At 44.5% G+C, this 246,399-nt stretch overlaps 5 protein-coding genes and 2 long non-coding RNA genes across 10 annotated transcripts; 6 read left to right on the top strand and 1 right to left on the bottom strand.

Moving 5' to 3' along the window:
* Positions 1–11: 11 nt before the first annotated feature.
* Positions 12–5,922, bottom strand: LOC308579516. The gene is made up of 3 exons (XR_014004515.1): positions 5,702–5,922; positions 2,714–3,088; positions 12–873 (listed from the first exon to the last, which is right to left on the bottom strand). It is a non-coding gene; the product is annotated as an uncharacterized lncRNA (long non-coding RNA).
* Positions 5,923–19,247: 13,325 nt separating this feature from the next.
* On the top strand, positions 19,248–34,050 carry LOC308579513 (DGAT1/2-independent enzyme synthesizing storage lipids-like). Its single transcript, XM_081214064.1, has 7 exons — positions 19,248–19,432; positions 23,883–24,255; positions 25,388–25,552; positions 31,220–31,410; positions 32,349–32,409; positions 32,708–32,847; positions 33,853–34,050. Exons 2-7 carry the CDS (start codon positions 23,979–23,981, stop codon positions 33,955–33,957), a joined length of 939 nt encoding a protein of 312 aa, XP_081070190.1. The 5' UTR covers positions 19,248–19,432; positions 23,883–23,978; the 3' UTR covers positions 33,958–34,050.
* Positions 34,051–52,030: 17,980 nt separating this feature from the next.
* On the top strand, positions 52,031–144,118 carry LOC308579509 (DGAT1/2-independent enzyme synthesizing storage lipids-like). 4 transcript variants are annotated; one of them, XM_081214060.1, is made up of 7 exons: positions 52,031–52,196; positions 53,657–54,029; positions 55,162–55,326; positions 62,261–62,451; positions 66,149–66,209; positions 66,505–66,644; positions 67,630–67,790. In XM_081214060.1, exons 2-7 carry the CDS (start codon positions 53,753–53,755, stop codon positions 67,732–67,734), a joined length of 939 nt encoding a protein of 312 aa, XP_081070186.1. In that variant the 5' UTR covers positions 52,031–52,196; positions 53,657–53,752; the 3' UTR covers positions 67,735–67,790. The 4 variants fall into 4 exon arrangements, with proteins under 4 accessions (XP_081070186.1, XP_081070184.1, XP_081070185.1 ...); XM_081214058.1 differs by lacking the exons at positions 53,657–54,029; positions 55,162–55,326; positions 62,261–62,451; ... (1 more) ...; positions 66,505–66,644; positions 67,630–67,790 and adding exons at positions 91,676–92,050; positions 95,095–95,259; positions 96,298–96,488; ... (1 more) ...; positions 108,950–109,089; positions 114,952–115,149 and having other exon boundaries at positions 52,037–52,196; XM_081214059.1 differs by lacking the exons at positions 52,031–52,196; positions 53,657–54,029; positions 55,162–55,326; ... (2 more) ...; positions 66,505–66,644; positions 67,630–67,790 and adding exons at positions 90,173–90,325; positions 91,676–92,050; positions 95,095–95,259; ... (2 more) ...; positions 143,039–143,178; positions 143,921–144,118.
* Positions 144,119–149,783: 5,665 nt separating this feature from the next.
* Positions 149,784–164,390, top strand: LOC308579511 (DGAT1/2-independent enzyme synthesizing storage lipids-like). Its single transcript, XM_081214062.1, has 7 exons — positions 149,784–149,934; positions 151,401–151,775; positions 153,825–153,989; positions 155,508–155,698; positions 157,109–157,169; positions 159,786–159,925; positions 164,193–164,390. The coding sequence occupies exons 2-7, from the start codon at positions 151,496–151,498 to the stop codon at positions 164,295–164,297; spliced, it is 942 nt and encodes a 313-aa protein (XP_081070188.1). The 5' UTR covers positions 149,784–149,934; positions 151,401–151,495; the 3' UTR covers positions 164,298–164,390.
* A 5,802-nt stretch (positions 164,391–170,192) lies between these two features.
* Positions 170,193–195,831, top strand: LOC308579512 (DGAT1/2-independent enzyme synthesizing storage lipids-like). The gene is made up of 7 exons (XM_081214063.1): positions 170,193–170,515; positions 171,974–172,348; positions 174,398–174,562; positions 176,083–176,273; positions 177,685–177,745; positions 180,385–180,524; positions 195,634–195,831. The coding sequence occupies exons 2-7, from the start codon at positions 172,069–172,071 to the stop codon at positions 195,736–195,738; spliced, it is 942 nt and encodes a 313-aa protein (XP_081070189.1). The 5' UTR covers positions 170,193–170,515; positions 171,974–172,068; the 3' UTR covers positions 195,739–195,831.
* Positions 195,832–201,821: 5,990 nt separating this feature from the next.
* Positions 201,822–216,304, top strand: LOC308579510 (DGAT1/2-independent enzyme synthesizing storage lipids-like). The gene is made up of 7 exons (XM_081214061.1): positions 201,822–201,953; positions 203,424–203,798; positions 205,852–206,016; positions 208,812–209,002; positions 210,419–210,479; positions 213,126–213,265; positions 215,841–216,304. Exons 2-7 carry the CDS (start codon positions 203,519–203,521, stop codon positions 215,943–215,945), a joined length of 942 nt encoding a protein of 313 aa, XP_081070187.1. The 5' UTR covers positions 201,822–201,953; positions 203,424–203,518; the 3' UTR covers positions 215,946–216,304.
* A 2,906-nt stretch (positions 216,305–219,210) lies between these two features.
* Positions 219,211–244,756, top strand: LOC308579514. Its single transcript, XR_014004514.1, has 4 exons — positions 219,211–219,228; positions 238,230–238,680; positions 242,024–242,398; positions 244,454–244,756. It is a non-coding gene; the product is annotated as an uncharacterized lncRNA (long non-coding RNA).
* Positions 244,757–246,399: the final 1,643 nt, after the last annotated feature.

The following is a 246,399-nucleotide window of genomic DNA, read 5'->3' as shown; positions in this document are numbered from 1 at the left end:
GGTGTTTGAATACAGAGGATTTTGCGCAGGTGGTTTGCTAGTGCAGATGCTCCCAAGCAGACTCCCATAATTTGCGTTGTTCTTTCCAGTAACGAATATCCATCTTTACTAATGACTGAATTTTGCAAAACTCTTTGTACTTGAGGAAATCATAAACTCAGAGACGCATTTTCCTAAACCTTGTAGTATTCTAGTATTAAAGTCAGCAGCAATTATTATATGAGAGCCTGCAGTTACAGCATAGAAATCAGATGTCACATTATCCAGATTCCTTCAGTTCTTAGATCCCTGAGGAAGAATGTAGACAAGTTGTAGAAGAAAGCATGGAATTTCTGCATGGAAGCAAAGGAATTGTCTTGCAATCACTAGAGTGAAAGAAGAAGAAGCACTCTCATAGCTGTTTTGAGGTCAGGTCAGGTTTTCCTGCAATCTGTGATCATGGGCCATAGACCCAGGTTGACATGCTGTATTGGAAACATAGCCTGATTCAAATACGATGCCTGAAACATTATTGGGAGAAGAGGTTGATGTTGTAAATGGCTAAAAGCAAGCCTGCAGTTTCCAACTTATTTCATGTGTTGTTTTTCACCTGCTTGCCTGATACACTGTTTTATATTTTATAGCATTGTTTTATATCTTATAGCTTTATTTTATATCATATTTCACATATTTTATGTAAATAAGCATGAGTTTAATTTAATAACTTACCTGGAAACCGATATATGCTATGATCACATATTGAAAAGCACTCTCTCCCTGTCTCCTTGAAAAGTCTAGCGATAAGGAAGAAATAGTCAATAGTACAAACTGGGTGATAATAGATAATAAGCACTGGTCCTTTAGGGAGATGTTCCATGCCAAAAACTTCATAACCTGGAAATAATATAAAATGCAATAAATAAATGTTATTTTGTTGAAAAATAAATGGAATATTGCAATCTTTTACTGGAAGAAAACACTGTGGTTCAGAAAACTGAAACTTAAGATCTGTTAAAAAGCTCTCCTATATGCTGCAGCATTCTGGATACTAGGTTGTCATCCACATGGGCCAGAACTTTCTCTGTTGTGCTCACATAATAAATGATATTTCTCGTCTGTTGGAATCTTCGTTCCTTGCTTAATTTTGGGCGTAGGTGGAAAAAAAATTGCCTAGTCTTTGAGTGAGCTAAAACTGTGACTTGCTGTTTCAATCTCCTTTAAACTTTCATCAGGGCCATCTTAAGCATATGCGGTGACGGGGTGCAAAGATCCACCAGGCACCCCTAGGTTGCCCAGAGTTGTCGAGCGTTTTTTAACGGGGGACCCCAAGTAGTTGAGTTTTTTTTAGGATATAGTTGTTTACCTTTAGAATGGTTGCAGACGCAGTGACTCACAGAGCCAACTAACGGGGGTTCCAGCGCCCAACACACAGGGGCGTACGAAGGTGGGTGTGGGTTCCATGCTAGGGGGGAACAAAATGTTCGGTGACACAGTTTCCATAATGTCCTCCCACTGCCTCCACACACCCCGCTGCATGGCAGCTAACTGTTTCGGCTGGGATCCATGCGCTCTTATTTGTCGGGACTTGTTGCTGCCGTTGGTGCTGTTGGTGTGCGGCGGATCCCGTCCAGACATCTTCCTCTCCTGCTGCTAGCATTCCCCGTCGTTCTGCGCTGGAACATCACGTTGGGCGGTGCTGGGAGAGTGCGACGACAGCGGAAAAGCCAGCAAAGGAACCCACAGCTCGGCACATGCAACAGGATGCATCGTGCCACACCCACAACGTTACATGGTGCTCCGGGCATGGCACTGAAACAGTTAGCTGCCATGCAGCTGGGGCAAGAGCCGACAGGGTCTTCTGCTGCGGGCAGGTTGGTGTGAGTTTGGGAGCGAGCGTTGGAGTCCGGGGAAGAGCCGCCTGCAGAAGACGAACTCCGACGGGCTCTGCTCCGCTCCGCTGTCGGCGGCTCTTCCCTGGACTCCAACGCTCGGCCCTGGACTCTCAGCCTGGAACCCCTGTGGGCCCGGCGCCCGGGTGCCGTGCACCCCTAGCGCCAATGGTTAAGATGCCCCTGACTTTCATATGGGTTATAATACCATATTTTCCTGATCCTTTTTATTTGAAGAACAGTATTACCCTTCCGGGCAGAGTGTTGCACATTCTTTCCCCATACCTAAGAGCTCTAATTTCAGGCATCTTCAGGCCATTCTCTGAATCACTTTAGACAATGTGAGAAAACAGTTTCCCAGACAGATGCACCCTTGACCATGTCCTAAGTAGCCAGAGGGTTTCATCCTTATGACCCAAGCTTGGTTTTAGTAATGCGTTTCTGATTTATGCTCCAACATCTAAAGCAACATCATACTCTGGGATGCAATAAGAATATAAGATGGATCCTGTTGACGAAGCCAAATCTCTCTGTATTCCATCATCCTCTTTCACGCAGTGTTCATCCAAATTAGCAGCCATCATCACACCACCACATCCTGTGCTGACAAATTCCATGGTTTGTGTCCAGAGTTTATGCTTCAGTGATTTACCAAGCTCAAGAAAATTGCACCCTCAAAGTCTCACTACACGATGATATACTCATTAAATTCGCTGTGTACCCACCACACAGTTAAGGCCAGTAGTGCTAACTATTGTTCCAGGGCCTCAAGTCTGAAATTCTGATGCTCAGTCCTATGAAAGTATAGTAGCTGAATTATTGGTATGAAAGAAACATTTACTCACCATGCCATATCTTTCCAAATATATCTAAAACTTGAGTCATAACTTGCTTTGGCTTTTTCCAACATTTGGTATCAAAATCAGTTTCTTGCTGGTTATTCATCTTCTTGTAGACATATAGCAAAAATGAGATTGCACAGATAAACAAATATGTCATTATAATGATTGAACAAGGCAAAGTCAGAAGCATACGCAACCACCAAGAGTAAGCCCCCAAGCTCAGGTATTCTTCCATGGAAGGAAAACTAATCCAGTTTCCCAGTGTTTGAGTAAAGCAGCTCATGGTTTCCTGATATGAAGCCCCACGTGTATGCCAAGGAAGGAAACCAGTCCAGTTAAACCTTCTTTGGTTTTGATGGTATTTCCCCCACTGTTTACCTGGAAAACAGAAAATGCAGTATATCAGTTTGAACTGCCATTCCAGAAGCTTTCATGATTACATGAATTCTCCTGCTATTTAATATTTTCCCAGTTTTCCCCACTGTAACTTGCCAAGTAGATACAAGTAGATACAAAATGACAAGTGTATGACTCCATTTATTTCTTGTAAAGCAAGCTGGTTTCAGTCCACTGCTGAAGTATTAAGGAAAGTGAGAAAGGGTCACTTCTCTTTGAGTCAGCAGAAATGGTTCCCCGCCTCCTAAAAGTGCAGCTGCATGCATCTTGTGACTGTCTTCTTTGTGTTGCTGGGCAAACTAACACATATCCCAGGATAGATAAAGAACTCATGTTTCAGCATTCATTGTTGTGGGGCATTGGAGACATGGATACTGTTGGAATGATCTGGGGAAAATGTGTCAGATTTGTGAAGAGCTTATCTGAAGGAAGTTAGACACATTGCAAGACGTCTACACAGAGGGAACTCTGGCAGTTGCAGGACTTTTTTGAGCAAGTGGACTTTGCACTATCTGTATGCACTTTACCTCAGCAAAAACTTTATACGTCGAAATGGTCTCTGGGCTCAGAGAGTGAAGACTTCTTGTAGTAGAGACAGTGTATGTCTTTGTGCTCCCACAGTAAAAGTGATCTCTGCTACACAGTTGTTTTTTGTACTGAGGCTATCCACTTGACTCAAATTATATGGAGCGAACACAACACCAAACAAGAGGGAGGGTGGGGAAAATAGTTAGCTGATGGGTGGCAGCATTTTGGAATTCACTGCAAAGTGCCTCTTTCTGGGGATGTGAAGTGGAATAGCAGCGCTGCTGCCAGAGAAGAACAGATGCCGATGGCCAAACCCTGTTATCACTGCCTCTAGAACTTCTTTCCAGGGGGCCACTAGGGGGCGCATCAGAAGATGGCTGACAATAACATCTCTCCGACCCACATGAGGTAATTTGGAGGCTATGATGAGGGTAATTAGCCTCCTTAACCCCTCCAGGATTTGGGGGGGGGGACTGCCCTTGCCTGCTGTGCCCTATACCACCCCCAAATTTGTGGGGATGGGGGCACTAGGCACAAAGCCCTCCTGTGGGATTCCGGCACTCCTCGATGCTGTCTCTGATCCGTGCCACTAGTTGCAAGAATCTTTAAAAGAAACAATTTGGACGAGATAAATTGCACATACTTCAAGGAAAGAGGGGGAGTAAAGACTGCTGACAGAAGAGATCTCTGATAAAACAAGACAAGAATAAAATATGAGAAGATACGTCAAGATATGGTACGGCAAATGACTGAGGGGGGAGGGGGAAAAAACCCTCTTTTATTTTTCTATGTGATTAACAAGAATCCCCTCCCCTAATGAGTCAGAAATGTCGTTTTAAGGACTTAAGCTGTGGATTTAAGGCTGTGTGGAGATAAATTTTTGAACCAAAGCAATGTTTCAAGACGAAGCTGGAGAGTTAAGAGTTTTGGAATGACGCAGTTAAAAATGCCGTCGCCATTTTGGGAGGCACTGTCGGAGCTTTTGAGTCTGGGAGGAGAAAGAGAGAAACAGAGTTGTTTACATATCGTGGATTTATTCCTCAGTGGGACTTAAGAGTGACAACTGCCTAATTTATGATGGAAAGAGCGATGTTATCTACAAAGGAGATGATATATGGAAACCATCTGGACTTAGATTGGAAGAATGAGAAATTCACACAGGATTATTATATTTGCTTATCGGCTTAAGGAGACTAACAGAAGAGATCGTAAAGGAAAAAGAGAAATTATATGAACAAGATATGATGTGGAAACCAAGATAAGATTGGATAGAACTATGAACTCTGCTTGGACTGATTGGGACTGATTTGGACATTAATGCAGTAATAAGAAGATGATTTGAATCCCCCTTTGGATCTTGAAGTATGGGTTCCCCCAACAAAATTTAAAAATTTGGCTTTGTAATTTGGAATTTTATGTGATGTGATTTAATTTGATGTGACTGGCCAGTTAATAAAAATTATTTTAAAAAAATAGAACTTCTTTCCGGTTGGGTTATTGGGGACCATGCCACAATACACAGCCATTGCATTTTTGTCTACAAATTACTAAGTCATCTGAAAACAGACCTTCACATAGTTAAATTGCATATTTTTTATTTTACTCTATCTCCACTACATCTTTCAACAAAAAAGTATGGGAAAAGAGACAAAATTGATTAGGGTATGCAGGCTTTATACCACAACTGTTTTGATTCCAATAATAGCTGTGTTATAGGGAGGAATTTAATTTCTGTTTCTCAGTGTTATAATATCTGAAAAGCTGTAAGTGCTTAATTTCATCTCCACAAGTAGCGAAAATCCTAGTTGTGTTTTAAGTTGACAATGTGGAAACAGGCTAAGATTTTCATACAGCTGGTTTTTACACACACACACAGACAAGACAGCATTTCTCTCTCGCTCTCTCTGCTGACCCATGCACAGTAACTGACAAATAACACAACTACTAGCACATTTGCAAAACTAAGCAAGAATCATTTGTTGAGATTGCAGGGGGTTGACTAGACAACCCATTGGGCCCCTTCCAACTTTACATTTTATGTTTCTATGAACAAAACCTTTTACTTACATTCCTGGTAAGCCTAAATTGCCTTCACGTTGGTCACCTCTCTCTGAGAGCAGCAAACGTCTTGTCTGGTGCTCTACTTTTTCGTAGGCTAATTTCCACCACTATGGAGACATGTCCCTTTATGTGGAGGTTTAAAGAGACTGTGATGGGTGTGCCATCTGTATGAACAAACCAAGCATTGTGAAAAAGAGAGAAGATATGGGGAGGCTGCTTCTTGGAAGTCGTGGCCATTTATAATCATACATAAGTATGGAGTCACACCTACAAGAATATTTATAATGTTCAATAACATATTGGGTCACAGAAAACCAGTTCTTGACTAAGGAATAAAGGTAGGAATTGTACTCGCAACACTCTTTCTGTGATTCAGTCATAGACACATTAAGAACAAATATACATGGCTTGTAAAAGCCAAACATAACCAAAAAACATAAAAAGCACATGTATCTTATCTTCACTAGCCACTTCATGAATCACTTGAAGAAGAGTTAAAGCTGATTAAAACTCATTAAAACCACTTTGTTGTTTAGTCTTTGTGACCCCATGGACCACAGGAAGCCAGACACTCCTGTCTTCTAAAAGGCAGATAAAAACCACAGGCTTTCCAGAGTGAGATGTTGCCTTGCAAGCTGTTGAGTCCCTTCCAGGCACTGTCCTACTTCATTGCATGACACTCCTGAGAATATGAGGGAGCCCTGTTTGCTTTAGTGTTGTGGAAGGCACTTGAGAGTGTTGAGGATGACACGAGAGCCAACCTGTCAAGTGCCTACCTTAATTCCCAATTCTATAGCAAGACTTTGACAGAAGTGGTGAGCATGCCAACTTGAAAATTCCTGAGTATTCAGGAATCCACCAGATACCATAAGTCTCTGGGAACAGACCACCTTTATGGATCCCCCAGCCTTATAGAAGGGCACTGCATCATCACTTCAAATTTCACTATCTAATTATCCATCTCAGACAATGGGCACAGCACAAACTTCCCTACGAATGGATTTCTGCCTTCCCACTCCCTTGGAGAGACCTGAACTAGGGTATGTTCTGACTTATGTGTTGGGCCTTTAATTTACTGAGATGGTCTCATGGTTGCCATGGAGACCAGGACCTAGAGGTTTTATGGTCAAGAGCCATGTGTTGCAGCATTTCTGGTCTGTGAACAGATAATGGAGGAGGATAGAGACTGCTCTATAAATAGAGGCGATAAAGAAGAAAATACAGTTACCGTATTTTTCGCCCTATAAGACGCACTTTTTCCCCTCCAAAAATGAAGGGGAAATGTGGGTGCGTCTTATGGGGCGAATGCAGACTCCTTGGCTTCAGCGATAGCAACACGAAGCCTCCGAAGCCTGCGCTCCGGAGGCTTCGCGTTGCTTCCGCTGAAGCCAGGAGAGTCTGCTGTTTGAGGCTGGCGGTGGAGGAAAGCAGCGCTTCCCCCATCGCCAGCCCCAGAGGATGGGGGGCAGCAGGAAGGCGCGCAACGCCTTGCTGCTACTCTCCAACCCGGGTTTGAGGCTGGCGGTGGGGAAAGCAGCGCTTCCCCCATCGCCAGCCCCAGAGGATGGGGGGCAGCAGGAAGGCGCGCGACGCCTTGCCGCTACTCTCCAACCCGGGTTTGAGGCTGGCGGTGGGGAAAGCAGCGCTTCCCCCATCGCCAGCCCCAGAGGATGGGGGGCAGCAGGAAGGCGCGCGACGCCTTGCCGCTGCTCTCCAACCCGGGTTTGAGGCTGGCGGTGGGGAAAGCAGCGCTTCCCCCATCGCCAGCCCCAGAGGATGGGGGGCAGCAGGAAGGTGCGCGACGCCTTGCCGCTACTCTCCAACCCGGGTTTGAGGCTGGCGGTGGGGAAAGCAGCGCTTCTCCCATCGCCAGCCCCAGAGGATGGGGGGCAGCAGGAAGGCGCGCGACGCCTTGCCGCTGCTCTCCAACCCAGGTTTGAGGCTGGCGGTGGGGAAAGCAGCGCTTCCCCCATCGCCAGCCCCAGAGGATGGGGGGCAGCAGGAAGGCGCGCGACGCCTTGCCGCTGCTCTCCAACCCGGGTTTGAGGCTGGCGGTGGGGAAAGCAGCGCTTCTCCCATCGCCAGCCCCAGAGGATGGGGGGCAGCAGGAAGGCGCGCGACGCCTTGCCGCTGCTCTCCAACCCTCCTTTGGGCTTTTGCGGGAGATGGGGAAATTCCCCCACCTCCCGCAAAAGCAGGCAAAAGCCGTGCGCTCTTTAAAGGGGCTCCGCGGCTTTTCTACGAGGGGGGGAATTCCCCAACCTCCTAGAAAAGCCTGCAGGAGCCGTGCACCTTTTAAAGAGCGCGCCGCTCTTGGGGGCTTTTCCCCAAGGAGGGAGAAGGGACTGACTGGCCGAATCAGTCCCTTCTCCCTCCTGCGGGCTTTTGCAGGAGATGGGGGAATTCCCCCACCTCCCGCAAAAGCCCGCAAAAGCCGTGCGCTCTTTAAAGTGGCTCCGCGGCTTTTCTAGGAGGTGGGGGAATTCCCCCACCTCCTAGAAAAGCCTGCAGGAGCCGTGCACCCTTTAAAGAGCAAGCGGCTCTTGGGGGCTTTTCCCCAAGGAGGGAGAAGGGACTGACTGGCCCTTTCAGTCCCTTCTCCCTCCTAGTCGAAAAGCCCGCAGGAGTCAAGTGGGGCTCCTGTGGGCTTTTGCGGGAGGTGGGGGAATTCCGCCACCTCCCGCAAAAGCAGGGAGAAGGTCTTGGAGTAGCGCACAGGCTGCGTGCAGCCTGTCCGCTGCTCCCAGAGCTGCGGGGGGGAAATCATATTTTTTTCCTTGATTTCCCCCCCTGAAAACTAGGTGCGTCCTATGGGCCGGTGCGTCTTATAGGGCGAAAAATACGGTATAAAAGGGAAAATCAGTGAAATTTATAAAATATAAGTAGAAAAGGGGGATCAAGAATGCAAGGCTTGGGTCTCCTCCCCGCCCCACGAGATGACTCCGGCTGTTAATTATTTAAGATTTATTGGTTCAACAAAAGCCCCGGTTGGAGCTCCACTAATTTCAGTCTATGTTGAAAAGGCTGTCCATAAGAATAAAATAAAATTATTATAATTTTTTTAGAGATGGTATTTAACACCAGTCAGATTAAATCAAATAAACAAGGAATATTCGGTGTTATGTTGGAGGGGATGCCAGGAAGCGGAATTATGTTCAAATGGGGTGGGGGTGTAAATATGTGCAATTTTTGGGGGGCAAAGTATGTTTAAAGAGATCACAAAAATCACTGGGTTAAAGCTGATCAAAAGTTCAGAGGTAGCATTATTATCCATTAAAAATGGGGTGGAAGGGGTATGTCACTTATTCTTCTCTTAGTCCCTCCAGATTTTATGCCATGCCGGGAGGGGGGGGGCTTCTGTTTACCTCCCTGGATCATATATATATATATATATATATATATATATATATATATATATATGGTTGTCCATATATATATATGGTTGTCCATATATATATATATGGTTGTCCAAATATATATAAAATTGTCCAAATTGGTCTGATTTCTTTTTACTTCATAGAGAATTTGCTGCTTTAATAGTGGCACTTGAGGCGTTTTGCTGAGAGTCCTTGATTGCACAGTGTCTCTGCATTCAATATTGGAGCTTCCATGGCTCCCTTCGGAACTTTGGAGACTTCTAGGGAGCATTCTCCGACACCACTGGACCCTTCGGAACCAGAATTTTTCTTATGGGCTTTTTTTAGAGAAGGTGCTTTGCCCAAGCTCCCTTCCTGCCTATTTGCAGCAATCGGGTCACTCAGGGTGAGCAGTCCCCATCATCCACCATAGCCTGCAGCAGTCCACAACAATACATTGCATTTTTAAATATAATAATTTTTAATAATTTGTCATTAATAACAATCCAATATACACTACATTAATACAATACCAAATCATAATTCAATTTAAAAAGCCAATTGTCAGATTTCAAATTAAACATTTTGGTTGAGTTCCCATGTTCTGATTTTAGGAGATTTTTAAGGAGATGTTGATTCCTATTTGCTGCTTCGATCCAATTTAACCCAATTAATACAGTTCCTATGTTGATCCTTTATTTTATCAGCCACTGATGTGTTGACTTTCACGTAGCGGGGATTCAAACCGCCAACCTTCTGATCGGCAAGTCCTAGACTCTGAGGTTTAACCCAAAGCGCCACCCGCGTCCCTTCTTACATATTTATTAAAGATCCACCCCAACTCTTCTCCCAGTGCAGCCACCCACCCCACACGCCCCAATTTCTCCTTTCCTCCAAGATTCTTGTGCTGGCCTATCAGCACCTTTCTCTAGTGGTCTGGCATTTGGCCATTAATCTGGGCAGACCTCCAGCATTTTCTTATAATACTTTCCCATCTGATAAGAAGCTGATATCTCATCAACACCATAATAAATCAAACTTATAATCCTCCGTGGGAGGGTATTGCCACAGAACAACCCACTTGTCTCCTTCTTCCAGAACATGCCTGCTTCTCAAGTCTGAATTCGGATATAGCTTAAAAAACAGAAGAATCTCTGTGCATGGTGACCACGTTGGAGAGTTTCCAATGCATGCAGGGCATTCCGTAGGAGCAGGAGGCAGCTACTGGGCAATCTGCGAGTGAGAGCACTCCCCCCGACCTGGGGGGGGGGGTTTGCAATGATAATTATTCTCAAATTATCCTTAATCGGCTGCATGCTATGGTGAGAACCATTGTTCACCATGGCGGCAAAAAACGGAAGTCCGCAATCTATTCATAACAATACATTTCAAACAAAATCAAGTTACACTACACCTTTATCCGCTGCCGTAATACCACAGAACAATCCCTCCAATTCTCAATCTCCCATCACTGCCAAGAAATCTCTCCCTCTCTGCTCACTTTCACAATAAGTTTGAGAATTCACTGTCCCAAGGGAGGGAAGTAACTCATGGCTCTTGATCATAAAACCTATACGTCCTGGGGCAGCTCAGGAATCATGGCTTCTGTGGCAACCATGAGACTGTCTCAGTAAATTAGAGGACCATTAGGCAGGGTATGGATGCGGGTGGCGCTGTGGGTTAAACCACAGAGCCTAGAACTTGAAGATCAGAAGGTCGGTGGTTCGAATCCCCGCGACGGGGTGAGCTCCCGTTGCCTGGTCCCTGCTCCTGCCAACCCAGCAGTTCGAAAGCACTTCAAAGTGCAAGTAGATAAATAGTTACCGCTCCGGCGGGAAGGTAAACGGCGTTTCCGTGCACTGCTCTGGTTCACCAGAAGCGGCTTAGTCATGCTGGCCAATAAAGCAAGATGAGTGCCACAACCCCAGAGTCGACCACGACTGGACTAATGTTCAGGGGTCCCTTTACCTTTACCTAGGCAGGGCATACCCTGGTTCAGGTTTCTGCAAGGGAGTGGGAAGGCAGAACAGAAATGCATCGATAGCGGGGTTTGTGCTGAGCCCATTGTCAGATAGATCATTTCCTGGTGACATTTGGAGTGATGATGCAGCGCCCCTTTATAAATCCTCATAAAACCTGAGAAGTTGATCTGAAGAATCTTTATTTGCATCAGCCACTAGCCATAGGAATACAATAAAAGAAAAAGTACTGAAGATAGAAGTAAAAACTTAAGTATACAAAATACATTTTGGAGTTTTGGATCAATAATCAAATAATCAAATAATAGATCTTATTCTAATTGCCCCCACTAAAAACATGGCAGATTTTGCTGCCACCTGGTCATCTTGATCCACTGGAAGAAAGGACACAGTAGCAATGGTTGAGCAACCCAGCATGGACAATAGTAGAGGGGTAATACCCTCACTCCTCAAATCTTTATAAAGAGTGCAACCCGAAGCTCATGAGCCACTGACTCAATACTGCAATCTCCACATGGACATCATTGTTTTCCCAGTGGAATTTTCTGAAATTCACCCTCAAGTACAGCTGAAGGCAGTTTATTCAAGCTTGCGAAAGTGAAAGCTCATCTGTATTTTGAAATTGTTAAATTTTGCAAATAGGGTGCCCAAGTGTCAAAATGACTAGGTAGAAAATAATCATACCATGGACAAAATTGCCTTATTGTGGCCAAATTATTCTGTCGCTCAATTAGGTGCTGTCTAATTTAATTATTTACTTTACTTAAAGCCCAGTGTTAATAACTGTTGTAATGATAAACCAGAAAAATAAAGCTTTTTTTGACAATTTTAGTCCAAGCACTCTCCTGACAATCTTGCAATACTAAGGTTAGTAGACCAGTGGGGTTTAAATTTAGGCAAAGCCAATAATTAAATGTCCTACACCAAATCTGTAATTCAACTGAGGGGAGACTAGCGCAATGAAGCGTTTGGAACACAGGATGGAACAGAAAAAAATTGCCTTAGGAACTTAGGTTGAACAGCTTCTGTAGATCCAAGGTGAGGGTCTGTCCAAATCTGAGCCCATACAATAACTGTGCTAGGGGATTAGCTTTAAACAGTGCTGATGGTATACAATTGCCACCTTTTGTATGTAAAAAGCCTGTCAGAATTTTGGTGCTTTGAGATGCTTTTTCCTTTGCATATTTCTGATGTGCGACCCTGCTGACTGAAAAATAGGGGGAAGGTATTTAAAGACTTTAACTTGTTCGATCAACAGATTATTCACATACCACCTATGGGTCGTATAATTTCTTGAAAATTTAGTTTTCTTTAGTTTGACTTCTTGCAATTCACAGCCAGGTGTTCTCTTTGGCAGTATCCTGAGAACGCCCTCATCAACCTTTTTAGGCCCACTTTTGTTTGCGATAGTAGTACCATTTATTTAATTATTAGATTATCTAATTATTTATTTCACTTCTATACCACTTTATATTTTAAGAAAAATCTCAAAGCAGTTTAAAGCACATTAAAACATCAATAAGACAATCTGAAGAAAGTCAAATATAGGGTATACAGTCAAAGCAACATATTTAACTAAAAAAACAAACAAACAAAATTATCCCAAAGATTTCAAAATAAAACATTACAAAGGAGGTCAACTACAGAATACACACTCCACAAAGTAAGTTAACAAAAAACAAAACGTAAACATTTTTTTAAAAAAACCACTGCTAAGTGAGGTCAAATATAAAATGCACATTTAAAACAGCATAACTAACTAACAAAAGAATAAAACATTATCATAAGCATGACACAGCTCTTTGGCAGGCACTAAAAGATGGGGCAAAATAATCCAATAGTTAGGGTTAGTTGTCAGGCGATGTCCCTCTGGTCTCACCAGGCACCGCTTTAGTAGAGCTGGTGAGTCTGGGCCCCACCCCCTAGGCCAGGTGGAAAGGGCCTTGCAGGGAGCGGCCTTCACGACTCACAGCAATACCTAAGCTCAGTGGATCACCCAGGGTGGTTAGTTATGCTTCTGATTTGCTTTATCCATTATTGAGAATAGTGTATTTGGTTCTCTGTGCTTCCTCATTTCTGCTCTGTTTTTACAAGAAAATGAATAACCAGCAAGAAACTGAGGCTGATAGCAAATTTGGGGGCATTCCAAGGCAAGTTACAGATATGTTTAGAAAGATATGCCATGGTGAGGAGACAGAGCCAGAGCAGCCAGCTGAGATGTTATCACTGGACAGTATTTCTTGTTGGGAAACTGCCAGGGAGATATAGTCCATCATGGCCCAAGCCGGCTGCCGGACGTCCATCGATCTCCCATAGACAGGCAGATCCAGCAGTTAGCGACACGAAGCCGTTCTGGAAATAGATTGCCACATTCCAGAGCTTGTGCACACTGTCTAGCAGCAGAAACACACAGCCAGAAAAGCTGCACCGCAGAAGAGCATTATTTACAGACTTTATTTAGCGTTGAACAGAACAAAGGAAAACATGACCGTTCTGTGTCAGAGTCTCTGACCTGACTGAAATCGAAAGGAAACAGCAAGCATAAACATCCTGTGAACAGGACATGCGCAGACTCTGTGACTCCCAAAGCCTGCTCCCTTTTAAGGTGGAACGGAAATATCCTAACATCCTCCCCCTTTCCGTGTAACCTGTAGTACCTGTGGTTCAACCCAATTGCAACCTTTGTGTGTAAACCTTAAGTTGTTCTTTGTTAACAACCTTAGACAACAGATCAGCAGGAATTTCATTTCCTGGCATGTAGGACACCTGAATAAGTCCTTTCTGAATACACTCTCTTGCACGATGTAGCTTAATCTGCAAGTACTTGGTTCTTTGCTTGCAACTCTCGGAGTTCAGCAAAGCCAAACACGATCTATTGTCTTGATACACTTGTACAGGACATTTAACAGAAACCCCGATGTCCTTAAACAGTTGCATCAACCATTCACAATCCATGAGTGAAAATGACAGAGCATTGAGTTCTGCTTCACAGGAACTTAGGCTCACTGTTGTTTGCTTCTTGCACAACCAGTCAAACAGGCAGTGGTTGTACATGTAGCATACTCCAGAAGTGCTTGTACCATCCGTGGTGTCACTTCCAAAACTTGCATCTGCAAAGATTTCAAGACCTCCAGTCTTCTGACTGGTGAACCTCAGCCTGTAGTGCATAGTCCCTTTCAAATAGCGGGCTATGCGCTTCAGAGCTTTCCAATCCTGAACCGTAGGATTGTTGGCATGTCTGCTAAGCAGATTACAGCTTACAGCTATGTCAGGTCTTGAACATCTGGCAATGAAACTCAGCTTGCCTAGAATGCATCTGTACAGCGTTGTGTCAGAAAACGCTTCAGCAGTACTGTCTACCTGGTAACCTGTCACCATCGGTGTGTCTGCTGGGTTTGCATCAACCAAATTCAACCTGGTTAACACATCAGCAATTTTCTGTGTTTGGTGTACCAGAAAATTACCTGCTTGGTCTCTCTCCACCTGCAGAGAAAGATAGTTGGATACCTCACCAAGATCCTTCATGTCAAAGTGCTCCTTCAGCTGAGCTAGGGTGCTTTGATAAAAAGCCTGATTCTTCCAAAACATCAGAAGATCATCAACAAAACATAAACAATACAGTTTGTTTTGCCCCTCCTCCTTGACAAACACACACGGATCAGCTTTGCCCTGGTGAAAACCTAGAGAAAGCAATGTCTCAGTGAGTTTTGTGTTCCAACACCTGGCACTCTGCTTAAGACCATATAAGGATTTCCGCAGTTTACAGACCATTCCCTGCTGTATCTGCACCCCATCAGGTGGAAGCATGAACAGCTCCTCGTTCAAAATCTCGTACAAAAAAGCTGTATTAATGTCATGATGGGAAACATGCAGTTTCTCCTCCGCAGCGATCTTGAGCATCAGCCGAATGCTCTCATATTTGACTGTGGGTGAGTAGGTCTCGTGGTAATCCTGTCCTGGTACCTGTGAAAAACCTCTGGCAACCAATCTGGCTTTGTGTCTGACTACCTTGCCATTCTGGTCTGTCTTGGCCTTGAAGACCCATTTGCTGCCAACCAGTCTCATTCCTGGGACTACCGGTACCAGTTCCCAAGTTTGGTTCCTGTTCAAGGAATCAACTTCAGCCTTCATGGCATTAAGCCAAGGCTCAGCATCTTTAGAGGTTAACTCCTGAACCTCTTTGAAGCTTGAAGGTTCCCATACCTTCTCTGAGCTACTAAGAACAGCAGTTGCTGTCTTAGCAAACTCATCAGCATACCTCTTTGGAGGTCTGCCCTTGGTCGCCCTTTCAGACCTACGTACTAGACGCAAGTCTTCTGGACTCATCTCCTCTTTCTTAGGAGAAAAGTGACCAATGGTGAACAGTGGTTCTTCCAGTTCATTGTCAGACGCATCAGATGGTCTGACTGAGGCCTTTGCGCTCTGGTAGTCTGCTGTGTCATCACTGTCACTGACACCAGCAGCAGCGCCGCCCACTGAACTGGAATCCGAACTCTGATCATCACCATCATCACCATCATCATTCTCATCATCATCATCAGCAGCAGCTTCCTCAGCTTTAGCTGCTTGCTTGACATCACCTTCATCCTCCTCTGGGTAACTGGAAAATTCCCACATTTTCCCCCCACTTAGGATTGTACTCAACACTCCTTGTGAACTTAATGGACTTAGAGTTAGTCATCCATACCCTGTATGCACCTTTTTCGTACCCCATGAACAAACCATGTGCCCCACGCTTCCCAAGCTTGTTGGTTTGTTGTGTGCGTACCCACATGTCAGAACCAAAGATTTTCATGTGCTTGATGTTGGGTTTCTTGCCAAACATCTTCTCATAGGGGGTACAGCCAATGGGTGATGACAATCTGCGATTAAAGGAATAAACAAAATTCCCCAGAGCTTCCCCCCAAAACTTATCAGGGAGATTGGCATCATGCAACAAGGTTTTGATTCCTTGCAGCAATGTCTGATTTGCTCTCTCCGCAAGCCCATTCATCCATGGCGATCTGGGCGTTGACATGTCATGCTGGATTCCCTTCTCAGTCAGGAAAGCTTCAAACTGCTGAGAAGTAAACTCCCCGCCCCGATCAGTAAACAAACAAGCAATACGTTTACCGTGCACATTCTCTAACCAAGCACAGAATGCCTTAAACTTCGGAAACGCTTGCGATTTCTGTTCGAGCAAAAACACATGAATGAACCTGGAAAAAGAATCAATCAGAATCATGAAGTACCTTGCTCCTCCTAAAGAGGGCGCAAGTGGCCCACCCAGGTCCGCATGCACTAGCTGGTAGGGTTTGGAAGCCTGCCTGCTAGACTCCTTGCCTTTTGGAGCAACCTTCACCTTGTTCTCTGCACAAGATACACATTTCATGTGAAATTTACAGGGTTTGATGTTCAAACCCTCAACCACCTCTGGCATCTTGGCCAGTGCCTTCCAAGAGAGGTGACAAAACCTTCGATGTGCATCGTGAATGCAACCTGCATGAAGAACTTTGTTAGTTTGTGCAACACAACAAGAATCAGCATTAGACATAACAGCAGTGTCCTCATAAGTTATATGGAACAAACCATCCATAAACTTTGCATGCAAATAGTCCTCTTTGCCTTTACTGATGACACAGACGCTCCTCTTGAAGGAAATCTGAAAACCACGCCCAGTAAGCTGTGGGACGCTCAGCAAATTACTTGCAGCGCCTGGAACATAAAGTACATTACTGATGGTAGTGTGCAGACTTGCAAGTTTCACAGTCCCTTCTCCTGCGATTTGCAACGTCCTTCCATCAGCCAGGTGGACCTCACCTTCTTGAGGTGTGAAGGAGATAAGCAGGTGCCGATCCTTCGAGATGTGGCGATTCGCACCTGAATCAACAATAAATCTGCCTTTGGCTGTTGGAGCAGTCTTTACAGCAAGCAAACCCTTGTTTTCCAGCGGTGTGGGCTTTTGCAGCTTGCCCCCCTGCTTCTGGTCAGCAGACGTGCCTTTTGCCTTCGGTGAAGCTGTGCCAGCAAACAAAACCTTGTTTTCCACTGGCGTGGGCTTTTGCAGCTTGCCCCCCTGCTTCTGGTCAGCAGACGTGCCTTTAGCCTTTGGTGAAGCTGTGCCAGCAAACAACGCTTTGTTTTTCCCTGGCACGGGCTCTTCACCCTCCCTCTGCTCCGGGCCATCTGCAGATGCCTGCCACTGTTTACCTTTGCCTTTCCGGCCTCTGCAAAGGCGATGACCTTGGTTCTCACGAGAAACAGAGCTCTCAGCTGCCGACTCCTTGGCTCCCCCTGGAGGCTGGAATGCTGCCTGGGATGACGTGACGGTCAGCTCCCCCTGCAGCTTGCAACCGGTGCCCTCAGCATCCCTGCATTCACTCGCATTCTGGGAAACAGCTAGGACCTCCGATGCAGTCAAACTCGGGGCTGGGATGACTGGCAAGTGAGCAGCTTTCAAAGCATTCCACATTCCACGTGCAGTGGTGTTGCCAGCCAGCGTCTTAATTTCCTCAAGAGATACGGATAAGACTATTATGTCTATCGCCTTCGAATCATCGGCTTTCCATCTCTCTGTCAGAGGAACCGGGGGGGGGGCCTCAAATACGGTATGCCACACCCAAAACTGACGCAGCAAACATTCACACCATTTTGCCCAGGTTTCATAATTCTGCCCATGTAACTTAGGGCAGTCAGCTTTTGCCTCAGAAGCTTGGAAAAACTCCATTTCAGCTTTTCCTTTGAGCCGTGAGTCTTTTCGCCTTCAAAGACTCCTTATCTTGGCAGCCATTAATCACGAAGCCTCTTTGGCGCAGCTCCCAGGCCAATTAAGCCTTGCCGGAGTTCAAAGACTCCTCCGAGGTAAAACAGAAAAGCGTCCCTTTCTTTCGCTTTTCCCACAACATACCTCTCAAACGCAGTCTGTTGCAGCATTTACTCTCCTGTAGGTGCTGTGAATCTGGGCCCGAAACCTTGTTGTTGGGAAACTGCCAGGGAGATATAGTCCATCATGGCCCAAGCCGGCTGCCGGACGTCCATCGATCTCCCGTAGACAGGCAGATCCAGCAGTTAGCGACACGAAGCCGTTCTGGAAATAGATTGCCACATTCCAGAGCTTGTGCACACTGTCTATCAGCAGAAACACACAGCCAGAAAAGCTGCACCGCAGAAGAGCATTATTTACAGACTTTATTTAGCGTTGAACAGAACAAAGGAAAACATGACCGTTCTGTGTCAGAGTCTCTGACCCGACTGAAATCGAAAGGAAACAGCAAGCATAAACATCCTGTGAACAGGACATGCGCAGACTCTGTGACTCCCAAAGTCTGCTCCCTTTTAAGGTGGAACGGAAATATCCTAACATTTCTGACCCCCCTTCTCCCAGAACCCGGCGTTCATTGAGAGTGCAAGAGCAAAGGACTCAGAGACAATTAGCCCCCGGCGGCCACTGTAAGGAAAAGTGCTGTTGGTAGGAAGGGAGTGGAGAGGATCTTAGTTGGAGCAATGTCATTGTCTCTCGCTGTGGTGATTGAATAAACTCATTAGTAAGAACTCTTCTTGTTTTTCTCTGCTTCTTGCTGCCACCGGGGGAGGGGGAGCGGATAAAATCCCCCAAAGCCTGACAATAAATATAGAAATAAATATATAGATGTAGATGATGTAGATGTAGATAGATATGATCATCATCATATTGTAAACCGCCTGATGAATTTCAGTTTTTAATGAGTCTGTGACTGAATTGCAGGCACTGCATGACAGAGTAAAATGGACCAACGTATATGTATGCGATTACTGCTCTGACTTAACTGACAAACACATGCTGTACTTCGATCCTTCACCTCCACCTGACAGTATTGAAAATGTGCCGGATGCCAGAGACCCTTTGATATCAGAGCATGTCAACCTGGAATTTCTGGGGCTCCAAAGCAAGCAATACATGGTGCATGATTAATGCAGCATGGTGCCAAAGGAAGAGCTTTTACTGGAGCAGCACAAGGATTCAATATTGTAAACCGAAGATGTTATTAAGGTTTGTGTATTGCATCATGTTCTTATCTCATACACAACTTATAGTGGGAGAAGCCACCAGCAAATGGAGGTAACACACCTACCTTTACCCCTTAGTCAATAGCTGGTGTTCTGTGACCCAATATGTTGTTATGTGACATGGCTGCTATTGTAGGTGTGACTTTAATTAAAATAATTTTAATTACAAATGGGCACAACCTCTTAGCACTCTTTTTCACAATGCTTGGTTTCTTCATACAAATGGCACACTCATCACAGTCTCTTTAAAGCACCACCAAAAGGGACCTTGTTCCATAGGGGTGGAAATTAGCCTACGAAAAAGTGCACCAGACAGGACTTCTGCTGCATCCACAGAGAGGTGACTGAAGCAAAGGTGATTTAGACTTACCAGGAATGTAAGTAAAAAAAATTGTTCATAGAATCATAAAGTGTAGAACTGGAAGGGATTCCAAGGGTCATCTAGTCAACCCTCTTCAGTGCAGGAATCTCATCAAAGTTTCTCATTCAGTTTGAAACCATAGTAGACCCTGCTTCGTTTGCAAATGTCCTGTTGTTGTTGTTGTTTAGTCGTTTAGTCATGTCCGACTCTTCGTGACCCCATTGACCAGAGCACACCAGGCACTCCTGTCTTCCATTGCCTCCCACAGTTTGTTCAAATTCATGCTGGTAGCTTCGAGAACACTGTCCAACCATCTCATCCTCTGTCGTCCCCTTCTCCTTGTGCCCTCTATCTTTCCCTCCCTTTCCCAGGGAGTCTTCTCTTCTCATGAGGTGGCCAAAGTATTGGAGCCTCAGCTTCACAATCTGTCCTTCCAGTGAGCACTCAGTTGATTTCCTTCAGAATGGATAGGTTTGATTTTCTTGCAGTCCATGGGACTCTCAAGAGTCTCCTCCAGCACCATAATTCAAAAGCATCAATTCTTCGGCGATCAGCCTTCTTTATGGTCCAGCTCTCACTTCCATACATCACTACTGGGAAAACCATAGCTTTAACTATATGGACCTTTGTTGGCAAGGTGATGTCTCTGCTTTTTAAGATGTCCTAGTAGTTGTATTATTTGTTACTTCCTGTGCAGGAGTCATCAGAGAGAGAGAGATGCTGTGTGTGTGTGTGTGTGTGTGTGTGTGTGTGTGTGTGTGTGTGTGTTGTGTGTGTGTGTGTGTGTGTGTTTGTGTGCATGTAAAAACTAGTTGTATGACCATCTTAGCCTGTTTCCACACTATCAACTTAAAACACAGCTAGGATGTTCATTTCTTTTAGTCAGGGTTGATTTGAAGCTGGGATAGATATGGATGGTAGCTAATGTCAAGTGTACACTACTGTCCAAGCCAACAGGGGGAAAGCATTGCATGCAGACTCAGATATATGCGAGATAAAAACATGTTGTTTTAGCTGAAACAGTGCCCCTCTGGAATTCATCATTCCTCAAATACCAGTGATGAGGGATTCCCCATTCCTAGCAAGGGTGGGTGGAAAAGAGCTTTTAAAATATTATTATTATTATTATTATTATTATTATTATTATTATTATTATTATTTATAAATTTTCCATTAAGAACATCCAATTAATAACAAATCAAATCAAATCATAATCCAATTCAAAAACAAAACAAAACAAAACTAAACTACAATCTGAATTATTTATTATTACCGTATTTTTTGCTCTATAGGGCGCACTTCTTCCCCTCCAAAAATTAAGGGGAAATGTGTGTGTGTCCTATGGAACGAATGCAGGCTCCTTGGCTTCAGCGATAGCAACGCGAAGTCTCTGAAACACAGAGGGAGCGCTCCCTCCGCGCTTTGGAGGCTTCGCGTTGCTTTCGCTGAAGCCTGGAGAGTGAGAGGGGTCGGTGCGCACCGACCCCTCTCGCTCTCCAGGCTTCAGGGATAGCCGCCTGAAGCCTTCGGAGCGCAGCATGAGTTTGCGCTGCACTCCGCAGGCTTCTGATTCCTTTCGCTGAAGCCAGGAGAGTCTTGCTCTCCCAGCTTCAGCAGAGAGGGAGAGCTGTGCAGCGCCCCTTCAGTCAAGCGGGAGGAGAAATGGAAGGGGCTCCGTTTCTCCTGCTGCTTCGCTGAAGGGGCGCTGAGCAGAGAGGGGGAGAATTTTTTTCCCGTGTTCTCCCCCTCTAAAACAAGGTGCGTCCTATGGTCTGGAGCATCCTATAGAGTGAAAAATACGGTAAATTTCACATGGACTTCATATTCTGGACCTCTGAAGAACTCATCTCACATAATGATATTTCTGCCCTCTTCTTCTTGTTCTCATATTTTCCACATTCTGATCTTAAACTCTCAAAGTCCTCAGTCACTGGCTAATCGATTCTCAGTCATGTTAAACAATCATATATCCTTTCATCTGTCAGGCGTAGTTTAATTTGTATATATACTGTGTGTGTGTGTGTGTGTATTTCCTTTGTTTGCCAAGGAAGCTTTCCCTGGCTCACTCTTATCTTCCAGTCCAGGCTCTTGTCCAAGCCTGCCATTTGAAGTTTTATGATTCAGTAAATTCCCAAGTTGTTGAGTTGTTAAGCATACTGTTCACAAATATATGTAGCAATTAAAATGGAATATATTCCACAGATATAAATCAATTGGCAATTGATCAGCTTTTCCAGGGACCACACAAGTCTCCCCTCTAGGGAAGGGAGTTGCTAGACACCCGTTTCGCTTTCTCTCCCACCCATAAAAAAGAAAACCTGCAAACAGGTGCACTGTATGTTGTGGGATATTTCCCAAATTATTGTCTCAGATCATTGTAGAATCAGCCAAAAGATGTTCCCCACTCCCACAAAAAAGGGAGGAATTCGCTTTTTCCATCCTGTGTCACAGCTATAAAGCACCAACTTGTTCTGCTCATTTATCTTTGTCAAGTCCGATTAAAACTGTGCAGCTGACTAATCAATTGCAAATAGAAGTCCATCTGTACTCCGTTTAAATTTTTCTAGGTCTTTTTTAATGAGGCTTGGCATATAAAAGCAAATGTAGATATAAAAGAGAGAACGTACTGATCACCTCTGTAAATCCAAGCACCATGATGAGAATCTCTTTGAAGTCCAAACTTACATACCAGCAACTGTGCAGTTTTGCAGATTGCTTTCCTTATCTCCATCAGTCCAGAATACGCCTGTTTTCAGCCAAATCTTATTAATTTTTAAGAAGCAGGTGTCCCTGCTTGAGAGAATGACTCTGGAGAGTGCCCAGTTTCCATGCCAGGCTTGGCACCCAAAGTGCCAAGGTTTGGCATCTTGTTGTGGGGGCCAGATAACGGACTCTCTGGGTGAGACAGCCCTCTCCTACCCTGGAGAGGTCGGCAGGACTAATTGCTCCCATATTAGTCCTGAATTTCTGGCACTACTGGGGGTCTGATCTCATGGAAGGCAGCCATTTCCCTTGGCAGGAAAAAGGGAAGTCTGAAAGGATCTGGTAAAATATGAGCCACCTAAATCTCAGGTGAAGCAGTAAGGTTTACAGTCATACCATGTCTGTTCAACTTCCAAAACAGTCTTCGACTTTGAAAACCAAAGCAAGGCTTCTGATTGGCTGCAGAAAGCTCCTGCAGCCAATCAAAAGCTGTGGAAGCCCCGCTGGATGTTCAGCTTCCCAGAACGTTTAAGAACTAAGCTATTTGAAAACCAAGGTACAACTGATCTGAGACAAACCACAGCAGTGAAATTTAGTTTTTCATGGCTCTCGGGGGTGAGGAACTGGAGCACTTATTGCTTTTTCGGGTATTAATTTATCCTATCACACAGCTACTATAGGCACAACCCCCCTATCAATATTGTCTATTTTCTCATACCATTAAGTTGAAAAATGTAGTGAAGATAGAGTAGAATCAAAAATATACAATTTGACTATGTAAAGCTAATGGATGTTAAGATGACTTAGTAAGTTGAAGACAAAAATGTGATGGCTGAGTATTGTGGCATGATCTCCAATAACCCAACTGGAAAGAAGTTCTAGAGGCAGTGATAACAGGGTTTGGCCATCAGCATCTGTTCTTATATGGCGGCAGAGCTGCTATTCCACCTCACATCCCCAGAAGGAGACATTTTGCAGTGTATCCGCAAATGTTGCTACCCTTCAGCTCACTTTTCTCCGCACCCTCAATCTTGTTCAGTGTTGCGTCTGCACCACACAATTTAAGTCGAGTGGTTAGGCCCAGTATAGGGAACAACTGTGTAGCAAAGTTAGTTTTTACTTTGGGGGCAGAAAGACACAGAAAAAACAAACTCTACAGTTGCTACAAGAAGTCGCCACTCTCTGAGCCCAGAGAGCATTTTGACTTATAAAGTCCTTGATGAGGCAAAGTTGACACAGTAAGAACAAAGTCCAGTTGTTAACGAAGACCTACAACTGCCAGAGTTCTCTCAGTCAAAAGTCTTGCAATGTGTCCAAATTCTTTCAGACAAGTTCTTCACAAATTCCTCCACTTTTTAACCGGATTATTCCAACAGTCTCCATGTCTCCAGTTCTCCATGTATCCTGAGCTATGTGTTAGTTTGCCCAGTAACATAAACAAGATAGCCACAAGATGCATGCAGCTGCATTTTTAGGGGGCAGGGAAACATTTCTGCTGACTCAAAGAGAAGTAAGCCTTTCCCACTTTCCTTAATACTTCAGCAGTGGAATGAAACCAGCTTGCTTTACATCAAATAAATGATGGAGTCATACATTTGTAATGTTGTACATCCTCATGATGGATGCTGGAAAAACAATACGTCTACTTGGCAAGTTACAGTGGGGAAAACTAGGAAAATATTAAATCACATGAGATTTCATGTAATCATGAATGCTTCTGGGATGACAGTTCAAACTAATGTACTGCATTTTCTGTTTTCCAGGTAAACAGTTGAAAAAAATACCACCACAACTGAGGAAATTTTCACTTCATATATTTCTTTCATTGGCATACACGTGGTGCTTCAGATTAGGAAACCATGAGCTGGTTTTCTCAAATTCTGGAAAACTGGATCAGTTTTTCTTATTTGGAAGAATATCGGATCTCAGTGGTTCACCCTTTGTGGTTACTTAAGCTTCTGGTTTTAATTTATTCACCATTCATATGTACGGTTTTGTGTCTCTGGGCTATCTCATTTGGGTTACATATTTACAAGAAGATTAATAACCAGCAAGAAAGTGATGTTAGCAAATTTTGGGAGAAACCAAGGAAAATTATTGCTCAAGTTTGTGATATAACTGGAAAGATATGGCATGGTGAGTAAGCTTTCTTTCATTCCAATAATTCAGTCTTATCAGCTCCTATACTTTCATAGGATTGAGCATCAGAATTTCAGACTTGAGGCACTGGAAGAATAGTTGCTACAGTGCATCAGGAGTGGACCTCTAAACCCACTTCAGAGTCACCACAGCTCCAAGCTGGCCTTGGCTCCATATGGATGAAAAGAAAGGCATGGAATTTTTTTTAGGTAATAAGCAATCAAAACGAAAAACAAAAACTATTATGAGGTATGAAATTAAGATATATTACAGAAGGGTCACCTGGTGGCTGCATGAACACCATACATTTAATCACATTGAAAGCATGCCTCCTCTCCAAAAGAAACCTGGAGAATGTTGCTTACACCTCACAGAGCTATAATTAGCAAAGCTCTTTAAAAATAGTTTCATGGATTGTGGCAAGAGAAGGGGGTTGGGTTTAAACGTGTAGTGAGTACGCAGCCAATGTAATGAGTATATCATCGTGCAGTGAGACTTTGATGCTGCCATTTTCCAGAGCATGGTAAACCACTAGGTAACTCTGAAACATAAACTCTGGACACAAACCATGGAATCTGCCGGCATAGGATGTGGTGATGGCTGCTAATTTGGATGAACACTACAAGAAACCGGATGATGGAATACAGAGAGCTTTGGCTTGATCAAGAGGATCCATCTTATGTTTTCATCGCTTCCCAGAGTGAAGTTGCTTTAGATGTTGAAGCATAAATCAGAAATACATTACTAAAACCAAGTTTTGGTCATAAGGATGAAACCCTGTGGCTACTTATGACATTGGTCAAGGGTGCACCTGTCTGGGAAACTGATTTCTCACCTTGTATAAAGTGATTCAGAGAATGGTCTGAAGATATGAGTCTTATAACACATATAAATGCTTAAAGGAGATTGAAAGAGTGTCACAGTTTTAGCTTACTCAAAGACTAGGCAAAAATGTTTTCACCTGCACCCAAAAGTAAGCAAGGAAGGAATATTCCAGCAGGAGAGGTTTTTACCTGATCTTAAATTTCAGTTTTCTGAACCGCACTGTTTTCTTCCAATAAAAGATTGCAATATTTCATTTATTTTTCACAAAGTAATATTTATTTGTGGCATTTTGTATTATTTCCAGGTTATGAAGTTATTGGCATGGAACATCTCCGTAAAGGACCAGGGATTATTGTTTATTATCACTCAGCCACTGCTATTGACTATTCATTTCTTGTCGCTAAACTTTTTAAGGAGGAACAGAGAGAGTGCTTTTCAGTCACTCATAGAGGCATATATCGGCTACCAGGTAAATTATTAAATTCTAATCAGGCTTTTTATCAAAAATATGTGAAATGTGACATAAAACAATCCTATAAAATATAAAACCATGCATCAGGCAAACAGGTGAAAAACAACATACAAATAAAATATCAGCAAGATGATGGATGTGACCATGGGGAACGTAAGCCAAAATAAAACTCGTAACCAAGTGTTGATATTTCATTGTATCCCACCTATGCTGTTGGGGCAATCCTCTCAAAGCATGCCTCAGTTCATTTCCCAGTGACTGTTGGCTTTTTGCAGTATAGTGACGCTGCAGAGAGCTTGCTGGGGAGACCATGCATTAAAAAGAAAGGACTCAAAAATAACTTAAAGAAGGTTTTAATAAGAAAAACAAAAACTCCATTTACACTAAATACATCAACAAACCAGACCCAACCACCAACCCATCCCCCAGGGTAATGGGAGAGCTAGGTGCTGCTCCTTATATACTACACCCAGATGCTGACACACCTTAATCAAATACAACTCAGCAGCACCTGCTATGTTACACAGCTGTAAAGCTGGGTCTCGTTATCTTGCTCTGGCCCTTGCTCTGGCCCCTTAAAGACATACACATGGAGTGGAACAATGATGAACCTTTACATTTAAAGAAACCATTCAACATTTCCCCTGCGGTTCATCATTGTGAAACAAAAACATAAAGCATACTTTGTACATGTCTTTCATGTGTAACCTTTGTCAATACTTGATGTAAACTGCAACCTATAATGTTTGGTATGTTCAAGGTACATTACCACTCTCTTAAGAGCAGAGAAACATTGCATAGTGGGCTTTTCCACATTATGATGCATCTTTTAACAAAAGCTTAACTGTTTCATATTTTACACTTGGTGAATAGCACAAATCATAATCTTTGCCTGGAATTTGTTGAAAGCCCCTAGCAACTAGTCTTGCCTTGTACCTTACAACTTCCTTTTTGTCATTCATTTTAACTCTATAAACCCATTTTGAATCAATAAGTCTCATATCTGGGGTTTGTGGTACAAGAGACCAAGTGTTATGCTCTTTTAAAGAAGCTATCTCAGAGTTCATAGCTTTATACCAATTTACAGCTTGGTGCTTAGGTAAAGTCTGAACATCACTGTAGCTTTTTGGCTCAAAAACCACCTTATTGGCATACACAGTATTAAAATGTTCATCTGCAAATCGTTGTGGCTTCTGCCTCTTTCTATCTGAACGTCTCAGTCCGGAAGGAGAGTCAGACTCCTCAGACTTAATGGGACTGAGTGAACTACTAGTTTCAGGTTGTAAATCATCATTGTCAGACTGAAGAGGTGCCTGTAGGCTAAGCTCACGGTCAGAAAACTCAAGAGAATCTAACCTCCCCTCGGGTGCCTGTGACTTTAAGTCAAACAAATTATCAGATTCAACAGGCTTTTTGTCTTTTTCTATTAATTCAGAAGCACCATTTTCTCCTGCTGCTGCTTCTTCCTCTTCTTCCTCAGTATCATTTATACCATCAGTATCTTGGAAAACAGCAACCCCATTCCAATTTACAGTTTGTATCATGCTTCTGGTAATATGAAATTTGCCAGTTGCTGGTATGTAAATTCTGTACGCCCCCTGCTGGTAGCCCATTAATTTTCCCTGAACACTACGCTCACCCAATTTCTGCTTAGCGGGATAATGCATAATTACATCTGAACCCCAAATGCGTAGGTATTTCAGATTAGGGCGTTTTTTAAACAGCTTCTCATAGGGGGTGACATCTAAACCAGAATGATAACTGCGATTTCTAACATAACAAAAGGCATGGAGCGCTTCAGCCCAAAAGTCTTTGGGCAGATTAGCATCGTGCAGATAAGTTTTAACCCCTGCCTGCAGGTCACGCTGCACAACTTCAACAAGCCCATTTTGCCAGGGACTTCGGGGGCAAGATAACTCATGAGTAGTCCCCTGCGCTTCCAGGAAATTCTCAAAATCCTCAGAGACAAATTCCCCGCCCCGGTCAGAAAACAGGTTCTTAATAGGTTTGTTAAAGTGCGTTTTTACCCAGTTGCAAAAAACCTTATACTTCTCAAATGCTTGGGACTTCTCAGCTATTGCATAAGTCCAACAATATCTACTATACTGGTCTATGAGAGTAAGCCAGTACTTAGAACCTCCTAATGATGGTGGGAGTGGCCCAACTAAATCACAATGTACACGTTCAAATGGCTCAGTTACTTTCCTATCTGAGCACCTACCCTTGCGTGCAACCTTAATCTTATTCTTGCAACAGGATAGACATTGCATAAAGAATTTGCATGGTTTTAAGTTGAGGCCATTGACAATATTCTTTGTCTTAATTACATCAGGAAAATTCAGGTGTCCCAGAATTCTGTGCGCCTCATGGACACACCCGGAATGTGGCCTTACATTCCTCAACCCCTGGCTTGACTGTGCTGCTCTGCAATTTATAGGCGATTGGGAGTAGGTGCGAAAATACAGTCTATATAAACCATCAGATTCCCGGGCATACAATAGACGTTTGTTCCCCTCGAAAAACTCACACATTGAATTTAAGAAATGCACAGTTATCCCTTGATGAGCAAAGCACCTTACTGATAATAAATTGTCCACTGACGGGCAGTAAATGCAGTTCGCTATTGTAATGTTTAAAGAGTCAAGTTTAACAGTACCCCTGCCAAGCGACTGCAGGACTTGTGAATTGGCTAAATGTACATTACCAATTTCCTCTTCGAAAGAAATAAACAAGCTTCGATCGTTGCAGACGTGCTGAGATGCACCTGAGTCGATAACAAAAGACTTCCACTTGGCACCTTTAGGTCTTTTACGATCTTTAGTCCGAGCATGAAAAGCTCGCGGCTCGTTTCTGTCTTTACAGTACGATGTCGGCTGCTGGGCTGACGACCGTGATTGACGAACAGTGACAGGCTTGGGAGTACTTTGCTTTCTTTTGGATCTGCAGTCCCTTGCAAAATGTCCTTGCTTATTGCAGAACCAACAACGCTTTGCAGCTTTAAATGCAGTTGTATCACCACAGGTTTGCATATGGTGTTCCTCATTCTTTCTGGAAACAGGAGTGCTTATGGCACAAGCCTCCCTTCTATCCAATTCGCCCATTAATCTTGCCGTTACCCCTTCCACAGTTAATTGTGCTGGTGGAACGGCAGATATCTGGCTAGCTATACCATCAAAGTCCTCATTAAGGGAACAAAGGATGATAAAAACATACTGAATATCAGGTACCTCCATGTCCCTTTGAATTAATTCACCGCGTATTGCCTCCAGACGTCTCAAGTGTGCTGCCAAATCACCACCAGGTTGCAACTTCGTCTGGTACAACTGCTTGAAAAACGTCAATGCAGACGCTGACTCTTTTCTAACATGCACTGCTGCAAGACTGTCCCACATTTCTTTGGCAGTTTTCTTATTTCTTATATAGACTACTTGCTGGTCGCTGACTGCCAAATTAATTATTGCCCTGGCTTTTGCATCTCCTTTCGACCAAGCATTAGTCACAGGGTCAGGAGGGTCATCAGTTACATAGGTCCATACTTCTCTAGAGGTCAAAAGCGCCTCCACCCGAAAAGACCATAAACTATAGTTCTCATCTGTTAGCTGTGGGAAGACCAGAGCCTTCTCAGCTTCTGGAACCCGGTCAACCATTCTGGAACTCTTCCAGACCCACAAAAACTACGCTAACAGGAGAAGGAGTTTTCAAACCTTTCTCAGAGTCCAAAAATATGCAGTCATCCACTCAGCAGCTGGGCCCATAACCAAAAATGTTGGCTTTTTGCAGTATAGTGACGCTGCAGAGAGCTTGCTGGGGAGACCATGCATTAAAAAGAAAGGACTCAAAAATAACTTAAAGAAGGTTTTAATAAGAAAAACAAAAACTCCATTTACACTAAATACATCAACAAACCAGACCCAACCACCAACCCATCCCCCAGGGTAATGGGAGAGCTAGGTGCTGCTCCTTATATACTACACCCAGATGCTGACACACCTTAATCAAATACAACTCAGCAGCACCTGCTATGTTACACAGCTGTAAAGCTGGGTCTCGTTATCTTGCTCTGGCCCTTGCTCTGGCCCCTTAAAGACATACACATGGAGTGGAACAATGATGAACCTTTACATTTAAAGAAACCATTCAACAGTGACAAGTTGCCCTGACAGATTCCCGTCTGAGTTACAACAATGGATGAGCCCAGAATGAGATGGAGTGTTCACACAAAAAAGAAAGTTGGAAACTGCAGGCTTGCTTTTGGCCATTTACAGCCTCAACCTCTTCTTCCAATAATGTTTCAGGCACCTTATTTGAATCAGGCTATGTTTCCAACGGGACACTGGTGGCGCTGTGGGTTAAACAACAGAGCCTAGGACTTGCCGATCAGAAGGTCAGCGGTTCGAATCCCCGCAACTGGGTGAGCTCCAGTTGCTCGGTCCCAGCTCCTGCCACCCTAGCAGTTTGAAAACATGTCAAAGTGCAAGTAGATTAATAGGCGGGAAGGTAAACGGCGGGAAGGTAAACGGCTCTGGCGGGAAGGTAAACGGTGTTTCCATGCGCTGCTCTGGTTCACCAGAAGCGGCTTATTCCTGCTGGCCACATGACCCAGAAGCTGTACGCCGGCTCCCTTGGCCAATAAAGTGAGATGAGCGCCACAACCCCAGAGTCGATCACAACTGGACCTAATAGTCAGGGGTCCCTTTACCTTCACCTATGTTTCCAACACAGCATGTCGACCTGTGTCTTTTGGCCCATGATCACAGGTTGCAGGAATACCTTGTCTGACCTCATAACAGTATGAGATTACTTTCTACATTCTTCCTCAGGGATCTAAAAAATGGGGCCAATTGCATAATGTGCATCTGATTTCTGTGCTGTAACTGCATATAATTGCTTCTGACTTTAATGCCAGAATAGGACAAGGTGTAGGAAACTGGGTCCCCAACTTGATGATTTCTTCAGGTACAAAGATACCAGAAAACAGGGCCCCACCCGAACACATGGCCAATCAAGCACTCCCACACAAAGCTTTTATGCTCCCATGTGACACTGCAATCAAACCCACGTGACACCCTTGCTGGAGTGTTCATGGCGCTCCACTGCCACTCCCCACACATCATCTTCCTCTGCATGCACACAGCAGCCACAGCAAGGAACTATGACACCACCAAAGGGTCATTTAAATAAGGAAGGAAGGAAGTACAGAGCCCAAAAATGCCCAGTAGCACAGAGTGCTCTGTTTGGGGGGTGAATTTGTCCACTGGGTGAATTAATGCAGCATATAATCTCCACCCACTTACATGTGCATGAAATGATGGACTTATGTTGGTGTAGGCAGGATTCAACCAGCATGGGCTCATCTGTGCCATGTGTGTATCTGTCTCTCTGTGCATGCCACAAGGCACTGTGGCTTGTATTTTTATCATAATGCAAACTTGAATGTCATTCTGTTGTACTACAGACTTGACTTGTGGAACGCATGTCTAAAAAGGTGGCCACCTCAGCACTTCCACGAAATCCTACTTGAAAAGGATCGGCAGAGAACTATGCTTGTGATCTGTAACAGTGCAATATCTTTGGAATAATGACACTTGTATAGCGTCCACAATATTTCCTGAATAAGTGTTATATAAAATGCATTTTCTTTCTATTTGGGGCTTCTTTTTTCAGGGCTGAAGATACTTTTAAATTCCATCAATTTGAAAGATTTCAATAAAGCTGAATGTGTGGAAATTTTGAAGAAAGGCCATTTACTGGGCCTTGCCCCTGGTGGAGGTAGAGAAGCAAACTTTAGTTATGACTACAACATAATGTGGGGTAACAGCACTGGTTTCGCTCGGGTAGCTTTGGAGGCAAAAGTGGTGAGTGATCTTTGTCCAATTTGCATTGCCTTCATGATTATCCTAGATAAGACGTAACGTGTTGACATCCTTGATCTAGCATCCTAAGTAGTTGAGGGTGGCAAATATCCTGTTTGGGGGTCAAATGATTTCTGGAGTTCCAAATATTTCCCACCCCTGCTTTTTTTTTAAGCTATTGAAATCACTTACCGTATTTTTCGCCCCATAGGGCGCACCGGCCCATAGGACACACCTAGATTTGGGGGGGGGGAATAAAGGGGGGAAATTATTTTCCCCCCAGGCGTGAGGCTGGGGATGCCCGAGCTTCCCCCGACCCCAGCCCCCAGAACAGGCTGCTATCTGCAAGCCTAGGGAGCCCGGCGGGAAGTCCCGCCGGTCTCCCCAGGCTTGCGGATATCTGTCACCCGAGCTTGTGGGGCTGGCAGCCTCCAAACCAGGTTGGGGAACAGCGGGATGGCAGCACTGCGCCTCCACGCTGTCCCCCAAGCTTGTGGGCTGCAGGCTGCTGCCCGCAAGCCTTGGGAGAACTCCCACCGGGCTCGCAAGGCTTGCAGATAGCTTTCTGAAGCCTGGAGAGCGAGAGGGGTTGGTGCGCACCGACCCCTCTCACTCTCCAGGCTTCAGTGAAAGCCTGTATTCGCCCCATAGGACGCACACACATTTCCCTTTCATTTTTGGAGGGGGAAAAGTGCGTCCTATAGGGCGAAAAGTATGGTACATTTGAAAAGAAAAATAGCTTTTTTCCTCTTCAATTCTTGAAAATCTGGGGGACAGCATGTGCAATTTGAAGTCAATTGCTTCTGGCTTGTCATTGTAATGCCAGATGGGGAGCATTATTCCTAGTCCTTAACCAAAATAAAGGTGGAGCGGGTGGGGTGAAGTAATTCTCCAGTTTTTACCTTTCTTTTGATTTTGTATTTCTTCTTTTATTCCTTCAGCCCATCATCCCTATGTTTACACAAAACGTTTGTGAAACATTCAGGACCATTGGAAAGTCAAGTGAGAAAAATATCTTATATTCCTTGGTTGATTAAGAGATCTAATATCAGGCAATAAACAGATTAATAATATACAATGATTTTTTTAAATAAAAAATCTATTTCGTACCTACTAGTAGTTTATTCAGTGTATACTTATCTGAAAAAAATGTGCTGTCTCTTAAAAAATATGCACTCAAATTATTTAACCTCATGTCTGGGATGGATTGATTGGGATTGCTAAAAACTCAGAATGCCAACTAATTTCAAATTTGATATGGGATCGCTTTCTTACAGACTCTTTTCCCTTTCATACATAGGGCTGACAAGATGGTTATATGAGAAAACACGACTTCTCTACCTTCCCATATATGGAGGACTTCCAGTGAAACTGAGGACATATATTGGAGAACCCATCCCATATGATCCAAATATAACAGCTGCAGAGCTGGCTGAAAAAGTAAGCTAACTCTACACCTGGAAGTAAAAAAGTAGAATATTCTTTTCCTGTTGGTTTCTCTTTTTCAGTTGTATAAATTGTATTCTGCCTACTGACTTGCTCATTCTATACGACCAGAGATAGGGTTCATTATATAGTCTTTTGTGCATTATGTTCATCACTCAGCTTTCCTGCTCCGTAAATTGTTGAGACCATGAAAAACCTATGCATTTTATGTAGTACTGCACAAAGATCTGCTCATGCAATAGGACTTCTTCTCCCCACCATATGCCCCAGAATCTGCCCCGGAGGGTCCCTCCAACCCCGCTCCCCCAGTGGGGGACCCAATAGGCAGTGTGACTTATTGCAACTCTGCATGTGAATGCGACTCCATCCTACTCTGCTATTTTTACCCATGCCCTGCTGTGCTGTTTTCAGGCATGGAACCAAGAGGTGACTGATTTCTGTCACTAGCCCTGCCAACCATTGCCATTCTAAGAGAACAAGGGAGGTGTTCATAGTGAGTTCAGGCACCTCTTTTTTTTGAAAAATAGCACTGAGCATAGTGAAATATAACTCAATAGCATTTCTGCAGTTTTCCTCACATAGCTGGAGGTAACAACCATGCAGGAAAACTAATACGTACCAAGCAACCCAAGGCACTTATGTTTGGTTGTATCTCTGCCATTCTCATACAGTGCTCTTGGTAAAAAAACCATAAAGACAGGGGGCTGGATTCACTGACAGATGAGCAGTTTCCTAGTGGGGGTTCCTCACCCTGGCTGCTCCATGTTGAAGAAGCCGCTTTTCAGGATTGAGAGACAAGGACTCTCATGCAAGACATCTCAGTCTACAAAGACATTTGCATGAAATAAGTTACATATTGTGCTTCTATAGCTGGAATAAATGGGTTGCCTCTGGTTCTGATACCTTTAGCTTTTTAGTCACAGATATTAATAACTGTGAACACCTATTTTGCAATATATTCCTATAACACAATGTATTCCTTTGTTCTTCTTTCAACAGGCAAAGACTGCAATTGAAAATCTTCGGGATAAATACCAAAAAAGACCAGGAAATATGTTAAGAGCTCTTTCAGAACGATTTGATAAGCATTACAAAGCTAACTAGTCCATATAAAACAGTTGCAGTGTTTCTGACGAGATGTCTGTTATAGGAAGCATTAATAATTATGTTATTAAAGCTAAGCTGATATACACAGAATTGTGCTGTATTGTTTATTAATTATCTGGAAGGGACCCTAGCTCAGTAGCTCAGCTCCTGCTGTGTGTTCAGAAGGTCCTAGGTTTTCAAAAACATACAAGTGCTTTCTTGCCCTATCCTGCAATACACCCAGAATGCCCCTTTTATAATGGGAAGGTGAGTGCTTAACTGAAACATGAAATAATATCACAAGTGAAAGAGTAATGTCTATAATTCACAACTCTTTTATGTTTATGAAAGTTGCTCCAAGATTTGAGTCCTATAATGGCTCAACCTTTCTAAACATACAGGAAAAAAGTAGAGAAAACAAAAAGATAGCCATAATTGGTGGAAATAGCGACTGACCTAACGAAAACAGTCAATTCAGCAATGAATCTGGATCTGGGCAATCCAAGTGCAGTTAAACAGCTAAAGTAAGTTGCCTCAGTTTTACAGCTTCAACTTGAGGAATATTCAAGTTGAATATTCCCTTGACTGGGGTCAAGGGAAGGAATCTGAGATGGAAGGGGGTCCCAGAGTAAGAAGAGGGGACAGACATGGCTGTCTTCCTTGCAAAATGGCTGAACAGTTTGAAAGTGGAGCTCATCCCATATGTAGATGTTCTTGTGCATGCTAATAGAGTCTCAGGACCTGGACAACATAATCATGATACTATATGAAATAGAACATCAGTAAAATTTTAGAGCAACAACTTTAGAACACTTTTTTCCAACTGAAGAGTATCACTTAGAGAGCATTAACAACATCAGAGCAAGTGCAACTAAAATGCTTTTTCTCAAAGAAAAAGCAAAGGACAGTGTAGGAAACAATACAGTCAAGGTTGAACAGGTTTAAGGCCTGTTGACTGTAACAAGAGAGATAAGCTTTCACTTGGTTTGAACCAGTGTTCTGTAGACCTCTGCAGGTACACAGAGTTATCTCAAGGGGTCAACAAAGCAGCTGTGGCTGGCTGGTCCTGGTCAAGGGCCCAGGAACTCAGAGGCCTGCTCGTCTAGCACCCATTAGCTGGCTTTCTCCCAATAGGATGTCTGTGGAGGAAGGCATGAGGCACATCTGCTCTCGAAAAGGAGTGATTCGGCTTCAAGCGGGTTGGCATAGATGACCCTTGTGGTTCACCCCAACTTTATTATTCTATGATTCCTATGAGGCACCCCAAAACAAATCTGTATGAATGTTTACAACATTGGGAACAATTCCACATTTAAAAATGTGATTATACACACACACACACCCCTCAGATGAACAGCAACACATGACACATTACACCGTGCCATTTATTAACAGAAATAAAGACAATATGGAAAAGCCATGTGTGAAAAACTAAGTACATCTTATTATTAAATAGCTTGTAGAACCACAATTAGCAACAATAAGAAGCTAACATTTTCCATAGGACTTTATCAGTCTCTCACATCACTTCAGCTCATTGAAGTTTGTTGGCATTTGTATATGCACAGCTATCTTAAAGTCTTGTGCAGCATTTCAATTGGTCTGAGGTCTGGACTTTGACTAGGTCATTGATTACGTTCTTTTCCAGACATTCTGTGATAGATTTCCTGGTATGCTTGGGATCCTTGTCCTGTTAACAGCATGACCCAATTTTGGACAGGCTACAGCTGTCGGGCAAATTGCCTCACATTTGACTCTAGAATACTTTGGTATACAGAGGAGTTCATGGTTGACTCAATGACTACAAGGTTCCCAGCTCCTGTGCCTACAAAACAAGCCCAAATCACCACCCCAAGCTGCTTGTGCTGATATGCTGTTTGGTTTTCGTCAAAGGTGGTGCTGTGCATTAAGGCCAGACATCTCCACTTTGGTCTCGTCTGTCCAAAGGACATTGTTCCAGAAGTCTTGTGGTTTTCTCAGATGCAACTTTGCAAACCTAAGCCGTGCTGCCATGTATTGAATAATAGGATTATTCAGAAGGTATTGATAATCAGGATCAGGTGCACAACCTTGGGGTCATTTTGAACTCACAGCTGTCCATGGATGCACAGGTTAATTCTGTGTTGATTCTGGTAGCTAGACTGGTGATAAGGAGCGGCCGCTGGCACCATATAACACCCAGCCTGGAAGATCTATATTGGCTCTCTGTACATTTCTGAGCACAATTCAAAGTGTTGGTGTTGGTGTTAACCTTTAAAGCCCTAAATGGCCCTGCCACTGTATACCTGAGGAGTGTCTCCACCGGCACATGTTACCTTCACTTGCTTTGGTGGCCGCTGTCCTGAAAACATGAAGCTCCTGACGCACAACATGCTTACCTCCCACGTGCGAGGAGTGAGGCCCGGTGGAGGATTCCCCCTTCGTATCCAGGCCACAGAAGTGAAGGTGAACAATGTCGATTTCAACCCGGAGTTCACAGCGCGGATGGTACCCAAGGTGGAATGGGCAGCTTTGGTAGAGGCAGTGGAGAGTTTCGGTCACCGATCAGACCTGCCCCCTGAGCCCATCCCTGACTTCGAGAGCAATGAGGATTTCCTTTGAAAAGTCCATCATGTGCTGATGGAGGTGGAAGTGGTGGAAGGTGTGCTGAAATGCCCAGATACTGGGCGTGAGTTTCCCATAACTAAAGGGTCTTTAAGGTGCTACTGGAAGGATTTTTTTAGTATTTTGACTATGGCAGACCAACACGGCTACCTATCTGTAAAGGGATATCCAACATGTTGCTGAGCGAAGAGGAGACTTGAGCTGGTTTGTGTCAATGGAGCTTTGAGAAGCAAGCCTTGCGGGTGAGGGGGGTGGGATATGTTCCTGTGGAAAGCCCAGCACCCTTATTTTTCTGTTGGGGGGAGGAGATGCTCTGAATATTGGGAGTGTCTCCACCCTCATCATTCAGCCTGTGAACTAAGATCCAGTTCTGAGGGCCTTCTGGTGGTTCCCTCACTGCAAGACGTGATGTTACAAGGAATCAGGCAAGCTGCCTTCGTAGTTGGGAGTGGCTCCCGTCCTGTGGAACACCCTCATCTGATGTCAAATAGATAAACAACTACACAAATTTCTGAAGACATCTGAATGCAATCCTGTATCAGGAAGCTTTTAATCGATGATGTGTTGCTGTGTTTTGATTATGTTCTTAGCTGCCCAGAGTTGCTGGAGCAACCAGGCTTACACTTACACACACACACACACACACACACACACACACACACACCTTTATCTTTTAGCTCCTGAAAGACTCAAGTTTCCATCTTAGGTGATTTCTTTCTGCCATAGCCTCAATTATGAATACCAGAGTAGGCTGATCAGGATTTAAGAATTTGTTGGGCATTTGTTCCTGAAGATGATGTGAACAAAGGCCCAAGCTTTCGATCTGAAAATCATTGGGTGTGTTGGGGAATGTTATTATAGAGATGAGAGGAATCTCCCCCCCCCCTTCTCCTGGAGCTGACAAGGGGGAGAGAGACAGCTTTGAATTGCAGCCAAACTATGAGAGAGAAAACAAGGCAAAGATGGGAGATCCTCCATCCCCTAGGATGCAGCGGTCGCTGAGGGTACTAGAGCAGCATACACAACAATGTTTGGCAATGGAAAGCTTCCATAGGAGTCGATGCTGCTGGGGGAGGGGAAATGAGGAGGAGTCAGAATGAATAATTCCATGATGGTGTAAAGACTGGAATTCTTTGTGTTACAGCAGTGACTGAATAAATCATACTTAAAAGCCTTCTTGTTTTCTCCTGGCTCCTTGAAAACATCAGGAAGGGAGGGAGAGATTCCTCAGACCTGACAATTAGAGTCATTTGCAAAGTGCCCCTGGATGTAGATTGCGCCACGGCAATAATAATTTGGTGCAAGTTTAGTCGCAGTATGCTTCTTAGTCTTTACGCGGTTTAATTTATTTAGATTTATATCCTGCTTTTTGACAAAATTCCTCAAAGTGACTGGTTCCTTTTACTAAAATAATGATGCTAGAATAATGGAATCTGCAGAAATATCTACAGAAAATATCCAAGTAAGCAGTCATGGGGAAATCAATCACACTTGTTGCAATTTTTATGTGGTATTCATTCAGCAGTAGCTCCATTCTTGTCACCCTGACAGCATCATTGATTGAAGTTCTCACTGCCCACATAGTGAGAGTTTCCACAATCCAGGGTGGATATTACCTTAGTGGGGTGTGTCACCCCATTTCAAAACCACGCCAGCTTAGTTGGAGGTGTGGGTGTTTCCCAAGCCTGTAGGAGCAACTGCAGAACACATTTTCTTACATGCCACTGTATGGCACAATGATGAATGACAGGAGTAGCTGGAGGTAGAGGGGGAAAGGCAAGTTGGGAATGAGGTCAGCATAGTATATGCAGACAAGAAGGACTGGCTCCATCAATGTGTTTGAATCACATCCATCTTGCCACTATCTTCCTCGCTCATCTGCTGCATCATAATGGGTACTTTGATCCCGACTTAAAGCAACCAAGTCAAATTCCAGGAATGATTTATCTGCCTTGTACAATTTTGAAGCAGTTATTTCCCATATTCTTTCTGTTCCCTTCACTACCATATTGGAGAAACAACTGGCTTCTCCTGAATAGGCTGTTCCAAGGAAAGGAAGGAAAGGCAAAAGATAAAAAGATAAATGAAACATGATCCTTCTCTAGTCCTTTTGCAAGGACTGTTTCCGGATGGGGGCAGTGAGCAAGTGTGCACACTCATAGATTCAGGAGCGTCTACAGATTTTATAGACTTGGACTTTGTGGAGAGGCTGCAGATGGCCATGCAGAGGTTGGAGCCCCTGCTAGACGTTGTGGTAAAGTTATCATTGTTAGAAAAATCATTCCTTGGTCAAGTGAAAGAATGTGGCCTTGTGGGTATTGTGGCAGCCATAAGGACCCTGGGAAAGGGAGCTGTGTATCTTTAAACCCAGACTTTCTGGCTCCTTGCCATGAGAGGTTTATGGGAGGAAAGGGGTCCTTGATTAATGGAAGGTTTGACACCTGGGCTGGTGGTGTGAATCTCTTCCTCCTTCCCGGAGGTTGTTTGTTTTCAAATTGCTGAGAATTGGGGATCTGGTTAATTTCCACAGGTGGGAGGAAGATCCTTTGATTAAGGGTTCAAAACTAAAACTGACCCAGCTGCAACAGAGTGAGCTGATCAAATTAAGACTCTTGATTGGCCAAAAGTTACGACGCTAAGTCGGAATTGTGGATAAAAGGATCAAGGAATGTTTTGTGCTTCGCTCTATGCCATTGCTCTGCAACTTGCAAAGATGCCCGGCTGTAACTTCCATCGTTAGCAGCCGTTTCGTCCTTTTGAAATGGAAATCCTCAAACAGCTCCATTACGCAACAGCTTGAAAGGACTCTTGACTATTCTAACCGTGTTCCTTTGTGAGTATGTAAAAGCTAGTTATAATGTACAGCGTTTTTATTTTGATGTTTGTAAGACTCTAAGATGTGCCTGTTGATTTTCAACATGTTTTCAGTTATCCTTTTAAAATAAACTTTTATAGTAGAACCTGTTGGTATTTGTGCCTTTTCCGGGGGAATAGCTAAATCCAAGCCTTCCGTTTAGTCACGCTCTACCGAGTGAATTTCTGCCTGCAAGCCTGTGGATGCAGCTTGTAAGGAGGGGGGATTGCCAGGTTAAAGAGACACACCTTTCTCCCTGGGATGTGACTCTGGGGTCCCCTGGACAAAAGGGAGTGGTGGCAGCCCTACCGGTGTAATTTCGGCCTGTGTTTGAGAAAAGTAACTCCCTCGCCAACCTGCCCAAGAAACCTGGACTGGCCGGAGAGCAAAGTCAGGCGATGGAGGGGTAGTGTGGGCGAGTGGAGCATTACTACATGTTGGCAGCTTGGTGGGATCTAGAACTTCCCTGCGGAAAAGCACTGTAACGTTTTTTTAAAAAAAATTTGGCACGTATCTTCTGTGGCTTACAAACGGTTTGTTATTTTGGTTGAGATAGTCAGGATGGAACAAAGTTTGGGACAATCTTTGAGAACTATTGATCAATGGGGAGTAATGGGAGAAGCTAGTTCCCTGCCGGTGGAAACCAACCCCATCAGGACTCCGAGTCCTAGCGAAAAGTCCGCGTCCTGGTTTTCCGATGGGTCCCAGGAAGAGCTGGTGGATATCAGCATTCCAGAGACGGTTCAGAGGGGTCAGCAAGAGACCTGCCGTGTGGAAGGAGGGAGGGCTGCGTCAGAGTACCAAACCCTAACTCCTCGTGAGGAGGTGGAAGCAGAGACAGCTTCTGCACGCCCTAGGGAAAGTTTTCCTGTTTACACAGAGTCCAGAGAGATGGATTTCTCGGAGGGACTTGATGTGGAATGGATACGAGATCCAGTGGACGGTGGATTCCGTTCCCGTGAAAAGTGTCCAAAAGTCGGTCCAGCTATTCGTTTGGCACCACGATACGACCGGATGGTGTATGATTTTCAAAGTCTACCACAACAGCAGCAAGAAGTGACGGAGAGGGACTACAGCCGAGCGGCATATGCGCCGGACGTGCACAGGAAGGTGGGACAGCCTTTGTTTAGCCCGGGAAAGATCTACTCGCCCGTCAATGCTCAACCGCTTCACGTGCCAGTACGTCGGTATGTGGAGGAGGAGGAGGAGTTCTACCGGAGACCTCACCGTGAATATGCAACAACGGCGGAACAGCGACGCCCAGATGGGTGGGTGCCGCCCAGCAGAGCTCCAAGGTATGAACCTGTCTCTGTGCGGGGGGGAAACCAGCAACAACCGTCCCCTCCAGGATTGACCTTAAATAACCTAAATTGGAAGGTATTCCAGAGATATCAACCTCCTACTGATGTACTGTGTTACCTAAACCTATTTGAGGTGACTTGCAAGGACATGGGGGTTGCACCAGAACTGTACATGGTGGTTTTGCGCTCCCTGGTCTGTGGGGATTTAGCAGAACTGATGGGAAATCTTCCCCAAGATGACCTAAATAACTATGAGAAATTTAAAAGGCTAGTGATGCGACGGCTTGGATTACACCCTGAGCAATATAGAAAAGCTTTTCGGAAGGTGGAGAAAGGTGGGCTCACTGACAACATAGCCGTTTTCTCTGCAAAGATGGCTCAGAATTTTGAACTGTGGCTTGCAGCCGAGGGGGTTCAGGATGCGAAGGATATCAAGCAGCTCCTGTTAATTGAGCAGTTGATGAGGTCCCTGTCCCCAGAAATTGCCAGCCTGGTTGCAGATCAAAAGCCACGAACTTTGGAGGAAGCTACCTCCCTTGCCGTGTCCTTCAGGGTTAATCGCACCAATTGGGCTACAAAAGGGGGGAACAATGCTAATAGACCTATGATTGGGTCTGGAAGATCCGCCCCCCCCCATCAAGGAACCTAGCCGAGGTGTTCCTACCCCTGCTAAAGACTTTGCTGCAACAGGGGGAGAGCGTTCTAAACTGTCCCCAACCTCTGGACTGTGTTTCTTGTGTAAAAAGCCGGGACACGTGAAAGCAGCTTGTCCCCAGCTGGGAGATAAAAAGCCTTCCATCCTCACCTCCACTCCCGCTGTGCGGATGATCCAGCGGCCGGAGGAAGATTGGGATGAGGAGCAGCTAAAATCCGGAGTGGAGCAGAGTTTGGCTCTGAAGGAGGAGGGTGGGGCAACATCTAAAGCTGAAACACCTGCTGTCCCAATAACTGCTGTTAATGTGGGTCCGGTGAGTGCGGGGAGCAATTTCAAAACCCCCCATGTGAACTGGGCGAAGTTGGAGTTTTCTGCCCCTATTGAAGTCAATAAAACTATTGTGGATTCGTATCGAGACTCCGGCTCAGATATTACCAGCGTATCTAGAGATCTGGTCTTGCCTAGTCAAATGCAGGCAAAGCCTCTGAGAATTAGTCCGTATGGGGTAGAAGAAATTTTCCAGCCAACGGCCATAGTTCCCCTTAAATACAAAGGCTATAGCGGGGACCATTTGGTGATTGTTCATGACCCACAGGTTTGCAAAAGCCCCGTCTTGGTTGGAAACGACCTTGGGTTTCAAGTTTACCTGCAACAACAAACCAAGGTGAATCCGGTAACTGTAGCACCTGCCCCCACCTTGATTCAGGCAGGGACAGACTCTGTTGAGCCTGAGACAGGGTTGGATGGAAAACCCGGAGGGGGGGGGAGAGTTACCAATCTTGGATGCGGGCTCCAAGAAGGACTTTGATGCCCCTGTTGAACTGGGGGATTTGGGTGAATTTGCTGCGGAACAACAAGCAGACCCCTCCTTGCAGGATTGCCGGGAGGCAGTTGGGGCTCCCCTGCGTGGAGCGAAAAGGGCCCAATTTGTGTATAAAAAAGGCCTTTTGTATCGGCAGTTCATTCCAAAAAAGGTGAAGGACAAAGACTTTGTTTTACAGCTAGTGGTTCCAGCAAAGAAGCGGTCAACTGTTCTCAGTTTGGCACATGAGGATGGCTTAGCTGGCCACATGGGACTACAAAAGACTTTAGAAAGACTGACTCGATACTTTTACTGGCCTGATGTATATCAAACAACTAAAGCATATGTACGCTCTTGTGTAATATGTCAAAAGGTGGGACATGATTGTGATAATCTCCCCAGTGAGTTACAGAGTGTCCCTTTGGAAGCAAATGTTCTGGAAAAGTGGGGTATTGACTTAGTGGGACCTCTACCAAAAACCCGCTCAGGAAAGCAATTTCTGTGTATAATAATTGATTATGCATCTCGTTATGTCTGGGGGACAAGTTTAGCTAACACTTCTGCTAACAACCTGGTGAAAGCTTTAATCTCTGCCTTTTGCTCTTAGGAATTCCTAAAGTTTTGGTGAGCGACTTGGGAACTAATTTCATGGCTAAGGTAACCCAGGAGGTTTTGCGAATGTCTGAGGTGCGCCACCATACCTCTATTGCTTATCAGCATCAAGGAAATGGGTTGGTGGAGAGAGTGCAAAAGACCTTAGTCCAGATGTTACGTAAATATGCTCTGGCTCATGGTTCCAGTTGGGATCAGGATTTACCTTTGGTGGTGGCTGCTTATAATGACTCCCATCAAAGGAGTTTGGGCTTTGCACCAAATCAGTTAATTTTTGGAAGGTTTCTGAATACCCCTCTTTCAATGCTGCGCAAGGAGTGGGAAGGATCTGAGGAGGAGATAAAGTTGCCTTCCGTCAGTGAATATTTTGCCCAACTCAAAGGAACCTTAGCAGATGTATGGCAATTGGCCAAAGAGAATTTAGAGAATGCCCGATTAGATCAAAAGAAGGTACATGATACCAGAGCTGTGTGCAAACAGTTTGAGGTGGGAGACCAGGTATGGATTTTGCGTCCATCCCGTCCTCACAAGTTGGATGTGAAATGGCAGGGTCCAGGTGTTGTAGAAGCAAAACTGAGCTCTGTGCGTTATCTGGTAAGCTGCAAGGAATTGCACCCCACCGCTCGAGAGTATCATGCAAATTCCTTAAAGATGTATGTGGAACAAAAGATCTCTGTGCTGGCCATTGCGCAGAGTCAGGAGGAGGTACCCTCTTCGCCTGTTGATCTTTTAACTGAGTACAAACAGGCTGGAGCAGTTTCAGATGTGTTGCAGTTGCCTACTTTAAGTGAAACTCAGGCTAAAGAGCTTTATGAGGCACTGCTACCTTATAGCAACACTTTCAGTACAAAGCCGGGTAGGACTCACCTGGCTCAGCATCATTTTGTTACGGGGGACTCCCCCCCTATTGCCTCACGCCCTTACCGAGTTGGTGAAGCCATTGCACAGAACATTGAGTCCGAAATGAAGGAAATGTTGGAACTGGGGGTTATAGAGCCTAGTAAGAGTGTTTGGGCCTCCCCTATAGTGCTGGTTCTGAAACCTGATGGCTCCATTCGCTTTTGTGTGGATTATAGACGGATAAATATGATTACTGTCCCTGATGTGTTTCCTCTGCCTAGGATTGATACACTGATTGAGAAGCTGGGATGTGCGAAATTCATTACTGTTATGGATTTGACCAAAGGATACTGGCAAATCCCTCTGCCCCTGAAGCTTCTGAAAAGTCTGCCTTTACTACTCATATAGGCTTGTACCAGTTTAAAGTGCTACCATTTGGATTGCGAAATGCTCCTGCAGCTTTCCAAAGGTTGATTAATTCCTTGATTCATGACATGAGTGAATTCTGCTGTGCTTATTTGGATGATCTAGCTGTTTTTTCTGAATCATGGCCAGAACAACTTAAACACCTGCAGAGAGTTTTGGCCCGGTTACAAGAAGCAAACCTGACTGTAAAAATGTCTAAATGCCAGTTTGCTCAAGGAGAAGTGGTGTATTTGGGATTTAGAGTGGGGTCTGGAAGCATCAAAACTCTGGAGGCTAAGATACCATGTATTCAAGAGTGGCCTCGCCCTGTGGTGAAAAAAGATGTGCAGTCCTTCATAGGGTTGGTAAATTATTACAGGCGTTTTATCAACCATTTCTCAACCCTGGCAGCTCCTCTCACCAACCTTTGCAAGAAATCCTTGCCAGTTAAGATAGAATGGACTGAGGAGTGTCAAAGAGCTTTTGATTTGTTGAAACATGCCCTGGTGAGCAATCAAGTCATGTTGGCCCCAGATCAGAGACGGCCGTTTAAAGTACAGACGGACGCTAGTCAATCTGGATTGGGTGCCGTTTTGTTACAAGAAGACCAAGAGAAAAATTGGCGTCCCGTGGTTTATCTGAGTAAGAAATTGCTAACCAGGGAACAAAATTATTCTACCATTGAAAAGGAGTGTTTTGCTTTGGTCTGGGCTCTAACTAAGTTGCGTCCCTATCTGTGGGGTACTGTCTTTGAGGTTCAGATTGATCACTCTCCTCTGTGTTGGTTGGAAAGAGGAAAAAATTCTAACCAGAAATTGGCCAGATGGAGCATGGCCTTGCAAGACTTCCAGTTTAAAGTCACTCATATTGCTGGAAAAGAAAATGTGGTTGCTGACACCCTGTCTAGGATGTACCAATCTGTTAAATGAAGTATGGATATGTATTCTGCCTGCATCTTCTGCTGAGAAATTGTCTTGAAACTGTGTAAATAGTGGATTAGGGGGGTGCTGCTAGTGTGTGTGGTTTAAAAGCTGCTGAAGAACCCCTGGTCCGAGAAAACCTACCTCATTGTAAAGATAGTAGAAGGAATAAAGGGACTTAACCCTATATTCCTCTAGGGGGGAGGGTGTGGTAAAGTTATCATTGTTAGAAAAATCATTCCTTGGTCAAGTGAAAGAATGTGGCCTTGTGGGTATTGTGGCAGCCATAAGGACCCTGGGAAAGGGAGCTGTGTATCTTTAAACCCAGACTTTCTGGCTCCTCGCCATGAGAGGTTTATGGGAGGAAAGGGGTCCTTGATTAATGGAAGGTTTGACACCTGGGCTGGTGGTGTGAATCTCTTCCTCCTTCCCGGAGGTTGTTTGTTTTCAAATTGCTGAGAATTGGGGATCTGGTTAATTTCCACAGGTGGGAGGAAGATCCTTTGATTAAGGGTTCAAAACTAAAACTGACCCAGCTGCAACAGAGTGAGCTGATCAAATTAAGACTCTTGATTGGCCAAAAGTTACGACGCTAAGTTGGAATTGTGGATAAAAGGATCAAGGAATGTTTTGTGCTTCGCTCTATGCCATTGCTCTGCAACTTGCAAAGATGCCCGGCTGTAACTTCCATCGTTAGCAGCCGTTTCGTCCTTTTGAAATGGAAATCCTCAAACAGCTCCATTACGCAACAGCTTGAAAGGACTCTTGACTATTCTAACCGTGTTCCTTTGTGAGTATGTAAAAGCTAGTTATAATGTACAGCGTTTTTATTTTGATGTTTGTAAGACTCTAAGATGTGCCTGTTGATTTTCAACATGTTTTCAGTTATCCTTTTAAAATAAACTTTTATAGTAGAACCTGTTGGTATTTGTGCCTTTTCCGGGGGAATAGCTAAATCCAAGCCTTCCGTTTAGTCACGCTCTACCGAGTGAATTTCTGCCTGCAAGCCTGTGGATGCAGCTTGTAAGGAGGGGGGATTGCCAGGTTAAAGAGACACACCTTTCTCCCTGGGATGTGACTCTGGGGTCCCCTGGACAAAAGGGAGTGGTGGCAGCCCTACCGGTGTAATTTCGGCCTGTGTTTGAGAAAAGTAACTCCCTCGCCAACCTGCCCAAGAAACCTGGACTGGCCGGAGAGCAAAGTCAGGCGATGGAGGGGTAGTGTGGGCGAGTGGAACATTACTACAGACGTACAGACCATTGATGGGTGGCCCTTGCTAGCTGCACGTGTATCTGAGGCTATGATGCCGGTAGGCCTGGGGTTGCCGAGCCACAGAGAGACAATCGCATTCCACATCACAAGGTTGGCAACTCACCCTGTGGTGCTGGGAATGACGTGGCTATCCCGGCATGATCCTGTGATCGCTTGGGGGCAGAGATCCATAACCTTTGCCTCGGCCTATTGCCGCCTACACTGCCTAGGTGGAGGGGGGCCAGAGAGGGCAGAGGTTGGAGGGGCAGAGGCCCTAGGAGCCCTCACGGGGAATGAAGGACAATTACCCCCTCCCTAGAAGGCCTATCAAGATGTGTTCTGTGAGAAGGAAGCTGATAGATTACCACCTTAGGCCTTATGACTGCAAAATCGAATTGCTGCCAGGGGCCCAGCTGCCCATTAGTTGGCTTTATTCCATGTCAGAAGCAGTTTGCCAAGCTGAAGGAATTTCTGAAGAAGAATTTGGCGCATGGCTTTATCCATCCTTCTAAGGCTCTTTGGAGCGCACCTGTGCTTATTGTGAAGAAGAGGAACAACTCTGAGCTGCGCCTCTGCTATGATTATAGGAGGCTGAACCAGGTGACGGTGCCCAATCGCTACCCCCTGCTACGTATAGGGAACTTGCTGGAGTGGTTGAGGTCAGCAAAGATCTTCACAAAGCTTGACTTGAGGGGGGCCTATAACTTGATAAGGATAAGAGAAGAACATGAGTGGAAGACCACCTTTTGTACCATTTAGTCATGCATAAGCTGACTCCGTCAGAGCAGAACTACACCATCTGGGAGAAGGAATTGTTTGCTATATGGGACACTGTGGAGACATGGTGACACTTCCTGGAGGGGGCACAACATAAAGTGGAGGTGCACACCAATCACCGTAATCTAGAACACTGGCAGACAGCTTGGTGTCTTAACCAGAGGGAGATAAGGTGGGCACATTTCTTTGCCAGATTCAACTTCAGAGTGCAGTATGTGGTGGGCCCTCAGAACCAAAAAGCAGATGCTCTTTCATGGAAACCGGAGTATCTGGAAGAGGCTACCCTAGTGCTGAGGCACATCCTCAGACCGGCTACAGATAGCTGTGGTCTCAGCAGCTGATGCTCGACTTCCAGAAGCAAACTGCCGAGGATGAGTTTGCAAGGAAGAACATAGAGGCAATACAGAGATGGGATAGTGCTGCAGATGGCTTTGCTGAAAGAGGTGGATTGTTGTATAAGGGAACAGCGTTATATGTCTCAGAGGAGGAGGTCCATGCCAAGGTTTTGAAGCTGTGTCACAAAAGCCCCATTGCAGGGCATTTTGGGCAGTACAAAACCTTACTCTGAGTGACGAGACCGTTTTGCTGACCAAAGGTGAAGGAGGAAATGAAAGAGTATGTGAAGGCGTGTGAGACTTGTCAACGGGCAAAGAGACCCCACGAAGTGCCTGCAGTACTACTCCAACCACTTCCTACATCTCAAGGACCATGGGAGGTGATAGCTATGGGCTTTATCACCGACCTGCCTGAGTCACAGAAGCAGACGGTGATATGCGTGGTGGTGGACTTGTTCTCAAAGATGGCGCATTTTGTGCCCTGTAAGAAGTTGCCCTCGGCACAGGAGACGGCTCAACTTTTCGTGGAGCATGTGTTTAAGCTGCATAGATTGCTCTAAGGGTCATCTCAGACAGAGGAACACAATTTACCTCCCAGTTTCAGCGAGCCACCCACAGACCAATGGAAAGTCGGAAAGGACGAATGCGACCTTGCAACATTAACTATCAACAGGATGATTGGGTCAACAAGCTGGCTCTAGCAGTGTTTGCATATAACAGTGCTTTAGACCCATCTACACAACAATCTCCCTTCTTTGCCAGCCTGGGAAGTCACGCCACGCCTTTCCAGGACAGGAAGACAACATGTCAGTCCCAGCTGCGGAACATCTGGCAGAGGAATTGGAGGCTCTACACAGCTTACTACAAGAGCAGTTGGAACAGGTGAAAGACGCATATAAGAGGAAGGCGGATAAGCATAGAAAACAAGGCAAGGAGATAAGGGTGGGGGACCAAGTGTGACGGTCTACAAAAGGATGGTGCCGGAAGTTGGACCTTCAGAGGGTGGGGCCATTTGAAGGAGTGGAACAAATTAGCCATGTATCATTCAGGCTTTGTTTGCCCACCTCCATGAAGATACACTCTGTATTCCATAGGTCCTTATTGTCACCCGTGAACCCTGCACACCCGTATCAAGCGCCCAAGGAGGCACCCCCCCCCACACACAACCAATCATTGTGTGGAAGGTGAAAAGGAATATGAGGTGCCACAGTTGCTGGACTGTGGCTGGAGGGGAAGGAGATTGCAATATTGAGTATCTTGGAAAGTTTATGGGAATGAGGGAAATTCTTGGAAAGGTTATGGGAATGAGGAAAATTCTTCGGAGGATTCCAAAAATGTTCATGCCCCTAGGATACAGGTAGAATTCCACCGCAGGTGCCTCAGCAAGCCGAAACCCAGAAGGGTGGAGGGAGGAGGAGAAGGCAGTGGAAGAAGATGGCAAAAGTGAGGCTGAAGGGGGGGGCAGCATAGTAGGGAACTCTCAAGAGGAGGAAGAAGAGTGTGAATGACTGGTGGGAAAACACAGACAGGGAGCCTCAGGAGGAGGGGGAGCAGGAGGAGGAGGATTATAGGGGAGGGAGTGGTGTTGTGAACACACCAGCCCAAAGCAAAGACATACTGCCTGAAATAGAATGCAGGCAGATGCAGAGGGAGCAGAGAGGCTTGTATACTTTTCAAACAGTTGAAACAGGGGGGGTTGTCTACCCCCCTCTTTTGAGAGCTGAAAGGAATGCAGCTTATCTGCTTCGGCAGAGCAGGCTGGAGACAGCCAGCCCTCACAAGAAGCACAGTCATGCCCAGCACAAAGGAGAGTGAGTAGTTCCTCACAGGAAGAGGAGGCAACTAATACCATTAGTCCCAAAACTAGGTGAATAGGGAAAGTCCTAGAAAGAAAACAAGCCCCAAAACATAAGGGTCAGAAGTTCAGGATATTCTGCAGAAACCGGAAGGGCTCTTCAGAGTCAACTTGACTGTGATGAACACATACTCCAATAGAGCAGTCAGAGACTAATTGCTGCTTGCAGTAAATGTACCAGTTAATTAAGTCTTGTGTGCTGTTATTAAGCAGGATGCCAGCCCACACCTGTCAAAGGCACACGGGCACAGCACAGGCGTAGGAAGGGGGTGGGGTGGGGGCAGTCTGCCCCGGGGCTGACAAAGGGGGTGACAAAAAGGCAGACAGTGAGGGGCTTGCCTCATCGCCGCCACACACTGCGGAATGGCTCATTGCCGCGCGCACGGTGGATCATCCTGCCCCCCCCAGCTCGTCCCGCCTATGCAGCCAACTACGCCACTGGGGCACAGATCGCCATTCCAGTCTTCTTGAAGCAGCACCACTCCCAACGCCCTATTGGAGGCATTGGTCTCCACCACCATGCTGGGAGTCGGCATGGGCTAGATACTCCTCTGAGGTGAATACGCCCTTGAGTTGTTCAAATGGCTGCTGAGCCTCTGCTGTCCACAGGAAGGGTTTTATTTTACCCTCAAGGAGTCCGTAAGAGGCACCGTGAGCCTGGAGTAGCCAGACACGAACTTGTGATAGTAGTTCGCGAACCCCCAAAACCTTTTTGGTTTTGATCTCCTTCCACGACACTACCACCTGCACCTTGGCCAGATACATGTGCATTTCACTTGGCGTTATACGGTACCCCAAGAACTCTACTTCTGAGACGTAGAACTGGCATTTCTTCAACTTTGTGTAAAGGCAATGCTCTCTCAGCCTTCGTAGCTCTGTCATGTGACGTACATGCTGCTCTGGGTTCTCAGAATAGATAAGAAGATAACAAATGACCTGCATATCCACCAGGTTCTCCCACACATGGTTGATGAATGCTTGCAACATCACTGTCCCTGATTGAAACCCGAAAGGCATGACCAAGTATTTGAAACTGCCATAACTGCAGAATGTTGTCTTCCACTCATCTCCCTCCGTCATACGTATCAAATTGTAAAGGTAAAGGTAAAGGGACCCCTGACCATTAGGTCCAGTCGTGGCCGACTCTGGGGTTGCGGCGCTCATCTCGCTTTATTGGCCGAGGGAGCCGGCGTACAGCTTCCAGGTCATGTGGCCAGCATGACTAAGCCGCTTCTGGCAAACCAGAGCAGCGCACAGAAACGCCGTTTACCTTCCTGCCGGAGCGGTACCTATTTATCTACTTGCACTTTGACGTGCTTTCGAACTGCTAGGTTGGCAGGAGCTGGGACCGAGCAATGGGAGCTCACCCCGTCGCTGGGATTCGAACTGCTGACCTTCTGATCAGCAAGTCCTAGGCTCTGTGGTTTAACCCACAGCGCCACCCGCACCCCCCCTTAAATCCAGCTTTGTGAAAATCTTTGCAGACCTCAACCTCTCTAGCAAATCCCCAATGTATGGTAAGGGATAGTGATTGGGACCATGATGCGGATAATCTGGTGAAAGTCCATGCAGAGCTTGGATGGCTGGGTAAAATCCCATGCCAGGCTCTTCTCGAGAAACTCCTTGAGAGATGTCAGCTCCTTCTCAGACATCAAATAGACATCAGCTTCTGGGCATCTGAGCCCCCGATAGCAAGTCTATTTTACAGTCATAAGTTCGATGCGGAGGCAAACTGTCTGCCTCCTTCTCACAGGACACGTCCCAGTAGGCCTTGTATTGGGGTGGCAACTGCCCTTCCTCTCCCATTAGGGGTCCCAATACTTTCACCACCCTTGTGGCGGCTGCTACTGGAGCTTCAATACCTAAGCAGTAGGTATTTTCCTTGGTTTTATTTTCTGGGACATCTGCTGGGATGTCCCAGAAATTCGCTGGGAAGGAAATTCAAGGCAGCCTGCTGCAGGAGTGCATTGGAGTCCATAGATCACAGTTTGACAGCTGGGTCAGCCCAGCAACAAATGGAGCTGCAAACCCATTGGGAACTCGCTTTTGATCTCCATAGAACCTTCGATGTCCTGGTAATCCCCAAGATTACCATACATAATCTTTATGTATTGCAGGGTGATCCTATCTGGTACCTTATTTGAAGGGGGAGAAGCTACCAGGAAAGGGTTGTAACACACGTGCCGCAATACTACCTTTACTCCTTAGTCAATAACTGGTTTTCTGTGACACAGTATGTTATTGTGCAATATGATTGCTATTGTAGATGTGGAAAACTCCAAAAAAGAAAGTTTGAAGAAACTAATCATGTCAAACAAATTAAACAAGGCAAGGCTATCAAATTATTTCTCCCCTGTTGATCAAACCCCTTAATGCAGGAAAGTACTACCAAGCTGTCATAATGAATACCTCTCCCCTCAAAAATAGAGTAAAACAGACCATCATATGTGTATGTGATTATTGCTCTGAATTAAAGAGAGAAGTCCAGTAGTGGTTAAGAGCGGTAGTCTCGTAATCTGGGGAACCGGGTTCGCGTCTCCGCTCCTCCACATGCAGCTGCTGGGTGACCTTGGGCCAGTCACACTTCTCTGAAGTCTCTCAGCCCCACTCACCTCACAGAGTGTTTGTTGTGGGGGAGGAAGGGAAAGGAGATTGTTAGCCGCTTTGAGACTCCTGAAGGGGAGTGAAAGGCGGGATATCAAGTCCAAACTCTTCTTCTTCTTCTTCAATATTGTAAACAAAACATGTTATCAAGGTTTAAGTAGTGCAGGATATCTTGCAAGCACATCTTGACACCATAACTTACATTTAATTAAAAAGGGCCACAACTTCCAAGAATCAGCCTCCACAAGCCCTCCCTCTTTTTCACAATTCTTTGTTTCCTCATACAGATGGCACACCCATCAGAGTGTTTTTAAACTGCCACATAAAGGGACATGTCTCCATAGGGGTGGAAATTAGCCTACGAAAAAGTGCACCAGACAAGACTTCTGCTGCTTCCAGAGAGAGGTGACTGAATTAAAGGCAATTTAGGCTTACCAGGAATGTAAGTAAAAGTTTTTGTTCAGTGAATCATAAAGTGTAGAGTTGGAAAGGTCCCAAGGGTCATCTAGTCAACCCCCTGCAATGCAGGAATCTCATCAAAGTCTCTCATTCTATTTGAAACCATACTGGGCCCTGCTTCATTTGCAAATGTGCTGGTAGTTGTGTTATTTGTCACTTCCTGTGCAGGGGTCCACAGAGAGAGAGAGAGAGAGAGAGAGAGAGAGAGAGAGAGAGAGAGAGAGAGAAATGCTGTCTGTCTTTCAGTGTGCTTTAGGGCTGCGCGATATCAGGTTTATAACATCACAATATATTACCAGCTAAATACCACAATATCTCAGTACATCACATGATATATCTGCGGCTGCAGAGGGCCTTGCCGGGCACTTGGAGAAGTGACCCTTTCTCACTTAATTCTCCAGCAGTGGGGGTAGGGGAGACCTTTATAAAAAGTATAAAATCAATCTATAATGAGCAGACGGCCAATATAATTGTAAACAACATATCAGGAAAATGTATGATATATAAAGGGATGAGGCAAGGTTGCTCAATGTCCCCGCTGTTATTTATATTAATATTAGAAATACTGGCTCAAAATATAAGGATTAAGAATAAAATCAATGGAATAACAGTGGGCCAGCAAAATTACAAATTGAAAGCATTCGTGGATGACTTTGTATTAACCTTAGAACAACCCAGAATGAGCATACTGGAGGTGACAGAAGAGATAAGTAGATTTGTAAAATTGGCTGGCTGCAAACAAAATAAAGGGAAAATCAAGATGCTGCTAAAAAAATAAAGAATAATCAAAGAAAAAAGACATTGAATCGGAATGTGGGTGGGAAATAGAAACAAAAATAAAATATCTGTGGATTTGGTTAACAATAAAAAAACATAATATCTATCAAGACAACTATGTAAAAGCATGGAAAGAAAGAAAGATTTGGAAATATGGGAGAGAATGAAGCTATCACTGTTTTGGCCATCAAAATGAATGTCCTTCCAATTATAAATGATATCTGATGTTTCATAGAGTGGCAGAAAAAAGTATTAAGGCTCATATGGCCGGGAATGAATCCCAGAGTAAAATTTAAAATTATGCTTGATGAAAAGAAAGAGGAGGTTTGCCCTGCCAGACCTTCAACTTTACTTCGAGGCATCATGCCTATGTTGGATAAAACATGCTCTCTGTTCCTGTTTTTGAAAATGCAAAAAACAAACAAAAACAAACAAAAACCTTCAGCAGTGGAATGAAACCAGCTTGGTTTACATCAAATAAATGATGGAGTCATACATTTGTAATGTTGTACATCCTCATGATGGATGCTGGAAAAACAATACGTCTACTTGGCAAGTTACAGTGGGGAAAACTAGGAAAATATTAAATCACATGAGATTTCATGTAATCATGAATGCTTCTGGGATGACAGTTCAAACTAATGTCCTGCATTTTCTGTTTTCCAGGTAAACAGTTGAAAAAAATACCACCACAACTGAGGAAATTTTCACTTCATATATTTCTTTCATTGGCATACACGTGGTGCTTCAGATTAGGAAACCATGAGCTGGTTTTCTCAAATTCTGGAAAACTGGATCAGTTTTTCTTATTTGGAAGAATATCGGACCTTAGTGGTTCACCCTTTGTGGTTACTTAAGCTTCTGGTTTTAATTTATTCACCATTCATATGTACGGTTTTGTGTCTCTGGGCTATCTCATTTGTTTTACATATTTACAAGAAGATTAATAACCAGCAAGAAAGTGATGTTAGCAAATTTTGGGAGAAACCAAGGAAAATTATTGCTCAAGTTTGTGATATAACTGGAAAGATATGGTATGGTGAGTAAGCTTTCTTTCATTCCAATAATTCAGTCTTATCAGCTCCTATACTTTCATAGGATTGAGCATCAGAATTTCAGACTTGAGACATTGGGACAATAGCTGCTACAGTGCATCAGGAGTGGACCTCTAAACCCACTTCAGAGTCACCACAGCTCCAAGCTGGCCTTGGCTCCATATGGATGAAAAGAAAGGCATGGAATTTTTTTTAGGTAATAAGCAATCAAAACGAAAAACAAAAACTATTATGAGGTATGAAATTAAGATATATTACAGAAGGGTCACCTGGTGGCTGCATGAACACCATACATTTAATCACATTGAAAGCATGCCTCCTCTCCAAAAGAAACCTGGAGAATGTTGCTTACACCTCACAGAGCTATAATTAGCAAAGCTCTTTAAAAATAGTTTCATGGATTGTGGCAAGAGAAGGGGGTTGGGTTTAAACGTGCAGTGAGTACGCAGCCAATGTAATGAGTATATCATCGTGCAGTGAGACTTTGATTCTGCCATTTTCCAGAGCATGGTAAACCACTAGGTAACTCTGAAACATAAACTCTGGACACAAACCATGGAATCTGCCGGCGTAGGATGTGGTGATGGCTGCTAATTTGGATGAACACTGCAAGAAACCAGATGATGGAATACAGAGAGCTTTGGCTTGATCAAGAGGATCCATCTTATGTTTTCATCGCTTCCCAGAGTGAAGTTGCTTTAGATGTTGAAGCATAAATCAGAAATACATTACTAAAACCAAGTTTTGGTCATAAGGATGAAACCCTGTGGCTACTTATGACATTGGTCAAGGGTGCACCTGTCTGGGAAACTGATTTCTCACCTTGTATAAAGTGATTCAGAGAATGGTCTGAAGATATGAGTCTTATAACACATATAAATGCTTAAAGGAGATTGAAAGAGTGTCACAGTTTTAGCTTACTCAAAGACTAGGCAAAAATGTTTTCACCTGCACCCAAAAGTAAGCAAGGAAGGAATATTCCAGCAGGAGAGGTTTTTACCTGATCTTAAATTTCAGTTTTCTGAACCGCACTGTTTTCTTCCAATAAAAGATTGCAATATTTCATTTATTTTTCACAAAGTAATATTTATTTGTGGCATTTTGTATTATTTCCAGGTTATGAAGTTATTGGCATGGAACATCTCCATAAAGGACCAGGGATTATTGTTTATTATCACGCAGTCACTGCTATTGACTATTCATTTCTTGTCGCTAAACTTTTTAAGGAGGCAAAGAGAGAGTGCTTTTCAGTCATTAATAGCGACATATATCGGCTACCAGGTAAATTATTAAATTCAAATCATGCTTTTTATCAAAAAAATATGTGAAATGTGACATAAAACAATGCTATAAAATATAAAACCATGTATCAGGCAAACAGGTGAAAAACAACATACAAATAAAATATCAGCAAGATGATGGATGTGACCATGGGGAAAGTAAGCCAAAATAAAACTCGTAACCAAGTGTTGATATTTCATTGTATCCCACCTATGCTGTTGGGGCAATCCTCTCAAAGCATGCCTCACTTCATTTCCCAGTGACAAGTTGCCCTGACAGATTTCCATCTGAGTTACAACAATGGATGAGCCCAGAATGAGATGGAGTGTTCACACAAAAAAGAAAGTTGGAAACTGCAGGCCTGCTTTTGGCCATTTACAGCCTCAACCTCGACACAGCATGTTGACCTTTGTCTTTTGGCCCATGATCACAGATTGCAGGAATACCTTGTCTGACCTCATATAATGGTTGGGAGTTACTTGTGCGTAATCCTGCTCCGTTTGAGCATTAGATTGCCTGGTTAAACCCTCCGGACTGCACAGCCCATCTCAGCGTGGCTGCCCTTAGTCACTCGTAGAATCTGTCTGTGGGCGTTTCTTAAAGCGTTGCCAACATAAGAGTTGTTTGACGCCCAATCGTCTCCGCCTCTCACTGCGCGGGAGTCTCCTGCGCAGGGTGGGCGTGGGCAGCAGGGTGCTTGGGCTCTCCTTGCTAACTTCCAACGAAGAGTCCTGGAGCCCCTGCACCTCCGTCCCGTTGCTCTCCTGGATCCCTGGTGTTACACTCATTCTCTTCCCCTTCTTCCCAGCTGAGTCTCCCTCTAGCGCTGGGACCTTCCCCTGCAGAATCAGAGACCCTCTCCTTCTCCCGTGCCTCTGATGGCAGTTCCCTGACATCCACCTCCCTCCCAGGGCCCCCTTCACTCCCCCTCCGACCCGGGGGCTCTATTGCAGCCTCTTCTCTGGTCGGCGAGCCAAGGAAACCCCGGAATGAGCTGTCCTCCTCATCTGTGGGTGTGAACACCTCTTCCCACCTGCTAAGGTTCCCACCCAAGGAATGACTCTCCCAATCCAATTCTTCTTTGGATTCTGAAAACCCTTCGAAACTCTCTTCTTCCTCTGTGGTGCCGAACTGTTCCTCCCAGAATCGCTCTAAGGGCTTGGGTTTATCTGGGAACCGTCGGTGGAACACTTCCACCATATGCTCGTCGCCAACTGCCTCTGCTGGCACCCACGTGTTTTCCGACCAGGGCTCTCCTTCCCACGCCACCAAGTACTCCACTTGCCGCCCTCGCCACCTTGAATCCACTATCTCTGCGGCCGAACTCTGGTGTTCCCTTTCTTCTACCTGTGGTTGTGGCATGACTTCTACCTCCCGCCCCTCGAATTCCCGCCCCTCTCTGTGTGGTGAGAGTAAGGACCTGTGGAACACGGGATGTATTTTCATGTTGTTGGGCAACCTGAGCTTGAACGCCACGGGGTTTATCTGTTGTATAACTTCAAATGGCCCCAGTCGTCTGGGCTGCAACTTCTTGCACCCTCCCTTAAAGGGTAACCCTTGAGTGGACAACCACACGCGATCCCCCACCCTAATGGTTTCCCCTTCCCTTCGGTGTTTATCTGCTTGCTTCTTGTAATTGGCCTTGGCCCTTTCTAGGTTCATCTAGAGCTGTTGATGTAACGCTTCCATTTCTTCAACAAACTGTTCAGCTGCAGGCACACTCCAGCTCTGTTCCTCATTACCCGGGAATGCCCTGGGATGACACCCATAATTGGCTAAGAAGAGGCTCATACCGGTGGACACATGTTCAGCATTATTGTACGCAAATTCTGCTAGCGCTAGTTTCTCTACCCAATCATTCTGCCTCTCGCTAACGTAGCAGCGTAAGTATTGCTGGAGTACACTGTTTGCCCTTTCCGCCTGCCCATTGGTTTCTGGGTGTCTCGCTGTCGAGAAGCTGACCTCGACTTGCAGTAGGCTCATGAGCTTCCTCCAGAACCGGGAAGTAAATTGTTTTCTGCGGTCAGATAAAACCCTCAAGGGGGAGCCATGCAGCCTGAAAATGTGTTCTACAAACAACCGTGCCGTTTCTTCCGCCGTCACCGCATGTGAGCAGGCGATAAAATGGCACATTTTGGTTAGCAAGTCGACTACTACCATCACTGCTGTTTTCCCCCTCGATTTGGGCAAATCCGTCATGAAATCAATTGACACCACCTCCCAGGGTTTGTTTGGCGTGGGTAAGGGTTCCAGCAAACCTGCTGGCACCGTGCGTTCCGCTTTGGCCCTCTGGCAGCGGTCACACTCTCTTACATATTCGCGTACATCTTCCCTTACCCGTGGCCACCAAAATTGTCGGGTCACCAGCATCATGGTTTTGTGTTGCCCAAAGTGCCCCGCTGTGGGGGTGTCATGTAGTTGTTTGAGTACCCTTCTTCTTAAAGCCTCCCCCGGTACGTACATCGCCCCCCCTGTAGTACAACACCCCTTCCTTCTCCTCGAACCCCTCTGGTGCTCCCCTCCCATCTTGGAGTTCCCTGATTTTTGTTCGTGCGAATTCATCGTCCCTAGTGAGTCCTGCCAGTTCTCTCGTGCCCACTAGAGTTCCCACACACACCCATCGGTCCTCAGGTATGACGTGGCGGGTCTCCGGAGGCCCCTCTCCTTCGAAGTACTCCGGTTTCCGCGAGAGAGCGTCTGCTCTCACGTTTAACTCGCCTGGCACATACTGGATTTCGAAGGAAAACTTGGAAAACTGCGCCCAGCGAATCTGTCTCTGGTTGAGCACCCATGCTGTCCGCCAGTATTCCAAGTTCTTATGATCTGTACAGACCTGGATCTTGCGCTGCGCCCCTATCAAAAAATGGCGCCACCGACGAAAGGCGGCGTAAATTGCTAGCAGCTCTCGGTCGTACACAGTGTAGTTTTGTTCCGACTTGCTCAGCTTCCTCGAGAAAAAGGCACACGGTTTCCATTCTTGCTTGCTCAGTCCTGGCTGCAACAGAACCGCCCCAATAGCTCTGTCTGACGCGTCCGTCTCCAACCGCAGTGGTTTCTCCAAATCCACATGTAGTAATTGTTCTTCCGACGCGAATGCCTTCTTCAATCTTTCAAAGGATCGCTGGGCTTCCTCCGTCCACACAAACTTCTTTTTACTACTGAGACAGTCCGTGATTGGGGCTGTCAAGTGTGCAAAGTTCTTGATGAACTTCCTGTAGAAATTGCCAAAACCTAGGAATCTCTGCACATCCTTTCGTGTCTTAGGGGTTTTCCACTCCAATACGGCTTGCACCTTGCTTGGGTCCATAGCTAAGCCTTTGTCAGATAACTTGTACCCCAGGAACTCCAACTCTCGGGCATGAAACTGATATTTCTCTAGCTTGACCCACAACTGGTGTTTCTGCAATCGTTGTAGCACTTCCCTGACATCTCTCACATGTTGCTCCTCATTTTCTGAATATATCAAGATGTCGTCCAGGAATGCTACACAGTTCTTGTAAAGCAGAGACCCCAACACGTGGTGCATGAACGCTTGAAAACAGACGGAGCCTGACTGTAATCCGAAAGGCATAACGAGATATTCAAAGGCCCCCAGGGGTGTGAACATGGTGGTCTTCCATTCATCTCCCTCTCTCATTCGGATTAAGTTGTAAGCCCCCCTAAGGTCCAGCTTGGTGAAAATCTTTCCCTTCCTCACTCTCGTCAGAATGTCGTCGATTCTGGGCATAGGGAAAGTCACAGGTTCTGACACCAAATTTACCCTTCTGAAGTCCACTACAAGCCTCGTTTTATCAGTGCCCTTTTTGTCCACAAAAAATACTGGACTACCCCCCACTGCCTTTGACTCTCTTATGAACCCTCTCTTTAGGTTCTTGTCGATAAAGTCCCGTAACTCCTTCATCTCCCTGTCTGACATGGCATACAGCTTACCCACCGGCAGCTGCGCCCCAGGGAGCAAATTGATCTGGCAATCGAACGGCCTGTGGGGTGGCAGTTTATCTGCCTCCTTCTCACTGAAAACCTCCTTCAGATCAGCATATTGTGGTGGCACCTTCCCTTTACCCTCCACTGCAGTGCTAGCCACTCTGGCTACGCTCATCCTTGGCGTTTCCCCTCCGAAGCAGTGCTGCAGGCAGTAGTCAGACCCAAAGCTGACGGTCCTCTGATGCCACGCCACCACCGGATCATGTTGCGCTAGCCAGCTCATCCCTAATATTATTGGGGGACCCGCTAATGAGGCAACGTGGAAGGCAATTGTCTCTTGAGTGCCTAGACACTCTCATTCTCATCGGTGGGATCTGGTGTGTAACTCCCCCCCCCCCAATCAGTTCCCTCCCATCAATGGTGGTGACTTGCAGAGGTGCATCCAAAGGTAGCAGGTGAAGCTGATGCTCTAAGGCAAAGTCCCTGCTAAAAAAGTTGCATGAGCTTCCTGAGTCCAGCATACCCTGAACCTTCACTGGGTGCCCATTTGGGAGTTCTAGTACCACCTCAATGGCAATTGCGGCTCTTGGAGAATCTGGTTTGGGCACATTCATTGGTTGTTGGCTCGGCTGCTGTGCCCGCTGATAGGCAGCCAAGTGTTTCCGTTTCCCTGCTCCGGAGTCTGGGGTTCCTCCTCCTCACCTCCCACGGCCCCCACCATTCCTTGCCAGGCCTTTCTTTGTGGGCAGACTCTGGCAAAATGTCCTGGCCGTTGGCAAAGGAAACATTTCTTGGTTGTTTTTACATCATTTCCCTCCTTTCTGCGACTCTCGCTGGAGTTTGAAACTTCCTGGGCGCGTGCACCGCCCATTTCCATTGGCTCCGCCGGCGGGGAAGGCTGCCTAGGTATTCTAGGAATGCGGTAGTCATGACAACGCTGCTCTCTCCCTTCCCGCCTCTCTTGAGCCCGCGCTTCCTGTCTTACGCCAATCGCAAGGACTGCCTTGGTCAGCTGATCCATAGACTCTGGGCGGGGTGCGCGCGAAAGCTCATCTTTGACCGTTGGTGACAACCCCTCCTCAAATAGCATTTGCATGGGCTCCGAGTCCAGCTGCCACCCCAGGCGATGAACTATCATGGCAAAACGTGACCAATAGTCTCTAACTGACCCTTCTCCCTGCTTACAGTTCAGCAGTTCCTGTTTGGTCACACTCTGTTGCACATCGCTACTGAACATCGCGTCCATCGCCTGAAGGAATTTCGGTAGATCCTCCATGGCGTCATTCTGCGTCGCCATAAGCGGTTGAATCCACTCTCTCGCCCCGTCCTGCAAGTGCCCCACAATATAAGCAACTTTGGCTGCATCATTTTAAAAATCGTTTTGCTGCAGCTTCAGGGCATATTCTATTTCTGTTCTAAACGCCCCATACTCTTGAGGCTTTCCCCCAAACTTGTGCACCAGTCCCGGTACCTTCCTTGCTATGGGGGTGGGTTTCCCTTGAGCATCCTGAGACCGTCGTTCGTCCAGCCTCGCCCTCAGGATGGCTATGTGCTCTTCCAGATCACGGTTTCTCTCCTCCAGCGATTGGCCTCCAGCCGCCCCTCTCGTGGCTCCGACTTCTCTGGTCTTACTCATGATGCCTCCCTTCTGCTTGTTGCGCACGAGCAACTTTCAGTGACAGATTGCTATAATGGTTGGGAGTTACTCGTGTGTAATCCTGCTCCGTTTGAGCATTAGATTGCCTGGATAAACCCTCCGGACTGCACAGCCCATCTCAGCGTGGCTGCCCTTAGTCACTCGTAGAATCTGTCTGTGGGCGTTTCTTAAAGCGTTGCCAACATAAGAGTTGTTTGACGCCCAATCGTCTCCGCCTCTCACTGCGAGGGAATCTCCTGCGCAGGGTGGGCGTGGGCAGCGGGGTGCTTGGGCTCTCCTCACTAACTTCCAACGAAGAGTCCTGGAGCCCCTGCACCCCCCTGTCCCGTTGCTCTCCTGGATCCCTGGTGTTACACTCATTCTCTTCCCCTTCTTCCCAGCTGAGTCTCCCTCTAGCGCTGGGACCTTCCCCTGCAGAATCAGAGACCCTCTCCTTCTCCCGTGCCTCTGATGGCAGTTCCCTGACACCTCATAACAGCTATGATATTACGTTCTACACTCTTCCTCAGGGATCTAAGAAATGGGGTCAACTGCATAATGTGACATCTGATTTCTGTGCTGTAACTGCATATGATTGCTTCTGACTTTAATGCCAGAATAAGACAAGGTGTCAGAAACTGGGTCTCCAACTTGATGATTTCTTCAGGTACAAAGATACCAGAAAACAGGGCCCCACCCAAACACATGGCCAATCAAGCACTCCCACACAAAGCTTTTATGCTCCCATGTGACACTGCAATCAAACCCACGTGACACCCTTGCTGGAGTGTTCATGGCCCTCCACTGCCACTCCCCACACATCATCTTCCTCTGCATGCACACAGCAGCCATAGCAAGGAACTATGACACCACCAAAGGGTCATTTAAATAAGGAAGGAAGGAAGTACAGAGCCCCCAAATGCCCAGTAGCACAGAGTGCTCTGTTTGGGGGGTGAATTTGTCCACTGGGTGAGTTAATGCAGCATATAATCTCCACCCACTTACCTGTGCATGAAAAGATGAACTTATGTTGGTGTAGGCAGGATTCAGCCAGCATGGGCTCATCTGTGCCATGTGTGTATCTGTCTCTCTGTGCATGCAGCAAGGCACTGTGGCCTGTATTTTTATCATAATGCAAACTTGAATGTCATTCGGTTGTACTACAGACTTGACTTGTGGAACGCATGTCTAAAAAGGTGGCCACCTCAGCACTTCCACGAAATCCTACTTGAAAAGGATTGGCAGAGAACTATGCTTGTGATCTGTAACAGTGCAATATCTTTGGAATAATGACACTTGAATAGCGTCCACAAAATTTCCTAAATAAGCGTTATATAAAATGCATTTTCTTTTTATTTGGGGCTTATTTTTCAGGGGTGAAGATACTTTTAAATTCCATCAATTTGAAAGATTTCAATAAAGCTGAATGTGTGGAAATTTTGAAGAAAGGCCATTTACTGGGCGTTTCCCCTGGTGGAAGTAGAGAATCAAACTTTAGTAATGACTACAACATAATGTGGGGTAACCGCACAGGTTTTGCTCGGGTAGCTTTGGAGGCAAAAGTGGTGAGTGATCTTTGTGCAATTTGCATAGCCTTCACGATTATCCTAGATAAGTCAGCGCTATTGTATCTCGCTGTGTTTTGTTTTGTTTTGTTCTGTTTGTTTTGTTTTATTATTATTATTATTCTGTTAAATTATTATATAGTTTGTATTTTGCTTTTTAAGGGGAAGGGTCATGGCTGCCTGGGAGTGGGCCTCAGCCAATAGATTGGGTGGGGCAGGTTCCACGGGGGGGGGGGGGAATGTATTGGGACATCCGATCTCAGTGATCACGGGCAGGAGGAGGAGTTATGCTAAGACCAGACCATGTCATTACCGAGGAGGCAGGTTTAGTCATTGTCTGAGGACTATCCCTGCCTCCAGGTCTGGTCCTGACCAGAAGGATACAGTAATCAGCAAGGGAAACCCACATGACCTGAAAGTGTTGCTGTGCAATGCCAGGTCAATGATGAATAAAACCACTGCCATCCACGACCTGATTGTGGATGGAGGATTTGACCTGGCATGTGTGACAGAGACCTGGTTGGATGAAGCAGATGGGCCTGTCCTTGCCGCTGCTTGCCCACCAGGTTTCTCTTACGCACAGCAACCCAGGTCATGTGGGCGGGGAGGGGGGGTTGCAGTGATTTTTAGGAAGTCATTAGTCTGCACCAGGCGTCCTATTGGGAAGACCCAGTTTTCTGAGTGCATATTCTGGAAGTTGGGCAATAGGGGCAGTACAGGATTCCTACTGGTGTACCGACCTCCCCACTGCAACAAGGATTCCCTGCCCGAGCTGCTTCATGGTCATGGCGGATATGCTCCTGGAGACACCTAGCTTGGTTGTCCTGGGGGATTTTAACATCCATGCCGACACGACCTTACAAGGGGCCGCTTGGGACTTCGTGGAAAGCATGGCCTCCATGGGGCTGTCCCTGAATAAGTTTGGCCCAACTCATAGCCGTGGACATGTCTTAGACTTGGTGTTCACCTCTATGGATGTTGGTGATCTGACACTAAAAGTGAAACAAAAGAAGTGCCATGGTCAGATCACTTCCTGGTGCAACTGGACTTCTCCGCAACCCTTCCCCTCTGCAGGGAGGTGGGACCGATTCGGATGGTCCGCCCCCGCCACTTAATGGATCCAATTGGCTTCCAGAGAGTGGTAGGGGATGCTTTATCCCAAGTTGATGGCCTTTCAGCTGATTCCCTGGTGGCACACTGGAATGCGGAGTTAACCAGGGCTATTGACTGTCTGGCTCCGAAGCGCCCTCTCCAATTGCATGGAGCCCGGACAGCCCCGTGGTTTTCCCTGGAGCTGAGGGTGATGAAACAATCGTTGAGACGGCTAGAGCGCCGGTGGTGGAAAACTCATTCTGAATCAGACCGGACACGGGCTAGAGCTCAATGTCGAGTCTACCAAGTGGCAATGGCGACGGCGAAGAGGGCCTTCTTCGCCGCCTCCATTGCATCTGCAGAAAACAACAGCAGGAGACTTTTTCAGGTGGTTCGCAATCTATCAGAACCACCTGTACCACCGGGGCCTGGTAGGGACCCCAAGATCTCCTGCAATGCTTTTGCAAAGTTTTTTGCAGATAAAATCGCTCAGATTCAGAAGGAGGTAGATTCCACCGTGGGAGCAGGGCCAGGGCGGGAGAGTGCTAGAGTTCTGTCTGGTCCTGTTACATGGGATCAATTCCAATCTGTTACCTCCGAGGATGTGAACAGGCTGCTTGGACGAGTGAAACCAACCACCTGTCTCCTGGATCCTTGCCCATCCTGGCTTATAAAAGCTAGCCGGGAAGGACTGGGCGATGGGCTTCGTGGGGTGGTGAATGCTTCCCTCCGTGAGGGAGCCTTCCCAGACCCGCTGAAAGAGGTGGTCATTAAACTGCTTCTTAAAAAAACATCTTTAGACCCGGCCAATTTGGCCAACTATCACCCAGTCTCAAATCTGTCATTCTTGGGCAAGGTGATTGAGCGGGTGGTTGCTGAACAACTCCAAGCACGCCTGGAGGAAACGGACCATTTGGATCCCTTCCAATTGGGATTCAGGCCTCACCATGGGACTGAAACTGCCTTGGTCGCGCTGGTTGATGATCTCTGGCGGGCTAGGGACAAAGGTGAGACCTGTTTCCTAGTTCTGCTGGATCTGTCAGCGGCCTTTGATACCATCGACCATAACATCCTTCTGGACCGTCTAGAGGGGCTGGGAGCTGGGGGCACTGTCATACAGTGGTTCCGCTCCTTCCTCCTGGGCTGTGTCCAGAAAGTGGTGGTGGGGGATGAGTGTTCAGACCCCTGGGCTCTCACTTGTGGGGTGCCTCAGGGTTCCGTCCTCTTCCCCATGCTTTTTAATATCTATATGAAGCCGCTGAGAGAGATCATCAGGGGGTTTGGACTGGGTGTTCATCAGTATGCAGATGACACCCAGCTCTACCTCTCCTTTAAATCAGAACCAGTGAAGGCAGTGAAGGTCCTGTGTGAGTGCCTGGAGGTGGTTGGAGGATGGATAGCGGCTAACAGATTGAGGTTGAATCCTGACAAGACAGAAGTACTGTTTTTGGGGGACAGGGAGCGGGTTGGTGTGGGGGATTCCCTGGTCTTGAATGGGGTAACTGTGCCCCTGAAGGACTAGGTGCGCAGCCTGGGAGTCATTTTGGACTCACAGCTGTCCATGGAGGCACAGGTTAACTCTGTGTCCAGGCCAGCTGTCTACCAGCTCCACCTGGTACGCAGTCTAAGACCCTACCTGCCCGCGAACTGTCTCGCCAGAGTGGTGCATGCTCTAGTTATCTCACGCTTGGACTACGTGGGGCAACCTTTGAAGGTGACCCGGAAATTGCAATTAATCCAGAATGCGGCAGCTAGACTGGTGACTGGGAGTGGCTGCCGGGACCACATAACACCGGTTCTGAGAGATCTGCATTGGCTCCCAGTACGTTTCCGAGCACGATTCAAAGTGTTGGTGCTGACCTTTAAAGCCCTAAACGGCCTCGGTCCTGTATACCTGAAGGAGCGTCTCCACCCCCATCGTTCAGCCCGGACACTGAGATCCAGCGCCGAGGGCCTTCTGGCGGTTCCCTCATTGCGAGAAGTGAGGCTACAGGGAACCAGACAGAGGGCCTTCTCGGTAGTGGCGCCCGCCCTGTGGAACGCCCTCCCATCAGATGTCAAAGAGATAAATAATTACCTGACATTCAGAAGACATCTTAAGGCAGCCCTGTTCAGGGAAGTTTTTAATATGTAACACTGTACTGTTTTTAACACTGATTGGGAGCTGCCCAGAGTGGCTGGGGAAACTCAGCCAGATGGGCGGGGTATAAATAATAAATTATTATTATTATTATTATTATGTGTTGACATCCTTGATCTAGCATCCTAAGTAGTTGAGGATGGCTAACATCCTGTTTAGGGGGTCTAATGATATCTGGAGTTCCAAGTATTTCCTACCCCTGCTTTTTTTTTTTTTTTAAAAAAAAAGCTATTGAAATCACTTACATTTAAAAAGAAAAATAGCTTTTCTCCTCTTCAATTCTTGAAAATCTGGGGGACAGCATGTGTAATTTGAAGTCAGTTGCGTCTGGCTTGTCATTGTAATGCCAGATGGGGAGCATTATTCCTAGTCCTTAACCAAAATAAAGGTGGAGCGGGTGGGGTTAAGTAATTCTCCAGTTCTCACTTTTCTTTTGATTTTGCATTTCTTCTTTTATTCTTTCAGCCCATCATCCCTATGTTTACCCAAAACGCTTGTGAAACATTCAGGAACATTGGAAAGTCAAGTGAGCAAAATATCTTATATTCCTTGGTTGATCAAGAGATCGAATATCAGGCAATAAACAGATTAATAATATACAATGATATTTTTTAAAAATCTATTTCGTACCTACTAGTAGTTTATTCAGTGTACATTTATCTGCAAAAGTTGTGCTGTCTCTTAAAAAAATATGCACTCAAATTATTTAACCTCATCTCTGGGATGGATTGATTGGGATTGCTAAAAACTCAGAATGCCAACTAATTTCAAATTTGATATGGGATCGCTTTTTTACAGACTCTTTTCCCTTTCAGACATAGGGCTGACAAGATGGTTGTATGAGAAAACACGACTTGTCTACCTTCCCATATATGGGCCATTTCCAGTGAAACTGAGGACATATATTGGAGAACCCATCCCATATGATCCAAATATAACAGCTGCAGAGCTGGCTGAAAAAGTAAGCTAACTCTACACCTGGAAGTAAAAAAGTAGAATATTCTTTTCCTGTTGGTTTCTCTTTTTCAGTTCTATAAAATGGTTTCTGCCTACTGACTTGCTCATTCTATACAACCAGAGATCGGGTTCATTACATAGACTTTTGTGCATTATGTTCATCACTCAGCTTTCCCGCTCCGTAAATTGTTGAGACCATGAAAAGCCTATGCATTTTATGCACAAAGATCTGCTCATGCAATAGGACTTCTTCTGCCCACCATATGCCCCAGAATCTCCCCCAGAGGGTTCCTCCAAGCCCCCTTCCCGGTGGGGGACCCAATAAGCACTGTGTGCTATTAAGCCTCGGTAAAACTATTACTGAAGAACTTCTGATGTTTGTGTGACTTATTGCAACTCTGCACGTGAATGTGACTCCATTCTACTCTGCTATTTCCACCCATGCCCTGCTGTGCTGTTTTCAGGCATGGAACCAGGAGGTGACTTATTTCTGTCACTAGCCCTGTCACCCATTGCCATTCTAAGCGAATAGTGAATATATAGTGAAATATAACTCAATAGCATTTCTGCAGTTTTCCTCACATAGCTGGAGGTAACAACCGTGCAGGAAAACTAATATGTACCAAGCAGCCCAAGGCACTTATGTTTGGTTGTATCTGCCATTTTCATACAGTGCTCTTGGTAAACATAAAGAGAGTGGGCTGGATTCACTGACAGATGAGCAGTTTCCTAGTGGGGTTTCCTGGCCCTGGCTGCTCTGGCCCCAACCTCCATGTCGAAGAAGCCACTTTTGACGGTTGAGAGACAAGGACTCTCATGCAACACATCTCAGTCTACAAAGTCATTTACGTATCCCAGAAAGAAGTTACATATTGTGCTTCTATATCTGGAATAAATGGGTTTTTCCTCACAGATATTAATAACTGTGAACACCTATTTAGCAATATATTCCTATAACACAATGTATTCCTTTGTTCTTCTTTCAACAGGCAAAGACTGCAATTGAAAATCTTCGGGATAAATACCAAAAAAGACCAGGAAATATATTAAGAGCTCTTTCAGAACGATTTGATAAGCATTACAAAGCTAACTAGTCCATATAAAACAGTTGCAGTGTTTCTGACAAGATGTCTGTTATAGGAAGCATTAATAATTAATAATTAATTAATAATTAATAATTAATTAATTAATTAATTAATAATTAATTAATAATTAATAATTAAAGCTAAGCTGATATACACAGAATTGTGCTGTATTGTTTATTAATTATCTGGAAGGGACCCTAGCTCAGTAACCCAGCACCTGCTGTGTGTTCAGAAGGTCCTAGGTTTTCGAAGACATACGAGTGCTTTCTTGCCCTATCCTGCAATACTCCCAGAATGCCCCTTTTATAATGGGAAGGCGAGTACTTAACTGAAACATGAAATAATATTACAAGTGAAAGAGTAATGTCTCTTTTATTCACATCTCTTTTATGTTTATAGAGATAAGCTTTCACTTGATTTGAACCTGTGGGCTGCAGACCTCTGCAGGTACACAGAGTTATCCCAAGGGGTCAACAAAGCAGCTGTGGCTGGCTGGTCCTGGTCAAGGGCCCAGGAACTCAGAGGCCTGTTCGTCTAGCACCCATTAGCTGACTTTCTTCCAGTAGGATGTCTGTGGAGGAAGGCATGAGGCACACCTGCTCTCGAAAAGGAGTGATTGCCTTCAAGCGGGTTGGCATAGATGCCCCTTGTGGTTCACCCCAACTCTATTATTCTATGATTCCTATGAGGCACCCCAAAACAAATCTGTATGAATGTTTACTACATTGGGAACAATTCCACATTTAAGAATGTGATTATACACACACACACCCTCAGAGGAACAGCAACACATGACACATTACACTGTGCCATTTATTAACAGAAATAAAGACAATATGGAAAAGCCATGTTTGAAAAACTAAGTACATCTTCTTATTAAATAGCTTGTAGAACCACATTTAGCAACAATAAGAAGCTATCATATTCTGTAGGACTTTATCAGTCTCTCACATCACTTCAGTTCTGAAATCATATATAAACCAACTGAAAACGGCCAAAGCCCCAGGCTCAGACGGCATTACACCAGAAACAATAAAAGCACAGGTGGATTGGTAGGCACCTTTCTTAGCCACCCTCTTCACTTACATAGATGACACTGGCCGCATCCCAAGGGAATGGGGAACAGACATAATAGTTCCAATCTATAAAAAGGGCAACAGAGGGGACCCAGCGAATAGGCCGATTAGCCTATTAAGTGTGATCAGTAAACTCTACGCAAAGCACCTCCTTAATAAATTTACAGAATGGCTAGATAATGAAGATATCCTGGCAATAGAACAAGAAGGCTTCAGACCTGGAAGGTCCACGACAGATCACTGCCTAACGCTACAACATCTCATCGACAAATACAAATCAGGAGGGCAGGCCTCACTATATGCTGCCTTCGTTGACCTAAAAGCAGCCTTTGATACAGTCTCCAGAACCAGACTCTGGGACAGACTACAGGGTACCAATATAGATAGAAGGCTCCTGCTCTTAATTCAGGCACTGCACACAAACACGGCTCTTAGAGTCAGGTGCAGCCGCCTAGGACACCTAACGGACCCTATTAAAACCTTCAAAAGTGTCAGGCAAGGGTGCCTATTGGCCCCCCCTACTATTTAATTTCTATCTAAATAACTTAGTATCTGCACTCAATGACCCAGAACTCCACCCGCCAAAGCTTGCAAATTGGCATATTTTGGTCCTGCTATATGCCGATGATGCGGTAATTCTATCTAGAAACCCCACTGGACTCAAAAGAGCACTAAGAAAGCTTGCAGCATACTGTGAATCTGAATGTCTCAAAATCAACTATCAAAAGACCAAGATACTCGCTTTTGGGAAAAAGCCAAAGCTTAGAAGCTGGGAACTCCAAGGCCATAAATTAGAACAAGTCACAAACTACAAGTATCTAGGAATGGTAGTACAGGCCTCAGGAACCAACAAACTACACATAAACTCCATCGGGAGTTCAGCGGAAAAAAACCGCAAATTGTATTCTTAAATTCTTCAGAGCACAAAGGGGCTCCTTCGTCCCCGCAGCTCTAAAATTATACAAGGCCAAAACTTTGGCACAACTCCTGTATGGTTCCTTTTTGGGTCTGCCTTCCTCTGCTTTCTCCCCCCTTGAGGGAGTTCAATCTAGACTTCTTAGAGCTCTCCTCCAAGTCCCCAGATGTCTCTCAAACGCATGGGTGAGATTGGAAACGGGGATGATGAGAGTGGAGGCTAGCATCTGCTTAACATCAATCTACAAATGGCTGACATTGAATCTGCTCCCCCGAGGGATAGCCCCACTCATCCTCTGCGACCAATTCCAGTCAGGCTGGCAGACTGCAGTTCTGAACACCCTCCAGAAACTGGGTTTTGCCCCTCAAGCCCTTCTAAGTCTGGGCTTGGGCCAGGCAAAAGCCACGGTCAGGCAAAGAATATTAGATACCAAGAGACAACAGGACTGCGCAAGGTGCCATAACTATAAAATTGGAGAAATCGAGAGAGATATAGCTGCACCGGCAGCATATCTCTTCTTTCTCGTATCTAGAAATGCAAGAAGGGCCTTTACACTTGCCAGAAGCGCGGCTCTTCCCTCGCCAGTCCTGGATGGAGCCTTTAGAAAAGTCCCCTATGCTCAGAGACTTTGCACCTGTCCATTGGGAGAGATAGGAAGCCCAGAACACTTGTTCTTTAAATGTCCCTTTTAGAGGAGAGGCATGTAGTAAGTTCATTGATCCTCTTCTGGTGAGGCTCGCCGACCTCCTGCAAAAGCAAAAATTTGACCTTTTGCTGTTAGGCAAAGATCAGAAGAAGACCTGGATGGTCGCCAGATTCTGTGTACAAATCTGTAGGCGCAGACCATCGCCCAACTCAAAATAGTCTGGCATGAAAATCCCCAAACTCGGTTCCACGGGTGACTCTGAGTCAACTCCCTCGGATAGTTTATTGTTGCACATTGGTTCTAAATTTATTGTTGTACATTGTTTTAATTTTCTGTTTTAACCATATTTGCACATCAGTTTCTAATGTTGTGAGTGTCCTCCATTTCAGAGGCTTCTACTCTGCAGCCTCTTATAGTTGTTTTAACTGCAAGTCTTTTAGATCTTACGCTCTTACAGTTGTTTTAACTGCATGTTTTTATTTGTTTTTAGTTCTTATCTGTTTTAATTATCAGTTTTTATCCGTCCATTATCTGTGTTTAATCTTGTATGTTATTCAGATGATTTCCTGGTATGCTTGGGATCCTTGTCCTGTTAACAGCATGACCCAATTTTGGCCAAGCTACAGCTGTCGGGCAAACTGCCTCACATTTGACTCTAGAATACTTTGGTATACAGAGGAGTTCATGGTTGACTCAATGACTACAAGGTTCCCAGCTCCTGTGCCTACAAAACAAGCCCAAATCACCACCCCAAGCTGCTTGTGCTGATATGCTGTTTGGTTTTCGTCAAAGGTGGTGCTGTGCATTAAGGCCAGACATCTCCACTTTGGTCTTGTCTGTCCAAAGGACATTGTTGCAGAAGTCTTGTGGTTTGTTCAGATGCAACTTTGCAAACCTAAGTCGTGCTGCCATGTATTGAATAATAGGATTATTCAGAAGGAATTGAATAATCAGGATCAGGTGCACAACCTTGGGGTCATTTTGAACTCACATCTGTCCATGGATGCACAGGTTAATTCTGGTAGCTAGACTGGTGATAAGGAGTGGCCGCCATATAACACCCAGCCTGGAAGATCTATATTGGCTCCCTGTACATTTCTGAGCACAATTCAAAGTGTTGGGGTTGGTGTTGATCTTTAAAGCCCTAAATGGCCCTGCCACTGTATACCTGAGGAGTGTCTCCACCCTCATCATTCAGCCCACGAACTAAGGTCCAGTTCTGAGGGCTTTCTGGCGGTTCCCTCAATGCAAGAAGTGATGTTACAGGGAACCAGGCAGGCTGCCTCTGTGGAACACCCTCTCATCTGATGTCAAATAGATAAACAACTACACAACTTTCTGAAGACATCTGAATGCAACCCTGTATCAGGAAGCTTTTAATCGATGATGTGTTGCTGTGTTTTGATTATGTTCTAAGCCACCCCTTCATGGATCACCGCCTTGCCGTGGCGAAGGGGCTTGAATAACTCAGAGAAGCTATGAACTATGCCATGCAGGGCACCCAAGATGGACAGGTCATAGTGGAGAGTTTTGGCCAAACGTGATCCACCTGGAGCAGGAACCGGCAAGTCACTCCAGTATCCCTACCTAGAAAACTCCATGGACAAAGACAACAGGCATATAAAAGTTATAACACTGGAAGATGAGCCCCTCAGGTCGGAAGGCGTCCAACATGCTACTGAGGAAGAGCGGAGGACAAGTACAAGTAGATTAAAGTTGGATGTGGTCAAAAATGAGATGGCAAGAATAAATGTTGACATCCTGGGCATCAGTGAACTAAAATTGAGGGGAATGGGCGAATTCAGTTCGGATGACCATCATATCTACTACTGTGGGCAAGAATCCCGTAAAAGAAATGGAGTGGCTCTCATAGTCAACAAAAGAGTGGCAAAAGCTGTACTGGGATGCAATCTCAAAAATGATAGAATGATCTCGATATGAATCCAAGGCAGACCTTTTAACATCACAGTAATCCAAGTTTATGCACCAACTACTTGTGCTGAAGAAACTGAAATTGACCAATTCTATGAAGACTTACAACACCTTATAGAAATGACACCAAAGAAAGATGTTCTTCTCATTATTGGGGATTGGAATGCTAAAGTAGGGAATCAAAAGATAAATGGAACAACTGGCAAGTTTGGCCTTGGAGATCAAAACGAAGCAGGGCAAAGGCTAATAGAGCTCTGTCAAGAGAATAAGCTGGTCAGCATAAACATGCTTTTCCAACAACACAAGAGACGACTCTACACGTGGACATCACCAGATGGGCAGCATTGAAATCAGATTGATTATATTCTCTGCAGCCAAAGATGGAGAAGCTCAATACAGTCAGCAAAAACAAGACCTGGAGCTGACTGTGGCTCAGATCATCAGCTTCTTATAACAAAATTCAAGCTTAAACTGGAGAAAGTAGGAAAAACCACTGGGCCGGTAAGATACAATCTAAATCAAATCCCTTATGAATACACAGTGGAAGTGAGGAACAGGTTTAAGGATCTAGATTTGGTGGGCAGATTGCCTGAAGAACTATGGATGGAGGCTTGCAACATTATACAGGAAGCAGCAACGAAAACCATCCCAATGAAAAGGAATTGCAAGAAAGCAAAGTGGCTGTCCAACGAGGCCTTACAAATAGCTGGAGAGAGAAGGCAAGCAAAATGCGAGGGAGATAGTGAAAGATACAGGAAATTGAATGCAGATTTCCACAAAATAGCAAGGAGAGACCAGAAGGCCTTCTTAAACAAACAATGCAAAGAAATAGAGGAAAACAACATAATGGGAAGAACCAGAGATCTGTTCAAGAAAATTGGAGATATGAAAGGAACATTTCGTACAAAGATTACCATAATAAAGGACAAAAGTGGAAAGGACCTAACAGAAACAGAAGACATCAAGAAGAGGTGGCAAGAATACAAAGAGGAATTATACCAGAAAGATACACGCCAGGTAGTGTGGTTGCTGACTTTGAGCCAGACATCCTGGAGAGTGAAGTCAAATGGGCCTTGGAAAGCACAGCTAATAACAAGGCCAGTGGAAGTGATGGCATTCCAGCTGAACTATTTAAAATTTTAAAAGTTGATGCTGTTAAGGTGCTACACTCAATATGCCAGCAAGTTTGGAAAACTCAGTGGTGGCCAGAGGATTGGAGAAGATCAGTCTACATCCCAATCCCAAAGAAGGGCAGTGCCAAAGAATGCTCCAACTACCGCACAATTGCACTCATTTCACATGCTATCAAGGTTATGCTTAAAATTCTACAAGAAAGGCTCAAGCAGTATGTGGACCGAGAACTCCCAGAAGTGCAAGCTGGATTTAGAAGAGGCAGAGGAACCAGAGACCAAATTGCAAACATGCACTGGATTATGGAGAAAGCTAGAGAGTTCCAGAAAGACATCTACTTCTGCTTCATTGACTATGCAAAAGCCTTTAACTGTGTCAGTCACAGCAAACTATGGCTAGTTCTTAACGAAATGGGAGTGCCTGATCACCTCATCTGTCTCCTGAGAAATCTCTATGTGGAACAAGAAGCTACAGTTAGAACTGGATATGGAACAACTAATTGGTTCAAAATTGGGAAAGGAGTATGACAAGGCTGTATATTGTCTCCCTGCTTATTTAACTTATATGCAGAATTCATCATGCGAAAGGCTGGGCTGGATGAATCCCTAGCCGGAATTAAGATTGCCGGAAGAAATATCAACAACCTCAGATATGCAGATGACACAACCTTGATGGCAGAAAGTGAGGAGGAATTAAAGAAACTTTTAATGAGGGTGAAAGAGGAGAGTGCAATATATGGTCTGAAGCTCAACATCAAAAAAAAAAACAAAAAACAAAGATCATGGCCACTGGTCCCGTCACCTCCTGGCAAATAGAAGGGGAGGAAATGGAGGCAGTGAGAGATTTTACTGTCTTGGGCTCCATGATCACTGCAGATGGTGACAGCAGTCACAAAATTAAAAGACGCCTACTTCTTGGGAGGAAAGCAATGACAAACCTAGACAGCATCTTAAAAAGCAGAGACATCATCTTGTCAACAAAGGTCCTTATAGTTAAAGCTATGGTTTTCCCAGTAGTGATGTATGGAAGTGAGAGCTGGACCATACAGAAGGCTGATCGCCGAAGAATTGATGCTTTTGAATTATGGTGCTGGAGGAGACTCTTGAGAGTCCCATGGACTGCAAGAAGATCAAACCTATCCATTCTTAAGGAAATCAGACCTGAGTGCTCACTGAAAGCTGAGGCTCCAAAACTTTGGCCACCTCATGAGAAGAGAAGACTCCCTGGAAAAGACTGTGATGTTGGGAAAGATGGAGAGCAAAAGGAGAAGGGGACGGCAGAGGACGAGATGGTTGGATAGTGTTCTCGAAGCTACCAGCATGAGTTTGACCAAACTGCGGGAGGCAGTGGAAGACAGGAGTGCCTGGCGTGCTCTGGTCCATGGGGTCACGAAGAGTTGGACAAGACTAAACAGCTAAACAACAACAACAAAAGCCACCCAGAGTTGCTGGAGCAACCAGGCTTACACTTACACTTACACCCACCCCCACACCCCTTTATCTTTTAGCTCCTGAAAGACTCAAGTTTCCATCTTAGCTGATTTTTTTCTGCCATAGCCTCAGTTATGAATACCAGAGTAGGCTGATCAGGATTTAAGAATTTGTGAACAAATTTGTGAACAAAGGCCCAAACTTTCGATCTGAAAATAATTGAGTGTATTGGGGAATGTTATTATAGAGAAGAGAGGTAGATATTATTTATGATGCCTGACAGTATTGGTGTCAGGGACTGGAATGAAGAAGCAAAGGCATGGGAGGAATCTCCCCCCCCCCTTCTCATGGCGCTAACAGGGGGGAGAGAGACAGCTTTGATTTGCAGCCAAACTATGAGGGAGAAAACCAGGCAGAGATGGGAGAGCAGCCAATCTATGCAGAATTGGGAGACTTAAGGGGGTAGGGGAGCAGATAGTAGGTGATCCTCAATCCCCTAGGATGCAATGGTCACTGAGGGTACCAGAGCAGCATACGCAACAATGTTTGGCAATGGAAAGCTTCCGTAGGAGTCGATGCTGCTGGGGGAGGGGAAATGAGGAGGAGTCAGAATGAATAATTCCATGATGGTGTAAAGACTGGAATTATTTGTGTTACAGCAGTGACTGAATAAATCATACTTAAAAGCCTTCTTGTTTTCTCCTGGCTCCTTGAAAACATCAGGAAGGGAGGGAGAGATTCCTCAGACCTGACAATTAGAGTCATTTGCAAAGTGCCCCTGGATGTAGATTGCGCCACGGCAATAATAATTTGGTGCAAGTTTAGTCGCAGTATGCTTCTTAGTCTTTAATCAGTTTAATTTATTTAGATTTATATCCTGCTTTTTGACAAAATTCCTCAAAGTGACTGGTTCCTTTTACTAAAATAATGATGCTAGAATAATGGAATCTGCAGAAATATCTACCGAAAATATCCAAGTAAGCAGTCATGGGGAAATCAATCACACTTGTTGCAATTTTTATGTGGTATTCATTCAGCAGTGGCTCCATTCTTGTCACCCAGATAGCATCATTGATTGACGTTCTCACTGCCCACATAGTGAGAGTTTCCACAATCCAGGGTGGATATTACCTTAGTGGGGTGTGTCACCCCATTTCAAAACCACGCCGGCTTAGTTGGAGGTGTGGGTGTTTCCCAAGCCATTAAGGAGGCACAGCAACTGCAGAACACATTTTCTTACATGCCACTGTATGGCACGATGATGAATGACAGCAGTAGCTGGAGGTAGAGGGGGAAAGGCAAGTTGGGAATGAGGTCAGCACAGTATATGCAGACAAGAAGGACTGGCTCCATCAATGTGTTTGAATCATATCCATCTTGCCACTATCTTCCTCGCTCATCTGCAGCATCATGATGGGTACTTTGATCCTGACTTAAAGCAACCAAGTCAAATACCAAGAATGATTTATCTGCCTTGTACAATTTTGAAGCAGTTATTTCCCATATTCTTTCTGTTCCCTTCACTACCATATTGGAGAAACAACTGGCTTCTCCTGAATAGGCTGTTCCAAGGAAAGGAAGGAAAGGCAAAAGATAAAAAGATAAATGAAACATGATCCTTCTCTAGTCCTTTTGCAAGGACTGTTTCCGGATGGGGGCAGTGAGCAAGTGTGCACACTCATAGATTCAGGAGCGTCTACAGATTTTATAGACTTGGACTTTGTGGAGAGGCTGCAGATGGCCATGCAGAGGTTGGAGCCCCTGCTAGACGTACAGACCATTGATGGGTGGCCCTTGCTAGCTGCACGTGTATCTGAGGCTATGATGCCGGTAGGCCTGGGGTTGCCGAGCCACAGAGAGACAATCACATTCCACGTCACAAGGTTGGCAACTCACCCTGTGGTGCTGGGAATGACGTGGCTATCCCGGCATGATCCTGTGATCACTTGGGGGCAGAGATCCATAACCTTTGCCTCGGCCTATTGCCGCCTACACTGCCTAGGTGGAAGGGGGCCAGAGAGAGCAGAGGTTGGAGGCCCTAGGAGCCCTCACGGGGAACGAAGGACAATTACCCCCTCCCTAGAAGGCCTATCAAGATGTGTTCTGTGAGAAGGAAGCTGATAGATTACCACCTTAGGCCTTATGACTGCAAAATCGAATTGCTGCCAGGGGCCCAGCTGCCCATTAGTTGGCTTTATTCCATGTCAGAAGCAGTTTGCCAAGCTGAAGGAATTTCTGAAGAAGAATTTGGCGCATGGCTTTATCCATCCTTCTAAGGCTCTTTGGAGCGCACCTGTGCTTATTGTGAAGAAGAGGAACAACTCTGAGCTGTGCCTCTGCTATGATTATAGGAGGCTGAACCAGGTGACGGTGCCCAATCGCTACCCCCTGCTACGTATAGGGAACTTGCTGGAGTGGTTGAGGTCAGCAAAGATCTTCACAAAGCTTGACTTGAGGGGGGCCTATAACTTGATAAGGATAAGAGAAGAACATGAGTGGAAGACCACCTTTTGTACCATTTAGTCATGCATAAGCTGACTCCGTCAGAGCAGAACTACACCATCTGGGAGAAGGAATTGTTTGCTATATGGGACACTGTGGAGACATGGTGACACTTCCTGGAGGGGGCACAACATAAAGTGGAGGTGCACACCAATCACCGTAATCTAGAACACTGGCAGACAGCTTGGTGTCTTAACCAGAGGGAGATAAGGTGGGCACATTTCTTTGCCAGGTTCAACTTCAGAGTGCAGTATGTGGTGGGCCCTCAGAACCAAAAAGCAGATGCTCTTTCATGGAAACCGGAGTATCTGGAAGAGGCTACCCTAGTGCTGAGGCACATCCTCAGACCGGCTACCGATAGCTGTGGTCTCAGCAGCTGATGCTCGACTTCCAGAAGCAAACTGCCGAGGATGAGTTTGCAAGGAAGAACATAGAGGCAATACAGAGATGGGATAGTGCTGCAGATGGCTTTGCTGAAAGAGGTGGATTGTTGTATAAGGGAACAGCGTTATACGTCTCAGAGGAGGAGCTCCATGCCAAGGTTTTGAAGCTGTGTCATGACAGCCCCATTGCAGGGCATTTTGGGCAGTACAAAACCTTATTCTGAGTGACGAGACCGTTTTGGTGACCAAAGGTGAAGGAGGAAATGAAAGAGTATGTGAAGGCGTGTGAGACTTGTCAACGGGCAAAGAGACCCCGCGAAGTGCCTGCAGCACTACTCCAACCATTTCCTACATCTCAAGGACCATGGGAGGCGATAGCTATGGACTTTATCACCGACCTGCCTGAGTCACAGAAGCAGACGGTGATATGGGTGGTGGTGGACTTGTTCTCAAAGATGGCGCATTTTGTGCCCTGTAAGAAGTTGCACAGGAGACGGCTCAACTTTTCGTGGAGCATGTGTTTAAGCTGCATAGATTGCTCTAAGGGTCATCTCAGACAGAGGAACACAGTTTACCTCCCAGTTTCAGCGAGCCACCCACAGACCAATGGAAAGTCGGAAAGGACGAACGTGACCTTGCAACATTAACTATCAACAGGATGATTGGGTCAACAAGCTGGCTCTAGCAGTGTTTGCATATAACAGTGCTTTAGACCCATCTACACAACAGTCTTCCTTCTTTGCCAGCCTGGGAAGTCACCCCACGCCTTTCCAGGACAGGAAGACAACATGTCAGTCCCAGCTGCGGAACATCTGGCAGAGGAATTGGAGGCTCTACACAGCTTACTACAAGAGCAGTTGGAACAGGTGAAAGACGCATATAAGAGGGAGGCGGATAAGCATAGAAAACAAGGCAAGGAGATAAGGGTGGGGGACCAAGTGTGACGGTCTACAAAAGGATGGTGCCGGAAGTTGGACCTTCAGAGGGTGGGGCCATTTGAAGGAGTGGAACAAATTAGCCATGTATCATTCAGGCTTTGTTTGCCCACCTCCATGAAGATACACTCTGTATTCCATAGGTCCTTATTGTCACCCGTGAACCCTGCACACCCGTATCAAGCGCCCAAGGAGGCACCCCCCCACACACACACAACCAATCATTGTGGAAGGTGAAAAGGAATATGAGGTGCCACAGTTGCTGGACTCTGGCTGGAGGGGAAGGAGATTGCAATATTGAGTATCTTGGAAAGTTTATGGGAATGAGGGAAATTCTTGGAAAGGTTATGGGAATGAGGAAAATTCTTCGGAGGATTCCAAAAATGTGCATGCCCCTAGGTTACAGGTAGAATTCCACCGCAGGTGTCTCAGCAAACCAAAACCCAGAAGGGTGGAGGGAGGAGGAGAAGGCAGTGGAAGAAGATGGCAAAAGTGAGGCTGAAGGGGGGGGCAGCATAGTAGGGAACTCTCAAGAGGAGGAAGAAGAGTGTGAATGACTGGTGGGAAAACACAGACAGGGAGCCTCAGGAGGAGGGGGAGCAGGAGGAGGAGGATTATAGGGGAGGGAGTGGTGTTGTGAACACACCAGCCCAAAGCAAAGACATACTGCCTGAAATAGAATGCAGGCAGATGCAGAGGGAGCAGAGAGGCTTGTATACTTCTCAAACAGTTGAAACAGGGGGGGTTGTCTACCCCCCTCTTTTGAGAGCTGAAAGGAATGCAGCTTATCTGCTTCGGCAGAGCAGGCTGGAGACAGCCAGCCCTCACAAGAAGCACAGTCATGCCCAGGACAAAGGAGAGCGAGTAGTTCCTCACAGGAAGAGGAGGCAACTAATACCATTAGTCCCAAAACTAGGTGAATAGGGAAAGTCCTAGAAAGAAAACAAGCCCCAAAACATAAGGGTCAGAAGTTCAGGATATTCTGCAGAAACCGGAAGGGCTCTTCAGAGTCAACTTGACTGTGATGAACACATACTCCAATAGAGCAGTCAGAGACTAATTGCTGCTTGCAGTAAATGTACCAGTTAATTAAGTCTTGTGTGCTGTTATTAAGCAGGATGCCAGCCCACACCTGTCAAAGGCACACGGGCACAGCACGGGCGTAGGAAGGGGGTGGGGTGGGGGCAGTCTGCCCCGGGCTGACAAAGGGGGTGACAAAAAGGCAGACAGTGAGGGGCTTGCCTCGTCGCCGCCACACACTACGGAATGGCTCATTGCCGCGCGCACGGCGGATCATCTTGCCCCCCCAGCTCGTCCCGCCCATGCAGCTAACTACGCCACTGGGGCACAGATCGCCATTCCAGTCTTCTTGAAGCAGCACCACTCCCAACGCCCTATTGGAGGCATTGGTCTCCACCACCATGCTGGGAGTCGGCATGGGCTAGATAGTCCTCTGAGGTGAATACGGCCTTGAGTTGTTCAAATGCCTGCTGAGCCTCTGCTGTCCACAGGAAGGGTTTTATTTTACCCTCAAGGAGTCCGTAAGAGGCACTGTGAGCCTGGAGTAGCCAGACACGAACTTGTGATAGTAGTTCGCAAACCCCCAAAACCTTTGCAAGTCCTTTTTGGTTTTTTTATATAAAATATTTATTAAAGGTTTTAAACAATATAACACCAAACATATAAAACACCATCACCAACATAAAACAAACAGAAAAAAAAGAACAAAGATTTAACACACACCAGATGAAAAACAAGATAGTTAATTTCCAGAAAAACCATATTTCCATAACCTTCCTTTGGGACTTCCTCTCATCTCCCTTATCTGCGTTCCCAATTATAAAGTTGAGTCAGCAATACTTCACCTTCTTTCAATCTTACTTTGTAATTTCCAAATATTATGTCTCCAATTTCAATTTTAATTTTCACATATTTAAGTATTTAATTTTGACATAATATTATATAAAGTTACATCCTTATTTTTATAAATCGCTTATTTTCATACTTTTTTCAACTAGTTGGTGGTACCAAGTTATTTTCTATCCTGCATCATCTTAGCATTCATACAATTTACAGTGTTTTTGCAAATAGTCCTTGAACGTTTTCCAGTCCTCTTCCTCCGTCTCTTCTCCCAGGTCCCAGATTCTGCCAGTCATTTCTGCCAATTCCATATAGTCTATCAGTTGCATCTGCCATTCTTCCAGAGTGGGCAAATCTTGGGTCTTCCAATGCTTTGCAATAAGTATTCTTGCTGCTGTAGTCACGTACATAAAGTTCGGTCCTTCTTTAACACCCTTTGGCCGACAATGCCCAAAAGGAAGGCCTCTGGTTTCTTAGGGAAGGTATATTTAAATACCTTTTTTAACTCATTATAGATCATTTCCCAGAAAGCCTTAACCCTTGGGCAGGTCCACCACAGGTGAAAGAATGTTCCTTCAGTTTCCTTACATTTCCAACAATTATTGTCTGGCAAATGGTATACTTTTGCAAGCTTGACTGGGGTCATGTACCACCTGTATATCATTTTCATAATATTTTCTTTCAAGGCACTGCATGCCGTAAACCTTACACCGGTGGTCCATAACCTTTCCCAGTCAGCAAACATAATGTTGTAACCAATGTCCTGTTCCCATTTTATCATTGCTGATTTAACCGTTTCATCCTGAGTGTTCCATTTTAACAGCAAGTTGTACATTTTTGAAAGTACCTTAGTTTTTGGTTCTAACAGTTCTGTTTCTAGTTTCGATTTTTCCACCTGGAAACCTGTTTTTTTGTCCATATTGAAATTCTCCCTAATCTGAGCATAATGTAACCAATCTCGCACTTTATCCTTTAGTTTCTCAAAACTCTGCAATCTCCAGATGTCTCCATCTTTTTCTAATATTTCCCAATATTTCGGCCATTTGGCCTCCATATTGAGTCTTTTCTGAGCCTTAGCTTCCATTGGTGACAGCCACCTTGGGGTCTTGTTTTCTAATAAATCTTTGTATTTTATCCAGACATTAAACACTGCTTTCCTGACAATATGGTTCTTGAAAACTCTATGAACTTTTACCTTGTCATACCACAAATATGCATGCCATCCAAAGGCGTTGTTAAACCCTTCCAAATCCAAAATATCAGTGTTCTCCAGAAGCAGCCAATCTTTCAACCAGCAGAAAGCTGCTGATTCATAATACAGCCTTAAGTCTGGCAGGGCAAACCCCCCTCTTTCCTTAGCATCAGTTAATATTTTAAATTTTATTCTGGGCTTTTTGCCCTGCCAGACAAATTTAGAAATGTCTCTCTGCCACCTTCTGAAACACTCCACCGTGTCCACAATCTGTAGGGTCTGAAACAAAAACAGCATTTTTGGCAATACATTCATTTTTATAGCAGCGATTCGGCCCAACAAGGAAAGTTTCAATCTTGACCAACTTTCTAGGTCTTTTTTGATTTCTGACCAGCACTTTTCGTAATTATCCTTAAATAAGTTCAAATTTTTGGCTGTCATGTTTACCCCTAGGTATTTTACCTTTTTAACCACACTTAAGTCTGTCTCTTTCTGAAACCTTTCTGACTCTAAAGTCGTCAATTTTTCCCCCAAAACCTTAGTTTTTTGCTTATTTAATTTGAATCCCGCCACCCGACCAAACTCTTGAATCAGTTCTAACGCCCTTTTTGTACTAGATTCTGGCTCCTGTAGTGTCAAAACCAGGTCATCTGCGAAAGCTTTAAGTTTATACTGTTTGGCTCCAACCTGTATTCCTTCAACCAACCGGTCCCTTCTAATCATGTTCAAGAGCACCTCCAGGACTGAAATAAATAACAATGGGGAAATAGGGCAACCTTGTCGTGTTCCTTTCTCAATCTTAAACTCTTCTGTCACCACATTGTTAACTATCAATTTAGCTTTTTGTTCTGAGTAAATTGCATCTATACCATTTTCAAACCCCCGTCCCACTCCCATCCCTTCAAGGTTTTTCTTCATAAACTTCCATGAGATGTTGTCAAAGGTCTTCTCTGTATCTATGAAAATCAGTACTGCTTTTGTATTAATGTTCGTTTGCAAAAGTTCCAAAATGTCAATAATGTTCCTTGTGTTATCAGATAAATGTCTACCTGGGAGAAAACCTGCCTGATCTTTATGAATCACGTCGTTTAGCACTCTTTTTAATCTATTTGCTAAAATATCTGCAAAAATTTTGTAATCCACATTTAAAAGAGAGATGGGACGGTAGTTCTTGAGTTGTGTCTTTTCAGTTTCCAATTTAGGTATCAATGTGATGAAAGCTTCTTTCCACGATTCCGGTGCTTTCTTCCCCTCCATAATCTCATTGCAAACCTCCATTAGTGGTTGAGTCAAATAATCTTTCAATGTCTTTTAATACTTGGAGGTAAGCCCATCTGGCCCTGGAGATTTGCCCAATTGCATATTCTGAATGGCTCCTTCAATTTCTTGTTGTGTTATTTTGTAGTTCAGTATTGTCCTGTTTTCTTGGGATAGTTTTGGTAGTCCATTACTTCTTAGAAATTGGTCTATCTCAGTCTCTTTTTGCGGCCCTTGAGTGTAAAGTTGTTTAAAATATCTCTGGAAACACTTTCTAATCTCCACAGGGTTCTGGATGTTTCTCCCATCGATCTCAAGATGAGTAACCGTGTTCAATTTTTGTCTCTTTTTCAACTGCCATGCTAGCAGTTTTCCACATTTGTTTGCCGATTCAAATGTCCTTTGTTTCATTAAGTTAATTTTCCACTCAACTTCCTGATTTATCAGTTTAGAATACTGTGCTTGATAGAGTTTGATTTCTCTCAAAATCTCCTGTGACTTTGGTTTCGATCTTAACTTTTTCTCACATTCCTTTATTTTCTCCAAAATCTTATCTTTTTTCTCACTCTGCACTCTTTTCTTTATTGTATTCTGTTGTATCAGAAACCCCCTCATAACCGCTTTACTTGCGTCCCAGATTACTGTTTTTTCCACTGTAGTGTTCAAATTTATTTCAAAATAGTCCTTCAAAGTCTTTTGGGCCTTCTTAATAATCTCCTGATTTCTTAATAAGGTGTCATTCATTTTCCATCTGAAGGAGCCAGTTGGAATTAATCTCATTTCCATCTTTACTGCGTTATGGTCGGAGCAGGTTTTTGGGCAGATTTCCACCTTTCTAGTCTTAGGTGCCAGTCCTCTAGTTCAGTGTTTTTCAACCACTGTTCCGCGGCACACTAGTGTGTCGCGAGATGTTGCCTGGTGTGCCGCAGCGGCGGCGAGGAGAGGCCGCCCAGCGCGGGGCTCTCGCCGTCTGCCTGCCTGGCTGCCTGCGAGCTCGGCGGGCAGCGCCTCCATCCGCAGCGCCCGCCTCGCGGCTCTCATCTGTTTAACCTTGAAGTCCCCCCCCCGTGCGCTCTCCTTCCTCAGCGCTCCAAGCGGCGCTCCGGCTCCGGGGGCGGAGGAAGAAGCTCCCGGGCTCCGGCGTGTCCTCCCGGGCGAGCGCCACTCGAGAGCCGCGAGGCGGGCGCTGCGGACGGAGGCGCTGCCCGCCGAGCTCGCAGGCAGCCAGGCAGGCAGATGGCGAGAGCCCCGCGCTGGGCGGCCTCCTGGGAGCGAGAGGCGCTGAGGAAGGAGAGCGTGCGGGGGGGGGACTTCAAGGTTAAACAGATGGACGTTGTGACCACAATCAGTTTGAATCCCTCTTTTTTTTCTAAGAAAATAAACATTTTACTGTTTTTAGGTATTCTCGTCTTATACCCATTCATGCAGTCCAGTGTGTTTAAAGAATAATTGGGTAAACAGGGTGGGAGCAAAGCACCCCTTTGGAATTATCCTGTGAGAGGATGTTATTTTAAAGCACCTGTGTGCCAATTTGGGGTGTCTGTAGAGTTTATTTTTCCACATTATAAAAATATGATACTCTCTCTTCTCAAAGGCAGATGTAATATTTTTAACAAATATTGTCATGAATAAAAATAAGCCTAAGGTTTTTTTAAAAAAAGTCAAATTTTCGCCCACTAGGCGGGCGCCGGACTGTGTCCACCCTATTTCCCATCCGTCCTGGGTGGGGATCAGATCGGATGGGATCGGATGAGAGCGGACAGGCGGTCTGCTCTCATCCGATTCCCCATAGAGAGCAGCGGGGCTCTGACATCTCCCTCTCCGCACACAGTGGTGGTGTGCCTCGTGATTTTTTTCATGAAAAAAGTGTGCCTTTGCCCAAAAAAGGTTGAAAAACACTGCTCTAGTTATCCATATTTGGCCGATTCTTGTCCATGTCAGTTGGGCTTCAGAAAAGAATGTCCCTTCTCTTCCCAGGGGGTTCTTTGTCCTCCAAATGTCAATCAAGTCCATATTGTCGGTTAGTTCAAAAAAGGTTTTTGGTAGTCTGCCCTCCTTTGTCACACTTTGACTTTGTGCTTTGTCCATGTTTGTGGACACCACCCCATTCATATCTCCCATCATGATGATGTTGCTATAGTCCAGATAGTCCAGCATTGTCTCATGCAGCTTCTTGTAAAATTCCGATTTCCCCTCATTCGGTGCATAAATTCCCAATATCAAAAAGTTCCCCCTTGTGTTTGTATTTCAATTGCCAAAATTCTTCCCTGCTCATCTTTAAAAAGAAATTTTGGTGACAGGCTCTCCTTTGCATATATCACCACTCCTCTCTTCTTCACTCGGTCCGATGAAATAAATTCTTGGCCTAGTCTCTTGTTAATTAGCACTTTTCTGTGGAGCCTAGTCACATGTGTTTTCTGCAGGCAGATAACGTCCAATTGCTCTTTCTTTAATAGATGAAATATCCTTCTCCTTTTTTCCGGGGAATTACAGCCATTAATATTCCAGCTTAGGAGCTGCAGAGACATCCTGGACCACTCTGTTATTCCTTAGGTGATGGTGTCTCTTTCTCCTGTTCTTCAGGCCCCAAAGGTGTAGGTACAGGCAATGGCCCAGACCCTGGGGTTCTTCCAATCCCTTTCTGAAGGTCTTCTCCGTAGTCACTCAGGAACTTTTCTTTGTCCTCAGCTGTTTTGATTTTCACCTTCTTCCCTCTAAATGTAAAAGATAGTCCTTGAGGGAATTCCCACCTGAAGACGATTGAATTACTCCTCAGCAGTTTCACCAACTCTGTGTAGTTTGATCTGAGTTCCAATAGTTGTTTAGGGATATCCTTGTAGATTTCCACTTTCAAATCTTGAATTTCAAGTGACTTTTTGAAATGTGCACTCAATATCTTGTCTCTTTCCTCCTTTGTTCTCAAAGCAATCAAACAGTCTCTGGGCCTATCTCTCCTTGCTACTTTTCCAAGTCTGAAAGCACTCACAATTTTAAAGTCCTTATCTTCTTCCAAAGGCCAAAATTTTGTGAATTATTTTGTCAGGTATTCAATTAAGTCCCCTTGTTCAAGTTCTAAGATTGACCTCAGTCTCAGGTTGTTTTCCCTGCTTTGTAATTCTATCATAGACAGATAGGCCTGCTGTTCACCAACCTGCTTGTGCAATGGTTTAACTTCCTCCTTTAATGCTTCAGCTTTTTGGTTAGCTTCCTCAGCCAATTTACAATTTTCTGTGGTGGCTTCAAATAGTTTCCCAATTGATTGTGCGTTCAGAGCAACTTGTTCAGTCAATTTATTAACACTGGCTGTATTTTGGTCAATCTTAGCCGATTGCTCATCCGCTTTTTTATCCAAACTTTCCAATTTTTCAAGGATTTTGTCCAATACTGAAGCGGATCCTCCTGTAGCCATACCTTCCAGCAAAGTTTGCTCAGTTTCTTCCTCTTGTGTCACCAAAATAGCAGGAACAGATGATCTGCGCAGCTGTGAAGTTAAAGTTGTTTGCTTAGCTTTAGCTTTCGCTGATCTTGTTTTCCCAGAGCCGCTCATTCCACTTCTGTCTACGTGCCAAGGTCAAACTGTATACGATCCCATGGGAAACCACAAGCCCAGAGAATAAACAAAGAGAGGAGAAAAGGAAAAAAAACAAGTCCCAGACAGTTGTAAATCCAAAATCCTCTAGGGGGAGTTCAAACGTATCTTGAGGGAAACAGCTAATTTGTTGTTCATAAAAAGTTTTTTCTCGAAACCAGAAGCCTTTCTCTTGGGCATTGTCGGCCAATTGGTGTCAAAGAAAGATAGAATTTTCTTTATGTATGCGACGACAGCAGCAAGAATACTCATCGCAAAGTATTGGAAGACACAAGATCTACCCACCGTGGAAGAATGGCAGATGAAAGTGATGGACTATATGACACTGGCTGAGATGACTGGCAGAATCCGTGATCAGAGGAAAGAGACGGCGGAAGAGGACTGGAAGAAATTTAAAATTTATCTTAAGAGCTATTATAAAATTGATGAAGGCTAAAATGCCGAGGTGGTGAGAGAAAAAGGGAAACAGTGACATAAGATCAAGCTAGAGAAAGGACTAAGAGGACACATATTTGATAAAATTGCTTAGAAGCTGCTGAGATAATCTTAGAAATAGGGATGCAGAAAGGGGAGGTATGGGGGAGTCCGAGAAATGAAGGTTACAGAAAAAAGGTTATGAAATTATACATGTTTGTTTGTCTTTTTATTTGTTTGTATTGTTTAAAAAATGTTGTAAAACCAATAAAAATTTATATAAAAAATAAAAAATAAAAAGTTTTTTCTCAAGTTGTTCCAAAACTTCAAAACTTTTAAAACAAATGTCCAAACAGCCTCAAAATTCCAAAAGACCTTCAGGTCTCTTAAAGTTAGCAGAGTTAATCTTTAGAGTAGAACAATGTCTCTAAAAAGTGCCAGAAACAGTGTTTCAATGTAGCAGTTCAGGTAGCACTCAGATGTAACCATTCAAAGTAGCAGAGTAACAAGGTCCACAATCTGACAGTTCTATCAGTCTGGCAGTCCGACTGCCTAGGTTCCTTAATAAATTTGTAAATCCAAAGGAAGAGGTAAAAACAAAATCCACAACCAGAAGAGTTAAATCCACTAATATCAACAGAGTCAGTTCAAGTAATGCAAGGATTAATACTTTTAGGCGCCGCTTCAAAGGCACCAGACAGATCAAAGTCTTTGCTTTAAGTCTTTAAGCAGAGCCGGGAGACGGACTTCCTGGTTGCGTCTCCCGCTTTGGCCAAATTTTAGATTAATTTAGTCCCCAATTCGTTCAGTCCCTCTTACTCACGGGTTATTGCTTTTTTAGTCAAATGTTCCCAGGAAAAAAGGTCAGCGCTCACCGACAGCAGCTATGCGGCTTCACTCCACAGAAAGAGCGATCGACTCACAGCACCGCGCCAGCCCCTCCACGTTCCGGAGCCCCTTACGAGGTCCCTTCTTCGTTTCGGGGGGCGCTTCTGGTACCCGCCGAGTCCCACGACCACAGGCTTTCGCTGCCTGTGGGTTTCCAACTTGGGTCTCTGCTTCGCCGTAGCGGACGACCCGTTTTTGTGGAGCTTCCCCTTCACAGCGCGAAGGAGACCGACATTGCCGTTCGCGCTGCCTCCGGAAGTCCCCAACCTTTGCAAGTCCTTTGCATCTCCTTCCACGACACTACCACCTGCACCTTGGCCAGATACATGGTGCATTTCACTTGGCGTTATACGGTACCCCAAGAACTCTACTTCTGAGACGTGGAACTGGCATTTCTCCAACTTTGTGTAAAGGCAATGCTCTCTCAGCCTTCGTAGCTCTGTCATGTGACGTACATGCTGTTCTGGGTTCTCAGAATAGATCAGAAGATAACAAATGACCTGCATATCCACCAGGTTCTCCAACACATGGTTGATGAATGCTTGCAACATCACTGTCCCTGATTGAAACCCAAAAGGCATGACCAAGTATTTGAAACTGCCATAACTGCAGAATGTTGTCTTCCACTCATCTCTCTCCCTCATATGTATCAAATTGTAAAGGTAAAGGTAAAGGGACTCCTGACCATTAGGTCCAGTAGTGGCCGACTCTGGGGTTGCGGCGCTCATCTCGCTTTATTGGCCGAGGGAGCCGGCGTACAGCTTCCAGGTCATGTGGCCAGCATGACTAAGCCGCTTCTGGCAAACCAGAGCAGCGCACAGAAATGCCGTTTACCTTCCCGCCGGAGGGGTACCTATTTATCTACTTGCACTTTGACGTGCTTTCGAACTGCTAGGTTGGCAGGAGCTGGGACCGAGCAATGGGAGCTCACCCCGTCGCTGGGATTCGAACCGCTGACCTTCTGATCAGCAAGTCCTAGGCTCTGTGGTTTAACCCACAGCGCCACCCGCACCCCCCCTTAAATCCAGCTTTGTGAAAATCTTTGCAGACCTCAACCTCTCTAGCAAATCCCCAATGCATGGTAAGGGATAGCGATTGGGCACCATGATGCGGATAATCTGGTGAAAGTCCATGCAGAGACACAGTGTGGGTGTGTCTTTTTTCTTTACAAACAGCATGGGAGAGCCCGCTGGCTCCTTGGATGGCTGGGTAAAATCCCGTGCCAGGCTCTTCTCGAGAAACTCCTTGAGAGATGTCAGCTCCTTCTCAGACATCAAATAGACATCGGCTTCTGGGCATCTGAGCCCCCGATAGCAAGTCTATTTTACAGTCATAAGTTCGATGCGGAGGCAAACTGTCTGCCTCCTTCTCACAGGACACGTCCCAGTAGGCCTTGTATTGGGGTGGCAGCTGCCCTTCCTCTCCCATTAGGGGTCCCAATACTTCCACCACCCTTGCGGCGGCTGCTACTGGGGCTTCAATACATAAGCAGTAGGTATTTTCCTTGGTTTTATTTTCTGGGACATCTGCTGCTCGCTGGGAAGGAAATTCGAGGCACCCTGCTGCAGGAGTGCATTGGAGTCCATAGATCACAGTTTGACAGCCAGGTCAGCCCAGCAACAAATGGAGCTGCAAACCCATTGGGAACTCGCTTTTGATCTCCATAGAACCTTCGATGTCCTGGTAATCCCCAAGATTACCATACATAATTTTTATGTATTGCAGGGTGATCCTATCTGGTACCTTATTTGAAGGGGGAGAAGCTACCAGGAAAGGGAGGTAACACACGTTCCGCAATACTACCTTTACTCCTTAGTCAATAACTGGTTTTCTGTGACACAGTATGTTATTGTGCAATATGATTGCTATTGTAGATGTGGAAAACTCCAAAAAAGAAAGTTTGAAGAAACTAATCATGTCAAACAAATTAAACAAGGCAAGGCTATCAAATTATTTCTTCCCTGTTGATCAAACCCCTTAATGCAGGAAAGTACTACCAAGCTGTCATAATGAATACCTCTCCCCTCAAAAATAGAGTAAAACAGACCATCATATGTGTATGTGATTATTGCTCTGAATTAAAGAGAGAAGTCCAATGCAAATACTTTTCCTAATGCAGCACTAGGATTCAATATTGTAAACAAAACATGTTATCAAGGTTTAAGAAGTGCAGGAAATCTTGCAAGCACATCTTGACACCATAACTTACATTTAATTAAAAAAGGCCACAACTTCCAAGAATCAGCCTCCACAAGCCCTCCCTCTTTTTCACAATTCTTTGTTTCCTCATACAGATGGCACACCCATCAGAGTCTCTTTAAACTGCCACCTAAAGGGACATGTCGCCATAGGGGTGGAAATTAGCCTACAAAAAAGTGCACCAGACAAGACTTCTGCTGCTTCCAGAGAGAGGTGACTGAATTAAAGGCAATTTAGGCTTACCAGGAATGTAAGTAAAAGTTTTTGTTCAGTGAATCATAAAGTGTATGTTGGAAAGAGTTGGAAAGGTCCCAAGGGTCATCTAGTCAACCCCCTGCAATGCAGGAATCTCATCAAAGTCTCTCATTCTATTTGAAACCAGACTGGGCCCTGCTTCATTTGCAAATGTGCTGGTAGTTGTGTTATTTGTCACTTCCTGTGCAGGAGTCCAGAGAGAGAGAGAGAGAGAGAGAGAGAGAGAGAGAGAGAGAGAGAGAGAGAGAGAGAAATGCTGTCTGTCTTTCAGTGTGCTTTAGGGCTGCGCGATATCAGGTTTATAACATCACAATATATTACCAGCTAAATACCACAATATCTCAGTACATCACATGATATATCTGCGGCTGCAGAGGGCCTTGCCGGGCTCTTGGAGAAGTGACCCTTTCTCACTTTCCTTAATACTCCAGCAGTGGGGGTTGGGGAGACCTTTATAAAAAGTATAAAATCAATCTATAATGAGCAGACGGCCAATATAATTCTAAACAACACACCAGAAAAATGTATGATTATAAAGGGATGAGGCAAGGTTGCTCAATGTCTCCGCTGTTATTTATATTAATATTAGAAGTACTGGCTCAAAATATAAGGATTAATAATAAAATCAATGGAATAACTGAGCCAGCAAAATTACAACTTAAAAGAATTCGCAGATGACATTGTATTAACCTTAGAAAAACCAAGAATGAGCATATTGGAGGTGATAGAAAAGATAAGTAGATTTGTAAAATTGGCTGGCTGCAAACAAAATAAAGGGAAAATCAAGATGCTGCTAAAAAAATAAAGAATAATCAAACAAAAAAAAGACATTGAATCGGAATGTGGGTGGGAAATAGAAACAAAAATAAAATATCTGTGGATTTGGTTAACAATAAAAAAACATAATATCTATCAAGACAACTATGTAAAAGCTTGGGAAGAAAGAAAGATTTGGAAATATGGGAGAGAATGAAGCTATCACTGTTTTGGCCATCAAAATGAATGTCCTTCCAATTATAAATGATATCTGATGTTTCATAGAGTGGCAGAAAAAAGTATTAAGGTTCATATGGCAGGGAATGAAGCCCAGAGTAAAATTTAAAATTATGATTGATGAAAAGAAAGAGGAGGTTTGCCCTGCCAGACCTTCAACTTTACTTCGAGGCATCATGCCTATGTTGGATAAAACATGCTCTCTGTTCCCGTTTTTGAAAATGCAAAAAACAAAACAAAACAAACAGTGGGAAAAACTACGAAAATATTAAGCAGCATGAGATTTTCATGTATTCATGAATGTTTCTGGGATGGCAGATCAAACCAATGTACTGCATTTTCTGTTTTCCAGGTAAACAGTGGGGGAAATAGCATCACAACTGAAGAAAATTTCACTTCATATATTTATTTCATTGGCATACGCTTGGTGCTTCAGATCAGGAAACAATGAGCTGGTTTACTCAAATGCTGCAAAACTTGATTAGTTTTCCTTATTTAGAAGAATACCTGATCTCAGTGGTTCACCCTTGGTGGTTTCGTAAGCTTCTGATTTTGCTTTGTTCATTAATGATAGATATATATTTGGCTGGCTGTGCTTGCTCATTTGGGCTATATGTTTACATGAAGATGAATAAGCACCAAGAAACTGGTCCTGATAGCAAAATTTGGAAAAAGCCAAGGAAATTTATTGCTCATATTATAGATATATATGGAAAGATATGGCATGGTGAGTAAAAGTTTTTTTCATAGCAATAATTCTTTCTTATGAGTCACTATAATTTCATAGGACGGGATCAGAATTTCAGGCTTGAAGCACTGGAACAATAGTTGCCACAGTGAATCAGGACTGGACCTCTGAACCCCCCTCAGAGTCACAAAAGCTGCAAGTTTGGGTTGGCTACATAAGGATCAAAACAAAGGCATGGCTATTTATTTATGTACAGTGGTACCTCGGGTTAAATACTTAATTCGTTCCGGAGGGCCGTTCTTAACCTGAAACTGTTCTTAAACTGAAGCATCACTTTTAGCTAATGGGGCCTCCTGCTGCTGCCGTGCCACCGGAGCACAATTTCTGTTCTCATCCTGAAGCAAAGTTCTTAACCCGAGGTAATATTTATGGGTTAGCGGAGTCTGTAACCTGAAGACTCTGTACCCTGAAGCATCTGTAACCCAAGGTACCACTGTATGTACACAAACTATGGAATTTCCCAGCACAGGATGTGGTGATGGCTACTAATTTAGATGGACACTGCGGGAAACAGGATGGCTTAATACAGAGGCCTTTGGCCTGATCCATAGGACTCTTTATATGTTCTCAATGCTTCCCACAAGTCTCATGCTACTGTAAGTGTTGAAACTTAAATCAGAAATACACGACTAAAACCAAGTTTGGGCCATAAGGATGAGACCGTGTAGCTACTTAGGGCATGGTCAAGGGGTGTGTGTGTCCTGGTTTTGGGACGGAGACGGCTCTGGTTGCCCTAACAGATGATATTCGTAGACAACTGGATCGAGGCGGGTCAGGACTGCTGATCCTTTTAGATTTGTCAGCAGCCTTTGACATGGTCGATCATGATCTTCTGGACCATCGCCTTGCAGACGTGGGGATACAGGGCATAGCCCGTAACTGGTTGTGCTCTTTTATCTCTGGTCGGGGACAGAGGGTGGCACTAGGGAGGGAAATGTCGTCACGCCACTCCTTGGTGTGTGGAGTGCCGCAGGGCGCAATTCTCTCCCCAATGCTTTTTAACATCTTTATGCGCCCTCTTGCCCAGATTATCCGGAGCTTTGGGCTGGGCTGTCATCAATATGCTGATGACACTCAGCTCTATCTACTGATGGATGGCCACACCAACTCGGCCCCTTACACACTGACCAGATGCTTGGAAGCTGTGGCTGGATGGTTTCGTGGGAGCCGATTGAAACTAAATCCTTCAAAGACAGAGGTCCTATGGCTAGGTCGGGATAGCATGGGGATGAGGGACCAACTCCCTTCTCTTGCGGGGGCCCAATTAGTGCCATTGCCTTCCGTTAAGAGTTTGGGTGTAATCCTTGACGCCTCCCTTTCCATGGAGGTGCAAGTCACAGCAACAGCCAAGGCGACATTTTTCCACCTTCGCCGCATCAAGCAGTTGGTCCCTTACCTTTCCCGCCCCGACCTGGCCACAGTGATCCATGCAACAGTCATCTCCAGGCTTGACTACTGCAACTCGCTCTACGCGGGGCTGCCCTTGAAGCTGTCCCAGAAACTCCAGCGGGTACAGAATGCTGCAGCGAGGCTCCTCACAGGGTCTCTGCCATGGGAGCATATTCATCCAGTGCTTTTCAAGCTGCACTGGCTCCCGGTGGAGTACAGGGTCAGATTTAAGGTGCTGCTTTTGACCTTTAAAGCCCTTCACGGCCTAGGACCCTCGTACCTACGGGACCGCCTCGCCTGGTATGCCCCACGGAGAGCCTCAAGGTCCATAAATAACAACACCCTAGTGGTCCCAGGCCCTAAGGAAGTTAGATTGGCTTCAACCAGAGCCAGGGCCTTTTCAGCACTGGCCCCAACTTGGTGGAACACTCTGTCTCATGAGACCAGGGCCCTGCAGGATCTGATCTCTTTCCGCAGGGCCTGTAAGACAGAGTTGTTCCGCCTGGCCTTTGGATTGGAGCCAATTTGATTCCCTCCGCCCCCTTTTTCTTTTTTCTTTTCCTTCTCCTGCAATGAGGCTCCATTTTAATATTTTAATGTTCCATTATTTTAATGTTGTATTTTATTTTTGTTTTTAAGTTATAATCACTCATCTTGTTTTTATTATTGCTTGTAAGCCGCTCTGAGCCCGGCCTTGGCTGGGGAGGGCGGGGTATAAATAAAAAATTATTATTATTATTATTATTAGGAAGCAGCTTTCTCACTTGGTAGAAAGTGATTCTGAGAATGGTCTGAAGATGCCTGAAGTTGGAGCTCTTAGGGACAGGGAAGAAATATACTCCAGGCCCTGGATAGCTCTCATACAGAAGGGGGATACTACTCTTTAAATTTAAAAAGTCTCAGAAAAAAATTGTATAACTATAACAACATATTAAACTGTCTCAAGGGCTAAACCCTATATAAAAGCTTAATGTAGACTAAAACAGCAAAACAGAGTTTTAGCTCACTCAAAGTCTGGGCAAAAATGTTTCCACCTGTGCTCAAAAGGAAGCAAGGAAGGAACATTCCACGAGAGGAAAGATCCCTTCATCCATTAAGGGACTACCACAGAGAAATGATGACAACCTAGCATCCAGAATGCTGGAGCATATTGTCGTTGTTGTTTAGTCATTTAGTCGTGTCTGACTCTTCGTGACCCCATGGACCAGAGCATCCCAGGCACTCCTGTCTTCCACTGCCTCCCGCGGTTCGGTCAGATTCATGCTGGTAGCTTTGAGAACACTGTCCAACCATCTCATCCTCTGTCGACCCCTTCTCCTTGTGCCCTCAATCATTCCCAACATCAGGGTCTTTTCCAGGGAGTATTCTCTTCTCATGAGGTGGCCAAAGTATTGGAGCCTCAGCTTCACGATCTGTCCTTCCAGTGAGCACTCAGGGCTCTTTCCTTAAGAATGGATAGGTTTGATCTTTTTACAGTCCATGGGACTTTCAAGAGTCTCCTCCAGCACCATAATTAAAAAGCATATAACAGAGCTTTTAACCTGATCTTAAATTTCTTTTTTTTTTCTGAACCACTCTGATTTCCGCCAGTAATGGTTGTGATATTTCTTTGTTGCATTTTGTATTATTTTCAGGTTATGAAGTTACTGGCGTGGAACATCTCCCTAAAGGACCAGGGATTATTATTTATCATCATGGAGTTGCTCCTCTCGGCTATGCCTTATTTGCGGCTAGATATTTTTTAGAGACGGGGAGAGTGTGCCTTTCATTAATTCATCGTTTGGGGAATTGGATACCAGGTAAACTATTTAAATTTAACTCATGTAAAATATGACAAAAATCAAATTAAAATTAAAATTAACTCATGTAAAATATGACAAAAAACAATGCTATAAGCTTTGAAACAATGCTATAAAATATAAAACTATATATCAGGAAAACAGGTGAAAAACAACTGATAAATGAAATAGCAGCAACAGGTGAATTAGTTTAGTTAGTGCAGATGAAGGTATAATAATAGTAATAATTTATTATTTATACCCCGCCCAGCTGGCTGGGTTTCCCCTGCCACTCTGTGCACATTCCAACAAAAGATTAAAAATACTTTCTCACCATGTCTTTACTAGTAAGACAAAATGAATGTAGGCTGAATTATTATTTCCAATTCACAACTGAATCAGCAGAAATGGTTTCCATGCAGAAATTCTATGCTTTGTTGTACAACTGTTGTACCTCTGAATTTAAACACCACTGGGTGGCAGCTGGGTTGGGGTGGGAGCTACAGCTAAGGAAAAGGTCAGAAGCCCAAGTGAAGCCCCAAAGACATGTCCGTGGCTTTCATAGCAAGTTCAACCTATCAACAAATCTGCACACAGATCCCAGGAAACATGGCCCCACCCGAACACATGGCCTATCAAGCACTCCCACACACAGCTTTTATGCCCCCATGTGACACTGCAGTCAAACACATGTGGCACCTTTGCTGTACTGGTCATGGCGCTCCACTGCCTCTCCCCCCACATCATCTTCCTCTGCATGCAAATGCAAACTTGAATGTATTACAGACTTGACTTGAGGAACACATGTCTAAAAAGTTCCCACCTCAGCACTCAATCCCACTCAATGTGCTTTCCAAAAAAAGCCTACTGAGCAAAAGAGGAATTAGCCTAAAGTCCCCCTCCATGAAATCCTAGTTGAAATGGATTGACAGAGAGCTATGCTTGTGATCCATAATAGTGCAATATATTTGGAATAATGACACTTGTAGTGAATCCACACTATTTCCTAAATAAGTTTCACATAAAATGCATTCTTCTATTTGGGGCTTATTTTTTCAGGGCTGCAGATGGTTTTTTATGTGAGCGGGTTAAAATTTTACAAGAAAGCTGAAATTGTGGAAATGATGAAGAAAGGCCATTTACTGGCCATTGCACCTGGTGGAGCTAGAGAAGCACTGTTTAGTCATGATTACGGCATAATGTGGGAGAAACGCACAGGTTTTGCTCAGGCAGCTTTGGAGGCAAAAGTGGTGAGTGATCTTTGTGCAATTTGCATTGCCTTTATGAATATCCTAGATAAGATGTAATATGTTGACATCCTTGATCCAGCTTCCAAAAAAGCTGAGGATGGCAAATATCCTGTTTGGGGGTCAAATGATATCTGGAGTGCCACAGGTCTCCCCAACACTGCTTTAAAACAAACCTACTGAAATTGGTGACATTTAAAAAGAAAAGATGTAATATGTTGACATCCTTGATCCAGCATCCAAAAAAGTTGAGGATGGCAAATATCCTGTTTGGGGGTCAAATGAAAAACACTGATTTACCGGATCTAGAAGGGCACAATAATAGATATGGGTGGCACTCCTACTTATGGTATAATAAGGTGAAAATACATAAAGGTTTTACAAACCATATATTTAGGGGTGTCCTGTATGAGGTATGGGACAAGAATAAAAATTTAGTAGAAAGAACTACACCTTGGTTGCTATCCCCGATAGATGTACTGACAATAAAAAAGTTAAATATGGAAGGGAAGAGACTAACTTATGAAGATATTTTAGTGAAAGCTGAGAACGGGTGGAAGCTAAAACCATATGACAATATAAAAAGTGCTTTTATGGGATGGATACAAAATCACCAGGTGAATGGTTTATTAAAAGAGGATAAGAAATTGGGATTTAGCGGGGGGAAATCAAGATACCAAATTGAAATTTTAGAAGGCAGAACAAAACTCCTATCTAAAATGTATGAACATTTATTGGAATGGGATACCAAAGATGAACTAATAAAAGAAGTAATGATGAAATGGGCCGTAGATTTCGGTTATAACATTGACTACGACAAATGGGTAAGACTATGGAATGAAGGTATAAGATTCACAGCGTGTTCCACTCTAAAAGAAAACCTAAGTAAAATGATGTATCGGTGGTATATAACCCCGAGTAAATTGGCAAAAATGTATAAAATGCGAGATAGAGCCTGCTGGAAGTGTACATTAAAGGATGGAGAATTTTTTGACATGTGGTGGACATGCGAAAAAATGAAAAAGTTTTCGGATATGATATACAATGAAATGTTTTTGTTTTTTTTCAAATATACATTCCCAAAGAAACCAGAGGCTTTTTTATTAGGGATAGAATCATAGAATCATAGAGTTGGAATAGACCACAAGGGCCATCGAGTCCAACCCCCTGCCAAGCAGGAAACACCATCAGAGCACTCCTAACATATGGTTGTCAAGCCTCTGCTTAAAGACCACCAAAGAAGGAGACTCCACCACACTCCTTGGCAGCAAATTCCACTGTTGAACAGCTCTTACTGTCAGGAAGTTCTTCCTAATGTTTAGGTGGAATCTTCTTTCTTGTAGTTTGAATCCATTGCTCCGTGTCCGCTTCTCTGGAGCAGCAGAAAACAACCTTTCTCCCTCCTCTATATGACATCCTTTAATATATTTGAACATGGCTATCATATCACCCCTTAACCTCCTCTTCTCCAGGCTAAACATGCCCAGCTCCCTTAGCCGTTCCTCATAAGGCATCGTTTCCAGGCCTTTGACCATTTTGGTTGCCCTCCTCTGGACATGTTCCAGTTTGTCAGTGTCCTTCTTGAACTGTGGTGCCCAGAACTGGACACAGTACTCCAGGTGAGGTCTGACCAGAGCAGAATACAGTGGCACTATTACTTCCCTTGATCTAGATGCTATACTCCTATTGATGCAGCCCAGAATTCATTGGCTTTTTTAGCTGCCGCGTCACACTGTTGGCTCATGTCAAGTTTGTGGTCAACCAAGACTCCTAGATCCTTTTCACATGTACTGCTCTCAAGCCAGGTGTCACCCATCTTGTATTTGTGCCTCTCATTTTTTTTGCCCAAGTGCAATACTTTACATTTCTCTCTGTTAAAGTTCATCTTGTTTGTTTTGGCCCAGTTCTTTAATCTGTCAAGGTCATTTTGAAGTGTGATCCTGTCCTCTGGGGTGTTAGCCACCCCTCCCAGTTTGGTGTTGTCAGAGCTGCTTCCAGATCCTAGCTCACAGAGGATCACGCTAGCCAGCGATCATTAAGTAAAAGTCTTTATTGAGTTACAGTTTCCATTCTCAAGCTGCTGCGTGCAACTCTACGTCTAGTGGTTAGATCGGCGAAGCTCCGTCTGAGTCTCCGCCCCTTGTGCACCAACTTAATATCCTAGCCCTGCTCCACCTTTTCCGCCTGACTGTTCTCCTCTGGGTCCCTCTGCCCCCCGGGGTCTCTTCCTTCCGGGATTCTTCTGACGCCGACCCCCCGGACCCTCCTGTCTCCTTGCGCCGGGCTTTAGGACCTGGCTCCCTTTCCGGGCTGCCTACTGCGTCACTTTCCTGTGCATTTGAACTTGGCGCGCGCGCCCAACCTTCCACTTTCCGTCTGACCGTTTCTTCGCTCCCTGATGGAGGTGTGGCCACTCCTGACTCGTGCCCTCCCCCCTGTTGTGAGCTGCCAGCGCTTGATCCCTGGCGCCCTTCCTCTTCCCTGCTCTCTGGCGGTGACGCTGGTCCCGATTTCCAACTGCTCCCCTCTGAGTCCCCTCTGGCTCTATCTTCCTGGGGTGTCCCCCTAGGCTCCCCCCTTGCCCTGGCCACTGGTGCTCCTTTCTGTGAATCTTCTGATTCACTGGAAAGACTCGGAGATCTCGGGTCGTCGTCATCACTCATCTTTTCTTCTGCCTCCTCCCCCTCGCTCTCTGTTTCCTCCCTTGCCCTTGCCTCTGCTCCTGAACCCCTGACAGGTGTCATCTGCAAATTTTATCAGGATGCCCTTGAGTCCATCATCCAAGTCGTTGATAAAGATGTTGAATAAAACCGGGCCCAAGACAGAACCCTGTGGCACCCCACTAGTCACTCTTCTCCAGGATGAAGAGGAACCATTGATGAGCACCCTTTGGATTCGGTCAGTCAGTGTGCTGGTCCCGGGGGTAAGGTACCGTGAGTGTAGCAGAGTCCACACGAAGCGGGGCGAGGTCCGATGCAGAGAGACGGGCGGGGAACAGGAACGCTGGAACAGAAGGCTGAGCAGGTAACAGGAACACCGGATGGTCGGGAACAGGAGGCCGAGCAGGGAACAGGAGTACTGGATAGTCAGGAACAGGAAGCCGAGCAGGGAACAGGAGTACCGGTTAGTCGGGAACAGGAGGCCGAGCAAGGATCAGGATCACAGGAAGGTCCGAAGCCAACAACGACGTTGCTCCCGCAACCTGGGGCCGGGATGAGTGGGCTTTTATCCTCTTCTAAGGTCAGGGGCGGTCCCGACCCCCAGGAGCCCCGCCTACTCTGGCCTTAAGGCGAGCACTCCTCCTGGGGGCAACTAGTTCCCTTCGCCTCTCTGCCCTAAGCCTCTGCAGATCAGGAGAGGCCGAAGGGTTACTGGGCCCTGGAGGAGGCTCACCTGTGGCCACTGAGTCATCAGGCCCCTCTGGGGCCAGGAGGACTTCACCTGGGGCCAGCTCCTGCTGCACTGCCACAGGTGCAGGCTCTTCAGCCTCTAGGCCTTGCCCCAGTTCAGCTGGCCCTGGAGGCGGGGACTCCTGTGCAGGCTGGGATTCCTCTGTTTCATCCTCCGAATCGGAATCCCAGGCCATCACAGTCAGCCAGTTACAAATCCACTGAGTGGTAGCATAGTAAAGACCGCATTTTACCAGCTTCTTTACAAGAATATCATGGGGCACCTTGTCAAATGCCTTGCTGAAATCAAGGTAGGCTACATCCACTGCGTTCCCTTCATCTACCAGGCTTGTAATTCTGTCAAAAAATGAGATCAGGTTAGTCTGACATGACTTATTTTTCAGAAATCCATGCTGACTATCGGTGATCACAGCATTCCTTTCTAGGTGCTGACAGACTGTTTGCTTAATGATGTGCTCCAGAATCTTCCCTGGTATTGATGTCAGACTGACTGGGCGATAATTATTTGGGTCCTCTCTTTTCCCCTTTTTGAAAATAGGGACAACATTTGCCCTCTTCCAGTCTACTGGGATGTCGCCTGTTCTCCAGTAATTCTCAAAGATGACTGCCAGTGGTTCTGAGATCACATCTGCCTGTTCTTTTAATACTCTTGGATGCAGTTCATCTGGCCCTGGAGACTTGAATACATCTAAACTAGCCAAGTATTCTTGTACTATCTCCTTAGTTATTCTGGGCTGTGTTTCCTCTGCTGGATAATAGGAGATGAAGTGAGAAAAGAAGACTGCAAATTATTCTTGTATGCCACGACTGCTGCAAGGATTCCCTAGAGTTACCAACCCTAATGGAGTGGCAGACAAAATTATTCAAGTATATTGAATTGGCAAAAATGAGTTATAAAATCCGAGACCAAAAAGTGACAAAGTTTGAGGAGGAGTGGAGTAAATTTGTTGTGTATATATGAAATAACTGTAGAAGTTTAAAAACTGTAGCATGATGTATATAGAATGTAATTAAGAATCTGCAGGAATGGATGTAAACTGGGAAAACCAAAGCAGGGAAGGAGGGAAGTTGGGGTGCAAAATTGCGCAGGGTAAATAAGATAAAAAAGGTTGAATGTTAAAGTTAAAGTTTTAATAAAAGGCGAAAGATTTATACGATCTGAAGAGAAACCAGACTTCCGGGGTGGCGCCATCGGTAATGGCCGCTTCCCTCTGATTTGGAGGGACAGAGCTCCACGGAAACTGGGTCTTTACCACTACGGCGCAGCGGGGACCCCTCAAAAATCACAGGCGGGGGAAGCCTGTGAACTTGGGACTCAGTGGGCACCGTTTGCGGCCCCCCCATTGCAAAAGGAGCTCGGCAACGGGCTCCGGAGCGGAGTGGGGGTGGCGTGGTGCTGTGAGCCGATTGCTTCTTCCGTGGAGTGAAGCCGCAAAGCTGTTACTGGAGAGCGCTGTCTTTTTCCTGGGACAATTGGCTTTTGAAAACAACTACCCATGAGTAGGATTGAAACAGATTCAAAGAAAGACATTTAATTTGGTACTGAGCGGGGAAGGTACAACCAGGAAGTCTGCTTTCCCTGCGTTGTAAATAGATCAAAGCAAAGAGACTCTAAAGCGGAAACAAAGAAGTTGCTTGGGGGGGAAAAAGGCTGATCTTAACATCTGAAAGTGGTTCTCCCCCTCCGGATTGCAGGAGAGGAGGGGGGGAAGACTGAGCTGAATATACCTGCAAAAAAAGAAGGGGAAAAGGAAGTAATAATTTATTGTTTAAAATCTGGAACGGACTGCCTTGAGATAAGGGTCGCATAGCAGAAAGTTTTGACAGCTAACTCTGTAAAAGGGATACAGTGTTTCTGGACTTCTTCTGGTTTGAAAGTAACTGTTTAAATGCACTGAGACTGTTGTTTTTAAAGTGAATTGGGAGCTTACAAAGATAATTTTTGTTCTCAAAAGTTGCAAGTTCTGGTTTTTATTGTGTCACCCTAGAGGAAGCTGGACATTGCTACAATAACAACGGGCTCAGAGAAAAATTCCATTTCATTTTATACCAAAACAATTGTTGTACTGTGGGAGTGACCTTGAATTTCTATGAGACTGTTATGGCAGATGGGAAAGGGAAGATAGAGTTGTCACAGGAAAAACCCACTACTACTAGGTCTGGCAGACAATTCTGGGCAGATACTGCGCAGCGAAGGTTTTCGACATCTGGTGCGTCTGGAACATTAGGGGTCACACTCCCACAGGCTAAACCAAAAGTTATGTCGTCGGAAGAAGTTTTGGCACAGGCACTTGCTAAAATTAATGAATCTTTGGAAAGTTTAAGCAAACAGGTAGCTGAGACAAACAGACAAGTAGCTGAGACCAATAAACAAGTAGCTGAGACAAATAAACAAGTTGTGGAAGCATCAAGCAAAATTGATTTAAATACTACAAGTATTAATAATTTGGGGCAGAAGGTGAACACAAATACAGAGACCATCGAAAAATTACTACAGGAATCTGCATCAACTCGGAAGTTAGCTGAGGAGGCAAAAGACATTGCAACTGCTACCCAAGAGAAGATTCCACCGGTATATAAGAAATTGGAGGACCATGATGTGACATTTTCTATGATTGAATTGAAAGACAGACAAAGAAATTTAAGAATTAGAGCCGTACCAGAACGGGAGCAAGACAAACTGGCTGAATTTCTTACACAGGAATTTACAGACTTTTGGCAACTGGATCTGGGGAAGGAAGAATTTAAGATAGTGAACGCATTTAGACTTGGAAGAAGACTAACTAAGAATAAGGCGAGAGACTGTTTGATTACCTTTCGTACAAAAGAAGAGAGAGATAAAATTTTGAATTTGCACTATCAAAAGACCTTGGAAATTGACGAATCAAGTGTGGTGATATTTAAAGACATTCCAAAACATCTGTTGGATTTAAGGTCCAAATACGGAGATCTAGTGGACCTGTTGAAAAGAAATAGAATTCTCTTCAGGTGGGAATTTCCACAAGGCCTGTCCTTTAAATATAAAGGAAGAAAGATAAAGATAAAATCAGTTGATGAAAAAGACAGGTTCTTGAAAGACCACGAGGAAGATTTACAGAAAGAAGTGGAAGCCGAAGAAGAGCCAAAAGGCATACTAGACATAGCAAATCTATCTTTTGGATTGCACGGCCCAGAAAAAGTGACACTACCCACAGAACAAGAACAGACACTCGGAGCAGTTGGAGGTAAAGTTAAGTAGCCCCATTATGGCCCTGCAACTACTAAGTTGGAATTGTAACGGTTTGAACTCTCCTCGAAGGAGGAAAAGTGTGTTTCATTTACTAAAAACAGAACAATTGGACTTGATTTGTTTACAAGAAACACATATAATAAGGGCACACAGGAAATTATTGATTAATAAAAGATTGGGACAGGAGTTTGTTTCATCTGATAAAGTTAAAAAAAGAGGAGTTGTGATCTATGCAAAGGAGAAACTATCACCGAAATTTATTTTTAAAGATTACCAAGGAAGATTTTTGGCAATTGAAATTCAAGTACAAGGAGAGAAATTTTTGATTGTAGGAATTTATGCACCGAATGAGGGGAAATCGGAATTTTATAAAAAGTTGCATGAGACTTTATTGAACTATTTGGATTACAATTTGATCTTGTTGGGGGACATGAATGGTGTAGTATCTACAAATATGGACAAGGCACAAAGACAGGTAGTCACCAAGGATGGTAGATTACCAAAAACATTCTTTGAGATGACAGACAATATGGACTTAGTGGACATTTGGAGAGTAAAGAACCCCTTGGGAAGAGAGGGAACTTTCTTTTCTGAAGCCAAGATGACATGGACTAGAATTAACCAAATATGGATAACTAGAGGAATGGCACCAAAGATAAGGAAAATAGAAATCTGCCCAAAAACTTGCTCCGACCACAACTCTGTAAGGATGGAGATGAAACAAATAACAACCGGATCCTTCAGATGGAGGATGAATGATACCTTATTTAGAGATGAGGAAGTGTATAAAAAGGCCCAAAAAACATTGAGAGACTATTTCGAAATAAATATGAACACCAATGTAGAAAAAAGAGTAATCTGGGACGCAAACAAAGTTGTTATGAGAGGGTTTCTGATACAGCAGAATGCTATAAAGAAGAGAAGTCAAAATGAGAAGAAAGATAAAATTCTGGAGAAAATAAAAGAAAATGAGAAGAAATTGAGAGCAAAACCAAAGTCCCAGGAGATTTTGAGAGAAATAAAATTATATCAAGTACAATATATGGAAATAATGAATCATTATTCTCGGGCCTTCTCGGTAGTGGCGCCCTCCCTGTGGAATGCCCTCCCACCAGATGTCAGAGAGAACAACAACTACCAAACTTTTAGGAAACATCTGAAGGCAGCCCTGTTTAGGGAAGCTTTTAATGTTTGATGTATCATAGTATTTTAATATTCTTTTGGAAGCCGCCCAGAGTGGCTGGGGAAACCCAGCCAGATGGGCGGGGTATAAATAATAAATTATTATTATTATTATTATTATTATTATTATTATTATTATTCAGGAAATAGAATGGAAAATTAAACAAATGAGACAAAAAACATTTGAATCAGCCAATAAATGTGAGAAACTGTTGGCCTGGCAAATGAAAAAAAGACAAAAATTAAACACTATTACAAATTTAGAAGTGGAAGGAAAGAATATACATAATCCAATTGAGATTAAAAATTGTTTTCAGAAGTATTTTAAACAATTATACATGCAAGGGCCACAGAAAGAAATGGACATAGACCAATTTTTGAAGACAAATGGATTACAAAAAATCTCTCAAGTTAATGCTGAACCATAAAATATCTGAACAGGAGGTAGAAGGTGCCATTCAAAACATGCAATTGGGCAAATCTCCAGGACCAGATGGGCTGACTTCTAGATATTATAGATCTTTGAAAGAGTGGTTATTGCAACCTTTGAAAGAAGTCTGCAATGAAATACTGGAAGGGAAAAGGGCACCAGAGTCGTGGAAAGAGGCGTACATCACACTTATACTGAAAACAGAGACTGAAAAGACTCAGCTTAAGAACTACCGCCCTATATCGTTACTTAATGTGGATTATAAAATTTTTGCAGACATTTTGGCCAAGAGATTGAAAAAAAGTATTGATGGAAGAGATCCATAAAGACCAAGCGGGCTTTCTCCCAGGAAGACACATGTCTGATAATTTGAGGAATATAATAGATATTTTGGAAAAACTAGAAGTGAATATAACCACTAAAGCAGTTTTGATATTTGTGGACGCGGAGAAAGCTTTGGACAACATCTCTTGGAGTTCCATGAAGAAGAACCTACATGGGATGGGGGTAGGCCAAGTCCTTGAAAATGGTATAGGTGCAATATACTCTGAACAAAAGGCTAAATTAATTGTAAATAATGTGGTTACTGAAGAATTTAAAATAGAAAAGGGGACATGACAGGGGCGCCCAATTTCCCCACTGCTTTTCATATCGGTCCTGGAGGTCCTGCTAAACATGATTAGAAGGGACCGGTTGGTTAAAGGTATACAGGTCGGAGCTAAACAATATAAACTGATAGCATTTGCAGATGACTTAGTACTGACGTTACAGGAGCCAGAATCTAGTACTAAAAGGGTTTTAGAAAGACTCTCCTCCCTGGAAGAGAGGGGAGTGGTTGTGGGCGGGAACCCGAGCACCGCCCCTAGCAGGGGGCATTAGCCCCCTGCCTCCTCCTCTCACCTGGCTGGCGCCCACGCCCCCTTGGCAGGCATCCAACCAGGTGCCTTCAAGGGTGCGTGTTCAGCAGCCTTTTGTGGCGGCGCCAGCCTCTCCTCGGCCTCATTCTTCTCCGTCCTCTCGTCGCAAGTCACCCACCCTCCACTCCCTTTTAGCTCAGGGTCTTTGTTCTTTGGCCTTGCTATGGACCTTAGTTTGGTCGCCCTGGTTGTCTAGGGGGCCTGGTAGGAATTTTTCCATTTGGCATTAGGCTTTTTGGTTTTTTCGCCTACCTTGTAGCAATCGTCACAACTTTTTGTGGTATTGGTGGGTAGGTTAGGCATTGGAATAATGTGTTGTGGTGTGTCGAAGGGCTGGGTATGGCCATCGCCTATGCCTTCAATTTTTGGGTATTCCGTTAAAGGAATCTGGCGGTCGTGTACTCTGTCCAATGCCTGCTTGGCGGGAGGCCATGGCACGACCCCCGGTGACATCAGGGGAGAGCCTATAGTTGGATTAGCATCAACAGGCTCCACCTACTGGTGAATAAACCCACTTGTTTTAGACATCCAATGCCTAAGCCAATACCTTTTCACTGCTGTAATCAATAAAGTTGTGGCCTTTTCTTGCCCATTAACCTTATATCCCGTGTCCTTGTGTATTTATTTCACATCGCGGGGGTCGGGTCCTCGAACCACAATTAATTCAGGAATTTGGTCAAGTGGCTGGTTTTAAACTGAATAAGTTAAAAACTAAGGTTTTAGAGAAAAATTTAACACCGATTGAAAGAGATAGGTTTCAGAATGAGACAGGATTGACTGTGGTAAAGAAAGTGAAATATTTGGGGATTAACGTGACAGCCAAAAATGGGAATTTATTTAAAGATAATTATGAAAAATGTTGGAAAGATTTAGAAATTTGGTCAAATTCGAAGCTTTCTCTGTTGGGCCGAATTGCTGTGATAAAAATGAATGTATTGCCGAGAATGTTGTTTTTATTTCAGACATTGCAAATTGTGGACAAGATGGATTGTTTTAAGAGGTGGCAGAGAGATATCTCTAGATTTGTCTGGCAGGGCAAGAAGCCCAGAATAAAATTTAAGATACTGACAGATGTAAAGGAAAGGGGTGGATTTGCCCTGCCAGACCTTAAACTTTACTATGAATCAGCAGCATTTTGCTGGTTGAAAGAATGGCTACTTCATGAAAACACAGACATTTTGGATTTAGAAGGTTTTAACAATGTATTTGGTTGGCATGCATATTTATGGTATGATAAGGTCAAAGCTCATAAAGCATTAAAAAATCATATTGTCAGGAAAGCTTTGTTTAATGTTTGGATAAGATAAAAGGACTTGTTGGAAAATAAAACCCCAAGGTGGCTGTCACCAATGGAAGCAAAAGCTCAATATGGAGGCCAAATGGCCGACATACTGGGAAATTTTGAAACAAGACGGAGATAGATTGAAATTGCAGAGTTTTGAGAAATTAAAAAACAGAGTGAGAGACTGGCTTCATTATTATCAGATAATGGAGACATATAATTTGGATAAGAAAATTGGCTTCCAGGTGGAAAAGTCAAAATTAGAAACAGAACTGTTAGAACCCAAAACTAAGAATTTGTCAAGAATGTATAATTTGCTGTTGAAATGGAATACTCAGGATGAAACGGTGAAATCTGTTATGATTAAATGGGCACAGGATGTTGGAAATAATATTATGTTTGCTGACTGGGAACAGTTATGGACCACAGGTATGAAGTTTACGGCATGTAATGTCTTAAGAGAGAATATTATGAAAATGATATACAGGTGGTACATGACCCCAGTCAAGCTCGCAAAAATCTATCATTTGCCCGATAACAAATGTTGGAAATGTAAAGAAACGGAAGGTACATTCTTTCACCTTTGGTGGACGTGCCCAAAGATTAAGGCTTTCTGGGAAATGATATATAATGAACTGAAAAAGGTATTTAAATATACCTTCCTGAAGAAACCAGAGGCCTTTCTCCTGGGCATTGTCGGCCAATTGGTGCCAAAGAAGGACAGAACTTTTTTTATGTATGCAACAACAGCAGCAAGAATACTTATTGCAAAGTATTGGAAGACACAAGATCTACCCACCCTGGAAGAATGGCAGATGAAGGTGATTGACTACATGGAATTGGCAGAAATGACTGGCAGAATCCGAGACCAGGGAGAAGAGTCGGTGAAAGAAGACTGGAAGAAATTCAAAGACTACTTACAGAAACATTGTAAAATTAATGAATGTTAGAAGGATGTTGGATAGAAACTAAGCGGTTTCCAGCTGTAATGCTTTAAGAGATATGGGGGGGGGGGGAGAGGTTTTACAAATGGGTAAAAGTTTAATGGTAAGGATTTGCTGAACTAACAAATCGAACTGGAATACAAAGAAGGGAGGTATGAGGAGGTCTGAGGAAATAAGTGTATGGAAGTTATGTTATTGAAAATTAATGTGTGTTTTTAACTGTTTTTTATTTTGTATGTTTATTTTTCTTTTTTTCTTGTTATATCTTAAAAACTTTTAATAAATATCTTTAAAAAAAATAAAGTTAAAGTTTTATTTAATTTTGTTTTGTTTTTGAAAATCAAAAAAGGAATTAAATAAATAAATAAAGCCAAATACATTATCATTTATGAGTAGCTTCTCATTATAATCCCAGATGTGAAGCATTCTTCGTAGTCCATAACAAAAATAAAGGCAGGATGGTTGGGACAAAATAATTATCCAGTCCTAACCTTTCTTTTCATGTTTGTTTCATCTTTTATTTTTTTAGCCCATCATCCCTATTTTTACACAAAACAGTTGTGAAGCATACAGGACCATTGGAAAGACAAGTAAGTTAAATACCTTGGTTGATCAAGAGATCTCAGGCAATATACATTTTAATAATATAGAATGATCTTTTAAAAAGAATATCTATTTACTACTCACTAATAGATTTTATTCCATGTCCACTTATCTGCAAAAGCTGTTCTGCCTCCTCAGTACTGAGTAAACATGCCCTTGCTTAGTTTTCTATTAGATTTGACAGAAAGCTATAATCGATAAATGTGGGAGCAACCCTAACATGGAGGGGAACTGAACAGGAAACATACCATATTCTGCAGTCTATTGTACACAACTTATGACTGATTGCAAAGAGCTGAGAAGAGCTGACTGAATATCTTGTATCTCTTTTCCCAAGCACTCACTTTATTTAACTCTTCCTCTCTGGGATGTATTTATTGCAACTGCTAAACACTGAGAATGTCAACTAATTTCAAATTTGATATGGTGTCACTTTACTTCAGAATCTTCCTCTATTTCATACACAGGGCTGACAAAATGGCTGTATGATAAAACTCGAAGTACGTTCGTTCTCGTTTACGGAGGGTTTCCAGTGAAATTGAGGACATTTATTGGAGAACCCATCCCATATGATCCAAATATAACAGCTGTAGAGCTGGCTCAAAGAGTAAGTTAACTCTAAACTTGGAAGTTTGAAAGGAGAATATTTCTTTTTTCTTTAAAAAAATATTTTTATTAAGCATTTTTAACAAATCAAATTATAAATCAAATATAACCAATTACATTTCTCCCCTCCCTCCCTCTTCCGCCCTCCAGAGACCTTCAGCTCCCCTCTCTGATTTGTTCATACATATGATTCTCTGCATGTTGTAAAGTTGTACATATCATTACCTTTTCTGTCATATGGTCTACTACTAAATTTGTGGATGTTTATTCAAAACCTGCCAAGGAGTCCAAATCCATTTGTTGTCTTTTTGAATAGTTTTGTAAATAGTTCCCATTCTTCCTTGAAGGCACGGTTGTCCTTCTCACGCAGTTTATGTGTTAACTTCGCTAACTCCGCATAGCTCATCAGTTTTTCTTGCCATTGTTCTTTCATTGGGATTTCCTCATTCTTCCATCCTTCTGCTAACAAGACTCTTGCCGCTGTTTTAGCATACATAAATAAGTTCTTTGTTTTTCTTGGCAGGTGTTGTCCTAAAATCCCTAACAAAAATGCTTCTGTTTTTTTTTTACAAATGTCATTTTGAACACTTTTTCAATTCATTGTATATCACCTCCCAATTTTTAAAAAAACTTATCTACATTCCCACCACATATGATACAAAGTACCTTCTTTATCTTTACATTTCCAACATGTATTTGACCCAGTTTTATACATTTTTGCCATTTTTACTGGTGTAATATACCATCTATACATTATGTTCATATAATTTTTTTTCAAAAGAGAACAATCTGTAAATTTCAAATCTACCTTCCACAGCTTTTCCCAATCCTCAATTTGTATATTTTGTCCTATGTCTTGTGCCCATTTAATCATGACTGATTTAACCTCCTCATCTTTCGTTTCCCATTCTAGCAGAATACTATATGCTTTCTTCAATAACTTCACTTCTTCTATAACCTCCTTTTGGAATCTAGAGATTGTATAGCTAAACCCCTTGTCTGTAATGCAACCAACTCTGCACATGATCTTTAATTTCCTCATAATCTTTTAATTTCCATTTTCCTTCTTGGTCTCTCAGTAGGACTCTATATGTGGGCCACTTTCCCCTTTTGCCAAGCAGTTTGAGTAACAAAGCTTCAATTGGTGATAACCACCAAGGTGTTTTTTGTTCTATTAAATCTTTGTACCTCTCCCACCCTCTCATTAATAATCTTATAATTATGTGATTGTAAAATCCTTTATGTACTTTCCCTTTCCCATACCATAAGAATGCATGCCATCCATATCTGTTATCATGACCTTCCAAATCTAATGCTTCTTCCCTTTCCAGTTTTATCCAGTCCCTAATCCAGACCAAACATGCAGCCTCATAATACAGTTTAAAATCTGGGAGGGCAAAGCCTCCTCTTTCTTTTATATCTGAAAGTATTTTATGTTTAATCCTTGGCCTTTTGCCCCCCCCCAGATAAACCCCCCCAATTTTTTTAAATTAGATTTTAATAATCTAAATAATAAATAAATAATAAATAAATAATAATCTAAATTAGATTATAACAAATATAACAGAAAAGAGAAAAAACACACAAAAGAAAAACACATTAAAATACTAAAAAAGCAAAACAAAAAAATTAAACCACATATTACTTGTGAAACCCAATTTATCTTTAATTGTTAATTGACTTCCTCGGATCCCTCCTATCTGAATTTCATTGTATCACCTTATAACAGCTCTCCAATATCATTTTTTTACTAAAATTAATTCTGTCATGTCAATTAACTATCTTCTTTCATGTCTTAATATTGCAAATCCAAATTAGTTACAATTCAATCTTATTTTAATCCTAGCTCTATTTGGTACTTTCAAGTGACTACTAGTTAAATTCAATTAAATTAATTAAATGATCCTTAAATTTCTTCCAATCTTCTTGGTGATCCTCTTCTTTCTGGCCGCGGATTCTTCCAGTCAGGTCAGCTGGCTCCCAAAAATCCAGCATCTTCATCTGCCATTCTTCCACCGTTGCGATTTCTTGGGATTTCCATTTTTTGGCTAATAACAATCTTGCCGCTGTGGTTGCATACAAAAATAATCTAACATCTTTTGGGGGTAATTCCAATCCTATTATTCCAAGTAGAAAGGCCTCTGGTTTCTTAATAAATGTATTTTTCAACATTTTTTTCCAATTCATTATAAATCTTTTCCCAGAAGTCTTTCACCTTGGGTCACGTCCACCACATGTGAAAAAAAGGACCTTCTTTTTCTCTACATTTCCAACATATATTGTCATTCGTGTGGCATATCTTTGCAATTTTACTGGGGTTAAGTACCATCTATACATCATTTTCATGACGTTTTCTTTTAATACAGTACATGCAGTAAACTTAACCCCTTTCTTCCACAACCTTTCCCAATCTTCCAACATTATATTGTGTCCAGCATCTCTTGCCCAATCAATCATAACAGATTTAACTTGTTCATCCTTCGTATACCACTCCAACAGCAGATTATACATTTTAGATAAATTTTTAACTTTAGTATCTAACAACTCCGTTTCCAGTTTGGTTTTTCCTAAAAGTCTTATTCAGCTCACGGCTTCGGGCATCGGTAGCTGTTTTCACTTTTATTCCAGCGGAAAGGGACCAACCTCCGTGTTTAAGTCCCTTCCTGTCAAATTAAATGTCCAAATTTTAAGTCCTTTTTACTGAAGATTTTCCAAATTTATTTTGAGAAATTGGCCGCTCATGAATGCCGGACTTGGAGCTTCACGCAATGAAGAAAGCGAGTTGATTCCAAAGTGCCCACGTCTCCAACCCCGCTCGCTCTCGGGGCTCTTTACAAGAGCTTACCGGGGAGCGGGGGGAGTCGTTCTGGGCACCCGCAGAAACACCAGATCCTCAGAATGCTCAATCTGAGGTTTTTTTCAGGATACCGCAACACTCACGGTCTCCCCAGCCTTCAATGCACTGGGGCTCTTTCAGCCAAAAGAACTCCCCTAAGTCAACTTAGAGATATCTTTTTGCCATCTTTTGAGGCAATCATCCTTAACCATTACTGGGACTGTCTGGAAGAGAAAGAGCATTTTTGGCAACACATTCATTTTTACCGCTGCAATTCTTCCTAGTAGGGAAAGGTTCATTCTACTCCATATTTCTAAATTCCTTTTTATCTCAGACCATACTTTTTCATAATTGTCTTTATACATGTTTATATTTCTTGTAGTTAACCATATCCCTAAATATTTTACTTTTTTATGTATTTCTATCTCAATACTTTGCACCAATTTTTTTTCTCTTCCTCTTTTAAATTTTTATCTAATAATTTAATTTTATTTCTATTTAATTTGAATCCTGCCACTTCCCCAAATTCTTGAATTTTCTCTATTACTCTAGGAAGAGAATTTTTTGGATCTTCTACTGTGATTACTAAATCACCAGCAAAGGCTTTCAGCTTAAATTCATCCCCCCGCCCCAGTTTTTATCCCTTTAATCTCTTTGTCCGTGCTTATATTTCTTGCATGTACTTCCAGGACCAGGATGAACAATAGTGGTGACAACAGACATCCTTGCCTATAGTTCCTTTTTGTATTTTACATTAATTCGTTATCACCTGATTTACACTTAATTTTGCAGTTTGTTCTGAATATATTGCTTGTAACCCTTTTAAAAATTTATATCCACAATTAATTTCTTCAAGTATTTTTTTCATGAAGTCCCAGGAAATAATAATAATAATAATAATAATAATAATAATAATAATAATAATAATAATAATAATAATAATAATAAAAATAAATAAATAAATAAATAAATAAATAAATAATTTTTTATATCCCGCCCATCTGGCTGGGTTTCCCCAGCCACTCTGGGCAGCTTCCAACAAAGTATTAAAATACAGTGGAAACATTGTCAAAAGCTTTTTTGGCACCTATAAACATCATTGCTGCTTTTTTTTCATTTTTTACCTCCAGGTATTCTATCACATTCAAAATATTCCTTATATTCTCTTTCATTTGTCTGCCTGGAAAAAACCCTGCCTGATGTTGATGTATATATTCACCTAAGATTTTTTTCATCCTATTCGCTAATATGTTTGCAAATAATTTATAACCATTATTTAATAATGAAATAGGCCTGTAATTTTTTATTTGCATTAAATCCGAATCTTGTTTTGGGATCAATGTTATATAAGCTTCTTTCCATGTTCCGGGGATTTCACCTGTCATTAACATCTCATTCATCAAATCTTTCAATGGATTTACTAATGGTTCACTTAACTTTTCATAATATTTTGCCGTTAATCCATCTGGTCCTGGAGACTTACCACTTTTTGTCCAATTTATTGCATCTAAAACTTCTTGAGCTGTTATTTGAGTATTTAAAGCCACAAATTGTTCCTCTTTTATTTTTGGCAGATTACTATTTTTTACAGTATATATTCCTCTATTTTAAAACTCCTTTCCTTTCCTTTCTTATACAGTTTTGAGAAACATTTCACAAATGCTTCTCTTATTTCCTTCATCTTCTCTGTAATTTTCCCATTATATTAATTTTGCTTATAAAATTTCTTTGTTCACTTTTTTCAATTGCCACACTAACAATTCTCCTGATTTATTGGCGTGTTCAAAATATGTCTGCTTCATTTTTTTATCTTTCAACTAATTTCTTCATTGACTGTCATAGAGTATTGAGTTTGTGATATTCTAATAATAATAATATAATATAATATAATAAAAGCAGAATATTTCTTTTCCTCTTGGTTTCTCTCTCTTTCAGCTCTAAACTGTATTGTACATATTGATTTCTTCATTCTATATGACCTAATATAGGGTTCATTATATATACCTTTGTGCATTATGCCCAACACTCAATTTTCCCTCTCCTTAACTTGTTGAGACTAATTGAATGGGAAAAACTATATGGTACAAAGAGAGATCTGCTCATGCAATGGGACTTCTTCTTCCCACTATGTTAGGGTTGACTATACAAAATACATTCTGGAGGTTTATATCAATAATCAAATAATAGATCTTATTCTAATTGCACCTGATGAAAATTTTGGTCAATCGCATAAAAAGTTGTTGAGCTGAGCTTCTTTGGGGCCACTGATCAACTGCCCTCTTGCACCCTTCCCAAACTGCCCACACGTGAGAAACAGAGCCCATGCCACACAAGACAGAGTCCAAGTAAAGGAAGACTTGGGAAGCTGACTCCCAAAGGGAGGGGGTTAAGGGGAGGAGCATGTAGGGTCCTGGTGGCTGATGGGAACAGGGTTGGAACATTGTTCAGTATGCCTGATCCTTCTCCAAGCACTTTCTGCTTGTTTTCTTGCTGCATCAAGTTTCAGGTTTTTATTGCCTGTTTAAAGGGGCAGATAAGAAATTTCTTTCTGCGAGGGGTTATGCCTTGGTTGTCCTGAGGTTCGCTCCTTTTATCCTACATTGTAACAACCATGCAAGGTAACTACTGTGTACAAAGCAGCCCAAGGCACATATGTTTGATTGTTTCTCTGTCATTCTCATACAGTGCTCTTGGTAAACATAAAGAGAGTGGGCTGGATTCACTGACAGATGAGCAGTTTCCTAGTGGGGGTTCCTCACCCTGGCTGCTCTGGCCGAAACCTCCATGTTGAAGCAGCCACTTTTGAGGGTTGAGAGACAAGGACTCTCATGCAACACATCTCTGTGTACAAAGTCAGTTGTGTATCCCAGAAAGAAGTCACATATTGTGCTTCTATAGCTGGAATAAATGGGTTGCCTCTGGTTCTGATCCCTTTAGCTTTTTCCTCACAGATATTAATAACTGTGAATACCTATTTTGCAATCTATTCCTCTAACACAATGTATTCCTCTGGTTTTCTTTCAACAGGTGAAGATTGCACTTGAAAATCTTCGGGATAAACACCAAAAAAGGCCAGGAAATATATTAAGAGCTCTTTCAGAACGATTTGATAAGCATTACAAAGCTAACTAGTCCATATAAAACAGTTGCAGTGTTTCTGACGAGGTGTCTGTAATAGGAAGCATTAATACTTATGTTATTAAAATTAAATTGATATACACAGAATTGTGCTGGATTGTATATGAATTATTTGGAAGGGTCCCTAGCTCAGTAGCTCAGCACCTGCTATGTGTGCAGAAGGTCCTACATTTTTGAAGACGTACAAGTGCTTTTCTGCCCTATCCTGTAATACACCCAGAATTCCCCTTTTTGGGGAACTTGCACTAAAAGAGGCAGAATCAAAGAGTATAACGGGAAGGCGAGTGTTTAACTGAAACATGAAATAATATTACATGTGAAAGAGTAATGTCTATAAATTATCTGTATTAAACCAGTGGCACTTCTTTTATGATTATAAAAGTGTGCTCCAAGATTTGAGCCCTATAATGCAAATCATTTTAAACTTATAGCAAGAAAAGTAGAGAAAACAAAAAGATAGCTGGAATTCGTGACTGATCTAACGAAAACAGCCAACTAAACTATGAATCTGGGTCTGGTGCCCGCCCCGCAGTAGCACCCCCCCCATTGAACACCCTCTTATCAGATATCAAATACCGTATTTTTCGCTCCATAGGACGCACTTTTTCCCCTCCAAAAATGAAGGGAAAATGTGTGTGCGTCCTATGGAGCGAATGCAGGATCCTCAGCTTCGCCGCGAGGCGCCTGACCTGGAAGCCGGAGGAGGAACAGAAGGGACTCCTTCTGTTCCTTCTCCAGCTTCGCTGAAGGGCGCCACGCCTTCTCCCTCTCTGCGCAGCACCTCTCCTGTGAAGGAGAGGCGCTGCGCAGAGAGAGAGAGAAGGCGCAGCGCCCCTTGAGCAACGAGCCTATCAAGCGAAGCCCGAGGAGGAACAGAAGGGTCTCCTTCTGTTCCTCCTCCCGCTTCGCAGTGACGCGCCTTTCCAGCGAAGCCGGAGGAGGAACAGAAGGGTCTCCTTCTATTCCTTCTCCAGCTTCGCTGAAGGGTGCTGTGCCTTCTCCCTCTCTGCGCAGCACCTTTCCTGTGAAGGAGGGGCGCTGCACAGAGAGGGAGAAGGCGCAGAGCCCCTTGAGCGGCGCGCCTGCCATGCGAAGCCGGAGGAGGAACAGAAGGGACTCCTTCTGTTCCTCCTCCCGCTTCGCAGCGACGCGCCTGTCCATCGAAGCCCGAGGAGGAACAGAAGGGTCTCCTTCTATTCCTTCTCCAGCTTCGCTGATGGGCGCTGCGCCTTCTCCCTCTCTGCACAGCGCCTCTCCTGTGAAGGAGAGGCGCTGAGCAGAGAGAGAGAGAGAGAAGGCGCAGCGCCCTTGAGCGGCGCGCCTGTCATGCGAAGCCGGAGGAGGAACAGAAGGGTCTCCTGTTCCTTCTCCCACTTCGCAGCGACGCGCCTTTCCAGCGAAGCCGGAGGAGGAACAGAAGGGTCTCCTTCTGTTCCTTCTCCAGCTTTGCTGAAGGGCGCTGTGCCTTCTCCCTCTCTGCGCAGCGCCTCTCCTTCACAGGAGAGGCGCTGCGCAGAGAGAGAGAGAGAGAGAGAGAGAAGGCACAGCGCCCCTTCGGCGACGCGCCTGTCATGCGAAGCCGGAGGAGGAACAGAAGGGTCTCCTTCTGTTCCTTCTCCCGCTTCGCAGCGACGCGCCTTTCCAGCGGAGCCGGAGGAGGAACAGAAGGGTCTCCTTCTGTTCCTTCTCCAGCTTCGCTGAAGGGCGCTGTGCCTTCTCCCTCTCTGCGCAGCGCCTCTCCTTCACAGGAGAGGCGCTGCGCAGAGAGAGAGAGAGAGAGAGAGAAGGCACAGCGCCCCTTCGGTGACGCGCCTGTCATGCGAAGCCGGAGGAGGAACAGAAGGGTCTCCTTCTGTTCCTTCTCCCGCTTCGCAGCGACGCGCCTTTCCAGCGAAGCCGGAGGAGGAACAGAAGGGTCTCCTTCTGTTCCTTCTCCAGCTTCGCTGAAGGGCGCTGTGCCTTCTCCCTCTCTGCGCAGCGCCTCTCCTTCACAGGAGAGGCGCTGCGCAGAGAGAGAGAGAGAGAGAGAGAGAGAGAAGGCACACCACCCCTTCGGCGACGCGCCTGTCATGCGAAGCCGGAGGAGGAACAGAAGGGTCTCCTTCTGTTCCTTCTCCCGCTTCGCAGTGACGTGCCTTTCCAGCGAAGCCCGAGGAGGAATAGAAGGGTCTCCTTCTGTTCCTTCTCCAGCTTCGCTGAAGGGCGCTGTGCCTTCTCCCTCTCTGCGCAGCGCCTCTCCTGTGAAGGAGAGGCGCTGCGCAGAGAGAGAGAGAAGGCGCAGCGCCCCTTGAGCAACGCGCCTATCAAGCGAAGCCTATCAAGCGAAGCCGGAGGAGGAACAGAAGGATCTCCTTCTGTTCCTTCTCCAGCTTCGCTGAAGGGCGCTGCGCCTTCTCCCTCTCTGCGCAGAGAGAGAAGGCGCAGCGCCCCTTCAGCGATGCGCCTGTCCTGGCTTCTGCTTTAGCCCTGTGCAGCCTCTTTGGGCAGGGGGAACCTTCATCCCGCTGCCCTGAAGAGGCTTGGCGCGGTTATCCCAGAAGCCAGAACAGCCACAAGGTATCCCAGAAGCCAGATCCCTCTTGCTGTTCTGGCTTCTGGGGTTCAGAATAAGTTTTTCTTGTTTTCCGCCTCCCAAAACTAGGTGCGCCCTATGGTCCGGTGCGCCCTATGGAGCGAAAAATACGGTAGATAAATAACTACACAACTTTCTGAAGACATCTGAAGGCAACCCTGCATCAGGAAGTTTTTAATTGATGATGTGTTGCTGTGTTTTTTATGTTCTAAGCCGCCCAGAGTGACTGGAGCAACCAGGCTTTTACACACACACACACACACACACACACACACACACACACACACACACACTATCTCCTTTATCTCTTAGCTCCTGAAAGACTCAAGTTCCCATCTTAGCTGATTTCTTTCTTCCATAGCCTCAGTTATGAATACCAGAGTAGGCTGATCAGGATTCAAGAATTTTTTGGCCATTTGTTTCTGAAGATGATGTATGGCCCGGTGAACAAAGGCCAAGCTTTTGATCTGAAAATCATTGGGTGTGTTGAGGAATGTTATTACAGAGCTTGGAGTCAGATATTCTTTATGACGCCTCACAGTATTATGGTCATTTGCAAAGTGTCATGTATGTAGATTGTGCCATGAAAATAATTTGGTGAAGTTTAGTCACAGTGTGCTTCTTAGTCTTTAAATGGTTTATTTAATTTATTTAGATTTATATCCTGCTTTTTGACAAAATTCCTCAAAGTGACTAGTTCCTTTTACTAAAATAACGATGCTAGAATAATAGAACCTGGAGAAATATCTACAGAAAATATCCAGTTAAGCAGTCATGGGAAATCAATCATACTTCTTGCAATTTTTGTGTGGCATTCATCCATTCTTGTAATCCTGATAGCATCATTGATTGAAGTTCTCACTGCCCACATAGTGAGAGTTTCAACAATGCAGGGTGGATATCAACTTAATGGGGTATGCCAGCCCATTTCAAAACCACTCCAGCTTAGTTGGAGGTGTGGGTGTACCTAGCAATTAAGGAGGCATAGCAACTGCAGAAGCCATTTTCTTACACGCCACTATATGGCAAAGTATGTCAACCTAGAATTTCTAGAGCTCCTAAGAAAGTGAAGCATACTGCAGGAGCAACGAGTGAAGAAGCGTTTTGATGAGCTGCCTGCAGAAAAATCAGCATGGCAGAATTTAACCAAACAATCAAACAGATGGTATTGGAGATCTTAGACAATGCCTAGAGCACAAGTAGCTGGTCAAGTTTATTAGAGTAGGATTGATTACTGAGGATGATTACTTGAGATTCAGTATTCAAACCTAGTAGGTGTTAATGAAATCCACATACGCATGCTGCTGTAGAATTAAATGGCAGGTCCAATGGAAGAGCTTTTACGGTGCTAGAATTCAATACACATGACATGTTACTAAGGTTTACGTATTGCAGGATGATCCTTTTACATGCATATCTTGTCACAATTCTTACCTTTACTCCTTAGTCAATAACTGGTTTTCTGTGACCCAGTATGTTATTGTGCAATATGAGTGCTATTGTAGGTGTGATCCCTTAAGTTATCCTTAATTACAAATGGCCACAACTTCCAAGTACCAGGCACTCTAAGCCTTCCCTCTTTTTCACAGTACTTCATTTCTTCATACAGATGGCACACCCATCACAGTCACTGTAAACTGCCACATAAAGGGTCATGTCTACATAGGGTTGGAGATTAGCCAACAAAAAATTGTACCAGACAAGACTTCTGCTGCTTCCAGAGAGAGGTGACTGAATTAAAAGCAATTTAGACTTACCAGGTATGTAAGTAAAAGTTTTTGTCAGTGAATCATAAAGTGTAGAGTTGGAAGGGGCTCCAAGGGTCATCTAGTCCTTCAACTTTACTTTGAGGCATCCTGCCTATGTTGGATAAAAGATTGGATTTTGTTGAAAAATACAAAATTGTTAAACTTAGAAGGACATGATATACAGTTTGGGTGGCATGCCTGCCTATGGTATAGAAAAGCAAAAAATATAAAACTTTTACAAATCACGTAATTAGAAAAAACCTATTTAGAGTGTGGAAAAAGTATAAAAAATTACTGGAAAGAAAAACGCCACTATGGATATCCCCAGTAGAAGCTACGATCAGGAAAAAAACAAATATGGAAAAGCATTGGTTAACTTACAGTGAAATTTTAGAGTGACCTTGCAGGACAGGATTCAAAACTGATAAATCTCTAGGAATTAAGAAATTTGGTTGCAGATTGGCTACAGGTACATCAGATTAATGAATTGTTTAAAATTGATAGTGAAAATGGCTTTGCAGAACAAAAGTCTCAGTTTATCAAATACCTATTAGATACAAATATAAAAGTATTATCAAAAATATACAAACGGCTGTTGGAGTGGGAAACTAAAGATGAATTTGTGAAATCAAGCATGATTAAGTGGGCATAAGATGTGGGTCACAATATTGATTATACATTATGGGAAAAGATTGTGGAAAATAAATATGAATTTTACGGCATGTTATGCGATAAAAGAAAATAAGATCAAAATGGCCCAGAGATTTAACACCCACCAGATTGGCAAAGATGTCTAAAAAAAGAAAAAGGTGAATTTTGCATATACCTTGCAAGGGAACTTGAGGGATTTTTAATTCACATGTGGTGGTCCTGTAAAATAATTAAGGATTATTAGGAATCTATATCTAATGAATTAGAAAAGATAATTAAAAAAAACTTTTCCCCAAACACTTGAGATTTTTCTCTTGGGGAATGGTAATAACGGAGGTCCCAAAAAACAAAAGAGTTTACTACTTTATGCCACTACTACAGCTAGAACTTTATTGGCACAAATATGAAGACCAAGTATAGTACCACTAAGGAAGAACAGTAGTGTAAATTGTTTGAATATGCTGAACTGGTTTGTCTCATGAACTGGATAGGAGAAAACGGAGATAAGGAATATAAGAAGGAAGGGATAATGTTTATTGACTATTTACAGAACCAATACAGGTACAGACAAATACATAGCTTAGCAGGTCTCGTGGAAATTCAGCAGAGTCGAAATAGATAAAGTACCAAATGATGAAAAAGATGTGGATTACGTGGAGTAGTAGAAAAGCAAATGGAACCAGGAAAAGTGTGAAAGGGAAGTCACATGGTATAAGTAGATATGCTGTATTTGGTATGGTTGTAAGTGGGACGGGGTGGGGGTGGGGGTTAAATATACTCTTCGTTCCTGTTTTTGAAAATGCAAAAAACCCCCAAAAAAACCCTTCAGTAGTGGAATGAAACCAGCTTGCTTTACAACAGATAAATGATGGAGTCATATATTTGTAATTTTGTAAATCTCCATGATGGACATTGGAAACACAATACAGCAACTTGGCAAGTTACACTGCGGAAAACTAGGAAAATATTAAGCAGCATGAGATTTTCATGTATTCATGAATGTTTCTGGGAAGGCAGATCAAATCAATGTTCTGCATTTTCTGTTTTACAGGTAAACAGTGGGGGAAATAGCATCACAACTGAAGAAAATTTCACTTCATATATTTATTTTATTGGCATACGCTTGGTGCTTCAGATCAGGAAACAATGAGCTGCTTTAATCAAATGCTGCAAAACTTGATTAGTTTTCCTTATTTAGAAGAATACCTGAGCTCAGTGGTTCACCCTTGGTGGTTTCGTAAGCTTCTGATTTTGCTTTGTTCATTAATAATAGATATATATTTGGCTGGCTGTGCTTGCTCATTTGGGTATATGTTTACATGAAGATGAATAAGCACCAAGAAACTGGTCCTGATAGCAAAATTTGGAAAAAGCCAAGGAAAATTATTGCTCATATTACAAATATATATGGAAAGATGTGGCATGGTGAGTAAAAGTTTCTTTCATAGCAATAATTGTTCCTTATGAGTCATTATAATTTCATAGGACTGAGGATCAGAATTTCAGGCTTGAAGCAATGGAACAATAGTTGCCACAGTGAATCAGGCAGGACTGGACCTCTGAACCCCCCTCAGAGTCACAACAGCTACAAGTTTGGGTTGGCTACATAAGGATCAAAACAAAGGCTATTTATTTATGTAATAAGAAAACTATTTATTTATGTAATAAGAAAAACAAAGCATTTTGTGAAGTATGAAACTAAGGTGGTTTTGTGAACTGCCCTGAGGCCTCCAGGTATAGGGTGGTATATAAATTCAATAAATAAATGATAAAATAAATAAATAAGACGGGGGGCCACCAGGTGGTGTGTTGGAAGATGGCCGACAATAACATCTCTCTGACCCATATGAGGTACTAAGGGGCTGCTATGGGAGGTATGCAGCCTTCCTTAACTCCCCTAGGATGTGGGGGAGTGCTGTCCTGCCAGCGGTGTTCACAATGCACCCCCTGAAACGAGTGATGGGGGTGCCGAACACTTGGCACAGGCCCTCGGTGAAGTCAGATCTTCCTGACGCCAATTCCAATCAGCGCGTGCTGGTTGCTGCAGCTTGGAATTATAATTGGAAACATACGTTTGGAAACGAAGCTGAAAGCACATACCTCAAGTAAGGCTCAACTGATAAGACTGCTGATTAATGGATCTCTGCGACCAGGCGGATAAGTAAATCTTCTGATGAATTACCATAAGGAGACTGTATGTTTGGAACGAAGGGGGGGTGGAGGAAAAAACTCTCTTTTTTCTGCATGATGTGACATTAATAACCCTTCACCCCAGATAAAAACAAGATCCTCGTGTTTCTATGAATCACAGGCAGGATTTTAAGAACTATGTGGGACGGAGTATGACAGGAAAGAAGACTGGAGAACGGTGAGAAAAGAGAAAAAAAATTATGACGCAGTTAAAAAATGGCGTCTCGCCATGACAGGTTAGCCGGAGGAAGAAGGACTGGGGGAGGAGAATCAGGATTGTTTGAATGAGAAGGAATGCTGGAATGTAAGTTTGACCTGACAGAACCCCCAGACTCATTTGATTTATTCGGTAAGCCTGAGAAAAATAAAGGACAGATCGGAGATTAATTTTGTTTATGGAAGCGTTGTACAGAGGCTGTCCCGGATCGATATGATTTTTGGAAGAGTACAAAATCCACATAGAATGCCAGCTTTTAACCTGCTTGGGAAAATCATCAGAGATCGCAAAGAAAGGAATTTATGATAACTCATGGAACTTTGAAGTGTCAGGCATAGCCCTAATGGCTTTAGCCCAAACGTAGCAGTTTTCCTGCACAGCGAAGAAGCTAGTTGAGGTGGAAATGACTAGTCAGCTAGACTCAGAATAACTATTTACAGGATTTATTAAAAGGGAAAAAAACAGCAGTTTCTGCATACAAAACAAAGCAAATAAATCCTTTCTTTCTCTCTCTCTCTTAACCATACACAGCACTCCTACTCCTTCAACACACCTAACACCAAACTGTGCTAGCATTCCTAGATAACAGAGTTGAGTGCTGGTCGTTAACCAATCAGTGTAAATAGTTTCTAGGTTAAGCAGACCTTGGCTTTCTGCCAAGAGTAAATTGACACTGCCTTGAGTTAATTGTGTGAAGCCAGAATCTGTAAGTTTTCATAAGAATCAATTAACAGAAACTGAACACCCCCTCACAGATTCTGCTGGACAATTAACATCAAATAACACCTATCTAGGAGATTATTTTTCCAGCAAACCTAAACCCTTGCACATTTGCTTGTTCTTTATCTTTGCCAATGGTTTAGTTAATACATCTGCTACATTTTCTTCACTTGATACATAAGTACATGTGATTATATTGTCTTGTACACAGCAACATACATTTTGGTATTTTACAGAGATATGTTTGGAACGTGATTTGAAACCCTCCATTTTACTTAAGGTTATACAAGCTTGATTATCAATGTAAACTCGTACTGGTTCTCCACAATTTACATTTAAATCTGCTAACAAATGCTTGAAATAAATCACCTCGTTGCACAATTCACTCAATGCGGCGTACTCAGATTCCGTTGATGACACACTTACAACGTCTTGCTTGCGTGACCGCCAGCTGATTAAAGCTCCACCGACCATTATGACTAGTCCTGTGACAGAATTTCTATCTGGCAAATTTCCCCAGTCACTATCACAGTAGCAACTCAACATTTCGTCCTCGGAAGAATTTAATTGTAACATATAGCCAATTGTCTGTTTGAGGTATCTCAGAACTTGTTTTACCCCTTTCCAGGCATTTAGTGTGGGTTTTGAGACTAATCTACTTAATATGCCTACTGCGTAGCTAATATCAGGTCTGGACCACTGTGCTAGATACAATAAACTTCCAATTACAGAATGATATACATCAGGATGTTCAAATTCAGGACTCTCATCTATATGAAGTGTTTTTATGAAACCTGGATCCATAGGCACCACTGCCCCTTTGCAATCCTGCATCCTGTATGTAGTCAGTAGTTGTTTAACTTTGTTCTGCTGACTAATTAGGCAGCTGCCATCTTGGGCCCAGCACACTTCCAACCCTAGATATGTCCTAACTGGGCCTAAGTCTTTCATTTTGAACTTACTGGACAATTGCTTGGCAAACCTTTTAATTTGTTTATCTGTTTTGCAAGCATACAATACATCATCTACATAAATCAGACAAAACTCTTGATCACTGCCTGTACCACGTACATAAACACAATTGTCAGCTGTACTCTGCTTGAAACCAAATGACACTAAGGCCTCATGGAAACATTTGTTCCAAGATCTTGCAGCCTGTTTGAGACCATCTAGAGCTTTGTTTAATCTTAACACTCTATTGGAACCTGTCTCATAACCAGGCGGTTCGGCTAGATACAGGTCTTCTGATATTGATGCATGTAAATATGCAGTCTGGATATCAAAGTGGTTCAACAGGAGTTTTCTCTTTGCTCCAAGCGTTAAAATCAGCCTTACACTGTCCCCCTTAGCAGTAGGGGGGAAAATCTCGTCATAATCTTTTCCAGGCCTCTGAGAGTATCCTTGAGCCACTAAACGAGCTTTGTATTTGTACTTTCCTGTCACCAGAGGTTTAAGTTTGTACACCCACCTGCAGCCTACAATCTTTGCCCCCTCAGGCGCTGCTACTGGTGTAAAGACCTTATGCTCATTCAGAGAGGACATCTCTTCCTCCATTGCCTGTTTCCAGAGCTCTGCCTCCTCTTTTGGTAACTTTAACACCTCCTGAAAACTCTTGGGCTCTGCAATTACACTAAACACATTTGCAGTATCTGGAGAAAAACGCACCGGAGGCACTCCTTTGTTTTGTCGTTTAGATCTTCTGGGAGAAAATTTTTCTTCTGACCCACTTTCCTCCTCAGAACTACGACCTCTCTTTTGTTGCTTAGCAACTGGTCTCTGGCTAACTCCACTTTCTTGAGAGCTCTTATCAGAACTTTCCTCCCCCTCAGACTCTGATTCTCTGTGTCTACCTTCAGAGTCATGAAGCTCCTGGGAAGGTTCAAACCAAACCTCAGTATTGGCATGTAGTCTCTCCCAGCCACTATGTTCACAAAAACTGGCATTCCTGGAGATCACAATGCCATTTGTCCCTTCAGCAAAGCGGAAACCTTTTCCCAGCTCCTGGTAACCCACAAACACTAACTGTTTGGTCTTAGGATCTCCCTTTTTCCTCATTTGTTTTGGAATTAATACCCAGGCTTTTGATCCAAACACATGCAAATGGTCAATTTTGGGTTTTTTCTGAAACAATTTAAAGTACGGAGTTGTACCTATAGTTTGATGAAGAGCCTATTTTGGAGATAACACGCGGTGAGCATGCTCTCCCCCCAATAAGACATGGGCAAATCAGCATCATCAAGCATGGCAAACATCATATTTTGTAAAGATCTGTGTTTTCGTTCTGCAACGCCATTCTCCTCTGGGGAAAAAACGTTCATTTTCCTATGCCCAATGCCACGCTTTTGTAACCAATCTCTAAAAGCATTTGACATAAATTCGCCACCTCTGTCCGTCTGAATCCTTCTGAGTTTAATGGACAGAAATCTTTCCACAGATGCCACCCAGCCTTTATTTTATTTTTATTTTTTTTTAAATATCTTTTTATTGCTTTTTTCCAGATATAAATATAAAGTCAAATAGCAAAAGAAAAGAAGAAGAAAAGAAAAACAAAAGAAATCCAACTTTCCATTACATCTTTCCATAACCGACTGGACTTCCCCACGTCTCCCTCACCCTGCTTTCTTTACAATAAAAATATCAGCAAATTAATAGCTTGTTTCATGTGTTATTAATACTTTCAAATAATTCTCTTTTGGGTTCAAAATACTTATTATCAATTTACTTTTGCCCTAAGATAAACACAATATTATTTTAAACTTTAGTCCTTTCATAGTCATATCTTAATTTCCAATATACAAAATCTTATTGCTGGAGCTTAATTTTTCAATTCATGCAAATTATTGGCATTCATGTAACTTATAATATTTTTGTAAATAGTCCTTAATTTTTTTCCAGTCCTCCTCCATTGTCTCTTCTCCCAAATCACAGATTCTTCCAGTCATTTCGGCCTGTTCCATATAGTCCATCAATTGCATATGCCACTCTTCCAGTGTGGGCAAATCTTGTGTCTTCCAGTGCTTTGCGATAAGTATTCTTGCTGCTGTTGTTGCATACATAAAAAATGTTCTATCCTTCTTTAACACATTCTGGCCGACAATGCCCAAAAGAAAGGCCTCTGGTTTCTTGGGAAAGGTATACTTAAATACCTTTTTTAACTCATTGTAGATCATTTCCCAGAAGGCCTTCACCCTTGGACATGTCCACCAGAGGTGAAAGAATGTCCCTTCAGCCTCCTTACATTTCCAACATTTATTATCAGACAAATGGTATATTTTAGCAAGCTTGACTGGGGTCATGTACCACCTATATATCATTTTCATAATATTTTCTTTCAAGGCACTACGTGCCGTGAATTTCATACCGGTGGTCCATAACCTTTCCCAGTCTTCAAACATGATGTTGTACCCAATGTCTTGAGCCCATTTTATCATGGCTGATTTAACAGTCTCATCCTGAGTGTTCCATTTAAGCAGCAAGTTGTACATTCTCGAAAGTACCTTAGTCTTTGGTTCTAACAGTTCTGTCTCTAATTTCGATTTTCCCACCTGGAATCCTGTTTTTTTGTCCAACTTAAAAACCTCTTGAATTTGAGCATAATGAAACCAGTCTTGCACCTTATGCTTTAATTTTTCATAGCTCTGTAACCTCCAATTGTCACCTATTTTTTCTATTATTTCCCCATATTTCAGCCAACCGGCCTCCATATTGGGGTTTTTTCGGGCCTTGGCCTCCACTGGTGATAGCCACCTCGGGGTCTTACTTTCTAGTAAGTCTTTGTATTTTGTCCAGACCATAAATATTGCTTTTCTGACAATATGGTTTTTGAACATTTTGTGAGTCTTTACCTTGTCGTACCACAGATATGCATGCCATCCTAGAGAGTTATTAAACCCTTCCAGATCTAGGACATCAGTGTTCTCTAAAAGTAACCAATCTTTCATCCAGCAGAAGGCTGCAGCTTCATAGTATAACCTAAGTCTGGCAGGGCAAACCCCCCTCTTTCTTTTGCATCAGTTAGTATTTTAAGTTTTATTCGGGGCTTTTTGCCCTGCCAAACAAACTTCGAAATATCCTTCTGCCATTTACCAAAACATTCCACTCTGTCCACAATCTGAAGGGTTTGAAACAAGAACAACATCTTTGGCAATACATTCATTTTTACTGCTGCAATTCTACCCAACAAGGAAAGTTTCAATCTTGACCAAATTTCTAAATCCTTTTTAACTTCTAACCAACATTTTTCATAATTGTCCTTAAATAAATTCAAATTTTTGGAAGACAAATTGACCCCCAGGTATTTCACTTTTTTAACCACAGTTAATTCTGTTTCCTTCTGGAACTCATCTGTTTCTAAAGGTGTCAAGTTTTTACCCAGAACCTTGGTTTTTTGCTTATTCAACTTGAATCCCGCCACCCGACCAAACTCCTTAATCAGTTCCAAAACTCTTTTTGTACTAGATTCTGGCTCCTGTAATGTTAAAACCAAATCATCCACAAAAGCTTTCAGTTTATATTGTTTCGCTCCGACCTGTATTCCTTGTATCGACCGGTCCTCCCTTATCATGCTCAAAAGCACCTCCAGGACTGAAATAAATAAAAGAGGGGATAAGGGACACCCCTGTCGTGTTCCTTTTTCAATTTTAAACTCATCTGTCACCACATTGTTCACTATCAATTTAGCTTTTTGTTCTGAATAGATTGCTTCTATACCATTTTCGAACCCCTGTCCCACTCCCATCCCTTCCAAATTTTTCTTCATAAACTTCCAAGAAATGTTGTCAAAGGCCTTCTCCGCATCAATAAAAATTAAAACTGCTTTTGTATTGATATTTGTTTGCAAAAGTTCCAAATTATCAATAATGTTCCTAGTGTTATCAAACAAATGTCTGCCTGGTAGAAAGCCTGCCTGGTCCTTATGAATTACTTCATTTAACACTCTTTTAAGCCTGCTTGCCAAAATGTCTGCAAAGATTTTGTAATCCACATTTAGGAGTGAGATGGGACGGTAGTTCTTTAGTTGAGTCTTTTCAGTTTCCGATTTAGGAATCAATGTGATGAAAGCTTCTTTCCACGTTTCCGGTGCCTTCTTCCCCTCCATAATCTGGTTGCAAACCTCCATTAGTGGTTGTATCAAATAATCTTTTAAAGTCTTATAGTACTTGGAGGTAAGTCCATCTGGGCCTGGAGATTTGCCAAGTTGCATATTCTGGATGGCACTCTTGATTTCCTGTTGTGTTATTCGATGATTTAAGATTGTTCTCTTTTCTTGAGATAGTTTTGGTAATCCATTAGCTTTTAAAAATTGGTCTATCTCAGTCACTTCCTGAGGCCCTTGCGTATAAAGTTTTTTGAAATATTTCTGGAAACACTTTCTTATTTCTTCCGGTTTCTGTATATTTCTCCCTTCAACCTCCAGATTGGTAACAAAGTTCAATTTTTGTCTCCTTTTCAACTGCCATGCTAGCAGTTTTCCACATTTATTCGCCGATTCAAAAGATCTTTGTTTCATTTGTTTAATTTTCCATTCCACTTCCTGATTTATTAATTTCGCATATTGTGCTTGATAAAACTTGATTTCTCTCAGAATCTCTTTAGATTTTGGTTTTAGTCTCAATTTTTTTTCTCCATCTCTTATCTTCTCTAGTATCTTATCCTTTTTTCCATTTCAGAGTTTTTTCTTGATCGTGTTCTGTTGTATCAGAAACCCTCTCATTACTGCTTTACTTGCGTCCCAGATTATTCTCTTTTCCACCGAAGTGTTCAAATTTATTTCAAAATAGTCTTTTAAAGTTTTTTGGGCCTTTTTCACAATCTCTTGATCTCTTAGCAGAGTGTCATTCATTCTCCATCTGAAGGAACCAGCTGGAGTAAGTCTCAGTTCCACTTTCAAAGCGTTATGGTCGGAGCAGGTTTTTGGGCAGATTTCCACTTTTATAGTCTTAGGTGCCAGTCCTCTAGATGTCCAAATTTGGTCTATTCTTGTCCATGACAAATGAGCCTCAGAAAAGAATGTTCCTTCTTTACCTAGGGGGTTCTTTGTCCTCCAAATGTCAATCAAATCCATACTGTCAGTCAGTTCAAAGAAAGTTTTAGGTAGCCTGCCATCTTTGGTTAAATTTTGGTTTTGCGACTTATCCATATACGTAGAGACCACCCCATTCATATCTCCCATCAAAATGATGTTAGAATAGTCCAAATAATCCAGCAATATCTCATGCAGCTTCTTATAAAATTCTGACTTCCCTTCATTTGGTGCATAGATTCCTACTATCAAAAACTTTTCTCCTTGTGTTTGTATCTCAATTGCCAAAATTCTTCCATGCTCATCTTTGAATAGAAATTTCGGTGACAGGTTCTCCTTTGCGTAAATCACAACGCCTCTTTTCTTAACTTTGTCTGATGAAATAAATTCTTGGCCTAGTCTTTTGTTAATTAATACTTTCCTATGGAGCCTGGTCACATGGGTTTCCTGCAAACAAATAATGTCCAATTTTTCTTTTTTCAATATGTGAAAGATCCTCCTTCTTTTTTCCGGAGAATTCCCGCCATTTATGTTCCAACTAAGAAGCTGCAGAGACATCCTGGATCAATCTAAGAATCCTCTTGGGGTAGGTCTTCCTTTTCGTCCAGACCCGGAGGTAGAACAGGTGTTGGTTCAAGCAAAGATACTGGCCCGGCTCCTGCTACTCCCTTCCGAAGGTCCTCTCCATAGTCTTTCAAAAATTTTAGTTGGTCTTCTGCTGTTCTGATTTTAACTTTTTTCCCTTTGATAGTAAAAGATAGTCCTTGAGGGAATTCCCACCTATAAGGGATTGTGTTGTTTCTCAGTAATCCTGCTAGGTCCTTGTATGTAGTTCTTAAATCCAAAAGTTGTTTCGGTATATCTCTGTAGATTTCTGCTTTTTTGCCTTGAATCACCAGTGCTTTTTTAAAATGTAGGCCTAGTATTTTGTCACTTTCTTGCCTGGATCTCAAAATGATCAGGCAATCTCTAGCTCTGTCCTTCCTCACCACTCTTCCCAGTCTGAAAGCGGTGACAATTTTAAAGTCCTTATCTTCTTCTATGGCCCAGAACTTTGATAATTCTGATGTCAAAAAGCCAATCAAATTGTCTTGTTCAAGTTCTGGTATTGATCGTAGTCTAAGATTATTTTCCCGATTTTTCAATTCCACCATAGACCGATAGGCCTGCTGTTCACTAATTTGCCTGCAGAGTGGCCTTACTTCCCTTCTTACTTCCTCAGCCTTCTTATTGGCTTCTTCTGCTTTTTGATTTGCTTGTTCAGCCAGTTTCCGATTTTCTAAAGTTGTTGTTTGGAGGTTCCCAATCACTTGTGTATTTTGGGAAACTTGGTCAGTCAGCTTGTTGATAGTAGTTGTAACTTGATCAAACTTTGTATTTAAAGCTGCCAGCTGATCCAAAATTTGTTTAGAAACTGGGTCAATACCTCCTGAAGCCATATCTTTTAAAACTGGCTCTTGGGCTGGCTGAGCACCTTGTCCTTCTTTCAGTGTTCAAATAGCAGGAACAGATGATCTACGTGACTGTACCAGCTGTACAGGCAATGTTGTTTGTAACAGTAGCTGTTCTGCTTTTGTTTTAGCTGCCCTTTTCCTTGTGCCACTCATTCCACAGCTGTCTATGCGTCAAGGTCAAATTGTAAGTCCCATGGGAAAAATAATCCAGAAAATAAACAACCACCAAGGAGATAGTCCAAATAATAAGCAGTTCCCAGAGATTTGTTAGTCCTGAATCCACTAGAGGGAGCTTCCCTGTGATTCAGTGGAAAAATAAACTTTTTCCACCATTAAACAGCACCCCAAAGTACAAAAAATTAAAAGAGGTACCTTCAATGTCCCTTTATACTTAAAGAGCTTTCCCAAAGTACAACAAATTTTCAATAATGATGCAAGTAACAGTTTCTTTCTTATTTGTATCCAATCACGCCCAACAGTAGCACTTCCACTTTTAGTTACAGTTTCTGCAATTTGACAGTTCCTAATGTCCTGGCAGCCCCAGCATTTGGTTATTTTGTAATCCACTTAATAAAGGAGAGGGAGGATTTCCATTCAAATCAAATCACTCACCAACCTCTTGATCCCTTTCCCTTTCAAATAAACAAGTTCCAACTTGCACGATTCTGGCAGCTTTCTTTTAAAACCCTTCTCACAGCGCTCCCAGCTTGCGAAAGTTTTTTGCTTTGATCTTAGCAAAGTCGGAAGGCGGACTTCCTGTTTTCACCTCCCGTTTTCAGCCGAATTTTAGAAAATTTTGACTCAAATAGGCACTTGTAAATCCTTACTCACGAGTATAAAGTTCTGTAGCCAAATGTTCCAGGAAGAAAGGACAGCGCTCAGCAGCAGCAGCCGCGCGGCTTCGCTTCCACAGAAAGAGCGATGAACTCACAGCACCGCTTCCCCTTCCACGTTCCGGAGCCCCTTACGAGGCTCCTTCCCCGCTTCTGGGGTCACTCCTGGTGCCCGCCGAGTCCCACGGCCACGGGCTCACTCTGCCCGTGGTTTTTCTTAATGGGTCGTCGCTGTGCCGCAGCGCACGACCCTTTTCTGTGGAGCCCCTCTTCAGAGATCGAAGAGGACCGCCATTGCTGTTTCGCACCGCCTCCAGAAGTCCCTTTAAACTTAGTGAACACGTCACCCTTATTCTTCATGGGAAAAACCCAAGAGTAACGCGTGGCGTCATCCACAATTGTTAATGAAAAGCGCGATCCACCCCTGCTTACAGCAAATGGACCAATTACGTCCATGTGAACCAGCTGTAGCGGTGACTCACTAACTCTGTCACTTCTGGGGTAAGAGACTCTGTGGGTTTTAACCTTTTTACAAACATTACAATCAAAGTACTTGTTACAACTCTTTAAATTACCCCCATCAGCCAATTCAGACATTTTTAGTACACTTTTCCAGCCAGCATGCCCCATTTTCCCATGCAATAAATGCACACAGTTGTCATGTATAGCTTTGTTATTCACTGCAGGCTGAGATTTACTGACTACTGCTGCAACTTGAGATCCTGCTTTAAGCCAAAAGAAGCCTCCCTCTGACTTAGCAGTGCCTAAAATCTCACCAGCCTTCTTAATAATGCAACTGTCTCCTTCAAAATACACTTTAAACCCAGCTTTCAGCAAACAACCTACGGACATCAGATTGCTCCTTAATGAAGGCACACAAAGTACATTTTGCAGGCATTCACGAAGACAAGGAACAAAAACTGCACCCCCCGAAATCGCTTCAGAAGTACTTCCGTCTGCTAGAGCCACCTGGCTGCGCTGTGCTGAGTTCTTGGAAACAAACAATTCATCTGAATTTACGATGTGCCGATACGCTCCCGAATCGACCACCCAGACAGCTTGTTTCTCATCAGCAATCTTGACCTCGGCGGTCACCAGCTGAGCCGACTGTTTATGTTTGAAGAATTTCCTTTTACGCTGCTGCTGCTGCTGCTGCTGCTGCTGCTGATCTCGTTTCTGCTCTTGCACTGGCCACTGAGACTTGACCAACTCCGGACATTGACGTTTTAGATGCGCTGAAGACCCACATCGGAAACAACGCCTAACAGCAAACGCTGACTCCTCACCGGTAACCTGCTTTTGCTTCACCTCTGGCACAGCATGAGAACTCCTTCCAAACTGCCCGCCTGTAGAAGCCTCTGCAGCAAATGACCTTTCTTGCCTCTTCTGCCATTCTTCAATCAAACGCCCAGTAATGTAACTGACTGATAAATCACGCTCCTGTATGCCCTCTAGAGACAAAACTAAATAATCCCAGCTTTCCAGGAGAGAACTCAAAATAATAGCCACCTTCTCCTGCTGGTCTAATGCACAGTCTCTTTCCTATAGCGCAGCAAACTTTAACTGTAAACTGTGTAGGTGTTCCTGCATTGTAACCCCAGGCTGTAACATTGCCTTGTACAATGCCTTGTGAATGAACAGCTTGGAAACCGCTGTCTCACGCACATGGAGTTCTTAAGTGCTTTGCCACACACCTCTAGCTGTCTTGATTCCCCTCACATACGGCAACTGGGAATCTTCCAGCCCCAAGACAATGGTGGCCCTTGCTCTTTGGTCTTTATCGAGGTCTTCATCATCAGGCTTCGCAGGAAACTTACTCACCACTTGCCAGAGACGATCCCTCTGCAGCACTGCCTGCATGTGTTCCAACCACAGCAAGTAATTGGAGTCATTCAGGCGCTCAAAAGCCATCTGAACTGGTTGTGAGGCCATCTTGAGAGCGATGTCCCTGGAACCCAGCACCAGTTACTCACAACCACCGAGAGAGAAAACAGGAACCACAGCACCCCGCACACACACGCTGCAGCTGTTGTCCTTGTGTCCGCTGCATCACCAGCTCACAACAGTCAGGAACCAGCCAGTGTCCATCTGCTGCCCCAACAGGAACAACAACTTCTGGAACTAACGCCATTGATGCTGACACCACCACAACTCAGGCTGGCAGCACAGTACCCATAACCTCATGGAACTTTGAAGTGTCAGGCATAGCCCTAATGGCTTTAGCCCAAACGTAGCAGAGTTTTCCTGCACAGCGAAGAAGCTAGTTGAGGTGGAAATGACTAGTCAGCTAGACTCAGAATAACTATTTACAGGATTTATTAAAAGGGGGAAAAACAGCAAAGTTTCTGCATACAAAACAAAGCAAATAAATCCTTTCTCTCTCTCTCTCTCTTAACCATACACAGCACTCCTACTCCTTCAACACACCTAACACCAAACTGTGCTAGCATTCCTAGATAACAGAGTTGAGTGCTGGTCGTTAACCAATCAGTGTAAATAGTTTCTAGGTCAAGCAGACCTTGGCTTTCTGCCAAGAGTAAATTGACACTGCCTTGAGTTAATTGTGTGAAGCCAGAATCTGTAAGTTTTCATAAGAATCAATAACAGAAACTGAACAATAACAACAAGAAGAGAAAGGAAGTAATAAAGTTCTGTCCGGATCAAACTGGACAGAACTGTCTAATTAATGCAGTAAGATAAGTGATGGTGTTTTGGACTCGAGCTGAGCTTGATGTATGGGTACCCCCAACCAAATTTAAAATTTGGCTGTATAATTTGGAATCAATGTGATATGGACAATGTGATGTGATTGGCCTGCTAATAAAAATTATTTAAAATAAATAAATAAATAAATAAATAAGACAGATGACAAAAGAAATGGTCGGCTGGTAGTTGCATAAACACTATACATTTAAACCACATTTTAAGTATGCTTCTTCTCCAGAAGAAACCTGGAGAATGTTGTTTACACATCACAGGGACACAATTAGCAACTATGTACACAAACGATGGAATATGCCAGCAAAGGATATGGTGATGGCTACTAATTTAGATGGACACTGCGGGAAACAGGATAGTCTCAAATAGAGGCCTTTGGCCTGATCCATAGGACTATATGTACTCAGTGCTTCCCACAGGTCTAATGTTACTGTAAGTGTTGAAACAACATATTAAACCATCCCAAGGGCTAAACCCCATATAAAAGCTTAAAGTAGACTAAAACAGCAAAACAAAGTTTTAGCTCACTCAAAGACTGGGCAAAAATGTTTCCACCTGTGCTCAAAAGGAAGCAAGGAAGGAACATTCCACGAGAGGAAAGATCCCTTCATCCATTAAGGGACCACCACAGATAAAGTCTTGATCCGTGTGTATGACAACCTAACATCCAGAATGCTGGAGCACATTGTCGTTGTTGTTTAGTCATTTAGTCGTGTCTGACTCTTCGTGACCCCCATGGACCAGAGCATGCCAGGCACTCCTGTCTTCTACTGCCTCCCGCGGTTCGGTCAGACTCATGCTGGTAGCTTCAAGAACACTGTCCAACCATCTCGTCCTCTGTCGTCCCCTTCTCCTTGTGCCCTCAATCTTTCCCAACATCAGGGTCTTTTCCAGTGAGTCTTCTCTTCTCATGAGGTGGCCAAAGTATTGGAGCCTCAGCTTCAGGATCTGTCCTTCCAGTGAGCACTCAGGGCTGATTCCCTTAAGCATGGATAGGTTTGATCTTCTTGCAGTCCATGGGACTCTCAAGAGTCTCCTCCAGCTCCATAATTCAAAAGCATATAACAGAGCTTTTTACCTGATCCTAAATTTCATTTTTTCCCCTGAACCACTCTGATTTCCTCCAATAATTTTTGCGAAATTTCTTTGTTGCATTTTGTATTATTTTCAGGTTATGAACTTACTGGTATAGAACATATCCCTAAAGGACCAGGGATTATTATTTATCATCATGGAGTTATGTCTATTGGCTATGTCTTTTTTGCGGCTAGATATTTTTTAGAGACGTGGAGAGCATGCTTTTCATTAATGCATCATGTCGCGTATTGGATACCAGGTAAATTATTTAAATTTAAATCATGCTTTTTTACATAAAACATGTAAAATATGACAAAAAACAATGCTATAAGCTATGAAAAAATGCTTTAAAATATAAAACTGTATATCAGGAAAGCAAGTAAAAACAACTGATAAATAAAATAGCAGCAACAGGTGAAATAGTTTAGTTAGTGCAGATGAAGGTACTTTCACACCAAGTCTTTGCTAGTAAAAGAGAATGAATGCAGGATGAATAATTATTTCCAATTCACAACTGAGTCAGCAGAAATGGTCTCCATGAAGAAATGCCATGCTTTTCTGTCTACATTCTTCCCCAGAGATCTAAAAACTGAGGAATCTGGATAATGTGTCATCTGATTCCTATGCTATAATAATAATTTGTTATTTATACCCCGCCCATCTGGCTGGGTTTCCTCAGCCTCTCTGAGCAGCTTCCAACAAAGTATTAAAATACTGTAGTCTCTTAAACACGAAAAGCTTCCCTAAAAACAGGGCTGCCTTCAGATGTCTTCTAAAAGTCTGGTAGTTGTTTTTCTCTTTGACATCTGGTAGGAGGGCGTTCCACAGGGCAGGTGCCACTACTGAGAAGGCCCTCTGCCTGGTTCCCTGTAACTTGGCTTCTCACAGTGAGGGAACCGCCAGAAGGCCCTCAGCACTAGACCTCAGTGTCCGAGCAGAGCGATGGGGGTGGAGACGCTCCTTCAGGTATACTGGACCGAGGCCGTTTAGGGCTTTAAACACTTTTAATTGTGCTCTGAAACATACTGGGAGCCAATGTAGGTCTTTCAAGACTGGTGTTATGTGGTCTCGGTGGACGTTCCCAGTCACCAGTCTAGCTGCCACATTCTGAATTAGTTGTAGTTTCTGGGTCACCTTCAAAGGTAGCCCCACGTAGAGCATATTGCAGTAGTCCAAGCAGGAGATAACTGGAGCATGCACCACTCTGGCGAGACAGTCCGCGGGCAGATAGGATCTCAGCCTAAATACAGATGGAGCTGTTAAACAGCTGCCCTGGACACAGAATTGACCTGCACCTCCATGGACAGCTGTGAGTCCGAAATGACTCCCAGGCTGCGCACCTGGTCCTTCAGGGGCACCGTTATCCCATTCAGGACCAGTCCTCCGCACCCACCCGCCTCCTGTCCCCCTAAAACAGTACTTCTGTCTTGTCAGGATTCAACCTCGATCTGTTAGTTGCCATCCATCCTCCAACTACCTCCAGACACTCACACAGGACCTTCATCGCCTTCACTGGTTCACTGGTTGAAAGAGGTAGAGCTGAGTATCATCTGTATATTGATGAACACCCAACCCAAACCCCCTGATGGCTGCATGTAGATGTTAAAAAGCATGGGGGAGAGGACAGAACCCTGAGGCACCCCACAAGTGAGAGCCCAGGGGTCTGAACACTCATCCCCTACCACCACTTGCTGGACACGGCCCAGGAGGAGGGAGCGGAACCACTGTATAACAGTGCCCCAGCTCCCAGCCCTTCTAGACAGTCCAGAAAGATGTTATGGTCGATGGTACCAAAAGCCACTGAGAGATCCAGCAGAACTAGGAAACAGCTCTCACCTTTGTCCCTAGCCTGCCGGAGATCATCGACCAGTGCGACCAAGGCAGTTTCAGTCCCATGATGAAGCCTGAATCCTGACTGGAAGGGATCCAAATGGTCCGCTTCTTCCAGGCATGCCTGAAGTTGTTCAGCAACCACTTGCTCAATCACCTTGCCCAAGAGTGCAAGATTTGAGACTGCACGATAGTTGGCCATATTGGCTGAGTCTAGAGTTGTTTTTTTTAAAGAAGCGGTATAATGACCATCTCTTTCAGCAGGTCTGGGAAGGCTCCCTCACAGAGAGAAGCATTCACCACCCCGCAAAGCCCATCGCCCAGCCCATCGCTCAAGGAGACAGGTAGTTGGTTTCACTCGTCTAAGCAGCCTGTCCACATCCTCAGAGGTAACAGATTGGAATTGATCCCATGCAACATGACTCTAGCACTCTCCCACCCCAGCTCTGCTCCCACGGTGGAGTCTACCTTTTCCTGAATCTGAATGACTTTACCTGCAAAAAAAATTTGCAAAATCATTGCAGGAGATCATGTGGCTCGTACTGTGCAGGTGGTTCCGCTAAATTGCAAACCACCTGAAAAAGTCTCCTGCTGCTGTTTTCTGCAGATGCAATAGAGGCAGTGAAGAAAGTATTCTTCGCCGTTGCTATCGCCACTTGGTAGACTCGATACTGAGCTCTAACCCATGTCCGGTCAGCTTCAGAATGAGTTATCCGCCACCGGCACTCTAGTCGTCTCAGCGATTGTTTCATTGCCCTCAGATCCGTGGAAAACCATGGGGCTGTCCAGGCTCCATGCAATCGGAGAGGGCGCTTCAGAGCCAAACAGTCAATAGCCCTAGTTAACTCCACATTCCAGCGGGCCACCAGGGAATCAGCTGAAAGGCCATCAACATGGGATAAAGCATCCCCTACCACTCTTTGGGAGCCATTTGGATCCATTAAGTAGTGGGGGCAGAACATCTGAATCAGTCCCACCTCTCCGCAGAGGGGAAGGGTTGAGGAGAAGTCCAGTTGCACCAGGAAGTGATCTGACCATGGCACTTCATTAGTTTCACTTTTACTTAGTGTCAGATCACCAACATCCATAGAGGTGAACACCAGGTCTAAGGCATGTCCGCGGCTATAAGTTGGGCCAGACTTATTCAGGGACAGCCCCATAGAGGCTATGCTTTCCACGAAGTCCTGAGTGGCCCCTTGTAAGGTCATGTCAGCATGGATGTTAAAATCCCCTAGGACAACCAAACTAGGTGTCTCCAGGAGAACATCTGCCATGACCTGAAGCAGCTCGGGCAGGGAATCCTTGGTGCAGCGGGGAGGTCGGTACACCAAAAGGAATCCTGTACTGCCCCTATTGCCCAACTTCCAGTACATGCACTCAGAGAACTGGGTCTTCCCAATAGGATGCCTGGTGCAAATTAATGACTTCCTAAAAATCACTGCATACCCCCCCTCCCCACCCACAAGGCCTGTTACACAAGCCAGGTCAAGTCCTCCATCCACGATCAAGTCATGGATGGCAGTGGTCTTATGCTTCATTGACCAGGCATTGCACAGCACCACCTTCAGGTCAAGTGGGTATCCCTGCTGATTCCAGTATCAATCTGGACAAGACCAGACCCGGAGGCAGGGATAGTCCTCAAATAAAGACTAAACCTGCCTCCTCGGTAATGACTACAAGCTCTCATGTAATAATTGCTGCTCACTTTATTATATTTTTTAAAATAAAATAATATTTATTAATAGTTTCAGAATTACAGAAAAAGAAGAAAAAATAAAAAACAACACTACAATACATAAAAAAGAAGAAAAAAAGCAAAACATAAAAACCAATGCAACAATACAGCAAAAAGATAAAAAAAGGGGGGGGGGAGACACAAATCCCATATTACATATCTTTAACTTCCATTTGCTTGTTTCATTGACCTCCTCACACCTCCCTTTTTGTATTCTAGTTTAATTAGTTATTTCAGCAAATTCTTTCCATCTTTCTCAATTTTTATTAAATAATTTATCTTAACAATTTAACCTATTAATTAACTCAACAAATGCTTTCCATCTTTTCCCCATATTCTGTTATTCAAATTACCTTAATTTATTTAACCTTATCTTACCGTAAAATACCTTAGAGCTTGAAACTTAATACTCAATTATACATAACTCCTGATATCATTTCTACTAGAGCCATATAGTTTCATTCCAACATTTTCCCTAATATTCATTAATTTTAGACTAATTCCCTAGGGGGAAAAATTTCTTTATAAATTTTCTTCCAATCTTCATCCAACGTCTCTTCTTCCTAGTCTCGGGTCATGTCAGTCCTTACTGTCCATTCCATCTAGTCCATCAACCTGGTAATCTTATGTCTGAGGCCCTTAAGTCTCTTCCATGTCCCTTCTGCAGATCTTCTTCTTGTTTATACCTGCACTTTTCCTTGTCTTTTGTTGGTCTCTTTCTTAATTTATTTCCTTTCTCATTGAGGAGTAGGTCTCTGGGAGGTTCCAACCCAAAATTATCTCCGTCTCCCTTCATCAAACCAGCCCGTTCCCCACAGTCCCACTCCCCACAGTTATCAATGTAATCCAAAAAATATTGAAGAGCATATTTCAAAGTCTCTCCAAAGTTAAGAACCTCCTCAGCTCCAGGCTCCCCCCGGCCCACTCCAACTTCAATCTTCAAAAACAGCGGCTTATGCTCCTGCAGGGCCTCGGATCTCTCCATTTGTATTATTTGAGGTGCAACTGCAGCCTCCTCCATTATCTTCTGCGCTTGCCCAATCAATACAGGTTCCTGAGTTGGTCCCTGAATGGTTTCTGTATCAATATTCCCTATTTGCCCACAGTTATTAACTGCAACAGTCAAATTCATTTTCTCATTCATCAAGTCCATCTTCTCATGCATCTGTTCCAGCAGGGCACTTGTCTTGCATAAGGCAAGCACCCATTCTTCTTTCCAACTCATCTTTAGTCAAGGTCAGAAAAGCCTGTTCCCACGGTCTTAATCTCACATCTATTGAGCCCTCAAATGTACTGCAGCAACAATTTGACAAGCTCCCTCTAGAGGAGGCAATTTCTATTTGTATCCATTTTTTTAGGCAAGTCCAACAACGGAAAATTACTTTCGTTTTTCAGATATTTTTCAGGTATTTTGTTTCTTTAAAATGCAAAAGGCAACATTGGAATCAGCTTGTTTCTCTTCTTTAGCTATCTGTCAAAATATTCCATTGACAGTCAATGAACCTCTCCAACAATTTCTGCCTCTGACACCCTGTTCCCATCTTAGAGACGGTGGAAACTTATCCTTCTTCACTCCCTCTCCTGCTAGGGTTGAACAAAGTGGACAAACGCCGGCTCCCTCAGCCAATAAAGCGAGATGAGCGCCGCAATCCCAGAGTCGGTCACGACTGGACCTAATGGTCAGGGGTCCCTTTACCTTTATTTAATAGATTATATTCCATGTACACATCTGCAAAAGCTGTGCTACCTGCCTCAGTACTGAGTGAACATGCCCTTACTTAGTTTTCTAGTAGATTTGACAGAAAGCTATAATCAATAAATGTGGGAGCAACCCTAACATGGAGGGGAACTGAACAGGAAACATACCATATTCTGCAGTCTATTTATGACTGATTGCAAAGAGCTGAGAAGAGCTGACTGAAGAGCTGACTGAATATCTTGTACAGTGGTACCTCAGGTTAAGTACTTAATTGGTTCCGGAAGTCTGTACGTAACCTGAAGTGTTCTTAACCTGAAGCAGACTTTCCCATTGAAAGTAAAGGAAAGTGGATTGATCAGTTCCAGATGATGAATTTTAGGAAAAAAAAATTATAACATTTTTATTGGTTTTTCACTATTTATATAAACACAGACAATACGCAATACAAACATACAAACACAAAAACAAACATGTATAATTTCATATCCTTTTTTTCCCTTAAAACTTATTTCACCGACTTCCCCATACCCCCCCTTTCTGCATTCCAATTCCCAAATTTATTTCAGCAAATCCTCCCCCTTAATTTTATCTAATTGTCTAATTGTTTCCTTTTCTTTTCTTCTACTTAATCTTTTCAGCTGTAATCCACTTACTTTTTATAACCATAACATTTTAGCACTCATTAATTTTACAGTATTTCTTAAGATAAATTTTAAATTTCTTCCAATCTTCTTCCGCCGTCTCTTTCCCCTGATCTCGGATTCTGCCAGTCATCTCAGCCAAAGCCATATAGTCCGTCACCTTCATCTGCCATTCTTCCAGAGTGGGTAAATCTTCTGTCTTCCAATACTTTGCGATGAGTATTCTTGCTGCCGTTGTAGCGTACATGAAAAATGTTCTATCTTTCTTTAGCACCAATTGGCCGACAAGTCCCAGGAGAAAGGCTTCTGGTTTCTTAGGGAAAGTACATTTAAGTACCTTTTTCATTTCATTATATATCATTTCCCAGAAAGCCTTAATCTTCGGGCACATCCACCAAAGGTGAAAGAAGGTACCTTCAGTTTCTTTACATTTCCAACACTTATTATCAGGCAAATGGTAGATTTTTGCAAGCTTGACTGGGGTCATGTACCACCTGTAAATCATTTTCATAATATTCTCTCTTAGGGCATTACATGCCGTAAACTTTATACCGGTGGTCCACAACTGTTCCCAGTCAGCAAACATAATATTATGACCAATGTCTTGTGCCCACTTTATCATAGCTGATTTCACTGTTTCATCTTGTGTATTCCATTTCAGCAGTAAATTATACATTCTTGACAGATTCTTAGTATTGGGTTCTAACAGTTCTGTTTCCAATTTTGATTTCTCCACCTGGAAGCCAATTTTCCTGTCCTGTTTGTAAACCTCCATTATTTGATAATAATGGAGCCAATCTCACACTTTATCTTTCAATTTCTCAAAACTCTGTAATTTCAGTTTATCTCCCTCCTGTTCCAAAATTTCCCAATATTTTGGCCATTTGGCCTCCATATTGAGCTTTTTCACAGTTTTTGCCTCCATTGGCGACAACCACCTTGGGGTTTTATTTTCCAACAAATCTTTATATCTAATCAAAACCTTATATACTGCTTTCCTAACGATATGATTTTTAAAAGCTTTATGCGCTTTAACCTTGTCATACCATAGATATGCATGCCATCCAAATACATTATTAAAACCTTCCAAATCCAAAATATCTGTATTCTCGAGGAGCAGCCAGTCTTTCATCCAGCAAAAAGCTGCTGATTCATAAAAAAGTTTAAAGTCAGACAGAATTTTAGATGAAAAAAATTAAAATTTATTTCCAAACTCACTGTTTGGAGGGGGCTCAGGGTCCTCTTCCACAATCACAATCGGCTTGGCTTCCGGCATTTGTGGAGGCCTCAGAGAGCTCCTGCGGCTGGAGCCCAGTCGCAGAGTCTCTGCAGCCACCATGGATGTCAGGGCTTGGCTTCCGGCATTTGTGGAGTCCTGCAGGAACCGCGGATGTCAGGGATTGGCTCCTGGCATTCGCAGAGCCGCTCTAGGCACCGCAGATGTCGAGGTTTGGCTCGCGGCATCCACGGAGCTGCTCTAGGCACCGCAGATGTCGGGGCTTGATTCCCCCCATTCACGGAGCCGCTCTAGGCACCACAGATGTCGGGGCTTGGTTCCCTGCATTCGTGGAGGCCTCAGAGCTCCGTAGGCCCCGCCGATGTCTGGGTTTGCCTCCAAGAGGCAAGTCCTCCGAGAGCTTGGACAACTTACCTGTACCTCCGGGTTACAATCGTTCGTAACCCAAAAAAACGTAAGTTGAAGCGCTCGTAACCCGAGGTACCACTGTATCTCTTTTCCCAAGCACTCATATTATTTAACTCCTCCTCTCTTCCTATTTATTGCAATTGCTAAACACTGAGAATGTCAACTAATTTCAGATTTGATATGGTGTCGCTTTCCTTCAGAATCTTCTTCCATTTCATACACAGGGCTGACAAAATGGCTGTATGAGAAAACCCGATGTATGTTTCTTCCCATTTACAGAGGGTTTCCAGTGAAATTGAGGACATTTATTGGAGAACCCATCCCATATGATCCAAATATAACAGCTGTAGAGCTGGCTGAAAGAGTAAGTTAACTCTAAACTTGGAAGTTTAAAAGTAGAATATTTCTTTTCCTCTTGGTTTCTCTCTCTTTCAGCTCTATATCTCATTGTACATATTGATTTCCTCATTCTATATGACCTGATATAGGGTTCATTATATATACTTTTGTGCATTATGCCCATCACTCAATTTTCCCTCTCCTTAACTTGTTGAGACTAATTAAATGGGGGGAAACTATGTGGTACAAAGAGAGATCTGCTCATGCAATGGGACTTCTTCTTCCCACTATATTAGGGCTGAGCATACAAAATACATTCTGGAGGTTTATATCAATAATCAAATAATAGATCTTATTTCAATTGCTCCTGATGAAAATTTTGGTCAACTGCATAAAAAGTTTGTTTCTCTGCCATTCTCATACAGTGCCCTTGGTAAACATAAAGAGAGTGGGCTGGATTCACTGAGAGATGAGCAGTTTCCTAGTGGGGGTTCCTCACCCTGGCTGCTCTGGCCCAAACCTCCATGTTGAAGCAGCCACTTTTGAGGGTTGAGAGACAAGGACTCTCATGCAACACATCTCTGTGTACAAAGTCAGTTGTGTATCCCATAAAGAAGTCACATATTGTGCTTCTATAGCTGGAATAAATGGGTTGCCTCTGGTTCTGATCCCTTTAGCTTTTTCCTCACAGATATTAATAACTGTGAATACCTATTTTGCAATCTATTCCTATAACACAATGTATTCCTCTGGTTTTCGTTCAACAGGCGAAGATTGCACTTGAAAATCTTCGGGATAAACACCAAAAAAGGCCAGGAAATATATTAAGAGCTCTTTCAGAACGATTTGATAAGCATTACAAAGCTAACTAGTCCATATAAAACAGTTGCAGTGTTTCTGACGAGGTGTCTGTAATAGGAAGCATTAATACTTATGTTATTAAAGCTAAATTGATATACACAGAATTGTGCTGGATTGTATATGAATTATTTAGAAGGGTCCCTAGCTCAGTAGCTCAGCTCCTGCTGTGTGTGCAGAAGGTCCTACATTTTTGAAGACATACAAGTGCTTTTCTGCCCTTTCCTGTAATACACCCAGAATTCCCCTTTTTGGGGAACTTGCACTAGTAGAGGCAGAATCGAACAGTATAACAGGAAGGCGAGTGTTGAACTAAACATGAAATAATGTTACATGTGAAAGAGAAATGTCTATAAATTACCTGTATTAAAACAGTGGCACTTCTTTTATGTTTATAAATGGGTGCTCCAAGATTTGAGCCCTATAATGCAAATCATTTCAAACTTATAGCAAGTAGAGAAAACAAAAATACAGCTGGAATTGGTGAAAAAAGTGACTGATCTAACGAAAACAGCCAACTCAACTATGAAATTGGGTCTGGTGCCCACCCCACATTAGCACTGCCCCCCCCCATTCAACAACCTCTTATCAGATGTCAAATAGATAAATAACTACACAACTTTCTGAAGACATCTGAAGGCAACCCTGCATCAGGAAGTTTTTAATTGATGATGTGTTGCTGTGGTTTTTTATGTTCTAAGCCGCCCAGAGTGACTGCTTCAACCAGGCTTTTACACACACACACACACACACACACACACACACACACACTATCTCCTTTATCTTTTAGCTCCTGAAAGACTCAAGTTCCCATCTTAGCTGATTTCTTTCTTCCATAGCCTCAGTTATGAATACCAGAGTATGCTGATCAGGATTCAAGAATTTGTTGGGCATTTGTTTCTGAAGATGATGTATGGCCCTGTGAACAAAGGCCAAGCTTTAGATCTGAAAATCACTGGGTGTGTAACAATAGAGCTGGGAGGTACATATTCTTGAATGTGCCTCACAGTATTATGGTCATTGGCATGGTGCCATGGACATAGATTGTGCCATGGAAATACCATATTTTTCGCTCCATAACAAGCACTTTTTTCTTCCTAAAAAGTAAGGGGAAATGTCTCACGTTTGATGGAGCGAAAGCACTGGACGGCAGAGGGATCCCTCGGCTGCGGCTGCAGTGGCGAGCTAAAGGATGCCTCTGAAGGGATGAGCAAGCAAAGTGAGAGCTGCGCAAAGCGAAACAGAAGCCATGTAAGCAGCTCTTGCTTTGCTTGTGTTAAAGCAAGAAAATTGAGATCCGCTTACATGCTCTGTGCATAATATTTTTCTTCTTTTTTCCCTCCTCTAAAAACTAGGTGTGTCTTATGGTCAGGTACATCTTATGGAGTGAAAAATACAGTAAAAATTTGGTCACAGTATGCTTCTTAATCTTTAAATGGTTTATTTATTTTATTTAGATTCATATCCTGCTTTTTGACAAAATTCCTCAAAGTGCCTAGTTCCTTTTACTAAAATAATGATGCTAGAATAATGGAAGCTGCAGAAATATCTACAGAAAATAGTCAAGTAAGCAGTCATGGGAAATCAATCATACTTGTTGCAATTTTTCTGCTGTATTCATTCAGAAGTGGCTCCATTCTTGTCATCCTGATAGCATCGTTTATTGAACTTCTCACTGCCCACATAGTGAGAGTTTCAACAATGCAGGGTGGATAACACCTTAATGGGGTGTACCAGCCCATTTCAAAACCACGCCAGCATAGTTGGAGGTGTGGGTGTACCTAGCAATTAAGAAGACACAGCAACTGCAGGACACATTTTCTTACATGCCACTGCATTGCACAATGATGGGTTAGAGCAGTGGCAGAGTGTGATAGAGCACGGCTGCTCACCTGACCTACGACTGGTCACATTGCTGCTGCTTAACAGGAGGAAGAGGGGGCAAGGCAAGTTGGAAGCGAGGTCAGCATGGTATAACAAACAAGCAGGATTAGTGGAGTGGATCCATTGATGTGTTTAAACCATACCCACCTTGCCACTATCTTCCCCACTCTCCCTCTACCTCCAGATAAGTAGAAGTCATGCAATACACTTGTTTGTTCCCCCCACAAAACCCTCAGCTATTGGATTCCAAACAATAACCCCCTTGCCCCAATCATATATCTGAATACCAGGAATGATTTATCCCAGTTGTAAAACTTTGAAGCAGTTATTTCCCATTTTCTTTCTGCTGCCTTCACTACCATCCTACCTCCATATTGGAGAAGCAGCTGGCTTCTCCTGCATAGCCTGTACCAAGGAAAGGAAGGAACAGCAAAATGATAAAAAGATAAAAGAGAATTGATCCTTCTAGTCCTTTGCAATCTCTCATTTTCTTAGTTGCTTCCCTGTCCAAAACCATTAGCTCTAAAACATTCTGGTGTGTTGAGATAGGCTGTGGAGAAAGGGTCCATTTGGCCAGTGGGAGCTGTTGCATTAGAGTTGATGAGCCAAATTCAGGCTGTGCAATTAAAACTGATATAATGGCAATCTGCCCTCTGCCAGGCCCTTCCTGTCTGCCTTCACACTTATGACATGGGGATGCCACTGCCTGGCAGTTTCCTCCTTCTCAATTTCTGTTGCCATTGTAGTACTCAGCAGAGACGAGGACTGGGGGCATAAGTACAATCAGTGGCTCTGGATTTTCTTCTTGTTAGCATTCCTGCCTTCTGCACTACCCATCCTAACAGGTGCCTTTTTATTTCCTCCACCCACATGCCAAAAGAACCTTTACCTATTCGGCCTTTGCAATGGTTGATGGGCTTCCGTGGCACATTTGTCTTGGCTACTTTCTTATCAATTTCATGTTTTTTTGAGAAATAAACATTAAGACCACCATCTGTGTATGTGATTACAGTATTGCTCTGGCATAACTGACGAATGCATGCTGGGCATGGATCCTCCACCCCCACCTGACAATATTGAACATGTACCGAAAGCTGGAGACCCTTTGATGTCAAAGCATGTCAACCTGGAAATTCTGGAGCTCCTGAGAAAGCAAAGCATACTGCAGGAGCAATGAGTGAAGAAGCTTTTTGATGAGCTGCCTGCAGAAAAATCAGCATGGCAGAATTTAACCAAACAATCAAACAGATGGTATTGGAGATCTTAGACAATGCCTACCTAGAGCACAAGTAGCTGGTCAGGTTTATTAGAGTAGTATTGATTGCTGAGGATGATTACTTGAGATTCAGTATTCAAACCTAGTAGGTGTTAATGAAATCCACATACACATGCTGCTGTAGAATTACCGTATTTTTTGCACCAAAACACTCATTTTTTTCCTCCTAAAAATTAAGGGGAAATGTCTGTGCGTGTTATGGAGGGAATGCCTATGGGTGGCATGCCTACGGATTTTCCTCCTCTAAAAACTATGTGCGTGTTATTGTCAGGTGCGTGTTATAGAGCGAAATATACGGTAAATGGCAGGTCCAATGGAAGAGCTTTTACAGTGCTAGAATTAATAATAACAATAATAAATTTTATTTATATCCCGTGCTCCCCAGCCGAAGCCCGGCTAACAACAATAAAACAGTACAACAGAAAAACACAACACTGTAAAATCATTCATTATAAAATTAACTCAAATCAAACCAATGGCAACCATTGGGCCAGAGCTCCACGAAGATTGCCGAAGGAGGGAGTCAGCCTGTGCCCTGCCCAAAGGCCTGGTGGAACAGCTCTGTCTTGCAGGCCCTGCGGAAAGATGTCAAGTCCCGCAGGGCCCTAGTCTCTTGTGACAGAGCGTTCCACCAGATCGGAGCCACAACCGAAAAAGCCCTGGCTCTAGTTGAGGCCAGCCAAACCTCTCTGTGGCCTGGGACCTTCAATATGTTTTTATTTGAAGACCGTAAGTATCTCTGTGGGACATACCAGGAGAGGCAGTCCTGTAGGTACGAGGGTCCTAGGCTGTATAGGGCTTTAAAGGTTAAAAACAGCACCTTAAACCTGATCCTGTACTCCACCTGGAGCCAGTGCAGCTGGTATAGCACCGGGTGAATGTGATCTCGCAGCAAGGACCCCGTAAGGAGTCTCGCCGCGGCATTCTGCACCCGCTAGAGTTTCTGGCTCAGTCTCAAGGGCAGCCCCACGTAGAGCGAGTTACAATAATCCAGTCTGGAGGTGACCGTCGCGTGGATCACAGTGGCTAGGTCAGGGCGAGAGAGGTAAGGAGCCAACTGCTTAGCTTGGGGAGATGAAAAAATGCCGCCTTTGTTATAGCTGCAATCTGTGCCTCCATGGAAAGGGAGGTGTCGAAGATTACACCCAAACTCTTAGCGGACGGTGCTGGCATTAATTGCACCCCTGCAAGAGATGAGAGTTGCCCCCCCCATCCCATATAGCCCCATCCCAGCCACAGGACCTCTGTTTTCAAAGGATTTAGCTTCAACCAGCTCCCACGTAACCATACAGCCACAGCATCCAAACATCTGAACAGTGTGTCTGGGGCCGAGTCAGGATGGCCATCCATCAACAGATAGAGTTGGGTGTCATCAGCATACTGATGGCAACCCAGCCCAAAACTCCGGACAAGCTGGGCAAAGGGGCGCATAAAGATGTTGAAAAGCATCGGGGAGAGTATCGCACCCTGAGGCACTCCACACACCAAGGAGTGGTGCGATGACAATTCCCCCTCAAGCGCCACCCTCTGTCCCCGACCAAAGAGAAACAAGCACAGCCATTGAAGGACTGTGCCCTGAACCCCCACGTCGGCAAGGCGGTGGTCCAGGAGTTCATGATCGACCATGTCGAAGGCTGCTGACAGGTCTAGAAGAATCAGCAGCCCCGACCCGCCTCGATCTAGCTGCCTACGGAGATCATCTGTTAGGGTGACCAGAGCCGTCTCGGTCCCATGACCAGCACGGAAGTCGGACTGGAATGGATCCAGAGCCGATGTTTCATCCAGAAACCCACCAAGCTGTTCAGCAACCGCTCTCTCAATCACCTTACCCAGGAATGGAAGATTTGAAACGGGGCGGTAATTGTTTACATCTAAAGGATCTAATGATGTTTTCTTTAAGAGCGGGCGCACCATTGCCTCCTTCAGTTCCCCTGGGAATGTCCATGTGCCAAGGGACAAATTGATTATATCCCCTAGGGGGCCCCGCACCTTGTCTGGACACGCTGTAATCAGCCAAGACGGGCACAGGTCAAGAGGACAGGTGGTGGGCTTTCCAGCTCGGAGGAGTCTGTCCACATCGGCTGGGGATATCCGGTCGAAGTGGTCCAGTACTGGGCCCGAGGACAGTCGAGGGGCCTCCAGTTCCTTTATTGTATCCAAATTGGCAGGGAGGTCATGGTGGAGCAAAAAGAACTTCTCTGCAAAAAAGCTCGCAAATGCCTCACAGCTGTGTGTCAAATTGTTATTTAAATTTGGCTGTCCCTCGAGGGACGTTAAAGACCTAATTATACTAAATAACTGTAGAACTAAATGGCAGGCCCAATGGAAGAGCTTTTACAGTGCTAAGATTCAATATTGTAAACATGACATGTTAGTAAGGTTTACATATTGCAGGATGATCCTTTTACATGCATATCTTGTCACAATTCTTACCTTTACTCCTTAGTCAATAAATGGTTTTCTGTGACCCAATATGTTATCGTGCAATATGACTGCTATTGTAGATGTGATCTCATCACTTATCCTTAATTACAAATGGCCACAACTTCCAAGTAGAAGGCACTCTAAGCACTCCCTCTTTTTCACAATGCTTCGTTTCCTCATTCAGATGGCACACCCATCAGAATCTCTTTAAACAGCCACATAAAGGGACATGTCTCCATAGGGGTGGAAATTAGCCTACGAAAAAGTGCACCAGACAAGACTTCTGCTGCTTCAAGAGCGGGGTGACTGAATTAAAGGCAATTTAGGCTTACCAGGAATGTAAGTAAAAGTTTTTGTTCAGATAATCATAAAGTGTAGAGTTGGAAGGGTTCCAATGGTCATCTAGTCAACCCCCTGCAATGCAGGAATCTCATCAAAGTCTCTCATTCTATTTGAAACCATACTGGACCCTTCTTCGTTTGCAAATGTGCTAGTAGTTGTGCTATATGTCAATTCCTGTGCAGGCATCAGCAGAGAGAGAGAGAGAGAGAGAGAGAGAGAGAGAGAGAGAGAGAGAGAGAGAAATGCTGTCTGTCTTTCAGTGTGCTTTAGGGCTGGGCAATATCAGGTTTATAACATCACAATATATTACCAGCTAAATACCACAATATCTCAATACATCACATGATATATCTGCGGCTGCAGAGGGCCTTGCCGGGCTCTTGGAGAAGTGACCCTTTCTCACTTTCCTTAATACTCCAGCAGTGGGGGTAGGGGAGACCTTTATAAAAAGTATAAAATCAATCTATAATGATCAGACGGCCAATATAATTGTAAACAACATATCAGGAAAATGTATGATATATAAAGGGATGAGGCAAGGTTGCTCAATGTCCCCGCTGTTATTTATATTAATATTAGAAGTACTGGCTCAAAATATAAGGATTAAGAATAAAATCAATGGAATAACAGTGGGCCAGCAAAATTACAAATTGAAAGCATTCGCGGATGACATCGTATTAACCTTAGAACAACCCAGAATGAGCATACTGGAGGTGACAGAAGAGATAAGTAGATTTGTAAAATTGGCTGGCTGCAAACAAAATCAAGGGAAAATCAAGATGCTGCTAAAAAAATAAAGAATAATCAAAGAAAAAAGACATTGAATCGGAATGTGGGTGGGAAATAGAAACAAAAATAAAATATCTGGGGATTTGGTTAACAATAAAAAAACATAATATCTATCAAGACAACTATGTAAAAGCTTGAAAAGAAAGAAAGATTTGGAAATATGGGAGAGAATTCAGCTATCACTGTTTTGGCCATCAAAATGAATGTCCTTCCAATTATAAATGATATCTGATGTTTCATAGAGTGGCAGAAAAAAGTATTAAGGTTCATATGGCAGGGAATGAATCCCAGAGTAAAGTTTAAAATTATGATTGATGAAAAGAAAGAGGAGGTTTGCCCTGCCAGACCTTCAACTTTACTTCAAGGCATCATGCCTATGTTGGATAAAAGATGCTCTCTGTTCCTGTTTTTGAAAATGCAAAAAACAAAACAAAACAAACAAAAACCTTCAGCAGTGGAACGAAACCAGCTTGGTTTACAACAGATAAATGATGGAGTCATATATTTGTAATTTTGTAAATCTCCATGATGGATGTTGGAAACACAATATGGCAACTTGGCAAGTTACAGTGGGGAAAACTAGGAAAATATTAAGCAGCATGAGATTTTGATGTATTCATGAATGTTTCTGGGATGACAGATCAAACCAATGTACTGCATTTTCTGTTTTCCAGGTAAACAGTGGGGGAAATAGCATCACAACTGAAGAAAATTTCACTTCATATATTTATTTCATTGGCATACGCTTGGTGCTTCAGATCAGGAAACAATGAGCTGGTTTACTCAAATGCTGCAAAACCTGATTAGTTTTCCTTATTTAGAAGAATACCTGAGCTCAGTGGTTCACCCTTGGTGGTTTCGTAAGCTTCTGATTTTGCTTTGTTCATTAATAATAGATATATATTTGGTTGGCTGTGCTTGCTCATTTGGGCTATATGTTTACATGAAGATGAATAAGCACCAAGAAACTGGTCCTGATAGCAAAATTTGGAAAAAGCCAAGGAAATTTTTTGCTCATATTATAGATATATATGGAAAGATATGGCATGGTGAGTGAAAGTTTCTTTCATAGCAATAATTCTTCCTTATGAGTCACTATAATTTCATAGGACTGAGGATCAGAATTTCAGGCTTGAAGCACTGGAACAATAGTTGCCACAGTGAATCAGGACTGGACCTCTGAACCCCCCTCAGAGTCACAACAGCTACAAGTTTGGGTTGGCTACATAAGGATCAAAATAAAGGCATGGCTATTTATTTATGTAATAAGAAAAATAAAGCATTTTATGAAGTATGAAACTAAGGCGGTTCTGTGAACCCCCCTGAGGCCTCCAAATATAGGGTGGTATATAAATTCAATAAATGATAAAATAAATAAATAAGACAGATTACAAAAGAAAGGGTCAGCTGGTGACTGCATAAACACTATACATATAAACCACATTTTAAGTACTCTTCGTCTCCAAAAGAAACCTGGAGAATGTTTTTTACCCCTCACAGAGACACAATTAGCAACTATGTACAGTGGTACCTCGGGTTAAAGACGCTTCAGGTTACAGAACTTTGCTTCAGGATGAGAACAGAAATTGCACCATGGCGGCGCAGCGGCAGCAGGAGGCCCCATTAGCTAAAGTGGTACCTCAGGTTAAGAACAGTTTCAGGTTAAGAAAGGACCTCCAGAATGAATTAAGCTCTTAACCTGAGGTACCACTGTAGTTGCTATGGAGGTCAAAAGTGAGTTCCCAACGGGTTTGCAGTTCCATTTGTTGACCCCGCTGTCAAACTGTGATCTCTGGATCACTCCTGCAGCAGGCTGCCTCGAATTTCTGTTCTCATCCTGAAGCAAAGTTGTTAACCTGAGGCACTATTACTGGGTTTGCAGAGTCTGTAACCTGAAGCATCTGTAACCCGAGGTACCACTGTATGTACACAAACTATGGAATTTGCCAGCACAGGATGTGGTGATGGCTACCAATTTAGATGAACACTGCGGGAAACAGGATGGTCTAATACAGAGGCCTTTGGCCTGATCCATAGGACTCTTTATATGTTCTCAGTGCTTCCCACAGGTCTCATGTTACTGTAAGTGTAGAAACTTAAATCAGAAATACACGACTAAAACCAAGTTTGGGCCATAAGGATGAGACCGTGTAGCTACTTAGGGCATGGTCAAGGGGGGGTTGGGCTGTCTTGGAAACAGCTTTCTCACTTGGTAGAAAGAGATTCAGAGAATGGTCTGAAGATGCCTGAAGTTGGAGCTCTTTGGGACAGGGAAGAAATATACTCCAGGCCCTGGATTGCTCTCAAAGAGAAGGGGTATAGTACTCTTTAAATTAAAAAAGTCTCAGAAAACTTTAGTATAACTATAACAATACATTAAACTGTCTCAAGGGCTCAACCCTATTTAAAAGCTTAAAGTAGACTAAAACAGCAAAACACAGTTTTAGCTCACTCAAAGACTGGGCAAAAATGTTATCACCTGTACTCAAAAGGAAGCAAGGAAGGAACATTCTATGAGAGGAGAAATCCCTTCATTCATTAAGGGACCACCACAGAGAAAGTCTTGATCCGTGTGGTTGACAACCTAGCATCCAGAATGCTGGAGTACGGTATATTGTCGTTGCTGTTTAGTCATTTAGTGGTGTCTGACTCCTCGTGACCCCATGGACCAGAGCATACCAGGCACTCCTGTCTTCCACTGCCTCCCGCGGTTTGGTCAGACTCATGCTGGTAGCTTCAAGAACACTGTCCAACCATCTTGTCCTCTGTCGACCCCTTTTCCTTGTGCCCTCAATGTTTCCCAACATCAGGGACTTTTCCAGGGAGTCTTCTCTTCTCATGAAGTGTCCAAAGTATTGGAGCCTCAGCTTCAGGATCTGCCCTTCCAGTGAGCACTCAGGGCTGATTTCCTTCAGAATGGATAGGTTTGATCTTCTTGCAGTCCATGGGACTCTCAAGAGTCTCCTCCAGCTTCATAATTCAAAAGCATATAACAGAGCTTTTAACCTGATCTTAATTTTTTTTTTCTTTCTGAAACACACTGATTTCCTCCAGTAATGGTTGCAATATTTCTTTGTTGCATTTTGTATTATTTTCAGGTTATGAACTTACTGGTATAGAACATATCCCTAAAGGACCAGGGATTATTATTTATCATCATGGAGTTGTGTCTATCGGCTATGTCTTTTTTGCGGCTAGATATTTTTTAGAGACGGGGAGAGCATGCTTTTCATTAATGCATCATGTCGTGTATTGGATACCAGGTAAATTATTTAAATTTAAATCATGCTTTTTTACATAAATCATGTAAAATATGACATAAAACAATGCTATAAGCTATGAAACAATGCTATAAAATATAAAACTGTACATCAGGAAAGCAGGTAGAAACAACTGATAAATAAAATAGCAGCAACAGGTGAAATAGTTTAGTTAGTGCAGATGAAGGTACTTTCTCACCAAGTCATTGCTAGTAAAAGAGAATGAATGCAGGATGAATAATTATTTCCAATTCACAACTGAGTCAGCAGAAATGGTCTCCATGAAGAAATGCCTTGCTTTTCTGTCTACATTCTTCCTCAGAGATCTAAAAACTGAGGAATCTGGATAATGTGTCATCTGATTCCTATGCTATGACTACAAGCTCTCATGTAATAATTGCTGTTCACTTTAATACCAGAACAGGGCAAGGCGTAGGTTTTGGGGTATCTAAGTTGATGATTTTCTCAAGTACAAAGAGTTTTGCAAAGTTCTGTCATTAGTAAAGATGGGATATTCCTTACTGGAAAGAACAACACAAAGTATGGGATTCTGCTTGGGAGCATCTGCACTAGCAAACCACCTGTGCAAAATCCCTGTATTCAAACACCACTGGGTGGCAGCTGGGATGGGGTAGGAGCTACAGCTAAGGAAAAGGGCAGAAGCCCAAGTGAAGCCCCAAAGACATGTCTGAGGCTTTCATAGCAAGTCCAACCTATAACCAAATCTCCACACAGATCCCAGAAAACATGGCCCCACCCAAACACATGGCCAATCAAGCACTGCCACACACAGCTTTTATGCCCCCATGTGACTGCAATCAAACACATGTGGCACCCTTGCTGTAGTGTTCATGGCCCTCCACTGCCACTCCCCCCACATCATCTTCCTCTGCATGCACACAGCAGCCACCCCAGGAAACTATGACATCACAGAAAGGTCATTTGAAGGAAGGAGGCCAAAGAGACCCAGTAGCACAGAGCGCTGTTTGGAGTTTTTCCACTAGGTTAATTAATGCAGCATATAACCTCCACCCATATATCTGTGTACCAATCTCTGCTGGTGGAGGCAGTTTTCCACCAGCATTGTCTCCTCTGTGCCATGCGTGTATCTCCCCCCCCCCGCCCCTGTGTGTGTCTATCTACTATATCCAAAAGCTCTGCACCCTAAAGGGATTGAAGGTTTGGGTGGTGCAGCAAGGCACTTTGAGCTGTATTTTTATCATAATGCAAACTTGAATGTATTACAGACTTGACTTGAGGAACACATCTCTAAAAAGTTCCCACCTCAGCACTCAATCCCACTCAATGTGCTTTCCAAAAAAAAGCCTACTGAGCAAAAGAGGAATTAGCATAAAGCCCCCCTCCATGAAATCCTAGTTAAAATGGGTTGGCAGAGAGCTATGCTTGTGATCCATAATAGTGCAATATCTTTGGAATAATGGCACTTGTATTGTATCCACACTATTTCCTAAATAAGTTTCAAATAAAATGCATTCTTCTATTTGGGGCTTATTTTTTCAGGGCTGCAGATGTTTTATTATGTGCTCGGGTTGAAATCTTACAAGAAAGCTGAAATTGTGGAAATGATGAAGAAAGGCCGTTTAATAGGCATTTCTCCTGGTGGAGGTAGAGAAGCAATGTATAGTCATGATTACTGCATAATGTGGGGTAAACGCACAGGTTTTGCTCAGGCAGCTTTGGAGGCGAAAGTGGTGAGTGATCTTTGTGCAATCTGCATTGCCTTCACGATTATCCTAGATAAGACGTAATGTGTTGACATCCTTGATCCAGCATCCAAAAAAGCTGAGGATGGCAAATATCCTGTTTGGGGGTCAAATGATATCTGGAGTGCCACAGCTCTCCCCAACACTGCTTTAAAAAACCCTTTACATATTGTAAATCCCTGCATATTTTACAAAAACTATACTATTCAGTAATCCATTATTGAATCCATCAAAACATATTACACTGCAGAGTTTATCTTAATGCTGCCAGTCATCATCTATTTCAAGATCCTTCTCATAATATGTCTGGAGCACTCAGTCTTTGCTATTTCTAGAATAAAAAAAAGACCAAGCAATCTCCTGGAAATGTTTTCTTCTTAGCATTCGGGGATTTAACCCTGAAAGCATGATCAACAGCTTGATATACCTTCTGCTTCTGAGTCTCAAGAAGATTTGCAGGTGCCTCAATTATTTTATCTCTTATTGCTTCACCAGATTGCTGAGCAATAGATCTAAATCTTTATAGCATCTCTTTTCCCCTCAATTCAATTAAAGCCAAATTGTCTGCCAATAGTTCCTGAGATGCTATAGTTGCTGCCAGTTGAATCCAGGGGGGGAGGAGTATAAAAGTTTGAATGCTTTTTTTTAAAAAAAGAAAGTTTTCAAAGTTCGTGTCCCTGTCCCCCTCCTTTTATTTCCGATGGCAGAGTTTCTTTGTTTCCTTCAGTGCTTCAGCCATCTCATTCCAATGCAGGATAGTCACCAATTCCAGAGAAGACTCTCCTTTTTTTCTCCTGGAAATTCGCCAAATTAATCCAAATGCTAAAGACACTTGAATAATAAATCCCCTTTTCCTTGGTTTTATTTTCTGGGAAATCTGCTGCTCACTCAGTAGGAAATTTGAGGCAGCTTGCTTCTGGAACACATTGGAGCCCAGAGATCATAGCTTGACAGCCGGGTTAGGCCAGCACCAAATGGAACCTCAGACCTGTTGGGAACTCGCTTTTTACCTCCACAGGAACCCTCAGAGTCCTGGTCATCCCCAAGACCTTTTTGGGGTGCTCATTGTCTACGAGCTGTTCCCAAACTCCAAAAAGCAGCGGCCAGTTGGCTGAACCTGGCTTCCTTTCCCCCTCAGGGCAAACCAGGAAATCCCCCCCCCTTAAATTCCTGAAAATCTGGAGGACAGCTTCTGAATTTTCTTTATCTGAGAGATTTGAATAGATGTGTCAGGAATTTTAAAGCCAATTACATTATCATTTATAAGTTGCTTCTCATTATAATCACAAATGTGAAGCATTCTTCGTAATCCATAACAAAAATTAAGGCTTGGTTGGGACAAAATAATTATCCTATCCTCACCTTTCTTTTCATGTTTGTTTCATCTTTTTTTTTTAGCCCATCATCCCTATTTTTACACAAAACAGTTGTGAAGCATACAGGACCATTGGAAAGACAAGTAAGTTAAATACCTTGGTTGATCAAGAGATCTCAGGCAATATACATTTTAATAATATAGAATGATCTTTTTAAAAGAATATCTATTTACTACTCACTTATAGATTTTATTCCATGTCCACTTATCTGCAAAAGCTGTGCTGCCTGCCTCAGTACTGAGTGAACATGCCCTTGCTTAGTTTTCTAGTAGATTTGACAGAAAGCTATAATCGATAAATGCAAAGAGCTGACTGAATATCTTGTACAGTGGTACCTCAGGTTAAGTACTTAATTGGTTCTGGAAGTCTGTACTTACCTGAAGCATTCTTAACCTGAAGCGGATTTTCCCATTGAAAGTAATAGAAAGTGGATTGATCCGTTCCAGATGATGAAAAAACACCCCCTAAAACAGCAATTTAACACAAATTTTACTGTTTCACGAGACTATTGATCCATAAAATGACTGGATCGATTGGACCTAATGGTCAGGGGTCCCTTTACCTTTACTTAATAGATTTTATTCCATTTACACTTATCTGCAAAAGCTGTGCTACCCCCCTCAGTACTGAGTGGACATGCACTTGCTTAGTTTTCTATTAGATTTGACAGAAAGCTATAATCGATAAATGTGGGAGCAACCCTAACATGGTTGGGAACTGAACAGGAAACATACCATATTCTGTAGTCTATTGTACACAACTTATGACTGATTGCAAAGAGCTGACAAGAGCTGACTGAATATTTTGTACAGTGGTACCTCAGGTTAAGTACTTAATTGGTTCCAAAAGTCTGTACTCAACCTGAAACGTTCTTAACCTGAAGCAGACTTTCCCATTGAAAGTAATGGAAAGTGGATTGATCCGTTCCAGATGATGAAAAAACACCCCCTAAAACATCAATTTAACACAAATTTTACTGTTTCACAAGACCATTGATCCATAAAATGAAGGCAATAATCAATGTACTGTACTATAAAATAAATAAGACGGTACTTAAGATGAAAAAAATTAAAATTTATTTCCAAACTCACTGTTTGCAGGGGGCTCTTCCACAATCACAATCGGATTGGCTCCCGGCATTCGTGGAGGCCTCAGAGAGCTCCTGGGGCTGGAGCTCAGTCGCAGAGCATCTGCAGCCACAGTGGATGTCGGGGTTTGGATCCCGGCATTTGCGGAGCCTTGCAGGCACTGCGGATGTCAGGACTAGGCATTTGCAGAACCGCTCTAAGCACCGCGGATGTCGGGGCTTGGCTCCTGGCATTCGTGGAGCCCTGCAGGCACCGTAGACGTCAGGACTAGGCTCCCAGCATTCACGGAGCCCCTCTAGGCACCACAAATGCCAGAGCTTGGCTCCCGGCATTTGCGGAGCCCTGCAGGCACCTCGGACGTCGAGGCTTGGCTCCCGGCATTTGCAGAACCGCTCTAGGCACCACGGATGTCTGGGCTTGGCGCCTGGCAGTCGCAGAGCCCTGCAGGCACCTCGGATGTTGGGGCTTGGTTCCCTGCATTCGCAGAGGCCTCTTAGAGCTCTGTAGGCCCCACCGATGTCCAGGTTTGCTTCCAGGCAGCGGCGAGTCCTCCAAGAATTTGGACAACTTACCATAATTTTCGCTCCATAACACACAGATTTTTCCTCCTAGAAAGTAAGGGGAAATGTCTGTGCGTGTTATGGAGCGAATGCCTACGGATGGTGGGGGAATCTGCTGCAGTTGTGAGCAGTCTGTGGTTCGCTTTGAAACAGCAAAGTGGGTGTTAGTGAGCCGAGCCGGGGAGGAGGGAGAGAAGCAGAGCGGGGTTGGCTGCTTTAAAACAACCCCGTGCTCTATGTCCCTCTCTCCTCCCCACTGAGCTGCTAAGTAGCATCAAAGCTTTTCAGCCAGCCGAGCCAGGGAGGAGGGAGAGAAGCAGAGCGGGGATGCCTGCTATAAAACAACCCCGTGCTCTCTGTCCCTGCCTGCAGTTTTTTGCTGTCCGATTTTGGATTAGCCACTGTAGGGGCTGTGTGTGTGCGTGCTTGACCTATCGTTCTCCTGCTCCTGCTTCCCGTTCACTCTCCCAGCACCCCTGCGCTCTCCTGCGACTTTGGGATTGATACTCTGTGTGTGTGTGTGTGTGTGTGTGTGTGAGAGAGAGAGAGAGAGAGAGAGAGAGAGAGAGAGGCATCGTTCTCCTTCTCTTGCTTCCCATTCACTCCCCCAGCGCCCCTACGACTTTAGGGCGACTTTAGCATGGATCCACATGGATCCTCAGGATTTTTGCATTGAGCTACCCCAAACTCACCGTCAGATCACATGTCTGTGGCCACAGCATGAACCACAAAAATCATATATCCACTGTTTCGTTTAGAATATTTTTTCTTGTTTTCCTCCTCTAAAAACTACATGTGTGTTATGGTCTGGTGTGTGTTATAGAGCAAAAAATACGGTACTTCCAGGTTACAATCTTTCATAACCCAAAAAAAGTAAGTTGAAGTGTTCATAACCCGAGGTACCACTGTATCTTTTTTCCCAAGCACTCATATTATTTAACTTTTCCTCTCTTCCTATTTATTGCAATTGCTAAACCCTGAGAATGTCAACTAATTTCAGATTTGATATGGTGTCCCTTTCCTTCAGAATCTTCTTCCATTTCATACACAGGGCTGACAAAATGGCTGTATGAGAAAACTCGATGTATGCTTCTTCCCATTTACGGAGGGTTTCCAGTGAAATTGAGGACATTTATTGGAGAACCCATCCCATATGATCCAAATATAACAGCTGTAGAGCTGGCTGAAAGAGTAAGTTAACTCTAAACTTGGAAGTTTAAAAGCAGAATATTTCTTTTCCTCTTGGTTTCTCTTTCAGCTCTAAATTTTATTGTACATATTGATTTCCTCATTCTATATGACCAGATATAGGGTTCATTTTATATACTTTTGTGCATTATGCCCATCACTCAATTTTCCCTCTCCTTAACTTGTTGAAACTAATTAAATGGGGGGGGGGAACTATGCAGTACAAGGAGAGATCTGCTCATGCAATCGGATTTCTTCTTCCCACTATATTAGGGTTGAGCATACAAAATACATTCTGGAGGTTTACCGTATTTTTCGCCCCATAGGACACACCGGCCCATAAGGCGCACCTAGTTTTTTGGGGGGGAAATAAAGTGGGAAAACATTATTTTTCCCCCAGGGGCAGGGCTGGGGCGGGGGAAGGCCGAGCTTCCCCGGACCCCAGCCCCAAGAACAGGCAGCTCTTCACAAGCCGTGGGAGCCCAGCACGGGCTCCCACAGCTTGAGGAGAGCTGTGCGAAGCTTGAAGCCTTGGTGCGCTGAGCTCACCGCGCCCAGACTTTGGAATGCAGGCAACTCTCCGCAAGCTGTGGGAGCCCAGCGCCGGGTTCCCGCCGCTTGCGGAGAGCTGCGCAAAGCCTGGAGAGTCCGAGAGCGATGGCGAAGTTGCGCGCAGCTTTGCCATCGCTCTTGGAGCTAGCAGGGCTGGGGGCGGGGGAAGCCGGAGCTTCCCCCGACCTCAGCCCCCAGAATGGGTCCCAGAGCGATGGCGAAGTTGTGGGCAGCTTCGCCATCGCTCCCGGAGCTTGTGGGGTGGGGGAAAGTCTGTGCTTCCCCCGACCCCAGCCCCCAGAACGGGTCCGAGAGTGATGGTGAAGTTGCGGGCAGCTTCGCCATTGCTCTCGGAGCTTGTGGAGCTGGGGAAACCCAAGCTTCCCCTGACCCCAGCCACCAGAACGGGTCCCAGAGCGATGGCGAAGTTGCGCACAGCTTCTCCATCACTCCCGGAGCTTGCCGGGGTGGGGGGATAGCTTCCTGAAGCCTGGAGAGCAAGAGGGGTCGGTGCGCACCAACCTCTCTCGCTCTCCAGGCTTCAGCGAAAGCCTGTATTCGCCCCATAGGATGCACACACATTTCCCCTTCATTTTTGGAGGGGAAAAAGTGTGTCCTATAGGGCTAAAAATATGGTATATCAATAATCAAATAATAGATCTTATTCTAATTGCTCCTGATGAAAATTTTGGTCAATTGCATAAAAAGTTGTTGAGCTGAGCTTCTTTGGGGCCATTGGTCAGAAAGTTGAGATTTGGGGGGATTGCCCTTTTCACACCCCAACTGCCCACATGCGCAAAACAGAACCAGAGCCACTCACGTAGGAGCCCGAAACAGCGCACACACAAATTTACCCCCTCAACTCGGATATTTCCTTAAAATGGAAAAAAGAAACCCCCCAGATGGCCCCAGAAGGACCAGTATGGGATTTCCCAAACATATGGCAACCCTACACTATGTGCCCCAGAATTTGCCTGACAAGGTACCTCCAAGCCACTGTAGTGCTAATTTTTGAGGATATGGAGAGGGCTGAAGAGGAAGACAGTTCATTGTACACATTGATATATGTTGCATGTACACACTGATGTGTGTTTAAGAGAGCATTGGATACAGCTTTGTTAAAGGGTGCCATAATTCCTGACCTACTACCAAGCTATCAACTCTAAACCTGCAACACATACCGTATTTTTCGCCCCATAAGACGCACTTTTTCCCCTCCAAAAATGAAGGGAAAATCTGGGTGCGTCTTATGGGGCGAATGCAGGCTTTCGCTGAAGCTTGAAGAGCGAGAGGGGTCAGTGCGCACCGACCCCTCTCGCTCTCCAGGCTTCAGGAAGATATCCGCAGTCTAGGCAGCCCTGTGGGAGGTCCCACAGGGTTGCCTAGGCTGCGGATAGCAGCCTGCTTCTCGGAGCGTCGGGCGCCCTGAAGGCAGAGCGCCCGACGCTTCGGGAACAATTCCGCCGCCCAGGCAGCCCTGTGGGAGGTCCCACAGGGTTGCCTAGGCTGCGGATAGCAGCCTGCTTCTCGGAGCGTCGGGCGCCCTGAAGGCAGAGCGCCCGACGCTTCGGGAACAATTCCGCCGCCCAGGCAGCCCTGTGGGAGGTCCCGCAGGGTTGCCTAGGCTGCGGATAGCAGCCTGCTTCTCGGAGCGTCGGGCGCCCTGAAGGCAGAACGCCCGACGCTTCGGGAACAATTCCGCCGCCCAGGCAGCCCTGTGGGAGGTCCCACAGGGTTGCCTAGGCTGCGGATAGCAGCCTGCTTCTCGGAGCGTCGGGCGCCCTGAAGGCAGAGCGCCCGACGCTTCGGGAACAATTCCGCCGCCCAGGCAGCCCTGTGGGAGGACCCGCAGGGATGCCTAGGCTGCGGATAGCAGCCTGCTTCTCGGAGCGTTGGGCGCCCTGAAGGCAGAGCGCCCGACGCTTCGGGAACAATTCCGCCGCCCAGGCAGCCCTGTGGGAGGTCCCGCAGGGTTGCCTAGGCTGCGGATAGCAGCCTGCTTCTCGGAGCGTCGGGCGCCCTGAAGGCAGAGCGCCCGACGCTTCGGGAACAATTCCGCCGCCCAGGCAGCCCTGTGGGAGGTCCCACAGGGTTGCCTAGGCTGCGGATAGCAGCCTGCTTCTCGGAGCGTCGGGCGCCCTGAAGGCAGAGCGCCCGGCGCTTCGGGAACAATTCCGCCGCCCAGGCAGCCCTGTGGGAGGTCCCACAGGGTTGCCTAGGCTGCGGATAGCAGCCTGCTTCTCGGAGCGTCGGGCGCCCTGAAGGCAGGGTGCGCAAGGCTTGGGGCGGCAGTGGACTGCTTGCGCGCACCTAGAAGCTTGGGGCGTGCTGAGGTCAGCGCGCCCCAAGCTTCTGCATGCCGGCAAGCAGTCCGCTGCCGCCCCAAGCCTCCCGCACCCGGCAGGAGGTCCCGCCGGGTGCGCAAGGCTTGGGGCGGCAGCGGACTGCTTGCGCGCACCTAGAAGCTTGGGGCGTGCTGAGGTCAGCGCGCCCCAAGCTTCTGCATGCCGGCAAGCAGTCCGCTGCCGCCCCAAGCCTCCCGCACCCGGCAGGAGGTCCCGCCGGGTGCGCAAGGCTTGGGGCGGCAGCGGATTGCTTGCCGGCATGCAGAAGCTTGGGGCGCGCTGACCTCAGCACGCCCCAAGCTTCTGGATTAGCGCAGGGGTCCGCTAGCCCTGGGAGAGGCGCCGGCTCTCCCACGCTAGCGGAGACCTTGCCGGCACGCAGAAGCTTGGGGCGCGCTGAGCTCCGCACGCCCCAAGCTCCTGGTGTAGCGCAGCGCACCCGGGGGGGGAAATAAAAATTTTTTCCTTCATTTCCCCCCCCTAAAATCTAGGTGCGTCTTATGGGCCGGTGCGTCTTATGGGGCGAAAAATACGGTATATTGTAATTTGTTATGTTTCATGCATCAGCAAGCTCCTATATGAGATGCCGTTTCACTGAATACAATGTCAAACACAGATACCATTTGTATGGTATTTCATTGCATGACTTATTCCACCTGCTTCTGCAGGGGATGTTACACTTCCCCCCTTCCTCCAGGAAAACATTGGAATCTGAATCCCAAAGGAAGGGGGCTAAGGGGAGAAGCATGTGGGGTCCTGGTGGCTGATGGGAAAAGGGTTGGAACATTGTTTAGTATGCCTGATCCTTCTCCAAGCAATTTCTGCTTGTTTTCTTGCTGCATCAAGTTTCAGGTATTGATTGCCTGTTTAAAGGGGCAGATAAGAAATTTCTTTCTGCAAGGGGTTATGCCTTGGTTGTCCTGAGGTTCGCTCCTTTTATCCTACATTGTAACAACCATGCAAGGTAACTTCTGTGCACAAAACAGCCCAAGGCACATATGTTTGATTGTTTCTCTGCCAATCTCATACAGTGCCCTTGGTAAACATAAAGAGAGTGGGCTGGATTCACTAAGACATGAACAGTTTCCTAGTGGGGGTTCCTCACCCTCGCTGCTCTGGCCCAAACCTCCATGTTGAAGCAGCCACTTTTGAGGGTTGAGAGACAAGGACTCTCATGCAACACATCTCTGTGTACAAAGTCAGTTGTGTATCCCAGAAAGAAGTCACATATTGTGCTTCTATAGCTGGAATAAATGGGTTGCCTCTGGTTCTGATCCCTTTAGCTTTTTCCTCACAGATATTAATAACTGTGAATACCTATTTTGCAATCTATTCCTCTAACACAATGTATTCCTCTGGTTTTCTTTCAACAGGTGAAGATTGCACTTGAAAATCTTCGGGATAAACACCAAAAAAGGCCAGGAAATATATTAAGAGCTCTTTCAGAACGATTTGATAAGCATTACAAAGCTAACTAGTCCATATAAAACAGTTGCAGTGTTTCTGACGAGGTGTCTGTAATAGGAAGCATTAATACTTATGTTATTAAAGCTAAGTTGATATACACAGAATTGTGCTGGATTGTATATGAATTATTTGGAAGGGTCCCTAGCTCAGTAGCTCAGCTCCTGCTGTGTGTGCAGAAGGTCCTATGTTTTTGAAGACATACAAGTGCTTTCCTGCCCTATCCTGCAATACACCCAGAATTCCCCTTTTGGGGGAACGTGCACTAGTAGAGGCAGAATCAAACAGTATAACGGGAAGGCGAGTGTTTAACTGAAACATGAAATAATATTACATGTGAAAGAGTAATGTCTATAAATTACCTGTATTAAAACAGTGGCACTTCTTTTATGTTTATAAAAGGGTGCTCCAAGATTTGAGCCCTATAATGCAAATCATTTTAAAATTATAGCAAGAAAAGTAGAGAAAACAAAAAGATAGCTGGAATTCGTGACTGATCTAACGAAAACAGCCAACTAAACTATGAATCTGGGTCTGGTGCCCGCCCCGCAGTAGCACCCCCCCCCCCGTTGAACACCCTCTTATCAGATGACAAATAGATAAATAACTACACAACTTTCTGAAGACATCTGAAGGCAACCCTGCATCAGGAAGTTTTTAATTGATGATGTGTTGCTGTGTTTTTTATGTTCTAAGCTGCCCAGAGTGATTAGAACAACTAGGCTTTTACACACACACACATACACAAACACACACACTATCTCCTTTATCTTTTAGCTCCTGAAAGACTCAAGTTCCCATCTTAGCTGATTTCTTTCTTCCATAGCCTCAGTTATGAATACCAGAGTAGGCTGATCAGGATTCAAGAATTTGTTGGGCATTTTTTTCTGCAGATGATGTATGGCCCTGTGAACAAAGGCCAAGCTTTAGATCTGAAAATCACTGGGTGTATAATTATAGAGCTGGGAGGTACATATTCTTGAATGTGCCTCACAGTATTATGGTCATTGGCATGGTGCCATGGACATAGATTGTGCCATGGAAATACCATATTTTTCACTCCATAACAAGCACTTTTTTACTCCTAAAAAGTAAGGGGAAATGCCTCGTGTTTGATGGAGCGAAAGCACTGGACGGCAGAGGGATTCCTCGGCTGCGGCTGCAGTCGCGAGCTAAAGGATGCCTCTGAAGGGATGAGCAAGCAAAGTGAGAGCTGCGCAAAGCGAAACAGAAGCCATGTAAGCAGCTCTTGCTTTGCTTGTGTTAAAGCAAGAAAATTGAGATCCGCTTACATGCTCTGTGCATAATATTTTTCTTCTTTTTTTCCTCCTCTAAAAACTAGGTGTGTCTTATGGTCAGGTACATCTTATGAAGCGAAAAATACAGTAAAAATTTGGTCACAGTATGCTTCTTAATCTTTAAATGGTTTATTTATTTTATTTAGATTCATATCCTGCTTTTTGACAAAATTCCTGAAAGTGCCTAGTTCCTTTTACTAAAATAATGATGCTAGAATAATGGAAGCTGCAGAAATATCTACAGAAAATAGTCAAGTAAGCAGTTGTGATGGGATGATGAGCTGCTTATGCGTAAAATCGTAGTCCCTCAGAGTTTGTGCAAATCCACAAACCTCTGTCTGTGACAGAGCTCCTCAGACATGTCTGCTCTAGTCACTTGCAGATTCCGACAGTGGTTGCTTTCGGAATCGTTTCCAGCATAAAAGCTCCTTAACAGAAACACGTCTTCTGGACTCTCGGCGTGACAGCTTCCGGCGAGGAATGGGTCTCCCTATGGGAGCTTCAGACACCCCCCCACTGTTCTCGCTGGACGTGTCCCTGAGTCCTCCCTCTTGCTCGCTTTCCCTCAGAGTTCCACCTCTTTCCCTGCTGGTTCCTGCTTTAGCTGCTGAGTCTCTCTCAGCCTCCGTGAGACTTTCCACCAGAGACTCACCTCTCCCCCTGCTGGTCCCTGCTTCAGCTGCTGAGTCCCTCCCAGCCTCCGTGAGCCCTTTCCCCACCTGTTCCTCCGATGGCAGTTCCCTGACAGCAGTTATGGGAAATCAATCATACTTGTTGCAATTTTTGTGTGGTATTCATTCAGAAGTGGCTCCATTCTTGTCATCCTGATAGCATCGTTGAATGAACTTCTCACTGCCCACATAGTGAGAGTTTCAACAATGCAGGGTGGATAACACCTTAATGGGGTGTACCAGCCCATTTCAAAACCACGCCAGCTTAGCTGGAGGTGTGGGTGTACCTAGCAATTAAGGAGACACAGCAACTGCAGGACACACTTCCTTACATGCCACTGCATTGCACAATGATGGGTTACAGCAGTGGCAGAGTGTGATAGAGCACTGCTGCTCACCTGACCTACAACTGGTCACATTGCTGCTGCTTAACAGGAGGAAGAGGGGGCAAGGCAAGTTGGAAGCGAGGTCAGCATGGTATAACAAACAAGCAGGATTAGTGGAGTGGATCCATTGATGTGTTTAAACCATACCCACCTTGCCACTATCTTCCCCACTCTCCCTCTACCTCCAGATAAGTAGAAATCATGCAATACACTGGTTTGTTCCCCCCACAAAACCCTCAGCTTTTGGATTACAAAAAAACAACAACCCCCCATGCCCCAATCATATATCTGAATACCAGGAATGATTTATCCCAGTTGTAAAATTTTGAAGCAGTTATTTCCCATTTTCTTACTGCTGCCTTCACTACCATCCTACCTCCATATTGGAGAAGCAGCTGGCTTCTCCTGCATAGCCTGTACCAAGGAAAGGAAGGAACAGCAAAATGATAAAAAGATAAAAGAGAATTGATCCTTCTAGTCCTTTGCAATCTCTCATTTTCTTAGTTGCTTCCCTGTCCAAAACCATTAGCTCTAAAACATTCTGGTGTGTTGAGATAGGCTGTGGAGAAAGGGTCCATTTGGCCAGTGGGAGCTGTTGCATTAGAGTTGATGAGCCAAATTCAGGCTGTGCAATTAAAACTGATATAACGGCAATCTGCCCTCTGCCAGGCCCTTCCTGTCTGCCTTCACACTTATGACATGGGGATGCCACTGCCTGGCAGTTTCCTCCTTCTCAATTTCTGTTGCCATTGTAGTACTCAGCAGAGACGAGGACTGGGGGCATAAGTACAATCAGTGGCTCTGGATTTTCTTCTTGTTAGCATTCCTGCCTTCTGTACTACCCATCCTAACAGGTGCCTTTTTATTTCCTCCACCCACATGCCAAAAGAACCTTTACCTATTCGGCCTTTGCAATGGTTGATGGGCTTCTGTGGCACATTTGTCTTGGCTACTTTCTTATCAATTTCATGTTTTTTTGAGAAATAAACATTAAGACCACCATATGTGTATGTGATTACAGTATTGCTCTGGCATAACCGATGAATGCATGCTGGACATGGATACTCCACCCCCACCTGACAATATTGAACATGTACCGAAAGCCGGAGACCCTTTGATGTCAAAGCATGTCAACTTGGAAATTCTGGAGCTCCTGAGAAAGCAAAGCATACTGCAGTAGCAACGAGTGAAGAAACTTTTTGATGAGCTGCCAGCACAAAAATAAGCATGGCAGAATTTAACCAAACAATCAAACAGATGGTATTGGAGATTTTAGACAATGCATACCTAAAGCACAAGTAGCTGGTCAAGTTTATTAGTGTAGGCTTCATTACTGAGGATGATTACTTGAGATTCAGTATTCAAACCTAGTAGGTGTTAATGAAATCCACAAACACATGCTGCTGTAGAATTATATGGCAGGTCCAATGGAAGAGCTTTTACAGTGCTAGAATTAATAATAATAATAATAAATTTTATTTATATCCTGTGCTCCCCAGCCGAAGCCCGGCTAACAACAATAAAACAGTACAACAGAACAACACAACACTGTAAAATCATTCATTATAAAATTAACTCAAATCAAACCAATGGCAACCATTGGGCCAGAGCTCCACGAAGATTGCCGAAGGAGGGAGTCAGGCTGTGCCCTGCCCAAAGGCCTGGTGGAACAGCTCTGTCTTGCAGGCCCTGTGGAAAGATGTCAAGTCCCGCAGGACCCTAGTCTCTTGTGACAGAGCGTTCCACCAGATCGGAGCCACAACCGAAAAAGCCCTGGATCTAGTTGAGGCCAGCCAAACCTCTCTGTGGCCTGGGACCTTCAATATGTTTTTATTTGAAGACCGTAAGTATTTCTGTGGGACATACCAGGAGAGGCAGTCCCGTAGGTACGAGGGTCCTAGGCTGTATAGGGCTTTAAAGGTTAAAACCAGCACCTTAAACCTGATCCTGTACTCCACCTGGAGCCAGTGCAGCTGGTATAGCACCGGGTGAATGTGATCTCGCAGCAAGGACCCCGTAAGGAGTCTCGCCGCGGCATTCTGCACCCGCTGGAGTTTCTGGCTCAGTCTCAAGGGCAGCCCCACGTAGAGCGAGTTACAATAATGCAGTCTGGAGGTGACCGCCGCGTGGATCACAGTGCCTAGGTCAGGGCGAGAGAGGTAAGGAGCCAACTGCTTAACTTGGGGAGATGAAAAAATGCCGCCTTTGTTATAGCTGCAATCTGCGCCTCCATGGAAAGGGAGGTGTCGAAGATTACACCCAAACTCTTAGCAGACGGTGCTGGCATTAATTGCACCCCTGCAAGAGATGGGAGTTGCCCCCCCAATCCCATATAGCCCCGTCCCAGCCACAGGACCTCTGTTTTCAAAGGATTTAGCTTCAACCAGCTCCCACGTAACCATCCAGCCACAGCATCCAAACATCTGAACAGTGTGTCTGGGGCCGAGTCAGGATGGCCATCCATCAACAGATAGAGTTGGGTGTCATCAGCATACTGATGGCAACCCAGCCCAAAACTCCGGACAAGCTGGGCAAAGGGGCGCATAAAGATGTTGAAAAGCATCGGGGAGAGTATCGCACCCTGAGGCACTCCACACACCAAGGAGTGGCGCGATGACAATTCCCCCTCAAGCGCCACCCTCTGTCCCCGACCAGAGAGAAACAAGCACAGCCATTGAAGGACTGTGCCCTGGATCCCCACGTCGGCAAGGCGGTGGTCCAGGAGTTCATGATCACCATGTCGAAGGCTGCTGACAGGTCTAGAAGAATCAGCAGCCCCGACCCGCCTCGATCTAGCTGCCTACGGAGATCATCTGTTAGGGTGACCAGAGCCGTTTTGGTCCCATGACCAGCACGGAAGCTGGACTGTAATGGATCCAGAGCCGATGTTTCATCCAGAAACCCACCAAGCTGTTCAGCAACCGCTCTCTCAATCACCTTACCCAGGAACGGAAGATTTGAAACGGGGCGGTAATTGTTTACATCTAAAGGATCTAATGATGTTTTCTTTAAGAGCGGGCGCACCATTGCCTCCTTCAGTTCCCCTGGGAATGTCCATGTGCCAAGGGACAAATTGATTATATCCCCTAGGGGGGCCCCGCACCTTGCCTGGACACGCTGTAATCAGCCAAGACGGGCACAGGTCAAGAGGACAGGTGGTGGGCTTTCCAGCTCGGAGGAGTCTGTCCACATCGGCTGGGGATATCCGGTCGAAGTGGTCCAGTACTGGGCCCGAGGACAGTCGAGGGGCCTCCAGTTCCTTTATTGTATCCAAATTGGCAGGGAGGTCATGGTGGAGCAAAAAGAACTTCTCTGCAAAAAAGCTCGCAAATGCCTCACAGCTGTGTGTCAAATTGTTATTTAAATTTGGCTGTCCCTCGAGGGACGTTAAAGACCTAATTATACTAAATAACTGTAGAACTAAATGGCAGGCCCAATGGAAGAGCTTTTACAGTGCTAAGATTCAATATTGTAAACATGACATGTTAGTAAGGTTTACATATTGCAGGATGATCCTTTTACATGCATATCTTGTCACAATTCTTACCTTTACTCCTTAGTCAATAAATGGTTTTCTGTGACCCAATATGTTATCGTGCAATATGACTGCTATTGTAGATGTGATCTCATCAGTTATCCTTAATTACAAATGGCCACAACTTCCAAGTAGCAGGCACTCTAAGCACTCCCTCTTTTTCACAATGCTTCGTTTCCTCATTCAGATGGCACACCCATCAGAATCTCTTTAAACAGCCACATAAAGGGACATGTCTCCATAGGGGTGGAAATTAGCCTACGAAAAAGTGCACCAGACAAGACTTCTGCTGCTTCAAGAGCGGGGTGACTGAATTAAAGGCAATTTAGGCTTACCAGGAATGTAAGTAAAAGTTTTTGTTCAGATAATCATAAAGTGTAGAGTTGGAAGGGTTCCAATGGTCATCTAGTCAACCCCCTGCAATGCAGGAATCTCATCAAAGTCTCTCATTCTATTTGAAACCATACTGGACCCTTCTTCGTTTGCAAATGTGCTAGTAGTTGTGCTATTTGTCACTTCCTGTGCAGGCATCAGTAGAGAGAGAGAGAGAGAGAGAGAGAGAGAGAGAGAGAGAGAGAAATGCTGTCTGTCTTTCAGTGTGCTTTAGGGCTGGGCGATATCAGGTTTATAACATCACAATATATTACCAGCTAAATACCACAATATCTCAATACATCACATGATATATCTGCGGCTGCAGAGGGCCTTGCCGGGCTCTTGGAGAAGTGACCCTTTCTCACTTTCCTTAATACTCCAGCAGTGGGGGTAGGGGAGACCTTTATAAAAAGTATAAAATCAATCTATAATGATCAGACGGCCAATATAATTGTAAACAACATATCAGGAAAATGTATGATATATAAAGGGATGAGGCAAGGTTGCTCAATGTCCCCGCTGTTATTTATATTAATATTAGAAGTACTGGCTCAAAATATAAGGATTAAGAATAAAATCAATGGAATAACAGTGGGCCAGCAAAATTACAAATTGAAAGCATTCGCGGATGACATCGTATTAACCTTAGAACAACCCAGAATGAGCATACTGGAGGTGACAGAAGAGATAAGTAGATTTGTAAAATTGGCTGGCTGCAAACAAAATAAAGGGAAAATCAAGATGCTGCTAAAAAAATAAAGAATAATCAAAGAAAAAAGACATTGAATCGGAATGTGGGTGGGAAATAGAAACAAAAATAAAATATCTGGGGATTTGGTTAACAATAAAAAAACATAATATCTATCAAGACAACTATGTAAAAGCTTGAAAAGAAAGAAAGATTTGGAAATATGGGAGAGAATTCAGCTATCACTGTTTTGGCCATCAAAATGAATGTCCTTCCAATTATAAATGATATCTGATGTTTCATAGAGTGGCAGAAAAAAGTATTAAGGTTCATATGGCAGGGAATGAATCCCAGAGTAAAGTTTAAAATTATGATTGATGAAAAGAAAGAGGAGGTTTGCCCTGCCAGACCTTCAACTTTACTTCAAGGCATCATGCCTATGTTGGATAAAAGATGCTCTCTGTTCCTGTTTTTGAAAATGCAAAAAACAAAACAAAACAAACAAAAACCTTCAGCAGTGGAACGAAACCAGCTTGGTTTACAACAGATAAATGATGGAGTCATATATTTGTAATTTTGTAAATCTCCATGATGGATGTTGGAAACACAATATGGCAACTTGGCAAGTTACAGTGGGGAAAACTAGGAAAATATTAAGCAGCATGAGATTTTGATGTATTCATGAATGTTTCTGGGATGACAGATCAAACCAATGTACTGCATTTTCTGTTTTCCAGGTAAACAGTGGGGGAAATAGCATCACAACTGAAGAAAATTTCACTTCATATATTTATTTCATTGGCATACGCTTGGTGCTTCAGATCAGGAAACAATGAGCTGGTTTACTCAAATGCTGCAAAACTTGATTAGTTTTCCTTATTTAGAAGAATACCTGAGCTCAGTGGTTCACCCTTGGTGGTTTCGTAAGCTTCTGATTTTGCTTTGTTCATTAATAATAGATATATATTTGGTTGGCTGTGCTTGCTCATTTGGGCTATATGTTTACATGAAGATGAATAAGCACCAAGAAACTGGTCCTGATAGCAAAATTTGGAAAAAGCCAAGGAAATTTTTTGCTCATATTATAGATATATATGGAAAGATATGGCATGGTGAGTGAAAGTTTCTTTCATAGCAATAATTCTTCCTTATGAGTCACTATAATTTCATAGGACTGAGGATCAGAATTTCAGGCTTGAAGCACTGGAACAATAGTTGCCACAGTGAATCAGGACTGGACCTCTGAACCCCCCTCAGAGTCACAACAGCTACAAGTTTGGGTTGGCTACATAAGGATCAAAATAAAGGCATGGCTATTTATTTATGTAATAAGAAAAATAAAGCATTTTATGAAGTATGAAACTAAGGCGGTTCTGTGAACCCCCCTGAGGCCTCCAAATATAGGGTGGTATATAAATTCAATAAATGATAAAATAAATAAATAAGACAGATTACAAAAGAAAGGGTCAGCTGGTGACTGCATAAACACTATACATATAAACCACATTTTAAGTACTCTTCGTCTCCAAAAGAAACCTGGAGAATGTTTTTTACCCCTCACAGAGACACAATTAGCAACTATGTACAGTGGTACCTCGGGTTAAAGACGCTTCAGGTTACAGAACTTTGCTTCAGGATGAGAACAGAAATTGCACCATGGCGGCGCAGCGGCAGCAGGAGGCCCCATTAGCTAAAGTGGTACCTCAGGTTAAGAACAGTTTCAGGTTAAGAAAGGACCTCCAGAATGAATTAAGCTCTTAACCTGAGGTACCACTGTAGTTGCTATGGAGGTCAAAAGTGAGTTCCCAACGGGTTTGCAGTTCCATTTGTTGACCCCGCTGTCAAACTGTGATCTCTGGATCACTCCTGCAGCAGGCTGCCTCGAATTTCTGTTCTCATCCTGAAGCAAAGTTGTTAACCTGAGGCACTATTACTGGGTTTGCAGAGTCTGTAACCTGAAGCATCTGTAACCCGAGGTACCACTGTATGTACACAAACTATGGAATTTGCCAGCACAGGATGTGGTGATGGCTACCAATTTAGATGAACACTGCGGGAAACAGGATGGTCTAATACAGAGGCCTTTGGCCTGATCCATAGGACTCTTTATATGTTCTCAGTGCTTCCCACAGGTCTCATGTTACTGTAAGTGTAGAAACTTAAATCAGAAATACACGACTAAAACCAAGTTTGGGCCATAAGGATGAGACCGTGTAGCTACTTAGGGCATGGTCAAGGGGGGGTTGGGCTGTCTAGGAAACAGCTTTCTCACTTGGTAGAAAGAGATTCAGAGAATGGTCTGAAGATGCCTGAAGTTGGAGCTCTTTGGGACAGGGAAGAAATATACTCCAGGCCCTGGATTGCTCTCAAAGAGAAGGGGTATAGTACTCTTTAAATTAAAAAAGTCTCAGAAAACTTTAGTATAACTATAACAATACATTAAACTGTCTCAAGGGCTCAACCCTATTTAAAAGCTTAAAGTAGACTAAAACAGCAAAACACAGTTTTAGCTCACTCAAAGACTGGGCAAAAATGTTATCACCTGTACTCAAAAGGAAGCAAGGAAGGAACATTCTATGAGAGGAGAAATCCCTTCATTCATTAAGGGACCACCACAGAGAAAGTCTTGATCCGTGTGGTTGACAACCTAGCATCCAGAATGCTGGAGTACGGTATATTGTCGTTGCTGTTTAGTCATTTAGTGGTGTCTGACTCCTCGTGACCCCATGGACCAGAGCGTACCAGGCACTCCTGTCTTCCACTGCCTCCCGCGGTTTGGTCAGACTCATGCTGGTAGCTTCAAGAACACTGTCCAACCATCTTGTCCTCTGTCGACCCCTTTTCCTTGTGCCCTCAATGTTTCCCAACATCAGGGACTTTTCCAGGGAGTCTTCTCTTCTCATGAAGTGTCCAAAGTATTGGAGCCTCAGCTTCAGGATCTGCCCTTCCAGTGAGCACTCAGGGCTGATTTCCTTCAGAATGGATAGGTTTGATCTTCTTGCAGTCCATGGGACTCTCAAGAGTCTCCTCCAGCTTCATAATTCAAAAGCATATAACAGAGCTTTTAACCTGATCTTAATTTTTTTTTTCTTTCTGAAACACACTGATTTCCTCCAGTAATGGTTGCAATATTTCTTTGTTGCATTTTGTATTATTTTCAGGTTATGAACTTACTGGTATAGAACATATCCCTAAAGGACCAGGGATTATTATTTATCATCATGGAGTTGTGTCTATCGGCTATGTCTTTTTTGCGGCTAGATATTTTTTAGAGACGGGGAGAGCATGCTTTTCATTAATGCATCATGTCGTGTATTGGATACCAGGTAAATTATTTAAATTTAAATCATGCTTTTTTACATAAATCATGTAAAATATGACATAAAACAATGCTATAAGCTATGAAACAATGCTATAAAATATAAAACTGTACATCAGGAAAGCAGGTAGAAACAACTGATAAATAAAATAGCAGCAACAGGTGAAATAGTTTAGTTAGTGCAGATGAAGGTACTTTCTCACCAAGTCATTGCTAGTAAAAGAGAATGAATGCAGGATGAATAATTATTTCCAATTCACAACTGAGTCAGCAGAAATGGTCTCCATGAAGAAATGCCTTGCTTTTCTGTCTACATTCTTCCTCAGAGATCTAAAAACTGAGGAATCTGGATAATGTGTCATCTGATTCCTATGCTATGACTACAAGCTCTCATGTAATAATTGCTGTTCACTTTAATACCAGAACAGGGCAAGGCGTAGGTTTTGGGGTATCTAAGTTGATGATTTTCTCAAGTACAAAGAGTTTTGCAAAGTTCTGTCATTAGTAAAGATGGGATATTCCTTACTGGAAAGAACAACACAAAGTATGGGATTCTGCTTGGGAGCATCTGCACTAGCAAACCACCTGTGCAAAATCCCTGTATTCAAACACCACTGGGTGGCAGCTGGGATGGGGTAGGAGCTACAGCTAAGGAAAAGGGCAGAAGCCCAAGTGAAGCCCCAAAGACATGTCTGAGGCTTTCATAGCAAGTCCAACCTATAACCAAATCTCCACACAGATCCCAGAAAACATGGCCCCACCCAAACACATGGCCAATCAAGCACTGCCACACACAGCTTTTATGCCCCCATGTGACTGCAATCAAACACATGTGGCACCCTTGCTGTAGTGTTCATGGCCCTCCACTGCCACTCCCCCCACATCATCTTCCTCTGCATGCACACAGCAGCCACCCCAGGAAACTATGACATCACAGAAAGGTCATTTGAAGGAAGGAGGCCAAAGAGACCCAGTAGCACAGAGCGCTGTTTGGAGTTTTTCCACTAGGTTAATTAATGCAGCATATAACCTCCACCCATATATCTGTGTACCAATCTCTGCTGGTGGAGGCAGTTTTCCACCAGCATTGTCTCCTCTGTGCCATGCGTGTATCTCCCCCCCCCCCCGCCCCTGTGTGTGTCTATCTACTATATCCAAAAGCTCTGCACCCTAAAGGGATTGAAGGTTTGGGTGGTGCAGCAAGGCACTTTGAGCTGTATTTTTATCATAATGCAAACTTGAATGTATTACAGACTTGACTTGAGGAACACATCTCTAAAAAGTTCCCACCTCAGCACTCAATCCCACTCAATGTGCTTTCCAAAAAAAAGCCTACTGAGCAAAAGAGGAATTAGCATAAAGCCCCCCTCCATGAAATCCTAGTTAAAATGGGTTGGCAGAGAGCTATGCTTGTGATCCATAATAGTGCAATATCTTTGGAATAATGGCACTTGTATTGTATCCACACTATTTCCTAAATAAGTTTCAAATAAAATGCATTCTTCTATTTGGGGCTTATTTTTTCAGGGCTGCAGATGTTTTATTATGTGCTCGGGTTGAAATCTTACAAGAAAGCTGAAATTGTGGAAATGATGAAGAAAGGCCGTTTAATAGGCATTTCTCCTGGTGGAGGTAGAGAAGCAATGTATAGTCATGATTACTGCATAATGTGGGGTAAACGCACAGGTTTTGCTCAGGCAGCTTTGGAGGCGAAAGTGGTGAGTGATCTTTGTGCAATCTGCATTGCCTTCACGATTATCCTAGATAAGACGTAATGTGTTGACATCCTTGATCCAGCATCCAAAAAAGCTGAGGATGGCAAATATCCTGTTTGGGGGTCAAATGATATCTGGAGTGCCACAGCTCTCCCCAACACTGCTTTAAAAAACCCTTTACATATTGTAAATCCCTGCATATTTTACAAAAACTATACTATTCAGTAATCCATTATTGAATCCATCAAAACATATTACACTGCAGAGTTTATCTTAATGCTGCCAGTCATCATCTATTTCAAGATCCTTCTCATAATATGTCTGGAGCACTCAGTCTTTGCTATTTCTAGAATAAAAAAAAGACCAAGCAATCTCCTGGAAATGTTTTCTTCTTAGCATTCGGGGATTTAACCCTGAAAGCATGATCAACAGCTTGATATACCTTCTGCTTCTGAGTCTCAAGAAGATTTGCAGGTGCCTCAATTATTTTATCTCTTATTGCTTCACCAGATTGCTGAGCAATAGATCTAAATCTTTATAGCATCTCTTTTCCCCTCAATTCAATTAAAGCCAAATTGTCTGCCAATAGTTCCTGAGATGCTATAGTTGCCGCCAGTTGAATCCAGGGGGGGAGGAGTATAAAAGTTTGAATGCTTTTTTTTAAAAAAAGAAAGTTTTCAAAGTTCGTGTCCCTGTCCCCCTCCTTTTATTTCCGATGGCAGAGTTTCTTTGTTTCCTTCAGTGCTTCAGCCATCTCATTCCAATGCAGGATAGTCACCAATTCCAGAGAAGACTCTCCTTTTTTTCTCCTGGAAATTCGCCAAATTAATCCAAATGCTAAAGACACTTGAATAATAAATCCCCTTTTCCTTGGTTTTATTTTCTGGGAAATCTGCTGCTCACTCAGTAGGAAATTTGAGGCAGCTTGCTTCTGGAACACATTGGAGCCCAGAGATCATAGCTTGACAGCCGGGTTAGGCCAGCACCAAATGGAACCTCAGACCTGTTGGGAACTCGCTTTTTACCTCCACAGGAACCCTCAGAGTCCTGGTCATCCCCAAGACCTTTTTGGGGTGCTCATTGTCTACGAGCTGTTCCCAAACTCCAAAAAGCAGCGGCCAGTTGGCTGAACCTGGCTTCCTTTCCCCCTCAGGGCAAACCAGGAAATCCCCCCCCCCTTAAATTCCTGAAAATCTGGAGGACAGCTTCTGAATTTTCTTTATCTGAGAGATTTGAATAGATGTGTCAGGAATTTTAAAGCCAATTACATTATCATTTATAAGTTGCTTCTCATTATAATCACAAATGTGAAGCATTCTTCGTAATCCATAACAAAAATTAAGGCTTGGTTGGGACAAAATAATTATCCTATCCTCACCTTTCTTTTCATGTTTGTTTCATCTTTTTTTTTTAGCCCATCATCCCTATTTTTACACAAAACATTTGTGAAGCATACAGGACCATTGGAAAGACAAGTAAGTTAAATACCTTGGTTGATCAAGAGATCTCAGGCAATATACATTTTAATAATATAGAATGATCTTTTTAAAAGAATATCTATTTACTACTCACTTATAGATTTTATTCCATGTCCACTTATCTGCAAAAGCTGTGCTGCCTGCCTCAGTACTGAGTGAACATGCCCTTGCTTAGTTTTCTAGTAGATTTGACAGAAAGCTATAATCGATAAATGCAAAGAGCTGACTGAATATCTTGTACAGTGGTACCTCAGGTTAAGTACTTAATTGGCTCTGGAAGTCTGTACTTACCTGAAGCATTCTTAACCTGAAGCGGATTTTCCCATTGAAAGTAATAGAAAGTGGATTGATCCGTTCCAGATGATGAAAAAACACCCCCTAAAACAGCAATTTAACACAAATTTTACTGTTTCACGAGACTATTGATCCATAAAATGACTGGATCGATTGGACCTAATGGTCAGGGGTCCCTTTACCTTTACTTAATAGATTTTATTCCATTATTATCTGCAAAAGCTGTGCTACCCCCCTCAGTACTGAGTGGACATGCACTTGCTTAGTTTTCTATTAGATTTGACAGAAAGCTATAATCGATAAATGTGGGAGCAACCCTAACATGGAGGGGAACTGAACAGGAAACATACCATATTCTGTAGTCTATTGTACACAACTTATGACTGATTGCAAAGAGCTGACAAGAGCTGACTGAATATTTTGTACAGTGGTACCTCAGGTTAAGTACTTAATTGGTTCCAAAAGTCTGTACTCAACCTGAAACGTTCTTAACCTGAAGCAGACTTTCCCATTGAAAGTAATGGAAAGTGGATTGATCCGTTCCAGATGATGAAAAAACACCCCCTAAAACATCAATTTAACACAAATTTTACTGTTTCACAAGACCATTGATCCATAAAATGAAGGCAATAATCAATGTACTGTACTATAAAATAAATAAGACGGTACTTAAGATGAAAAAAATTAAAATTTATTTCCAAACTCACTGTTTGCAGGGGGCTCTTCCACAATCACAATCGGATTGGCTCCCGGCATTCGTGGAGGCCTCAGAGAGCTCCTGGGGCTGGAGCTCAGTCGCAGAGCATCTGCAGCCACAGTGGATGTCGGGGTTTGGATCCCGGCATTTGCGGAGCCTTGCAGGCACTGCGGATGTCAGGACTAGGCATTTGCAGAACCGCTCTAAGCACCGCGGATGTCGGGGCTTGGCTCCTGGCATTCGTGGAGCCCTGCAGGCACCGTAGACGTCAGGACTAGGCTCCCAGCATTCACGGAGCCCCTCTAGGCACCACAAATGCCAGAGCTTGGCTCCCGGCATTTGTGGAGCCCTGCAGGCACCTCGGACGTCGAGGCTTGGCTCCCGGCATTTGCAGAACCGCTCTAGGCACCGCGGATGTCTGGGCTTGGCGCCTGGCAGTCGCAGAGCCCTGCAGGCACCTCGGATGTTGGGGCTTGGTTCCCTGCATTCGCAGAGGCCTCTTAGAGCTCTGTAGGCCCCACCGATGTCCAGGTTTGCTTCCAGGCAGCGGCGAGTCCTCCAAGAATTTGGACAACTTACCATAATTTTCGCTCCATAACACACAGATTTTTCCTCCTAGAAAGTAAGGGGAAATGTCTGTGCGTGTTATGGAGCGAATGCCTACGGATGGTGGGGGAATCTGCTGCAGTTGTGAGCAGTCTGTGGTTTGCTTTGAAACAGCAAAGTGGGTGTAAGCGGCTCCTGTTAGTGAGCCGAGCCGGGGAGGAGGGAGAGAAGCAGAGCGGGGTTGGCTGCTTTAAAACAACCCCGTGCTCTATGTCCCTCTCTCCTCCCCACTGAGCTGCTAAGTAGCATCAAAGCTTTTCAGCCAGTCGAGCCAGGGAGGAGGGAGAGAAGCAGAGCGGGGATGCCTGCTATAAAACAACCCCGTGCTCTCTGTCCCTGCCTGCAGTTTTTTGCTGTCCGATTTTGGATTAGCCACTGTAGGGGCTGTGTGTGTGCGTGCTTGACCTATCGTTCTCCTGCTCCTGCTTCCCGTTCACTCTCCCAGCACCCCTGCGCTCTCCTGCGACTTTGGGATTGATACTCTGTGTGTGTGTGTGTGTGTGTGTGTGTGTGTGTGTGTGAGAGAGAGAGAGAGAGAGAGAGAGAGAGAGAGAGAGAGGCATCGTTCTCCTTCTCTTGCTTCCCATTCACTCCCCCAGCGCCCCTACGACTTTAGGGCGACTTTAGCATGGATCCACATGGATCCTCAGGATTTTTGCATTGAGCTACCCCAAACTCACCGTCAGATCACATGTCTGTGGCCACAGCATGAACCACAAAAATCATATATCCACTGTTTCGTTTAGAATATTTTTTCTTGTTTTCCTCCTCTAAAAACTACATGTGTGTTATGGTCTGGTGTGTGTTATAGAGCAAAAAATACGGTACTTCCAGGTTACAATCTTTCATAACCCAAAAAAAGTAAGTTGAAGTGTTCATAACCCGAGGTACCACTGTATCTTTTTTCCCAAGCACTCATATTATTTAACTTTTCCTCTCTTCCTATTTATTGCAATTGCTAAACCCTGAGAATGTCAACTAATTTCAGATTTGATATGGTGTCCCTTTCCTTCAGAATCTTCTTCCATTTCATACACAGGGCTGACAAAATGGCTGTATGAGAAAACTCGATGTATGCTTCTTCCCATTTACGGAGGGTTTCCAGTGAAATTGAGGACATTTATTGGAGAACCCATCCCATATGATCCAAATATAACAGCTGTAGAGCTGGCTGAAAGAGTAAGTTAACTCTAAACTTGGAAGTTTAAAAGCAGAATATTTCTTTTCCTCTTGGTTTCTCTTTCAGCTCTAAATTTTATTGTACATATTGATTTCCTCATTCTATATGACCAGATATAGGGTTCATTTTATATACTTTTGTGCATTATGCCCATCACTCAATTTTCCCTCTCCTTAACTTGTTGAAACTAATTAAATGGGGGGGGGGGGGAACTATGCAGTACAAGGAGAGATCTGCTCATGCAATGGGATTTCTTCTTCCCACTATATTAGGGTTGAGCATACAAAATACATTCTGGAGGTTTACCGTATTTTTCGCCGCATAGGACACACCGGCCCATAAGGCGCACCTAGTTTTTTTGGGGGGAAATAATGTGGGAAAACATTATTTTTCCCCCAGGGGCAGGGCTGGGGCGGGGGAAGCCCGAGCTTCCCCGGACCCCAGCCCCAAGAACAGGCAGCTCTTCACAAGCCGTGGGAGCCCAGCACGGGCTCCCACAGCTTGAGGAGAGCTGTGCGAAGCTTGAAGCCTTGGTGCGCTGAGCTCACCACGCCCAGGCTTTGGAATGCAGGCAACTCTCCGCAAGCTGTGGGAGCCCAGCGCCGGGTTCCCGCCGCTTGCGGAGAGCTGCGCAAAGCCTGGAGAGTCCGAGAGCGATGGCGAAGTTGCGCGCAGCTTTGCCATCGCTCTTGGAGCTAGCAGGGCTGGGGGCGGGGGAAGCCGGAGCTTCCCCCGACCTCAGCCCCCAGAATGGGTCCCAGAGCGATGGCGAAGTTGTGGGCAGCTTCGCCATCGCTCCCGGAGCTTGTGGGGTGGGGGAAAGTCTGTGCTTCCCCCGACCCCAGCCCCCAGAACGGGTCCGAGAGTGATGGTGAAGTTGCGGGCAGCTTCGCCATTGCTCTCGGAGCTTGTGGAGCTGGGGAAACCCAAGCTTCCCCTGACCCCAGCCACCAGAACGGGTCCCAGAGCGATGGCGAAGTTGCGCGCAGCTTCTCCATCACTCCCAGAGCTTGCCGGGGTGGGGGGATAGCTTCCTGAAGCCTGGAGAGCAAGAGGGGTCGGTGCGCACCAACCTCTCTCGCTCTCCAGGCTTCAGCGAAAGCCTGTATTCGCCCCATAGGATGCACACACATTTCCCCTTCATTTTTGGAGGGGAAAAAGTGTGTCCTATAGGGCTAAAAATATGGTATATCAATAATCAAATAATAGATCTTATTCTAATTGCTCCTGATGAAAATTTTGGTCAATTGCATAAAAAGTTGTTGAGCTGAGCTTCTTTGGGGCCATTGGTCAGAAAGTTGAGATTTGGGGGGATTGCCCTTTTCACACCCCAACTGCCCACATGCGCAAAACAGAACCAGAGCCACTCACGTAGGAGCCCGAAACAGCGCACACACAAATTTACCCCCTCAACTCGGATATTTCCTTAAAATGGAAAAAAGAAACCCCCCAGATGGCCCCAGAAGGACCAGTATGGGATTTCCCAAACATATGGCAACCCTACACTATGTGCCCCAGAATTTGCCTGACAAGGTACCTCCAAGCCACGGTAGTGCTAATTTTTGAGGATATGGAGAGGGCTGAAGAGGAAGACAGTTCATTGTACACATTGATATATGTTGCATGTACACACTGATGTGTGTTTAAGAGAGCATTGGATACAGCTTTGTTAAAGGGTGCCATAATTCCTGACCTACTACCAAGCTATCAACTCTAAACCTGCAACACATACCGTATTTTTCGCCCCATAAGACGCACTTTTTCCCCTCCAAAAATGAAGGGAAAATCTGGGTGCGTCTTATGGGGCGAATGCAGGCTTTCGCTGAAGCTTGAAGAGCGAGAGGGGTCAGTGCGCACCGACCCCTCTCGCTCTCCAGGCTTCAGGAAGATATCCGCAGTCTAGGCAGCCCTGTGGGAGGTCCCACAGGGTTGCCTAGGCTGCGGATAGCAGCCTGCTTCTCGGAGCGTCGGGCGCCCTGAAGGCAGAACGCCCGACGCTTCGGGAACAATTCCGCCGCCCAGGCAGCCCTGTGGGAGGACCCGCAGGGTTGCCTAGGCTGCGGATAGCAGCCTGCTTCTCGGAGCGTCGGGCGCCCTGAAGGCAGAACGCCCGACGCTTCGGGAACAATTCCGCCGCCCAGGCAGCCCTGTGGGAGGTCCCACAGGGTTGCCTAGGCTGCGGATAGCAGCCTGCTTCTCGGAGCGTCGGGCGCCCTGAAGGCAGAGCGCCCGACGCTTCGGGAACAATTCCGCCGCCCAGGCAGCCCTGTGGGAGGTCCCGCAGGGTTGCCTAGGCTGCGGATAGCAGCCTGCTTCTCGGAGCATCGGGCGCCCTGAAGGCAGAGCGCCCGACGCTTCGGGAACAATTCCGCCGCCCAGGCAGCCCTGTGGGAGGTCCCGCAGGGTTGCCTAGGCTGCAGATAGCAGCCTGCTTCTCGGAGCGTCGGGCGCCCTGAAGGCAGGGTGCGCAAGGCTTGGGGCGGCAGCGGACTGCTTGCGCGCACCTAGAAGCTTGGGGCGTGCTGAGGTCAGCGCGCCCCAAGCTTCTGCATGCCGGCAAGCAGTCCGCTGCCGCCCCAAGCCTCCCGCACCCGGCAGGAGGTCCCGCCGGGTGCGCAAGGCTTGGGGCGGCAGCGGACTGCTTGCGCGCACCTAGAAGCTTGGGGCGCGCTGACCTCAGCACGCCCCAAGCTTCTGCATGCCGGCAAGCAGTCCGCTGCCGCCCCAAGCCTCCCGCACCCGGCAGGAGGTCCCGCCGGGTGCGCAAGGCTTGGGGCGGCAGCGGACTGCTTGCGCGCACCTAGAAGCTTGGGGCGTGCTGAGGTCAGCACGCCCCAAGCTTCTGCATGCCGGCAAGCAGTCCGCTGCCGCCCCAAGCCTCCCGCACCCGGCAGGAGGTCCCGCCGGGTGCGCAAGGCTTGGGGCGGCAGCGGACTGCTTGCGCGCACCTAGAAGCTTGGGGCGCGCTGACCTCAGCACGCCCCAAGCTTCTGCATGCCGGCAAGCAGTCCACTGCCGCCCCAAGCCTCCCGCACCCGGCAGGAGGTCCCGCCGGGTGCGCAAGGCTTGGGGCGGCAGCGGACTGCTTGCGCGCACCTAGAAGCTTGGGGCGTGCTGAGGTCAGCACGCCCCAAGCTTCTGCATGCCGGCAAGCAGTCCGCTGCCGCCCCAAGCCTCCCGCACCCGGCAGGAGGTCCCGCCGGGTGCGCAAGGCTTGGGGCGGCAGCGGACTGCTTGCGCGCACCTAGAAGCTTGGGGCGCGCTGACCTCAGCACGCCCCAAGCTTCTGCATGCCGGCAAGCAGTCCGCTGCCGCCCCAAGCCTCCCGCACCCGGCAGGAGGTCCCGCCGGGTGCGCAAGGCTTGGGGCGGCAGCGGACTGCTTGCGCGCACCTAGAAGCTTGGGGCGTGCTGAGGTCAGCGCGCCCCAAGCTTCTGCATGTCGGCAAGCAGTCCGCTGCCGCCCCAAGCCTCCCGCACCCGGCAGGAGGTCCCGCCGGGTGCGCAAGGCTTGGGGCGGCAGCGGACTGCTTGCCGGCATGCAGAAGCTTGGGGCGCGCTGACCTCAGCACGCCCCAAGCTTCTGGATTAGCGCAGGGGTCCGCTAGCCCTGGGAGAGGCGCCGGCTCTCCCACGCTAGCGGAGACCTTGCCGGCACGCAGAAGCTTGGGGCGCGCTGAGCTCCGCACGCCCCAAGCTCCTGGTGTAGCGCAGCGCACCCGGGGGGGAAATAAAAATTTTTTCCTTCATTTCCCCCCCTAAAATCTAGGTGCGTCTTATGGGCCGGTGCGTCTTATGGGGCGAAAAATACGGTATATTGTGATTTGTTATGTTTCATGCATCAGCAAGCTCCTATATGAGATGCCGTTTCACTGAATACAATGTCAAACACAGATACCATTTGTATGGTATTTCATTGCATGACTTATTCCACCTGCTTCTGCAGGGGATGTTACACTTCCCCCCTTCCTCCAGGAAAACATTGGAATCTGAATCCCAAAGGAAGGGGGCTAAGGGGAGAAGCATGTGGGGTCCTGGTGGCTGATGGGAAAAGGGTTGGAACATTGTTTAGTATGCCTGATCCTTCTCCAAGCAATTTCTGCTTGTTTTCTTGCTGCATCAAGTTTCAGGTATTGATTGCCTGTTTAAAGGGGCAGATAAGAAATTTCTTTCTGCAAGGGGTTATGCCTTGGTTGTCCTGAGGTTCGCTCCTTTTATCCTACATTGTAACAACCATGCAAGGTAACTTCTGTGCACAAAGCAGCTGAAGGCACATATGTTTGATTGTTTCTCTGCCAATCTCATACAGTGCCCTTGGTAAACATAAAGATGAGGCATCAGGCATAAGCCTGCATTTTATTAATGTTTGATCAGGACTTGTATATTAAAGAGGGCTTAGATTTTCAAAAGTAGATTTTCAAATGTTTCATGCCAGGCAAGAAGGCTAGCTGCTTAAGAAAACAGTGTTTTCCTCCTCTTAGACAAGGGGCCCCTTTTGATTGATAGCAGAAAGCAATTCTCAAAGTCATAAAAGCTGAAATTACAGACTGAGTAATGACACTGACCCTACATGTTACAGAAGATAACAAAGGCAGAGATAAATATAATTAGGAATGGGCAAATAGTAAAATGATACCATGGGCCTCTCTTAAACCTTGAGCTGTATTTTCTAAGGCCAGAGGCAAATGGGGAGAAGCATCTAGCTGACAGAGAAAGAGAGGCTTTTTTGGGAAGTCTTTTTAAAACTGTTTCTTTCTTAAACTGAGAGAAAAGGCAACTGGCTTGGCTGGGGAAAAAGAAGCTTCTTCCTATTTTATTTTGAGGCTGGAAAGGAGGGTGAAAGGGGGAGGTGTAAACTAAAGAGCCTTCTTTAAAAACTGTTTTTTTTACTGAGTTCCTTCCTTTCTACTTTGAGAAGCTTTATTCTTTTAAAAGGTTACCTATGATAATGTATGAAATATATTAGCTTAAATATATTGGCTTAAATGTAATTATGCAAAGGATTTAACAAATGCTAGAAGAGTTGTATTTATCCTGGAATTAAGTCAGCCAGCAGTTTAGCCCCCCCTGCCAGACAGGAAGACGCCATCAAATGCTGTCCTGATATATTAGCTGTCAGACATTTGTTTAGAAACCTTCAAATGAAGGATATCTTTCAATGTTGATGTGAAACTCAAGATCCTTGACATATGTTTAAGATAAAAATTTAAGATTAACCATTTGTTTTAGAAGGCAATAGGGCAGGGAGGGCAAGAGGTGAGCTGGTAATTAAGATTCCTTGTTGAGACACATGTAAGATATATTACTACTTATTTGTCATTTATAGATGTAACAATATATAGCTGTTTGTGTTCCATATAAGGACAGGAGGATGTGGGTGTATCTTTTAGGATTGGATATAGCAATCAGCCAATAGGAAATCCAACTAGGCTGATTGGACAGAGGCAGCCACAGGAGGAGCAAAGGGGGCTGGATTAAGGGAATATAAGGGCTGGCCATAATGGCAGGAGCCAGGCCAGAGCTTGGTAACCATATACCACTGTGCCTCTCATTTATTTGTCTGACAAATAAATAATTATTTTAATTTCTCTATTGCTGCGTTGAATATTTCATTCCAGCTAAGCGTTAACCACAAGCAGGGTGCTACATTTTATGGTGCCGTGACTCGGATAAGTGGTCTGCTGGAACGCAGCCCCTTCGCTCTACTGAGCAGGGTACAAGAGAGAGGATCTCTAAACTGCTTACCCAAGCGCGCACTGGTAAATTTTTCCAGGGGGAACGCAGAAGTCTCGTCTGTCTGATACCCTGCTCACTGGCGGCGACGGACCGGGGGGAAACGGAACCAACCAGGGGTAAGTGCACAAAGGGATTTTTGGCCCTCCAATTAATTGGGAGGAAGAGAAGTCTTGATCAAACTTCTGCGTCTCAGTAAGTGGGAACTGAGTACGCTAGGTGGTTGGATACATCAGATGGTGATCTGGTGGGGGAAAAGGGAAGAATGGGAGGTAGTGTGTGGTGAAGTATCTAACGCATTGTATGTGTGAGAAAGTACAGAGCAATCTGTAGCTGACCTGAGTGTGGAGTGGGTAGTACTTCGGTTCCCAGTGAGGCGACTCCATCTGGGCAAGGAAACCCACGAAGCGTGTGTGTGAGTGACTGAGTGGATACTTCACAGGGCCATACAATGGGAGTTGGGGGTTCAAAAGGGGAAAATACACCTCTTGAATGTATGTTAAATAATTTTAAGAAAGCCTTCTCAGGGGCGTATGGAGTCAAAATGACGCCAGAGCGCCTGAGAACGTTATGTGAATTAGAGTGGCCGAAGCAAAATACTGAATGGCCATCTCAAGGAACCTTTGATATAAATTTAGTAAGCAAACTTTGGTCTAACATCGCCAAAGAAATTGGAGGGTGCCCAGAACAATTTTCATATATAGATTCCTGGCTGAGCACATTAAATAAAAATCCTCCATGGATAAGGGAATGCAAAGTCCAACGATGCAAATTATTGGCTGTAAAAGCCGAAGCTAGGAAAGGAATCTTGCCAAATAAACTCAAACCCATTTTTGAGGGACCAGAGGAAGAGCTGCTTCCACCTCCACCTTATGCTCCACATCGAAGGGAGCCTAATCCAAACACTCCACCAGTTGTAACCCCAAGGCAAGAAAGTGGAATGAATAATGGGGCTGGAGTCAAAGAACTTGATTCCTTGATAGATTATGATAAATATCTTCAGGAGGCATTGGAGGCCTATAATAAAGCCCAAGCAGAAGTGGTTATTCCATCTGTGAGTCCCAGTAGAACTCCATCTACAGTCTCTTTTAGTGAAACAACTGATTGCCTACCCCAAACCCCTGTACATCCAAGTCCTAGAGAATTATTACAGAAGTTACAGGGAGACCTTAATCGGTCAGCAAGCAATACAGCCAGGCGTATAAAGCTGCTAAAAGAACGCCTTGGGACAAATACCATCCCCTATGATTTGAGGCCCCTAGAGCAAGGCGAAGAGAAAGATCACGTAGTAGCCCCTCTCAGAAGAGTATTTGATGCACTTGAGGAGCCTGTGCTGGTTAACGGGCAACTCGGACCACGGCCACCTCGAACTTCGACCCTGCAATATATTCCATTCACGACTACAGATCTGATGAATTGGAAAACACACACCCCATCTTTTGCAGAAAAACCTCAGGCTATGATGGACTTGGTGACTTCAATAATAAATACTCATAGTCCTACTTGGACAGATTGCCGCCAGCTCCTGAATACTCTGTTCACCACTGAGGAAAGGAGAGACATAATTGAAAAGGCACAGATATATTTGCGTGAGCAGGCCAGAGTGGGAAATATTTATAATATTGACCGTCATCTCCAAGACAACTTTCCCTTGGAAGATCCTAATTGGGATCCAAACAATGTAATTCACCTGGCCAGACTTACCACCTACCGCCAGACGCTTGTGCAAGGTATCCGCAGGGCATGCCAGAAGCCCACTAATATGTCTAAAGTCTCAGAAGTAGAACAGAAACCAAATGAGAGTCCAGGAGACTTTTTAGAGAGGCTGCAAGAAGCCTATCGTATATGGACTCCTTTTGACCCTGAAGCCCCTGAAAACAGCAGAATGATTACTGCTACATTTGTGGCCCAGTGCGCTTCTGACATTCGTAAGAAAATTCAGAAATCCGAAGGATGGGAAGGGATGCTGATGAGCCAAATTATGGCCATTGCACGCTGAGTTTATCGGAATAGGGATGAGGCTGAGAAACAAGAGAAGAAGAAGTGGCAGAAGGAAAAGATGGTAATGCTAGCCACAGCAGTGAAGCAAGACTACCGCCCCTTAAATGGAGGAAGAGGGCGGGGAAGGAATCCACCACTGGGAAGGAATCAATGTGCAAATTGCAAGAAGGAGGGTCATTGGAAGCGGGAGTGTCCTGAACCCCTGAGGTTGGAAGAAGTACGCCCAGGCCCAGGCCCAGGCTCCGGCCCAAGAAACCAGGGACGGGGACGGGGAATGATCCGAGATGGAAGATATCAGAGACCTGGACAAGGACGGAGTAGGGACAATGTCATTGGACTGGCAGAGGAGGATTTTACCCAAGACTAGGAAAGACCGGACTCCATAAAGTTAGGCTTCCAGGAGCCCACGGTCACGATCCAATTAGGAAGCCATTTAATAGACTTTATGATTGATACTGGGGCTGAATACTCAGTACTCCCAGAACTATTGCAGAAAAAGGCATCCAAAAGTGTAGTCATTAAAAGTGCCACTGGTCAGTCAGCTAAGAGGTCTTTCCTCCAACCTTTGGAATGCCAGATTGGGGGACATCGTTTAACCCATCAGTTTTTGTATATACCTGAGTGTCCAATACCTCTCTTAGGTAGAGATATGCTGTCCAAATTGCAGGCCCAAATCACCTTCACTCCTCGAGGTCCAGAAATGAAATTGCCATCAAAGGCAGCAGGAATAATTTCCCTCTCAGTACCTAAGGAACAATCATGGCGCCTAATGTCAGCCCTGCAAGTCCAACCCACATTGGATACAGAGTTAAACAAGCTCCTCCGAACTCTACAGGTGCCACCAGGAGTATGGGCCGAAAATAGCCCACCAGGAATGGCCAAGAATATAGCTCCAATTGTAGTAACCTTAAAACCTATGGCTACCCCTGTATCTGTAAAGCAATATCCTTTACCCCGGCGAGCAGCAGAGGGCATCCAGAAACATTTGGACCGCCTATTAAAATATGGTCTGCTTAAGCCCTGCCAATCAGAATGGAACACACCCCTTTTGCCTGTTCGAAAACCTGGGACAGATGAATACAGGCCAGTGCAGGACTTGAGGCTCGTAAACCAGGCTATCGAGACCTTGCACCCAAATGTACCAAACCCATACACCCTGCTGAGTTTGATCCCACCAGAAGCAACATTTTTTACTGTATTGGACTTGAAAGATGCATTCTTCTGTTGCCGGCTGGCACCACAGAGCCAACCTATATTTGCCTTCCAGTGGGAAGACCCTTTGACAGGAACAAAAGGCCAGCTAACCTGGACGAGATTGCCCCAGGGATTCAAAAATTCCCCAACTTTATTTGGCACTGCCTTGGCGAAGGATCTAACAAGTTACCCCTCAATACCTGGAGAAAAGGTGGTTCTGCAATATGTAGATGACCTTATACTAGCAGCAAAGGATTTTGATACCTGTAAAGAAGGTACAGAGGAACTGCTCCACTTGCTCTGGCAAGCTGGCTACCGAGTTTCCCAGAAAAAGGCACAGTTATGTTTAGAAAAGGTCAAATATTTGGGCTTTGACATCTCACACCAACAACGAGCATTGAGACCAGAGAGGAAAGAAGCTATTTGCCTTATCAAGGAACCTACCACAAGGAAACAACTCAGAGGATTCCTGGGAACAGCAGGGTTTTGTAGACTATGGATACCTGATTTCAGCAGTCTGGCCAAACCCTTACATGAAAGCACTCGAGGTGCAGAAAAGGACCCATTCGTATGGGGACCTGAGCAGCAACAAGCCTTTTTAGTTATCAAACAACGACTTATGGAGGCCCCAGCCCTTGGACTGCCTAATTCGGAAAAACCCTTTCAGCTGTATGTACATGAATAGAATGGGATTGCAGCGGCAGTCCTGACCCAGAGATTAGGAAGTTGGAACCGTCCAGTAGCTTATTTGTCAAAACAATTGGACTCAGTAGCAAAAGGATGGCCTCCATGCCTAAGGGCAGTAGCGGCCACTGCCAGCCTTGTCAAAGAAGCTGATAAATTTACCTTCGGCCAGACGATGTATGTGAATGTACCTCATGCTGTTCTGACACTCATGGAATATAAGGGTAGTTATTGGCTAACGAACCCAAGGATGGCTAGGTACCAAGGCCTATTGTGTGAAAATCCCAGGATTCATCTACGAGTAGTGAATATGCTCAATCCAGCGACTTTGCTGCCCCTACCAGAGGTAGATGATGAAGAATCACATGATTGTCTCCAAATAATGGATGAAGTTTATTCCAGTAGACCCGATCTGAAAGATGAACCATTGAAAAATCCAGATGTTGTATATTATACTGATGGTAGCAGTTACCTGCATGAAGGTGCCAGACGAGCAGGATATGCTGTGGTCACCAATGAGGAAGTTGTGGAAGCTGAAGCTTTGCCTGCTGGCACCTCGGCACAAAAAGCTGAACTTATAGGTTTAACTAGAGCTCTGCAATTGGCAGCCGGATGTAAGGCAAACATCTATACTGATTCTAAATATGCCTTCTTAACCCTGCATGCACATGGTGCTCTATGGAAAGAAAGAGGTCTAATAGGAGCCCACGGGAAGGCCTTGAAATATGGACCTGAAGTAGAAATCCTGTTAGAAGCAGTATGGGCTCCAGAACAGATTGCTGTAATGCACTGCAAAGGTCATGGACGAGGAAGGGATCCAATAACCAGAGGAAATCATGCTGCTGACAAAGCAGCTCGAGAGGCAGCCCAAAAGCCTGTGGGAGGATTTATAGCAGCCCTCATACCAGAGGTAGTTCCAGAAGAAGTTAAACCTCACTATACCCCAGAAGAGAGGAAGTGGGCTGAACAGGAAGGAGCAGTTGTGAAGGACGGTTGGATGATCCTGCCAGACAATAGGATTTATGTACCTCATCATCTAGCAGGCACAATTGTAAGAAATTATCATGAATCTACTCACCTTGGCGGTACTGCAACCAGAGAGAGTCTCAGTCGGAAGTTGTATATTATTAACCTATCACAATTAGCAACTTGCATTTCACAGAAATGTGTTCTTTGTGCTAAAAACAATCCCAGGCAGGGACCGGTACAACCTCCTGGAATCCAACATGTGGGATATGTCCCCATGGAAAGCCTAATTGTGGACTTCACAGAGCTGGTCCCTTCTAAGGGATTCAAGTATCTCCTTGTGTTTGTAGATACTCTTACCGGATGGGTTGAAGCTTTTCCCACCCGAACTGAAAAGGCACGAGAGGTAACTAAGAGACTCCTCACTGAATTGATCCCGAGGTTTGGATTACCTAGATGCATTGGAAGTGACAATGGGCCAGCGTTCATTGATCAAGTAGTACAAGAAGTATGTCGAGTCCTACAAGTGAAATGGAGACTGCATGCAGCCTATAGGCCTCAGAGTTCAGGGAAAACTGAAAGAATGAATCGGACTCTGAAAACCCAATTGGCAAAATTAACCCAGGAAACGGGATTGGGATGGGTAGATGTGTTACCCATAACACTGTTTCGTGTTCGGTGTGCACCCACAAAAAGACTTAAGTTGTCACCTTTTGAGCTCCTGTATGGGAGACCGCCCTCCTTTGTTCAGGATATTTCAGCTGATCTTAAACAAATAGGAGACCATGTGACACAGGGACAAGTGCAATCTCTCTCCCGTGTTTTTGTTTCTCTTAACAGGTGGGCCCTCGAGCGTACGCCGTGCAGCATTGCCGAGCCGATTCATCAGTTCCAGGCTGGCGATAGCGTATGGGTGAAAGAGTGGAAACGTGATCCACTTGCACCTAAGTGGCGTGGACCTTACACCGTCTTGCTCTCTACTCCAACAGCGGTGAAGGTAGCTGAGGTGACCCCCTGGATTCATCACTCCCGTTTGAAGAAGTCCGAAGGCAGTTGGACGTGCAAAGGTGACCCCTCTAATCCTCTTAAACTGACTCTCTCCAAAAACCCCCGTATCTAGCCCTACCGGGAACGGGCTAGGTCACGGGCAACATTAGACGACCGGCCTGCTGCAGCCACAACCTGGAAGCTGGCTGACCTGCGCACGCCTGAAGCTTGAGGAGCATCTGAACCAGCGATTGTGAAAGGACAGATTCTCTTATACAATTAATTGACTGCCCCCCCCCTTGTGGAACAATTATCAGAGATATTACTCATTGGGGATCCTCGGGATATATGTTTTGGTCTTGGTGGTTCCCCATTTCTGTCACTGGGGGAATTATATTGGGACTAATATTTATTTGCTATCACAATAAGGTAATCTTTTGTGGGAGGAATGCATATGCTAGACATCAACATGATTCTATTAATCCTGATCCCTTGGGAAGGGGAAGGGTCCTTGAATCTGACCAAATTGACTAAATATGGATTCCGCCATGACCACAATATGTGGGTAGGTTTAGCTGAAATGGTAGCCAATGTTGCAAATAGGACCAATTGCCTTGTTTGCTCTCTCGGGCCAGATGATTCAGAGGGAGGTATGCCCTTATTACCGATACCATTAGATGCCATTGGTATGGTAAGCGAAATACCACACCAAACAGAAGTACAGAATTTCCCCGGATGGAACTCAACTAAACCATTACGAGTTATACCTGTACAAGGGGAATTCTGTGTACATAAATCATCAAATGCAGCTGATTCTACCATGATAGGCTCTTCTCATTGTCACTATACTTGGGATAATATTAAGAATACCTGGGCACACGATACTACCTATCGAACTCGGGATGCCTTGCCCTGTGCACCTCCTTTTATTCATGCATGGAAAGTGGTATGGAACATAACTGTGACAGAAAAAGGCAATCTAACATACTGCACTGTGAACTCTCTACCTCTTTTGCTATTTCGCCTTCTGTACTCCACGTACCAAAGACCTCAGACACGATGGTTGTGGTGGATATGTGGAGAATGGGCATACAAGAAACTCCCCTCCAAATGGAGTGGGACTTGTTTCCTGGGATGGGTATTACCACCAATGTGGATTATGCCCACTAATTTGGCCAAGCGTACACGAAGAAACGCTGATATTTCTCATATAGCAGGAGGAAGTACCCAAAGTTGGAGCGGTACTGATGATTGGCCACCAGAGCGCATTATAGCCTATTATGATCCTGCCTCCTGGAATCCTGGTGAGCTCATACAAGGGGCACGGGATCCTATTTATAATCTAAACAGAATAATTCGATTGCAAGCAGTAGTGGAACTTGTAACCAATGCAACGGCCAAGAGTTTGAGACTTATTGCACAACAGTTGGATGAAAGTAGAGCCGCCATTTTGCAGCTGAAAATGGGAATGGATTATGTACTTGCCAAGCAGGGAGGCCTATGTGGAGTCTTGAACTTGACAGGGAATGCCTGTTGCTTTAACATTTCAGATAATGGTGAGGCAATCCGTGTGTTGGCCACAAAGATGGAGAATATAGCACATGTCCCAGTACAAACATGGGAAGGATGGGATATGGGATGGCTCACCAATTGGTTACCTAATGTCACAGGACTCAAAGGGATACTATTGTCTTGCTTGTTTTTCTTGACAGTAGTGGTAATGGTTTTATGTATGATGCCATGTATCATTTCATGTTTTAGAAGTACAATTAGCAAGATGGTTTCAAATGAAACTCTACCTCATATCATGGCCCTATACAGAGCTTTACCTCAGGAATATGATGAAGGTCAAGCTATCAAGGACACTTGGGATGAAGGTCCTTGAGCTTGAAAGGGGGGAATGAGGCATCAGGCATAAGCCTGCATTTTATTAATGTTTGATCAGGACTTGTATATTAAAGAGGGCTTAGATTTTCAAAAGTAGATTTTCAAATGTTTCATGCCAGGCAAGAAGGCTAGCTGCTTAAGAAAACAGTGTTTTCCTCCTCTTAGACAAGGGGCCCCTTTTGATTGATAGCAGAAAGCAATTCTCAAAGTCATAAAAGCTGAAATTACAGACTGAGTAATGACACTGACCCTACATGTTACAGAAGATAACAAAGGCAGAGATAAATATAATTAGGAATGGGCAAATAGTAAAATGATACCATGGGCCTCTCTTAAACCTTGAGCTGTATTTTCTAAGGCCAGAGGCAAATGGGGAGAAGCATCTAGCTGACAGAGAAAGAGAGGCTTTTTTGGGAAGTCTTTTTAAAACTGTTTCTTTCTTAAACTGAGAGAAAAGGCAACTGGCTTGGCTGGGGAAAAAGAAGCTTCTTCCTATTTTATTTTGAGGCTGGAAAGGAGGGTGAAAGGGGGAGGTGTAAACTAAAGAGCCTTCTTTAAAAACTGTTTTTTTTACTGAGTTCCTTCCTTTCTACTTTGAGAAGCTTTATTCTTTTAAAAGGTTACCTATGATAATGTATGAAATATATTAGCTTAAATATATTGGCTTAAATGTAATTATGCAAAGGATTTAACAAATGCTAGAAGAGTTGTATTTATCCTGGAATTAAGTCAGCCAGCAGTTTAGCCCCCCCTGCCAGACAGGAAGACGCCATCAAATGCTGTCCTGATATATTAGCTGTCAGACATTTGTTTAGAAACCTTCAAATGAAGGATATCTTTCAATGTTGATGTGAAACTCAAGATCCTTGACATATGTTTAAGATAAAAATTTAAGATTAACCATTTGTTTTAGAAGGCAATAGGGCAGGGAGGGCAAGAGGTGAGCTGGTAATTAAGATTCCTTGTTGAGACACATGTAAGATATATTACTACTTATTTGTCATTTATAGATGTAACAATATATAGCTGTTTGTGTTCCATATAAGGACAGGAGGATGTGGGTGTATCTTTTAGGATTGGATATAGCAATCAGCCAATAGGAAATCCAACTAGGCTGATTGGACAGAGGCAGCCACAGGAGGAGCAAAGGGGGCTGGATTAAGGGAATATAAGGGCTGGCCATAATGGCAGGAGCCAGGCCAGAGCTTGGTAACCATATACCACTGTGCCTCTCATTTATTTGTCTGACAAATAAATAATTATTTTAATTTCTCTATTGCTGCGTTGAATATTTCATTCCAGCTAAGCGTTAACCACAAGCAGGGTGCTACAAAGAGAGTGGGCTGGATTCACTGAGACATGAACAGTTTCCTAGTGGGGGTTCCTCACCCTCGCTGCTCTGGCCCAAACCTCCATGTTGAAGCAGCCACTTTTGAGGGTTGAGAGACAAGGACTCTCATGCAACACATCTCTGTGTACAAAGTCAGTTGTGTATCCCAGAAAGAAGTCACATATTGTGCTTCTATAGCTGGAATAAATGGGTTGCCTCTGGTTCTGATCCCTTTAGCTTTTTCCTCACAGATATTAATAACTGTGAATACCTATTTTGCAATCTATTCCTCTAACACAATGTATTCCTCTGGTTTTCTTTCAACAGGTGAAGATTGCACTTGAAAATCTTCGGGATAAACACCAAAAAAGGCCAGGAAATATATTAAGAGCTCTTTCAGAACGATTTGATAAGCATTACAAAGCTAACTAGTCCATATAAAACAGTTGCAGTGTTTCTGACGAGGTGTCTGTAATAGGAAGCATTAATACTTATGTTATTAAAGCTAAGTTGATATACACAGAATTGTGCTGGATTGTATATGAATTATTTGGAAGGGTCCCTAGCTCAGTAGCTCAGCTCCTGCTGTGTGTGCAGAAGGTCCTACGTTTTTGAAGACATACAAGTGCTTTCCTGCCCTATCCTGCAATACACCCAGAATTCCCCTTTTGGGGGAACGTGCACTAGTAGAGGCAGAATCAAACAGTATAACGGGAAGGCGAGTGTTTAACTGAAACATGAAATAATATTACATGTGAAAGAGTAATGTCTATAAATTACCTGTATTAAAACAGTGGCACTTCTTTTATGTTTATAAAAGGGTGCTCCAAGATTTGAGCCCTATAATGCAAATCATTTTAAAATTATAGCAAGAAAAGTAGAGAAAACAAAAAGATAGCTGGAATTCGTGACTGATCTAACGAAAACAGCCAACTAAACTATGAATCTGGGTCTGGTGCCCGCCCCGCAGTAGCACCCCCCCCCCCGTTGAACACCCTCTTATCAGATGACAAATAGATAAATAACTACACAACTTTCTGAAGACATCTGAAGGCAACCCTGCATCAGGAAGTTTTTAATTGATGATGTGTTGCTGTGTTTTTTATGTTCTAAGCTGCCCAGAGTGATTAGAACAACTAGGCTTTTACACACACACACATACACAAACACACACACTATCTCCTTTATCTTTTAGCTCCTGAAAGACTCAAGTTCCCATCTTAGCTGATTTCTTTCTTCCATAGCCTCAGTTATGAATACCAGAGTAGGCTGATCAGGATTCAAGAATTTGTTGGGCATTTTTTTCTGCAGATGATGTATGGCCCTGTGAACAAAGGCCAAGCTTTAGATCTGGAAATCACTGGGTGTATAATTATAGAGCTGGGAGGTACATATTCTTGAATGTGCCTCACAGTATTATGGTCATTGGCATGGTGCCATGGACATAGATTGTGCCATGGAAATACCATATTTTTCGCTCCATAACAAGCACTTTTTTCTTCCTAAAAAGTAAGGGGAAATGCCTCGTGTTTGATGGAGCGAAAGCACTGGACGGCAGAGGGATTCCTCGGCTGCGGCTGCAGTCGCGAGCTGAGGGATGCCTCTGAAGGGATGAGCAAGCAAAGTGAGAGCTGCGCAAAGCGAAACAGAAGCCATGTAAGCAGCTCTTGCTTTGCTTGTGTTAAAGCAAGAAAATTGAGATCCGCTTACATGCTCTGTGCATAATATTTTTCTTCTTTTTTTCCTCCTCTAAAAACTAGGTGTGTCTTATGGTCAGGTACATCTTATGAAGCGAAAAATACAGTAAAAATTTGGTCACAGTATGCTTCTTAATCTTTAAATGGTTTATTTATTTTATTTAGATTCATATCCTGCTTTTTGACAAAATTCCTGAAAGTGCCTAGTTCCTTTTACTAAAATAATGATGCTAGAATAATGGAAGCTGCAGAAATATCTACAGAAAATAGTCAAGTAAGCAGTTGTGATGGGATGATGAGCTGCTTATGCGTAAAATCGTAGTCCCTCAGAGTTTGTGCAAATCCACAAACCTCTGTCTGTGACAGAGCTCCTCAGACATGTCTGCTCTAGTCACTTGCAGATTCCGACAGTGGTTGCTTTCGGAATCGTTTCCAGCATAAAAGCTCCTTAACAGAAACACGTCTTCTGGACTCTCGGCGTGACAGCTTCCGGCGAGGAATGGGTCTCCCTATGGGAGCTTCAGACACCCCCCCACTGTTCTCGCTGGACGTGTCCCTGAGTCCTCCCTCTTGCTCGCTTTCCCTCAGAGTTCCACCTCTTTCCCTGCTGGTTCCTGCTTTAGCTGCTGAGTCTCTCTCAGCCTCCGTGAGACTTTCCACCAGAGACTCACCTCTCCCCCTGCTGGTCCCTGCTTCAGCTGCTGAGTCCCTCCCAGCCTCCGTGAGCCCTTTCCCCACCTGTTCCTCCGATGGCAGTTCCCTGACAGCAGTTATGGGAAATCAATCATACTTGTTGCAATTTTTGTGTGGTATTCATTCAGAAGTGGCTCCATTCTTGTCATCCTGATAGCATCGTTGAATGAACTTCTCACTGCCCACATAGTGAGAGTTTCAACAATGCAGGGTGGATAACACCTTAATGGGGTGTACCAGCCCATTTCAAAACCACGCCAGCTTAGCTGGAGGTGTGGGTGTACCTAGCAATTAAGGAGACACAGCAACTGCAGGACACACTTCCTTACATGCCACTGCATTGCACAATGATGGGTTACAGCAGTGGCAGAGTGTGATAGAGCACTGCTGCTCACCTGACCTACAACTGGTCACATTGCTGCTGCTTAACAGGAGGAAGAGGGGGCAAGGCAAGTTGGAAGCGAGGTCAGCATGGTATAACAAACAAGCAGGATTAGTGGAGTGGATCCATTGATGTGTTTAAACCATACCCACCTTGCCACTATCTTCCCCACTCTCCCTCTACCTCCAGATAAGTAGAAATCATGCAATACACTGGTTTGTTCCCCCCACAAAACCCTCAGCTTTTGGATTACAAAAAAACAACAACCCCCCATGCCCCAATCATATATCTGAATACCAGGAATGATTTATCCCAGTTGTAAAATTTTGAAGCAGTTATTTCCCATTTTCTTACTGCTGCCTTCACTACCATCCTACCTCCATATTGGAGAAGCAGCTGGCTTCTCCTGCATAGCCTGTACCAAGGAAAGGAAGGAACAGCAAAATGATAAAAAGATAAAAGAGAATTGATCCTTCTAGTCCTTTGCAATCTCTCATTTTCTTAGTTGCTTCCCTGTCCAAAACCATTAGCTCTAAAACATTCTGGTGTGTTGAGATAGGCTGTGGAGAAAGGGTCCATTTGGCCAGTGGGAGCTGTTGCATTAGAGTTGATGAGCCAAATTCAGGCTGTGCAATTAAAACTGATATAACGGCAATCTGCCCTCTGCCAGGCCCTTCCTGTCTGCCTTCACACTTATGACATGGGGATGCCACTGCCTGGCAGTTTCCTCCTTCTCAATTTCTGTTGCCATTGTAGTACTCAGCAGAGACGAGGACTGGGGGCATAAGTACAATCAGTGGCTCTGGATTTTCTTCTTGTTAGCATTCCTGCCTTCTGTACTACCCATCCTAACAGGTGCCTTTTTATTTCCTCCACCCACATGCCAAAAGAACCTTTACCTATTCGGCCTTTGCAATGGTTGATGGGCTTCTGTGGCACATTTGTCTTGGCTACTTTCTTATCAATTTCATGTTTTTTTGAGAAATAAACATTAAGACCACCATATGTGTATGTGATTACAGTATTGCTCTGGCATAACCGATGAATGCATGCTGGACATGGATACTCCACCCCCACCTGACAATATTGAACATGTACCGAAAGCCGGAGACCCTTTGATGTCAAAGCATGTCAACTTGGAAATTCTGGAGCTCCTGAGAAAGCAAAGCATACTGCAGTAGCAACGAGTGAAGAAACTTTTTGATGAGCTGCCAGCAGAAAAATAAGCATGGCAGAATTTAACCAAACAATCAAACAGATGGTATTGGAGATTTTAGACAATGCATACCTAAAGCACAAGTAGCTGGTCAAGTTTATTAGTGTAGGCTTCATTACTGAGGATGATTACTTGAGATTCAGTATTCAAACCTAGTAGGTGTTAATGAAATCCACAAACACATGCTGCTGTAGAATTATATGGCAGGTCCAATGGAAGAGCTTTTACAGTGCTAGAATTAATAATAATAATAATAAATTTTATTTATATCCTGTGCTCCCCAGCCGAAGCCCGGCTAACAACAATAAAACAGTACAACAGAACAACACAACACTGTAAAATCATTCATTATAAAATTAACTCAAATCAAACCAATGGCAACCATTGGGCCAGAGCTCCACGAAGATTGCCGAAGGAGGGAGTCAGGCTGTGCCCTGCCCAAAGGCCTGGTGGAACAGCTCTGTCTTGCAGGCCCTGTGGAAAGATGTCAAGTCCCGCAGGACCCTAGTCTCTTGTGACAGAGCGTTCCACCAGATCGGAGCCACAACCGAAAAAGCCCTGGCTCTAGTTGAGGCCAGCCAAACCTCTCTGTGGCCTGGGACCTTCAATATGTTTTTATTTGAAGACCGTAAGTATTTCTGTGGGACATACCAGGAGAGGCAGTCCCGTAGGTACGAGGGTCCTAGGCTGTATAGGGCTTTAAAGGTTAAAACCAGCACCTTAAACCTGATCCTGTACTCCACCTGGAGCCAGTGCAGCTGGTATAGCACCGGGTGAATGTGATCTCGCAGCAAGGACCCCGTAAGGAGTCTCGCCGCGGCATTCTGCACCCGCTGGAGTTTCTGGCTCAGTCTCAAGGGCAGCCCCACGTAGAGCGAGTTACAATAATGCAGTCTGGAGGTGACCGCCGCGTGGATCACAGTGCCTAGGTCAGGGCGAGAGAGGTAAGGAGCCAACTGCTTAACTTGGGGAGATGAAAAAATGCCGCCTTTGTTATAGCTGCAATCTGCGCCTCCATGGAAAGGGAGGTGTCGAAGATTACACCCAAACTCTTAGCAGACGGTGCTGGCATTAATTGCACCCCTGCAAGAGATGGGAGTTGCCCCCCCAATCCCATATAGCCCCGTCCCAGCCACAGGACCTCTGTTTTCAAAGGATTTAGCTTCAACCAGCTCCCACGTAACCATCCAGCCACAGCATCCAAACATCTGAACAGTGTGTCTGGGGCCGAGTCAGGATGGCCATCCATCAACAGATAGAGTTGGGTGTCATCAGCATACTGATGGCAACCCAGCCCAAAACTCCGGACAAGCTGGGCAAAGGGGTGCATAAAGATGTTGAAAAGCATCGGGGAGAGTATCGCACCCTGAGGCACTCCACACACCAAGGAGTGGCGCGATGACAATTCCCCCTCAAGCGCCACCCTCTGTCCCCGACCAGAGAGAAACAAGCACAGCCATTGAAGGACTGTGCCCTGGATCCCCACGTCGGCAAGGCGGTGGTCCAGGAGTTCATGATCACCATGTCGAAGGCTGCTGACAGGTCTAGAAGAATCAGCAGCCCCGACCCGCCTCGATCTAGCTGCCTACGGAGATCATCTGTTAGGGTGACCAGAGCCGTTTTGGTCCCATGACCAGCACGGAAGCCGGACTGTAATGGATCCAGAGCCGATGTTTCATCCAGTAACCCACCAAGCTGTTCAGCAACCGCTCTCTCAATCACCTTACCCAGGAACGGAAGATTTGAAACGGGGCGGTAATTGTTTACATCTAAAGGATCTAATGATGTTTTCTTTAAGAGCAGGCGCACCATTGCCTCCTTCAGTTCCCCTGGGAATGTCCATGTGCCAAGGGACAAATTGATGATATCCCCTAGGGGGGCCCGCACCTTGCCTGGACACGCTGTAATCAGCCAAGACGGGCACAGGTCAAGAGGACAGGTGGTGGGCTTTCCAGCTCGGAGGAGTCTGTCCACATCGGCTGGGGATATCCGGTCGAAGTGGTCCAGTACTGGGCCCGAGGACAGTCGAGGGGCCTCCAGTTCCTTTATTGTATCCAAATTGGCAGGGAGGTCATGGTGGAGCAAAAAGAACTTCTCTGCAAAAAAGCTCGCAAATGCCTCACAGCTGTGTGTCAAATTGTTATTTAAATTTGGCTGTCCCTCGAGGGACGTTAAAGACCTAATTATACTAAATAATTGTAGAACTAAATGGCAGGCCCAATGGAAGAGCTTTTACAGTGCTAAGATTCAATATTGTAAACATGACATGTTAGTAAGGTTTACATATTGCAGGATGATCCTTTTACATGCATATCTTGTCACAATTCTTACCTTTACTCCTTAATCAGTAACTGGTTTTCATGACCCAAATGTTATCGTGCAATATGACTGCTATTGTAGATGTGATCTCATCACTTATCCTTAATTACAAATGGCCACAACTTCCAAGTAGAAGGCACTCTAAGCACTCCCTCTTTTTCACAATGCTTCGTTTCCTCATTCAGATGGCACACCCATCAGAATCTATTTAAACAGCCACATAAAGGGACATGTCTCCATAGGGGTGGAAATTAGCCTACGAAAAAGTGCACCAGACAAGACTTCTGCTGCTTCAAGAGCGGGGTGACTGAATTAAAGGCAATTTAGGCTTACCCGGAATGTAAGTAAAAGTTTTTGTTCAGATAATCATAAAGTGTAGAGTTGGAAGGGTTCCAATGGTCATCTAGTCAACCCCCTGCAATGCAGGAATCTCATCAAAGTCTCTCATTCTATTTGAAACCATACTGGACCCTGCTTCGTTTGCAAATGTGCTAGTAGTTGTGCTATTTGTCACTTCCTGTGCAGGCATCAGTAGAGAGAGAGAGAGAGAGAGAGAGAGAGAGAGAGAGAGAGAGAGAGAGAGAGAGAAATGCTGTCTGTCTTTCAGTGTGCTTTAGGGCTGGGCGATATCAGGTTTATAACATCACAATATATTACCAGCTAAATACCACAATATCTCAGTACATCACATGATATATCTGTGGCTGCAGAGGGCCTTGCCAGGCTCTTGGAGAAGTGACCCTTTCTCACTTTCCTTAATACTCCAGCAGTGGGGGTTGGGGAGACCTTTTTAAAAACTATAAAATCAATCTATAATGAGCAGACGGCCAATATAATTGTAAACAACATATCAGGAAAATGTATGATATATAAAGGGATGAGGCAAGGTTGCTCAATGTCCCCGCTGTTATTTATATTAATATTAGAAGTACTGGCTCAAAATATAAGGATTAAGAATAAAATCAATGGAATAACAGTGGGCCAGCAAAATTACAAATTGAAAGCATTCGCGGATGACATCGTATTAACCTTAGAACAACCCAGAATGAGCATACTGGAGGTGACAGAAGAGATAAGTAGATTTGTAAAATTGGCTGGCTGCAAACAAAATAAAGGGAAAATCAAGATGCTGCTAAAAAAATAAAGAATAATCAAAGAAAAAAGACATTGAATCGGAATGTGGGTGGGAAATAGAAACAAAAATAAAATATCTGGGGATTTGGTTAACAATAAAAAAATATATATCTATCAAGACAACTATGTAAAAGCTTGGAAAGAAAGAAAGATTTGGAAATATGGGAGAGAATTCAGCTATCACTGTTTTGGCCATCAAAATGAATGTCCTTCCAATTATAAATGATATCTGATGTTTCATAGAGTGGCAGAAAAAAGTATTAAGGTTCATATGGCAGGGAATGAATCCCAGAGTAAAGTTTAAAATTATGATTGATGAAAAGAAAGAGGAGGTTTGCCCTGCCAGACCTTCAACTTTACTTCAAGGCATCATGCCTATGTTGGATAAAAGATGCTCTCTGTTCCCGTTTTTGAAAATGCAAAAAACAAAACAAAACAAACAAAAACCTTCAGGAGTGGAACGAAACCAGCTTGGTTTACAACAGATAAATGATGGAGTCATATATTTGTAATTTTGTAAATCTCCATGATGGATGTTGGAAACACAATATGGCAACTTGGCAAGTTACAGTGGGGAAAAACTAGGAAAATATTAAGCAGCATGAGATTTTGATGTATTCATGAATGTTTCTGGGATGACAGATCAAACCAATGTCCTGCATTTTCTGTTTTCCAGGTAAACAGTGGGGGAAATAGCATCACAACTGAAGAAAATTTCACTTCATATATTTATTTCATTGGCATACGCTTGGTGCTTCAGATCAGGAAACAATGAGCTGGTTTACTCAAATGCTGCAAAACTTGATTAGTTTTCCTTATTTAGAAGAATACCTGAGCTCAGTGATTCACCCTTGGTGGTTTCGTAAGCTTCTGATTTTGCTTTGTTCATTAATGATAGATATATATTTGGCTGGCTGTGCTTGCTCATTTGGGCTATATGTTTACATGAAGATGAATAAGCACCAAGAAACTGGTCCTGATAGCAACATTTGGAAAAAGCCAAGGAAATTTTTTGCTCATATTATAGATATATATGGAAAGATATGGCATGGTGAGTAAAAGTTTCTTTCATAGCAATAATTCTTCCTTATGAGTCACTATAATTTCATAGGACTGAGGATCAGAATTTCAGGCTTGAAGCACTGGAACAATAGTTGCCACAGAGAATCAGGACTGGACCTCTGAACCCCCCTCAGAGTCACAACAGCTACAAGTTTGGGTTGGCTACATAAGGATCAAAATAAAGGCATGGCTATTTATTTATGTAATAAGAAAAACAAAGCATTTTATGAAGTATGAAACTAAGGCGGTTCTGTGAACCCCCCTGAGGCCTCCAGATATAGGGTGGTATATGAATTCAATAAATGATAAAATAAATAAATAAGACAGATTACAAAAGAAAGGGTCAGCTGGTGACTGCAAAAACACTATACATTTAAACCACATTTTAAGTATGCTTCTTCTCCAAAAGAAACCTGGAGAATGTTGTTTACCTCTCACAGAGACACAATTAGCAACTATGTACAGTGGTACCTCGGGTTACAGATGCTTCAGGTTACAGAACTTTGCTTCAGGATGAGAACAGAAATCGCACCATGGCGGCACAGCGGCAGCAGGAGGCCCCATTAGCTAAAGTGGTACCTCAGGTTAAGAACAGTTTCAGGTTAAGAACGGTCCTCCAGAATGAATTAAGCTCTTAACCTGATGTACCACTGTAGCTGCTATGGAGGTCAAAAGTGAGTTCCCAACGGGTTTGCAGTTCCATTTGTTGCCGGGCTGACCCAGCTGTCAAACTGATCTCTGGACTCCAATGCACTCCTGCAGCAGGCTGCCTCAAATTTCTGTTCTCATCCTGAAGCAAAGTTGTTAACCTGAGGCACTATTACTGGGTTAGCAGAGTCTGTAACCTGAAGCATCTGTAACCCGAGGTACCACTGTATGTACACAAACTACGGAATTTGTCAGCACAGGATGTGGTGATGGCTACTAATTTAGATGGACACTGCGGGAAACAGGATGGTCTAATACAGAGGCCTTGGCCTGATCCATAGGACTCTTTATATGTTCTCAGTGCTTCCCACAGGTCTCATGTTACTGTAAGTGTAGAAACTTAAATCAGAAATACACGACTAAAACCAAGTTTGGGCCATAAGGATGAGACCGTGCAGCTACTTAGGGCATGGTCAAGGGGTGTGTGTGTCTAGGAAGCAGCTTTCTCACTTGGTAGAAAGAGATTCAGAGAATGGTCTGAAGATGCCTGAAGTTGGAGCTCTTTGGGACAGGGAAGAAATATACTCCAGGCCCTGGATCGCTCTCAAAGAGAAGGGGTATACTACTCTTTAAATTAAAAAAGTCTCAGAAAACTTTAGTATAACTATAACAACACATTAAACTGTCTCAAGGGCTCAACCCTATTTAAAAGCTTAAAGTAGACTAAAACAGCAAAACACAGTTTTAGCTCACTCAAAGACTGGGCAAAAATGTTATCACCTGTGCTCAAAAGGAAGCAAGGAAGGAACATTCTATGAGAGGAGAAATCCCTTCATTCATTAAGGGACCACCACAGAGAAAGTCTTGATCCGTGTGGTTGACAACCTAGCATCCAGAATGCTGGAGCATATTGTCGTTGTTGTTTAGTCATTTAGTGGTGTCTGACACCTCGTGACCCCATGGACCAGAGCATACCAGGCACTCCTGTCTTCCACTGCCTCCCGCGGTTCGGTCAGACTCATGCTGGTAGCTTCAAGAACACTGCCCAACCATCTTGTCCTCTGTCGACCCCTTTTCCTTGTGCCCTCAATGTTTCCCAACATCAGGGACTTTTCCAGGGAGTCTTCTCTTCTCATGAAGTGTCCAAAGTATTGGAGCCTCAGCTTCAGGATCTGCGCTTCCAGTGAGCACTCAGGGCTGATTTCCTTCAGAATGGATAGGTTTGATCTTCTTGCAGTCCATGGGACTCTCAAGAGTCTCCTCCAGCTTCATAATTCAAAAGCATATAACAGAGCTTTTAACCTGATCTTAAATTTTTTTTTCTTTCTGAAACACACTGATTTCCTCCAGTAATGGTTGCAATATTTCTTTGTTGCATTTTGTATTATTTTCAGGTTATGAACTTACTGGTATAGAACATATCCCTAAAGGACCAGGGATTATTATTTATCATCATGGAGCTATGTCTATCGGCTATGTCTTTTTTGCGGCTAGATATTTTTTAGAGACGGGGAGAGCATGCTTTTCATTAATGCATCATGTCGCGTATTGGATACCAGGTAAATTATTTAAATTTAAATCATGCTTTTTTACATAAAACATGTAAAATATGACATAAAACAATGCTATAAGCTATGAAACAATGCTATAAAATATAAAACTGTACATCAGGAAAGCAGGTAGAAACAACTGATAAATAAAATAGCCGCAACAGGTGAAATAGTTTAGTTAGTGCAGATGAAGGTACTTTCTCACCAAGTCATTGCTAGTAAAAGAGAATGAATGCAGGATGAATAATTATTTCCAATTCACAACTGAGTCAGAAGAAATGGTCTCCATGAAGAAATGCCGTGCTTTTCTGTCTACATTCTTCCCCAGAGATCTAAAAACTGAGGAATCTGGATAATATGTCATCTGATTCCTATGCTATGACTACAAGCTCTCATGTAATAATTGCTGTTCACTTTAATACCAGAACAGGGCAAGGCGTAGGTTTTGGGGTGTCTAAGTTGATGATTTTCTCAAGTACAAAGAGTTTTGCAAAGTTCTGTCATTAGTAAAGATGGGATATTCCTTACTGGAAAGAACAACACAAAGTATGGGATTCTGCTTGGGAGCATCTGCACTAGCAAACCACATGTGCAAAATCCCTGTATTCAGACACCACTGGGTGGCAGCTGGGATGGGGTAGGAGCTACAGCTAAGGAAAAGGGCAGAAGCCCAAGTGAAGCCCCAAATACATGTCTGAGGCTTTCATAGCAAGTCCAACCAATCACCAAATCTGCACACAGATCCCAGAAAACATGGCCCCACCCAAACACATGGCCAATCAAGCACTCCCACACACAGCTTTTATGCCCCCATGTGACTGCAATCAAACACATGTGGCACCCTTGTTGTAGTGTTCATGGCCCTCCACTGCCTCTCCCCCCACATCATCTTCCTCTGCATGCACACAGCAGCCACCCCAGGAAACTATGACATCACAGAAAGGTCATTTGAAGGAAGGAGGCCAAAGAGACCCAGTAGCACAGAGCGCTGTTTGGAGTTTTTCCACTAGGTTAATTAATGCAGCATATAACCTCCACCCATATATCTGTGTACCAATCTCTGCTGGTGGAGGCAGTTTTCCATCAGCATTGTCTCCTCTGTGCCATGTGTTTATCACTCTCTCTCTCTCTCTGTGTGTGTGTGTGTGTGTGTGTGCTCTGCACCCTAAAGGGATTGAAGGTTTGGGTGGTGCAGCAAGGCACTTTGAGCTGTATTTTTATCATACAGTGGTACCCCGCAAGACGAATGCCTCGCAAGACGGAAAACCCGCAAGACGAAAGGGTTTTCTGTTTTGGAGGCACTTCGCAAGACGAATTTCCCTATGGGCTTGCATCGCAAGACGAAAGCCCATAGGGAAATGCTGGCGGTCGGGAGCAAAGACTTTCACCCACAGCCGGCCTTCAGAAGAGGACCTCTTCTGAAGGCCGGCGGAGGGCAAAAGTCTTTGCTCCCCCCCCCCCGCCTGCCTTCCCCCCGCCTGCCCCGGGCGATCTTAAAATGCTGGCGGGCGGGAGCGAAGCGTTCGCTCCCGACCCCCAGCATTTTAAAACCTTCCCGGGACACGGGGAGATTTTAAAATGCTGGGGGTCGGCAGCGCTTCGCTCCCGACCCCCAGCATTTTAAAACCTTCCCGGGACACGGGAAGATTTTAAAATGCTGTTCCGAAGGGGGGGTGGGGACACCTGCCCCAGCCGCCCCACTTCGGAAAGCTGTTCCGAAGTGGGGCAGGGGGGCGGGGACACCTGCCCCTGCCGCCCCACTTCGGAAAGCTGTTCCGAAGTGGGGAGGGGGGGCGGGGACACCTGCCCCCGCCGCCCCACTTCGGAAAGCTGTTCCGAAGTGGGGAGGGGGGGCGGGGACACCTGCCCCCGCCGCCCCACTTCGGAAAGCTGTTCCGAAGTGGGGAGGGGGGGCGGGGACACCTGCCCCCGCCGCCCCACTTCGGAAAGCTGTTCCGAAGTGGGGAGGGGGGGCGGGGACACCTGCCCCAGCCGCCCCACTTCGGAAAGCTGTTCCAAAGTGGGGAGGGGGGGCGGGGACACCTGCCCCAGCCGCCCCACTTCGGAAAGCTGTTCCGAAGTGGGGCGGGGGGCGGGAACACCTTCTGAAGGCGGGCAGGGGGCGAAAGTCTTTGTCCCCCCTGCCTGCCTTCCCAGGGGCTTTTAAATCGCCCCGGACAGCGGAGAAGTTCTCCGCTGTCCGGGGCGATTTTAAAATGCCGCCCGCCAGCATTTTAAGATCGCCCCGGACAGCGGAGAAGTCCTTCGCTGTCCCAGGGTTTTTTAAAATGCTGGGGGTGGGAAGAAAAGCCCTTGTCCCCCCCCCAGCCTTCAGAAGAGGTCCGGGGGCAGACTGTCCCCGGACCTGGTCCGAAGGCGGTTTCCCTAGGAACGCATTAATTGATTTTCAATGCATTCCTAAGGGAAACCGTGCATCGCAAGACGAAAAAACCGCAAGACGAAGAGACTTGCGGAACGAATTAATTTCGTCTTGCGAGGCACCACTGTAATGCAAACTCGAATGTATTACAGACTTGACTTGAGGAACACATGTCAAAAAGTTCCCACCTCAGCACTCAATCCCACTCAATGTGCTTTCCAAAAAAAGCCTACTGAGCAAAAGAGGAATTAGCCTAAAGTCCCCCTCCATGCAATCCTAGTTAAAATGGGTTGGCAGAGAGCTATGCTTGTGATCCATAATAGTGCAATATCTTTGGAATAATGGCACTTGTATTGTATCCACACTATTTCCTAAATAAGTTTCAAATAAAATGCATTCTTCTATTTGGGGCTTATTTTTTCAGGGCTGCAGATGTTTTATTATGTGCTCGGGTTGAAATCTTACAAGAAAGCTGAAATTGTGGAAATGATGAAGAAAGGCCGTTTAATAGGCATTTCTCCTGGTGGAGGTAGAGAAGCACTGTATAGTCACGATTACTGCATAATGTGGGGTAAACGCACAGGTTTTGCTCAGGCAGCTTTGGAGGCGAAAGTGGTGAGTGATCTTTGTGCAATCTGCATTGCCGTCACGATTATCCTAGATAAGACATAATGTGTTGACATCCTTGATCCAGCATCCAAAAAAGCTGAGGATGGCAAATATCCTGTTTGGGGGTCAAATGATATCTGGAATGCCACAGCTCTCCCCAACACTGCTTTAAAAAACCCTTTACATATCGTAAATCCCTGCATATTTTACAAAAACTATACTATTCAGTAATCCATTATTGAATCCATCAAAACATATTACACTGCAGAGTTTATCTTAATGCTGCCAGTCATCATCTATTTCAAGATCCTTCTTATAATATGTCTGGAGCACTCAGTCTTTGATATTTCTAGAATAAAAAAAGACCAAACAATCTCCTGGAAATGTTTTCTTCTTAGCATACGTGCATTTAACCCTGAAAGCATGATCAACGGCTTGATGTACCTTCTGCTTCTGAGTCTCAAGAAGATTTGCAATTGCCTCAATTATTTTATGCCTTATTGCTTCACCAGATTGCTGAGGAATAGATCTAAATCATAAAAGCATCTCTTTCTGCCTCAATTCAATTAAAGCCAAATTGTCTGCCAATGGTTCCTGAGATGCTATAGCTGCCGCCAGTTGAATCCAGGGGGGGGGGGAGTATAAAAGTTTGCATGCTTTTTTTAAAAAAAGAAAGTTTTCAAAGTTCATGTCCCTGTCCCCCTCCTTTTATTTCCGACGGCAGAGTTTCTTTGTTTCCTTCAGTGCTTCAGCCATCTGGTTCCAATGCAGGATAGTCACCAATTCCAGAGAAGACTCTCCTTTTTTTCTCCTGGAAATTCGCCAAATTAATCCAAATGCTAAAGACACTTTAATAATAAATCCCCTTTTCCTTGGTTTTATTTTCTGGGAAATCTGCTGCTCACTGAGTAGGAAATTCGAGGCAGCTTACGTCTGGAACACATTGGAGCCCAGAGATGACAGCTTGACAGCCGGGTTAGGCCAGCACCAAATGGAACCTCAGACCCGTTGGGAACTCGCTTTTGACCTCCACAGGAACCCTCAGAGTCCTGGTCATCCCCAAGACCTTTTTCGGGTGCTCGTTGCCTATGAGCTGCCCCCAAACTCAAAAAAAGCAGCGGCCGGTTGGCTGAACCTGGCTTCCTTTCCCCCTCAGGGCAAACCAGGAAATTCTCTCCCCCTCCCCTTAAATTCCTGAAAATCTGGAGGACAGCTTCTGAATTTTCTTTATCTGAGAGATTTGAATAGATGTGTCAGGAATTTTAAAGCCAATTACATTATCATTTATAAGTTGTTTCTCATTATAATCACAAATGTGAAGCATTCTTCGTAATCCATAACAAAAATTAAGGCTTGGTTGGGACAAAATAATTATCCAATCCTCACCTTTCTTTTCATGTTTGTTTCATCTTTTTTTTTTAGCCCATCATCCCTATTTTTACACAAAACAGTTGTGAAGCATACAGGACCATTGGAAAGACAAGTAAGTTAAATACCTTGGTTGATCAAGAGATCTCAGGCAATATACATTTTAATAATATAGAATGATCTTTTTAAAATAATATCTATTTACTCCTCACTTATAGATTTTATTCCATGCCCACTTATCTGCAAAAGCTGTGCTGCCTGCCTCAGTACTGAGTGAACATGCCCTTGCTTAGTTTTCTAGTAGATTTGACAGAAAGCTATAATCGATAAATGCAAAGAGCTGACTGAATATCTTGTACAGTGGTACCTCAGGTTAAGTACTTAATTGGTTCCGGAAGTCTGTACTTACCTGAAGCATTCTTAACCTGAAGCGGATTTTCCCATTGAAAGTAATAGAAAGTGGATTGATCCGTTCCAGATGATGAAAAAACACCCCCTAAAACAGCAATTTAACACAAATTTTACTGTTTCACGAGACTATTGATCCATAAAATGACTGGATCGATTGGACCTAATGGTCAGGGGTCCCTTTACCTTTACTTAATAGATTTTATTCCATTTACACTTATCTGCAAAAGCTGTGCTACCCCCCTCAGTACTGAGTGGACATGCACTTGCTTAGTTTTCTATTAGATTTGACAGGGGAACTGAACAGGAAACATACCATATTCTGTAGTCTATTGTACACAACTTATGACTGATTGCAAAGAGCTGACAAGAGCTGACTGAATATCTTGTACAGTGGTACCTCAGGTTAAGTACTTAATTGGTTCCGGAAGTCTGTACTTAACCTGAAACGTTCTTAACATGAAGCAGACTTTCCCATTAAAAGTAATGGAAAGTGGATTGATCCGTTCCAGATGATGAAAAAACACCCCTTAAAACAGCAATTTAACACAAATTTTACTGTTTCACGAGACCATTGATCCATAAAATGAAGGCAATAATCAATGTACTGTACTATAAAATAAATAAGACGGTACTTTAGATGAAAAAAAAATTAAAATTTATTTCCAAACTCACTGTTTGCAGGGGGCTCCAGGTCCTCTTCCACAATCACAATCGGATTGGCTCCCAGCATTCGTGGAGGCCTCAGAGAGCTCCTGCAGCTGGAGCTCAGTCGCAGAGCATCTGCAGCCACAGTGGATGTCGGGGTTTGGATCCCGGCATTTGCGGAGCCTTGCAGGCACTGCGGATGTCAGGACTAGGCATTTGCAGAACCGCTCTAAGCACCGCGGATGTCGGGGCTTGGCTCCTGGCATTCGTGGAGCCCTGCAGGCACTGTGGACGTCAGGACTAGGCTCCCAGCATTCGCGGAGCCGCTCTAGGCACCGCAAATGCCAGAGCTTGGCTCCCGGCATTTGTGGAGCCCTGCAGGCACCTCGGACGTCGAGGCTTGGCTCCCGGCATTTGCAGAACCGCTCTAGGCACCGCGGATGTCTGGGCTTGGCTCCTGGCAGTCGCGGAGCCCTGCAGGCACCTCGGATGTTGGGGCTTGGTTCCCTGCATTCGCAGAGGCCTCTGAGAGCTCTGTAGGCCCCGCCGATGTCCAGGTTTGCTTCCAGGCAGCGGCGAGTCCTCCAAGAATTTGGACAACTTACCATAATTTTCACTCCATAACACACAGTTTTTTCCTCCTAGAAAGTAAGGGGAAATGTCTGTGCGTGTTATGGAGCGAATGCCTACGGATGGCGGGGGAATCTGCTGCAGTTGTGAGCAGTCTGTGGCTCGCTTTGAAACAGCAAAGTGGGTGTAAGCGGCTCCTGTCAGTGAGCCGAGCCGGGAAAGAGGGAGAGAAGCAGAGCGGGGTTGGCTGCTTTAAAACAACCCCGTGCTCTATGTCCCTCTCTCCTCCCCACTGAGCTGCTAAGTAGCAGCAAAGCTTTTCAGCCAGTCGAGCCAGGGAGGAGGGAGAGAAGCAGAGCGGGGATGCCTGCTTTAAAACAACCCCGTGCTTTCTGTCCCTGCCTGCAGTTTTTTGCTGTCCGATTTTGGATTAGCCACTGTAGGGGCTGTGTGTGTGTGTGCTTGAGCTATCGTTCTCCTCCTCCTGCTTCCCGTTCACTCTCCCAGCACCCCTGCGCTCTCCTGCGACTTTGGGATTGATACTCTGTGTGTCTGTGTATGTGTGTGTGTGTGTGTGTGTGTGTGTGTGTGAGAGAGAGAGAGAGAGAGAGAGAGAGAGAGAGAGAGAGAGAGAGAGAGAGAGGCATCGTTCTCTTGCTTCCCATTCACTCCCCCAGCGCCCCTGCGACTTCCAGCGCCCCTGCGACTTTAGGGCGACTTTAGCATGGATCCACATGGATCCTCAGGATTTTTGCATTGAGCTACCCCAAACTCACCGTCAGATCACATGTCTGTGGCCACAGCATGAACCACAAAAATCATACATCCACTGTTTCGTTTAGAATATTTTTTCTTGTTTTCCTCCTCTAAAAACTACATGTGTGTTATGGTCTGGTGTGTGTTATAGAGCAAAAAATACGGTACTTCCAGGTTACAATCTTTCATAACCCAAAAAAAGTAAGTTGAAGTGTTCATAACCCGAGGTACCACTGTATCTTTTTTCCCAAGCACTCATATTATTTAACTTTTCCTCTCTTCCTATTTATTGCAATTGCTAAACCCTGAGAATGTCAACTAATTTCAGATTTGATATGGTGTCCCTTTCCTTCAGAATCTTCTTCCATTTCATACACAGGGCTGACAAAATGGCTGTATGAGAAAACTCGATGTATGCTTCTTCCCATTTACGGAGGGTTTCCAGTGAAATTGAGGACATTTATTGGAGAACCCATCCCATATGATCCAAATATAACAGCTGTAGAGCTGGCTGAAAGAGTAAGTTAACTCTAAACTTGGAAGTTTAAAAGCAGAATATTTCTTTTCCTCTTGGTTTCTCTTTCAGCTCTAAATTTTATTGTACATATTGATTTCCTCATTCTATATGACCAGATATAGGGTTCATTTTATATACTTTTGTGCATTATGCCCATCACTCAATTTTCCCTCTCCTTAACTTGTTGAAACTAATTAAATGGGGGGGGGAACTATGCAGTACAAGGAGAGATCTGCTCATGCAATGGGATTTCTTCTTCCCACTATATTAGGGTTGAGCATACAAAATACATTCTGGAGGTTTACCGTATTTTTCGCCCCATAGGACACACCGGCCCATAAGGCGCACCTAGTTTTTTGGGGGGGGAAATAAAGTGGGAAAACATTATTTTTCCCCCAGGCGCAGGGCTGGGGCGGGGGAAGCCTGAGCTTCCCCGGACCCCAGCCCCAAGAACAGGCAGCTCTTCACAAGCCGTGGGAGCCCAGCACGGGCTCCCACAGCTTGAGGAGAGCTGTGCGAAGCTTGAAGCCTTGGTGCGCTGAGCTCACCGCACCCAGGATTTGGAATGCAGGCAACTCTCCGCAAGCCGTGGGAGCCCAGCGCCGGGCTCCCACCGCTTGCGGAGAGCTGCGCAAAGCCTGGAGAGTCCGAGAGCGATGGCGAAGTTGCGCGCAGCTTTGCCATCGCTCTTGGAGCTAGCAGGCCTGGGGGTGGGGGAAGCCGGAGCTCCCCCCGACCTCAGCCCCCAGAATGGGTCCCAGAGCGATGGCGAAGTTGTGGGCAGCTTCGCCATCACTCCCGGAGCTTGTGGGGCTGGGGTGGGGGGAAGTCTGTGCTTCCCCCGACCCCAGCCCCCAGAACGGGTCCGAGAGTGATGGCGAAGTTGCGTGCAGCTTCGCCATTGCTCTCGGAGCTTGTGGAGCTGGGGAAGCCCAAGCTTCCCCTGACCCCAGCCCCCAGAACGGGTCCCAGAGCGATGGCGAAGTTGCGCGCAGCTTCTCCATCACTCCCGGAGCTTGCCGGGCTGGGGGGATAGCTTCCTGAAGCCTGGGGAGCAAGAGGGGTCGGTGCGCACCAACCTCTCTCGCTCTCCAGGCTTCAGCGAAAGCCTGTATTCGCCCCATAGGACGCACACACATTTCCCCTTCATTTTTGGAGGGGAAAAGGTGCGTCCTATAGGGCTAAAAATATGGCATATCAATAATCAAATAATAGATCTTATTCTAATTGCTCCTGATGAAAATTTTGGTCAATTGCATAAAAAGTTGTTGAGCTGAGCTTCTTTGGGGCCATTGATCAGAAAGTTGAGTTTTGGGGGGATTGCCCTTTTCACACCCCAACTGCCCACATGCGCAAAACAGAACCAGAGCCACTCATGTAGGAGCCCGAAACAGCGCACACACAAATTTACCCCCCCAACTCAGATATTTCCTTAAAATGGAAAAAAGAACCCCCCCCCCCCGATGGCCCCAGAAGGACCAGTATGGGATTTCCCAAACATATGGCAACCCTACACTATGTGCCCCAGAATTTGCCTGACAAGGTACCTCCAAGCCAATGTAGTGCTAATTTTTGAGGATATGGAGAGGGTTGAAGAGGAAGACAATTCATTGTACACGTTGATATATGTTGCATGTACACACTGATGTGTGTTTAAGAGAGCATTGGATACAGCTTTGTTAAAGGGTGCCATAATTCCTGACCTACTACCAAGCTATCAACTCTAAACCTGCAACACATATATTGTAATTTGTTATGTTTCATGCATCAGCAAGCTCCTATATGAGATGCCGTTTCACTGAATACAATGTCAAACACAGATACCATTTGTGTGGTATTTCATTGCATGACTTATTCCACCTGCTTCTGCAGGGGATGTTACACTTCCCCCCTTCCTCCAGGAAAACATTGGAATCTGAATCCCAAAGGAAGGGGGCTAAGGGGAGAAGCATGTGGGGTCCTGGTGGCTGATGGGAAAAGGGTTGGAACATTGTTTAGTATGCCTGATCCTTCTCCAAGCAATTTCTGCTTGTTTTCTTGCTGCATCAAGTTTCAGGTATTGATTGCCTGTTTAAAGGGGCAGATAAGAAATTTCTTTCTGCAAGGGGTTATGCCTTGGTTGTCCTGAGGTTCGCTCCTTTTATCCTACATTGTAACAACCATGCAAGGTAACTTCTGTGCACAAAGCAGCTGAAGGCACATATGTTTGATTGTTTCTCTGCCAATCTCATACAGTGCCCTTGGTAAACATAAAGAGAGTGGGCTGGATTCACTGAGACATGAACAGTTTCCTAGTGGGGGTTCCTCACCCTGGCTGCTCTGGCCCAAAACTCCATGTTGAAGCAGCCACTTTTGAGGGTTGAGAGACAAGGACTCTCATGCAACACATCTCTGTGTACAAAGTCAGTTGTGTATCCCATAAAGAAGTCACATATTGTGCTTCTATAGCTGGAATAAATGGGTTGCCTCTGGTTCTGATCCCTTTAGCTTTTTCCTCACAGATATTAATAACTGTGAATACCTATTTTGCAATCTATTCCTCTAACACAATGTATTCCTCTGGTTTTCTTTCAACAGGCGAAGATTGCACTTGAAAATCTTCGGGATAAACACCAAAAAAGGCCAGGAAATATATTAAGAGCTCTTTCAGAACGATTTGATAAGCATTACAAAGCTAACTAGTCCATATAAAACAGTTGCAGTGTTTCTGACGAGGTGTCTGTAATAGGAAGCATTAATACTTATGTTATTAAAATTAAATTGATATACACAGAATTGTGCTGGATTGTATATGAATTATTTGGAAGGGTCCCCAGCTCAGTAGCTCAGCTCCTGCTGTGTGTGCAGAAGGTCCTACGTTTTTGAAGACATACAAGTACTTTCCTGCCCTATCCTGCAATACACCCAGAATTCCCCTTTTTGGGGAACTTGCACTAGTAGAGGCAGAATCAAAGAGTATAACGGGAAGGCGAGTGTTTAACTGAAACATGAAATAATATTACATGTGAAAGAGTAATGTCTATAAATTACCTGTATTAAAACAGTGGCACTTCTTTTATGATTATAAATGGGTGCTCCAAGATTTGAGCCCTATAATGCAAATCATTTTAAACTTATAGCAAGAAAAGTAGAGAAAACAAAAAGATAGCTGGAATTCGTGACTGATCTAACGAAAACAGCCAACTCACCTATGAATCTGGGTCTGGTGCCCGCCCCACATTAGCACCCCCCCCTCGTTGAACACCCTCTTATCAGATGTCAAATAGATAAATAACTACACAACTGTCTGAAGACATCTGAAGGCAACCCTGCATCAGGAAGTTTTTAATTGATGATGTGTTGCTGTGTTTTTTATGTTCTAAGCTGCCCAGAGTGATTAGAACAACTAGGCTTTTACACACACACACACACACACACACACACACACACACACACAGAATATCTTCTTTATCTTTTAGCTCCTGAAAGACTCAAGTTCCCATCTTAGCTGATTTCTTTCTTCCATAGCCTCAGTTATGAATACCAGAGTAGGCTGATCAGGATTCAAGAATTTGTTGGGCATTTGTTTCTGAAGATGATGTATGGCCCTGTGAACAAAGGCCAAGCTTTAGATCTGAAAATCACTGGGTGTATAATTATAGAGCTGGGAGGTACATATTCTTGAATGTGCCTCACAGTATTATGGTCATTGGCATGGTGCCATGGACATAGATTGTGCCATGGAAATACCATATTTTTCGCTCCATAACAAGCACTTTTTTCTTCCTAAAAAGTAAGGGGAAATGCCTCGTGTTTGATGGAGCGAAAGCACTGGACGGCAGAGGGATTCCTCGGCTGCGGCTGCAGTCGCGAGCTGAGGGATGCCTCTGAAGGGATGAGCAAGCAAAGTGAGAGCTGCGCAAAGCGAAACAGAAGCCATGTAAGCAGCTCTTGCTTTGCTTGTGTTAAAGCAAGAAAATTGAGATCCGCTTACATGCTCTGTGCATAATATTTTTCTTCTTTTTTTCCTCCTCTAAAAACTAGGTGTGTCTTATGGTCAGGTACATCTTATGGAGCGAAAAATACAGTAAAAATTTGGTCACAGTATGCTTCTTAATCTTTAAATGGTTTATTTAATTTATTTAGATTCATATCCTGCTTTTTGCCAAAATTCCTCAAAGTGCCTAGTTCCTTTTACTAAAATAATGATGCTAGAATAATGGAAGCTGCAGAAATATCTACAGAAAATAGTCAAGTAAGCAGTCATGGGAAATCAATCATACTTGTTGCAATTTTTGTGTGGTATTCATTCAGAAGTGGCTCCATTCTTGTCATCCTGATAGCATCGTTGATTGAAGTTCTCACTGCCCACATAGTGAGAGTTTCAACAATGCAGGGTGGATAACACCTTAATGGGGTGTACCAGCCCATTTCAAAACCACGCCAGCATAGTTGGAGGTGTGGGTGTACTTAGCAATTAAGGAGACACAGCAACTGCAGGACACATTTTCTTACATGCCACTGCATTGCACAATGATGGGTTAGAGCAGTGGCAGAGTGTGATAGAGCACTGCTGCTAACCTGACCTACGACTGGTCACATTGCTGCTGCTTAACAGGAGGAAGAGGGGGCAAGGCAAGTTGGAAGCGAGGTCAGCATGGTATAACAAACAAGCAGGATTAGTGGAGTGGATCCATTGATGTGTTTAAACCATACCCACCTTGCCACTATCTTCCCCACTCTCCCTCTACCTCCAGATAAGTAGAAGTCATGCAATACACTGGTTTGTTCCCCCCACAAAACCCTCAGCTTTTGGATTACAAAAAAAAACCCCAATGCCCCAATCATATATCTGAATACCAGGAATGATTTATCCCAGTTGTAAAATTTTGAAGCAGTTATTTCCCATTTTCTTTCTGCTGCCTTCACTACCATCCTACCTCCATATTGGAGAAGCAGCTGGCTTCTCCTGCATAGCCTGTACCAAGGAAAGGAAGGAACAGCAAAATGATAAAAAGATAAAAGAGAATTGATCCTTCTAGTCCTTTGCAATCTCTCATTTTCTTAGTTGCTTCCCTGTCCAAAACCATTAGCTCTAAAACATTCTGGTGTGTTGAGATAGGCTGTGGAGAAAGGGTCCATTTGGCCAGTGGGAGCTGTTGCATTAGAGTTGATGAGCCAAATTCAGGCTGTGCAATTAAAACTGATATAACGGCAATCTGCCCTCTGCCAGGCCCTTCCTGTCTGCCTTCACACTTATGACATGGGGATGCCACTGCCTGGCAGTTTCCTCCTTCTCAATTTCTGTTGCCATTGTAGTACTCAGCAGAGACGAGGACTGGGGGCATAAGTACAATCAGTGGCTCTGGATTTTCTTCTTGTTAGCATTCCTGCCTTCTGCACTACCCATCCTAACAGGTGCCTTTTTATTTCCTCCACCCACATGCCAAAAGAACGTTTACCTATTCGGCCTTTGCAAGGGTTGATGGGCTTCTGTGGCACATTTGTCTTGGCTACTTTCTTATCAATTTCATGTTTTTTTTAGAAATAAACATTAAGACCACCATATGTGTATGTGATTACAGTATTGCTCTGGCATAACCGATGAATGCATGCTGGACATGGATCCTCCACCCCCACCTGACAATATTGAACATGTACCGAAAGCCGGAGACCCTTTGATGTCAAAGCATGTCAACCTGGAAATTCTGGAGCTCCTGAGAAAGCAAAGCATACTGCAGGAGCAACGAGTGAAGAAGCTTTTTGATGAGCTGCCTGCAGAAAAATCAGCATGGCAGAATATAACCAAACAATCAAACAGATGGTATTGGAGATTTTAGACAATGCTTACCTAGAGCACAAGTAGCTGGTCAAGTTTATTAGTGTAGGCTTGATTACTGAGGATGATTACTTGAGATTCAGTATTCAAACCTAGTAGGTGTTAATGAAATCCACATACACATGCTGCTGTAGAATTCTATGGCAGGTCCAATGGAAGAGCTTTTACAGTGCTAGAATTCATCTTTCATCTTTATTTATTGCATTAGCCGTGTGGCCATAGCATAATATACATTGAGATAACAATATAAAATAGGGGTGGGGAGGTAAAGGTAGATATCGTCCTGGGCGATTACTTTAACAAACAAACAAAAAAAAACTGTTGAGGCTGGAGGAGGACCGTTAAAGGGTCCTTCAGCTCCTCAGATATGTCCTAGTTCGATTGTCCTTGTACAATAAGGCTACTTGGGACTTCGTTCGGTTGTGCGGCGTATCGACTGCAGCTGTGGTGTTAAAGAAGACGTTGGTGCCGCTTTCCTCTTCATCACACTAAGCAGGAAGTTTGCTGTCATCTCGGTAATCCAACAATCAGAATCTTGCAGAAAGAGGGACACTATCCAAGGCTGGAGTGGGAGATGAAGCTTATTCACTAGGGGGGTTAAAAACCGAGATCTTTCATCTGTCCAGTTGGGACAGAAGAGCATTACATGGTCCATAGTCTCCAGGGCCATGTCATTACAAGAGCATGTTCTATTTGCAATGGGAACTCTGGAATAACGACCCGACAGAACTGCTGTAGGAAAACAGTTGAGACGGGCACAGGTAAAGGCCCTACGCTTAGCCTCCGAAGAAATTGTGAAGCAGTATAGAGGGATCCCTTCAGGGGGTGGAATAGCTAGGGCTAGGCCTGAACACGGTCCTCTTGCATAGGAAGCTGTGTTAGAAAAATCAAGTTGCTGTAGTTTCTTTTTAATTAGAGGTAGGGCCGCCGGGCTGATACACTCTAAGTTAAGGACAGTTTTACACTTCAAATTGAGAAGAGAGCGGAATTTGAGGTTAATTGTAGTTTTCCAAGGAGAATTATGAATATCTCTTAGGATCAGATTGGAAAAACCACCTCTAATTCGAGCATCCGATGTTAGTAGGTGGAAGCTGTAGGAAATGGCTCGGCTCCATGCTCGTTTAACAATTGAGGACTGGGCGAACTCGAGTCGTAGGGCTGCACCTGAGACACACCTCGGGACGCCGGAAAGAGATCTCAGAAACATATGAAGTGGGCGATCCAAGTTACCTGATATTGCTGTAGTCCATACTTCGCATCCATATAATAATTTTGGGACAACTTTGGCATTAAATATTTGAATTGCTGCTGGAAGGTGTTTGCCGCCCTTCTGGTGGTAAAATCGGACAATGGCGTTAGAGGTCGTGGTTGCAGCAAGAAAAGCAGATTGTAGATGGGTGGTCCAGGAGAGATTATAAGTGAATATTACGCCTAGATATTTAAAGGCTTTTACCTTTTCTAAGTAGCCACCTGTGATCTTGAGCGGCTCCAATTTGAGTTTGCGGGAACGAGTGAAGTGGAGGACTTTCAATTTTTTATAATTAATATTAAGAGCTTCCACCTTACAATAGGTGATAAATGCGTTAACTGCATTTGCTAGATCCGCAGCTGTTCTGGATAAGATGACAGCATCATCAGCATAGAAAAGGGAAACAACGGGGTGGCCTGCTAGTTGAGGAGGGTACTTCGATGCTAGCTTCAAAGTGGAAATTGCATTGTGAAGATAGAGATTAAACAATAAAGGGGCCAAGAGACAACCTTGTCGGACGCCCTTGGCCGTTGGAAATGGAGTAGTGAGGGAGCCGTTTGGACCACTTCGGACGCGAGCTGTGGTGTTTGAATAAAGGGAAATAATTAGGGAGAGGAGGTGCGAATCAATTCCCAGATGGGCAAGTTTGGACCATAATCTCTGCCTAGGAATGGAATCAAAGGCAGCCTCCAGGTCCATGAAAGCAGCAAATAGGTGGCCTTGCCTTGGAGCAGTGTATTTACTGGCAAGGTGATAGAGAGTTAGACAGTGGTCCATGGTTGATGCTGACTTTCGGAAACCAATCTGTTCCAGCGGTAAAATGTTCCTCTCCTGGACCCATGAGAGAAGTTCCTCCAATAAAACAGCGGCAAATATTTTCCCCGGGATGGATAATAAACTGATGGGGCGATAGTTCCTAGGGATGTTTGGCTGGCCACCTTTGAAGATCGGAACTATTATAGCTTCTCTCCAGGAGTCGGGGATGTCTAGGGCGGAGGAGATAGCGGTGAATACAGGAGTCAGGTGTTCACTCCACCAAAGAGGATCAGTCAGGAAAAGGTCTAACGGGACCATGTCTGGGCCGGGGGCCTTATTCCTTCGCATTGACATTATGATGTTGAAAATGCGAGTTGAGGTAAAGTTTATTGAGGAAGTGGGACTAAGAGAGCAGGAACAGAGGTCCGACGGGGACTGAGGGAGATCTGTAAGAAGATTTGGAGAAGCGAAACTGGTTGAATAATAGGCAATCCATTCATCAGCGGAAATCTGGGTAGCTGGATTGAATGGTGCCGAAGGTCTAACTAAGCGCCAGAAGGAGCGGGAGTCATGCCTCTCTACAGCCGAACGAAGAATGGACCAAGCCTCAAGGATGTGCTGCTGTTTCTTGCGATGAATCATGTTTCTGTATGTTCTTTTAATATCTATGAGCTTTGCGCGGGTTTGGGGATCGTTGGAAAATTTGATGATTCTGACCATTTTCCTAATTCGCCTTCTTAGGGCTTTACATTCCTTGTCAAACCAAGGCGATTCAGAGAAAAGGCGTTGGTGAGTATGTGAGGTGGTGGTTATGTAAATTGTTGAGAAAGCACCAAGTAATTTCCGGTATTGATCAGCGGGCAGGATTGGATCAGAGGGAGCTGCAGGCATATCAAATGATTTTTGTATGTCCAGGGCAAGAGAGGAGCTGAGGCTTGTCCATTTCTTTGTTTTGTATACAGGGTGGCTTTGTACCATAGTTCTATAGTTTGATGGGACTGAAGGTGGCTCTGTTAGGTTTAACAATAGAGTCAATGGAAGGTGGTCACCACCAAAATATTCAGCCACTTCCATTTTTGTTGAAATTGAGAATAGCTCCGGCGTCAATAAAATGTAGTCGACAACACTGGTTCCCCGGGAAGTGATACACGTTAATTGCTGCGAGGACAAGGGAGTAATGTTACCATTCGCTATGCAGAGATCGTTTTCTATGGCCAATTGGGCCATCAGTCTCCCCGACGCATTTGTTATAGGATCAAGAGAGCATCTGTTTCCCCAGGGGGGCTGCAGGGGGTTGTCCAGGAGTACTGCGGGAGATACTATATCATCGTCGTTGGGACCTATTCTTGCATTGAAGTCGCCTAAGAGGATTTGAGGGAGTCCTGGGTTAGTTGTTTGAAGATCATGGAGCCAAGACGAAAGTTCAGACCATCTTTCATTGCGGTCGGAATCGTTAGTTACTGGGGGCAGATATACTGTAGTTATCAACCATGGGTTTTTGGTCTTTGGGAGATGGATCTTTATAGTGAGAAAGTAAGGGGAAGATTTAATTTCCTCGCAAATAGTGAGAGATAAGCTGGTTGAAATAAGACAGGCGAGGCCAACTTGGGGCGACCTCTGTTGGTTAGTTTACGAGCACAGGAGCTAAAGGAGCAATAAGTTGGGAGAGCGATACTTTGTTGGGACCAGGTCTCTTGGAGGCACACAATGTCGAAGGAAGAGATAAAACTCATTGCTTCAGGATCCATTTGCTTTGTCGCCCAGCCGTTAACATTCCAGGAGACAATTTTAAGGCTCTGGGATGGGTTGGGTGCGTCTTTTAAGGAAAGAACTGCTTTTGCTTGATTTGTGAGTGAGGGTTGAGTCTGTTCATATCTAATGATGTCGGATTTCTGCGGAGATAGGGAGCCAGCTGGAGTTTGTCTCTGGTCTGATCTTTGTCAATTATTTCCCAAGGTGCTTTTAGGGATTACTTTTTTATGGACCGGCCCATTGCTCTCCATACATGGCAAACTAGCCAAATGTTCTATAGTTTCAGTTGTTGACTGTTGAATACTGACATTAGTGGTCACCGGGCCTTTGAAGTGTGTTATCCCTTTCCGTAGGTATTTTTCCGGTACCTGATTGTGGCCTAATTCTGCCTCATCTAGGTACCTCAACTTTTCCCAAGAGCCTGGGGAGTTCACCTTCAGGGTGGTTCTCCTTATTGGAGGTGTTGTAGTGTTCTCTTCAGTGTGCCGGGCTTCCTTAATTGGGGGTAGGTTAATCTCAGCCATTGTCTGAAGGTGACATGGCCGACAGGCCGCTAGGTTTTGTTCTTGTATTCTTGCTAATTCAATGATGTTTAAAGATGTATTCAGAATGCTCACATTTGTGGAGTGTGGGATGCTCGGGTTGCAACCTGGCGCACCCATGCTGGGCACTTTATTTGGGGAGCCCAATTCAGTCTCATTTAATTCTCTCATTTTATCCCATGCTAATGTAGTGACCAGGTTTGTTTCTGGGATGGATTGCATGCGAGCTGGGTTATAGGAGGGAGGTTTCGGCTCCAAGCTCTGAGAGAATGGAGTCATCTCCGCTGCAACCAATTGGCCTGGGGTAACGGAGGGTTTCTCGACCCATAAATCCAGCTCGTGACGATAGAAGCGTGAAGCCTGGTCTGGAACATAATCAAATATGTTTTGGTTATGTGGTCCCGGTTGGTCCTTCGTCAGATTTATCAGACAAGAACGAAGGTTATTCAGTCTATGAAGTATTTTGTTCTGGGTTTCTTGGGGGAGAGTGCAGTAGGAGTGAACTAAGTTATTTTCAAAGCTTTCGAGCCCGTTACCTTGGCTCTCCTCATACGAAGTCCTGGGAGAATCTGGTCTTTGAAGGTCATTAGTGAGTAACTCTGAAAGGTGATTAGGCGAGTCCTCAGTGGATTTTAAATCAATTAAAGTGTGGCATTCAGCCTTTTGATGACGTGCTGCAGTCGAGGTTGCAGAACTGGGGAGTAGTGGGATAGGGGAGGTCTCATTTTTAAAGATCCTTGATATTTTTACACCACTTGTCTTTAGGTGTTCTCTATGTTTATATATCAGTTTTGCCAATCTCCGCTCGTGGAATGTAACCACCGCCCTGGCAAGCAAGCCATCAAAATATAGATATTCCACTAGGTCCAACTCCGAGGAATTACTCAAAATACCTGGCATGTATGCTTTAAGGAAGTTCAGTAGATGGACTTTGCGGTCCTCTTGAGATAAAAGTCCTGGAGGCTTAGGATAGCTTGAAAAAACAAGCTTGTTTTGAAGCAACACCAGCTTCCAGTTCTTATTAGTTGGAATGCTCTCCTTATTGGATTTGGAGTTGTCTATGGTTAAAACGTAGGACCATGGATCTTGGGGTAATAAATCTTGCTTAGAGCTTGGTGGTGGAGCAAGCGCTGAAGGTTTTAGACAATCCAGGGCTTTATCAGCACAGACGTTTGGGGGCAAATCCTGTTTAACTGTCTTCTTGGCTAAAGACTTCACCAGGTTCCCTCTAGTCCCAGAGGCTGATATGCGCTCGAGTAGGTTAAAAACTTTTTGAAAACCATTTTTTTATAATGCACTGTCTTAAGATTTTTTATGTTTTTACTTTTTTTAACATTTTTAACAACTCTGGATCTCCTTTTACAAGCATTAGCTCTGCGGGCTTTCTTACCCTTCCTTAATGGGCCACTTCTGCAGAGGGTGGAGGCGAGGCCATGATTATTTTCCGATTCTGCAGGTATTCCGACGGGTTTTCTCCAGAGAGTTTTACAGGAGTCAGCCGTGATGGTAAGAATTTTTGTGCAAATGTCCAAGTAGGACTTTATGGATTCAATGTCCTCAGTGAGAAGCACTAGCCACTTGATGATTGAGAGACCCTCATCATTTGGCTCGTGGGAATGAGGATAAGAGTCTTTCGAAAGTTTAATATTTCCCGAGGCCAATTCCGAAATTTGTTTTAACATTAGTTCCTCCATTTTTTGGTCTAGCGATGGTTCGGGGGGAGCTTGGGGTTTGGCTTTCAATTTCGGGGATGCTTCATCGGCTGTATCGAGGATATTTTGTGCTTCCATTATATTTAGGCTTTTATCGCTGCTTTTAGTACACTCCTTTCTTTGCATAACCAGTCCTTCATTATGGCTGTAAGAGAGATTGGTAGGAGAGAGTAGGATTTCTCTTCCCTTCTTGTTCTTACTCTTGATTGATTTCAGTCATTTCCTCATTTGTCCCACATTTTGCTTTATTCATGTAAAAGCGAGTTATTTTTGTTTGTGCTTTCTTTAGAGTGGCTCTTTTAAAGGTGGGTCTTACAGCCTTCAGAGAGAAGCCTGAGGTTTTGCAGCCACTCCTGGTCGTCACCATTGTTTCCTTAAAGTTGTAAATTTATAAATTATTCCTTTATTGTTGTGATAAACACGCTACAGTGCGTTGACTGAGATAGTAGACAGGAGGTATTTGCAAAAGAGAAGAAAGACAACGTGGTGGGGAGGCAGGGTGAGTTTACTTCTTCAATTGCTGCAAAGTGATTACCGCAGAGGCTCTGGAACTCCCCCGGTAATAATCAAGATGCTTAAAAAGGATTTTAAAAAGGATTTTAAAATATACATTTCAGGGTCTCAGTACCTTAAAACTTTGAGTTAAAAACTTAATTAAACTAAACTAGGATCATTAGCTCCGTCGCAGGGCTCTCCGCAAGTCAGTTTTGGGTAAATGGGAGAGGTTCCAAGGCCTCCCCAGGCCCTTATCAGGTAAGCAGTTCAGTACAACAGAACAACACAACACTGTAAAATCATTCATTATAAAATTAACTCAAATAAAACCAATGGCAACCATTGGGCCAGAGCTCTGTGAAGATTGCCGAAGGAGGGAGTCAGGCTGTGCCCTGCCCAAAGGCCTGGTGGAACAGCTCTGTCTTGCAGGCCCTGCGGAAAGATGTCAAGTCCCGCAGGGCCCTAGTCTCTTGTGACAGAGCGTTCCACCAGATCGGAGCCACAGCCGAAAAAGCCCTGGCTCTAGTTGAGGCCAGCCAAACCTCTCTGTGGCCTGGGACCTTCAAGATGTTTTTATTAGAAGACCGTAAGTATCTCTGTGGGACATACCAGGAGAGGCAGTCCCGTAGGTATGAGGGTCCTAGGCTGTATAGGGCTTTAAAGGTTAAAACCAGCACCTTAAACCTGATCCTGTACTCCACCTGGAGCCAGTGCAGCTGGTATAGCACCGGGTGAATGTGATCTCGCAGCAAGGACCCCGTAAGGAGTCTCACCGCGGCATTCTGCACCCGCTGGAGTTTCTGGCTCAGTCTCAAGGGCAGCCCCACGTAGAGCGAGTTACAATAATGCAGTCTGGAGGTGATCGTCACGTGGATCACAGTGGCTAGGTCAGGGCGAGAGAGGTAAGGAGCCAACTGCTTAGCTTGGGGAGATGAAAAAATGCCGCCTTTGTTATAGTTACAATCTGCGCCTCCATGGAAAGAGAGGTGTTGAAGATTACACCCAAACTCTTAGCGGACGGTGCTGGCATTAATTGCATCCTTGCAAGAGATGGGAGTTGCCCCCACTCAATCCCATATAGTCCCGTCCCAGCCACAGGACCTCTGTTTTCGAAGGATTTAGCTTCAACCAGCTCCCACGTAACCATCCAGCCACAGCATCCAAACATCTGAACAGTGTGTCTGGGGCCGAGTCAGGATGGCCATCCATCAACAGATAGAGTTGGGTGTCATCAGCATACTGATGGTAACCCAGCCCAAAACTCTGGACAAGCTGGGCAAAGGGGTGCATAAAGATGTTGAAAAGCATCGGGGAGAGTATCGCACCCTGAGGCACTCCACACACCAAGGAGTGGCGCGATGACAATTCGCCCCCAAGCGCCACCCTCTGTCCCCGACCAGAGAGAAACAAGCACAGCCATTGAAGGACTGTGCCCTGAACCCCCACGTCGGCAAGGCGGTGGTCCAGGAGTTCATGATCGACCATGTCAAAGGCTGCTGACAGGTCTAGAAGAATCAGCAGCCCCGACCTGCCTCAATCTAGCTGCCTACGGAGATCATCTGTTAGGGCGACCAGAGCCGTCTCGGTCCCATGACCAGCACGGAAGCCGGACTGGAATGGATCCAGAGCCGATGTTTCATCCAGAAACATACCAAGCTGTTCAGCAACCGCTCTCTCAATCACCTTACCCAGGAACGGAAGATTCGAAACCGGGCGGTGTGAAGAGAATCAGAACTTACAGGGTTAACAGTTCTGAGTGACGTCTCACATCATGAGGCGTGGCTATGTTCACATACGGGAATCTTTCTCTGTGTGTGAGTTCTCTTTCGGTTTTGACCGAGAGGCAAAAGATGTGCGCTTTGTCGCCGGGCTGGATTTACGATGTTTTTCTACAAGATTAAAGACTGTTGGAGATAAGCAAGAAAGCCTGCGAGCAGTCTGATTTATTACCCACACACTGCAACTATTTCTACCGCTGTTTATACTCTGCTAAAGGGCCAAAGAGGCTGGAAGAGGTTTTGACCGGCACGGACAGCACAGTGGCACAGTTGAGAAGCGTTCCGGACACCATCTTGGCCCCATAGGTTATGGAAGCCAGCCAAGCTTTGAGGCTGTTGCTGAGTCGTGCCTGTGTGTGGGGGAAGCCAGCTGAGGAGAAGCTGGAGCCAGTTGGAGATGTGCCTACCGTTTGAGGCAGAGAGGAGCTCACTGGGAGGATCTGGTCTGCTGAGCCGGGTGCCGGAGGAGCTGCTGTTACGTGAGTACGCTCAGCCCCGGGGGAGAGGATGGCAGACAGCCATGAATCATACACCGTCCCGTTCAAAAAATTGAACGGAGAGAACTGGCAGGAGTGGAGCAGGAAGCTGAAGGCCTGGCTGGTAGCCAAGGGGCTGTGGGAGGCGGTCCAAGGGCCCCCACTGCAAGCTGCAGCCGGTGCAGCGGCAGCAGAGGTCGCAGCTGCTCATGCCTCGCAAAGGCGCAACCAGAAAGCCCTGGGAGCTATAGTGCTCAGTTTGGAGGGCTCACAGCTACCTTTGGTGGAAGGGCTTGAGACTGCTCATGAGGCCTACCAGGCACTAGAAAGAGTGCACCACAGGACCACAGCTGGGGCAAAGATCCACACCACTAGACGCTTGTTTGAGATGAAGCTGCGTCCAGGTGACAGCATCAGACAGCATGTAACTGAGATGCTCTCTGTTTTCAACCAGTTGAGGCTGTTGCAAGTCAACTTTTCTGAGGAACTGAAAGTTTATATTTTGCTCAGCTCTTTGGACAAAAGTTATGACAATTTGTGTCTAACTTTGGAGTCGATGAATCCCACAGAACTTACGTTGCAGTATGTGACAGGACGCTTGTGTGACGAACAGGAACGCCGTGTCAGAGAGGGCCGAGCTGGCACAGGGAGCCCATCCGGTTGCAGAGGGGGGGGGCAAGTCAGCTGAAAGCACTGTTCAGGCTTTTTCCATTCGTCAATGTTTTGTCTGTGGTTCCGTCAACCATCTGCGTAGATCCTGTCCGCAGAGAGCCAGAGAGGCCGGGCAGGATGTCTCCAAGGTCATTTCCCATGGCAGCCAGTCCAGGAGAGGAGGCCAGCATGGGAATGCGAAGGGAGGACGTGACTCAGGGAGTGAAGACAGTCCTTATCATCTTACTGCTTCCATGGCAACGCTTAAGGACAACTCCAGTAAGGAAGAATGATGTGCTGGGTGATCGACTCTGGAGCAAGCCATCACCTGATAACAGCAACACCTAGTGTCGAAATGCAGAACTGCAGAGCTGTTTCAGCTGGGAAAACTGTTGTATTTGCTGATGGGTCGCAGAGGCCATTGTCTAACGTGGCAAATGTTTTTGTTTCCTTTTTACAGGTGGAGCTGGAAGTCTACGTTGTGCCAGAGATGCATTGTTGTCTTTTATCTGTACCTGCTCTTGTAAAGGAGGGTTATAAGGTTTGCTTTGAAAATGATGTCTGTTCCATTTCCAGGGGTGGGAGACAACTAGTCAACGTGGCATGTAAGAACAATCTCTTTGTTCTGGAGACACCTCTGGAGGGTGAGGGAGACGCCAAGACAGCACAGGCGAGGTGTGCTAGTGTTCCCAGTCATGATTCTTGTGTTCACTTGTGGCACAGGAGAATGTCGCACAGCAGTTTGGAAGATGTCCAGAAGTTGCCCAGGTGCACGAAGGGTTGTAAACTGAAAGCATGTGGTAGATCCCTAGATTGTAGGGCATGCAAAAGGGCAAAGGTAAAAGGGTGCAGTTATCCCAGAAAGGAGAGCGTAACCACAAAACCTTTTGAGCTTGTGCACACAGACCTGTTTGGGCCCATGGAAAGTCCGAGTCTGGGTGGGGCCAGGTTTGTGCTGACGCTGACAGATGATTTTAGCCAGAATGGCTGGTCTTTCTCGCTGAAGGAGCGAAGCGAGGCAACGCAACTAATTAAAGATTGGGTTGCGGAGGTGGAACTACGGTTCTCCACCAAGGTTCAGGGGTTCAGGAGCGACCGAGGTGCAGAGTTTACTGGGTCTGCTCTGCAGAAGTTTTTCAGCAAGAAGGGAATATGTCACAAGGTGACGGGTGCCACTTCTCAGGAGAGAGGTGTGGCAGAGCTCAAGAGTAGAGCTCTGGCTGAAGCTACAGAGGTTCTACTGTATGACTCCGGGTTGCCTCAGAGCTTTTGGAGTGAAGTGTGGAAGGTGGCCAACTTTATGATGAATAGGTCCTATAACTTGGTTATAGGTGACACACCGTTTTTCCTGTTGCACCGGAAAAAACCGCAGGTGCATTTCTTCCGTGTGTTCGGTTGCGAAGCCTGGGTGCTTGCGTGCCTATACCCTCCCCCTCCACAGATGAATAAATGAAGACACGGGACACCAGAATTTTAGGTTAATGGGCGAAAATGGCCACAACTTTATTGATTACAGGCAAGAGTGGTATTGGCTTTAGGCATTGGCCCTACCAGACTAACCGGTCTAACCGGTGAGGGTTAAGCACCAACAGGGGGAGCCACCCGAGATGCATATCCCTAGGCGCTCCCCGAGGGGTTACCGCTCGGGGGCGCGCTTTAGTCCCTAGCCTCTGTAGGTTTTGGACGAGGCGACGCCCCTCAGAGTCCTTTAACGAACTACCCTCCAAGCCTTGGGGGAGGTGATGGCGTTCCTCCCCCTGATCTCATTTGCATGACAATACCCTGGCCAATGCCTACCGCCACACGAGCCGCATCACACCGGCTCGCCGCCAATACCCTCAGCCTGTAACCAATCCCTAATTCCCTGAAAAATGTCTGCTAACCAAATATCATTGCCAGCATCAGATAGATGCACGCCATCCCCGCGATAGAGTGGTAAGTTGTCATACTGGATGCCAGGGTGCCCAATGACCCGTCCACCCACTGCAGCCACTCTACGCGCCACTGAGCGCTCCACGATCCTCCTGGCTTTATTCACGGCCACGGGATTCTCCGCGTCCCGCCAGCATCTCCTTTGCAGCAAAGATGACCAAATTATTGTAATGTTATCATGGGTGGCCCTCAACCCCTCAAGGTCATTGATAATGTTCCACATTAGGTCCACCCCTTTCCTGTAAGCCAGATCGTTCTCGCCCAGTTGAATGACCAAGGCGTCGGGAGCGCCTTCTGCTGCGATTTTTCCAGCAACTGCCAGGAAGAATTCTTCCCAGCGCATACCACGCCTAGTGATCCATGACACTTTGACGTTGCTGGGTAACCGCAGCTCAGCATCCCAGCCCCTGTTCTCTGCACGCCGCTTGGCCCAGTATACTATGCTGTGGCCGATAAACCACAATCGTACCACACCGATACCTGGAATGAGAGAATAAGAGAGCCAGGTCAGGAGGAGTGGAACATATTAGTGGCAGGTCAGGGGGAATTCACCGTGGGGTCAGGGGAGAAGGCAGGGGGGATTAGAGATGCTACCGGATGTAACCCTTGTACGCGTTAGACTTCCAGCGCCCCATATCCATTATCCTTTCGGCCGGCAAACCCATGTGGGCCGCGGTGGTCGCTGCCCCAATGCGAAAGGAGTGTGCAGCGTACTCCTCCTGTGGAAGACCAATGGCTGCGATCGCTTTGCGCAAGACCCTCGTGAACTGGTGCTTAGATAGGAGGGAACCGTCAGCATGTAGGAAAAAGGGGCCGCCTGAATTAGGCCTCACGCGCAGATATTTTGCGCCATCTTTTACCGGGCAAGGGCCAGACTTCTGAGTTGCCTGGAGTCGAATCATAGCCCCCCTGCCGAGCTGGTCGGTCTTAGAGCTGCGGATTTTCAATATCACGTGGGAGCTAGCTATCGTTACATCCCCCAACAATAGCCCTCTATTCGACCCGGTTGGGCGGTCTTCGCAGACCACCTCGCCAATGCGCAAGGCGCCATAAAATGCAAAGGAAAATGCTGCAGAGAATAACCTGGCTTCGTACCTGGACCAACAGATGGTCCTGAGCTTCCTGCGGATTTGTGTGAGAATATCGAGAGTTATGGGCCTTCTCGCGTCCGGGCCTGGAGGCCGTGACCTGCGCCAGCCCTCCAGCATTTTCCGCACCACGAAGTGTGCACAGGGATCAATGGAAAATAGGGCTTTTGAGAAGAAGGATATCGCAGCCGAATGGATATTAAGAGTTTTAGGGGCCCGACCTAGATCGCGAAGGTGGACCATATACTCTATGACCTCGGACTTGGAGGGGGCTCTGCCTGGCTTAAACCGCTCCTTTTTCCTGCGAAAAGCTGTGAAATCTACCCATGCCTTATTGTAAGATCTTAGGGTTGAAGGTGCCAAGGCTGACAATACTCCCTTTATTGCTTCTCGTTACCAATACTCCAAAGGTGTTCCGGAAACGGTTGCGGCTGCTGCTGCGCATCCGGCGCCAATGAGCGAAAGCGTTCCATCTGGAAACGAGATAGAGCGTCCGCGATGTTGTTATCAATACCTGGGACGAACTTGGCGGAGGCGTGGAGATTTAGCTGGAGACAAGAAAGGACAAAATAGAGCAGGAGCGACGCTACTCTGGGGGAATGCGATGACTGCTTGTTGAGAACTGACACTACTGCTTGGTTGTCCGTCCAGAAACACACCCTATGATTCTTGAACTGGTCGGCCCAAATATGGATTGCTACTACAATGGGGAAGAATTCCAGGAATGTCAGATCGCGCAGGATCGGTTTTCCTTGCCAAGAGGGAGGCCATTGCTGGGCACACCACTGCCCCCTGAAATAAACACCAAACCCCCGAGAGCCCGCTGCGTCCGAATGCACCTGAAAATCCGACCGCAAGGCCATACAGTCCTGCCACAATGAAATGCCGTTATAACCGTCTAGGAATTGCAACCAGACCTGTAGGTCTGACTTCACCGCCTTAGAGAGGCGTACCCTATGGTGTGGGGACCGTAGGCCCGCGGACAGTTTTGCTAGCCGGCCGCAAAAGGGGCGACCGGGGGAGACCACGCGACAGGCGAAATTGAGGTGCCCCAGGAGTGATTGAATTTGCCTCAGGGTTACCTTTTTTAACGGCAGCATCTGATCAATAAGCTCTCTAAGGGTGGACAACTTCTTGGCCGGTAGGCGTGAGGTTTGGGCAAGGGTGTCCAATTCGATACCCAGATAGGTCATGGTGGTAACCGGGCCCTCTGTCTTCTCGTTTGCTAAAGGAACCCCCACTTCGTTTGCAAGGGACTCGAAGGCCTGGAGCAGGATCCCACAATCGCTCACGTTACTCGCCACCAAAATAAAATCATCCAAGTAATGCCCCACCCCCTGCATGCCAGTCCTAAATTTTAAGGCCCACTCTAGGAAGGTGCTGAAGGTCTCGAAAGCGGCACAGGCAATCGAGCACCCCATAGGCATCGCCTTGTTGATGAAGTAAGCGCCCTGGAATTTAAAACCGAGCCAGCGATAGTCCTCTGGGTGAACTGGAAGAAGGCGAAATGCGGACTCAATGTCGCACTTTGCCATAAAGGCGCCCCTGCCGAATCCCCTAACCAACTTCACTGCTTGATCGAATGATGCATATTTCACCGTGCACATCTCTTGGGGAATGGCGTCATTAACAGAGGCTCCCTTGGGGTAAGAAAGGTTATGTATCATTCGAAACTCCCCTGGGGCCTTCTTTGGAACAATGCCCAATGGTGAAATATGCAGCTCATCGATAGGGGGTAATTTGAAGGGGCTGGCAACCCTCCCCGCGGTAATCTCTTTCTGGATCTTTTTCAGGGCGATGTCAGGTCTCTCTAGAACTGATTTCTGGTTTGGAGGGCATCCGGCATTGGGGGTACGAACAACTGGGATCCTAAAGCCCTGGGAAAACCCTTCATCTAGCATACGGGCAGCTTGTCTGTTCGGGTAAAGATCCAGCAGCACTCTCAAAGGCTGTAACTTTATCGGAGAGTGTGCTAGTCCTAAGGACCGATTAGTATCGAGTCCCAGCAGGCCCTTGGGTGGGTCCTGAAGGTCCAGCGGGGGCACCCCGGTTCCCCTGGCTGAGGTGACCCCTGCCCCCACGAAAGGGCTGCTGTCTCCCTTTATAACAGTGAATGGCAGGGTGGCTGCCCAAGCACTTATCACATTCATGCAAGTACTTACACGCGGTGCGCTGGCAGGCCCCCTTATTGAAATCCCAGCAATGTCTACGGCGTTTTGCCTCTACCTTACCAGATTTTGGCTGATCCAGGGTTTTCTTCTCGATATTGGGGCCCACATGCTCCATCCAGCAGTTATTGTCCCTTTGGTCCCAGCGTGTGGAAGACAGTAGCGAGGCATTCCTCCGGAAGTCCTCATCATACGAGATGGTGGCTTCATCTCCCGCCAGCTCCCGCGCCCTCCTGACGTGCGCCAGGTACGACGCGAGGTGCATGCCTCGTTTTGGGTAACACCCCGACACTACTTCCATGAAAACCTGATAGCCGTTAAGCCAATTCTCAAATGTACGCTCGACTCTGGGTGACCTATATCTTTTCTTACCATAGTATCTCCTTTTCTCCCCTTTTCCCTTAATCTGCACTGGGGGTAGCAGGGAAAACATATCAATGAAGTCACCATTCAGGATCTTTTCCCTCTTTCTCTTAGTAAGGTGGTTACCTAAGACAAAGTCGGTGGCCAAGTTAGTAGAGACTTTAACGTCTTCAACTAATGCCCCGTCTTTCCAATCAAGGGTGCCGTTGAAGGCCTTCCGATGTGAATTGGCCCTCCTTTCGTGCACCCACAGGGGGACTCCAGTGTCCTCTCCCTCCCCCCAGTACGTACCCATAGGTGCGTCACTATCCCCCTTGGAAGAAGAAGAAGTACCTGTCTCCTCATCAGAATCCGATGTGTCCCGCTTCCTGCTCTTCTTAGACCGGTGCCTCCTCTTCACCTTCCGCTTCCCACTACGTGAACCGGCGTTCCGCGGCGCTGGGTCACTGACTGCCGGGACCGCGTGTTGCGGAAGCAGCTCCTCCTCCGATGTTGACCCATCCGAAGAACTTTCTTGTGGTGGGTTATCCTGAAAAACACTAGGAACATCTATTACCTCTTGTCGGGGCGCTGCACGAGCAGCCACTGAAGGCCAGCCTTTTTGGTACTAGTCTTAGGTTTTTTCGTGGGCGCCTTACCCTTCTGAGGACCCGCCTTAGATTTTTGTGCACACGCAATCTGCAGGCGTGTCTGGGGCCTGCTGGTGGCCCGCTGTTCCGTGCTAGCTGCACTTGTGGAAGGACCTGCCTGACCCTGCTGGCTGGGAGGAGTATCAGGTATGCAATCCTGGGACACTTCCACTATGTTCGGTGAAGGGGTAATAGGAGACCTGCATTGCGCGTAAAATGATTGCAGCGCGGAAAAAAGCTGTGCCAATGCCTGGGGGTTACAAGGCGCCATAGGCACTAAGGCGTTGCCATGCTGCGGTGCTTGGGGATTGCTGTTGCCTTCCATGTTAAAGCAGGATCAATGTGAGCGTATGTGTGTGCATAAGCGAGAGCGTGTGGGCACGTGAGGGGATTTGTACCACCAACCTTCTGAACAGCAAGTCCTGGCTCTGCGGTTTAACCCGCAGCGCCACCCGCCACTTATTGGATTCCTGCTTTATTTAGTTTAGTTTTGTTTTGTTTTGTTTGTTTGTTTTGTTTTTAAGTTATTTACTTATTTAATTCTTTATTTATTTATTTATCTATTATATATATATATATATATATATATATATATATATATATATATATATATATGTTTTTTATTATTTTATTTTATTTTAACACCGAAGTAATTAAATGAGTTGCCACAATCTAAGGCTTCTATCTTCTGCTGAACCTTATCTCATCTTAAGCAGAACCTTATGAATTAATATCCCTAGCAATTAAATCACTTATGCAATTTAATCCCTTGGTTATTTCTGAAATTAATCCAACTTGCAAAATTGAAACACTCTTCAAATTACCTCTGAGCTAAATTAAATTATATCAGAATATTAATTAACAGGAACAGAGCTGGCTTTGTACTTTAATTAAGTTGTTCCCCCCAAGTCAAGCACTTTAAATAGCACTGCCGGTTAATTAAATTTTTTGGTTAATGTACCTGGAAAGCAAGGACACTGTAATGACAAGGACATAAGCTGCTAAGTAAAGGGAGTTTTTTCCTTGCTTCTATGCCCCGGCAAAAGGCAGGATCGCGGGCCGCAAACGGAAGAGAGTAGTCACACGGGGATTACCTCTATAAAGATGGCGGCCGCTAGGCAAGCCACGTGGCATTCAAAATGGCGCCGGTCGCCTAGCAACGGAGCAAATAGGAACGCCAGCAACACAGCTTCACCCGCGTACTGCCTGTAGTAAAAAATGGCTGCCGTCGACTGGCAAGGTGAGGGAAAACACAAAACAAAAATGCACAGCAAGCCCCCGCAGCAGCGAACAGGATACCAGAACCCTGAAACCCAAGCACTGAACCTGCACGCAGGCACAGACTGAGGACGCACGCCCCCTAAGACTTGCTTGGTAAGACCCCTGCTAAATTAAAATTGCGATTAAGCCGGATACAACCTGCATGAAGAGGTGAAGACTCCGCTTCCGGGAAACACAGCAGAGCTGCGTGGGGAGGGTCGTAGGACTAAAACGAAGGAGGAAGGCTGCGGGGCGTAATCAGCTGGCCGGCGGGATGCGCACGCAGCTGGAAGCTCCCGCAGCTGTGGCGATGGAAGAGCCGCTGGTGGCTCATGCTGCTGAAGCGACCTACGAGAATAAGCCCCCCCCCCAAGGACCCTGAGCGATTTCTGCCCTATCCTTTGCGATGCGAAGGAGAAAAAATTCTCCTGTAGTGATTTCAGCTCTAGTAATAAAAAGGGCAAGCGCGGAAGACGTTCCTATATGGCGAAGGCTTGCTGGTAGAAGGCTTCAGGCTCCACGAGGTGACCACGAGTGCTCCGAAGGGTTCCGGTGAGCAGAGGGATGTAAACCGCTTCGGGTAAGAGGAGAAAAAGGGGTGAGCCAAGGGCTGCCCCGACCTTAAGTGGCCTCTATACGGCCCGCCCCCCGCCGCCAGCCGATTGGCTGGCGGTGCGTGGAGATGCTAATTGAGGGAATCCCTGGCTCCCGTGAGGCTCGGGCCAGCCCCGCGGGGGTGTGGGCGGGGTCGTGAGCCCACAACCCCCCCTCCTGAAGATCGGTAGTGGCATTGTGCCAAAGGCTCAACGGAAGGAAGGTGGTCCGAGGTACCAGAAAATGATCTTCTGTGGGTATGAACCTGCGACAAAGGGGTGGAGGTTTGCATATCCAGAAGGTGATCAGACCAAGCTTCTGATCAGTAAGCATGCTGAGTTCTGTGAGCAGAATGGTTGGTCAAGACTCAATGAGGGTCCTGACGTTCTCTCAGAATGTCTGTCTGATTCTGAGGAGGAGGGAGAGCCAGAGGCTGAACCTGTTGATGAGGACCAAGTCTCTGAACAGGGTCAAGAACAGGGTTGGGTTTCTCCACAGGTTGTTAAAAGAGAGCCCAAGAGTGAGCCTTCGTCTCCTGTTAGCAAAGTCCAGAAGGCCCGAAGACGCAGTAAGTCAGAGGGGGAGTCTTCTGATGTAGAGGACACACTTGCTGGCCCCAGTAGGTCAGGAGGAGCACCTGAGTTTGTGCTCAGACGGTCCACACGCGGCACGAAGGGGGTTCCACCTGAGAGGTTTCAGGTCACCAGCGCGTGGGTTGGTTTCGTGCAGTGCGAATCTGGGAGTTTTGAGGAGGTTCAACAGTTGCCTGAGACAGATGCCAGAAGGGGGCAAAAGGCAATGGGAAGGGAGTTGAACTCAAAGAGGTCTGTAAATGGGTGTTCACAGTTTCCCTCAAGATGCGAGACGAGAGGGGGTGTGAAGAGAATCAGAACTTACAGGGTTAACAGTTCTGAGTGACGTCTCACATCATGAGGCGTGGCTATGTTCGCATGCGGGAATCTTTCTCTGTGTGTGAGTTCTCTTTCGGTTTGACCGAGAGGCGAAAGATGTGCGCTTTGTCGCCGGGCTGGATTTACGATGTTTTTCTACAAGATTAAAGACTGTTGGAGATAAGCAAGAAAGCCTGCGTGCAGTCTGATTTATTACCCACACACTGCAACTGTTTCTACCGCTGTGTATACTCTGCTGAAGGGCCAAAGAGGCTGGAAGAGGTTTTGACCGGCACGGACAGCACAGTGGCACAGCTGAGAAGCGTGCCGGACGCCATCTTGGCCCCATAGGCGGTAATTGGTTAAATCTAAAGGATCTAATGATGTTTTCTTTAAGAGCGGGTGCACCACTGCCTCCTTCAGTTCCCCTGGGAATGTCCATGTGCCAAGGGACAAATTGATGATATCCCCTAGGGGGGCCCGCACCTTGTCTGGACACGCTCTAATCAGCCAAGACGGGCACGGGTCAAGAGGACAGGTGTGGGTTTTCCAGTTCGGAGGAGTCTGTCCACATCTGCTGGGGATATCCGGTCGAAGTGGTCCAATACTGAGCCCGAGGACAGTCGAGGGGCGTCCAGTTCCTTTATTGTATCCAAATTGGCAGGGAGGTCATGGCGGAGCAAAAAGAACTTCTCCGCAAAAAAGCTCACAAATGCCTCACAGCTGTGTGTCAAATTGTTATTTAAATTTGGCTGTCCCTCAAGGGACGTTAAAGACCTAATTATACTAAATAATTGTACAACTAAATGGCAGATCCAATGGAAGAGCTTTTAAAGTGCTAGGATTCAATATTGTAAACATGACATGTTACTAAGGTTTACGTATTGCAGGATGATCCTTTTACATGCATATCTTGTCACAATTCTTACCTTTACTCCTTAGTCAATAAATGGTTTTCTGTGACCCAATATGTTATCGTGCAATATGACTGCTATTGTAGATGTGATCTCATCAGTTATCCTTAATTACAAATGGCCACAACTTCCAAGAAGCAGGCAATCTAAGCACTCCCTCTTTTTCACAATGCTTCGTTTCCTCATTCAGATGGCACACCCATCAGAGTCTCTTTAAACTGCCACATAAAGGGACATGTCTCCATAGGGGTGGAAATTAGCCTACGAAAATGTGCACCGCACCAGACAAGACTTCTGCTGCTTCCAGAGAGAGGTGACTGAATTAAAGGCAATTTAGGCTTACCAGGAATGTAAGTAAAAGTTTTTGTTCAGATAATCATAAAGTGTAGAGTTGGAAGGGTTCCAATGGTCATCTAGTCAACCCCCTGCAATGCAGGAATCTCATCAAAGTCTTTCATTCTGTTTGAAACCATACTGGGCCCTGCTTCATTTGCAAATGTCCTAGTAGTTGTGCTATATGTCACTTCCTGTGCAGGCATCAGCAGAGAGAGAGAGAGAGGGAGAGAGAGAGAGAGAGAGAGAGAGAGAGAGAGAGAATGAGAGAGAGAGAGAGAGAGAGAGGGAGGGAGGGAGGGAGAGAGAGAAATGCTGTCTGTCTTTCAATGTGCTTTAGGGCTGGGCAATATCAGGTTTATAACATCACAATATATTACCAGCTAAATACCACAATATCTCAATACATCACATGATATATCTGTGGCTGCAGAGGGCCTTGCCGGGCTCTTGGAGAAGTGACCCTTTCTCACTTTCCTTAACACTCCAGCAGTGGGGTTTGGGGAGACCTTTATAAAAAGTATAAAATCAATCTATAATGAGCAGACGGCCAATATAATTGTAAACAACATATCAGGAAAATGTATGATATATAAAGGGATGAGGCAAGGTTGCTCAATGTCCCCGCTGTTATTTATATTAATATTAGAAGTACTGGCTCAAAATATAAGGATTAAGAATAAAATCAATGGAATAACAATGGGCCAGCAAAATTACAAATTGAAAGCATTCGTGGATGACTTTGTATTAACCTTAGAACAACCCAGAATGAGCATACTGGAGGTGACAGAAGGGATAAGTAGATTTGTAAAATTGGCTGGCTGCAAACAAAATCAAGGGAAAATCAAGACGCTGCTAAAAAAATAAAGAATAATCAAAGAAAAAAGACATTGAATCGGAATGTGGGTGGGAAATAGAAACAAAAATAAAATATCTGGGGATTTGGTTAACAATAAAAAAAACATAATATCTATCAAGACAACTATGTAAAAGCTTGGAAAGAAAGAAAGATTTGGAAATATGGGAGAGAATGAAGCTATCACTGTTTTGTTTTTTTAAAAGTAATATTTATTAAAGTTTCAAAAGGTAAAAACAAAAAAACAGTTCCACCTTTTAGATCTCATTTTCAGTAACTTCTTTTCACGACTTCCCCACACCTCCCCTTCTTGTATTCCAGATCCAATTATTTGTTCAACAAGTTTTTATCCTTAATGTCTTAACCTTAATTTCTTAATATATTTCTTTGTAATAAATTTAACCCTTAGTTCATTATTATATTTAGTTCAGTTTATAAAGCCACTTTTAAATTATATACCTTAATCATATATAAAAGAAAGATACTTTTTCTAAGGTTGACCCTAATTCCCTTCCACGAATTCCCCATTCTTATAGTGATAAACAACATAAAAATTTTACACTGCAAAATAAGGATCAGGCCCCCTTTGGACTTCCAAACCCCACCCTTCTGTCCCCGGTTTCAATCCCAAACCATAGTCCATTAGTCCATCTTTTTAGCCTGGTGATCTTACGTCCGAGGCTCTCAAATCTCTCTCAGTCCCTTTCAGCCGGCTTCTTTGGAGGTCTCTTGTAATTGACACCCAAACTCGAAGAGATACTTTCTCAATACTGACCATGATCCTTCCAGCCAGGCCTACTTGTTTAGAGGTGGAGCTCAAGCTCTGTTTCTTGAATCCATGTGTCCCAAATAGTCCAGCTTTCACCTTGGTCGAGCTTGAAGTCGTCTTGACAGGTCCCCGGCTCTCGTTTGTCTTTTGTAACATTTCGGCCACCCCTCCTTTCTGCTCCTCCTGTTCAGCAAGTGTCTTTTCCTCCTCTTCGGTCTTTGGTTTCTTTTCTTGTCCAGCTGCCTGTGTTTTAAACATCAAGTCCTTTTCCAACTCAGTAGATATGTTTTCTGTTGACTTCGGTTTTGTAGGACTTGTAGACAAAACATGGCCTTGCTCATACATCTTTCGCAGCTTTCCCATGAGAAAGACAAGCTCCTCCAAATCAGCTCGTATTTTCCGACCTATTTCCATTCTTGTAATGTCCATGAATCCCCTCTAGAGGGATTCTAGTTACTTAATATTCCTTTCACTTCCGATCCAAAAGTCAAATTTATTTGTATCAATCTTTCTTTACTTTCAATACTTTGTAGCAATATAACCAGTGAAAGCTAAAGCTTTCAGTTTTTTCCGACTTTGACAGCTAATTTGACAGCTGTCAAAGTCTTCTGTAAATCCTCAGCAGGCTCTTTTCACGGGTTACTCCCGGTCTCGAGAAAAGTGGCACTTAATCTAAACAAATAGACTCTTGTCCTCCAGCACAATAACTTAGACTTTTAAATCCGTGGAATTAATAACTTTTATCCAATCAGGGGGGAAAAACAGTTCTTCTCACAACCTTAGTTGGCAGATCCTTGCTTTAAACTGTTTACAATGGGGGGGAGACGGACTTCCTCTTTTCACCTCCCCCGCTCGTACCAAATCCACAAACGAAATAATTATAGTCCAATTTCCAAATTACTCACGGGTTGTTGTTCTTAATTTTAAATCCGAATTTTAAAAGGAAGAAGTCAGCGCTCTCCGACAAATGGCATGCGGCTTCGCTCGGCAGGGGAAGCAGAAGACTCACAGCACCACGCCGCTCCCCGTCACCCGTTCCGTAGCCTTTAAAAAGGCTCCTTCGCGGGTCGGGAGGGCGCTAACGGTGCCCGCCGAGTCACCATGTCCACGGGCATCCGCGCCCGTGGTTTTTAAGGGTCCCCGCGTCGCCGGCACGGCAAGACCCGGCCCCTGTCGAGCAGATTCCCTCCGGAGCTCGGAGGGAATCCGCCATTAGCCGATCGCGCTAACCCGGAAGCTATCAATGTTTTGGCAATCAAAATGAATGTCCTTCCAATTATAAATGATATCTGATGTTTCATAGAGTGGCAGAAAAAAGTATTAAGGTTCATATGGCAGGGAATGAATCCCAGAGTAAAGTTTAAAATTATGATTGATGAAAAGAAAGAGGAGGTTTGCCCTGCCAGACCTTCAACTTTACTTCAAGGCATCATGCCTATGTTGGATAAAAGATCCTCTCTGTTCCTGTTTTTGAAAATGCAAAAAACAAAACAAAGCAAACAAAAACCTTCAGCAGTGAAACGAAACCAGCTTGGTTTACAACAGATAAATGATGGAGTCATATATTTGTAATTTTGTAAATCTCCATGATGGACGTTGGAAACACAATATGGCAACTTGGCAAGTTACAGTGGGGAAAACTAGGAAAATATTAAGCAGCATGAGATTTTGATGTATTCATGAATGTTTCTGGGATGACAGATCAAACCAATGTACTGCATTTTCTGTTTTCCAGGTAAACAGTGGGGGAAATAGCATCACAACTGAAGAAAATTTCACTTCATATATTTATTTCATTGGCATACGCTTGGTGCTTCAGATCAGGAAACAATGAGCTGGTTTACTCAAATGCTGCAAAACCTGATTAGTTTTCCTTATTTAGAAGAATACCTGAGCTCAGTGGTTCACCCTTGGTGGTTTCGTAAGCTTCTGATTTTGCTTTGTTCATTAATAATAGATATATATTTGGTTGGCTGTGCTTGCTCATTTGGGCTATATGTTTACATGAAGATGAATAAGCACCAAGAAACTGGTCCTGATAGCAAAATTTGGAAAAAGCCAAGGAAATTTTTTGCTAATATTATAGATATATATGGAAAGATATGGCATGGTGAGTGAAAGTTTCTTTCATAGCAATAATTCTTTCTTATGAGTCACTATAATTTCATAGGACTGAGGATCAGAATTTCAGGCTTGAAGCACTGGAACAATAGTTGCCACAGAGAATCAGGACTGGACCTCTGAACCCCCCTCAGAGTCACAACAGCTACAAATTTGGGTTGGCTACATAAGGATCAAAATAAAGGCATGGCTATTTATTTATGTAATAAGAAAACCAAGCATTTTATGAAGTATGAAACTAAGGCGGTTCTGTGAACCCCCCTGAGGCCTCCAGGTATAGGGTGGTATATAAATTCAATAAATGATAAAATAAATAAATAAGACAGATTACAAAAGAAAGGGTCAGCTGGTGACTGCATAAACACTATACATATAAACCACATTTTAAGTACTCTTTGTCTCCAAAAGAAACCTGGAGAATGTTTTTTACCCCTCACAGAGACACAATTAGCAACTATGTACAGTGGTACCTCGGGTTACAGACGCTTCAGGTTACAGAACTTTGCTTCAGGATGAGAACAGAAATTGCACCATGGCGGCGCAGCGGCAGCAGGAGGCCCCATTAGCTAAAGTGGTACCTCAGGTTAAGAACAGTTTCAGGTTAAGAAAGGATCTCCAGAATGAATTAAGTTCTTAACCTGATGTACCACTGTAGTTGCTATGGAGGTCAAAAGTGAGTTCCCAACGGGTTTGCAGTTCCATTTGTTGCCGGGCTGACCAAGCTGTCAAAATGTGATCTCTGGACTCCAATGCACTCCTGCAGCAGGCTGCCTCGAATTTCTGTTCTCATCCTGAAGCAAAGTTGTTAACCTGAGGCACTATTACTGGGTTAGCGGAGTCTGTAACCTGAAGCATCTGTAACCCAAGGTACCACTGTATGTACACAAACTATGGAATTTGCCAGCACAGGATGTGGTGATGGCTACTAATTTAGATGGACACTGCGGGAAACAGGATGGCCTAATACAGAGGCCTTTGGCCTGATCCATAGGACTCTTTATATGTTCTCAGTGCTTCCCACAGGTCTCATGTTACTGTAAGTGTTGAAACTTAAATCAGAAATACACGACTAAAACCAAGTTTGGGCCATAAGGATGAGACCGTGTAGCTACTTAGGGCATGGTCAAGGGGTGTGTGTGTCTAGGAAGCAGCTTTCTCACTTGGTAGAAAGAGATTCAGAGAATGGTCTGAAGATGCCTGAAGTTGGAGCTCTTTGGGACAGGGAAGAAATATACTCCAGGCCCTGGATCGCTCTCAAAGAGAAGGGGTATACTACTCTTTAAATTAAAAAAGTCTCAGAAAACTTTAGTATAACTATAACAACACATTAAACTGTCTCAAGGGCTCAACCCTATTTAAAAGCTTAAAGTGGACTAAAACAGCAAAACACAGTTTTAGCTCACTCAAAGACTGGGCAAAAATGTTATCACCTGTGCTCAAAAGGAAGCAAGGAAGGAACATTCTATGAGAGGAGAAATCCCTTCATTCATTAAGGGACCACCACAGAGAAAGTCTTGATCCGTGTGGTTGACAACCTAGCATCCAGAATGCTGGAGCATATTGTCGTTGTTGTTTAGTCATTTAGTGGTGTCTGACACCTCGTGACCCCATGGATCAGAGCATACCAGGCACTCCTGTCTTCCACTGCCTCCCGTGGTTCGGTCAGACTCATGCTGGTAGCTTCAAGAACACTGTCCAACCATCTCGTCCTCTGTCGTCTCCTTCTCCTTGTGCCCTCAATCTTTCCCAGCGTCAGGGACTTTTCCAGGGAGTCTTCTCTTCTCATGAGGTGGCCAAAGTATTGGAGCCTCAGCTTCACAATCTGTCTTTCCAGTGAGCACTCAGGGCTGATTTCCTTCAGAATGGATAGGTTTGATCTTCTTGCAGTCCATGGGACTCTCAATAGTCTCCTCCAGCTTCATAATTAAAAAGCATATAACAGAGCTTTTAACCTGATCTTAAATTTATTTATTTTTCTGAACTACACTGATTTCCTCCAGTAATGGTTGCAATATTTCTTTGTTGCATTTTGTATTATTTTCAGGTTATGAACTTACTGGTATAGAACATATCCCTAAAGGACCAGGGATTATTATTTATCATCATGGAGTTGTGTCTATCGGCTATGTCTTTTTTGCGGCTAGATATTTTTTAGAGACGGGGAGAGCATGCTTTTCATTAATGCATCATGTCGCGTATTGGATACCAGGTAAATTATTTAAATTTAAATCATGCTTTTTTACATAAAACATGTAAAATATGACATAAAACAATGCTATAAGCTATGAAACAATGCTATAAAATATAAAACTGTACATCAGGAAAGCAGGTAGAAACAACTGATAAATAAAATAGCCGCAACAGGTGAAATAGTTTAGTTAGTGCAGATGAAGGTACTTTCTTACCAAGTCATTGCTAGTAAAAGAGAATGAATGCAGGATGAATAATTATTTCCGATTCACAACTGAGTCAGAAATGGTCTCCATGAAGAAATGCCATGCTTTTCTGTCTACATTCTTCCTCAGAGATCTAAAAACTGAGGAATCTGGATAATGTGTCATCTGATTCCTATGCTATGACTACAAGCCCTCATGTAATAATTGCTGTTCACTTTAATACCAGAACAGGGCAAGGCGTAGGTTTTGGGGTATCTAGGTTGATGATTTTCTCAAGTACAAAGAGTTTTGCAAAGTTCTGTCATTAGTAAAGATGGGATATTCCTTACTGGAAAGAACAACACAAAGTATGGGATTCTGCTTGGGAGCATCTGCACTAGCAAACCACCTGTGCAAAATCCCTGTATTCAAACACCACTGGGTGGCAGCTGGGATGGGGTAGGAGCTACAGCTAAGGAAAAGGGCAGAAGCCCAAGTGAAGCCCCAAAGACATGTCTGAGGCTTTCATAGCAAGTCCAACCTATAACCAAATCTCCACACAGATCCCAGAAAACATGGCCCCACCCAAACACATGGCCAATCAAGCACTCCCACACACAGCTTTTATGCCCCCATGTGACTGCAATCAAACACATGTGGCACCCTTGCTGTAGTGTTCATGGCCCTCCACTGCTACTCCCCCCACATCATCTTCCTCTGCATGCACACAGCAGCCACCCCAGGAAACTATGACATCACAGAAAGGTCATTTGAAGGAAGGAGGCCAAAGAGACCCAGTAGCACAGAGCGCTGTTTGGAGTTTTTCCACTAGGTTAATTAATGCACACTGATTTCCTCCAGTAATGGTTGCAATATTTCTTTGTTGCATTTTGTATTATTTTCAGGTTATGAACTTACTGGTATAGAACATATCCCTAAAGGACCAGGGATTATTATTTATCATCATGGAGTTGTGTCTATCGGCTATGTCTTTTTGCGGCTAGATATTTTTTAGAGACGGGGAGAGCATGCTTTTCATTAATGCATCATGTCGCGTATTGGATACCAGGTAAATTATTTAAATTTAAATCATGCTTTTTTACAAAAAGCATGTAAAATATGACATAAAACAATGCTATAAGCTATGAAACAATGCTATAAAATATAAAACTGTACATCAGGAAAGCAGGTAGAAACAACTGATAAATAGCAGCAACAGGTGAAATAGTTTAGTTAGTGCAGATGAAGGTACTTTTTCAACAAGTCATTGCTAGTAAAAGAGAATGAATGCAGGATGAATAATTATTTCCAATTCACAACTGAGTCAGAAGAAATGCTCTCCATGAAGAAATGCCGTGCTTTTCTGTCTACATTCTTCCCCAGAGATCTAAAAACTGAGGAATCTGGATAATGTGTCATCTGATTCCTATGCTGTAATAATTGCTGTTCACTTTAATACCAGAACAGGGCAAGGCGTAGGTTTTGGGTGTCTAAGTTGATGATTTCCTCAAGTACAAAGAGTTCTGCAAAGTTCAGTCATTAGTAAAGATGGGATATTCCTTACTGGAAAGAACAACGCAAAGTATGGGATTCTGCTTGGGAGCATCTGCACTAG

Source organism: Podarcis bocagei, assembly GCF_964188305.1.
Source record: "Podarcis bocagei genome assembly, contig: HAP1_SCAFFOLD_109, whole genome shotgun sequence".
NCBI classification, from domain to species: Eukaryota; Metazoa; Chordata; class Lepidosauria; order Squamata; family Lacertidae; genus Podarcis; species Podarcis bocagei.
The sequence above is the reverse complement of the archived record's forward strand: the minus strand, read 5'-3'. Positions and strand labels throughout refer to the sequence as shown.

Excerpts from the sequence above, each read along its gene's own strand:
- LOC308579512 (XM_081214063.1), top strand. The coding sequence starts at position 172,069 with ATGAGCTGGTTTACTCAAATGCTGCAAAACTTGATTAGTTTTCCTTAT. Across the intron at positions 174,563-176,082 it reads TGTCGTGTATTGGATACCAG|GGCTGCAGATGTTTTATTAT; the intron begins GTAAATTATTTA and ends TTATTTTTTCAG. Across the intron at positions 177,746-180,384 it reads CAGGACCATTGGAAAGACAA|GGCTGACAAAATGGCTGTAT; the intron begins GTAAGTTAAATA and ends TTTCATACACAG.
- LOC308579509 (XM_081214059.1), top strand. The coding sequence starts at position 91,771 with ATGAGCTGGTTTACTCAAATGCTGCAAAACTTGATTAGTTTTCCTTAT. Across the intron at positions 92,051-95,094 it reads ATATGGAAAGATATGGCATG|GTTATGAAGTTACTGGCGTG; the intron begins GTGAGTAAAAGT and ends TATTATTTTCAG. Across the intron at positions 108,470-143,038 it reads CAGGACCATTGGAAAGACAA|GGCTGACAAAATGGCTGTAT; the intron begins GTAAGTTAAATA and ends TTTCATACACAG.
- LOC308579513 (XM_081214064.1), top strand. The coding sequence starts at position 23,979 with ATGAGCTGGTTTTCTCAAATTCTGGAAAACTGGATCAGTTTTTCTTAT. Across the intron at positions 24,256-25,387 it reads AACTGGAAAGATATGGCATG|GTTATGAAGTTATTGGCATG; the intron begins GTGAGTAAGCTT and ends TATTATTTCCAG. Across the intron at positions 32,410-32,707 it reads CAGGACCATTGGAAAGTCAA|GGCTGACAAGATGGTTATAT; the intron begins GTGAGAAAAATA and ends TTTCATACATAG.
- LOC308579511 (XM_081214062.1), top strand. The coding sequence starts at position 151,496 with ATGAGCTGGTTTACTCAAATGCTGCAAAACCTGATTAGTTTTCCTTAT. Across the intron at positions 157,170-159,785 it reads CAGGACCATTGGAAAGACAA|GGCTGACAAAATGGCTGTAT; the intron begins GTAAGTTAAATA and ends TTTCATACACAG. Across the intron at positions 159,926-164,192 it reads CTGTAGAGCTGGCTGAAAGA|GTGAAGATTGCACTTGAAAA; the intron begins GTAAGTTAACTC and ends TTCTTTCAACAG.
- LOC308579510 (XM_081214061.1), top strand. The coding sequence starts at position 203,519 with ATGAGCTGGTTTACTCAAATGCTGCAAAACTTGATTAGTTTTCCTTAT. Across the intron at positions 210,480-213,125 it reads CAGGACCATTGGAAAGACAA|GGCTGACAAAATGGCTGTAT; the intron begins GTAAGTTAAATA and ends TTTCATACACAG. Across the intron at positions 213,266-215,840 it reads CTGTAGAGCTGGCTGAAAGA|GCGAAGATTGCACTTGAAAA; the intron begins GTAAGTTAACTC and ends TTCTTTCAACAG.